This window comes from Bufo gargarizans, chromosome 1, assembly GCF_014858855.1.
Source record: "Bufo gargarizans isolate SCDJY-AF-19 chromosome 1, ASM1485885v1, whole genome shotgun sequence".
NCBI lineage: Eukaryota > Metazoa > Chordata > Amphibia > Anura > Bufonidae > Bufo > Bufo gargarizans.
In genome coordinates this window covers 585,168,600-585,456,957 of record NC_058080.1, presented here as the reverse complement: position 1 = coordinate 585,456,957, position 288,358 = coordinate 585,168,600, and the positions used below count along the sequence as shown (strand labels likewise).

At 42.8% G+C, this 288,358-nt stretch overlaps 2 protein-coding genes across 2 annotated transcripts; one reads left to right on the top strand and one right to left on the bottom strand.

Annotated features, from left to right (window-relative positions):
* The first annotated feature begins 33,441 nt into the window (after nt 1-33,441).
* TESC (tescalcin) lies at nt 33,442-104,642 on the top strand. The gene is made up of 8 exons (XM_044275816.1): nt 33,442-35,277; nt 77,324-77,393; nt 82,770-82,850; nt 91,332-91,471; nt 94,227-94,288; nt 94,367-94,474; nt 100,719-100,766; nt 103,744-104,642. Exons 1-8 carry the CDS (start codon nt 35,220-35,222, stop codon nt 103,819-103,821), a joined length of 645 nt encoding a protein of 214 aa, XP_044131751.1. The 5' UTR covers nt 33,442-35,219; the 3' UTR covers nt 103,822-104,642.
* A 21,221-nt stretch (nt 104,643-125,863) lies between these two features.
* Nucleotides 125,864-245,759, bottom strand: FBXW8 (F-box and WD repeat domain containing 8). Its single transcript, XM_044290739.1, has 11 exons — nt 245,177-245,759; nt 231,269-231,373; nt 216,351-216,515; nt 199,088-199,176; nt 174,132-174,289; nt 166,508-166,704; nt 154,967-155,176; nt 148,205-148,332; nt 130,169-130,342; nt 126,654-126,770; nt 125,864-126,466 (listed from the first exon to the last, which is right to left on the bottom strand). Exons 1-11 carry the CDS (start codon nt 245,486-245,488, stop codon nt 126,322-126,324), a joined length of 1,800 nt encoding a protein of 599 aa, XP_044146674.1. The 5' UTR covers nt 245,489-245,759; the 3' UTR covers nt 125,864-126,321.
* Between the last annotated feature and the right edge of the window lie 42,599 nt (nt 245,760-288,358).

Below are 288,358 nucleotides of genomic sequence, written 5' to 3'. Positions count from 1 at the left end.
TTTTGGTTTTTGAAGCCCTTCAGTCTCAGATGCCGTCTGATGGTTATGGGGCTGCAATCAGCACCAGTAATTTGGGTCGAGGATCGTCCAGTGTCTTGACGGACAGCCAATTGGATCCTCCGGCTCAGTGCTGATAATTTTTTTGGGTCTTCCCCTTGACTTTTTTTGTTCCATAACCCTCAGGATCATTTAAGAAATTCCAAATGACTGTTTTACTGAGTCCCACCTCAGCAGCGATGGCGCGCTGTGAGAGACCCTGCTTATGCAGTTCAACAACCCGACCACGTTCAAAAAGGGAGATTTTTTTTTGCCTTTGCCATCACAACGAACGTGTGACTACCTGACAGAAAATGACAATGAATCCACCTCTTTGCACAGATTTGGCCTTTTAAAGGCATGTGGTCCTAAAATTTGGATCAGCTGAAAAACAGCCTGTTTCAGTTTAATCGTTATTTTCAATTAATTGAATGCTCAAAAAATTTTTTGTCTCACGCTCATTTCTTCTTGTTGCAGCTCTACTTGGAACCTTGTTAAGAACCAACAATGTAAAATATGATTTTTTTGCCATTATTCAAGTGGTCTTAAACTTTTGATCGGGACTGTATGAATAGAGTGGCTCGACTCAAATGGGCAACATGGGCCTCCTTTCTAGTAATTGATGTGGGGCCCCAGCGGACAGACCGCCACCAATCAGACACATGTCTTGGGACAACCCCTTTAATAATAAATGTCCATAACCTGCACTGTCCTATTCATTCACACAAACCATGATTATAGTAAATGAAAGGGCTGTCTTCAGCAGCTTGTTGATTGTTTCCTGGTAGCTAACTAATAACTGAACACCAGAGATATGATGATGAAGGTATAAAAGGGGTTACATGTAACAAGCACATGGGCAATGGTCAGTGTTAACAATACAGATGTACATATTTCAGACAGAGCTCAGATAGTTATTTTTACCTGTTCCCGACCGCTTTATGAATACATGCGTCAGCTTTCGGGAACTTTATAGATGTTTTAACAGCAGGCAAACGGGGCTAATCTATGCAATTGACAATGCCTGGCCTTAGAGGTGGCATATTCCCAAGCAGCATGTGACCATGCCACGTGGAAAGTCATCACTATTGAGGCTTTGTTAGAAAGAGATTGTCATGTGCTATGATGTTTTTTTTCTTGTTGGGAAAAGGACTTAAAAAAGGCCAGGGAACAAAATATCACTAGAAAAAAGCAGTTTTTTATCATTTCCTGCTGGCCAACATGGGCTGTTTTTAATCCAAATAAATGCAGAGAAAAATGCAGCAGTTTTGGGGCATAACAACCAGAGGTGCACTGCCAATGAGGCCAGGTGAGGCGATTGCCTCAGGCAGCACCAGGTAGGGACAAGTAGGGGGCAGTAGAAAGGCCTTGGGCAATGAGTGCTTTCATTGTGGAAATGTTCATCTCTGCATATTCAACTGTATCGCTATAGTAACCAGTATGTTTTGTAGCACTATATGTAATGTTTTCAAGTATGCCTTTAACTGTAAGGGAAGGGGTTAGGTTGGGAATTTGGCATGAGGGTTGGGGGAAGGGGGCATCATTTCAGTGTTCGGCTCAGGCAGCAGAATGGCTTGATGCACCCGTGGGAACAACGTAGTGTGAGAAAGCATATATTCATTGTAAACATTGCCATAGAGTAAAAATACATTATGAATCCATCAGACTAACTCACTGACTGGAACTTATGGCTTCAGGTAACACAAGCTATTTCTGTTAAAACTATATATGGATTTTCCTAACAGTAAAATCAAGTACTGGAAATTGTGTTTCCACTTTAATATTTCCTGGAAAAAATACTTCATGAAAGGTAATGATGGTTTCTAAGATGAGTTTGTTGGAAATACATTTTTCAAGATTGTTTTAATTTTTTTAGATATCAGCAATCTGTTATAGCATGAAACACAACGAGTGGAGGGAACTCCGCCATTCTTTATCAGGCTTTGTGGGTGAGATGAAGTTAGAGCTTGAAGCCCATTGGGGACCGAGACTAATGTCGGTGATTGCAATCTGTACACAGCACTTCAGACTATGTTGGCACCTAGTAAAAATACAATTAACAGTATATGATAGTGGATCATTAGCACTTCCTTTGGTTGGCAGTAGAGACCCATGTTAATATATTACTTACCAGACTTGTATTCAGCCTGTACAGTACATGGAGGTGCCACAGTATCCAGAGGTAAAGGGCATCTATCAGCAGATTTGTATCTATGAACTGGTTGGCCTGTTACCAGGAGCGTACAAAGAAATCATGGGGCCCCATAGCAAAACTCAGAATTGGGCCCCCCCACTCCCCCACTTGCAATAAAAATGGAATTATTGCAGCTGATCCGTTGGGGTTTAATCTGATATTGATGAGAAAAAAAGGTTTGTGAAGTGTTTTTTGTCTTTTTTTTTTTACTTTTAATAAAATTGTATGTGTATTATCTTTGGTGCACCCCCCCCCCCAATACTTTAAAAAAAATTGTACCCCCTCACACTAGTATTGCCCTCATTGTACAACTTTCACAGTAGTTTTGTACAGATGTCTGCCCCCTCAAAGTAGTTATGCCCTCTCTGTGCCCCTTTCACAGTTGTAATGCCCTCTTTGTGCCCTCTTCATTGTAGTAATGCCCTCTGGATCTGTGCCCCCTCCATAGTAGAAATACCAATTGTGCCCCCTTCACATTAGTAATGCCCTTTGTTCCCCATCAATAGTAATAAAGTCCTCTATTACTATGGAGGGGGCACAAAGTCCTCTGTGCCCCCTCCATAGTAATAAAGTCCTCTGTGCCCCCTCCATAGTAATAAAACCCTATGTGCCCCCTTCTTAGTAATAAAATCCTATGTGCCCCCTCTATATTGAAAAAAAACAACAACAAAAAACACAGAAACTACTCACCTTGTCCCGCTCCTGAAGCTCACATACCTCTCTTCTCTGCAGGCACAGATCGCTCTGCAGCACTGTGTGGGCGGGGCTTATGCAGATTTCTGGTCTGCAGGCTCCACCCACACAGGCCGGCAGCGCGATCTGTGTCTGCAGGCTGAATGGTGGAGCAGGGAGAAGTCTTCCTGTTTCACCATTCTGGGCGCCGCTGGCCTGAAGGAGGGGAGGAGTGCTGGGAGCTCAGCGGTGAGGGACAGGACCGCAGCTCCCTGCGCTCCAGCAATGAGTGCTTCCATCTGTATTGATGGAAGCGATCATTGCTTTTGGCACCGCCCTGAGAGCCGGCACCCGGGGCGGACCGCCCCGCACGCCACCCCCCCCCCCCCTCTTTACACTGGCAGGGGGCTTCAGGAGGAGTACTCAGGAGGGCTGGCATTTATCTGTCCAGAATCTGAATGTGGCGTGTATTCAGGTCGGAAAGGGGGCGGGCCGCTATTGATGAGCCACTGCCTGTTACATGTGCACGTGGCAGCTGATGGCATTTGTGTTGGTCCCATATTGATATGTGCCCGCATTGCTGAGAAAAATTATGTTTTAATATTTGCAAATGAGCCTGAAGGAGCAACGTGGGCATTACCGTTACTCCTAGAGACTGTGCTCCCTCTGCCACTGCTGCCCCCTCTGCACTTTGACTGGGTCAGGTGTAATGATATGAGGACACATATGAACATGGGACCAACACAGATGCCTTCAGCTGCCAGGTGCACATGCAACTGATCAGTCAGTTTCATAGGTACAAATCTGCTGACAGATGCCCTTTAATGCCTAGTGTTATGCTTTGTATCTGATCCCAAGAGCTGTATATATAGGGGCGTAGCTATAGGGGGTGCAGAGGTAGCAGTCGCTACCGGGCCCAGGAGCCTGAGGGGGCCCAAAGACCCTTGTGCTGCATAAGAAGACACACAAAGCACTGAGGGAAGGGGGGCCCAAGCCTAACTCTTGCACCAGGGCCCATGAGCCTTTAGCTACGCCCCTGTGTATATAGGTGATGCAGCTTAGTTATTGTGCTCTACTCGGAAGGAGGAGGGCTTGTCCTTCCCCTCTGAGGGAGAGACTGAGAAGTCTGATTGCATCAGCCAGAGGGTCTGGCCTAAGCTGCCAAAGTGAGAGGAGCTTCATGGAATCCTCCATCCCTCTATGCTGAGGACAAGTGCCATACATCTATAGACTGTTTAGGATCAGGAGGTATGCTGTGTGTTAGCAAAGGTAATGCTCGTTTATGGGTGTGGGCTTTGCTGCTTATGGAGAGGGTATATTGATTTGGCACCCACCAAACTTATATAACGGACTTGCCACCTGCATCTGCATCCCTATTGTGGGAACTGCATTACTGCTTGTGAGAATTTTGCATGCCTGTTGTCAATCTGGAAAGTGTATATGAAGTGAGACTTAGGGACTACTACTACAATCATCGTTGTTGCCTACACACAGATGTTATGAAATACCTTAGAATTGTGCCTGATATATGGTTATACAGCATCACCCATTATCCACAGTAAAGAAACTGTTGTTTGCTATACCAAAACTCGGCCTGGTCTTTGCCTCCACCATCCGCCGGCCCAGGGGCAGATTGGGAACTAAAAGTGGCCCTGAAAAACCCCATAAAAGTGGCCCCATGTTGTAGGTGGGTCCAAATTGACAGAAGGCAAAGCAACATAAGGCTACTTTCACACTTGCACTAGGTTCGGATCCGTCTGGTATCTGCACAGACTGATCTGCACCTATACATGCAAACTATGGTATCTGTTCAGTGCATATCCGTCTGCATAACAGCTTTTTCAGATCTGAGTTTTCATGATCGTGAAAACTCAGATCTGACAGTATATTCTAGCACAGAGGCGTTCCCATGGTGATGGGGACGCTTCAAGTTAGAATATACTAAGAACTGTGTACATAACTGCCCCCTGCTGCCTGGCATCACCCGATCTCTTACAGGGGGCTGTGATCCGCACAATTAACCCCTCAGGTGACCCCCCTCCTTCCCCATTATTAAAAGCATTGGTGGCCTGTGCGCCCCCCCCCTCCCTCCCCAGTATTAAAAGCATTGGTGGCCAGTGCGGCCGCCCCTCCCTCCCTCCCCAGTATTAAAAGCATTGGTGGCCAATGCGGTCCTCCCCCCTCCCCAGTATTAAAAGCATTGGTGGCCAGTGCGGCCCCCCCTCCCTCCCTTCCCAGTATTAAAAGCATTGGTGGCAGTGGCCACAGGCTAACAACCCCCCTCCCCCCCATCACTGGTGGCAGCGGAGCGGCATTTCCGATCGGAGTCTCAGTTTAATCGCTAGGGCGCATCGCACAGACCTGTCACTTACCAGTAGGAGGCGCGCCGACCGGCCACAGACAGCGCAGGTAAGCATAAGCTAAGTAACCATGGCAGCCAGGACTGCAGTAGTGTCGTGTCTGCCATGGTAGCCGATCTGAGCCCCAGCGACTAAACTGGAACTCCGATCGGAAATGCCGCTCCGCTGCCACCAATGATGTGGGGAGGAGGGGAGTTGTTAGCCTGTGGCCATTGCCACCTATGCTTTTAATACTGGGGAGGGAGGGGGGGCCTCACTGGCTACCAACGCTTTTAATACTGGGGAGGGAGGGAGGGGGGACCGCACTGGCCACCAATGCTTTTAATACTGGGGAGGGAGGGAGGAAGGCCTGGCCACTGCTGCCTGGCAGCCCCCGATCAGGGGGCTGAGATCGCACAATTAACCCCTCAGGTGAGGTTCCTGAGGGGTTAATTGTGCGGATCACAGCCCCCTGTAAGAGATCGGGTGGTGCCAGGCAGCAGGGGGCAGTTATGTATACAGTTCTTAGTATATTCTAACTTGAAGCGTCCCTATCACTATGGGAACACCTCTGTGTTAGAATATACTGTCGGATCTGAGTTTTCACGATCTAACTCAAATCCGATGGTATATTCTAACATAGAGGCGTTCTCATGGTGATGGGGACGCTTCAAGTTAAAATATACCATTGGATTGGAGAAAACTCCGATCCGATGGTATATTAATAGGGACTCCTGACTTTACATTGAAAGTCAATGGGGGACGGATCCGTTTACAATTGCACCAATATTGTGTCAATGTAAACGGATCCGTCCCCATTGACTTACATTGTAAGTCAGGACGGATCCGTTCAGCTCCACACCGCCAGGCGGACACCAAAACGCTGCAAGCAGCGTTTTGGTGTCCGCCTCCAGAGCGGAATGGAGGCGGAACGGAGCCAAACTGATGCATTCTGAACGGATCCGCATCCATTCAGAATGCATTGGGGCTAAACTGATCCGTTTGGACCCTGAAACGCAAGTGTGAAAGTAGCCTAATTATGCAGGGCCAACATACAGTTGAAACCGGAAGTTTACATATACTATATAAAAAGACACATATGCATGTTTTTCTCAATATCTGACATGAAATAAGAATAAACCTTTCCTGTTTTTGGTCAATTAGGATTACCATAATTATTATTATTTGCCAGGATAATGAGAGAATGTTTTAAGGCATTTTTATTACTTTCTGCCAAGTCAAAAGTTTAAATACATTTCATTAATATTTAGTACCATTGCATTTTGGATATTCTTCCACAAGCTTCTCACAATAGTTGGTCGGAATTTGGGCCCATTCTTCCTGACAAAATTGGTGCAACTTAGACATGTTTGTTGGTCGCCTTGCTCGCCCCTGCCTTTTCAGCTTTGCCCATACATTTTCAATAGGATTGAGATCAGGGCTTTGTGATGGCCACTCCAAAACATTGACTTTGTTATCCTTAAAGGGAACCTGTCATGTGGATATTTGATTATAATCTAATTTTATATACAATCATTAACTACTAAAAAGTACCTTAGATGTATTCACTTACTGGTGTGACAGATGGTTACCTGATAATATACACACAAAGATGCCTCATGCTAATGAGCTGATTTGAGTCCAGCGTGATGTCATTGAGTCCAGTGTTTATTTAATTCAGAGATATAGCCACTCCCCTGCCCACCTGTTGCTGATTCATATGGAAACAAACTGTCAATCTGCAGTAGGTAGGCAGGAAGAGTCAGGAGCTCATGAATATTCAGGACTCATCATTATGAGCTGGAGCTTTTCAATACAAGATGTTGGCAGATTGACTGGGTCAATTAAAGAAAGTGACCCAGCATTTTGCTAAGAGAATCAGTCACTTATTTATGTTGCCCTTAGTTAGGACACCATAAAACTGGTGACAGGTTCCCTTTAAGCCACTTTGTAACCAGTTTGGCAGTATGCTTCGGGCCATTTGGAAGACCCATTTCTGCCCAAGCTTTAACTTCCTGGCTGATGTCTTGAGATGTTGCTTGAGTATTTTCACATAATCTTCTTTCCTCCATGATGTCATCTATTTTGTGAAGTGCACCAGTCCCTCCTGCAGCAAATCAACTGCACAACATGATGCTGCCGCCCCTGTGTTTCACAGTTGGGATGGTGTTCTTAGGCTTCCAAGCTTCTCCCTTTTTCCTCCAAACGTAACGATGGTCATTATGGCCAAAAAGTTCAATATTAGTTTCCTTAGACCACAGGACATGTCTCCAAAAATGTAGGTCTTTGTTCCTGTGTACATTTGCAAACATTAATCTGGCTTCTTTATGTTTCTTTTGGAGGCTTCTTCCTGGCAGAGTGGCCTTTCAGCCCATGTTGATACAGTATTTGTTTCACTGTGGATATTGACACAATCTTACCAGCTGCCGCTATCATCTTCACAAGGTCTTTTGCTTTTGTTCTTGGGTTGATATGCATGTCGAACCAAAGCATGTTCATCTCTGGGACACAGAACCCGTCTCCTTCCTGAGCAGTATAATGGCTGGACACTCCCATCTTGTTTGTTCTTGCGTATAATTGTTTGTACAGATGAACGAGGCACCTTCAGGTATCTTGAAATTGGTTGAGCCAGACTTGTGCAAGGCAAAAATTCTCTTCCGGATATCTTGGCTGCTTTCTTTAGACTTTCCCATGATGCTACACAAAGAAGCAGTGTGTTTCAGGTGTGCATTTAAATACATCCACAGGTGTGTCTCTAATTAACTCAGATGTTGCCAACAAACAGAAGTTTCCAAACACATGACATCATCATATGGGCAGTCTAGAATTGTTTAACCCCTTCACTACCGAGCCACTTTTCACCTTAAATCCCAGGCAGATTTTTGGCAAATATGAAATGTCACTTTATGTGGTAATAACTTTAAAACACTTTTACTTATCCAGGCTATTCTGAGATTGTTATCTCGTCACATATTGTACTTCATGACCGTGGTAAAACTGAGTAAAAAAATTTCATTTTTATTCATAAAGAAATAACAAATTTACCAAAAATGTGGAAAAATTAGCAAATTTCCAACTTTAAATTTCTCTACTTTTATAATAGATAGTAAGAACTCCAAATATATATATATATATATATATATATATATATATATATATATATATATATATATATATATATGTATATATATGTCTACTTCATGTTTGGATAATTTAGTGAATGTAATTTTATTTTTTGGGGACGTTAGAAGGCTTAGAAATTTAGAAGCAAATCTTGAAATTTTTCAGAAGATTTCCAAAACCCACTTTTTAAAGGACCATTTCAAGTCTAAAGTCACTTTGTGAGGCTTACATAATAGAAACCACCCAAAAATTAACCCATTTTAGAAAATACACCCCTCAAGGTATTCAGAACTGATTTTACAAACTTTGTTAACCCTTTAGGTGTTCCACAAGTCCCTGCCATGGGGTCCCCGTCACAGCAGCGCGGGGACCCCATGGACACCGGCACCGGTGAGGATACCGCACATGCCGCGGTCAACTTTGACCGAGTCCGTGCAAGGGTTAATGCCGGCGCATACAGCAGGGGTCTGGCTATCAGTGACAGCCAGACCCCTGCCTATGATCGGGTGGGCGCAGCTCCTGCATCCGCCCGATCGGCGCTGGTATCCTAAGGTATATTATCTTAGGGTATGTAAACTTTTGACATTGCAGAAAGTAATAAAAATGCCTTACAACATTCTCTCTAATTATTCTGGCATTTGGCAAATAATAATAATTATGGTAATCCTAATTGACCAAAAACAGGAAAGGTTTATTCTGATTTCATGTCAAATATTGAGAAAAACATGCATATGTGTCTTTTTATATAGTATATGTAAACTTCTGGTTTCAACTGTATATAGGCAGGGCCAGCAATAACATAGTGCAGAGCAATATACCGTCCCAGCTGAACCAAATACCACAGTGCAGCATAAAATACTGCCACCTGCGCCACAGTATTGAACTGTATCGCTGTCCTGAAGATGTCAATACAGTTGAATTCAGGAGAGCAGCTGCTGACCAGGTGCCTAGGAGATAATCAGATCATTATGTACCCGGCTGGTGGCTATGGGGAGGACTTGAGTGGCCCTCCTAGTATCACGACCGGCGTGCCGATCACATACGTGACGCAAAGTGAGGGAAAAGGGAAGGCCCTGTCCAAGGGAGAGGGAAAGGTGGTGACCCCTAACTCACCTTGAGGCTGGCACCTGACTGCCCTGACGTCCCTAGACGGGTTTCTCACCCGTACGCCGATCACGTGCCTAAAACCCTGGCTTTCCCTAAGATGAGCCCTAGGTAGTGAATAGGGAGGTGGGAACACTAGTCCGCACCACTAACACTAAAGGAAAACACCAAGGAGAGGACAGACAATACAGACAAAACATAATCCCAGGTGGGGAACAACAGTGGACAACAAAAGCCCAACAGGGATCCGGAGGGTAACGCTCTGGAACAACAACCAGGAATCACAGCTACACAGCTCCAGTGGGTCAGTATAGAAGTCCAGGCAGGAAGCTGTCACTAAGAAGCAGCATGATCTTTAGACATAGAGCGCGCAGCCACCTGCTGCGACTTCCTGACCCAGGGTATAACGGAGTCAGACGTGGCTCTTGACACCCTCGTGACAGTACCCCCCTTTCCACGAGGGGCCTCTGGACACTCAGGACCAGGTCTCTCAGGATGAGAGGCATGGAAAGCCCGAACTAACCTGTCGGCGTTTACCTCAGACGCTGGAATCCACATTCTTTCCTCGGGACCGTAACCCCTCCAATGCACCAGATATTGAAGAGAGCGGCGGACCTGACGAGAATCAACAATTTTGGATATTTGAAACTCCAGATTACCATCAACAATAACAGGAGGGGGTGGCAGCGGTGACGGTTCTAGAGGTGGAACATACTTTTTGAGTAACGACTTATGGAAGACGTTATGGATTTTAAAAGTCTGAGGTAGCTCCAGGCAAAAAGCCACGGGGTTAATAATGGCTACTATTTTGTAAGGACCAATGAACCTAGGACCCAGTTTCCAAGAGGGAACCTTTAACTTAATATTCCTAGTAGATAACCACACATAGTCATTCACTCCTAGGTCCGGACCTGGCGACCGTTTCTTATCAGCCATGCATTTATATTTACCTCCCATATTTCTCAAGTTAGCTTGCACCTTCTGCCATACAGATGAAAGAGATGACGAAAACCGCTCCTCTTTGGGAACCCCTGATGACCCCCCTTCTTTAAAAGTACAGAATTGGGGATGAAAACCATATGCACCGAGAAATGGTGACTTGCCAGTGGATTCCTGACGGCGTTTATTTATAGCAAACTCAGGTAACGGTAAATATGATGACCACGCCTCTTGGTTTTCAGACACAAAACACCTTAGGTATGTCTCAAGGTTTTGGTTGGTACGCTCAGTCTGTCCATTTGACTGAGGATGGAAAGCTGAGGGAAAAGGACAAGTGTACCCCCAAACGGGAACAAAAAGCTTTCCAAAACTTTGAAATAAACTGGGTTCCCCGATCCGAAACAACATCGGAAGGGACCCCGTGAAGCTTCACGATTTCACTGATGAATACCTGAGCAAGAGTCTTAGCATTAGGTAGTGCGGGTAACGCAATAAAGTGTACCATTTTGCTAAACCTGTCTACTACTACCAAGATAACTGTTTTACCCGCAGACAAAGGTAAGTCAGTGATGAAATCCATTGCTAGATGTGTCCATGGCCTATTGGGAATGACAAGTGGCAATAAAGACCCTGCTGGACGTGTATGAGAGACTTTCGCGCGTGCACAAGTAGAACAAGTAGACACAAAATCCATTACATCCTGACGCAACCTTGGTCACCAAAAACGACGAGACAAAAGCTCCAAGGTTGCTTTACTACCCGGGTGCCCAGCCTTGGTATTTTTTGCCCCAGGACGATAGGTGATGAAAAAGTTAAACCTGGTAAAAAATAGCGACCACCTAGCTTGTCTAGGGGTGAGACGCTTAGCTGATTCGAGGTACAGAAGGTTTTTGTGGTCCGTAATCACCGTGACAGGGTGGATTGCCCCCTCTAAGAAGTGACGCCATTCTTCAAACGCTAGTTTAATAGCTAATAGTTCCTTATTGCCAATATCATAGTTCTTCTCCGCTGCAGATAGTTTTTTTAGAAAAGAAAGCGCAAGGACACCATTTGTCAGGAGACGGACCCTGAGCCAGTACAGCCCCCACTCCCACCTCTGACGCATCTACTTCAACAATAAAAGGCTGGGAGACATCAGGTTGAATTAGTACAGGTGCCGAGGTAAACCTCTCTTTTAGAGAGGAAAATGCAATTTTAGCGGCGTCAGACCATTTAGAAAAATCAGTCCCCTTCCTAGTCATGTCAGTAAGGGGTTTAACAATCACAGAATAATTTTTAATGAACTTTCTATAGAAATTTGCAAAACCCAAGAACCGTTGCTGTGCTTTAAGGTTCTCAGGAAGATCCCAATCTAAAATTGCCTGGACCTTCCTAGATCCATACGGAAACCTGAAGCAGATAATAGATATCCCAGGAACTGTATTTCCTGAACGGCGAAGACACACTTTACAATTTTCCCATATAATTTATTCGTCCGTAGGACCTGCAGTACCTGTCGGACATGTACCTTCATATCAGACGAATAAATTAAGATATCATCTAGGTATATCACCACAAACCTGCCGATAAGATGACTAAAAATATCATTAACGAAATGTTGGAAGAGAGCAGGAGCATTGGTCAGACCGAAAGGCATGACTAGATTTTCATAATGCCCCTCAGGGGTGTTAAAAGCTGTCTTCCACTCATCCCCTTCCTTGATACGAATCAGATTGTAGGCCCCCCTAAGATCAAGTTTGGAGAACCACTTAGCACCCGCAATCTGATTAAACAGTTCAGGAATGAGAGGAAGAGGGTATGGGTCTCAGATGGTTATCCGGTTTAGTTCGCGGAAATCTAGGCAAGGACGCAGGCCCCCATCTTTCTTTTTAACAAAGAAAAACCCTGCAGCCACGGGTGAAGAAGAGGGTCTGATGTGTCCCTTAGCCAGACTCTCAGAGATATAATCTTTCATGGCTTGTCTCTCGGGACCCGAAAGATTATATAACCTGGTCTTGGGTAATTTTGCACCAGGAATCAGGTTAACCGGGCAATCATAAGGACGGTGAGGTGGTAACTTCTGACAACCCTTTTCAGAAAAAACGTCCTCAAAGTCCGAAACAAATGTAGGTAGAGTAGCTATGGAGGCGACTAAGCAATTGCTATTTAAGCAATTTTCTCTGCAATGCTCACTCCACTCCCATATCTCCCTGGCCTGCCAATCCACCACTGGATTGTGCGCTACCAACCAGGGAAGACCCAATACCACAGGAGAGGGAAGGCCCTCCAGAACATAACATGATAGACACTCGTTATGGTGGTCCCCTACCCGAAGGTGTAAGTTATGGACAATGTGAGTGAGGTTTCTCTGAGACAGAGGAGCAATAGCGAATATGGGAATAGGTCTCTGTAGCGTACAGAGAGACAAACCCATAGTGCGGGCAAAATGGGTATCTATCAAATTTACCCCTGCTCCACTGTCTAGAAAGAAAGAAATAGTCTCCGTCTTAACAATAACCGCTGGCAACACAAATTGAGATGTTCGTATGGAGGAAACGTATACCCCCCGGTTGACATCCTCCACACAGCCTGGGGTTAGTGGTTCCGACGGTCTTTTGTTTTTGAGAAAGGAAGGACAGACATTAATGAAATGACCCCTCCCCCCACAGAAAAAACAAACCCCACGCCTACGGCGAGCCTCAGGAGGACGTACCTGACGAGTAGTTCCTCCTAGCTGCATAGGCTCGTCTAAGTCCGTACAGACTAACTGCTGCTTGGGAGGGGTTACCAATGGCTCCGTATTTTTCAACCTGTCCTTAAGGCGTCTATCTATACGGATAGAAAGGGACATAACTGCATCAAGGGAAAAGGGGGTCTCATACAATGCAAGCGCATCCTTAACCCTTTCGGATTACCCAGAGCAGAACTGACTCCTGAGAGCCAGGTCGTTCCATTGGGTATCCGTAGCCCACCTACGGAAGTCAGAGCAATACTCCTCTACCGGCCGCTCTCCTTGTAGGAGTCTCCGTAATTTCGACTCAGCCAGGGCAACTCGGTCAGGGTCATCATATATGAGACCCAAGGCCCCAAAAAATTCATCCACTGACCGGAGAGCCTGGAAATCAGTGGGTAAGGAGAACGCCCAGGATTGCGGGTCCCCCTGAAGTAGGGAAGTAACAATCCCCACCCGCTGTTCTTCATTACCAGAGGAGTAAGGGCGCAGCTTCAAATATAACTTACAGGCCTCACGGAACGTCACAAATTTGTCCCTTCCCCCAGAAAATCTGTCAGGAAGAACAACCTTGGGTTCCGCAGCAACCTGGTTACCCATAGCAACCGCTGGGCTTGCAGTCTGCAGCAATTGCTGCTGGAGGACCGACTCCTTCAATCCTGCCACCTCCAAAGACAGGCCTTGAAGTTGCTTTGTCAAAGCAGCAATAGGATCCATACTGGATTCTAAATAGGTAGAAAAAAAAAATATATAAATATATGTACTTTTTCTTTCTACCTACACAAAATAAGGGCCAGATATAATATCACGACTGGCGTGCCGATCGCATACGTGACGCAAAGGGAGGGAAAAGGGAAGGCCCTGTCCAAGGGAGAGGGAAAGGTGGTGAACCCTAACTTACCTTGAGGCTGGCACCTGACTGCCCTGACGTCCCTAGACGGGTTTCTCACCTGTACGCCGATCACGTGCCTAAAACCCTGGCTTTCCCTAAGATGAGCCCTAGGTAGTGAATAGGGAGGTGGGAACACTAGTCCGCACCACTAACACTAAAGGAAAACACCAAGGAGAGGACAGACATTACAGACAAAACATAATCCCAGGTGGGGAACAACAGTGGACAACAAAAGCCCAACAGGGATCCGGAGGGTAACGCTCTGGAACAACAACCAGGAATCACAGCTACACAGCTCCAGTGGGTCAGTATAGAAGTCCAGGCTGGAAGCTCTCATTAAGAAGCAGCATGATCTTTAGACATAGAGCGCGCAGCCACCCGCTGCGACTTCCTGACCCCGGGTATAACGGAGTCAGACGTGGCTCTTGACACCCTCGTGACACCTAGCCATCGGCCCACCGGGAGGAAATTTCCCTGTAGGCTCTATGGCCAATCCGCCCCTGCGCCAGCCTCTGCTAAACATCCACCATCAAGGGCACCCCACCTTACACTATGCAGGAGCCCCCAAAGCGTGCAGGCAGGGAAGAAATGATTCACTGCACGGTCTCAAGGCATGCCAGAGGAAAGATTACCACTGTGAACTCGGAGTACAACTACCAGCATCATAGCAACTACCACTTCTCGCCTTCCCTCCAGGTCGCTGTGCATGCATTGGAAGGCGTAGAAGTTGTCATTGACATTTTGTAAGGTCAGGCCCCCAATATTGTATTGAATTATGTAGCGCCTCCACACATTGAATGATCACCACAGTATCAGAAAGCACAGATACAGGATAATACACTTTTGACGTGACATATGATAATTACATTTTATATTTTTTCCTTTAGAAATTTATTATTGTGGTTGATACTGACATCAGCAAGACAAAGCACCAGATTGCCAGACTGCAGCTACTGAGAGAGGTGATCTGTAAGTGAGACATGTCTGCTTGTAATGAAAAATAGGATAATTAATAAAAAAAAGCATGTGTAAGATGTTAGGATTAATGACTGCACCAACAAGGGGAGCAATAGGCCTGGTGACAGCATGCCGTGCCAGTCACCGTGATCCAGCAGGGCTGTCACAGGACCCAGGACAGATTACAAAGAATGAGTCTCTCCCTGTGACATTACAAATAGATATTCCAGAAGTTGATTGAACATGTCATCTCTACCATTGTGTTATCTCCAATATGAAGCCTCAGGCAATATCCTTTGTAGTTTTCTCACAGAGCATCCATATGCTGGAGGACCTGCAACAGTCTCATGCAGTGTGTCAGGCCACTTGGAAGTGTTGTATTCATATACATTTATTAAGTCCTGATGGTAGGATGTGATATGCTTAGCTCTGTTATGTCGTGTAATTGGTTGATGTCTATTGTGTACAGTGACACCAGAGAATATATCAGCTCTTAGGCCCCTTTCACACGGGCGAGTTTTCCGTGCGGGTGCAATGCGTGAGGTGAACGTTTTGCACCCGCACTGAATCCTGACCCATTCATTTCTATGGGGCTGTGCACATGAGCGGTGATTTTCACGCATCACTTGTGCGTTGAGTGAAAATCGTAGCATGCTCTATATTGTGCGATTTTCACGCGACTCAGGCCCCATAGAAGTGAATGGGGTGCGTGAAAATCGCATAGCATCCGCAAGCAAGTGCGGATGCGGTGCGATTTTCACACATGGTTGGTAGGTGACAGTCTATTCACTGTATTATTTTCCCTTATAACATGGTTATAAGGGAAAATAATAGCATTCTGAATACAGAATGCATAGTACAATAGTGCTGGAGGGGTTAAAAAAAAAATAAAAAAGTTAACTCACCTTCTCCTCTTAATCGCGTAGTTCCCAGTCTCTTTACTTCTTGAATAATGAGCTGTGGGCTAAAGGACCTGTGGTGACGTCAGATCACATGCTCCATCACCACAGTGATGGACTATGTGATTGGAGCATGTGATCTGACGTCACCACAGGTCATTTAGCCCACAGCTCATCATTCAAGAAGTAAAGAGACCGGGAACTACGAGATCAAGAGGAGAAGGTGAGTTAACTTTTTTTTTTTTTTTTTTACCCCTCCAGCACTATTATACTATGCATTCTGCATACAATCTTCAGAACATCAAGCCCAAGCCCGAACTTCTGTGAAGAAGTTCAGGTTTGGGTACCAAACATGCGCGATTTTTCTCACGCGAGGGCAAAACGCATTACAATGTTTTGCACTTGCGCAGAAAAATTGCACATTTTCCCGCAACGCACCCGTCTCTTATCCGGGCCAAAAATAAGACGCCCGTGTGAAAGAGGCCTTAGACTAATAGGTGCAGTATATGAGCACAGTTATTTGCACTAGTAATACACATACACATATGTCTTTCCTTACCTTTTCTCTTGGCTCACTGTATATCCCGAGATGTATGTCATGAAATAACCAGCTTTTTTTTTTCTTAAAAAAACCTCAAAACATAATTTTTTTATAAAGTGTCACAAGATGTCCATCCTAAATGTGTCTATATGTGTTCACCCAGTGGTTGTGTTGTGAATTGCAGTTTGTCAAGTGTTTTGCTAATATGGCATGATATAGAATTTGTTTTCATGACTCCCTTACCAAGTTTGCGCTAAGGTAAGGGTAGATGCATCTGTAAGTAGCAGAAAATACTTATATTCCATGTGAAACTATAACTCTGGAGTATCTTTTCCCTGTTATTCCTCCTAGAAATGTATTAAAAATGTGACAACTGAGTATTACCATTACCATGTCATAGGGATGTGTCTCAACACACTGACTTAACTTTGTCATCACTGATTGGACAGTATTAGGCTGAGTTCACACGGGCGTGACGGATTTGTTCAGGATGCGTCCCGGGTGTACTGAGGCAAACCCGCGCGAGTAGATACCCAATTGCAGTCAGTTTTGACTGCGATTGCGTTCCGTTGTTCAGTTTTTATCGCGCGGGTGCAATGCGTTTTGCACGCGCGTGATAAAAAACTGACTGTGGTACCCAGACCTGAACTTCTTCACTGAAGTTCAGGTTTGGGTTCGGTGTTGTGTAGATGTTATTATTTTCCCTTATAACATGGTTATAAGGAAAAATAATAGCATTCTTTAATACAGAATGCTTAGTAGAAGGTCAATTAAGGGTTGAAAAAGAAAAAAATATTAACTCACCTTCTCCTCTTGATCGCGTAGCTGTCGGTCTCTTCTTACTTCTTTAATCATGAGCTGCCGGCTAAAGGACCTGTGGTGATGTCAGATCACATGGTCCAATCACACGGTCCATCACCACGGTGATGGACCACGTGATTGGACCATGTGATGTGATGTCACCACTGGTCCTTTAGCTGGCAGCTCATGATTAAAGAAGTAAGAAGAGACCGGCAGCTACGCGATCAAGAGGAGAAGATGAGTTAATTATTTTTGTATTTTTCAACCCTCAATTGACCTTCTACTAAGCATTCTGAGCACCGGCTCATTTACTTCCTGAACTCCCATAGAGGTGAATAGAGAGGTGGCCACGCTTGTGCGATCAGCATTCCATTCACTTCAATTCTGAAAATAGCTGAGCTTGGTCACTCGGCTCTTTCGGAACTCCGACAGAAGTGAATGGAGTGGTGGCTGCGCATGTGCGGTGTGCTCTCCTTCACTTTGGAGGCCCAGTTCTAGAGTTAGGTGTGGGTCCCAGAGGTGGGACTTGCACCTCATCTGACACTGCTGACATATCCTAGTGATTTGCCACCAGTGTGTTAAATGGGCCAGGTATAGGTTTTTTGATGGACACAGTGATGCAAATCTACATAACGTCCCTAAGCTAACAGTTAACCATCCTAAAGCAGGAAAGAAATGATGCCGGTAATTCAGATAGGAAAAGCTATAACCTATTTTTCAATTGTCAGTAAATGATAAAAGACCTTTTATAAAATTGGAGAAAAACTAAGAAGAAACCTCAATGCTGGCAGCAATGACAGGACTACAGATGCCAAGCTACTCTGAGACAACACAATAGACTATACTAGAAATTCAAAGATTCTAGATAGAAATGCACAGAGCTCAGCTGTACCCAGGAACAAAGGAGCAGAAAAAACATTTAAAGCAAGGTTGACGAACAAAAATCTTCCCTAAATGAAAGGGGTTCTCTAGGAATAATTTAAACTTGCCGCCAGCAACCTGTCCTAGAATGTGAGCAGGGCTGGTTGCCTCCACTTGCAGAGCTGCCTAGGGTGGGCGAAGTGTCACGACCCTTGGTCATGGTCGTGACTCCTTGGGAGCCGCATGCAGTTACTCGCGGTTTTGGTGTTGTGTCAACCGCAGCTGGGGGCACTTAGTGGTTTGCCTCAGGTGCGGTTGCCGCGGATAACAGGCATGCGTGCGGTTGCCCTTGGCAACGTGTTTTATGTGCACTCCCTTTGTCTGTTTCCCTTGCTGTGTCTGTTGTCCCCTCCGGTGTGTTTGTCATTCCTCCCCCCACCTGGTGTATGTAGTTGTGGTGTGGGTTTTGTCTGAGAGGTCTGATTGTGGTGTGTGACGGCTCCGGAAGGGGCATGCTTACCCGGAGGGGTTAAGCGAAGGCAAGACCGTGGGTCTCCCAGCCCGGAGCCTCTTTCCATCTTGGCTGTGGCAGGTAAGAGTAGATAATATTGTTATTGTGCTTTGTGACTTACCTGCCGTACGGCTTCCCCCATAGCCTTGCATCCTGTCAGCTACTGGGCCTCTGGAGACGCCTGTCATCCGTGTCGTGGATGCACAGGCAATCTCTGCCCTGTCATCAGGCCTAGGGTGTAGCAGGGATAGCAGGGTCCTAGGTTGGTGAGTATGAGCCCCCTTACCTTATGAGGCGGCTCATGCGCTAGGAGTCCAGGGAGAGTGTTTAGGGTTACGTTAGGAGGTGACCTGCTCCCTGTTCCCTGCTATCTGGCGTTGCAGCATCAGCTTTTGCACGGTGGGGGGTTTTCCCCACTCTCCATCGTGACACGAAGGGACTACACTGCAATAGATAGTAATGATGTGATCCTGCCTATGATATGCCATCGTGGCTGAGCAGCCTGACAGAAACGCTCACTAATGTGTAGTATATGCAAGTTCCAGAGCATAGAGTATAGCGAGGCGCTATCCCCTCACCATCCTAGGCAACTCTGCAACCAATCCTGCTCTGATTCTAGGATAGGCTGCTCGCTGCTTTTTTTGATCATTCCTGGAGAACCCCCTTTAACAAGGCTGAACATGACTATCACCTGGCTCAGACTCAGATGCAAGACAGTTGTATGAACAGGCACACACGAGGCAGCAGGGAAATCCTCGTTGCTCTTAACACTGCAATACAAAGCAGTGCAGCTCCACCATCACTATATGAGGAAAAGCAGCAGCTGCAACACACAGGAAAATACATTTATGGAATGTTTTGAGGGCTGCGGTTTTTATTTTTCCAGAAAGAAATTAGAGCAGTCATCACATCATGTACATGATATATTTGACACTTAAATGCACACATGTATACGGTTTCCTCTAGATAGCTCCAATGAAGGTTTGTATTCCTCACTGTAACCCTTATAATATATACATTGTCAGAAAGACAGATTTGTATAACACTTGTGTGAACTGTGTTTAGAAATGTTGTCATAGACCATGCTATATGAGCCTGGCTTCCTTTACAGTACCCCAGCTGCTTCATCCCAATAGATGGTACCACAGTCTATCTACAAATAGAAGAATTCCACGGCACATCCAAAGCAGAACGTGTGTTTATTCACCAGAAAGGTCCTTTCAATGGGACCTTTCTCAACCAGTGTGTATATATATATATATATATATATATATATATATACATACACACAATGGTGTTTCAGACATACAGACGTGGACAAAATTGTTGGTACCCTTTGGTCAATGAAAGAAAAAGTCACAATGGTCACAGAAATAACTTTAATCTGACAAAAGTAATAATAAATTAAAATTCTATAAATGTTAACCAATGAAAGTCAGACATTGTTTTTCAACCATGCTTCAACAGAATTATGTAAAAAAATAAACTCATGAAACAGGCATGGACAAAAATGATGGTACCCCTAACTTAATATTTTGTTGCGCAACCTTTTGAGGCAATCACTGCAATCAAACGCTTCCTGTAACTGTCAATGAGACATCTGCACCTCTCAGCAGGTATTTTGGCCCACTCCTCATGAGCAAACTGCTCCAGTTGTGTCCGGTTTGAAGGGTGCCTTTTCCAGACTGCATGTTTCAGCTCCTTCCAAAGATGCTCAATAGGATTGAGGTCAGGGCTCATAGAAGGCCACTTTAGAATAGTCCAATTTTTTCCTCTTAGCCATTCTTGGGTGTTTTTAGCGGTGTGTTTTGGGTCATTGTCCTGTTGCAAGACCCATGACCTGCGACTGAGACCAAGCTTTCTGACACTGGCTAGTACATTTCTCTCTAGAATTCCTTGATAGTCTTGAGATTTCATTGTACCCTGCACAGATTCAAGACACCCTGTGCCAGACGCAGCAAAGCAGCCCCAGAACATAACAGAGCCTCCTCCATGTTTCACAGTAGGGACAGTGTTCTTTTCTTGATATGCTTCATTTTTTCGTCTGTGAACATACAGCTGATGTGCCTTGGCAAAAACTTCGATTTTTGTCTCATCTGTCCACAGGACATTCTCCCAGAAGCTTTGTGGCTTGTCAACATGTAGTTTGGCATATTCCAGTCTTGCTTTTTTATGATTCGTTTTCAACAATGGTGTCCTCCTTGGTCGTCTCCCATGTAGTCCACTTTGGCTCAAACAACGACGGATGGTGCGATCTGACACTGATGTTCCTTGAGCATGAAGTTCACCTTGAATCTCTTTAGAAGTCTTTCTAGGCTCTTTTGTTACCATTCGGATTATCCGTCTCTTAGATTTGTCATCAATTTTCCTCCTGCGGCCACGTCCAGGGAGGTTGGCTACAGTCCCATGGATCTTAAACTTATGAATAATATGTGCAACTGTACTCACAGGAACATCTAGTTGCTTGGAGATGGTCTTATAGCCTTTACCTTTAACATGCTTGTCTATAATTTTCTTTCTGATCTCTTGAGACAGCTCTTTCCTTTGCTTCCTCTGGTCCATGTCGAGTGTGGTACACACCATATCACCAAACAACACAGTGATTACCTGGAGCCATATATATAGGCCCAATGGCTGATTACAAGGTTGTAGACACCTGTGATGCTAATTAGTGGACACACCTTGAATTAACATGTCCCTTTGGTCACATTATGTTCTGTGTTTTCTAGGGGTACCATCATTTTTGTCCATGCCTGTTTCATGAGTTTATTTTTTTACATAATTCTGTTGAAGCATGGTTGAAAAACAATGTCTGACTTTCATTGGTTAACATTTATAGAATTTTAATTTATTATTACTTTTGTCAGATTAAAGTTATTTCTGTGACCATTGTGACTTTTTCTTTCATTGACCAAAGGGTACCAACAATTTTGTCCACGTCTGTATATATATATATATATATATATATATACACATACACACACACACCACTCATAACAATTAGGGGCCAATAAACAATGAATACACAAATCACATAAAATACATAATACAAGTGCAAAGAAAGAACCTAAAAATACCTATGAATGTCCCCACATGTACAAAAAAAATTGAATCCATAATCATCAAAAATGCAATTATAATATGTGAGGTACATGATTTATCCCAATTAATCATCCACTAAAAATTTAAAACAAATGTGAATAACCAGGTTAAAATAATCAATCCCCAGGTGCATGATTAAAAGCATATGTACAGTAATGGAAAGGAGGCAGGTACTATCCAGCGTGGACCATCCACATGTGCTTAGTGTCTTACAGAATCAAGAGCGCATGTCCAGGGACCAAGGGATGCCCAATCACGTGCACATAACCTCGCGCCTCCCACACAGTAAAAGCTGTGCCGTTCGTAACAGTAGTATCGACCAAGGAGTCATAGTGGCGAGCACGTGACACCTGGTCACATGATCGCTCCTACTTTCTCATACTGGAGCGCACTGTGGCACGCAAGCAGCTCCACAGCAACCACGATCATGTGATCGCAAGTCCCGAGTGCCGCTCATCTGCCAGAGCGCAGTCCCATGGGCAGTTATAAGTATATGGACAGAATAAATATAGTAGGATAAAAATTATGGACATTAGACCAATATATATGTGAGATATTATGGAGCAATACATGTCTCTCCAACAGAAAAGCAGTGAGACTATGGAACTCTCTGCCTGAGGAGGTGGTGATGGGGAGTACAATAAAGGAATTCAAGAGGGGCCTGGATGTATTTCTGGAGCGTAATAATATTACAGGCTATAGCTACTAGAGAGGGGTCGTTGATCCAGGGAGTTATCTGATTGCCTAAATAGAAGGAATTTTTTTCTCCTTAAAGGGAACCTGTCACCGGGATTTTGTGTACAGAGCTGAGGACATGGGTTGCTAGATGGCCGCTAGCACATCCACAATACCCAGTCCCCATAGCTCTGTGTGCTTTTATTGTGTAAAAAAACTGATTTGAAACTGATGCAAATTAACCTGAGATGAGTCCTGTCCCTGACTCCTCTCACATACAGGACTCATCTCAGGTTCATTTGCATATGTATCAAATCGGTTTTTTTTACACAATAAAAGCACAGAGAGCTATGGGGACTGGGTATTACGGATGTGCTAGCGGCCATCTAGCAAACCATGGCCTCAGCTCTATGCACAAAATCCCAGTGACAGGTTCCCTTTAAGTGGAGAAAATTGGTTCTACCTCACAGGGTTGTTTTTTTTTTTTGCCTTCCTCTGGATCAACTTGCAGGATAACAGGCCGAACTGAATGGACAAATATATTTTTTCGGCCTTATGTACTATGTTACCATGTTACTTGAGTTGAGGGTATGAAGTGTTAAAGATAACCTGTCATCAGGATCAACCCTATTAAAAAAAAAAAAAAAGCTTGAATGCACCGAGGGGGTGGGACCTAGCCCACTAGTGACCTCTGCTTTCCAGTGTTGGCCACGCCCCTCTGTCCACTGACACTCTCCTTCCTTCCTTTTTCCTCAAGAACACCACAACCAATTTTCACAAGACAGGTATCAATTTAATCAGCAGGATCAACCCTACTAGGCAGTATGCCAAGCACAGGTGCTCTTTAAAGGGAATGTGTCATCAGAAAATGACCTATCATGTTTTTATGTTAAACATTTTTGATGATTTTTTTTTAATTCTATATAAAAATTTAAATAAAGATTCTAAAATCATGCAGTTTTTACATGGGCCACTAGGCCTAAAATATGTTAAGACTTCCTTTTCTTTGAGAGTCGCCATCATGGACCATAGACACAATAGTCTGGAGGGGACCTATTGGTGTCTATGAGAGAGTATTCTAGGTATGCTCTGTGACCTATGCAGAGGTCAGGAGGGAGTAGATAAGCTGTGATATCACACATTCCCACCTGAAGACACATACTGCTCTACAAATCTAGGTATCTGAACTTGGGGTTACTCCCAGGATACAACTGAAGCATGATACAATCATTACAGGCTATAGGATTTATGTGTGTACCCAGGTATGACGTACATCTCTGGAATGCTTCTTAAGCTTTAATAGATATAACTCGATACACATCTCCCTCATAAACATTACTTGACCTGAACATGACCTGTACTATAGACAATGCTGCTGGTTAATGTATATTTACTTTAGTTTAAAGGGCTTTTCTGGGATATTTAAACATGGGAAAATTGTATAATATACAGAAAATGGCCTGCTCTGGTCTCCATCACTTTGGTCCCTGCTAGCCCTGCACTGATGATGTCAACCACCAGCGTTCATGTGGCCATGTGAACAATGAATGGTATGTGATCTCAGTAGGATCAATGGAGAACAGAGCAGCAAGACATTTAAAGGGGTTTTCTGAGATTCTGAGATTGATGGCCTATTCTCAGGATAGGTCATCAGTATCAGATCAGCGGGAGCCATGGGTGTTTTTTTTAATCTTATACCATTTCCTGATCAGTTGTTTGAAGTGGCCGCGGTGCTTTGGTGAATGCTGCAGCCGCTTCCTAGGCCAGTGATGTCACATTCATTGGTCACTTGGTCTAGGGGCGCAGCTCACTCCCATTGAAGTGAATGGGGCTGAGCTGCAATACCAAGCACAGCCACTATTCAATGCACGGTGCTTGGTAAGCTGCGAGGAGGCCGCAGTTGCAGCGGACTGGACCGCAGGGGCAGTATGTGAGTGCACGGTGGGCTGATGGGGGTAGTAGTCGCTCACGGTTTTGCAGCTCCCTGGGTCGGCATGCAGCGATGAGGAAGACAGCACTAAATCCTTCGGGGCACTCTCTGTTGCAGGGAACTTTAGGCGCCCTTGATGGTAATGGGTATGCTTAGGGTGCTTTGGTGGCTGGGCTTCTGTGTTCGTGACGCTAGCACCGTAAGGTGAAATTAGTAGATAGAGTAGAATGATGAGAGAGGCAGTACTTGAACCAAACAGGAACTTTACTTGTAAATTGTAGTCTTGCAATAACTGTCATCCGATAGCAGCACTTTGTCAAAAATACAGATGGTAAAGCTGTAAGGCTAGTTTCACACTAGCGGCAGGGACCTCCGGCAGGCGCATGTCGTAGTTTTATTCCGGCCGCCTCTCGGCATGGTTTGTCGTTCCGACCCCGGAACTCCGCCCCGCTCCCATGATAGTCAATGGGGCCGGAGCGGTAGTCCGTGGCCACACGTACACTGGAACAGCCTGCCGGAGGTCCCTACCGCTAGTGTGAAACTAGCCTGCATCCCAATAGCAGGCTCAGTGAGGAGGTGTATGTAGGTTCCAGCTTAACTGTATAGAAATGATGATCTTACTTGTACTTGGTTCCTGATCTTGCTCTGGTTACTCAGCCTTTCAATAATAGTTTGGATCCTCTGTAAGTTCTATTCTGCACTTAGCAATTCAGCAATAGTCAGTGATTCAGTAATTCAGAAACCCAAGGGTGGACTCCCTCATGGCAGGCAAACTCTCTGCTCCATTCTTTGAAAAGGTTGCACAACATACAGCAATTATGCTCTTAAACCCTGGAAGGGGTATTACAGTAAAGGATCAATAAGTCCTAGTCTTGGACTACTAAGGTTGAAGTAGCTTCCCTCCCTGGGCTAGGCCCAGGAGGACAGAGACAAGACTGTCTCCTCTCCTCCTAACCTCTCTAACTTCCTGTGTGTGACCTATATAAATGGTGTTAAAGAGACACCCAGAGGTGGATATTTGTAGTGCATTGAACCAGCCTGAAATGGGAACTGAACAGCATTGACAAAGGAAAATACAATAAATAGTGCAAAATGACATAGGATGGCACAAACAATTTTGGAGTGTTCCCATCCACCTGGAGTGGAACACTACACAGTGCTCACCGGAGTGCCACAGCCTCCTCAAACTGCTGGTTAGCAAGGGTCCTGGGTGTCGGACCAGCACTGATCACATACTAATGGCCTATCCTGAGGATAGATCAGCAATTTCAGAATCCAATTAAAGTGGCATTGGAGTGCTGTTACATTTAAAGGGTGAGTAATGTTTTTTTCTCTTTTTCACTCTTTTTCACATTCCTGCTCTATGGCAATTAAAAAATAATAATCTTCCAATGATTGGTAGCACCTGGACATATAACACATGAACACTGAGGCCAGTGATCGGCTGCAGTGGTCATGTGAATTATTTATGTGATGCCATCACTGCTGGACCAGCAGAGACCACTGAAGTGTTTTTTTTTTTTGTTTTGTTTTTTATCTTATACCATTTCCTGCTCTTTGACAAGTTTCTTAGAATCCCAGACAACCCCTTTAACTGTTGGAGACTACAAGTTAGAGTATGCCTAATGTTTGTCTGGAATTAAACACATTCCTCCCTGCTGGATGACCGATTATCATCACCTCTAGGGAAAGAACAGCATAGCGCACACTTCCTTACAGTAAGTTAGATAACATCTAGCTATCAGTCGTGGGCATGATTCCTCGTCCACCTCCTTCACAGCTGCAGACTGGCACCGTTTCATCTAAAGTGATACACTTTTTCCTCCTGGCACTGAAACTCCCAGCAGTGATGTAGATGTTGGCATAAAATATCAAACCCAGGCTAACCTTTTTGGTATGTACGCCAATACTGTTCACAGAGCAGTCCCATAAATAAGTGTACCATCAAATGACCATCATGACTCAGGAAGTGAGTGGACCCCTGGGCTCATTTCTACCTCCCTGAAACCTTTCCTGTTTTCATCTGGCAGCTCTAACCCTGGATTGCTAGGAGGCTGCCCCCAGAGATGGCTATAGATAAAGGGATTGTCGTCTGCAAGTGAAAAGTCTATTCATTGAAATGTATGTAAAATGATATAGAAACCTTAAAACATTTGCTCAGGAGAAGCGTCCCTCCTAAGGGTCTAATCACACACATGGGATTTGTTGCAGAAATCTCCCTTTAAGGCTACATGCACACGAACGTTTGTTTCCGTGTTTTTTTTTTGCGGATAGGATGCGGACCCATTCATTTCAATGGGTCTGCAAAAAATGCGGACAGCACATCGTGTTTGCAACTTTTGAACTGCAACTTTTAAAAAAAAACTTGTCGCATCTCTTCACTTTCCCTAAAAGGGGCGTGGCAAGGGCGCCCCAACAAATTTTCTTCATTTACTCCAGTGTCCTGGCGTAGATTTCTGCAGGAGGATTAGTGCGCCTTATCATAAATTAGGCGCATCCTCCGGCAGCGGAGGGGATATCTGAGCCAGTCTTGATAAATCTCCCCCTGTGTGTCTTCTCTCCACAGGTTAGCTAAAAGGGACTTTTTATAATTGATTGAGGCCCTAATTATGTCCCATTTGTATAAGTATCATCAGCTACTCTTCTTAAAGGAGCTGTCTCACTTCAGCACATGGCATTTATCATGTAGAGAAAGTTAATACAAGGCACTTACTAATGTACTGTAATTGTCCATGTTGCCTCCTTTCCTGGCTAGATTCATTTTTCAATCACATTATACACTGCTCGTTTCCAGGGATTGCAACCACCCCACAATCCAGCAATGGTGGTCGTGCTTATACACTATAGGAAAAAAGCACCGGCCTATCTGGTGGCCGGGACCACAGGTGTGCTCATAGTCTGGAACTTTTTTCTATAGTGTACAATTACGGCCACCACTAATGGATTTCAGGGTGGTCGTAACCATGGAAACAAGCCACGTATAATGTGATGGAAAAATTAATGTAGCCAGCAAAGGAAGCAATATGGGCAATCACAATTAGGGATGAGCAAATCAACTTCGGATGAAATATCCAAAGTCGATTTGCATAAAACTTGTTTGAGCGAGCTCTCCGTACAGTATTAGAATGTATTGGCTCCTAAGAGCCGAAGTTATTACTTCGCGAAGTCTCACGAGACTTCGGGTAATAACTTCAGAAATTGATTTCTACTGTTAAAAACCTTTTACGGAACTTGGGTTCGGTTCCAAGTGGTACCTTGGAACCGAACCCGAGTTCGGTAAAAGGTTTATAACAGTAGAAATTCATTTCTGAAGTTATTACCCGAAGTCTCGTGAGACTTCGTGAACTAATAACTTCGGCTCATAGTAGCCAATACATTCTAATACTGTACTGAGTGCTCGCTCCGTACAGTATTCAAACGAAGTTTTATGCGAATCGACTTCGGATATTTAATCCGAAGTCGATTTGCTCATCCCTAGTCACAATACAAGTGCCTTGTATTGACTTTGTCTACATGATAAATGCCATTTACTGAAGTGAGACAACCCCTTTAAGGATAGGTATGTGAAAGACCTTGTTTTTACAGTTGCCTGTCCTATATGTGTTATTTGGGGTATGCCTTCTGTAATGGAATTTAAATGTCCAGGAGGCAAATGTCAAATAGCAAGAAGCAGCTATTTGGATGGACCTTCCTAAAACAGGTGGTGAATACAGGTTCATGCTACTTATAAAACCAAGAATTCAGGGGCTGTGGTGTAGCTGGGGAGGCAGACTGTAAACATAGGGCCAGATTTATCATTACTCTTACATCTTACTCCACTTTTACATATGTCCAAAGTCACTTTTGGCTAAGTCAGATTTATTAATGGTCCTTTAATACTGTGATAAATGTGGTTTGACGATAGCAGTTCATCCTTCAGTAAGCAGCTTTACAAAAGTGGCACGTCTTTACGGAAAAGTCGCATGATCTATTAAAAAGTTGCATAAGAAAAACATAGTCCTCACTGGAGTGAAATTGCGCATTTTTTGTGCAATTTTTTGCGACTTTTTAAATTGTAGCAATAGTAAATCTGTCTAGAGATTCATTTACATAAGAAAACACGCCCACTTTCAGAAAACGAGCGAGCATAGCGCACTTTTTCACTCCATTATTTTATTATTTGAGCTAATGATAAATCTGGCCCTATATTTGTAATGCATGTCTCCAGTAGGTATCTGACTAATTGTTCTCTTCTGACTGGTTAATCCACAATTGTGCTCTCCCGCTAAGTTACACTAGTAGAGCTCATGCACACAAATGTATTTTCGTTCCGCATACAATCCGCATTTTGTGCGGGTCGGATGCAGACCCATTCACTTCAATGGGGCCTCAAAAGATGCATCCATATATCTGTTCCGTGGCACCTGCAAAAAAATAGAACATGTCCTATTCTTGTCCGTTTTACTGTTCTATAAAGGCTAGGACGTTCTATTACGCAAAATGGTGAACGTAAACAGCCGCTACCTGTGTTTTGCGGATCCGCAATTTGTGGACCACAGTGAAGGCTACGGTCGTGTCCATGAGCCCTAAATAAAGAGGCCTTTAGTCCTGAGGTCGGCCATGTGTGCTTCCTGGCCTCCATTAGCTGATGCTAGACTGAACCTGTAGACACTTGCTGTACGACCCAAACCTTTGACTTCGACATTATGTACAGGCCCGGAGAGCCCCTTTATCGTCCAAATAATTTTTTAATCATTTCAGTTCTAGGTTCAGATTTCAGAAATGACCAGTAGTTCATTAGGTCAATGAGTTGTTTATAACTGGGTAGTAAGGAAATGGAGCAAGAATATTAAAGGGAACCTGTCTCGTTGAAGATAGTGTTAGAGCGGCAGGCACCAGGGCGTGCTGAGCCGACTGGTATATAGGTTTATGGGAAAAGATTCTGTAACTTGTAATTTATACATTTAAATTCCTTGACATCCTGGGCTTTGAGGTCAAGGAGGCGGTCCTATCAGTGATTGACAGCTGTCTCTGTATACACAGTCATAGAGGGAAGGCTGTCAATCACTGATAGGACTGCCTCCTCCAAAGCCCAGAATGTGAAGGAATTAAAATGTATAAATTACAAGTTTTACTGAATCTTTTCCCATAAACCTATATATCAATCTGCTCAGCTCCTCCTGCTCTATAACCCACTGCCTGCAGCTCAGACACCGTGTACAACACCACAGGCCCTGATTTATCGTGTATTCACTTCGGAATTTTAGCTTTAAAAAGTCGCAAAATTGAGCTTTTGTGACTTTTTGGGCTCAATTTTGTGACTTTTTGCATTTTTACATCACTCACTCTAGTTTTGAAATATGGGTGAGAAAGTGGGTGTGGTTTGCTATGTTAATGTGTTTCACTCCAGACATTTTTAAACAGTTGCAAAAATAAAGTTTCAAGCTAACTCCAGTAGGAGGGAGGAGAAGGAAATTGGAGTGGCTTTTCTAGACAAAAGTGTTAGGCTACATTCACACGGCCAGAAAAAATTGAAGTCAAAGGGACTATTTGCATGGTTGTTTTTATAATGGCCAATGAATAGTTGCCATAAAAAAATAGGCATATTACTGTATGGGGGCAGTGTGGGGGACACTACTTTGTGGGGGCAGTGTGGTGGAAATTATTGTATGGGGGAAATTACTGTGTGGGGGACACTCCTGTGTGGGGAACACTACTGTGTGGGGGCAATGTGGGGAACACTACTGTGTGGGGATAGTGTGGGAGAAATTACTGTGTGGGGGAAACTACTGTGTGGGGGCAGTGTGGGAGGCAGTGCTGTGTGGGGGAAATTACTGTATGGGGTCAGTGTGGGGGAAATAATGTATGGGGGCAGTGTGGGGGAAATACTGTATGGGAGCAGGGTGGGGGAAATTACTGTGGGGGCAGTGTGGGGGAAATTACTGTGTGGGGGCAGTGTGGGGGAAACTACTGTGTGGGGAAGTGTGGGGGAAACTACTGTGTGGGGGAAATTACTGTGGGGCAGTGTGGGGGAAAATACTGCATGTGGGCAGTGTGCGGGGGGGGAATTACTGTGGGGGCAGTGTGGGGAAAACTACTGTATGGGGCAGTGTGGGGGAAATTACTGTGTGGGAGAAATTACTGTGTGGGAGAAATTACTGTGTGGGGGGCAGTGTCGGGAAAACTACTGTATGGGGAAGTGTTGGGGAAATTACTGTGTGGGGGAAATTACTGTGGGTGGCAGTGTGGGGGAAACTACTGTATAGGGGAAGTGTGGGGGAAATTACTGTGTGGGGTTATTGTGGGGGAAATTACTGGGGGGGATTACTGGGTGGGGTCAGTGTGGGGGAAATTACTGTGGGGGCAGTGTGGGGGGAACTACTGTGTGGGGGAAATTACTGTGGGGGGTAGTGTGGGGGAAATTACTGTATGGGAAAAATTACTGTGTGGGGGACACTACTGTGTGGGGGGCAGTGTGGGAGAAATTACTGTGTGGGGGCAGTGTGGGGGAAAATACTGTGTGGAGAAAATTACTGGGGGGCCAGTGGGGGGAAACTACTGTGTGGGGGGAACTACTGTGTGGGGGGCAGTGTGGTGGAAATTACTGTGGGGGAAATTACTGTATGGGGGAAATTACTGTGTGGGGGACATTACTGTGTGGGGGCAGTGTGGGGGACACTACTGTGTGGGGGGCAGTTTGGAAGAAATTACTGTGTGGGGGAAATTACTGTATGGGGGCAGTGTGGGGGAAATTACTGTATGGGGGCAGTGTGGGGGAAATTACTGTGGGGGCAGTGTGGGGGAAAATACTGTATGGGGGCAGTGTGGGGGAAAATACTGTGTGGAGAAAATTACTGGGGGGCCAGTGGGGGGGAACTACTGTGTGGGGGGAACTACTGTGTGGGGGCAGTGTGGTGGAAATTACTGTGGGGGAAATTACTGTATGGGGGAAATTACTGTGTGGGGGACATTACTGTGTGGGGGCAGTGTGGGGGACACTACTGTGTGGGGGGCAGTTTGGAAGAAATTACTGTGTGGGGGAAACTACTGTATGGGGGCAGTGTGGGGGAAATTACTGTATGGGGGCAGTGTGGGGGAAATTACTGTGGGGGCAGTGTGGGGGAAATTACTGTGGGGGTAAGTATGGGGGAAATTACTGTGGGGGGGTAACTACTGTGTGGGGACACTAGTGTGTGGGGGACACTACTGTGTGCGGGGCAGTGTGGGAGAAATTACTGTGGGGGGGGGAACTACTGTGTGGGGGCAGTGTGGGGGGCAGTGCTATGTGGGGGAAGTATGGGGGGCAGTGTGGGGGAAATACTGGATGGGGCAGGGTGGGGGAAATTACTGTATGGGGCAGTGTGGGGGGAACTACTGTATGGGGTAGTGTGGGGGAAACTACAGTACGGGGGAAGTGTGGGAGAAACTACTGTACGGGGAAGTGGGGGGGGGAAACTACTGTACGGGGGAAGTGTGGGGGAAACTATTGTACGGGGGCAGTGTGGGGGAAATTACTATATGGGGGGCGTTGTTATTGGGGAGGCACTGTAGGGGCAATCCTATTATTTCTGGGGACACTATACAGGGATTATTACCTGGAGCACAGTATAGGGGGTTATTATTACTGGGGGTACTCTAGGGGACAGTATAGCTGCTGTAGACACTATAGGGACATTTGGAGTAATTTATCAAACTGGGGTAAAGTAGAACTGGCTTAGTTGCCCATAGCAGCCAATCAGATTCCACCTTTCATATTTGACAGCTCTTTTGGAAATCCAGTTCTACTTTACACCAGTTTGATAAATGACCCCAATTATGTCTATTGGGGGTCACTATTTTTTCAGGAATATAGTACCTGGGGCATTGGGGGGCACAACGGGCACAGTATTGGGGTTAGCAGCAGGATGACACTGTGGGGACACCAGAATCATGACAGGAGATGTCCCTGGATGTAAGAGGTATGTGGTCAAGTATTGGTGGGGGGGAGGGGGCTGCATGAGAAAGGACCCGCCCCGGTGCCAAACAACCTAGGCATGCCACTGCTGATGCCTGGAGTTAAATGTAAAAATAAACAAATAAAATTAACAACTCCTTTAGGCTTATTGCAATTTTTGGCCGCAGCACGGCCACGGGGCGCACATGTTCCTGTGCAAGAGGCCCTAATCTCTGGTTCCTGCTATTCTCATCCTGCAATAAAATCCCTGGCCACTTCGAAGCAGTTTATTTTTTTTACACATTTAACCATGCTGTTGCCAGCTACATACAGTCATCTCTCCTTCTTTTCGTTACACCCTGCATTTCTCAGGACCCCCCAGATGCTGAAATTTGGTGGAGCAGGGGCATAAAAGAGGAGGGATTTATAGCATATATACAGCCCTGACATCAGCCCTTCTGTTTATAAGCACAGAACGTAATGTGTTTAGGGAAAGTCACATCTTTGGGGCATTTTGATGTGGACGATATCATTTTGTACAGAAATTTAGAGGATCATTTACGAACTGATATTCGCCAGTTTTCTGACTGCGACTTTTCCCTGCTCACACCAGGTCTAAAAGAGGTGGCGGGCCACCAGGTCTGTCTCATTTGTTATTTTCTACGCCTGTTTTAGAGGTAGAAAAGGTTCTAAATCTACGCCAAGGAAGCTGGTGTAGGTTTAGAACGGCGGTGGATGTGCTGAAGTTATGTAGAGACCAGCGCCACTACATAGCTTTGGCGGATCCAACGCCAGCTATAGGGGATATTAAGATTGGCGTCTGAAACGCTGATCTTAATAAATGACCCCCTTAGATGCCTACCCAGTCATTCTTATTTATGAGCATTGTTTATAAACATCTGTGCCACAAGATGACTTTCCATAGTGGATTGATACCGTTGTGTTTCTTAAAGGGATATATGCCCCCATAGAGACAACAGACATTTTACAGTGCATGCAGTTATCCCTAATGACAATAGTTTTCCTGACATGCATGGCCCCACAACCTAAAATACAGAATGATACTGACAGCTTGTTCAACCTGCTATAATCTCTACATTTACCCCATGATTAAAGGTCTGGTGATCCAGGAATTGCTGGCGTGTACATGCATGCTAGGCATTTGCATGACATCCCCTCCCTGAACCTTGACGTGTATTACAGCGTTCTCCAAGGGAGAATTTAGGCAGACAGGTGTCTGGAGAAGAAGAGAGAACACTGCAGGCACTGGGACCCAGGGGATGTGTTATCGGTCCGTTCTAATTAGTACAGCAAGCTTCCTGCACACAGAAACCTATAGAATAGCACAGGGAGGACTGCTCCGAGCTGCTGGGTGGTAGCACAAGGACTTCAGCTCTGAGGGACGAAGTAACACTTGAACTGCACCAGGGGTTCTGCTGTACTGGATATTGTGTCTGAGGAGCTGCACCAGGGTCTTCTGCTGTACTGGATATAGTACCTGAGGAGCTGCACCAGGGGCATCTGCTGTACTGGATATAGTACCTGAGGAGCTGCACCAGGGGCATCTGCTGTACTGGATATAGTACCTGAGGAGCTGCACCAGGGGCATCTGCTGTACTGGATATAGTACCTGAGGAGCTGCACCAGGGGATTCTGCTGTACTGGATATAGTACCTGAGGAGCTGCACCAGGGGCTTCTGCTCTACTGGATATAGTACCTGAGGAGCTGCACCAGGGGCATCTGCTCTCTTGGATATAGTACCTGAGGAGCTGCACCAGGGGCTTCTGCTCTGCTTGATATAATACCCGAAGAGCTGCACCAGGGGCATCTGCTCTGCTTGATATAATACCTGAGGAGCTGCACCAGGTGCTTCTGCTCTGCTTGATATAATACCCGAGGAGCTGCACCAGGGGCTTCTGCTCTGCTTGATATAATACCCGAAGAGCTGCACCAGGGGCATCTGCTCTGCTTGATATAATACCTGAGGAGCTGCACCAGGGCTTCTGCTCTGCTTGATATAATACCTGAGGAGCTGCACCAGGGGCTTCTGCTCTGCTTGATATAATACCTGAGGAGCTGCACCAGGGGCTTCTGCTCTGCTTGATATAATACCTGAGGAGCTGCACCAGGGGCTTCTGCTCTGCTTGATATAATACCTGAGGAGCTGCACCAGGGGCTTCTGCTCTGCTTGATATAAAACCTGAGGAGCTGCACAGGGGCTTCTGATGTACTGGATATAGTCCCTGAGGAGCTGCACTAGGGGCTTCTGCTCTCCTCTCCTGGATATAGTACCTTAGGACCTGCACCAGTGTTTTCTGCTCTACTGGATATATAGTACCTTAGGAGCTGCATCAGGGGCTTCTGCTCTCCTGGATATAGTACCTGAGAAGCTGGACCAGGTGCTTTTTATCTACTGGATATAGTTTAAGGGGGTTCCTATTGGGTATCATTGGTAACATAGATCTACCAGGGTCATGTTCTGCTAGATATTGTAGGACAGGAGCTTCACCAGGAGAATCTTCTCTGATGGATATTGTGGGGCAGGAACTATACCTGGAGCTTCTTCTCTGCTGGATATTCTAGGACAGGAACTTCACCTGGAGCATCTACTTTACTGGATATTGTAGAACAGAAACTGCACCTGGAGTATCACCTCTGATATCCTTGGACAAGTTTCAAATGGAGCATCTCCTCTGCTGGATACTGTAGGACAGTAGCTACACCTGGAGCATCTCCTCTATTGATAACCTAACAAAGAGGCTTCACCTGGAGCATCTCGGGGTCCCCAGCAGGGGCTTTTTTTTGCATTCCCTTTCTGTTGGATAGTAACTCGAAGGACTTCAGTTGGGTAATGGACTGAAGAAGACTAGGAGCCATGCTGAGATAATAGGACAGATACCTGTCCTGTTTGCCAGGAAGTTGAGAACCTTTACAGAACCACACCCCTGCACTCTTCATAGTAGTCTACCAGATTTTTTTTACAACTACTAGAAGATCTGTGCTCCTGCTTGGACCATACTATGGGGCTGTCACAGTCTAGATCTCTGGTGACTCGGGAGCTTATAGAGAAGACTGGCTGTAAGTAGCACCCATGATAACAGGCTGGCATGAGCCAGCACATACTTATCATCACACATAGTCATGCTCAGCTCTCCAGCACTGTCCTCAGCATTCTGTGTGAGCAGGATTCTCCTTTCTCACTGACTGCTGTAATGATCCATGTTATAATATTTAACTAAAATATAGAGTTTATTTTATTGTATAGTTGTCAAATATATCTCTCACAGAATGGCAGACATTTCACTCAGAATTGGACTAGACTGGAAGTTTTAGGTTATTTTTAAGAAAGTTTTTGGTTAGGTAACATTTCTCCTAAAAGGAAAATCCTTTACTATATCACTGGAGAAGTACAGAAAACTACAGGTTTAGGATACTTTCACACTAGCGTTTTTCTATTCCGGCATATAGTTCCGTCCTCTTGGCTCAATACCAGAAAAAAACTGATCCGTTTTATCCCCATGCATTCTGAATGGAGAGCAATACGTTTAGGATGCATCAGGATGTCTTCAGTTCAGTCTTTTTGACTGATCAGGACAAAGATAAAACTGCAGCATTTTATCTCCGGCCAAAAAAACGGAACACTTGCCTGAATACCGGATTCGGCATTTCTTTCCATAAGAATGTATTAGTGCCGGATCTGGCATTCCGAATGCTGGATCCGACCTTCCGGTCCACGCATGCGCAGACCGATAAAAAGGGGAAAAAAATAAATGCCGGATCTGTTTTTCCGGATGACACCGGAAAGACAGATTTGGAATTTCAAAGCATTTTTCTGGCTGGTCAGGTATTTTTAAGACTGATCAGTTCTTACAAATGCCATCAGTTGGCATACGTTTTGCCGGATCCGGCGATGTAACTGCTTGCTGGATCACTCTGCCGCAAGTGTGAAAGTAGCCTTAATGACTCCTTACAGTACAATGAGCAGTCAGGCACAACTCTGTACAGAATATGGAATCTGGATAATAATATAATAGTAATAATAGTTTGTGCAAAATTAAAAGTGAGGATGCCTTCACTTGGCAGATTTTGTTGCTGAAAATTTCTGCATCTGGATTTCTGCAAACATCATTCAGGTGAATGGAACTGATTTTTAGTTGCAGAAACTTTCTGCAACAAAATCTGCCTCATATGAAGGTGCCCTACAGGTACTGCCACACAGCGCAGTCGTGTGACGGTCGCAACGCAGCTGCGCTTTGGTGGAGCACCACACAGCTGTGAGGGCTTCAGTGGTCTATAACTAAACTAATGAAGACCGCATTGTTTAGTCGGTCTGAATTGTTAACGGCCAAGCCGCATCTTTGATACCACCTGGCCATTAACAATGCAGACCAACTAAACAGTGGGGCCCTCATTAGTTTGATTAAAGCCTGCTGTGGCCCATATGGATGCGAGGTTCTCGACTGCAGTGTGGTCGTACCCTGAGACATACATGGTGTTACCTAGTTTTCTGACCTTGAAGCTAAGCAATATTTAAGAAAAGTTGGCAATAAAATAAAATGTATAGTTAACGGGCAGTCGGCAAGTGAAAAGGTGAAAAGCCATACAGACCTCATATTTCTCAAGTATAAACATTTGCTCCAACTCATCTGGTCTATAGAATCCTATAATGGTATAGCAGTCTAAGTCTGCCCATACATGATGTGGGTTAGCAGCAGGTTCCACATGTGGATGACCACTATGGGTGTTGCCACACAGTCAGGTTTCCTCATGCAGTTTTGGAAGCCAAAACTAGGAGTGAATTTAAGAAAGAGGAGAAGTCTAATCTGTCCTTTTTATTCTTTCTCTCATTTTATGATCCACTCCTGATTTTGGCTTCCAAAACTGCAAGCAGAAACCTGACTGTGGGCCATACTGCCCCAGGTAATCCTACAGACAATAATTGTGTGTCAATAATTTAAAGAGTCACAATGGAGCAGATGGAGCTGGTGCAGGCAGAGGCGGATCACATTCACAGGCTGCTCTGAGGAATGCAGGATGACCAGTTTTTAACATTACGTAAATGTTTCCTTTTTCTCTCAAGACCCTCAGTGTCAGGGTGTGTACATCTAAAGAACAGTGCTGAGCATTGATGACCTTTCAGATGCAACTGACAAGTTAATTGACAGTAGAGGTGTACCTGGAAGCTCTTGGGCTCTGATGCCCAATCTGTATTAGGTCTCACACCTACCAGGTATCATTTATAATACCAATGACTTTCTACGTGGCCGATGGTCTTTGATACCGCTCAGGCACCAGAGTCCTGATGAAATGACTACCTTTGCACCAACCATAGCTACACCTGCAGTGTCCTGAAACACACTGCTTAATATTGTGATTGTGTTTCATGGAAATGTGCTTGTGCCTGAGTTCCCATAAAGTTGCATGGGGGGAGGGGGGAGGTTCTAACAAACCTCCCAGGGCTGACTCCGCCCGGCTCTCTGAGAAGAGAAGGAGGAGGAGAATTTGATGTCTGAGGAAAAAGCTGCACCTCAGCAGCCATTTTGGACAGTTGTCAAAACTCCAGAGTTAGTTCCATGTACCAGCCCATAGAAAGGAAAGATTACAGAAAATCCAGGCAGCCCAGAGAGCAAGTGAGAATATTGGCAAAGGAAGGTAATTTTTGTTTATCAGGCTCTAGTCTCCTTTGCACTTGGTGGAGAGATTCCAAGCTACCAGCTGCCCACCATAACCAGAGACAGAAAGGCCAATTGTATCTTCCTAGGGAAGATACAGACGTATATGACTATACAGTACAGCAGAGATAGTACATCCCTCCAGCCTGGAGAAATAAGGGAGTTATTGTTATAGAGAACTACCCCTTATGCAATTGGGAACTAACCTGGACCATTGTAGCTGCCTTGCTGTAAATGACTTTTGCGCACATTCATGACCTTTGGATCAACTTCAGTAAAGTACTGGGAATTTGTTAAGCGAACTGGTCTCCTTATTGTGCAAACTTATCACCTATTTGCACCCAAGGGTGCTGGTGTCACGAACACCAGGGACCCTGCCTCCCCTGCACCTTAAAAACCAATTCCACCAAGGGCACCTCAACCACCATCTGGCAGGAGTCCCTGGACAACAGAGTGTGCCACGAAGGAACTGGTGCTGTCCTTCCATTCACTGCACGCCGGCCCATGGAGCTCTGCTAACCGTGAGTAAAACTACTACTGCCCCCATCCGCCCACCATAACTCACACATATCGCCCCTGCGGCCAGGTCGCTGCACGCCTCTCACTGAATCCATCAGAGGGCCATTGTACACACTGACTGTCCTTCCTTACCACTCCAATTGTTTTAAGTTACAGAAGGCGAGTTGTCCTGCCTAATAATTAAGGGGGTCTCCGGGCCTGTGCCTAAATAGCCCCTTTCAGTTAACGTGTGGAGAGAAGACACTTTGAGAAGTACCTACCCTTCATTCTCTCCCCCATTTCCGTGTTTCTGGCTGGCTGGCTGGGGGCTCTTCCTCTGATATCATGACTGGATGTGGTCCTCATTTTACCTGTTCAGCTAAATCTACATTAAGCAGTTAAAGAGGAAGAAAGAGGAGCATATCTGGCTGCAATGTCAGAGGAAGAGCCCACAGCTGGTTTGGTGACCATGTGATCCTAATCCCAGATGGGATCGTGGAATCAGCAGAGTGACATAAGCGTAAGTACTGCTCAGAATGTCTTCTCTCTGCACGTTAGCTGACAGGGGCTTTTTAGCTAAAAAGACCCGGAGAACCCAGGGGCGTAGCTATAGGGGAAGCGGCTGCTTTGGGGCCTGAACTCAGAAAGGGCCCAACCAGGAGGAGGACTAAAAGATTTTATTGTCAGGCCCACTCAATAGTATTATACTATGCCATTATATACACTAACACTGTAGTAAATGGACGGAGCAGTTGCCTGGCCTGGTCTGAGAGGGCGATCTTGACTAGCTTCAGGAGTGAGGGTTGCACGGGAGGAGGAGGTTGTGAAGAAGTTGCTGGGGGGGGGGGGGCTCATTCAAGGGAAGAGACTTCGTCTTTTCAAGGCACAAAGGTTTGTGGCCCATAAGCTTCCAGGTGTGCACCACTGCACTAGAAAAGAGTAATTTATATCACTACTTATTGTGACAACTCAGGGGATATGAAAATATTTCAGATTGTCAGTTACACATATACAGTACAGACCAAAAGTTTGGACACACCTTCTCATTCAAAGAGTTTTCTTTATTTTCATGACTACGAAATTTGTAGATTCACACTGAAGGCATCAAAACTATGAATTAACACATGTGGAATTATATACATTACAAAAATATGTGTGAAACCACTGAAAATATGTAATATTCTAGGTTCTTCAAAGTAGCCACCTTTTGCTTTGATTTCTGCTTTGCACACTCTTGGCATTCTCTTGATGAGCTTCAAGAGGCAGTCACCTGACATGGTCTTCACTTCACAGGTGTGCCCTGTCAGGTTTAATAAGTGGGATTTCTTGCCTTATAAATGGGGTTGGGACCATCAGTTGCGTTGTGGAGAAGTCAGGTGGATACACAGCTGATAGTCCTACTGAATAGACTGTTAGAATTTGTATTATGGCAAGAAAAAGCAGCTAAGTAAAGAAAAACGAGTGGCCATCATTACTTCAAGAAATAAAGGTCAGTCAGTCCGAAAAATTGGGAAAACTTTGAAAGTGTCCCCAAGTGCAGTCACAAAAACCATCAAGCGCTACAAAGAAACTGGCTCACATGCGGACCGCCCCAGGAAAGGAAGACCAAGAGTCACCTCTGCTGCTGCGGAGAAGTTCATCCGAGTCACCAGCCTCAGACATCGCAGGTTAACAGCAGCTCAGATTAGAGACCAGGTCAATGCCACACAGAGTTCTAGCAGCAGACACATCTCTAGAACAACTGTTAAGAGGAGACTGTGTGAATCAGGCCTTCATGGTAGAATATCTGCTAGGAAACCACTGCTAAGGACAGGCAACAAGCAGAAGAGACTTGTTTGGGCTAAAGAACACAAGGAATGGACATTAGACCAGTGGAAATCTGTGCTTTGGTCTGATGAGTCCAAATATGAGATCTTTGGTTCCAACCACCGTGTCTTTGTGCGACGCAGAAAAGGTGAACGGATGGACTCTACATGCCTGGTTCCCACCGTGAAGCATGGAGGAGGAGGTGTGATGGTGTGGGGGTGCTTTGCTGGTGACACGGTTGGGGATTTATTCAAAATTGAAGGCATACTGAACCAGCATGGCTACCACAGCATCTTGCAGTGGCATGCTATTCCATCCGGTTTGCGTTTAGTTGGACCATCATTTATTTTTCAACAGGACAATGACCCCCAAACACACCTCCGGGCTGTGTAAGGGCTATTTGACCATGAAGGAGAGTGATGGGGTGCTGCGCCAGATGACCTGGCCTCCACAGTCACCGGACCTGAACCCAATCGAGATAGTTTGGGGTGAGCTGGAGCGCAGAGTGAAGGCAAAAGGGCCAACAAGTGCTAAGCATCTCTGGGAACTCCTTCAAGACTGTTGGAAGACCATTTCAGGTGACTACCTCTTGAAGCTCATCAAGAGAATGCCAAGAGTGTGCAAAGCAGTAATCAAAGCAAAAGGTGGCTACTTTGAAGAACCTAGAATATGACATATTTTCAGTTGTTTCACACTTTTTTTGTTATGTATATAATTTCACATGTGTTAATTCATAGTTTTGATGCCTTCAGTGTGAATCTACAATTTTCCTAGTCATGAAAATAAAGAAAACTCTTTGAATGAGAAGGTGTGTCCAAACTTTTGGTCTGTACTGTATGTATAATTGATATGTGAGTTAGAAAAAACTGCAGTTGATTGTGTTTCATTATCACTCTGTCTTCATGTTTATGACCAGCATTTTGCTTACATGACATGCAGAAGAGATAGGAGCTACAACCTCATTACCTTGTCACTTATTACTAAAGCAGAACATAGGGGAACTGTGTCACTTCCTTCATTTTACAATCAATACAAAAGCCTTGGCCAAAGCTATCATGTCCTTCCACTTTACAACTGAATGGACCTATGGTTTCCCCAGACACCAGTGTTCTTGAAATGTCCCAGACAAGCTGCTGACGTTTTTTTCAATTCTTGTTACATTTTTTATGTTTCCTTCCTACGAAGTCAGCCATTAACAGCTATTAGTCCTAGAAAGTCTACATTTGGGGAAAATCCTAGATTGATTGTGTGAAGCAAAAAGTTAAATGGCGCCCCCACCTTTTCAGACAGGAAACGAGAAGGTGCAGGGATGGCTACATCTACATTTTTTATGAATGATGTCAGAATCTCATTTTATAAGCTTGTATTTTCATTTAGAAACTTTTTAATTTAGACTGCACTCTCTGTAGGCAAAAAGACCAGAAGTGAATGAGAAATCATACTGAGCTATTACCAGTACATAAAGTTCTAGCTTGAATTTTTTTTAAATGTTACTTATGAATCATGTAATTATTAGGATATTACTAAGAGAAAATTCAGGTTTGATGGTTGGTAGGCACAATTTCCCACTCCCACTGGAGTCTAGGGAGCTGAGAGCTTGTTTTTTTCTGCTGAGACTCACTATTGATAGATACCTCTACCTTCACAAATACAGAACTGAGATACCATAGACAACATATAGACCCAGTAGGGAGAATCTTTACAAGGGAATTTCAGGGAAAGACTCAGAGGATTCCTGAGTTGTGAGGGTCCTAAAAGGTAACTGTGCAGTGAGCTTTCTTCCCAGAGGGGAGAAAACCTGTGTCAATTTTGTGAGTCTGTGTCTCATAAGCAGCACACATGCTAAACTCCCTGCAATGTTACCACCCTTTAAGACATAAATAACTCCTGAGCCCAAGATTTTTCAAACAGGTAGTGGCACAAGCCTATTTTAATTGTTACATATATACAATCCCCTATACATATTAGGGGAGACCAGGACAAATCACAGCACTTCAACCAGACTATGCTACTGGCTGGAACCATTGTCCCATTGCTGATGAGTAGAGCGGATGGGTAGCTAACTCCTCTCATCCTCACCATATACATATCCTAAGCCCCAACTCGGCAAATTAGCTTTCTAGAACTTTCCCCACTGGACTCACCTATTCTTCTCTGCACACATTCCTCACTCATACCTACACCCACAACCCTTCCTTGCAGCTCCATTTTTACTTCAGTCTCACCCCATCACATGCTCCACGCTACCCCTACTGCTTTTAATACCAACACTGCTACATTTGCGGTAATTAAACACATTCCTCACTGAGACCTTTCCCCACCATACTTACTTTTAGCTCCATTTTAACCTCTTAACCCCATCCAACTATATGGTCCAAGCTACCCCATCTAAAACCCACATAAATGCATCTAGGGGCGTGCCAACAGAACTGCATTTTGAAGAATCACAATGGCTCGCCTTATGGTTACCCATAACTCATCACTCTTTGGCACATATCTAATGTGGGACACACCATTTCAGAGTATTAGACCTCTTCTGAACAGATCTGGTATCTGATAAGCAATAAGTACAGATTGTTTATGGGGAAACTCCAGAACATCCAGCTGAATTAAACCTAAAGAGAGTCAGTTTACCAGTAAGGAAGTTGGATGAGATCTTAACTACAAACTCTTGTCTAGCCGTTAATTATCTTCATTTCTTTCCACGGCAAACTTTTAGTTTACAGTCTTTTCAACCTGCCAGTTTACTGACAACCAGAACATTAAAGGCCTGATAGACATGATACTATTGTCAGCCGAACTCGTCGCTTTCAGCTGGAGCAGCTGACAGTTTACCGTGTATAGGGCGCTGCTGACCATCCCTCAACAGTTGATGTCAGACAGTATGATTGCCTGACCCATTTTTTCCCCCAGGCAGGAGCATAGCTATAGGGAAAGCCCACCTAGGAGAGGATTAAGATTTTATTGTCAGGGCCTCCTCAACAGTATTATAATATGACATTATATACAGTGACACTGTAGGAAACGGACGAAGCGGCTGCTGGGCCTCGTCTCAGAGCATGATCTTGACTAGCCTTAGGAGTTGGGGTTGAACAGGAGTCAGAAGTTCCGAAGAAGTTGCTGCAGGAAGGGGCCCATTCACAAGTTTGTTGTGGGGCCCATTCATTTCTAGTTACGCCAGGCAATAACCTGCTGCCAGCTCTCTTCTCTCTCCCTTTTAAAAAAAAACACATATACACTCATTCATGTCTGTGTATGGGGGGAATCAGAGAGATTCCAGACAACATTTGGTTGACAGTTGTTGGATGTCTATGGGCACCTTAAAGGGGTAGTCCACTCCTTACAAGTGATGGCCTATAATATAAGTCATCATTATCTGATCAGTGGCAGGTCTGACCCCCCTCCATCCCATCCCCCAATCAGCTGCTCTGCAGTAACTCCAGCACCAGAACTACACGGCTCCGTCCACTGTGTAGTGAACACCACTGGTTACTGCAGTCTGGTCCCATTGAAGTGAATGGGAGCAGTACTGAAGTAACCAGTTCCATCCCGTGCACAAGGGTCAGAGCTTGTCTGGTGCTAGAGCTACTGCAGAAGAGCTGATCGGCAGGGGTCTGGCATGTCGGACTCCTGACAGAGTGATGGCTTTTTCTTTAAGGAGTGGACAACCCCTTTAAGATCCTCATATGAAAGTTGCAGCATGGGATTTGCTTGTTTATGTATGTTCTTTGTTATGTGTTATGTTTATTGTGTAGAAAAGCATCATCCTTATTTTTCTCTTTAAATCTAAGCTATGATAGCCTCATGGACAAGACACAGAGCAGCTATATTTAGTGGCTGTATTCTGTAAATGTCTGCATTTTGTTTGGTACCTGCTATAGACGGTTTGCCTCTAACAAGCAAATTCTATTTATAGTTTTTGTTTTGTTTTTCGCTAACAGAAAACATATTTTTCAAGCCTTCCAGTATCAGTTCTTCATATTTTTAGAAATGATCCAATGCTATCAAAAAGAAGCAGCAAGAATAACCGTGTGAAATTGGCGGAAAGCTTCCTTTATAGTTTTACACACAGGGTCAGAATAACAGGGGTTAAAATAAAGCCTCAAAATCTCATTGTGCAGATAAAAATATTATGGGGGTCATTTACTAACCGATATATGCCACTTATATCTGCCGCAGATTGCGGTGCAAAGGTTATTTGCGCCACAATCTGTGACTTTTCCCCATTCATGCCAGGTCTAAAAAAGAGGGGCGCAGCATGTGCGGGGAAGGGGGCGAGTCGACTGGCCTGCCTCATTTATCATTTTCTACACCCATTTTAGGCGTAGAAAATGGTCTAAATCTACGCCAGCAAGGAAAGTGGTGTACATTTTAACAGGAGGTTGCTACACCGAAGTTATGTAGAGGCCAGCGCCTCTACATAAATTCATCACATCCACTGCCAGCTAAAGGGGTATTAAGACCTGCTTCTAAAACGCCGGTCTTAATCAATGCAAGTCACTCACACAGAGCTGCCCTGGCTATGGATTACATTCATTTAAATGGCTGGTATATAATACTACATTTCCTTTGCAGCATGTAGGATTATCAGGGGTACTACAATTGCCTTTGTCATCGAAAGCAATAATGCCCAAAATAAGGCCTCCCTTACAGTGTCGCCGTTCTGTCAGCTGCATTGACATCTACATGTTAAAGGCAAGGTTTCCCCATAACCATTTTCCCATGACAGCGCCACCAAATCATGACCTTTTACTATAACACAGTCGGCACTCCGCTGTCTGTGGTGTCCAGGGTCGGCGTCCCATTTGCAAATATAGGAAGAAGAGGACCAGCACTCGCAGACTGAATGCAATTCTTATGTATTTATTGCCACACCAGAAGAATTGACGCGTTTCGACTCACACAAGTCACTGTTTGAAAAAGACTCAACTGCATTCAGTCTGCGAGTGCCGGTCCTCTTCACCAAAACACGACAGTCGGTGTACCCTTGCGCCAGGGCTCTTAGGCAGTGTGACACTGAAGGCACAACTAGTACGGGTGGTTAGCAGGGAGCAATCCAGTTACTGTCATATTTCTGGCCGTGCTCAGGAAATGAAAGTACAGCATGATGCCATACACTGTGACTACATGACCATACAGTGACTCACAGGTGACATAATCTTGGATTGTAGACATCTTCTTACCCTTGGTCCGGGGCCAAATTACATTTTGGAAAGCAGCATAAGTATTAAATAAATACAATCCTGGCTTGCAGGTCGCTTATTGTTGACGTCCAGGGCTGCGGTCACGGATGCTGCACTTGTCTTGCTGTGAAATCTAATCTAATTTCTGTAAGATTGATCATTCATAATGACTTGGATAACTTTCTCAGTTGTAAACCAGAACTTTTAGCATTTATGTACCACTCTTTATTACACTGATGAACTGTTCAACTGGTGTCGGTAACCATAGTGCCCCCGCAGTATCTTGTGGATCCATCTTCTTTAACGCGTTGCCTAAGAATACCTGAGAACATCGTAACTGACACAGCACAGGGTATAAGAAATCATGGCACTGCCGCATCCTTCCCGTTATAAGGATGGTAAGGGATTACAAAAACAAACCCTGTCCCTGAGATGTGTCTGGAATTGTGGCAAAGCAGCCGTAAAAGGCATCGGTCAGCAGATCTCCACCCATGAAACTGGCTGACCTGTTACATGTGCACCGCAGAAACAGCCATTTTTAGATTACAGCACCACTTGGAAGGAGGTAGGTGTAGATCCCAATGGAAAGCGTTAGATGAAATCTACAGTGACTTTCATTAAGCAGTGATATGTGACGTACGTTTATTAGTTCTTTGCAACTATTAGAGGGCGTCTGTCAGCAGATTTGTACCTATGAAACCGGCTGACCTGTTACATGTGCACTTGGCAGCTGATGGCATCTGTGTTGGTCCCATGTTCATATGTGTCCGCATTGCTGAGAAAAATGAAATTTTGATCTATGCAAATGAGCATCTAGGAGCAATGGGGGTGTTGCCGTTACACCTAGAGGCTCTGCTCTCTCTGCAACTTCCACACCTCCTGCAGTTTGTTTGACGGGGCCATGCAGTGTAAGGGTCATCACTCCTGGTCCTGCCAATCAAAGTGAGGAGGGCACGGCAGTTGCATAGAGAGCCGAGTCTCTGTGTGTAACGGTAACTCCCCCGTTGCTCCTAGATTTGCATATATTTAAAAAATCATTTTTCTCAGCAATGCAGGCACATATGAACATGGGACCAACACAGATCCCTTCAGCTGCCAAGTGCACATGCAAAATGTCAGCCGGGTACAAATCTGCTGACAGATACACTTTAAAGAAAGAAGCTAAGAAAGCAGCCATGTTTCTCTAAACTCATACAAGGACATTCGGCCCTTTTAGTCCTAAATTCTTCAGGAAATAGATCAGATGAAGAATAATAAAGGACAGCTCAGATCCTAGATAAAACTAGATGTTAATGTTAAATGGACATTATAAAACTTGTACTTCCACAGTCCGGGAGAAGTGCCGCTATTATCAGACCTTGTCTATTGTTCCCCTCTTCCTTAGGAACAACTTACTTCCTGTCATGACCGTTATCTTAAAGGGGAAGTATGATTAGGGAACTCTTCTACATGTTCAGTATTTCTACATGACTATTGTTGGTGTTTGTGCTCCTTCTCGCTAGTTATGGTGCAGTAACAGTGCCACTTTATAGAGAGACTATTAACAACTAGGAAAACAACATAAAGTTCTATAAACCTGGAACATTATAAACTTTCTCAGAGACATAGAAAATTACTTGTTTCAAAGCTGCATTGTCCAAACTGTAGGCAGCGGTGATAGTAATGTTCTACTACTGGGCTGTCTTTTTATTGTAGCAGAATCTAAAAAAACATCTATTGTTCAGTTAAAGATCTTGATTGTCTGATGACTACAGTAACCGGTGTCCAGTTATGTACCTATTGCATGGTAGCGCCCATCACCCCTGAAGATGCCAGGTGCTGGCCAAACATGTCGGGAGCAGTGTATCTAAGTTTGAACAGCAATCAATCACTGTTCACATGGTCAATACTCACATTCGTATCCTTAGACAGAGAGAGAGCGAGATACATATCATTGTGAATGTGCATGCCAGTAGTCAGCGAGCCGCGATCTCAGCCAAATCAGCTTGCCTGTGTATTAGTAGACACAGCAAGAGCTAGATACAGACAATTGTGAACGCGTAGATTATCAACTAGCAGGCTGAGACCTCAGGCAAATCAGCTACTCGTTTGTGTATTAGTAGTCACAGCGAAATGTACGCTAAAAGTCAGCGAACTGCGACCCAAGGCAAATCAGCTACCTGCAGATACAGTGAGAGGAGACACATGATAGTGTATTCTGATAGCCGGTGATCCACAACCTAGGCAAATCAGCTACTGGTATGTGTATCCGTAGGCACAGCGAGATCGAGACACATGCAGTTGTGAAAGCTCGCGCTAGTAGTCAGCGTGACCTCAAACTAGTTACTCAACTGGACCATAGTAAATGGAGTGATAGATAGTGATGAGCGGCATAGGCAATATTTGAATTTGTGAATTTTTGGCCGAATATTCGCCATAAATTTGAGAACTCGTGATCTCCAGTCATTATTTGATTGCGAAAATCGGCAATGTAATATATTTGTGATAAAAGTTTGTGATTAGAATAGTCGCAATCAACACTTAGTGGGTAGGCAACTTTCCTATTGGTTGCTAGGGATGTTGCTAAGTGCCTATATTCGCAATAAATTCACGATTAGAATATTTGCAATCAACACTAGTTATCGATTGTGTTTTTAAGGTCACTTTGGTTTTAAGGTACTTAATAAAAGTTTTCATCACGCTACGTAGATACAATAGTAGGATAAGTGAGAATTGGGGTAAATGTCAGTCATTTGGCCATTTGCAGCTATCTACCTATTTCACTATTCTTTGTGTAGGATATATACAACCAAAAACCATGTCAGAAACTAAGTGGAAAATAATAGCATACGCTATATGGACTAATGTATTGGGACACACCTCTTAATCATTGAATTCAAGTCCCTGAGGATCGCTTTAACTACTGCGCATGCTCTGGCGCAAAACCAGCGATGCCGTGCCAACAATGGGCATCGCAGTGCGCATGCTCCGGCCCGGCGAGGCAGTGCACAGTCGCAGGATCTCGGCCGGACCTTAGGATGACGCAAGGGAATAGGAGGGCAGGCTTATGCAGAGGCTGGGGCGAGGGAACAATGAAAAAAGGCAGAGCAGCCTGGGCACCTACACACTGAACGCCGCCCCTGGGCACCTACACACTGAACGCCGCCCCTGGGCACCTACACACTGAACGCCGCCCCTGGGCACCTACACACTGAACGCCGCCCCTGGGCACCTACACACTGAACGCCGCCCCTGGGCACTTACACACTGAATGCTGCCCCTGGGCACCAACACAGTGAATGCCGCCCCTGGGCACTTGCGAGTGCTCATTTGCATATCAATCAAAGTTCGTTTTTCCAGCTTCTGCAAGTCTAAAGCCAAAGACAAAGGTACCATAACATTCATGTATAGGTGTGCTATAGGGCAATGTAAGCACTGTATATGGCCATATGGAGGTGACAGACTCCCTTTAAGCCTCGGTTGGTCGACCTGTCAGTGAGGCTGGAAGCAGAGCCAGTCAGGTCAGTATCCAATCCCAAAGCTAGACAGGGGCTCTAGGTCTGCTACTCAGCCAATGGTGCATATATCATCCATTTACAACTCTGTGCTTTGTAGCTTAGCCCTAGACCTTCTTATTTACACTCTGTGTACTGACTATAGTTTATAAATTAACTTCTCATTTGGCTTCTTCTGATCCTACTGGTAATCTGAACATGGTCAGTCCCTGGATTAATCCTTTGTGTGCTGTTTGGGCTTTATCTGTCTCTCTTGGTTCTGACCCTATTTGTCTACCACTCTTTGCGCCCGTGTCATTTTGGGAGGTTTCTTTCTGGTGAAGTCGCAGCAGTTTTTTTGCTTCTTAACTTAACAACCATAGCCTGTGTCCCCAGCAGCCAAGTCCATACGGCCTTGCGACAGGCTGTGGTGAAAAATCTAGGGGTAGCCTTACCTTCCTACCACCTTGAGTGGTTAAGGAAGACTGGTGGCATTTCTGATTTTGCTAGTTGTGGTTCCATACGGTGACCATATAATTTTTTACAGTCTCATTGCCACATGTGTATAAATTCAAGCATCTAACTATGCAATCTGCTTTTACAAACATTTGTGAAATAGGTAGTTGTAAAGAGCTCACTGAATTTTAGCACAGTACTGTAGTAAGATGACACCATTGCAAAATGTAAGTTTGTGAAATTTTGATATTTCACCATTAATCGTAGGTGGAATTATTGAAATGTAGAAGCATTTAGGAACCACAGCAAGTCAGCCACAAAGTGGAGACCATGTTAGTGCATAGTGCATACCAGTCACCAATGCTCTTCTGACAGTAGATGCAGAGCTTCAAACCGTTTCTCTGGTATTAACAATTGCACAAAAACTGTGCACCAGGAGCTTCATGGCATAGGTTTCCGTGGTCGTTCAGGGGTTGATTTTCAGGGGTTGGCCTAGGCCTTTTAGTTCCAGTTAAGGGGAATCTTAATACTACAGCATACCAAGACATTTTGGACAATTGTATGCTTCCAACTTTGTGGGAACAGTTTGGGGAAGGCCCTTTTCTGTTCCAGCATGACTGTGCCTCAGTGCACAAAGCAAGGTCCATATAGGCATGGTTGGGTGAGTTTGGTGTGGAAGAACTTGAACGGCCTGCACAGAGCCCTGACCTCAACTCCATCGAACACCTTTGGGATGAATTAGAACAGATATTGTGAGACAGGGCCTCTCATCCAACATCAGTGTCTGACCTCACAAATGCTGGACAAAAATTCCCACAAACGCACTACAAAATCTTAAAGAAAGCCCTCCAAGAAGAATGGAAACTGTTTTAGCTGCAAAGGGGAGGGGAGGCACTCCATATTAATACCTATGGATTTAGAATACCATGTGATAAAAGCTCCTGTAAGTATAATATGTAGGTGTCCCAATATTTGTTCTATATAATGTATTTGGAACATACATATGAGCAAAAAAAAAATTTAATAAAGATTTTGCATCAATAGATTGACAATATGGCTATATGAAATATGATGAACTGTAAGGTTCCATTTTTAATATCTCCTTAAAGAGGTTGTCCAAAACTTTAGTATTGATGGCCTGTCTTGATAGCCATTAGTATTAAAGTCATGGAGAACCCCTTTAAATACTCAGTTGGTAGTGTCAAGTTCAGTGTTCACGTAACATTAAATCTTTGAGAAAATGCTTTGTCCTGTGAGACATGAGAAGGTCAAAAGTTAGGTCATTATTCTGGAAAGTGATTGTGGGAAAATTCTTTTTTCCCTGGAGATATCCATAAAAAGATTATAAAACGGCACAGACTTTGGAATGTATGAACTATGGATGAGTCTTTCCAAGGGTGCAAGCAAAATAAATACAGTATTAAAAAGTGATTGCAGAATGTCCTAAATATATTTGTAATGGAAATTTTTATTTAGTATAATCTACGGTTCAGTAGTGTGGTAGAAGAAGAAAGGTCCTCATTACATATTATACAAACTCCAATTCTTATATGAAAAATGACCTTATGATGTTAATGATTAATAAAGGTAAGTAAAGATAAATAAAATCATAGGATGTGTAGTTTCCATATTATATTCATTCTGACAATCAATATCTAAGTAAGATTAAACATGACTAAATAGTGTTCAGCGATGGGCAGCCATAGTTATTTAAAGATTGGGAGGGTTACATTAAAAGGAAAATGTTAAGGTTTACATATTTAACCAGAGCAGAATAGCTTGAGGATAGGCCATTAGTATTAAAATCTAAGAAAACCCTTTTAAAATGAAAGAAGTTCTTTAAATGGGTCTTCCAAGATTACTAAGGTTATATATGCTCATGAATTTGCTTAACTAGTGTTCACCTTCCCCATTCTTCAATTTGGCTCCCCTGACACCATGTAACTCCCCACCATGTAACTCAATGACTTTGGTTTGTTCCCATTCTGTATGTAGCACTTCCTGTTGTATCCAACCAAACCCATGATGCATTTCTCCTTTCTCTGCCACAGCACCGCCTCTAACAACACCCAGCTAGTTTATAGCTCCCCCCCCCAGCTAGTTACATACACTCTCCCCTATCACTGCCCCTAACAACACCCAGCTAGTTTATAGCTCCTCCCCCCCCAGCTAGTTACATAGACACTCCTATCACTGCCCCTAACAACACCCAGCTAGTTTATAGCTGCTCCCAACCAGCTAGTTACATAGACACTCCACTATCACTTAGCCCAACAACACCCAGATAGTTTATAGCTCCTCCCATCAGCTAGTTACATACACTCTCCTATCACTGCCCCTAACAACACTCAGCTAGTTCATAGCTCCTCCCACCAGCTAGTTACATAGGCATTCCACTATCACTACCCCGCCCATAGCATCACAGGAAGTAGGAAAGAGCTGCATGGACAAGGTCATGTGACCACAGCCCAGCATGGAAGATGGATCAATAAAGGTAAACTAAATACATTACAAAATGACAGCTACCTTCATAAATTATTATTTTAAAGGATGTTAATACAAGCCAGAAAACCCCTTTAATTATTTGGGAGACCGATCATAGGGGTGCTGTTACTAGGACACCCATGATCACCTATCCTTATCGAGGCAGGAGGAAATCTAAAACATTACCCAGCTAATGACTGTGTTATTAATGGGAAACCACAATGCTTCATCATATGGTGATCTGACATAGCTTCCTGTTATGAAGATGTGAGCAGAGCCGACAACGTATTTAATTTTTTACATTTATTTTACTTGCTTACAGTATATAGCGCTGACATATTCCACATCACGTGCTGTCCCCCCGTGGAGCTCACAATCTAATTTCCCGATCTGTATGTGGGAGGAATCCCACGCAAACCCGGGGAGAACATACAAACTCCATGCAGATGTTATCCTTGGTCAGACTTGAACCTGCAAGGTTCCAGTGCTAACCACTGAGCCACCGCACTCAGCAAATGTTTGAGTTAGGAGAGAATGTTTTGAATGCATTTTATTAACTATGAGAAATTTGTAAAATGTGTATTACTGTCAGCTCATGAAGGCTGTACGTAAAAGGCAAACGTGATCACTGTGGTGGAGGACTGGAATAAAAACTGAAGTAAACAGCTGTTAAATATTAATAAGGTTGTCCATGGCAGGTATCCTTAAGGGGGTTGTCCCACAAAGAATATTCTACAGTTTTAAAACCAGCACCTGGTTCTAAATACTTTTGAAATTGCATGTACTTAAAAATGCATTATAGCTACTGAGTTATTCAATGAAATCTATCTGTATAGCGCCATCTGCTGTTTGCTCTTTTTCTTATTTCTCTGTCCTGTTCACTGAGACGGAAGCACATGTTAAGTTCCATCCTTCTGCTGATACCCCCTGAGGTTTCTAGCCTTAAATAAATCTAGCAGAACAATTGGCGCAATGAATGGGGAGATCTCTGGAACCATGTGAGGTACAGGGCTGGTTCTAGCTGTGTTAGAGATTACCATTTACTAGATTACGTATCATTTTCATTTTTTACATTAATAATGGTATGACCCCTTTTATAATACACATGCTATTAGCCATACAGGATCTGTTGCTGACTGGATTTAATTAGCAGCTACAGCCATTTAATTAGAATGTGCCCATGATTAATGGGATGCATTGGTAACTCCTCCAAGATCCCAGATGCTTAGTTTCCAGTATTTCTAAAGGTGCTGCCACAAGTTCAGGTCTTTTTGATGCAATTTTGGAAGTCAAAATTAGGTGGATCAGAAAAAAAAAAAAAGTATTGGACACAAGCTACCTCTCCACTTATTTCAATCCATTCCTGGTTTTGGCTTAAAAAAACAACAAAACTTGAGTGGCAGTGCCCTAATTCACCTCTCCTGACATACCTATTTTAATAGCTCCATGCATTCCCCATATAACAAAAATTCGGGAGCATCTATTCTCATGTCTCTATGTTGTGCCATTCCTTTATTCTTTCTACTAGAAGTTATGTATGAATTGCTAGCAGTCTGCAGTAAGGGTACAGAGGGGGGCGGTAACCAGTTGCCAGTTGGGGAGGGGGTGTACCTGCACAGTGTGAAAATGGCAGCACTGATTGGATAGATTCAGGTGCATGTACACCCCCTCTGTACCCTTTCTGAAGGCTAATAGAAATTCATACATAACTTCTAGTAGAAAGAATAAAGGAATGGCACAACATAGAGACATGAGAATAGATGCTCCAGAATTGTTGTTATATGGGGAATGCATGGAGCTATTAAAACAGGCATGTCAGGAGCGGTGAAAGGTCCTCTTCAGGACTAACTCATTTTGTATCTCATTGGCTTTGCTTTGTGCATTAGACATGCATAGAAGTTGAGCACCTGGAGTTTGCTTGAATCCGTGTGTGCAAATCTTACAACTCTGCTCAGTTCAGGCCAGGTTATTTCAGACCCCACTAGTGCATGAACCTGCATTCACTGCCCCACATGCGTTTGCAAACCATATGATAAAAGTAGACAGATCAAACAGGAAATAATGAATGAGAACCTTGACGCTCATTTCCATTTTCTGATAGCTGAAGGCTGTCTGGACATGTTGGGAGTTGAATTTTTGAAACGGCTGGAGGGCCGCAGGTCGGACATCCCTGACCTAAAGGATCCTCTAATCTGACATTACTTTTTGTCTTCAATAAACTATCTGGGTTTAATGGGGTTTTCCGAGATTTTTTATACTGATGACCTACTGTATCCTCAGGATGGGTCATCAGTATCTGATCGGACCCCCTCCTCCGACCAGCTGTTTGTGAAAGCAGTGGCGCTCGTAGTAGCGCAGCAGCTTTCTCACAGCTTTCCCTAGGTCAGTGACGACGTGTCAACCTGTCACATGACCTAGGCACAGCAAATGGGGCTGAGTGTGATACCATATAAAGCCGCTATTCAATGTACGGCGCTGTGCTTGGTGAGCTGAGAGAAGGCCATGGAGCTCACAGGAACACTGGTGCCTTCTCAAACAGCTGATCTGCAGAAGTCCCGGATGTCTGACCCCCACCGATCATATACCAGAGGATAGGCCATCAGTTATAAAATCTCGGAAAATCCTTTAAACTTCTGTGTTTCTGTTGTTGGAGCCAAAAACATTTTATTTTTAGAGCAAATAAGATACAATGCGCTATCAGTGGATGACAGAAGATAAGAGATGCTGCGCAAGCTGTGACTTTATTGATATAGCGCATACTGTGCGACATGTCCTCCAAATAGACAGTATGTCCTGAGGTCTAATGACCAGCAGTGTAGTAGTTTGATCTCACCTGCTGAAAAGGACGCTTTGTTCTATAATGTAAATGCTATGTGCGACAGGTTACAATGAGTTTAGAGAATACACTGCATGTGTTACTGTTATTCCTAGTTACATATTTACCTGGTTGAACAAACAAATGTTCATCAAGTTCAACCGAGAAGAGACGAGAATGTGTAAAATGCCGGGGTAAGGGTATAATACTTATTCTTTTTATAGGTCAAATATAACATTATCGATGCCACTCAATGGTCATTCCAGTTCAGTCTTCTAATTGAGCTGTGCAATAATGGGAATAGTTGGTAGTTAATATGCTTTTAATGTATAAAACACATAATTAATCAGGCATAACTCTGAGGTTTCTGTTCGACAAGAACAAAATGATGTGGAGGTGATTAGGTTTAATGCCTGGTGGTAAATGGAGACAATGATGTACAGTGGGTGAGTGTACAGTATATGTGCAGTACACCAGAGCAGGGGGTATCTGCTAATGCTTTGTTATGTAAAGTAATTTTATGTAATGTATTGTACCCAGATTAGCCGTGTATGGATTGACAAGCAGAGTTAACAATCCTCGCTCAGCCCTTGTAGGAGGCTAGGGGTGGGCTGGCCCCACCCCTAACCTCAGGTCAGTCTAAACTGGAGTTCAAAGGGAGAGGAAGCTGTGAATTTTGCACCTTGTTCTTAGGCCCAAAAAGCTACAGAGAGTCACCAATCTCTGATTGATCTACAGAAGGAGAGAAGGTTTAGGAATCTGCATGGCTGAGCATTGGAGTCAGTAAGGTAACCTGCTACCTAAAGCTGTTAAGACTTTACTGCAGTGAGGGATACTGTTACGACGCCCTTCACACCTGTTCACGACCTGGCCATCTCTAAAACCCTGTATCCCTCAGAGGCCACCATTGTAAGAGTACAGTTGCCTGCCATAGATTCTGCAGGAAAAGAATTGAGACAGTTAGATGGAAGAGGGCCATAACTCTCATCCTTGCCTAAATCCATATGCCGTTATCTGAGTGGAATTGCACAGTGTACAGTTGGAACTGTGTTTTGCTATTGTTAGATGTACTACAACTCCTATTTTACACTTCAGCAAAGAGAAGACTATTTTGCTACATATGGCTTGGTTACTGAATCCTGCTCCCGACGCCAGCCATTTCACTGTACACATATTGCCTTGCACCCATACATTCACTTAACATCAGGAGCACCCCGACTACCATCAGACAGAAGCCCCAACATCAGGGTGCGCCCTAGGTGAACAATGGGTGTACCTTCCTTTCAATTTCAGGGCGCAATGATGTGAGTAAAGCCACTGTGATTGACTGTAACAGCCAGAGCCACTACCACTCCTATCCTCTGCTCCTCCTGGGCTTGCGGCATATAGATAACATTTTATGCTAGTTCCTTGGTATAGGACTGTACCATTAATTATATATATAATACATTTCCATCAGCTAAAAGGCATGCATTTTCTGTTGAAATACTTAATCAGAAGCACGTGGTATTGTATAATTATTTGCATTTACCATCAGCATCCCATTGTTATGTGGGAGTCCTCATAGCATGTGATCTATAGCAGCTCAGCTATTTAGAAAGCCATCATTGTATTTTTGGTAAATGGTGATAACTGTCATACTTCCGACTGCAAATGACTGTATATAAAGTATACTATACAAAGATAACAAAAACCCCACATAATAATACAATGCTGTAAACCATTGATCACCCACCTCCAGCACCCTAGCTGTTGTGAAAAAACAACTCCCAGCATACAAACTTACCAGGCTGTTCTTGGAACTATCATAGAAGTGAATGGAGCATGCTTGGAGTTGTAGTTCCACAACAGCCGGAGAGCTGGAGATTATCCGTGCTCTAAACTCTCAAAATTGTAGCATATCCTCTGTAATATTAGATAATCTGCGCCTAATTATGATGTAAATCCCACTGCCATAAAGGAGACAATACAATAAAAAATATATAAAAGCCCCTAAAATGAGTGTGCCTTAGGCTCTGTCTATGTGTCCTGCAACAATGGATCTAATGAAGGTCAATGGTGTCACAGTCAAAATCTAAAAAAAAAATGAACTCCATTGCCTTTAATGTAAGTCATTGTGCGGGACATGTTGGGAATGTTCTTAGTCTTGGCTGTGTTTTCCCTGCCAAATCAGAGCTCTAAAGTAGTCGCGTGACTGCACGTTGCAGACGAGTCACACATACGTTTTTGTTGTGCAACTTTTCTGCAACTTGCAGTCATGCAACACGTATCGCCATGTAGTCCCAGCCCTAAAGATGTGATGATAGCGGGAGATTCACTTGAAAAAAAGGCCTCAAATATTCAGTAATCACTTTCACTACGACAAAGGAGTCTGAACTAAAAATGTGCAATGTGATCCTCAGCAGTGTCGGACTGGGGTACCTAGGGCCCACCAGTAAACTTTATTTTGGGGGCCCATATTTTTTATATGAACATAGGCTGGTTGAGGTGCTGTACATTGAAATGTATGTAGTGCAGTAAGTCTACCGTGTTATGTGCCACTTGTGAACGGGGTGGGAGACTAGGGACCCACCTTATTCAGGGGCCCACCAGGGGACTCCCCTGTACCCCTTTGGGCCAGTCCGAGCCTGCTCCTCAGTATATGGAGCTCCAAACAAGCCGGGATGCCTCTGTGTCAGACCGATGAGGTAGGCACTGGACAGCCATCACAACGTCCATTTATGACTTCTGGGCAGGGGTGTTGCTAGGGTCTCAAAAGATCTGGGGCCCAAGCCCCAATGAATATGGCCCAGTTCTCTAAGGCTACTTTCACACCTGCACTCGGTGCGGATCCGTCTTGTATCTGCACAGACGGATCCGCACCGATAATGCAAACGCTTGTATCCGTTCAGAACGGACCAGTTTGCATTATTCCTTTAAAAAAAAGTCTAAGTCAAAAATCCGTCCTGACTTACATTGAAAGTCAATGGGGGACGGATCTGTTTTCAATTGCACCATATTGTGTCAGTAAAAAAAATGATCCATCCCCATTGACTTACATTGTAAGTCAGGATGGATCCGTTTGGCTCCGCATCGTAATGCGGACACCAAAACGCTGCAAGCCGTGTTTTGGTGTCCGCCTCAGAAGCGGAACGGAGACCAAACGCAGCCAAATTGATGCATTCTGAACGCATCCTTATCTATTCAGAATGCATTGGGGCCGAACTGATCCGTTTGGGGCCACTTGTGAGAACCCTGAAACAGATCTCGCAAGCGGACCCAGAAACGCCAGTGTGAAAGTAGCCTAAGTCACCCCCCCTCCCCTTCCCCCACACATTTTGCTATACAGCAGCACATACCTGTCTCCTGACAGGTGATGTCTTCTCCGATGTAGATCTTCTCTGTTATCATCTTCTCCATTTGGTCCGTACAACTTCTTTCCGCTGCGCCTCGTCTCTGCAGAGTGTTATACACAGACATCTTAGCTTCCTCACATTTCTATCATGATCCCGCAACCTGGAGTCCCCACAGTGTTATCCTGCTGCTCGCTGTGCCCCCCAATACCCCCAAATACTATCCTGAAGAAAAATTAGTGCCCCCATAGTAATAGTGCTCCTCAAAGTCCCACCAATAGTAATTCCCTTCTAGAATGCCCCTATTAGTAATACTGCCCCCTACAGTTCAACCAACAGCAATAACGCTCCCCAAGAGTGCCTCCATTAGTAGAAGAGCCCTTCAGTATTAATAATACCCTCACAGAGCCCCCAGTAGAAATAAGGCCCCTCTATTGTTTCCCCAGTGGTAATAAAGGTCTCTACAGACCCCTCAGTAGTAATAAGGCCCCCATAGTGCTCTTAGTAGAAATAAGGCAGATCTATATGTCCCTTTAATAGAGCCCAATAGTAAATAACATCACCTTCCATCTTCAACATTCAGTCCTGAGTAAATAATATCACCCCCCTCCCCAGCCGTCTCCAACATGCAATCCCATGTAAACATCACCCCCTCAACATTCAGTCCTATGTAAATAGCATCATTCCCCCCCACCAGTCACGTTAAACATACAGTCCCAGGTAAATAACATCGCTCCCTCCCACAGCCAACATCAACATACAGTCCCATGTAAATAACATCACTTTCTCCCCCAGCCCCTCTGACATACAGTCCCATGTAAATAACACCACTCCCTCCCACAGTCACCTCCAACATACAGTCCCATGTAAATAACATAATCCCCTCCCACAGCCGCCATCAACATACAGTCCCATGTAAATAACATCACTCCCTCCTCCACTCGCCTCCAACATACCGTCCCATGTAAGGACGGCAATATAGTTGTATCTAGCAGGCAGACAGGACATTCGGGGCCTGGGACAAAACATCAGGGGCCCAGACCCCGAATGTTTTAACCTAGCAATGCCCCTGCCTCTGAGTGCATACCCCCGTACCTCTTCATATGACTTCTGATTAGGATAGTGGTATACAGTATTGAGTAGCGTGTCTTCATGGTGTGATGTGTACCTGAACATTTTTGAACAGTTTGTGAATCAAATGTGATCATGAGTTAACGGAAGGTTACTTCAGGGAAGATGGCGCAATGTGTCACACATCTCAAAGGAGCATGGCAAAAAAAGAATCCTTTTTTGGCAACAGGGTAATTTCAAAGGGGTTTTGGCCACCACAGTTGCTAGATCTGTCACCACCAGACTTCTTCCTTTGGTGTAACATCGGACTGAAGTCCCTTGGGCCCACCATATTAAAAGATTCTTAGGGCCCACCCTCTGTGTATATAGGACCTTAAGGGCCTGTTATATTAAAGGTCCATTACTGTCAGAGCTTGGGCCCACCAGAGGTAAGGTATATCGGAACAATCCTGGAACTGTGGAAGATTTAAAGGAAAACATCCAATGTGAGATTGCTGCTATTCCCCCCATATGTTTGCCAATACTGTATGTCTTCACTTTCTGATCAGTGATCATCCAGCTGCTAGTGACCCCCACCAATCCTGAGTATTAAACTTTTTAGAGCTGTAGCCCCAATAAGTTTCACAGCAACACTGGGATTCTTGTACAGTCCAATGCATTCGAATGGAGCTGTTTTGCCATTCCCCTTTATTTTCGGGTCCAATTGCTCCCTGGGACCGCTACTTATCAGAATGTAAAGGCTCCACTTTCTGTAAGCCATGAAAGGCAGAATTTGTAATGGAATATTATTAGGCATCATCATATGATTGAAAAGTAGAATATAAGTACTAGAAAGTAATGTATGAGCCTAGGAACATAGATTGTGGTTAATTTGAGTAGACTTGTAGCCCCCGGGGATGAATGTCTTGACTTCTTGTTCTGTTGTTCTATGGTAACACATACCTGAGCTGTGTCCATCTTTATTCATGGGTTTTAATTTCACTGCTATCACCTTACAACCATCTACACATAGAAGATCATTTTCTGTATTGCTTCTTGGATATCCCTTCTCTTGGGTCTAAAGAATGAGGTTTCAAATTTCTACTACTAATGTCCTCTGGGACTAAATTACACCACTTTCACTACACCTACCTATTTTACTAAGACTTAGCTTTTATTTCATATTATTTAATAATTTTGGTGTAACTGACTAAGGCCTTTAAAGAAATCAATAAAACATACAGACGATATATCAGAGGTGTTTGGGAAACAGCCAGCCTAGAAACCTATATCCAACAGAAAATTGTATATAGAGGTATGAGAATTAACATAACTCCGAATTCTCATCAGGAGGACAGTGAATTCTTAAAAGGTTGGGAATTACTTCTCACAGACAACTCACTACGGATGCAAGCATACTTGCTTGATTACGAACAAAAGTCTTTGGCAAAAATTACGACGCAATTACAAAAAGAAACTCAGGAGATCCAAACGTTTAGAACTAAACCAGAATTTGTGGAGTACGAACAAAAGCTGCAAAGAAACGTAGAAAGCCTCCAGGGAGAAATAAAAGAACGTAAACATAGGAAGTATAATCGTGTCAAAAAAGACTTCGAGACTGGTAACATATATCCCAGGAAACAAGGGGGGCGATTTCCTATTAGACAAAAGGAAAATTGGAGAGAATACACAGATATATCTGAATCAGAAACCTCTGAGATAGAGAGTAATAATACTCAAACAACGGGGAGTACAAAACGAAAATCTAAAAATAAAGTACCCTATTCACAGAGGAAAAATTCCCAAAGGAACGTTGCTCCCAATAGTAATCCAAATCTAATTGGAAATCCAATATGGACAGCAAACCAAGATCAAGGGCAAAATTTGCAAGCGCAGTACTCACAATATCCACAATATCCACAATCATCCTCCTTACCTTTATTAACAAATGTTGCTCAACAACCACAAACTGCAACACAGGAGGGTTTTTTAGGGCTAGGAATGGGAGTGCAATTACGCGACAGAGTAAAATGGGGCTACAATCAAAAAATCTGATAATAGAAACATCACGGACAATAGAGGAGAGTATAGACCCAAGTGTAGCACTAAATGGAAGGGATGAGAGAGCAATGCAGATTATAAATAAAACGAAGATAAATCTAACAAATGAACATGTGAGTTTAATACAAAAAGGCCTCTCATTTACTCCAGCACCACATTTCAACTGTTTTCTGTGGGTGAAAGATATCAACCTATTCGCTAGGAAGCTAGCACTGCACAAGGAATTTAATTCCAGTGAGCAAGCGGTAATTAATGCACAAAACCGTGAGAGGGAAGCAGTTGAGACTCTTGAGGTGCTACAGAGAGAAGGAGAAGGGGAAATAGTAGCCCCTAGTCCACCATTTAGCACCCTAACTCCCAAGTCCAGATTTACCCCCCCGTTTGGTAAATATGCAAACATTCAAACGTTTGTAGATGTTGTTACTAGGGACCTGCAAAAAATCAGAGCCCCTAAGAGAAATAAGTACAGCAATCTAACCACAGAAGAGCAAATAGCTATGAAAGATTTAATGAATAATGACAACCTAGTCATAAAACCTTCGGACAAAGGAGGGAATATTGTCCTATTGGAAAGAAAAGATTATGAACAAATGATAATGGATCTCTTGAATGAAAATAACACCTATAGGGAGCTAAGAACAGACCCCACTGAAAAATTTGTATTGGAGTTAAAAAAACTTCTTCAAAATGCCAAAGATCGTAATCTAATTACTAAGGAGGAATATAAAGTTATGTTTAGACCACGACCGACAGTAGCAACCTTTTTATGCTATTCCGAAAGTCCATAAACAAAGGGAACCAATTCCAGGGAGACCTATCGTCTCTGGCAATCAAAGCCTGTGTGAAGGCATCAGCGAGTATGTGGAGCAGGTCATTTCTCCATTCGTTAGAACACTACCCTCGTACCTTAGAGATACTAAGGATACTGTCGTCAGGCTGCAGGAAATCCAGGTGAATTCACATACACTTATAGCAAGTCTTGATGTTGAGGCACTGTATACCAGCATTCAGCATCACCTTGGTATACAGGCAACACAACACTACTTGAATACAAAGGGAATACAATATTATGAGCACAATAGTTTTGTTATTTCACTATTAACATTTTTGTTAGAGCACAATTACTTTATGTTCAACGGGAAATATTATTTGCAGGTCACTGGCACCGCGATGGGCACGATTTGTGCACCAAGTTTTGCGAATTTATTTCTAGGGTGGTGGGAAGATCGCATAGTATTTAGGGACACTATGGAAAAATACACGCAACACATTTTATTTTGGGGTCGTTATATAGATGATATTTTGATTTTTTGGGATGACACAGAGGCACAATTCTATGATTTTGTTAGCCAACTGAATGATAATCAGATTGGTATGAAGTTTACAGCTGAAATACACGAAAGCACTCTGAATTTTCTGGATCTGAAAATTAACCTGCAGCCTGACGGCAGAATCCAAACCGAAATATATCGGAAAATAACATCGACAAATGGCCTACTACACTGGCAAAGTTTCCACCCTGACTCTCTAAAAAAAGGGATCCCGGTGGGACAATATCTTAGAGCCAGGCGGAATTGTTCCACCGAGGAAGCATTCCAAAAAGAATGTAGAAATTTATACTCACGATTTATTGAGAGGGGATACTCCAAAAAATGCCTGCATCGAGCCTATAATAAAGCTAGAACAACAGAAAGAGTAGACCTATTGACAAACAAAAAAACAAAAGAGGGAGAGAAGATTATACGGTGTATAGGTACGTATGATACAGAACATAGTGGTATACAAAAGATTCTGAAACGACATTGGCATATCTTGCAGGCCGACATAGACCTACAACAAGTAATACCAAAATATCCAGTGATAACATTTAGAAGAGGACAAAATCTAAAAGAAAAGCTAGTTCATAGTCACTACCAACCCCACCAAACACCTAAGAAAAGAACGTGGCTGTCTCACAATGGATCATACCCCTGTGGAGACTGTACTTTCTGTAGTCGGATGAAAATCACTAAAAACTTCACAAACCCGGTAGATGGAAAAAGCTATGAAGTCAGGGACTACATTAATTGTAAGACAAAGGGGGTTGTATATGTTATCAGCTGTGAATGCCCTAAATTATATGTCGGGAAGACAATTCAAGAGTTGAGAAGAAGAATATCAAAGCATCTGAGCAGTATCAACACCGGAGAGGACACTAGCCTGGCCAGACATATGAGAGAAAAGCACAGGGGCCACAACACCGATTTCAAATTTTGGGGACTGATGAGAGTGAAATCAGGACCACGGAAAGGAGATATAGACAAAAAACTCCAACAAGAAGAAACGAAATGGATATACTTACTAAACAGTCTAGCCCCAAAAGGGCTAAATGAAGGGTTCACGTACTCGTCCTTTCTGTAGGTTTTGAATACCCCCATCTAAGAGAAAAAATAAAATAAAATAAATCAAAAGAATTATCAACTGAAGTAGTATATGAGATAAAAAATATTTTAACCCAAATAGAGCAACCTCCCTGTGGAAAAAAAGAAAAAAATTAAAAAAGATAACAAAAAATAACAATTTAATTATGGAACCCTAATATGAGAAAATGGTCTAGATTTGGGAGCCTCATGGAAATTGAATATAGGAAATATACATTGGAAGGTATATAAATAAGAAGAATATCACAATAAGGGGATAAAAAGGAGAGAGAAAATATTGAAGGTGGAAAAATAACCAGTAAAATGAGACTAACTAAGTTGGAGATAGATGAAGAAAACCACAAAAGATACATAATGGGGTATAGTCAACATTTTATGTAGTCGGAGTATAGGGATGCTCCTAACAGGTAACTCATCAACTTAAAGATATGGGATTAAGGATGTGGAGCTATTAAATCTGTCTCCCCCTGCCCCCCCCCCCCCATTCCCCCTCCTCCCCTTGTCCCCATATCCCTGGATAGTATTCTATATTCTCCAAACTAGCCACTAATTCCCACTTCTTCCATCCTTCCCTTATAGGTAATCTCAATATATAGAATGATATTAGAAAGAATAGGAAATATGAGGCCATTGGGAAAGGTAGTGTGAATATATATTAGATAAATAGAGCAATATACGAATATCATAATGTGAGAGTGGCTATGAGTAGAGAGATAAACCCAAGATGGACAGAATACTAAGGGACGGGTATAAGGAAATACCTCCTGAAGGGAACCTCCAGGGAGAACAAGAATGGAAGTACCATCACAGCCGGAATAAAAGTCCGTGAACATGCGCATCAGTGACGCGTTGAGCTCAATGTATTGAGGAGGCTGATGACTAAGTCGGTGAGCATGCGCAATAGCTCAAAATCGGAGAGCAATTACATCAACTGGGCATGCGTGCTAGCACCTGATGACGAGGACCAATTGGAAGGAGGCAGTTGACGTGGGATGGGCGGAGCCATGACGTAAACGGACGCCTGCCAATGACGAGGACCAATTGAAGAGAAGTAGCCGAGGTCAAGGGGCGGTAGTTATGACGAAAGCAGGCCGAACCACAGCATACATCCAATCGGCACTTGACAAAAACCTTCCATCACGCCCCCTAGTGAGGCTCCCAATAATGACATCACAAACAAAGGTTTTATAAGCTGGTCGCAAGGAGGACACGCTTACACTCTGCCCTAACCCCTGAAGACGCCGTGAGTCGGCGAAACATGTCGGGGGGCAGCGTGAGGCTCTGAATTTTATGGCAGTTGTTCATTAGGCCATTACAGCAAAATAAAATGAATTGCACTCAACAAATATTAAATACAGGCAAGTGCACAGCCTGCTAGTGAATAGTGTATATTCAAACCCAGTCAGATGACGGTCCTGACAGGGTAACTCAAAGGAATATATAAATGGCCAGTGATCACTGAGATTTTTAACAAATTAGTCAGTTACACCAAAATTATTAAATAATATGAAATAAAAGCTAAGTCTTAGTAAAATAGGTAGGTGTAGTGAAAGTGGTGTAATTTAGTCCCAGAGGACATTAGTAGTAGAAAGTGTTGATTAACACACCACATCTCTGCTCTTAAAGGGGAAGTACGGATATTGCAGGTTTCAAATTTAACACAGAAAGTTTTATATTTCTTTTTTGCACTGTATCATATCAAGCATAATGCATTGTGTCACGTCTTATGCCAGATGTAACTAGGAGTTTAATTGGCTCTGCAGGATATCTATGTATGCTTGCTAGTCAGAGGAGATCAGAGGGGACCACCTATGTAAAACCAGTATGTGGACCCCTTGTTCTCCAACTACTATGTTGATAATAGGGGAGCAGATGTCTAGGAAACCCTCATTGGTGTGGAGAGTCTCTAGCAGTTATTTGCAGTATTAGAGTATTCTTGCTATGCTGTTAAGGCAGCAGTGGGCCCCTCTGCTTATGTACAGGTTGCACATAGTATGTCTGCCCCTGTATATCTAGTTTATCTCCACTAAAATTCAGTTTAGATGTACATGAAATGCTGAGTATCTTTGCAAATACGTTGCTTATTTTGGATTTAGCTACACCAGGTCTTTTCCGCTGAACATGTCCAACTTTTCAGATTCCTGATGTCCAGAATCTAGAAGACTCCATTGGTAATAATGGCCACCAGGTTCTGCCAAGGTGTCACTGAGTGGTAAATAGCAGTACATGCAGCATGTTTGTAGGCAAATATGAAGAATCTGTGATAGATCCTCCAACAGGGATGCAAACAGAACCTATTATTTATTCAGATGAGTTATGGAACATCAACGTCCTTGACAGAGCAATCTAACTCATTGACTTGTGCTTGATACATGTAATAATGGCCTACAAAGACTATAGTTAAATGACAGCATACTGAAAGTGAATCTCTGTGGGATTTTTTACCAAATTTCTGGCATGCCAGGTGGGCATGTCAGCAGTATGCTTTGGTGAAAGTCCATTTGCTAAGACCTCCAATAGCGTGCACGTAAATGTTAAAGTTCAAGTCCATCACCCGCCATCTATTGTACATTACTTCAAAGATCTGTAATAGCACTGGGCCACTTTGTTCTAGCAGTGTTCGGATTGTAAATGTCTGGTGTGTCTAAAAGTCAATAGTTTACGTAAAAGCAGAGGGTCACTTTAAAGACCATTGGTAATGCATTTTTGAGCTCAGACTTAAAATAGAAATGGCCTTGCAGTGCTTTGACCTTGTTGATATGTCTTGAGGGATTATCACATTTTAGCATCATTGCCTTGGGACTTAAAACCTTGTCATGCCGAGATGACTCCACGTGCCTGGGATCTTTCCATAATGTTGTGGCATTAATAGTTTTACTGTTACATCTTGTCAACCTGTGATTGGACAAGATGCAACCACCTGAGGCTGAAATCTATATTCAAGTAGTGAATGTATGGCTCAATTTAAAGGATTTCCGTGTGTTCTATGAGAATTGACTTGCTGGTAAATGGAGTAATTCCACTAATAACATCTTATGAAGGCGCCTAAAGGGAGCAGTATTGTTGGGAATGGTGGATGTGCAGATTTTCAGATGAATGCCTTTCAAATGAGCTCTTAACAAGCTCCGCCTCTAAAGCCACCAGATGTAAGGCAGCTATCCTATAAGTCAAACTTTGAATTAAAGGATAGCTGTCTTACATCTGGTGGCTTTAGAGGCAGAGCTTGCTAAGAGCTCATTTGCATTCCTTTCTATCCAGAATTCCAGAGGAGCATGCATGGCCTATAAGTCTCCTCACACCAACTCTCCCCAAATAGTACCCTCCAGATGAATGCCTTCTGAGGTTCTTTTAGGTCTCGCCCTATCTAAATTTCCCAGCGTGAAATGCAAATCTACAACCTTACACTATGATATGAGTGACTATTCATTGCTTCCAGGTTTTCTCACCAACCTGTGACTATGTGATAACCCATATCCGTTGTGTAAATCCTGGACTGATATTTTCCTAAAGCTATCGCGCTTGCACTCTTTATTCCGCATCATCTGCTCTTAACACGAGTCTTGCTGTGTTTTATAACTACAATGTTTTACATGCTGTGACCAACAAAAAATGGTGACCTCAGTATGCCGGCAGTATCTATTCACTTTTGTTCCTGCTTTTATTGAGATCTGTTGAATGAGTGGCTGACTACGGATGGAATATGAAATAGCAGAGTTTTCTACAGCATAAGTGACCTACATATCTTGAATGTTTCATGGTCACTGAAAAATCACCTATAAATATAAGTCCTTGAGGTTGTTCTCTACAGTCTGATTGTTATAAATTCTTTTATGTGTATAAATGTTTCTGGAAAAGCTGTGTGACAACTAGAGATGAGCGAATCGAAGGGGAATTCGATCCGAATTTCAGGAAAAATTTGATTCGCACCAAAGCTGAATTTCCTCACACTTCGTGGTAACAAATCTCATGATGTCACAGCCCTATAAATAGCCTCAGCCATCTTGGATTCAGCCTTTTTCCAGTGTACTTATGGCAGGGAGAGACGTCAGCAGGCGCTAGGGACAGTGGTAGAAAAGACTTTGCTGTATAGAAGTTCAGGGAAAGGAGAAGGAAGAATCATTCCACAGTATTGAAGCAGAACAGGGTTCATTAGGGGAGGTTACAGCCTGGGTAATAGGAACAATACTTTTACACCTTGCTGCACTGACTGTGCAATGAGCAGGACCGTGGTACAGTTACATGGATGCCAAATTATGCAGTGGGTCAGGATATGGGTTTAATAGTCTATAGTTTTGTGTGTGACGCCAATTGCAGCATGCCCAGGGTACTAACACAGGGCCCTTTAAGGATGTTGTAACTCACGTACCAGGATAGGAATGCCAGAGTGGTGTAATGTCTCTGTGTGGGTATAGTGTCAACGGTGTCTCCTACCTAGGTACGGCTGGACTCCTGGATCCTGGCTCACTTGCAATAAAATGAGTGTGGTGCTAGTAGGAGTAATAGAGGAATTTGCAGCAGTAATTGAGATCCAGACTTTGAGTAGAATTAAAACTTGTCTTTACTAGTTGAAGCTTTCATCCAAGTGAGATACAGCATTAGTATTTGGTCCCAGCAGGTATTGGCAATGTGTGGCAGGAAATTATCTTCTGCTCTATCATGTGCCTGGAGCTTTTGCAGGAAAAGGACGTCTGCTTAGTAGCTCTGTAATGTGGCAGGAATTTATCTTCTGCACTATCTATCCTCTGCTGTCTTGGGGACTGACTAGCTGAGGAGGAATTTGACTTCTCCTGGGGTCTCTGGACGGTACTCACAGTTATTGTCTCAGGGTATGCTTCTTCCTATAACTGGAGGTGGCTGCTTGCTTGCTTCCAGCTGAGGCTGCAAGGCTCAGGCTGGGGATGATAATCAATGGTCTCAGCCGAGACAAGATCCTGGCTTTGGATCCCTATATCTGGGAGCTCCTACATGCACACAGCCTTCCCCTAGCCGGGGTGGCTGGCACACTAACCTAACTTCCTTCCCTCCCCATGAGGCAGGACATGGGCCAGCCCACTTCTCTTCAAAGAGAGGGGGAGCTAAACTGGAATGAACTATTCCAGTTCAGAAACACTAAACTGGCTAAGTCATTGCTAAACACATTGCTGCCACCTGCTGGTGAACATAGAAATTACAGCAATATATATTTACAAGGCTTTACAATGCACATTTGTGACAATATGATGTGAAATTACACAAGATGACAAGGTAAATACACATAACAGGTTGTAGCAGGGTAAAAGAGTTTTGTAACACAACTCTCTATAGAACTCTCTACCTGAAGAGGTGGTGATAGCGAGTACAATAAAGGATTTCAAGAGGGGCCTGGATGTATTTCTGCAGCGTAATAATATTACAGGATACAGCTACTAGAGAGGGGTCGTTGATCCAGGGAGTTATTCTGATTGCCCGATTGGAGTCGGGAAGGAATTTTTTATTCCCCTAAAGTGGGGAAAATTGGCTTCTACCTCACAGTTTTTTGTTTTTTTTTGCCTTCCTCTGGATCAACTTGCAGGATAACAGGCCGAACTGGATGGACAAATGTCTTTTTTCGGCCTTATGTACTATGTTACTATGTAACTCTGGGGTGTTACAACTGCGGATCCAAATTGCCATTATACAGCTCTGTAATTCCAGCAAACCGTTTTTTGTTATTGGGGTGCAAGTGCTGTTAACAGGGTTTATTACAAGGAAATATTTCTATGTCTTATTTGCCCTTGTGCGGTTCAGTTACAGTCAGGTCCATAAATATTGGGACATCAACACAATTCTAACATTTTTGGCTCTATACACCACCACCACCACAATGGGTTTGAAATGAAACGAACAAGATGTGCTTTAACTGCAGACTGTCAGCTTAAATTTGAGGGTATTTACATCCAAATCAGGTCAACGGTGTAGTAATTGCAACAGTTTGCAAATGGGCCTCCCACTTGTTACGGGACCAAAAGTAATGGGACAGAATAATAATCATAACTCAAACTTTCACTTTTTAATACTTGGTTGCAAATCCTTTGCAGTCAATTACAGCCTGAAGTCTGGAACGCATAGACATCACCAGACGCTGGGTTTCATCCCTGGTGATGCTCTGCCAGGCCTCTACTGCAACTGTCTTCAGTTCCTGCTTGTTCTTGGGGCATTTTCCCTTCAGTTTTGTCTTCAGCAAGTGAAATGCATGCTCAGTCGGATTCAGGTCAGGTGATTGACTTGGCCATTGCATAACATTCCACTTCTTTCTCTTAAAAAACTATTTGGTTGCTTTTGCAGTATGCTTTGGGTCATTGTCCATCTGCACTGTGTACCGCTGTCCAATGAGTTCTGAAGCATTTGGCTGAATATGAGCAGATAATATTGCCCCAAGCACTTCAGAATTCATCCTGCTGCTTTTGTCAGCAGTCACATCATCAATAAATACAAGAGAACCAGTTCCATTGGCAGCCATTCATGCCCACGCCATGACACTACCACCACCATGCTTCACTGATGAGGTGGTATGCTTAGAATCATAAGCAGTTCCTTTCCTTCTCCATACTCTTCTCTTCCCATCAGGGGCGTAGCTAGAACTGACTGGGCCCCACAGCAAATTTTTGTACTGGGCCCCTCCCAAACTTAATGGATGCACTCATACACACACTCGCCACATACATGGACGCACTCACCACATACATGGACGCACTCATACACGCATTCACAACATACATGGACGCACTCACCACATACATGGACGCACTCATACACGCACTCACTACATACATGGACGCACTCATACACGCATTCACCACATACATGGATGCACTCATACATGTACTCACCATATACATGGACGCACTCATACAGGCACTCACCATATACATGGACGCACTCATACACGCACTCACTACATACATGGACGCACTCATGCACGCACTCACCACATAAATGGACGCACTCATACAGGAACTCACTACATACATGGACGCACGTATACAGGCACTCACCACATAAATGGACGCACTCATACAGGAACTCACTACATACATGGACGCACGTATACAGGCACTCACCACATACATGGAGGCACTCAAACACTCATCACATACATGGACGCTCTAATACAGGCACTCACTACATACATGGACGCACTCATACAGGCACTCACTACATACATGGACGCACTCATACAGGCACTCACCACATACATGGACAGACTCACATACGCACTCACCACATATATGGACATATATACTGTGTATATATATATATATATATATATATATATATCCAGAAAAAGGACGGCACTCCGGTCTTGTAAAAGTAGAAAAGTTCTTTATTCAACCATGCGGTGCAACGTTTCGGCTCCACTGAGCCTTTCTCAAGCAGTGTTACAAATCAAGTGATTGCAATTATATAAGTGAGTTAATTAAAATTCACATCATGTGATCACACCACACCCATAGGGGCGTGTTCAAAAAATACCATTGCATAGAACATGAGATGCACAGTGCAAGTGCAAAACTAGAGCAAATGTCATATATCTAGTGATAATACATCATGAAACTGTAATCAAGTACAAAATCAGACATTTGCGTATTAAAGTGAAAGAGGACAGACCCATCGATCGCACTCTTATACAAGTGCACAACCCGTGGGTATGTCCAGTGTACATGGAAACACACCGAGGGGGAGGAGCTGAGGGACGTGTTAAAGGACACCTGCAAACATTAAAGAATTCCTTCCAGGCGTACACTAGATTGTCTATACACATACACTTACATCGGAGCGGCATAGCATCAGACAGGAAGTAGTGATGACATCTACTACAGGACGCCGAGCGTCATCAGAAGCGGCCCACGTTCCTACGTCACCACAGCGCCACCGCAGTCAGTCTGGGCGTATTGCGGCGCATGCTCCGCAATACGCCCAGACTGACTGCGGTGGCGCTGTGGTGACGTAGGAACGTGGGCCGCTTCTGATGACGCTCGGCGTCCTGTAGTAGATGTCATCACTACTTCCTGTCTGATGCTATGCCGCTCCGATGTAAGTGTATGTGTATAGACAATCTAGTGTACGCCTGGAAGGAATTCTTTAATGTTTGCAGGTGTCCTTTAACACGTCCCTCAGCTCCTCCCCCTCGGTGTGTTTCCATGTACACTGGACATACCCACGGGTTGTGCACTTGTATAAGAGTGCGATCGATGGGTCTGTCCTCTTTCACTTTAATACGCAAATGTCTGATTTTGTACTTGATTACAGTTTCATGATGTATTATCACTAGATATATGACATTTGCTCTAGTTTTGCACTTGCACTGTGCATCTCATGTTCTATGCAATGGTATTTTTTGAACACGCCCCTATGGGTGTGGTGTGATCACATGATGTGAATTTTAATTAACTCACTTATATAATTGCAATCACTTGATTTGTAACACTGCTTGAGAAAGGCTCAGTGGAGCCGAAACGTTGCACCGCATGGTTGAATAAAGAACTTTTCTACTTTTACAAGACCGGAGTGCCGTCCTTTTTCTGGATATATTAACTTGGGGTAAGAAGTCTATTCCCTTGGAACGTGCACCCAATTTTCTCTACACAGGGTCAGTGCCGCCATTTTTCGTATCTATATATATATATATATATATATATATATATATATACACACACACACATTACATACACATGAACTTACAAGTAGTTATACACCTATTTCTACAGACAGACACTATTTCTACAGACAGACACTTACCTTTCCTGTAGACAGCTGATGTCTGGTCCTCACAGGCAGCCTGGAGAAGTAGGTGCCATCACCCCTCTGTGCCATCCAGTGACAGCAGTAGTAGGTTTTAGGCGGGACCAGTCTCCCTCCATAGTCCCACTCCCAGTCCCTCCTCCCCACAGCAGGACAGGTAACAACTACCCCCCCCCCCCCCGGCCCTGGCCCAGCCCCCTCCTCCGCCTGAGTCCGCCTCCTACTAACTAGAGGGACTGGGTGGGAGGACTCAGGAGGCGGACTCAGGCGGTGGAGGGGGCGGGGAAATTCATTCCTTTCCTGCACTGCGGTCTGCGGGCGGCGCTGGTGCCAGCCTGGCTCCGCCTCCGCTACGCCCCCTCCACAGCATCCACCGGCCTACCTCATGTTGGACCGCCCGCGCCCCGCCCACTACACTGGGCGGGCGGTCGGCCCTGGCTGCCTGTGAGTGCTGTAATGTATAAAAAAATAAATAAAAAAATGATGCGGTCCGGACGGGCGGGCCCCCAGTGGCGTAGGGCCCCATAGCCACTGCTATGGTTGCTATGGCGATCCCTACGCCACTGCTTCCCATCACTCTGGTACAAGTTGATCTTGGTCTCATCTGTCCATAGGATGTTGTTCCAGAACTGTGAAGGCTTTTTTAGATGTCGTTTGGCAAACTCTAATCTGGCCTTCCTGTTTTTTGAGGCTCACCAATGGTTTACATCTTGTGGTGAACCCTCTGTATTCACTCTGGTGAAGTCTTCTCTTGGTTGTTGACTTTGACAGACATACACCTACCTCCTGGAGAGTGTTCTTGATCTGGCCAACCAGGGAAATAATTCTTCGGTTTCCACCACAGTTGTTTTCCGTGGTCTTCCGGGTCTTTTGGTGTTGCTGAGCTCACTGCTGCGTTCCTTCTTTTTAAGAATGTTGCAAACAGTTGTTTTGGCCACGCCTAATGTTTTTGCTATCTCTCTGATGGGTTTGTTTTGTTTTTTCAGCCTAATGATGGCTTGCTTCACTGATGGTGACAGCTCTTTAGATCTTATATTGAGAGTTGACAGCAACAGATTCCAAATGCAAATAGCACACTTCAAATGAACTCTGGACCTTTTATCTGCTCATTGTAATTGGGATAATGAGGGAATAACACACATCTGGCCACGGAACAGAAGCCAATTGTCCCATTACTTTTGGTTCCTTTACAAGTAGGAGGCACATATGCAAACTGTTGTAATTCCTACACCGTTCATCTGATTTGGATGTAAATACCCTCATATTAAAGCTGACAGGCTGCAGTTACAGCACATCTTGTTCTTTTCATTTCAAATCCATTGTGGTGGTGTAAAGAGCCAGAAATGTTAGAATTGTGTCGTGTCCCAATATTTATGGATCTGACTGTATATGTTCTAAAGCATTTTTTGGCTTGTATTAGTGGGAAAAAATGGGGCTTATTTACCACTTTAGTGGTAAAGTGAGAAAATTACAGCCCTTTTTGGCGTTTATTAGTGACAAAAAATATATATTATTTGCCGTTCAGAGGTGCAGTTATATGTTCTAAAGCCCTTTTTGGGCGTGTATTAGTGGCAAAAAAAAAAATATTTGTCGTTGTGTGGTGAAGTGAGAAAATTACAGCCCTTTTTGGCGTTTATTAGTGGCAAAAAAATATACATTTGCCGTTCAGCAGTGCAGTTATGATGGATTACTGGCCAAATGCTGACCGAGTGAAGGCGGATGCTCCACAGAAAGGATCAGTTTTTGTTCTGACGGATCAGAGGAATGGCAAAATAATCAGTGACGTCAACACAAACTTACTGCTGACACCCTCTCCTCTCTGTCGGGGGGGGGGGGGGGGGGGCTCTACTTGTATAAGCGTTTAGTACAACAGGTTCTGTAGACATTTATGTGGAATCAGCTGACGACTGTGTAAAAGTCGTGCGCTTCTTGGCGCTAACATCGACCTGAGTTCACACTTGAGTTATTTGGTTAGTTTTGGCCCCGTGACTGCCCTAATAAGTGAAGTGTGCAGTGATTCTAAGAGCGACCCCTGTCATCTGCAGGTCATACGGACTCACAGAATTGTTTCAATACCACAGCAAACTCCCTATGCGTGTTACTGCAAGTGTTCTACACCACTATAAAGGGTCTCTGCAGCCAGGAAATAGCCGTTTTTTTTTAACGCAATTCGCCGCAAATAAGTCTGGATCAAACCACATTTTTTCTAAAAATACGGTAAACCGGACAAATTGAATTTTTTAGAAATTCGCTCATCTCTAGTGACAACCAACCAATATGACCAGCAGCTATTTCCTTTAAGGGGCTTGTATGAGATTAGACAAATATGGCTGCTTTCTTCTAGAAATGGTGCCACCCTTGTCCATGGGCTGTGTCCAGTATTGCACCATTTCTCCACCATTGTGGCCCCATTTCTAGAAGAAAGCAGCATATTTATCTAAACTCACAGAACCCCTTTAAAAGGGTTGTCCCATGAAAAACCAGCACTTGGATCTGAATACTTTTGTAATTGCATGTAATAAAAAAATTAGCATAGCCACTGAGTTATTCAATAAAATATATCTGTATAGCGCCATTTGCTGTTTTTTTTTTCTTATTATTTCTGTGTCCTACTCACTGAGAAGGCCGCACATGATCAGTTTTATCCTTCAACTGCCTCCTAAGCTGTGATAGGGAGAGAGCTGCAGAAGGAAAGACACTCCCCTTGAGGCTTCAGCTTGATATAAATCTAGCAGAGCAATGAATGGGGACATTTCTGGACCCATGTGAGGTACAGGGCTGATTCTAGCTTTGTTAGAAAGAGATTGTCATGTACTATATGATGTCTTTTTTTTTTTTACATATCTTCTTTTACAATAAAACTGCCTGGTTAATTAACCATACTGGGGCTATGTAGTATCCATCATAATAAGGCCTTATGCACACCACCGTTGTTCAGGTCCGCATCCGAGCCGCAGTTTTTTCAATAGGGCCGCAAAAGATGCGGACAGCACTCCGTGTGCTGTTTGCATCCTTTGCTCCGTTCCGTGGCCCCGCAAAAAAATGTAGTATGTCTTGATCTTATTTGTTTTGCGGACAAGAATAGGCATTTCTACAATGGGCCGCCTATTCCATTCCGCTAATTGCGGAAAGGCACACGGGCGGGTACCGTTTTTTGCGAAACCGCGGTTCGCGCACCGCAAAAAACAGACCAGTTGTGTGCATGAGGCCTTAGGATGATCTGGTCTGGGAAACCTGGTTATAACAGCTCGACTTTTATCTATAATGTGGCAGACCATTCAGCATATTACAGTGCTCCTGCCAAATCATTATCCCCTGGGAAAGCACTGTACCCTATTAAGCTGCCTTCCAGTGGGACCTGGGCCACAAGTTGAGCATCACTAAGCATTAAAGGGGTTATCACGCAAAAAGGATTTATCACCTATTCACATCATATGTGATAAATGTCCTTCAGTTTCATATAAGCAAATGGAGTAGTGGACCAACATGTGCACTACCGCTCCATTCAGAGAGGGGACCCTGAGATCTCAGGTTCGTTGGAGTCTCAGTGGTCGGACCTCCACCCCCCCCCCCCCCATCCCCCCAAGGATCCTACATTTATAATCTATCCTGGCGGTAGGTGATAAGTACATACATAAAATGCAACATGATAAAATGTAGAGTACACCATGCAGAGCAAACCTCAGTCAAGTTAAAGGGCATCTGTCAGCAGATTTGTACCTATGAAACCGGCTGATCTGTTACATGTGCACCTGGCAGCTGAAGGCATCTGTGTTGGTCCCATGTTCATATGTGCCCGCATTGCTGAGAAAAATTGTGTTTTAATATATGCAGTTGAGAGGGGGCATTGCTCTTACGCCTAGAGCCTTAGCTTTCTCTGCAACTGCTGCGTCCCAGGCACTTCAATGAACTTTATGAGAAGTCAGGGCCAGGCATGATAACGTTTACACTGCCTGGCAGGGTGCAGCAGTCACAGAGAGAGCAGAGCCTCTAGGTGTAACGGCAACGCCCCCGTTGCTCCTAGAGGCTCTTTTGCATATATTAAAAGCATCATTTTTCTCAGCAATGCGGGCACATATGAACATGGGACCAACACAGATGCCTTCAGCAGCCAAGCGCACATGTAACAGGTCAGCCAGTGTCATAGGGACAAATCTGCTGACAGATGCCCTTTAAGCATAAAAATGCAATATATAGGAGGGTAATAGAATGTAAAATAAGACCTTCCATTGTAGATAAAACTGAGGTACTGGGTAGTAAGAAGATCAAGACATCATGTATACATTAGCCTACTATAATAATTGATTTTAATGGGCACTATGTAATGCTTAAAGGGAACCTGTCACCGAGATTTTGTGTATAGAGCTGAGGACATGGGTTGCTAGATGGCCTCTAGCATATCCGCAATACCCAGTCCCCATAGCTCTGTGTGCTTTTATTGTGCAAAAAAAAACAATTTGATACATATGCAAATTAACCTGAGATGAGTCCTGTATGTGAGATGAGTCAGGGACAGGACTCATCGCAGGTTAATTTGCATATTTATCAAATCGTTTTTTTACACAATAAAAGCACACAGAGCTATGGGGACTGGATATTGCGGATGTGCTAGCGGCCATCTAGCAGCCCATGTCCTCAACTCTATACACAAAATCCCGGTGACAGGTTCCCTTTAAAGGGTTGACCAGGGTTTTTATATTGATGACCTATGGTCACACTTTGTGTTCAGCTTATTATTGATTTATTGATGTAAATAACTGCATATTTTAGTTGTATATACTGTAGATGAATTGATTTTTTTTTTTTTTTTTTTACATAATAGACAAAAAGCAAGGTTTCTAAATGGTTATATACTTGGTCTATTCTAGGGACCTCTTTTGGGCATTTGCCGAGAAATGTCTGGCAGTTGTATTAAATTCAGGCAGTTTGCCATCATTTTCATTACTGATGTAAATTCCCGCTGGATATCTCCTACAGCTGATACTGAAAGGGTAAAATTGTGACATACTGTACTGGTTCTGCCTATGCCAAGGATCCTCGTGACACAAGACTATCTAAAAGCCTGACTGACAGTGGTAAATGTAACCTTAAATCTTCTGCTTTTATCTTTTCAGTCTCAGCAGAACAAATTGAACATCTACACAAGCGCTTCATCTACCTAACGGGTGACAAACCGGTTCTCAGGTACGTTATCTCAAAAACTAAAGTAAAGTCGTCTGTACTGTACATTCTGTGCCTGAGAAATAATGTCATTGCAATTATAGAATTTCTGGTTTGCATCAACATCCTTTAAAATAATCATTTATGAAGGTAGGTGTAATTTTGTAATGGATTCCTTTTACTGTTATTGCTCCTATCTTCTGGGCTGTGGTCACATCACCATGTCCATGCCTCTCTGCCTTACATACAAACCAGAGTGATGTGCCTACATGGTAAAATTGGGTCAGTAGAATCCACCCCCACCCCCCGTGGGGAAGATGTATATGAGGTAAGCATCTACATGAGCATGTCTGTTAAAAGCCAAAGGAATCCCCAAAAAACGGACTATTTGCATGCCACACTCTATCCTGCTGAGTGCCCATCTATATTGGATCATGCAGAAGATAACTTACTATATTTTTGTATTTTGTACAGAACCATAATAGGATAGGGCCACTACAGACATGAGGCCTCTACTTACCCCTGTATACCTCCGTCAGAAATGAGAGGCATATGGAGGTACAATATAGGCCTCATGTAACCCGATGACGGCCCTATTGTGGTTCCATACAAAAAAGAGCAGTAGTACAAAAAATTATAATGAAAAAATACAAACATTTCTTAACACTTTATGTAGTCTTTTATGGAGCTTCAAGCTTCCTGGTGGGAGTGAATACGTTAATACATGCAGTGTGAAATCAGTATTAGCTTGATCTCAGAATACTCTGCTAATTAGTGCACCAAGGGAATAGGAACATGAATGAAATAATTAACAATCTAATGACGATCAGCTCAATCTTCCTTAATGAGATGTAATTTGTTAAAATTATGAGTGCTGGTAAAAGGCACAAGATAAAAAGCACGAATCTTGGTATATATGATGGTGCGTTCACGTCATGGTCAATCCCAAGAGAAGGCTGCAACATGGGAATACAACATCATACATTAGATAGGCACTAGATCTAAAATAATATTTATTTTCCAACGATGGCCATCTGGTTAGTAGCTGATGTTAAAATGTCGTAATGGCAAGCATAGACGAGTTTCCCAACTAGAAAGTGCTGAGCTAGCAATAATTACTCATAATCACTCCGTGTCTTCAGGCTGAAGGAAAGCCAGTGGCATACCTAGCATGAAGGTAGACCATGCAACTGCTATGGGACCCCAGGGCAGGGATGCCCAGTGCTGAACTTCTTCTATTCTCAAACTTTATTATTATTAAAAATGTAATCCAATTATTAAATTTTATTAAAAATTTTTTAATTTGTCTTACAATTCATTGAGGGGTTAGGGGGAGGGTTTTCGTATTTTGTCTGTGGGGGCCCAGGAGATCTGTGTATGTCCCTGAGAAAAGCATAAGACCCTTTCTGTCTTGTCTGTGTGTCCTGCAGGACAGATAATGATAAGAAGTTGATGCATGCTGAGGATATCTCAGCCACATTCACATATTCCCATTCATAACAGCACATGGAACAGGCACCTGGGATGGACAACAACCATAAAGGACAGTGGGGTGCTAGTCATAAACAACCTCATTTAATGACCATCCAGAAAGTGCTTCACAGGTGGACAAATCTAAGAGTAAGGGTCCATTCACACGTCCGTTTTGGTGTTCCGCATCCGTTCCGATTAAAAACGGAACGTTATGCGGATCCATTCATTTTCAATGGAATCAGCAAATAATCGGACAGCACTCATGGTGCTCTCCTATTCCGTGATTCCGTTCCGTGGGTTCCGTTATTCGGATCCTGGAAAAAAAATATACCCTGTCCTACTATTTGTCCGATTTTGCGTTCCGTCATCCCATTCTAGTCAATGGATCCGTCGAAAATCTGGAAGACATGCTAAAAGCATCCTCATGTCATCCAGATTTTCGGATCCGCAAAAAACAGGAACGTTTATCTGGAAAGGTAAAAATAGTGACGTGTGAATGGACCCTAATTGTGAGACATGCAAGGATATACATGTAGCTCCTTACTATTTGTATTGTCAGTAGCAGAACTGACTAAAACTCCCTTCTGTGGTTATAACACCTTATATCACTAAAATCACTGTGATGTCACAGCAGTTACTTGACGGTTAAGCACAGCTGTCACATTGTCCTCACTAAACCCCCTTGTGATGTCACAGCTGCTTGTCTGGCAAAACCACGTTTGAGATCTCACAGCACCTTACGTGATTGAAACCCACTAGTGATGTCACAGTAACTTGCCTAATTGAAATGCCCCTGTGATGTCACAATAGCTTGCCTTACAGAAAGACACTACTGACAGTAATTTGATCTACTGGACCATATAGTGTTTAACACTATTATTTTTTATTAGGGTACCAGTGGGCCCCTTATCTGTGCAGCTGCACAAACTGCCTATATAATATGTGCACCCCTAAAGGGGTTGCACATTACTTAAATACTAATACCTTTCATCAGGATGAATCACAATTATGTGATCAGTGGAGGTCCAACTCCTGGCAGCTGATCAGCTGTTTGAAGGGGTCATGGTGTTGGGGTAAGCGCTGCAGCCTCTTCATAGTATACAAAGCACAGCTCCATACATTGTATTGCGGCTGGGCTTAGTATTGAATCTCAGTCCCTTGCACTTAAACATCTTCAGGGAATTTTTTTTTAATGATTGTATTTTAATTATTTTGGACAAAAATCATGTTTTCATTAGGTCTTTATTAAAAATGTTCAGCTGTACAAATACAAGGGTTAAAAAATCAGTCTGCTTGCAGAGTATCACTTCTCGGTCCTCTCAGCTGAAGACTCATGTGAAGCCTAACCTTTCATCTCCTGACCTCATAAACACTTATTTAAGCCATATTCTTATGTTTGATAAGAGTTTAGCTATAATGAATGTTTATGAGGTCAGGAGATCAGAGAGAAGGCTTCATATGAGCCGATATCTGACAGAACTCGGGAGGGACAGTCTACAAATAGACTGATTAAAAAATCTGTTTATTTGCAGACTGTCCCTCCTGATGCCCTTGTATAAAAATATTTAATTAAAACCAATTGAAAAAAAAATATTTTTAGCAAAGTGTAAATTGCAGTCATGAAAAAATTGCCTAAAGGTGTCCATAGCTTTTAAATGGGGCTGGGCTGCTGAACAGCGATATAACAGATGAATCTGACGTCACAGGCCAATGAAGAGGCTGCAGCGCCTCCAGAAGCAGATTGGTAGGGGTGCTTGGAATCAAACCCCCACTGATCAGATATTAATTAATAGGTATCCAGGGGATAGGTAATCAATTTATAATCCCAGTGGCTGACGATGTGCTAATGTCAGCAGAATCTAACTCTGCTATTGTTATGTTTTTTTTATGCCCCCCATACTGCACAATTCTTACGTTTGTAATATGCAAATTAGCCTCTAGGAGCAGGGGGGGGGGCATTACTCCTGCTCCTAGAGGCTTCGGTCTCCCACCTCATTCCACGCAGGAGAAGACTAACGCTGGCCTGTCAATCCAGGACGGCAAGGCGTAGAATAAGGTGGGAGAACGAAGCCTCTAGGAGAAGGAGCAATGTCCCCCCCCTGCTCCTAGAGGCTCATTTGCATATCACTAAAAACAAATAACACATTTTTATGGCTCAGTTAATGTTTGTCTCCGTAATCAATGATCAGAGACACATACATTATGCGAGTAGAGTCAGGACTGAATTAATTGGTGCTGAAAAATATACCATATTTCTCGCCCTATAAGACACAGCTGTCCATAAGACACATCTAAGTTTTAGAGGAGGAAAATAAGAAAAAAATATATATTTTTCATCAGATCTCAAATAAGACCTTCAGTCAGACGCCAAGGTTGATTAGACCTCAGCTCACACCCCCAATCAGACCTCAGATCAGACCCCCAATGTTAGTCAGACCCCCAATCAGACCTCAGATCAGACCCCCAAGGTTAATTAAACCTTAGCTCAGACCTCCAATCAGACTTCAGATCAGACCCCCAATGTTAATCAGACCTCCAGATCAGACAAAAAAAATAAGTCAACTCACCTCTCCTGTTCCTGACGCCAATGCTGCTCCTGAGATCCAGCGCTCTTCCTGACGTTCTGTGCTGTGATCTGACGTCGCACAGCATGAGGTGACAATGCGCGTCTACGTCCTCATGCTGTGCACAGGTCACAGCCCAGTGTGCAGCACTGACAGACAAAGACCAGGGAGCGGTGAGTACTGGCAGCACACGGAGCGTTGTATTCACTTCTCTCTGATCCTGCTGTACTAATGAGCACTTCCATAATGGAAGAGCTCATTAGTATTCACCCTATCAGACACACTGACATTACCCCCCCCCCCACACACACACACACTTTTGGGGTAAAAAAGTGCGTCTTCTAGAGCGAAAAAACACAGTAGCTCTTCCTAACATTTTGTGTCTACAGCAAATATTCAAACTTAGGCCTCAGCACAGAACCGAAAAATACGGATACCGAGTGCCATCTGCATTTTTTCCAGACCCATTGACTTCAATAGATCCATTGAATGCATTTTGTGGAGCAGAATAAGAGATGCTCTGTAATTTATGGATTGGCCACATGGATCTGTAAAGCATATAGATGTGTGCATGGCCCTTGAAATGAATAGGTCGGTGTGCTACCCGCACAAAATGCACATAGCACACAGATGAAAAATCTATTTGTGTGCATGAGGCCTAACAGTAAGCCCTATTTATGCAAGAGGTTGCAAGCCATCAAAATATCTACACTGTATAGCATTTATAAAGGGGGTTGTGGGAACAGGAGGGTAGTGAGGGGAACATTTCCATCAGGGTAGGGCTCAGGGGGCAAAATGACTAGTCTCACAGTTTTAAAGTTTAAATATATATTGAATCCTATGGAGTAGATCCTGCTGAAGCTGTAACATTCAAATGGTTGAAATGTTCAGTAGGCCAAGGATATACAAGGTGACCACATTTTTTGAATGGTTGAGTGTTTCAAATTAGCCAATTCCTCCACTTTGCTCCATTATGATTTTAGTCAACCTTTTCTTTAAAGAAGGGCAAGACAATTTCAGCCAGTGGAGAGAGACAAGTAAACGAAAAAAAGAATATATATAAGAATATGGAGCCATCAATTGGTGGGGCAGCATTGTGGAGAAAGCAACTGTCAGTGTTATGGCCGTTTTACAGCTGCCATTATTCAATTTGTTTCCAGTAAGAAAATTTCATATCATAGAACATCAACAAAAAGCACGCAAGGATGTTCCCTCATGTTTCCCACATCTCCAGCACAAGCTTGTAGAGTACAGACCCCTGAACAATGTGTCAATATTAATAATCTCCCTAATATTCTTTTTATTATTATTTTTACATATATTATAAAATATACACTTTTTATATTCTTCCTTTTTTTTCTAGCAAAAGAGATTTGGAAAAGGTTTCAGACTTGGAGCAGAATCCTATAAGAGACAAAATAAAAAATGCTTTCTTTGACAAGAGGTAAGTTTTTAAGAGGTGTAAATATAAATTAGACCTCATGCTCACAACCAAATTTTCAAATCTGATCCGCATTTTTTACAATTACACATGGACTCATTCATTATTATGGGTACACATAAAATGCGAACAGCACAAGGATGTCACACTGCTTTTTCATTTTCATTTTTTAGTCCTTGCCTTCCAGGAGCCATAATTGTTTTCTTTTTCCATTCACATAGCCATAGGAGGGCTTGTTTTTTGCAGGGCAAGTTGTACTTTCTTGTGGCACAAGCACAATTTAATATTGCATACAGTGTAGTGGAAAGCTGGAAAAAATTCTAAATTGGGGTGGAATTGAAAACACCCATAAAACTATGGCAGAGTTGCCATATGCAAGACTTGATAGGAACTTTGTTATGGCAGGCCTTGAAGCCTTTAGAAAGCCAGAGGCTGCCATAACAACCAAACAGCTCCCGTGATCTTATCGCAGGAGAGCCGTTCAGCCAACGGGAGCACAACACTTCAAATGGAGGCACCCAGTCCTGCTCACATTTTAGGACAGGTTGCTGGCGGGCATTTTAAATCCAGAAAACCCCTGTAGAATACCAGCGCCGTACATGTACGGCACTGGAAAGTGGGTCAGAAATCCCAGCACCGTACATGTATGGCGCTCTGATCAGTTGCAGGGGTCCGGCAGTCACTGATAACCGGACCCCTGCTGTATGCGCCCCCTGGATCTCACAGGCAGGAAGCTGTAAGTGTATTACACTGTCTACTGTCTAAGGGTACTTTCACACTAGCGGCAAGGAACTCCGGCAGGCCATTCCAGCGGGTGAAAAGCTTGTCGGATCCATGCTGCCGCTAGTGAACGCGTGCTGCCGCCGGGACTCCAGACCGCCCCCATTATAGTCAATGGGGCCGGAGCGGTAGTTTGGAGGCACGCGTGCACTAGCGGCAGGACGGATCCAACAGGCTGTTCATCCGTCAGAACAGCCTGCCGGAGTTCCTTGTCGCTTGTGTGAAACTAGCCTTATACACTTACAGCCAATAAATTACAATACAAAAGTATTGTAATGCATTGTAAAGGGGATCAGAACACCAAAAGTTGAAGCCCCAGAGTGGGACAAAAAATAAAGTGAAAAAAGAAGTAGAAAAAAATTTAAAAAGCGCCCTTTTCTTAAAATAAAGTTAAAAACATTGCAAAAAAATTGGTAAAACAAGAAAAGTAGTTATATTAGATATCACCACGTCCGTATCGACCGGCTGAGGAGAACACCATAAAAAATAAAAACTGTGCTAAAAAAAAACATTTTTTGTCACCTTACATCAATAAAAGTGCAACACCAAGCGATCAAAAAGGCGTATGCCCCCCAAAATAGTACTAATCTGATTGTCACCTCATCCTGCAAAAAATGAGCCCCTACCTAAGACAATCACCCCAAAAATTTAAAAAAAAAATATTACTCAGACTATGGAAACAATAAAACATAATTTTTTTGGTTTCAAAAATGCTTTTATTGTGTTAAATGTAAAAAATAAAAATAAAAAAGTGTAATAGCAAGCGATCAAAAAGTCATATGTCATATGCACACCAAAATAGTGCCAATCAAACCGTCATCTCATCCCACAAAAATTATCCCCTACCTAAGACAATCTTTCCCAAAAAATAAAAAAACTATGGCTCTCAGACTATAGAGACCCTAAAACAGATTCTTTTTTTTCAAAAATGCTGTTATTGTGTAACTTAAAAAAAAAAAAAAAGTATACATATTAGGTATCGCTGCGTCTGTAAGAACCTTCTATATAAAAATATCACATGAACTAACCCCTTAGGTGAACAGCGTAAAAAAACAAACAAAAAAAACTAAAATAAAGTGCCAAAAAGTCACAAAAAGTGTAATACCAAGCGATCAAAATGTCATATGCACCCGAAAATAGTACCAATCAAACCATCATCTCATACTGAAAATAATGAGCCCCCACATAAGACAGTTGCCCAAAAAATAAAAAACTATGGCTTTCAGAATAAGGAGACACAAAAAAAAAGTTTTTTTCAAAAACGATTTATTATGTAAAACTGAAACAAACGACAAAAAAAGTAGTATATTTGGTAATTTCGCGTCCGTAACAACCTGCTCTATAAAAATACCACATGATCTAACCTGTCAGATGAACATTGTAAATAAAAAATAAAAACAGTGCCAAAACATATTTTTTTTTTGTTTTGTTACCTTGCCTCACAAAAAGTGCAATATAAATCAACCAGAAATCATATGTACCCTAAAATAGTATTTCACAGGGGGGTGATCAATGACAGGGGGTGATCAGGGAGTCTATATGGGGTCATCACCCCCCTGTCATTGATCACCCCCCTGTAAGGCTCCATTCAGACGTCCGTATGTGTTTTGTGGATCCGTGGATGCGGAAAAAAAAAAGGACACAGCGGATCCGCAAAACACATACGGACGTCTGAATGGAGCCTTACAGGGGGGTGATCAATGACAGGGTGGTGATCACCCCATATAGACTCCCTGATCACCCACCTGTCATTGATCACCCCCCTCTAAGGCTCCATTCAGACATTTTTTGGGCACAAGTTGTTTTTTTTGTTTTTTCTTACAAAGTCTCATATTCCACTAACTTGTGTCAAAAAATAAAATCTCACATGAAGAACTCACAATACCCCTCATGGAATCCAAATGCGTAAATTTTTTTAGACATTTATATTCCAGACTTCTTCTCACGCTTTAGGGCCCCTAAAATGCCAGGGCAGTATAAATACCCCACATATGACCCCATTTCGGAAAGAAGACACCCCAAGGTATTCCGTGAGGGGCATATTGAGTCCATGAAAGATTGAATTTTTTGTCCCAAGTTAGCGGAAAGAGAGACTTTGTGAGAAAAAAATAAATCAATTTCCGCTAACTTGTGCCAAAAAAAAAAAAAATTCTATGAACTCGCCAGGCCCCTCATTGAATACCTTGGGGTGTCTTCTTTCCACAATGGGGTCACATGTGGGGTATTTATACTGCCCTGGCATTTTAGGGGCCCTAAAGCGTGAGAAGAAGTCTGGGATCCAAATGTCTAAAAATGCCCTCCTAAAAGGAATTTGGGTCCCTTTGCGCATCTAGACTGCAAATAAGTGTCACACATGTGGTATCGCCGTACTCAGGAGAAGTTGGGGAATGTGTTTGGGGTGTCATTTTACATATACCCATGCTGGGTGAGATAAATATCTTGGTCAAATGCCAACTTTGTATAAAAAAATGGGAAAAGTTGTCTTTTGCCGAGATATTTCTCTCATCGAGCATGGGTATATGTAAAATGACACCCCAAAACACATTGCCCAACTTCTCCCGAGTACGGCGATACCACATGTGTGACACTTTTTTGCAGCCTAGGTGGGCAAAGGGGCCCACATTCCAAAGAGCATCTTTAGGATTTCTCAGGGCAGTTTTTTACACATTTTGATTTCAAACTACTTCTCACACAATAGGGCCCCTAAAATGCCAGGGCAGTATAACTACCCCACAAGTGACCCCATTTTGGAAAGAAGACACCCCAAGGTATTTCGTGATGGGCATAGTGAGTTCATGCAAGTTTTTGTTTTTTGTCACAAGTTAGTGGAATATGAGACTTTGTAAGGAAAAAAAATCATCATTTTCCGCTAACTTGTGAAAAAAAAAAAAAAAGTTCTATGAACTCACTATGCCCATCAGCGAATATCTTAGGGTGTCTACTTTCCTAAATGTGGTCATTTGTGGGGGTTTTCTACTGTCTGGGCATTGTAGAACCTCAGTTAACATGACAGGTGCTCAGAAAGTCAGAGCTGCTTCAAAAAGCGGAAATTCTCATTTTTGTACCATAGTTTGTAAACGCCATAACTTTTATCCAAACCATTAATTTTTTTACCCAAACTTTTTTTTTATCAAAGACATGTAGAACAATACATTTAGAGAAAAATGTATATATAGGTTTCGCTTTTTTAGAAAAATGTTACAACTGAAAGTGAAAAATGTAATTTTTTTTGCAAAAATTTCGTTACATTTCGATTAATAACAAAAAAAGTAAAAATGTCAGCAGCCATGAAATACCACCAAATGAAAGCTCTATTAGTGAGAAGAAAAGGAGGTAAAATTTATTTGGGTGGTAAGTTGCATGACCGAGCAATAAACGGTGAAAGTAGTGTAGTGCAGAATAGTAAAAAGTGGTCTGGTCATTAAGGGCGTTTAAGCTAAGAGGGCTGAGGTAATTTAAAAAGTGGGTTTTGGAAATTTTCTGAAAAATTTCAAGATTTGCTTTTAAACTTCTAAGCCTTCTAACATCCATATAAATCACTGAAGAAAATGCACCAAACAGATATACCACTGACTATACTAGCTGGTCATACAAGCAGATATTAAAAGCTGAGACTTTTGCCAATATATTCCTGTCAGGAAGATATCGGAGCCCACATGCACCACGTCACGGTCACTCAGCATGGCAAGGGGTCCTACCACTACTCTAACTATGGTGTGAACACGGTCTGAAGGTGATGAAATCCAGCTCACAGCCAAGCTTCTACACAACTGCATAGCAGGACAACTAATGCAATGTGAACAAAGCAAGGCTGTAAGCCACACCCATATCAGACCGTGTGATGGAGATTCCCAGGTGCAATTTTCTTTTTCTTTTTAAAGAATGTTCAATTGCCAGATGAAGGCACATTCAATACATATAAAACAAAATCACAGAAATTAAGTGGCCAACATGGGGGAACTGCCCAAGCCCCAAACACTGTAGCGTGTTTCTCATTGGGCGAGCAGTCCCACCGCATGTGAACCACCGAAATACCGTTGCAAGTATGGGGGAGCTGCTCAAACCCCAAACACTGTAGCGTGTTTCTCATTAGGGGAGCAGTCCCACCGCATGTGGACCGCAGCAAACGACCATCCCGAGCAAATAATGCATACAGAGGAGGATGCCAGCGCGGTCCACATGCACCACAAAAGCATCCTACACAAACCAGAGCATTGTGCGGATGAAAATACAATTATATAAATCACTGAAGAAAATGCACCAAACAGATATACCACTGACTATACTAGCTGGTCATACAAGCAGATATTAAAAGCTGAGACTTTTGCCAATATATTCCTCACCTTCAGACCGTGTTCACACCATAGTTAGAGTAGTGGTAGGACCCCTTGCCATGCTGAGTGACCGTGACGTGGTGCATGTGGGCTCTGATATCTTCCTGACAGGAATATATTGGCAAAAGTCTCAGCTTTTAATATCTGCTTGTATGACCAGCTAGTATAGTCAGTGGTATATCCGTTTGGTGCATTTTCTTCAGTGATTTATATAATTGTATTTTCATCCGCACAATGCTCTGGTTTGTGTAGGATGCTTTTGTGGTGCATGTGGACCGCGCTGGCGTCCTCCTCTGTATGCATTATTTGCTCGGGATGGTCGTTTGCTGCGGTCCACATGCGGTGGGACTGCTCCCCTAATGAGAAACACGCTACAGTGTTTGGGGTTTGAGCAGCTCCCCCATACTTGCCACGGTATTTTGGTGGTTCACATGCGGTGGGACTGCTCGCCCAATGAGAAACACGCTACAGTGTTTGGAGCTTGGGCAGTTCCCCCATGTTGGCCACTTCATTTCTGTGATTAAGCCTTCTAACATCCCCAAAAAATAAAATGGCATTCACAAAATGATCGAAACATAAAGTAAACATATGGGAAATGTAAAGTAATAACTATTATTTGAGTTATCGCTATCTGTTTTAAAAGTGGAGAAATTCAAATTTAGAAAGTTGCAAATTTTTTAATTTTTTGGGTGAATTTGGTATTTTTTCAAATAAAAATGAAAAATATTGACTGAAATTTACCACTATTATGAAGTACAATGTGGCACAAGAAAACTATTTCAGAATGGCTTGGATAAGTAAGTGTTCCAAAGTTATTACCACATAAAGTGACACATGTCAGATTTGCAAAAATCGGCCTGGGATTTAAGGTGAAAAGTGGCTCGGTAGTGAAGGGGTTAAAGTAATTACAATATATAAAAAAGGGATAAATATACCTTTGTTGATAATACTGGGGAGACTATTCTGTAGAGTTGTTAATTTGGCCAGAACAGTAGGTGTCAGGACTAAGGCCTAGCAAAAATTTACGATAGTGTTTAACTCTTGGACCTCCTTGGCTTGTTCTGGTCATTGGATAGGATCAAATATTTTTAATGTTTTTTCCTACTGAATGTGATTTCCTGATGGGAGACTTTGTAAGTGGCCAACTGCAACATTAGACACCCCAAGTATGGATGGAAAGGAGAAAGAAAGTAAGATAATGTGATGACCTTTGGGTGGTCTGAGATATTTGCACTCCAATTTCCAATTTTATAAGGATTGCAGTGAAAGAAAATAAACAAAATTGTGGTAAACATTCATGTTTTTGAAACACGTCTGGTACATACTGGTCCAAGTTAATGCACCCCAAGTGTGTCTTCCTTTTTGATTGATAAGAGGGATGAGAGGAGGCTGATGGCACTATGTGTTGTGCGGTAAGATAAGGAAGGCTTAGCAACTCAATTGATTCATGCTTGACGACTGCAGTACTGGAAATCAATGTCAACCAATTCAAATCCATTCTGCATGCACTGTCTGCATTGCCATAGGCTATAATCTCAGATTTTTTGGAAATGTACAGAAGTTTTAAAATACGAGAGGATGGATTTTATCATCTAACACAAAAGTTAACCCATGGTAGTATAGTCAGTATTCCTCAGCTGAGTACTTACCTTTAATATGCTGTTGATATACTGGTATTTCGTACTGTCTGGTGTGTTGGCATTGAGATTGATAGATGTAATTGTCTTGCTCATGTGCTTCATATATGTCAAAGATCATAATAATCTTAAATATAATTTACATAACCCAGTGATGTCATTCATGTCGCAGTACAATTAAATAGAACCAATTAGAGCCATTTCCATCAGATTCTGCTTCACTTAGAGATGATCCGTGGCTTTGACCCAAATTAATAATTAACCAGAGCTCCCATGTTGCAGTTTAGGTAGGACAGGCCTAGTTCCAGAGGCCACTGACTAATTGACAGCATGTTCCAAATGGATTTGCTTTCCTAATTAAACTGGATTCTGTCTCGTCATACTGTGCCCTATGTGTGGTACATTGCTGTGTGCTGTAAATAATGGGCATCCCTGCACCTTTTTCAATGCAGAGAATACATTGAAACAAATTCACTTTGTTTCAGTCCTCCATCTGTGGAATATGTAAGATACCAAAATGTCACCAAAAAATAAGTAAAAAAAAAGAAAAAAAAAATAACACCCACAAAATAAAGGTCAGTGTCCTTGTCGTGTGCCTAGTGCCAAAAAAGTATATATAAAATACTTTCTCTAATATAATCCATACAACGCAATAAAAGCCTACAGTGTAAGGTTAGTATTAGGCCCCTTTCACACGGGCGAGAATCCCGTGCGGGTGCAATGCGTGAGGTGAACGCATTGTACCCGCACTGAATCCGGACCCGTTCACTTCAATGGGGCTGTTGAGAAGAGCGGTGATTTTCACGCATCACTTGTGCTTTGCATGAAAATCGCAGCATGTTTTATATTCTGTGTTTTTCACGCAACGCAGGCCCCATAGAAATGAATGGGGATGCGGGAAAATCGCAAGCAAGTGCGGATGCGGTGCGATTTTCACGCATGTTTGCTAGGAGATGATGTAAGTAAATTGATAAAAGTCAATTTACTGTATTATTTTCCCTTATAACATGGTTATAAAGGAAAATAATAGCATTCTTAGTACAGAAATCTTCTACGTGGTGAGCGCGATTACGTCATCAGAGTTCCTGAAAGAAGCAAGAAGACGATGCCGGCTGGAACAACAGGGTGAGGTGAGTAAATATTTTTTTTTTTTAACCCCTCAATCCACATTTTAGTAAGCATTCTGTATTCAGAATGCTATTATTTTCCATTATAACCATGTTATAAGGGAAAATAATAAAATGAATAGAAGTGAAGAAGTCCCGATTCGGGTCTGGGTACCAATTTCAGTTTTTTCTCACGTGCGTGCAAAACGCATTGCACTTGCGTGGAAAAAACTAAACATCGGAATGCAATCTCAGTCAAAACTGACTGCAATTGCGTGCCTACTTGCACGGTTTTCAGGCAATGCACATACGACGCATCCGGAACGCCCGTGTGAAAGAGGCCTTAGTAACGATAATAGTCAGTTGGTAATTGTATGAGATGTGCTCTTCAGATTTCAAGGTCTGGGAGGGCTGAGACATTGGCAAATCTTCCTTTATGTGGTATTTCATAACTTTTTGATGCATACGTCACACATGAATTTGTTTTGCTAAAATGTATTTTCGGCATTGAAGAAGCTTCTCTGGTTTCTATATGTAAAGACTGAGTTTCCACCACATGTTTATGCTGGAGGACTGACCATAACGACTTAAGTCACGGGTTGTCCTATTGTTTTTGTTATTTTGCAGAAATCTACGGACAGGATCTTATGGGTATGAAAGCGAAATTAACTTTGAGCAATTTCTCATCATTATGTCCTACTTCCGCCCCATGGTTGGGCATATAGACGAGGAGAACATTAGTTTATGTCGTAAAGACAAGCTGAGATGTAAGTATCATTTTTACAGCTCCATGAAGGACACAGATAAACACGTTTGGAGGAGTAATACTATATGATGTATCACTTGTAAGCTTGTATTATTATCTTGTTACTGTTGTGTGTGACCTCTGTCTTGTACCATATTACACACTGCTATGGAAGATGATCTGAACTAGGAACTTCCATCACGGCTTTCATCAGCCATTCCAGAATTCTTGATAATACCATAGTCTACATCAATGATGGCTAACCTCTGGTACTCCAGCTGTGGTGAAACTACGACTCCCAGCATGCTACATTCATTTCTATAGAGTTCTGAGAACAGCCAAGCAAGTTCACATCTTGGGAGTCATAGTTTTACCACAGCTGGAGTGCTGGAGGTTAGCCATAAGAGGTCTACATCATTCTTCTTGCTGTTAAAATACCAGAACCCTGAAGGACCCCATTTATTCAATCCATTTAAAAACAGACCTGTCTTTGGAGGCCATGAAACTAGTGTGAACAAAGCTGGAAGGGAACCTATCAGCTTGTTCATGCTACCTGTAGCATGAACTCCCAACAGGCTCCCTTGTTAAAACAACCAGGTTTTACAGAAATGCTTCAGCATAAGATATGGTTTAAAAACAACTTTTAAAAGGTAGTGAGAGAAGTAAAAAGTCTCAAAATTTAGTACAAATAGGATGTGAATCAAAATATGCAACTTGCGGTAGAATTACTTGAGGAGCCTCATTTGTCACCCAGGACAGGGAGGGGAGTTAGACACAGGAGGCTGTCCTGAGGGGACAGAGACAGGAAAACAGCTAGCACCAGGCTTAGTAACCTTCAGGACTCCCACTGTTGTGAAACTACAACTCTTAGCAAACACACTTGCTTGGCTGTTCGCAGAACTGTTATAGAAGTGAATGGACCATGGTGGGAGTTGTAGTTTCACAACAGCTAGGGTGCCAGAGGTTGAAGACCCTTAAGCTAGCAGATGGAGAAAGGGAAAAGCAGAGATAGACATCTGAGTTCCTCATTGGACTGTTCTAGCTGTAGGTAGAAGTCACAGCACCCCCTTGAGGCCAGCTCTACCAGTGACTCCTGTGGAGGTCCCAGATGCCTTCTCTTTAATCTGGCCCCGATTCTATGGATAGGTGATCCATTTTGTTATGAGAAAACCCCTTTAAGAAGTTGGCAAATTGCCATCTTACATTTTCAACACAGGGAGGGATTAAAACCAGTTTATGTTCAATCTATCAATTTCAGGATATTTTAAAAGGAAACTAAATAAACTAAATGTGTGTGTACCTTCTACCTCACAGGGTATATATTTTTTTTGCCTTCCTCTGGATCAACTTGCAGGATGACAGGCCGAACTGGATGGACAGATGTCTTTTTTTGGCCTTATGTACTATGTTACTATGTTACCTGCTCAGCATGAATAAGGTTATAATTAGACCTGATGGAACAATACCTGGCAATCATGTGTCACGGCATCAGTTGCTGCAATAGAAGCCATATGTGACACAAGAGCATCAGGTTCAACCCGTTCTTTACTGCTGTGTTAAATGTATGGTAACTGGTTATTGAATCCAACATGATACTACTTGTATTTATTGAAAGGGGATGTAAGAGACTACATAAAAGGTCTGTTTTTTCCAGGTACAGTGTCACACTTGCCCATAGGTTATGTCTGGTACTGCAGCTCGTCAATCAAGTAAAATGGGCAAAAACACGTTTTTTCTAATCTTAAACAACCCTCTTATTTTCCTTCCTTCTTTAAATTAATAGTTTTTGTAGTGTTTTTTTTCTGCTCAATGATCCAGTGTTTCATATTTTCAGGTTCTGCAATTTCTAGACAGGTTTTTTTCAGATGCTGGACAAACAGGAGATCCTAAGTCATGTGTTCTTTTAGATATAAGGAATACTGCACCTTTTTAGAGGTTAATATATTCTAATAAAAACTACATTAAGGTTTTCCTTCCCACACAGTTTTGGTCCTGGCGAACGGTCCGTGGTACCCCGGCCTGGATTCCTGCTGACAGCAGGAGTGCACGGCATCATTGGTTGCTATGCCGCCGTGCGCTTCATGCCGCCGCTGCACTACAGTAATACACTCGTATACGTGTGCATTCGGCCTTAATCAGCCTTTTTGCTAGTATAATGGGGTAGATTTCTTAAAACTGATGTGAATGAAAATTGCCTTAGTTGCCCATAGCAACCAATCAGATTCCACCTTTCATTTTCTAAAGGAGCTTTAAAAAAAATGAAAGGTGGAATCGGGTTGGTTGCTATGGGCAACTAAGCCAGAAAAAAACACCAGGCAATGAGGAAAAAGACACCAGACCCAGAGCATGTTGCAATTTAAAAAAATAAACACATTTGACCCCCCACTAAAAAAAACACCACTAAAAAAAAACGTTAGTCCTACATTTAATATTTATTAAAACGGCAAAATGCCACAAAAACTACACCAAAATACCTACGTGTTCCATCAGCCTTAGGAATCACTTATGCAGTTTTTGGTGCTGGTTTTGATGCAATTTTCTGAGCCAAGGTCAAGAATGGATTGGTGAATGAATGGGGAATATAAAATGCTAATATACTGAACTTCCTCTTCCACATCTAACTTTGGCACTAAAACTGCATCAAAAATGATTAGGTTAGAAATGACTACAGTAGTCAATCACGTTACTGAATCTTGAACGTTTATTTTCAGTCTTCACATACTGTACTTACATCGACAGCTATAGTGAATTGTAAACTAGAGATTTGTGTCTTTCAGTTCTGTTCAACATGTATGATACCGACAATGACAGCAAGATCACCCTGGATGAATACAGAAATGTACGTATACAATCTTATAAAACACATACTTTTTGATTATGGCTCCAAGTTAAAAATGAACCTTTTTGTTGTGCGCAGGTGGTAGAAGAGCTACTATCGGGGAATCCGCACATTGAGAAAGAGACAGCAAGGTCTATTGCAGATGGAGCTATGATGGAAGCAGCCAGCATTTGTGTGGGGCAAATGGTAAGGCTATTAGACCTATCCACTTTACAATATACGTGGAAGATTTGTACCTGTTAGGCTACTTTCACACTAGCGTTTTGGCTTTCTGTTTCTGAGATTCAGGGCTCTCACAAGCGGTCCAAAACGGATCAGTTTTACCCTAATGCATTCTGAATGGAAAAGGATCTGCTCAGAATGCATCAGTTTTCCTCCGTTCAGTCTCCATTCCGCTCTGGAAGCGGACACCAGAACGTTGCTTGCAGCGTTGTCGGTTTAAGTCAATGTGATACCAAGCACAGCTGCTGTGAAATGGATGGAGCTGTACTTGGTGAGCAGAAAGAAGGCCGCAGCGTTAATGCCTGGCTATTTTTCTTTGTCAAGTTAAAAAGTCAAATTTTGACTCCTAGGGAGACACTTCCACAAGCTGACATTGTCAAGATGGTTCTCTTTCCTTGGGAGATACCTTTTTGCACAATCAACAAGAAATATAACATGAGCACTGAATAAATATATTCTCTTTATATATAGAACTTTGAGTAGCCTCCACAAAGTAAGGGTCTCAAACAGCGCTGGCTTTAGGTTGGTGCCCCCTTTCCTTATGGGCCACCATGTAGCGTCCAAATGATACCCTCATTAAAGGCTATGTACACATTCGGAGGCATCTTTTGTTTATGATGGCATTTTATTTATTTTTTGCTAAAAAATCATATTCTCAATGGACCTTATTAAAAACAGGGTTAACTGTTTTTGTAACTGTGTGATTGGTATTTTCACTTTCACTGGTCATCTAATAAACCTTATGTCTAAACTACTGAGAGGACATAAACACTTATTTAAGCCACACTCTTATGAGTAAGATAAGAACTGAGCTATAATAAGTGTTTAGTAAGAGATAAGGAGTCGGTCAGCTACCCAACTGGGAGAAAAGAGAGAAAATCCAGAGGCTGCTTCTAGAGCATCTCAGCTCTGTACAGAAAAAAGGACTCCATATTTTTAATAAAGACCAAAATGAGTACAATGCAATAATAAAAAAAATTGCCCCCAAAGGTGTACATAGCCTTTAAAGGGGTTGTTTTATCTGAAATAATAGGGTCTGTCAGATAGTTGCGGGTCCCACGGCTGGGACCTCCTCCTAAACAGAGCCCTGAAAGTGGTGCGCAGCCACCCTCCATTCATTTCTATGTGGCTGCTGAAAATAGCTGAGCACTGGCTCGGCTATTACCATCAGGCCCATAGAAAAGAATGGGAGTGGGGGGGGGGGGGGCAGTCATGTGCAGTGTGCTGCCATTCACTTATATGGGGAGAGCTCTTGGTGGTGGTCGGGCCGGAGTCCTCCAGCCACCACTTTGGCCCACTCCGTTTAAATATGGGTCCCTGCAGTGGGACCCGCACCTATCAGACAATGGGGGCATATCCTAGTGATATGCCCAATTGCCTCAGATAAGACAACCCCTTTAAGTGCCCAAATAACAATACCCAAGCAAACCAAACCAAAGTAGAGATGCATTCCCTATGGCTGCATTTCCATATGTTTGGGCATTGTTTGTGGGATGGAGGAAACAAACTCCAAGTGCCCAGGCCAGTGGCACACCAAACAGGTTACACACTCCTATGGTTAATTCTGGGCACTAATGGCACAAGTGTCAGGGATTCTTTACTCTAAACATGGCAGCCTGCACATTTGAAGTAATACACTTTCACATGTCAGCATCTTGGTTAGTATTTTGCATGGTGAATATTTGTAAGTCAAAGCCAGGAAAGACATGAATTACTACTTGAAAAAAAGATTTGCACCTCTTCTGTGTTTTGGACCCGCTGTTGGTTTTGGGTTACAAATGCTAACCAAACTCTGACCGTGACACTCTGCAGACCTGATGGTCAGGAATATATACATTAGATAAGTGAGGTCTAGCAAAAGAAAAATGCTATTTAGACACATTATGCTGTGAATCCTGGACAAATCTTCTGGCACTTGTGGTTAAAAACTCCAAATCTTTATTTCAAGCGCATGAAAACATTATCATCATGCAATACAAAAAAAAAACATTTAAAAAAAGCTACATGTTTCAGATGAAACACTTCATCCTTCCTCATGGCCATCTTGCCATGTAACCACAGGACAGCTAGCTCTGCATGGTTGCTGTTTTCACAAAATGGTAGGATATTTTTAATCAATAATTTTTTTCCATTTTTATTTCAGGCACATTGGGCCAATACTCATAATATATCGGTGTCCATGCTTTCTCACGGATTAGGGTTATCATTATTTTTGAGCGCACAAGCTGCCACACAACTGTTGTGTCGGTATTTAGTTAGTTTAGTCATTTCATTTTTCACAGCTCCTCTGAACAATACTATGGGCAACTAAAGCCAGTTTTCCTTTGACCCACTATTGGTAAATCTCCCCCATTGTGTGTTATTTGTTACATGTGATGCATCTTTAAAACCTAACACTGTGGTGTAGAAATGCTACGCCAGATCTTCTACTCCACCTACTACTGGTGTCACTTTGTGACTTTTTTTTTTGCTACTTTTTGAAAAGTTGCAGATAATAAATGTAGCTTAAAAGTTATTTACACTGAAACCATGCCCACTTTTGCAGTCCAAAATGGAAAGTGGAGCAGAGATCAGGTGTGACATCACTTGCGACATTTTGCTGAAAAAATGCTGGCGCAGCAAGTTTCATAAGTCTTCCATAGTCAACCTGGAAAGCGTATACAAAGTTTTACTATTTTAACATATGACCTACGTGGCTAAGGCTATTTTCACACTAGTGTTAGTGTTTTCCGGTATTGAGATTCGTCATAGGGTCTCAATACCAGAAAAAACACTTGCGTAACTGAACAGAACGGAATGCTCAGAAATGCTTTCCGTTCCGTTCTCATACCGGAGAGTAAACTGCAGCATGCTACGGTTTGCTTTCCACACTGAGATGCGGAGCAAGACGGATCTCACAATGCAAGGGGACGGATCCATTTTCTCTGACACAATACAAAAATCGGATCCGTCCACCATTGACTTTCAATGGACTTTGTGACGGATCCGTCTTTGCAATGTTACAGATAATACAAACAGATCCGTTCATAACGGATGCAGATGGTTGAAATTATCAGTAATGAAAGCGTTTTTGCTGAACCCTGCCAGATCCGGCAAAAACGCTAGTGTGAAAGTAGCCTAAAATTCTTCATCCCCATACAATACATTTCCAGTGGATATATATCGCTATCTGTGTGTGTGTCACAGGAACAGTCTGTAAAACGTGTTCATTGCCAAAGGGATTTTGAGGTTATTTTGAAAAGAAATAGATGTGCAGTTTCCATCATCTCCCACAGATCGCACCAGTCCTTCACACAAATTGGCAATGACAGTTATTGCCAATTATACGTTTGTATGGATGAGCAGATGGAGTCTACATCACCATGTATTTTCACAGAAGTCCTACTCTTTAACACCAATGATGCTGGATTTATTTAACACCCTGAACTTCAGAAGCAACCCCGTCGTACGGTTATTATGACCTAGTACAATACAGCACAAGTATAGAGTATATATAAAAATAAAATCATATGACTGAGACCTTTCTACATTCAGGAGACTGTCAATAGTTGCTGGCATGCGGTATCTCATACCGCTCTGCGGAAGAATAGAGTGCCACACAGAGTGCCTGCAGACACTTTGCCCAGTGCATGAGTGTCACATCAGCCATGGTCAGACAGATACTTCCCCTGTGGTGTCAGGTTGCAAGGTTTCTTTGTGTCCCATCTTTTTGTAATTTTAAAAATCTCTGACTCTTATAAAAAAATATTTCAACCACAATTTATGTACCCTATAAGGCCTCATTCAGAAGGGCTTCCCGGGTGCATTGCGGGAAAGCCGCGCGAGTGCGCACACAATTTCAGTTTTGACTGCGATTGTGTTGCGTTGTTCAGTTTTTATCGCGCTGGTGCAATGCGTTTTGCACGCGCGTGATAAAAAACTGAATGTGGTGACCAGGCCCGAACTTCTTCACTGAAGTTCAGATTTGGGTTAGGTGTTTTGTAGAGGTTATTATTTTTCCTTATAACATGATTATAATAGAAAACAATAGCATTCTTGATACAGAATGCTTAGTAAAATGTTGCTTGAGGGGTTAAAAAAAACAAAACTATTAACTCACCTCATCCACTTGATCGCGCAGCCGGCATCGTCTTCTTTCTTCTTCTTTCAGGACCTGCAAAAGGACCTTTGACATAATTGCGCTCACCACGTGGTGAGCGCGGGGACTTCAGCGCAGGTCCTTCTATCTTCATTCAGCAGGACCTGCACCGACGTCACCTCGCTCACCCGATTACGTCATCAAAGGTCCTTTTGCAGGTCCTCAAAGAAGAAGAAAGAAGTGGAAGAGGCGAGTTAATTGGTTTTATTTTTTAACCCCTCCAGCAACATTTTACTAAGCATTCTGTATTAAGAATGCTATTATTTTCCTTTATAACCATGTTTGCGGATGCAATGCGATTTTCACGCAGCCCCATTCATTTCTATGGGGCCTATGTTGCATGAAAAATTCAGAATATAGAGCATGCTGCGGTTTTCATGCAACGCACGAGTGATGTGTGAAAATCACTGCTCATTTGAACAGCCCCATTGAAGTGAATGGGTCCTGATTCAGTGCGGGTGCAATGCGTTTACCTCATGCATTGCACTCGCACGGAATTCTCGCCCGTGTGAAAGGGGCCTAAGTGTGCATAATGTATACATCTTTGAATCTTAGGCTACTTTCACACTAGCGTTCGGCTGTCCACTTGTGAGCTCCATTTGAAGGGGCTCACAAGCGGACCCGAACGCTTCCGTCCAGCCCTAATGCATTCTGAGTGGACGCGGATCCGCTCAGAATGCATCAGTCTGGCGGCGTTCAGCCTCCGCTCCGCTCAGCAGGCGGACACCTGAACGCTGCTTGCAGTGGGGACGGATCCGTTTGAAGATGACACACTATGGCTCAATCTTCAAACGGATCCGTCCCCCATTGACTTTCAATGTAAACGTCTGGACGGATCCGTTCAGGCTACTTTCACACTTAGAAAATGTTATACAATATAATGCAGACGGATCCGTTCTGAACGGAGCCACCGTCTGCATTATATGAGCGGATCCGTTCAGAACGGATCCGCTCTGAACGCTAGTGTGAAAGTAGCCTAAACCAGCTCTTATAAAATGAGGTCACTGTCTTGCAACCAAATCAATGTAAAGACTTTTCCTTAACCCCCTAATAACCAGGCCTGAATAGGCCTTAAAGGGGTTGTCTCACTTCAGCACATGGCATTTATTATGTAGAGAAAGTTAATACAAGGCACTTACTAATGTATTGCGATCGTCCATATTGCCTCCTTTGCTGGGTTGATTTATTTTTCCATCACATTACACACTGGCTGTACCCAGGGGCTACGACCACTCTGCAATCCTGCAGTGGTGGACGTGCTTGCACACTGTAGAAAAAGGCAAAGGCCTCATGCAGTGTATGATGCGATGGAAAAATGAAGGCAATATAGACAATCACAATGCATTAGTAATTTATATTTTTTGCTGCGAAAATATTTTAAAAAAAGGGATTCTTGGCATTGTTTTTTGTTTATTTTTTACACCGTTTGGGTTTTGAACTAAAATGTTTTTTCTTTTTACTTTTTACTATTGTGTGCACAATAAATGTAAATGTAATAGCAGGCTTACAGTGCAGGCAGCCTTGTGCTCCATCATAGGTCTTAGGTCCTCAGAACTGACTGCATTGATCCCCCAGCTGTGATCGGGTCACTGGGAAACCTGGTGACCGGATCACAGGGGGAGCACCTTTTGATCATGCTGCAGTATGGATCACGGCATAACCAAAGGGTTAACAAGCTGGATCACAGCTTGGTCCGACCCCAGCTGTTAAGCAGGTAGGTACACAGGCTGTTTGCTTGAGCACTCCGGCAGCTATTTAACCCTCCTCATCCGTCCCTTCTTGGCGCAGTCCACCTCAACCGACAACTGCCACTCATGGCTCTGCTCCATTCGGTAGCATCTAAATATAACAACTGTGGTAGAAACTGCATGTGATCGGGTCCTTCCAGCAGATGTGGATGGAAAGTCTACAGTAAGTGGAGGTAATCACGCCTGAGATAGTCATGTGTCTATCCTAAGAGACAAAGGAAATGATAAAAAGGCAGACGAGGACTAGCAGGAGTCTTTTTCTGGTGTCAGTCTTCTAGGTTTCTAGTTGTTTCACAATCTGTTTTGCTTTACCCTTTAACAGGAACCAGACCAGATATATGAAGGAATCACCTTTGAAGACTTTTTGAAGGTAACTTTCTCCTGATATTCAGTCATTCCTAGACGTATGCCACTGTTTGAAGCTCTTTAGCAATAACTGAAAGGAAAAAAGGATACAGAGAACTAAATGTTATTGTTGTGAGGCAGGGGCAGACGGTTTATAGACCCTACAGGGAATTTTCCCAGTAGAGCGATGCCCGGGAGCCACCCAAGCCCACGTCATGGCTGCCGGCCAGGTACATAACGATCTGATTCTCTCAGCCTTAATTAATGAAAGAAGCATCAGGTACTTACGCACATGGCTGGCGGCAGCAGGTCATCTCCTGAATTCAACTGTATTCCATCCTCAGGGCGGTGATACAGTTGAATACTGCAGCTGGGGCAGTTTTTTGTTATGTACTGTGGTATTAGGTTCTGCTGGGGCGACAGTATTTTGTGCTGCACTGTGGTATTTGGTTCTGCTGGGGCGGTATTTTATGCCGCACTGCAGTATTTGGTTCCTCTGGGGCGGTATATTGTGCTGCACTGCGGTATTTGGTTCTGCTGGGGCGGTATTTGTGGCTGCACTGTGGTATTTGGTTCTGCTGGGGCAGTATTTTATGCTGCACTGCGGTATTTGGTTCTGCTGGGGTGGTATTTCGTGCTGCACTGTGGTATTTGGTTCTGCTGGGGCGGTATTTTGTGCTGCACTGTGGTATTTGGTTCTGCTGGGGGGGGGGGTATTTTGTGCTGCACTACAGAATTGCTGGCTCTGCCTTCTGTCACTTTCGATCCTCTTGCGACATGGGGCACTTTTCGTTTTGTTTTTTTCCAAGCTCCCAGTTCAACCCTGCTGTCAGTACGTTGCTTACAAGGATTGAGCCTCTGAAAACCTGACATTTTGTGATTATTATATATCCTGACATCCTCCATACCCGTACAGCAGAAACCAGGAGTTTACATATGGCACCAGCAAAGAAGCTGAGCCAAAGCCCTAGCCATTGAGTGACTGATGTGTTGTAAGCAGATACCCACGATTGGTGTCCATGGTTGGAGACAATCCGGATTACAGACTGTTAATATCTCAGATGTCATGGTCAGTTGTGACCATGGTATCTGAGAGGTCATTTAGAGGAAGGGCGCAACCCCCCGCCCCTACAATAAGATCTGATTATATGTACAAAATAAAATTGTCCAGGACAACAAAATATACAGCAGACATAGGACATCGATAACATTAGGAATAGTGAGAAGACATGGAGTTCAGGGGAATACCCTAACACTGCATCTCCTGGGGAGCAATAACACGGTGAGCCTTGGAAGAGAACCCAAGGCGTCCTCAAGGGAAAGAACGTCTGGTGTTTAACAAGTAGTAACACAGAGAGCTCCTCCATCCTCCTAATATCATTCACTTTGTCAGCCTTGTGGGTCAAGGAAAGGGAGGAAGTCCTCAAAGGGCAGGAGTCCTTCATATCTTATGCGTATGATCAGGTGTGTACCCTACTTACCAGAAAAGTATAAAAGTGAACTGTATGTCCACACATTTAGAGGTCAAACATGGCAAATCTAACCACCCTTAGTGGAATCCGTATATCTGTTGATATCGCCCACTTTCTGTATGATAACCCCATCTGCTCAGAGGCAAACATTCTTGTATATTTAGTGCATTTCAAAGGAAATTATGGCCTGACTATATAGAACATCTTGTGTTATTGAAGGTTAAAAAGTCTCCATGGGACAAGTGTGAAGAAATGACAGGTGGTGGAATGTTATCGTAGATCTGTGATATTGCTATCAGGCTGTAGTGATCCCCGTCTATTCATGAACAGGGTGGGCATATGTATCAAGGGCTGGGCTCACAAGGCTGATAAGACACTACACCCTTCTAAAGGTAAATCAGGATGTTTTCACTAGAACAGATATATTCATATTAGTCAGGGTTCAGCACAAAGAGAGGAAAAATGTGAAACTTTAATTTCACAGTTACTAACAGTGATGGCCAGTTCGCATGGTTCGTCTGCGAACATATGCGGGCTGCCATCTTTTTTCACAAGTCCGGCGAGGCACAGGTAAGCCCTTACCTGTGCCTGTGCGCAAGCCGGTCTGATAAACAAGTGCGGTCAGCGGGAGCAGGCAGTTCCGAGAACAGCCACCGGGGGCCTTCATCGGACTGTTCTTGGAACTGCCTGCTCCCAGTGACCGCATTTGTTTTCAGAGCGGCTAGCGGCACAGGCACAGGTAAGGGCTCACCTGTGCCTCGCCGGACTTGTGAAAAAAGATGGCAGCCAGCATATGTTCACGGACGAACAATGCAAACTGGCCATCACTGGTTACTAATAGTTAAACATCAACACCGAAAATTGCTATGAAAAGTGCCCTTCTAGAGGCCAGACTTCTCTAAGAAGAGGGGTCCAGTAGATAAGGAGGTTACCACAATCTTAAAGGCAGCTACTTGCCTTCAATTATATCAGATATAAGGGAGTAAAGCAATGGATTTCATAAAGTAAATCACAATTATTGCCACATAAGTGGGAACTCTTTGGTAATCTTTTAGAACTAAGGAGCCTATACAGGGGTCTTCTACTGACTGCGTCCACCCCTGGGTCACACTGAGGACCCCTCTGCCTTAGACTAGGTGTGGTAAGTTGGGATCACCTGATGACATTTACATGGGGCAGTTATCCGGAATGAGCCCGATAACCGTATCAATCTCTGCCCATGTAAAAAGGTCGTCAAGTGTCCCTACAGTCTGTCACTGGCAGCACTGATTGGAAAATGTCAGACTGTGCAGGGACATGTCCCCAACTGTGGGAACACCCAGTTTTCAACTTATATATACATTTCTAGGAGGAATAATAGAGGAGAACACAACACGGAGTTCTAAGATAATATGCTCCAGAATTGTTATATTATGGGGATTACTAATATTAATTAAAACAAACATGTCTGGAGAGCCAACAGGTCGTCTTTAAATCCATCTGTGTTGCCTTTTATAGTCGGATTCATAGTTCTTTATATTTCTTTTCTAGATCTGGGAAGGAATTGATATTGAAACCAAAATGCTGGTCAGATTCCTGAACATGGACACTATACCTTCCTGCCATTGAATCATCTGGTGCTGGAGTGAAAATCATGATGTAAACTCTTCATTTAAAGAGGATATTGGGGTCTTTGATGTAAAATTCATAATTTATATAGTAACTTTATATTTAATGCTTTCGGTACTAGTTGTATTTTGTGCAAACCCTGTCCAGATGCTTATTAGGGCCTATGAACATCATAACGTGGGGCGTTCCCCCATCCATGCTCCCCTCTATAAGACTGCTCTGACTGACCAAGCGCATCCGTGTAACCAGATAGATGTAGTCTTTTCAGATACAGCTATAATTATGGATAGCCCTACACTGAAAAATCAGAACTTTTTTTTAAGGAAATTTTGCCAAACTAGATGTAGATTAGCCAGTTATTGACGTGAGGATTGGAACAGACGGAGTATTGGTTCTTTCTGGAACTGAGATGGCGTCCTTCTATGCAAGTCCATGAGGAATACTGTATGCCAGGCATTCACTGAAGCTATATTAGCTAATAGACTGCTGATAAGTAATAGTATGTAGCTTAGGTGAGAGTATGTCTAGATGGTTATATAATCCTGAATGTAAAGATGTATACAAAATCACAGGAGACAAAGAATTGTTCTAAAATCCCCAAATTTTCTTTATTTTCTAATACATTTCTTGCAATTAATCAAAACTGTCACTAATGTTTGTAGACTTAACCACAGAGGACCCACCACCAGTTACTGTACATTTATGTACTTGCATACTGTATGGCTATCATTGACTTCCATTGCAACTATGCATTTCAATATGATTAAAGGGACACGTCCATAAAAAATAAATAAGTAAAAGGATCACATATTAAAAACCTATATGTGAATGTTCTATGTAATTTGTGTTCTAAAGAAGGGGTGGATGATTTTCTGAATATAATTCTTATAGTCACCCCATAAGGAAGATTTATAAAGACTGGTGTTCCAATACGCCAGACCTGATCTTCCTGCTTTGGAGTAAAATGCGCCTAAGAGGCATCCTCTTAAGGGCTCATGCACACGACCGGCTGTGCCCGTGCTGTGGACCGCAAATTGTAATCCGCAATGCATGGGCACCGACCACGTGGACCCAGTCACAGGTCTGCGATCTGCATCAGACAGCCTGCATGCAGTACTTTTTTGCAGTGCGGAGGCACGGACAGAAAACCCACAGAAGTACACATTCATTTGCATGAGCCCTAATAAATTAGGTGCATCTCCACCCTGCCGTACTCTAGAAATTTAAGTCTAAGGCCTCTTTCACACGGGCGTCATGTTTTTTGCCAGGATAAGATGCGGGTGCGTTGCAGGAAAATGTGCGATTTTTCCGCGCAAGGGCAAACATTATAATGCGTTTTGCATGCGTGTGAGAAAAATCGGCATGTTTGGTACCCAAACCTGAACTTCTTCACAGAAGTTCAGGTTTGGGTTAGGTGTTCTGTAGATTATATTATTTTCCCTTATAACATGGTTATAAGGGAAAATAATAGCATTCTTAATACAGAATGCATAGTACAATAAGGCTGGAGGGGTTAAAAAAAATAATAATAATAATTTAACTCACCTTAATCCACTTGATCGCACAGCCCAGCTTCTCTTCTGTCTTCTTCTTTGCTGTGCACAGGAATAGGACCTTTGATGATGTCACTGTGCTCATCACATGGTCCAATCACATGGTTCATCACCATGGTGAGGGACCATGTGATTGGATTATGTGATGTGACGTCACCACAGGTCCTTAGCCGGCAGCTCAAAATTACAGAAGAAGACAGAGATCCGCAACTACACGACCAAGTGGACTCGGTGAGTTAATTTTATTTTTATTTTGTTTTAACCCCTCCATCACTATTTTACTTTGCATTCTGTATTCAGAATGCTATTATTTTCCCTTATAACCATGTTATAAGGGAAAATAATACAGATCTGTTCCCCAGCCCGATCGTCACCTAGCAACCATGCATCCATTTGCTTGCGGATGCTTGCGATTTTCACACGGCCCCATTCACTTCTATGGGGCCTGCGCTGCGTGAAAAACGCAGAATATAGAGCATGCTGCGATTTTCACGCAACGCACAAGTGATGCGTGAAAATCACAGCTCATGTGCACAGCCCCATAGAAATGAATGGGCCCGGATTCAATGCGGGTGCAATGCGTTCAACTCACGCATTGCACCCATGCGGAATACTCGCCCATGTGAAAGGGGCCTAAGCCAGACTTAAGCTATAAATTAAGCCAGCTTTTTTTTAAAGTTACGTTATTGTAAATCATGGCTGTGCTAAGCCCCAATCCTATCTTTTTGTGCTAAGCCCCAGTCCTATCTTTTTGAGGAATGGGCGGATCGCAGACCCATTAAAGTTAATGGGTCTGCGATCCGTGTGTTTGTGCATTGCGGCCCACAATTTGCGGGCTGCAGCATGGCCACGGGGCGCACACGTTCGTGTGCAGGAGGCCTTACTGAGAAAAATTATGTTTTTATATATGCACATGAGCCTGTTAGGGTACTTTCACACTAGCGTTGTTTGAATCCAGCGGGAAATCCAGTCGCCGGAACTGCCCGCCGGATCCTGAAAAACGTGTGAAAACAGATTACATTTGAATCCGGATCACAATGAAAAAATGCATTGAAAAAAAATAAGGATCCGCCATTTATGGACTTTAACTTTTTTTGCACATTTTTCGGGTTTAACATGCAAAAGCCGGTTTGACGGAACACACGGCACCGGATCCAGCATTAATGCAAGTCAATGGGAAAAATGCCGGCGTTCAGTCAAAATGTTCCGGATTTTTGGCTGGAGGTAAAAATACAACATGCTACAGTTTTCTGAAAAGCCTGATCAGTAAAAAAGACTGAACTGAAGACATCCTGATGCATCCGGAATGGATTGCTCTCTCAATTCAGAATGCATGGGGATAAAACTGATCAGTTCTTTTCCGGATTTGAGCCCCTAGGACGGAACTCAGCGCCGGAAAAGAAAAACGCTAGTGTGAAAGTACCCTTACATGTGCGCTTGGCAGTTGAAGGCATCTGTGTTAATCCCATGCCCATAGGTAGCCACATTGCAGAGAAAAAATAAGTTTTAATATATGCAAATGAGCCTCTAGGAGCAATGGGGCATTGCCGTTACACCTAGAGGCTCAGCTCTCTCTGCAACTGCAGCACCTTCTACACTTTAATTGACATGGCCAGGCGTTCTGATGTTTTCACTGCCTGGCCCTGTCAATTACAGTGCAGAGGGTGCGGCAGTTGCAGAGAGAGCAGAGCCTCTAGGTGTAACAGCAACGCCCCGTTGGCACTAGAGGCTCATTTGCATATATTAAAACTTATTTTTTTCTCTGCAATGTGGCTACGTATGGGCATGGGACCAACACAGATGCCTTCAGCTGCCAAGCGCTCATGTAACAGGTCCGCTAGTTTCATAGGTACTAATCTGCTGACCGAAGCCCTTTAACTTTTTCAGTCAGACCGTTGCTATGACCAGACTGAATCATTTAGAGCATCATAGATCACACTGATCAGTGCAGTGCTCCTCTGTGGGCATCTATATCTAGGTCTGTCAAGACAACAATAGACGTGTCATACTGTCATCCCAATTCTACACCTACTACTATAATGAGAATTATCCTTCAGATAACACCTTCTTCTCACAACAGCAGTAAACTGCCAATATCGAGCAGATGTGCTGTTTATGCTTTTTTACGTTTGTCAGTAAACTGACAATGGATTACCTATCTATTTAGGAGTTGTATCTCTCTGTGCTGACAGCTACAGGACAGTATTTTATATCTTATTTTCAATGGTATAGTACTGCCGAAATGAAAAAGAAAACAGCTAAATAGTCTAAACCAGATATTTTATTATGAATAATGTGGGAGATTTATCAAAACTGGTGAAAAGAAAAACTGGTGAAAAGAAAAACTGGCTTAGTTGCCCATAGCAACCAATCGGATTCATCCTTTCATTTTCCAAAAGAGCTCTGAAAAATGAAAGGTAGAATCTAATTGGTTGCTATGGGCAACTAAGTCAGTTTTGCTTTAGAACAGTTTTGATGAATCTCCCCCACTGAGTTTAACCCCTTAAGGACCTTCGCCGTACATGTACGGTAGGCTGATCGGGCGGGTGCAGGAGCCGCGCCCACCCGATCAGCGGTAGGGGTCCGGCAGTCACTGATAGCCAGACCCCTGCTGTATGTGCTGGCATCGGTGAAAACACTGAGCACATTAACCCTCGCACTGCCGCGGTCAGCGCTGACAGCGGCACGTGTGGGATCCTTCCGGGTGAGGGGGGGCCATCGTGTCCCCGTGCTGCTGTGACGGGGACCTGATGGCAGGGAAGGCAGCCCGATGCCTTCCTTAGGCATCCTGGCTGCCTTCCGTAACAGCCTGTGAGATCCAGCCCCCTGGATCTCACAGGCAGGAAGCTGTAAGTGTATTACAGTGTGTAATACTCTTACAGCCAATGCATTACAATACAGAAGTATTGTGATGCACTGTAAAGGGGATCAGACCCCCAAAGGTTGAAGTCCCAGAGTGGGAGAAAAAAAAAGTTAAGAAAATAATGTTTTACAAAAAAAAAGTTTCAAGTAAAAATAAAAAAAAAAAGCGTCCTTTCGCAAAATAAAGTAAATTATGTTTTTTAAAAATAGTCACCTTACATCACTAAAAGTGCTCAAAAAGGCGTTGCTGTATAAAAATCACATGAACTAACCCCTCAAGTGAACGCCGTAAAAAAAAAAAAAATGGTGTAAAAAAAGCTATTTTTTGTCACCTTACATCACAAAAAGTGTAATACCAAGCGATCAAAAAGTCATACGCACCCCTAAATTTTTACAATCAAGCCGACATCTCATCCTGCAAAAAATACTTAGGACAATCGCCCAAAAAATAAAAAAAAACTATGGCTCAGAATATGGAGACACTAAAACATGATTTTTTTTCTTTCAAAAATGCTGTTATTGTGTAAAACTTAAATAAAGAAAAAAGTATACATATTAGGTATTGCCACATCCGTAAGAACCTGCTGCATAAAAATATCACATGACCTAAACCCTCAGGTGAATAAAAATAAAAAGTGTCAATACCAAGCGATCAAAAAGTCACATGCACCCGAAAATAGTACCAATCAAACCGTCATCTCATGCCCCTACATAAGACAGTCGCCCAAAAAATAAATAAAAAAAACTATGGCTTTCAGAATATGGAGACACAAAAAAAATGTTTTTTTTCCAAAAATGTTTTATTATGTAAAACTGACAACAAAAAAGTAGTCATATTTGGTATTGTCGCGTCCGTAACAACCTGCTCTATAAAAATACCACATGATCTAACCTGTCAGATGAATGTTGTAAATAAAAAATAAAAACTGTGCCAAAACAGCTATCTTTTGTTACCTTGCCTCACAAAAAGTGCAATATAGAGCAACCAAAAATCATATGTATCCTAAAATAGTACCTACAAAACTGCCACTTATCCCGTAGTTTCAAAAATGGGGTCATTTTTCTGGAGTTTCTACTATAGGGGTGCATCAGGGGTCTTCAAATGTGACATGTCAACTTAAAATTATCCCAGTGAAATCTGCCCTCCAAAAACCATATGGCATTCCTTTCCTTCTACGCCCTGCCGTCTGCCCGTACAGCAGTTTACAACCATATATGGGGTGTTTCTGTAAACTACAGAATCAGGGCAATAAATATTGAGTTTTCTTTGGCTGTTAACCCTTGCTTTGTTACTGTAAATTTTTTTATTAAAATGGAAAATCTGCCAAAATATGTGCAATTCTGAAACGTCAGATTTGCAAAAAATGCCCTGGTCCTTAAAGGGGAAAAATGGCAAGGTCCTTAAGGGGTTAAAGCAAGTCCTGTATGAAGAGCAACAGACAATCATGGAGCCCTGAGTTATAGTTGCCTTTATATGATCTACAACCAAAGACACATTAAAGTTAGTACATACCATCGGCCATGGAAATCCTTTACTTCTATAATGTAGGCATTGCTGTGTATTAGACATTGTTAGTCTTAGTTATTACTACACCCTGTATCACCCTGTATCTGGTGATTATTAGTCCCATGAGAAAAGTTTTCTTTATTTGTTCATCACCTTTTACATTATTGATTTTCTGGGAGTGCTCTGAACTACTGGCAGGTAGAATGCATTCAGGCCCATTGATATAAAGAACAATGGGGCTGTCCAGGATTGGAAAAAGTGGATGTTTTCTTCTAGAAAAACCTCTCCATGGGGTGTGTATGGTTTTGCAGCATGTGAATAGGTTTGACAATGTTTTTGGAAGAAAGCAGCCAACTTAAAGGAATAATAAAACTATAAAATAATGGTAAAAGTAAACAGGAGATCTTCCCCACAGTCTGTCAGGAACATGCAGAAAGTTCTACAGTTCTGTAGAAATCCTGCAGAGGACATAGAGGTAATCTCCCTGCTGATCTGTTCCATTTTCTGTAAGGGCCCATTGAGGCAGTGTTTTTGTCTCTAGCTATTGACCCATCTCCCCTCTCCAACCTCCTTTCTCGCCAAAACTTTGGGTAAGTTTGCAGAAGCAGCAGGGATGACTGTAGTTGTGACGGTCAATGAAGGTGTACACAATAAAAGCAATAAACTACTGTAATTGGATAAAGCAGAATTATAAATGTGATTAATAAAATCTATTTTTAGAAAACCACAATTTCGTGTATTCTTTTTCTTATATAATAATATATATATTAAAAAGTTTTTATAGGGGTTGTCCAACGGTGCAAAGTTTTTTGGAAAGGGCTCTGAGTGGGTTACAAAAACAAAAGAATCAATATCTGATTGATGCCCCGGCACTCCTGTTTCGGTGCTTACTGGGTCCCGATTGGTCTCAAAACCTAGGAAATGCCTGGATATGCCTACTCAATCAATCTCTGGCCGCAGTGGTGACCTGGTGGACAGCCCTTTGTTGTCATGCACACAGAGAACTGAGTGAGTTGATCAAAGGACATCACATTTTATTATGGATGCTAATAAGGTCTAATATTCAAAAAGACCTAAGGGTGTTTTCAGATGGGCAATGTTTTTTTGCAGTCGCTGTTCGAATTAAGAACAGACTTAACCAGGACTGAACATGGACCCATTCAACTGAATGGGTACATTCATTACAGGAGTCTTCCACATGGATCATTGGTCTGTGTGGAGAAAATTGCAACTTGTTAGAACATATTGATTCAAATTATTAGGTCTGCAAGGAAAATGATGAAATATCTAGCCATGCACCACACATTTCATCCAGCCTGAGCCTCTGTGATAAATCTAGTGAATGTCTAGACAGCCTAAATTGATGCAGTGTACAGGATTAGCACCCCATAGGTGGAAATGTATTAAACTGAAATGTTAGAAAAGTTGTAAATGTTGCTGCACGTCCTGCTTTGTGACAAAATGTGTTACTTTTGCCGTTTAATCGGTGTGGTTATGCTAGGGGGGAAGCTGGTTTTAAAGGGGCGTTAAGCGTGAAGCTGGGTTTAAGGGGCACTAGCATTGCTCCTAGTGCTATACCAGTCCCTGGTGCTCCCAATAGCTAATTTACATAAATATAAAATAAATATATGTGAGCAACCATTAACTCTATACAGAAAATAAGTACACAATAAAGAACATAAATGCGGAACACAGAAAACCAGATCAAATGTCAGGAACAGGTCTACACTCACTTTTTTGGGGACACGTAACAACTGGGTTTCTGTAGCCCATTCATTACGTTAATTTTAATAATAGGGGTAACCTCATAAGGTATATACATCCCTTACAGATCAACATGATAAAAAACAAGGGTAGGGTAAAAATAGCAGGTCTTGAATATAACTAAAGAATGACTTTTAATAGGAATAATTCAAAATGAATGCCCCAAATATGGATCTGTAAGACTATTGTAAAGATCAACTTTATTTCCATTGGCGACAAATCAAAATTAAAATCTAATGTGTCGATGAGTCTGTGGGTATGCAAGGCAATAACAACCAAGGAAAACTTAAGAGTAATATAAGAGATGCCTATATAGTTACTACCCACATAAGACTGGAGTACTCAACTCATTAAATGTAGCATAGATACTAATAATACTTTCTCACATTTGACAGATTTTATCATTTATCATTCATGAAGTCAGGGTAAAGACAGTATTTGGTACTCTAAAGAGGAGATTTATCATCTCCGTAAATAAAATAAAAAAAATAAAAAACACTGCAACATAATTTTGCCGCAAGTTGCATTTCTATGCCACCCTCGCCACTTTCTCAAAAGGGGGCATGGTGTTGGCCCGACACATTTATCAGCATCTCGGAGTTGTTGTAGATTTCAGTTTAGGCACACGGGATGCCGGCAGGGCACAGGCTATCAAGACCAGAGCAGCACACGCTGATCTTGATAACTCTTTCCCAAAAGTGCTATTATGCTATGGGCAAGATTAGTTATGGGTGCATTGTGTATTGTACCAATCAGAAGTGTGCTGTGTAAGATGCCATAATGTCACTACACAGTCATTAGGAAAGCTTTCTCACGTCCGTGCTTATATCCGTGAAAAGGTGGTCAGTGATGCCTCAGTGAAGATGTCCGTGATGGATTCATGTTTCACGGTGCAGCTGAAAAATAATTTTCAAAGCATCTCATAATAATGATCCATGGATCAAACACGGATGGCATCCGTATTTTTCACTTACCCATAGACTATAACGAGTGTGGGGTTGGACACGGACAAAATATAGCATTGATCTGTGATAAAAACACAGACTGTGGTAAACAACTGATGTGTGAATAAACACATTAAAATGAATGGGTACATGTGCTGTCTGTGTAGACCATGTACAGCACACATGCATTTAACACTGACGAGGCTTAACTATCTCAGCGAGCTTCTCAGTAGTTTACTGCCTCATCCAATGACTGGAGCGGGACGGTATTAGCAAAGAAAGGTGAGGACATTGCTGGCTCTTGTTTTAAGTCTGGTGCTCTTTGTCTTATTGCTTAGAGTAATGAAGTGTCAGCATGGGTTCGGGCAGACTGATTTATTACTCAAGCATATGAGATCACTGCATAGGAACGGAGTGAGGGTAAAGGGTGTTTGAAGGAAGCCTAGGGAGGGTGGTTTCATTCTTGCAAATCTCAAGTAAGTAAATGTTTCTTAAATACTTTATCTCTGCAAGACAACCCCTGTCCATGTTCCCTATTAGGGAATAGAGAGGTCATGGGGAGGGGGGTTTCTAGGAGCCTGAATAGAGAACTGATAAGTAAGAGCAGCTCCCATTCTAGTGGAACTGGTCTGTCCACGCATTCCATGGTTGACTAGGCAGCTGACACATGATGTGAATAAATGCAGAAGTAGCTGTGATCAACATAAGTTACATAAACAGCCAAGCAGGCTTCCCTCAAGTAAGACTGAAAAGATTACTTAATTAAAAAAAATCCTTGATGCAAATTTTTTGCATCGGGGATTCGTTTTTGTCATGTGACCACGGAGAGTGAGTTAAGAGCTTGCTATTACTCACGCTCCATGGTCCTCCGCCAGCCCACACCGCGCTGCACTGGATCCTGACACATCGTCAGGACATAGTGCATGTAAGCGCGCGCTAGGACCTGACGCTCTGTAACGCCAGGACGACACTGAAGCGCGTGGAGAAGAAGAGGCTAAGGAGCTGAGCAGTGTTGTCGGCTCCCCTACAGGAAAGATAAGTATTTTATTTCACTGGCGCCAGGGACTTATAGCTAGGAGGGGGAAGACGGTGGCACTCGAAGAGCCTGATGGCACTGGGTGGGAGGGGGCAGATGATGGCCCTGGGGGCGGGGGCTGATGATGGCATTGGGGGGCTGATGAGTTTTTATAAAAAAAAGTTCTTTTAATTTTTTTTTTTCTTATTAGAGTACTCGATTATTCGTTGGATTATTTTGTAGAATACTTGACTACTAAAATAATCAATAGCTGCAGCCCTACCCTCAAGTATGTGTTTCTTGTGATGTGGCATTGGTGCAGATTGCTGCCACACCACTAACCTTCACGTGACTGTGCCCTATAGTAGTCTGACAATTGACAACTGCTACTCTAAGAACAGAAGAATACTTTGCCTGACACATTCTTTCCTTATTAAACTCTGTGGACATCAGCAATGTTGACATGATCAGTACCTGGAATGAAGCCAACCTGCAGAGGTCGACCAACAGTCTCACTGCCTTTTATAAGTGAACACTACAGATTGCAGTGAAATAAATGTAACTGCCATGATGTGTGCAGAATTTCTCCTTGGTTTTATCACATCCATGTTTAAAAGGTAAGCAAATGTGTTTACCTTCAAATCAAAATGCAATATAGGAAGTATCTAACAACCCTAATCAAGTGGTCCGGCACAGAATATTTGGATAGCTTCCTAACTTTGTGCAAACAGTCTGAATGTCATCCTTCCCTACGTGCCGATGCTTCTACTTGTCAGCACCTGACATATTTGTGGCATCTTATGCACATATGCCAAGAGCTTGGACAGAGAAGAAACCAGAATAGGACATGCTAATCGAGAAATATTTCACACGGCACAATATGAGCCTTGCAGCAAATCTTTCTACTCAATGATTCTGAAAAAATGTGATAATAATCAGGCTTGTAGCCAAACAACATGAACCACTGTTCTCCCCCAGTGGTGTACGGCTGGGTGCACACTGGACATCTGAAAGGAAAGGTCTCAAACTTTAACCTGTAAATAAAGGAGCAGTCACTTGTAAAACTACATTGCAACATACATTTCCATTCACATAGTGTAGCATAACCTACTCCTGGAACATGTGTAGCATTTTTCCATTGTGTTTAACAGGATGTGGCATTACATACACTCTTAAAAGGGTTTCTTAGAGACTGAGAACCCAGGGTAAGGCCTCCTGCACACGACCGTTGTGTGCATCCGTGGCCGTTGTGCCGTTTTCCGTTTTTTTTCACGGACCCATTGACTTTCAATGGGTCCGTGGAAAAATCGGAAAATGCACCGTTTGGCAGCCGCATCCGTGAGCCGTGTTTCCTGGCCGTGAAAAAAATATGACCTGTCCTATTTTTTTCACGGCCAACGGTTCACGGGCCCATTCAAGTCAATGGGTCCGTGAAAGAACACGGATGCACACAAGATTGGCATCCGTGTCCGTGATCCGTGGCCGTAGGTTAGTTTCATACAGACGGATCCGAAGATCCGTCTGCATAAAAGCTTTTTCAGAGCTGAGTTTTCACTTCGTGAAAACTCAGATCCGACAGTATATTCTAACACAGAAGCGTTCCCATGGTGATGGGACGCTTCTAGTTAGAATACACTACAAACTGTGTACAAGACTGCCCCCTGCTGCCTGGCAGCACCCGATCTCTTACAGGGGGATATGATAGTGCGGCACCTGAAGGGGTTAATTGTACTATCATATCCCCCTGTAAGAGATCAGGGCTGCCAGGCAGCAGGGGGCAGACCCCCCCCCCTCCCCAGTTTGAATATCATTGTGCGGCCCCCCCCCTCCCCTGTTGTTAACTCGTTGGTGGCCAGTGTGCGCACCCCCCTCCCTCCCTCCCTCTATTGTTTTAATACATTGGGGCCAGTGTGCGCGCGCCCCCAACCCCCTCCCTCCCTCCCTCTATTGTTTTAATACATTGGGGCCAGTGTGCGCACCCCCCAACCCCCCCCCCTCCCTCCCTCTATTGTAATAATAGCATTGGGGCCAGTGTGCGCACACCCCCCCCCCCCATCATCGGTGGCAGCGGAGTAGAAGATTTTCATACTTACCTGGCTGCTGGCTGCTGCGATGTCTGCGTCCGGCCGGGAGCTCCTCCTACTGGTAAGTGACAGCAATGCGCCGCACAGACCTGTCACTTACCAGTAGGAGGAGCTCCCGGCCGGACACAGAGATCGCAGCAGCCAGCAGCCAGGTAAGTATGAATCTTCTACTCCGCTGCCACCGATGATCGGGGGGGGGGGGGGGCACACTGGCCCCAATGCTATTATTACAATAGAGGGAGGGAGGGAGGGGGGGGGCGCGCACACTGGCCCCAATGCTATTATTACAATAGAGGGAGGGAGGGGGGGGGGTTGGGGGGGGCGCGCACACTGGCCCCAATGCTATTATTACAATAGAGGGAGGGAGGGGGGTGCGCACACTGGCCACCAACGAGTTAACAATAGGGGAGGGGGGGCCCACTGGCCACCAATGAGTTAAAAACAGGGGGGGGGGTCTGCCCCCTGCTGCCTGGCAGCACCTGCCAGGCAGCAGGGGACAGTCATGTACACAGTTTTTTTGTATATTCTAACCTGAAGCGTCTCCATCACCATGGGAACGCCTCTGTGTTAGAATATACTGTCGGAAATGAGTTTCACGATGTAGCTCATATCCGACAGTATATTCTAACATAGAGGCGTTCCCATGGTGATGGGGACGCTACAAGTTAAAATATACCATCGGATTGGAGAAAACTCCAATCCGATGGTATAACAGAACTCCAGACTTTACATTGAAAGTCAATGGGGACGGATCCGTTTGAAATGGCACCATATTGTGTCAACATCAAACGGATCCGTCCCCATTGACTTGCATTGTAATTCAGGACGGATCCGTTTGGCTCCGCACGGCCAGGCGGACACCAAAATGACTTTTTTTTCATGTCCGTGGATCCTCCAAAAATCAAGGAAGACCCACGGACGGAAAAACGGTCACGGATCACGGACCTACGGACCCCGTTTTTGCGGACCGTGTAAAAAAACGTTCGTGTGCAGGAGGCCTAAGGGGAGTGGACAGGGCACCAATGTTAAAAAACAAACAAAAAAAAACAAAGACTCTTCTGTGATGGGTGCTTCTTGTTCAGTGCCGAGCTCCCATCTCCGTTGCTCCAGTCCCCGCTAGACCTGGTCATGCACGCCATTACTGAAGGCCAGGTTCACGCAAGTATATATATCTGAGAAATAATATAGATGTACAGTGGATCTACCCAACTGGACAAAATTGGTCGAGATGCTTACTCTATGGCAAACCATCTGCCGACTAGGTAAATAAATAAGCACAAAAATTAATTTAGGAGGGCACTCAACTACGGTAGCTGTTGTTACATGGAAACATTAGGCTGATGTATATAGTAACATTCCATTTATTGAAACAGAAAATATATCATCACAATATAATTTTTTTTTATGCAAACATATAAAAGGTATATACGGTATGTAAAAAACCTTATACTTAATACACTAAAAATATAATGAATTCTGCAAATTAGAAATAGCAGTTATTAATTATATCCCAACACATATCATGGTTGTAGCAATAGAATTCATATAAATATCCACCTCATATAGAAATCATGATTGTAGCAATAACCGTCATATACAGGTGAAACTCGAAAAATTTGAATATCGTGCAAAGTTAATTTAGTTCAGTAATGCAACTTAAAAGGTGACACTAACATATGAGATAGACTCATTACATGCAGAGTGAGATATTTCAAGCCTTTATTTGTTATAATGTGGATGAATATGGCTTACAGCTTATGAAACCCCAAAGTCTCAATTTTGAGGTCCCCTTTGCTCAGGGGGTATAGATTGATTAGCTGACTAGAGTGTGACACTTTGAGCCTAGAATATTGAACCTTTTCACAAAATTATAATTTTAAGCTGTATTACCGTAATGCAATTCCTTTTAAGTTGCATTACTGAAATAAATTGATTTTTGTACAATATTCTATTTTTTTTAGTTTAACCTGTATATATATCTCCACCTCATATAAAAATTAATAAACCATGATTATCTCATTCATAATTATTATAATACACATTTCATGATTATCAATAGTGAATAAAAATGGTATTGGTGTATGATAATTAAAAACTATGAATGCATTACAAATTTATGAAATATGGATAATGGTTCTAAAAGGCTTATAACTCCATATATATCCTCAGAACTTTGTTTGCATCATGATTCATATACTTAAATACGCATTTGAACCTGTTAAAATAAAAAATCCCAATAAAGTAAAGGGCTCTCACATAACTATAACACCTATAAAAAGACACAATGTAGTGCTACCCCAATATAAAAATGTAAATTTTATTAGTTCAAGTACACAGACCTATATATAAAATAGTAAGACACAGTGGCGGTCAAGTACAGACAGATAAAAGACACACTGTCAGCATATGTACTGTATACTATAGACTACTGGGATAAAAGTAATAATAATAATAATATTAGCTATATCCCGGACCCAATATGTCTCATGTGACTAAATAAAGTGCATAGTGCAAAACATACTATTGCCAATGATACATAAGATCAAGAAAACATAGAGCAATAACAAGGTGATCAAAAATACCAGTAGTAAGTAACATAAAAATAGTACCGACCAGTGATCATAGACCCCGACGAGCGTTTTGCATCTCGCTTCTTCAGGGGGATAGTGTGCAAGTGAATATACCACATATTTATACCCTAGTCATCAGTGTAATCAAAATCAAGTGTTTCACTCCACGATGCATTCCACCGTTGACCGCACGCCGGATATCAGGCAATTCCTCATCACAGTGGTCACATGGGAGGAGGAACTACGCGTTCCACAGTGGAACGCAAGATGCCCATAAAGGCATCCAGTAGCGCTCCACCTTGGAACATACAGGAAATAGCTGAAGCCCATATATAACGGGGAACCATAAAAATACATATATCTGCACATATATATCATAATTTGAAGAAATTACATAGATAGTGATTCAATGAATGATAATAATAACAAATGTGTGATAGAATATAAATACACATGTGAACATGCCAAGTCCGGCGTGCGGTCCACGGTGGAACGCATCGTGGCGTTGCAATGTTTGTATGTATTCAGTCCTCTGGTTATATGTATCCAGCCCCCTATATGTTCAATATAGAAGATGGTTATGATGTGTTATTGACTCTGTATAATACAGTTTTACTACACTCAGGCTATGGGGGCCAAGGAAGGCATTACAAAGGTTGGCGGGGCCGGAAGTGACCTCAAGCGTTCCAGGGTGGAACACACATGGTTTCATACGTTCAGCCCATGCCTTTGACTTCCAACAGAGTGAAACACTTGATTTCGATTACACTGATGACTAGGGTATAAATATGTGGTATATTCACTTGCACACTATCCCCTGAGGAAGTGAGATGCAAAACGCGCATCGGGGTCTATGATCACTGGTCGGTACTATTTTTATGTTACTTACTACTGGTATTTTTGATCACCTTGTTATTGCTCTATGTTGTCCTGATCTTATGTATCATTGGCAATAGTATGTTTTGCACTATGCACTTTATTTAGTCACAAGAGACATATTGGGTCCAGGATATAGCTATTAGTATTACTTTTATCCCAGTAGTCTATAGTATACAGTACATATGCTGACAGTGTGTCTTTTATCTGTCTGTATTTGACCGCCAATGTGACTTACTATTTTATATATAGGTCTGTGTACTTGAACCAAATACAATTTACATTTTTATATTGGGGTAGCACTACATTGTGTCTTTTTATAGGTGTCACTGTTAAAATCAAAGTATCAATGGTCCTTCAAAAACATAATGATCTAATGTCCAGTTTTAAATAGTGTTGTAGGGATATTGTCCTTATATAAGTCGATTAGTAACGATCCTCCAAAAATACAATACAATTTAAGGCTACATGCACACGAACGTATTTTGTTCCTGCGTCCGTTACTTTTTTTGCGGATAGAATGCGGACCCATTCATTTCTATGGAGCTGTTAAAAAATGCGGATCATCAACCGTTTGTTTTCCGCATCCGTTGTCTGTGGTTCCATTCCGCAAAAAAACAAAAAAAACATGTCCTATTCTTGTCCATTAGGCATATACATTAGGCATATACAATGGATCCGCAAAAAAAAAAACGGATGCTATAAGGACATCATCCGTTAGGCTACATGCACACGACCGTATGTTTTGCGGTCCGCAAAAAAGACGGATGATGTCCGTATGTCATCCGTTTTTTTTTTGCGGATTCATTGTAATAATGCATATCCTTGTCTACAAAACGGACAAGAATAGGACATTCTCTATTTTTTTTGCGGGGTTACGGAACGGACATACGGATGCGGATAGCACACGGTGTGCTGTCAGCATTTTTTGCGGACCCATTGAAATTAATGGGTCTGCATCCTATCCACAAAAAAAACGGAATGGACATGGAACGTTTGTGTACTATGCTCGCCAGTCTACTGAAAGTGGGCGTGTTTCTTATGTAAATTAATCTCTAGACAGATTTACTATTGCGACTATTTAAAAAGTAAAAATTCACTCCAGTGAGGACCATGCTTATCTTATACGACTTTTTCGTAAAGACGTGCAACTTTAGTAAAGCTGCTTACTGAAGGATGAACTGCTACTGTCAAACCACATTTATCACAGTATTAAAGGACCATTAATAAATCTGACTTAGCCAAAAGTGACTTTGGACATATGTAAAAGTGGAGTAAGATGTAAGAGTAATGATAAATCTGGCCCTATGTTTATTTTATCATAAAAGGCCTTGTTGTATAAGAAAAAATGACGTCAGTGCAATGATTCTTGTGCGATAGCGGCGGCCTTGATTGCTATATCTGAATATCCTTATGGGGTCAGTTAGTAAGAATTCATTTAGTGTTCAATGTAACATAGTTACCACTTCTACATGTCTCAGGTACGGCCCGGCTGCACAATGTAGTTACAGTTGCTGAGCACTGTTGATTACTCTGCCTTGGCGTCCTACGTGTCGGAACAATGACCGGTGTTAGTTATTTCTCTTGCTTCAGGATTTGAATGGATACAAGTTCCCCGTCTCATAAGATATGATCATATGATAGCTCACTGTTAACCACTGATGAAGGAGTATGTAATTCCGAAACGCGTTTACTGAATTTCTATAACTTAACAGTGAACCTTTCAGCGGCATAGAATAAAGAAATCCATTTGGCGCCATCAGCACACCTAATATTGCCGATTGAGGAGGATAGATGAGACGGCGAACTTGTATCCATTCTAATCCTTCCTGGAGCAAGGGAGCTAACACCCGCTATTGTTCCGACACGTAGGACGCCGAGGCAGAGTAATCAACAGTGCTCAGCAACTGTAACTACATCGTGCAGCCGGGCCGTACCCGAGACATGTAGAAGTGGTAACTATGTTACACTGAACACTATATCTTACTAACTGACCCCATAAGGATATTCAGATATAGCAATAAAAGCCGCCGCTATCGCACAAGAAACATTGCACTGACGTCATTTTTTCTTATACAATGAAGCCTCTTATGATGAAATAAAGATAGTTTCTTAATTTATTTTGTAAGAATCAGTTTAAAATTGTATTTTTGGAGGATCGATTCTAATCGACTTATATAAGGACAATATCCCTACAACACTATTTAAAACTGGACATTAGATCATTATGTTTTTGAAGGACCATTGATATTTTGATTTTAACAGGTCCAAATGCGGATTTACGGATATGAATCATGATACAAACAAAGTTCTGAGGAAATATATGGAGTTATAGGCCTTTTATAACCATTATCCACATTTCATAAATTTGTAATGCATTCGATCAATCACAGTTTTTAGAAAAACAAAAAACTGAAGTGGTATACTGAATATACACAATCGAACCAAATAATGTGGGAATAGGCGCTAAAACAAAATAATAATAATTTTATTATATGTTCGGTTAAGGGGTGTCATCTATCAGTATAGCGGTCAGCAACTGACTAATACTACGTATGTGAAAAATGAAATGTCTCCAAACAGTGCAACCATCTGGAACACTACATCTGTCTCACAGACTAGACCCACCAACACATAAGGGGGCTCAATACTCCACAGGGTACAGGGTGTGTGACCCAGAGTGGAGACTACTATCCAGGGGATGTCTGGTGCCGGGAAAAACACCAAACAACACTCCTAACAGTGAGAGTCAGCGCGCAGACTCTCACTGAGCTAAGATAGTCACGGTGCAGGACTATGGCAGAGTATAAGCCGTCACTCCGAGGGTAGTATACGGAGCAAGGATTACCCTGACATATCCCTAATGGCAGCTCAGAGCTGCTACTACTTATTTTTCCCTTGGGGGGCAGCGTGAGGCATTAATTTTATTACAGTTATCACTGTGATCCTTGAATACAGAAAAGACAATAGACACAATGCCAAAACAATGTGGGCAAGCGCGCAGCCCAGCATGGCAATAGAGTGTCAAGTCTAAGTAGGAGGCTTAATAAGTCAGCTAAGGCTACTGACAGAAAGCCCTAAGAGACAAACAAGGCCAGTGAAACTGGGAATTTTAAAACACTAAATACGTGTCGGAGCACAATTAGAAAGTTTTATCTATGACTATTAAAAGTTAAGTCTTAGGAAATTGGTAGGTGTAGGGAAAAAAAAGGTGTTAATGAGTCCAAAAGGACATTAATAGTAGTTAGTTATAGCAAAGTTTCCAGACAACTTCAGTCTCTTTGTCAGGCATATTACACTGACGAGCAAAAGGGTAACAAAGTTTTCAACTTTTTACTTTCAGGCTCCATATCTCACCATCCAATACAGCTTCGAACGTGAGACTACCATCATTTTATAGACAATCATCTCGGCTATCTCATACATAAATTGGACTTGCAACTATTTAGCATATGATTAGTTATACAGATTCTTGTTGTGTAACTGCATTGTGACTGTTTTGCTCCTGGTGGTGGAACAATCTTTTTCTTCTTGTATACTGCATATTACAACCTGTTCTCACTGGAGTACTATGGGTATGAAAAGGACGACACCATGTTCTCTAGCAGTGACAATGACCCAAAGCATACGTCGAGATTGGCGAAGTAATGGTTCAATGACAATGAAGTAGAGGTGCTCGATTGGCCCCCCACATTCCCCAGACCTCAACCCTATTGAACACTTGTGGGCAAAGTTGAAGAAAAAGCTGGATTCGAACCCAAGTGAGTCGACCAGTATGCACCAACATTGGGAACGTGTAGAAGAGACCTATGAACAGATTTTGGTCGAGACATGCTTGAATCTGATTGAGAGCATGCCCAGAAGGATTCAGGCAGGGTTGAAAGCCAAAGATGCATTTATAAAATACTAACAAAATAATACAAATTGAAATGTAGAATTTTAGGTGCAAAACAGTAACAATGCAGCTACACGACAAGAATCTGTATAACTAATCATATGCTAAATAGTGGCAAGTCCAATTCATGTATGAGATAGCCAAGATGACCGTCTATAACATGATGGTAGTCTTGCGTTCGAAACTGTATTGGATGGTGAGATATGGAGCCTGAAAGTCAAAAGTTCAAAACATTGTTACCCTTTTGCTCGTCAGTGTAATATGCCTGATAAAGAGACTCGAGCTGTGTAACATCTATGTAACAAAGCTCCATTCAAGCAAATGTGTCTGTCATTTGTAATAATGGTAATACAGACCACAGAAATATGTCTGTAGCATGGATATAAACTATGCTTGTGTGAGGATGACCCTGAACCAATCATATAGAACAAAATCTCCATCTTTATCAATATCCACATTCAAGCTGCTTTAACAGTATGTGTTTACATGTGTTAATATTGACGTGGATGGTGATTACAATCAACAGAAGGTTCAAGTAACCACACTGCACCTCACAAGAATGCCTCAGTAGTGCAGCTCAGACCACTTTTAATGAGCTGGTTGTGCTTAGTTTTAGTTTTCTTCTGGAAGGCCTAAGAATACTGTATGTGCCATAGACAGTATGTACTACTCCACTCACTCTGCCCCTCGTCTTGCTCACAAACAGCCAATGGAAAAGACGCATTTAGATAGAAATAATGTGACTGCAACATCAGGCTACACACAGGATTTTGATATAGTCCGCAGTCATGGAGACACATATGTTTGCCTACAGGCTGCATACACAAATTAATAGGATATGAAGACTATTTGCACTGTTGCTTTTTTTTTCTTCTTCTTTAGGATTAAAAAAAATAAATTCATTTACCTCCGGAAACAGAAGCACTCTTGTCCATGGGCTGTCTGAGTCCTATTCACCTGAAAAAAAGCTAAAACAGTAACAACCCATGGATAAGAGTGGCATGGTTTCTGAAAAAAGGGAAACCCATCTTTTCTAGCCTCGGACAATGTCTTTAAAGATGTTGCTGAGTTTATCATGTCATAATGAGCTGTCTGTAGTCCTCATTCTAGTCTTTCGTCGCTCTGTGTGATTTACCCTACTTTTCTTAGTTGATTTCTGTGATTACAAACTATGTTTTAAAGGAGTTATCGGAGACTTAAAGATAGTCCATGAATATCAGATCGTGGGGGGGGGGGGGGGGGGTGGGCGGCGCTGAGTCTTGATACCCTGCCAATTAGCTGATTGAGGGCCATGTCCCATTCACCGTTTACCAGACACAGCCTCATACTTTTGGTAGTGACTGTACCTGGTGCTACAGATCAGTCCCACTAGGGCACTTTAGCTTCTTTAGGCTACATGCACACGAACGCTGTTTGTTTCCGTGTCCGTTCCGTTTTTTTTGCGGATAGGATGTGGACCCATTAATTTCAATGAGCCGCAAAAAATGCGGACAGCACACTATGTGCAGTCCGCATCAGTAAGTCCATTCCGTAGCACCGCCCCAAAAATAGAACATGTCCTATTCTTGTCTGTTGTAGGCATTGTTACAATGGATCCGCCCCAAAAAAAAAAACGGATGGCATACGGATGTCACCCGTTTTGTTTTTTGTGGATCCACAAATTGCGGACCACAAAACACATACGGTCGTGTGCATGTAGCCATAATCAGCTGATTGGTGGAGGTGCTGAGAATCAAATCCCCACAGATCTGATAGACCATCAGTTTTGTAGTCCCAGATAACCCATTTAACACAAGATAAAGACAAACATAAGGGATAATGTAAGTATAGATTTTAAATTTATAAAAAAAGACTCTTTTTACTATATACCGGACTATAAGACACACTTTTTTAAATTATTTTTTTAGCAGAAACAAAATCTTGCTAAAAAGTGCCCGTGTCTTACAGTCCGCAGTCAGGGTGCTCTAGCAGACCTCCATGTCTGCCAGATTTCCAGCTTTTCCTGTCAACCTGGAGCTCTTACATTCCCTCGCTGTATGAGCACCCACCGTTATGCTTCTTCGCATCAGTGTCAGCTGCGCAGCTTCCGAGTCCTGGAGCGAAGCATAAAGCAATCTCACAGCTCCGGCCGTCCTTCTCCGCAGTTCAGTACATCTCACCCAGGTCTGGTGAGATCCGCTACTAGGAAGGATGCAGGTCATTTGAAAAGCGGATGGCACGTGGGGACTGTCCATCTCCAACATAAGAATTTGTAAGGTGGGCTCGATGTGGAGGAGGCTTGGGTCATGTACAGAAAATATTTTTCTTTCTAATTTTTTGTTGCCTAAACCTGCGCAGCGGTAATATCCTTTTTGTTTATCTCCTGGTCTGCTGGCTGGTCACAGAACAGAAGGTCCATGCATAACCGTCTATAAACTACTAAGGCAACTCCAGAGCAAGCAGTAATGGGAGCAATAACCAGATTACTGTGGCAGCTAGGCGATCAGGAGAGAAAATAACAGAAGGTGAATTTTAGAATCAAGCCTCATTCACACGTCAATGTACCATATACGTGTACTGTACGTGTTCTTCACGGACAGGACACGTCCCCATTCATTTGAATGTGGGTATTCACACAACAGTTTTTTTTAACCATGGTCCATGTTTTTAGCATGGATGCATGCTGTATAATGGGCGTGATGGATCCGTGAACGCGGACAAAATAGTCTATGGGTCAGTAAACACCATGGATGCAACACGGATGCCATCCGTGTTTCACAAATCATTAGGGAGAGATGCTTTGAAAATTAGCTGTGCAGTGTCACGGATGACACACGGACAGCAAAAAACTGACACAGGGACCCAACATGGACATCTTCATGGAGGCATTACTGACCACCTTTTCACGGATTTAAGCATGGACACTGACGTGTGAATGAGGCTTTAGTCATTGTTTTTCAATCTAAAAAAAATAAAAATACTGAGACGATTTCTGTAGGATACATCAGTCTATTTTACAACATTTACATACATATGTCAGTTTACAAAATTTACACATACAAAGTCCATGATTAAAATAAAGACTGGTCAAGTGGCCATAGAAAACAATGCAGTATTCTCTATGACCAGGCCAAACCATGTACAGCGGTGGTAAAATTATGTGCACTCTGATACAGAATATTCAGCACTAAATATTCAACAGTATATAAACCTGAAGCTTATTTACATACATAAAACCAGGATTCTTCTGCATTTTCCTTAGATGGTTACTATACCCTTTATGCTTGTAAAATGAACCAAAATATACAATAAAATCGGACTAAATAAACCAGAAAAAAATAGCAAATTCTGCACAATAATGGTGTTGCAGAATCTCTCCAAGAGTCATTTGCAAAATTGCACCTGAGAAAGAAAATAACTGTTCATTTCGTTCTTTAGAAAGACGCTGGCTTCACACATTGTCATAGGGCACTGCCAGGCCAATGTTGTAATTGTATCCAGTCACTTCCCTATAAGATGAGCGACAAATGGGAAGGATGCTTTCCACAGATGTCTGATCCACTGAGAATTCATATACATTAATGGTGCCTCGATGTCTGCAATGAAAAAGAGAGAGTCATGCCAGTCCTATGGGTAGGGTGGGTTACCAAGTGTGCCATCTAGTGGCGAGTTCTGTTCTTACACATGTAACTTATTATACAATGCCATAAAGCAAAGTAAAACCCTGTCCTAAATAACTTTATTAAGTAAGTAAGAAGTCAATGGAGGGATTACACCCGCTACCTTCTGTGAGCAGTGAGGTCATCATCCATGATGCTGGCTCCACGTGGAGACTTCTCATCAGGAATGTTTGCAGTGATCAGACTCTGGGAGTTAAACCAAATGTAACGGACTGGGTGTCTGCAAATTAAAAAAATATAAAAAAAAAATCACCATTTAACAGGTTGGTTGACCAAAAATAATATTCTCATGCACAGAAATGTGTACTGGATCCTCACACGGTTACATTACATGCATGAAGTACAGGTAAACAGCACCATCTAGTGTTAAAAAATTAGAATGCAGCAGAAATATACATTAATGATTCTCAGAGAATATTAATTGAAAGACTGTCCCACATGAGCATTACCGTCGAATAAGAATATACAGGTTTTCCACCTATTTTCATAAATATATGATTAATGCATGCTAAGCCTCTTTGGCTGCTCTTCGTCCTAATTTAGGTGACAATTAGGTGCTTTCAGCTATATGCAAAGAGGCATTTCCCAAAAAAGAGAACCATCTCGCCAGCACTACCTACTGGAAGTGGCTCCTTGTGAGGAAAGATCTGACTTTCCCACAAGCCTTGGATGAGTCTTCATACAGGACTGATCTCTTTAAGGAAATGTAGTAGAATCCTACTCCATACTGATGAGGGGTAAGCACCCATGAAACAGCTGTGTACAGATGGATATCTGGCCTGGCTATATTCCCTTGTCAAATCCCAAGGCTTGTTGAAAAGACTGATCTAGTCTCAGAGAGCCACTTCCAATAGGTGGCGATGGCGAAATGGTTCTCTTTTTTGGGAGATTCCTGTTTGCATATTCGTTTTCCATGGAGCATTGCCACTACGGCCTCTTTCACACGGGCGTCGTGTGTGAGGGCCGGATATGAAGCTGGTGCGTCGCGGGAAAAATGTGTGATTTTTCAGCGCGAGTGCAAAGCGTTTTAATGCGTTTTGCACACGTGTGAGAAAAATCGGCATGTTTGGTACCCAGACCCGAACCCGGACTTCGTCACAGAAGTTCGGGTTTGGGTTAGGTGCTGATTAGATTTTATTATTTTCCCTTATAACAAGGTTATAAGGGAAAATAATAGCATTCTTAATTCAGAATGCTTAGTAAAATCGGGTTGAAGGGGTTAAAAATTTAAAAAAAATTATTTAACTCGCCTTAATCCACTTGTTCACGCAGCCCGGCTTCTCTTCTGTCTTCTTCTTTGAGGAAAAGGACCTGTGGTGACGTCACTGCGCTCATCACATGGTCCGTCACATGATCCATCACCATGTGGACCATGTGATGAGCGCAGTGACGTCACCAAAGGTCCTTTTCCTCCCAGGTCATCAAAGAAGAAGACAGAAGAGGAGCCGGGCTGCGCGAACAAGTGGACGAGGTGAGTTAAATTATTATTATTTTTTAACCCCTACATCCCTATTTTACTAAGCATTCTGTATTCAGAATGCTATTATTTTCCCTTATAACCATGTTATAAGGGGAAATAATATTTATTGGGTTCCCATCCCGATCGTCTCCCAGCAACCATGTGTGAAAATCGCACCGCATCCGCACTTGCTTGCGATTTTCATGCAGCCCCATTCACTTCTATGGGGCCTGCATTGCGTGAAAAACGCACAAAGAGGAGCATGCTGCGATTTTCACGCAATGCACAAGTGATGCGTGAAAATTACCGCTCATGTGCACAGCCCCATAAAAATGAATGGGTCTGGATTTAGTGTGGGTGCAATGCGTTCACCTAACGCATTGCACCCGCGCGGAAAACTCGCCTGTGTGAAAGAGGCCTAAGTCTTCATACCATGAAGTACTTCCAGTAAGTCTCCAAACAGGACTGGTCTCTTTAAGGAGAGTCAGCACCCTGCCTATGCTGCTTTCAGCTAAAAAGAGTGTGACCCAGACTTTTGTTGTACAGTAGTTCCTTAGCAAGTAGACTGTTATATGTGACTCAGCTATTCTGCTTGACTTGTACTGCACTGACAGCAGACAAAGAACGACTTGGTGACGACCAGGTTACAATATTTTTCCATTTACGTTCATGGCGCCAGAACCAGACTGGTTCACCAGGGAATCCTACAGTGGACTGAGGCCCTAACACAATAACGGTCTCCCACAATACAATGGGGTCCAGAAGAAAACAACTCCATTTGGAGGTGACTTTGGTGCTACTTACTTGCCTCTAGGGTCTATGTCTTATGGTTGGATTCATAAATAACCCTATTAATAAGAGTGAGGACAAACACAAGAGGTTGGGTAGTTTCCTTCTGGAGAGCCCAAAAAGCTTCAACCCATATCTGTACAGTGTCTGAGGATCAAAGCTTCAAGGGGTAGTCCAATCTGGCTGTAACAGGTCACCAATGCGGCCAGTGATTGGCTGAATAGGCAGTCCATACCATTGGCTGATGTGTCAAGCCTGGAAGTGGAGAGGTGCGGGGACGGAAGCAGTAGCCCAACAGCAATGGCGGGGTAGTAATGAAAGCTTGTTATTTTATCCCACTCTGATAATACCCTTTGAAGCAGTTATACAGTAGACCAGTGATGTCTTTTAGAGACCTAGTGCCCAAACTCCAACCCAAAACCCACTTATTTATCGCAAAGTGCCAACACGGCAAGTTAACCTGAATACTACAGTCCAATATAGTATATCTACCATGTACTTTATCATTTAGCTATAATACCTGACTACATTCAAACGCTGCCTGTGCTGTTCATAGTGCGCCCTGCGCTGGTGAATGGCAGGAAAAGTCTAAGGCATATTGGTACGCCTTACACTTTTTACAGGACGGGGGTGCCCCCAGAGAGGGCTTTGAGTGCCGCCTCTGGCACCCGTGCCATAGGTTCGCCACCACTGCTGTAGACTATGAATCTCTGCTTTGTCAACTAAAGGAAAATCTTTTTAATCCATACATAACTAGAATTATGGCCTGATTGATGGATGGAATAAGAGTAGCCAGACATTCTGTGCCCACAGACTTTCTTTTAACATTTTGCGCTTCAGGCATTACTTATGTCACTTGATCCTGCTGTTATTTTAGATGCAGGAGTAAAGTCTTCCATTCAGGGTCCTCTCTCCTTTGTCTCATTGCTCACATTCACTTTCCTTTAACTAGAAAGCCCTGGGGATGTATTGGCTCTATACAAATGAAAGGCGATTATATTATTACTGTAGAAGTGATTGCAGTATAGTATGGTGCTGCAGTCTAAAACAGGAAAGTTGTCTTCTTTAACTCTAAGCTCCAACCCGTCTGTCCGGAATTAGTTGGAAGTCTGAATACCGAAAACAGTAACCATGCTGAGCACAGTTTTTACGGCTATCAAGGTGGTGGGCTGTGCAAAATAAACTGCGGCTTCCACTTCGCTAGGAAGGTCAATTATTAATCTCCATAGTATCAGATACTAGAGGATGCAGGAGAAATAATTATTTCTGTATAATTACAGTGGAAGAAATCTGTAGAATCTATAGATGGAAAGTCTTTAGTCATAACCGATGTGGATACAGCATCGATAATACAACAAACAGGACAGTACCTTGCATGCATTTCCCATAGCTTCGTATCCATTCTTTGATCCCACGTGCAGGTTAAACCCTCCTCTCCTCCAGAAACCACCTTCCAGTCATCCATTTGCACTGCCGAGACTCCCAGTTGATGGGCATAGAAAGAACAGAGAGATTTGCTACAACGCAGGTCGTAAACACGTACCCTAAGTAAAGAAAATCATATATTCACATAGGTACTTACAGTAGATCCGTTACATTACTGCTGAAGTCTCAGTGAAGACAGGATTCATATGAAACAGCAAACATCTGGAAACATTGGCTCGCATTTACAAAGTGATTTTGTGTAAACTGTAAAACAGGCATGCTCAACCTGCGGCCCTCCAGCTTATTCAAAACTACAACTCCCTACAGCAGGGCATTGTGGGAGTTGTAGTTTTACAACAGCTGGAGAGCCGCGGGTTGAGCATGCCTGCTGTAAAACCTCATGCACACGACTGTAAGCCTTTTGCAGATATAGTACTATAGTATCCAAGACTATACCATGCTTTACTGTCTTCTACAATACACTGCCCAACAGAAAATCTCTCTCCGTTTCTTGTTCGTTTCTATTACTAGCTACAATTATTAGAAGTAGTCATGGTAAAAGCCGCTCTCCGGTATTCACAGAAACCTAGACCACGCTTCTAAACTCCATAAACATTACTGCTAACAAGATTAACTACCTTCGGAGAGTACCAGCACATAAAAGGCTCCATAGATCCATGAATACAGTAGCCGGTGATCCATATTCTGATAAAATGGACTATAAACATTAGAGAACACATGACTGCGTAATGGCATCCAATCATTCATGTAAATTTGGTAGGATACATAATTAGTTTAAAAAATTTGCAGCCATAACTTCACAATATGCCCAATCGAAGGAAACAGTCAGAGCGTGTGGCAGGGATTTTTTATAAAGGAGATTATATGAGATCATATGAGAAAACGTCCCTCAGGTGTGAGGCTCAAACATTTCCAAAATGAACGGCTTCCAGCATCCTTTTAGCTGATTAGCAAACGTCTTCCAGTAAACATAAAACTCACCCCTGGGTGCCATCTGAAATAGTTCACTGTGACGTCCTAGCTCTAGTACTTTACTGTCCATATTGTCTCACTAGACTCGTGTAACTGCTCCTCAGACTTAATACCCCTTGTTTGGCCGCGGAATACACGTGTGAAAGCCTTTGCTTGGCCTCGCCATAAAACTCCTCCGCCAACCTAATCTTTAATACATGAACAATCCAAAGGATATATCAATGTCCTGATGCACAGTAGCATATTACATTTTAGAAGATAAATACACACATCTCGTACAATATTGTACTACGTGGCAAGGCCTATGTGACCCTCAACAGTAGGAGCAAATGCAAAAGTCTGCATCCATCTTAAAAGTAAAATCGATAAAATTATTTGTTCTAGTATTCAATAGCAAAAAAATAAAAATTCTCAAACTATGCTGTTTGATTCCTGCTGCCTGTGGATATAAAGGGTCTCATAAGATCAAGTAGCACAAATAAAGACGTATAATGAGCAGGTAAAGTCATACAATCAATGTATGTATATCTATCTGACTGAATTAGGCTCAGTTCACATTGCTGTTGCTGTTCAATGGGAAGAATAACTGTTTTCTGTACTGTCCTATCCAGGAAATGGAAAGCTGAGGCACTGCCTACAAGTTGCTGTAATGTATTTCATCATACCATTTTATAATCCCGAGTACCAGCACAGTAGAGGGCTGTCAATAGGGCGATTCCTAAATTTTCACATAAAATAACTAAGATGCCCATGATATATACTTATAGTATATACACTGTTTTTGCTGTCATGGAAAGTTTTTAATGGACTCATATGGCCAGGAAAAGTGGGCCCCAGGACTGGCAATTATCCAAATAAAGGAAAATGTAGTTAGTATACATTCATGTGATGTACTTGATGAAGAACGTTAAAAAACAAAACAAAAACATTTTTTATTTATAAAACCTTCACTTAAAATCGAGGCAGTTGAACCCACAAACTGTGCCAAAACAGGCTTGAAGGGTGCAGAAGAAAATGAGGGGCATGTGTATAAATATAGCCCTCAACGCCGTCCACCACTGATAACGTGCGGACCACATGTACCCGATGCCCCTCATGGTCTTCTGCATCCCTCAACCATGTTTTGGCACAGTTTGTGGGTTAAACTCCCCAGATTTTAAGTGAAGATAATTTTTTCAATTGGTCTTTATTAAAAATGTTGAACCCCTGTCTCTTTGCAGCCTTGAGTTTCTCTATTAGCAGGCTCTGTTTCACCAGGCAGCTCAGCTGATGTGTTCCTTACTCTCTGACCTCCTAAACACTTATTATAGCTCAATTCTTACCTTACTAAGACGAATCAGGCTTAAATAAGTGTTTAGGACCTTTTAGCAATTTAGAGATGAGGCTTAATTGATGAACAGCACAAAGTGAAAGTACAATTCTCACAGACAGTTAACCATTTGTGATGGAACGCCTCAATATATTTAATAAAGACCAAATGAAAAAAAAAAATTTGTAGGCCAAAATGAGTAAAATGCAAAAAAAAAAACACCTGAAGGTTTACATAGCCTTTAAATAACCAGAAAATATGGCAAACAAAAAATTAATATACCGTATTATTTTAGGGAATATCTCATTTGAGATGCCAAAGGTTCAGCAGCTGATTTTGCCAGGGGAAAATTGGTCCTTCTATACAATTTCCTGCAGCAATCCACTGTCCATGTAATACGAGTAAGCCCTGGGCCACTAGAATGGGAGCTCTTTTTATAGAAGAGAGTCTCAAGCAAGAGGACAACTTTAACAGGGTATACAGATAGGGTTTGACCATATAGTAAAAATGTCATTTTAACTACTTGAAGGGAGCCTGTCACTTCAACAGGGGGCTATACTATGCAGCATTACACGAGTAGTACTACAGATAGGGATTTTTTATTTTCCTATAGTTCCCCTGCTTTGCCAGTGCACAGTGGGGATGGGGCCAGTATAAAAAATAAAAAGTAGTAGTAGTACTTATGTCCAGCTGACAGACTCCCTTTTTAAAAATTTTGGTAAAAAAAAACAACGGCTTTCAACTTTGTAAAACACACATTTATCAATGGATCTTGCTTTAAACAGGTACGGCAGAAGTTCGGTCGTTAAAAATAGCGTTCGCTTGTGAGCACCATAGCTGCCAGGTTTCTGCTGTTTTGAACAGTAGACACCTGGGACCAAAGTCTGCGATCGGCGACAATTCAGATCATAGACATTTAACAACTTAGATGCCATGGTCAACTGTGTCCATGGCATTTGACAGGGCTTTCAGGCCTGAATGGCTCCCCTGCACAGCGAATGAAGAAACTCATGCTACTTCAGGTGACAAATTTTTTTATTAATTGTATATAATCAAACTCCGTTCCCCATTCCAGTTAAAATTAGAAAAAGTAAAAAAAAAAAATTAAATTAACCATCATAAGTATCTACAAGTCCAAAAACGGCAAAACTATTATATATACTAAAATATAATTGTATTTATCCTGTACGGTGAACGACGTAACAAAAATAAAAAATCGACATGGTCGATTTGCCAATTTTTACCTCCCGAAACAAAATCGAATCATACACACTCAAAAATGGTATATACAGACGTGGACAAAATTGTTGGTACCCTTTGGTCAATGAAAGAAAAAGTCACAATGGTCACAGAAATAACTTTAATCTGACAAAAGTAATAATAAATTAAAATTCTATAAATGTTAACCAATGAAAGTCAGACATTGTTTTTCAACCATGCTTCAACAGAATTATGTAAAAAAATAAACTCATGAAACAGGCATGGACAAAAATGATGGTACCCCTAGAAAACACAGAACATAATGTGACCAAAGGGACATGTTAATTCAAGGTGTGTCCACTAATTAGCATCACAGGTGTCTACAACCTTGTAATCAGCCATTGGGCCTATATATATGGCTCCAGGTAATCACTGTGTTGTTTGGTGATATGGTGTGTACCACACTCGACATGGACCAGAGGAAGCAAAGGAAAGAGCTGTCTCAAGAGATCAGAAAGAAAATTATAGACAAGCATGTTAAAGGTAAAGGCTATAAGACCATCTCCAAGCAACTAGATGTTCCTGTGAGTACAGTTGCACATATTATTCATAAGTTTAAGATCCATGGGACTGTAGCCAACCTCCCTGGACGTGGCCGCAGGAGGAAAATTGATGACAAATCTAAGAGACGGATAATCCGAATGGTAACAAAAGAGCCTAGAAAGACTTCTAAAGAGATTCAAGGTGAACTTCATGCTCAAGGAACATCAGTGTCAGATCGCACCATCCGTCGTTGTTTGAGCCAAAGTGGACTACATGGGAGACGACCAAGGAGGACACCATTGTTGAAAACGAATCATAAAAAAGCAAGACTGGAATATGCCAAACTACATGTTGACAAGCCACAAAGCTTCTGGGAGAATGTCCTGTGGACAGATGAGACAAAAATCGAAGTTTTTGCCAAGGCACATCAGCTGTATGTTCACAGACGAAAAAATGAAGCATATCAAGAAAAGAACACTGTCCCTACTGTGAAACATGGAGGAGGCTCTGTTATGTTCTGGGGCTGCTTTGCTGCGTCTGGCACAGGGTGTCTTGAATCTGTGCAGGGTACAATGAAATCTCAAGACTATCAAGGAATTCTAGAGAGAAATGTACTAGCCAGTGTCAGAAAGCTTGGTCTCAGTCGCAGGTCATGGGTCTTGCAACAGGACAATGACCCAAAACACACCGCTAAAAACACCCAAGAATGGCTAAGAGGAAAAAATTGGACTATTCTAAAGTGGCCTTCTATGAGCCCTGACCTCAATCCTATTGAGCATCTTTGGAAGGAGCTGAAACATGCAGTCTGGAAAAGGCACCCTTCAAACCGGACACAACTGGAGCAGTTTGCTCATGAGGAGTGGGCCAAAATACCTGCTGAGAGGTGCAGATGTCTCATTGACAGTTACAGGAAGCGTTTGATTGCAGTGATTGCCTCAAAAGGTTGCGCAACAAAATATTAAGTTAGGGGTACCATCATTTTTGTCCATGCCTGTTTCATGAGTTTATTTTTTTACATAATTCTGTTGAAGCATGGTTGAAAAACAATGTCTGACTTTCATTGGTTAACATTTATAGAATTTTAATTTATTATTACTTTTGTCAGATTAAAGTTATTTCTGTGACCATTGTGACTTTTTCTTTCATTGACCAAAGGGTACCAACAATTTTGTCCACGTCTGTATATACACTCAAAAATGGTATCAATAAAAACTACAGACTGCCCTTCAAAAAATTACTTCCCCCCCCCCCCCACAGTTCTGTAGAAAAAAAAAAAAAAAAAAAAAAGTTATGGGGGTCATAACTTTTGACAAAAAGATTTTGTCAAAAGTTTAGTTTTTTTGTCTAGTAAAAGAAAAACTATATAAATCTGGTATCTCTGTAAACATACTGTCCCAGAGAATGAAAGTACCATGTCAGATTTACTGCAAAGCGAATGCCGTAATAACAAAACCCATAAAATTGTGGTGAAACTGTGTTTTCTTTCAAGTCCACCCCATTTGGATTTTTTTTCCTAGCTTCCCACTACAATGCATGCAACATTAAATGGTGCCATTAGAAAGTACAACTTATCCTGCAAAAAACAAACCCTCATACGGCTATTTAAACAGAAAAAAGTTATGGCTCTGGGAGGCAGGGAGTAATAAATGAAAATGCAAAAACGGAAAATCTCAGTAACACATAAAAAGTGTTTTTGTTATTGAAGAATCTGTGGCGCTTGCAGCATGCTCTGGGCATGGCATTTTCCCACAAGCTTCTCCATAGGACTTGAAAAACACCAGAAAAAAAAGACATTTTAAATGTTAAAGAAATGTTCAGGATTTATGAAAGAATGGTTTGCATTAAGGAGGCCTGAAGAGATATTTACTCTGAAGTTTTAAAATGGGCAGGATACATCAGGATCCTACAGCCCCAACTGAATTGAAAAGCTCAGTCAACCATGCTTTCACAACTGTATACAATCGGTTTCCGAAGGTTGTGCCAAGTATTAAAAATAGGAAATGCACACATTTAGCGGATGAAGGTTGTAGCCTGCGATCTTCAGAGTGCTCAGAGTATGACAGAGGTGTGACTGTATATTTGATAGTGAATGTGCATTAGTAAATTGCTATTGCAATTCTTAACCAAATTCAGCCACAATGAATTGCAACCTAGTGGGTTGATACCATTTAACAAATATCTGGTGTAGGTTCCATCCTCTGAAACCAATAGTGTCACCAAACATCCAGGAAAATCTAATGCTGTAAGTGCAGATCTTTGCAGGCTCTTCTATTCTTTTTTTTCCCCAGTGAGTCAAATCCACAAACTCCAGCATTTAAAGAAAACGTGTCATCAAATATTATCTATTGTTTAAATCACATTTTTATGTTTAACATATTTTTAAAGAGATTTTGATGTTATTTTTAATTTTCCATGTCAATCTATATTATAAAATTAATATTTAATATATTTAAAAAACAAACAAACATAAAATCCTGCAGTTTGCACACTGGCCACTAAGCCTAATAATAGGTGACACTTCTTGGTCTGTACAGATCACCTCACTTAACTGCAGTTATCTGCTTATCTGTCTAATCCTGCCTGTAATGATATCACCTCTGTGTATAGATAAGACAGGATCCACTATTCACAATAGGTGATTGTCAGAGCTTGCAGAAAGTAAAGCACTCCAGCACTAGATAATCTTGCATAGTCCGTCTTTATTAAACAGCCATAAATCAACAACGTGGATATCGCCTCCCCACACCTCCAAACTGGTTTACATGTTTCGAACCCTCTTGGTTCTTAATCATAACCTAAAGTGCACTTACCTCATGGGTCTCCTAAATACCTCCTCCCGTCCTGCCAGAACCAGCTGATAACAATCAATGGCTCAGGGGGGAGGGAAGAAGGCAGAAAGTTAACCCAGTGAGAGCGCTTCACCTCCACAGTGAATATAACTATTGATGATATACAAAATATTAAAATAGAACATATAGACATATTACATTGGACACATAAAACCCCCTGGATTCAAAGTGCAACATGCAGGGGTATGGGAATATAAAAAACATTACCGCACAAAAAACGCATAGTGTGTATGCAGCAGTCTTATGTCCCAAATATATTGTAAAATAACTAAAAAAGATCTAGGGAAAAGAGCATACTGTTGCACTCTATATTATCCCGATCGTCTAAATGGAGGACAAAAAACTCCCGATAGAATATGCTTGAAAAACCTCAGCAGCTATTATTAATAAAAATGCATTATTTCTTTTTTTTAATTCAAACCAGCAGGAAATCTAGTCTCTAACTTAAAAATCCAGTAGGCTTCACGGGTCAAAATTTATCTTTTTAAGTCTCCTCCCCTGACAGACAAAGTGACCTTTTCGAAAGCAAAAGTACGTAAGCTACTAACATTGCGATTATGTTTTGAAATAAAATGGTTAGCAGCTTTTGAGACTCCGGTGGCTAATGGATTCGTGATGTAGTTTAAGTGTTTCCGGAATCTCGCTTTTAAACTGCCTAATGGTGTTGCCAACGTATGTTAGATCACAGCTGGTACATAAAATAATATAAATGACGCCTGACGTATTACAATTGATATGGGTTTGGATTTAAGAATTGTCGGTATGGGAGGAATTGCAGAAACTGGTTGTTTGTGTCACAAAGCCACAAGTCTTACAGGGATGTCCCCCACATTTTGAAAACCCTTTAAACCTCAGCCAATTGTGCGGAGGTTTAACAGTAGCATTCATAAATAATGATGGTGACAACACGTTGGCTATAGTTTTCGATCTCCTTGGCACTATACGACAGCCCTCTTTTAATACATCATGTAAGGTTTTGTCATCGTACAATATTGGTAAACATTTTTTGACAGCCTGTTCTATTTCAGAAAATTGTTTACTTTATGTCAAAACCAGTGTGGGTTTGTTTTATATTGTAGTTGATAATATGTCTGCTATTCCCCTCCATATTTTTCTTATTTTTATTCTTATCAGCACTTTTTTGTACAGTATGGGAATGGGGCAATTTATTAAGTACACTTTCCCTACATTTGTTTTTAGCAATATCAAACCCCCTTCTGAGCATCCATTCCGGATAACCTATAGCTTTTAGACGTGACCAATACCCTGACAGTATCTCAAAAACACTTTGTCTGGGCTGCAGTTTCTTCTTGCCCTAATGAACTCACCTGTTGGTATGGCTTGTATTGTATATGGCGGATGATGGCTATTGGCCTTTAAAATAACATTACCCCGAAGTCTCTTTACGGTATGTTTCTGTGTCGACAACCCGTCCAGGTACCCCCACCAATCTGAGATCCAAGAAAAAAATACTTTCCGGATCCAAGTGGTGGGTAAAGCTGAGGCCATAGGGATTATTGGTGGTATAACCCACAAAATCTGGTATGGCAGACACATCGCCGCCACATACAATAAGCAGGTCATTGATGTATCTGCCATACCAGACCACAGCCTCTCTGAAGGGGTTGCCAACAGAGAAAACATACCGTTCTTCCCAATATGCCATAGTGAGATTTGCAACCGAGGGTGAGTACTTGGCACCCATAGAGACACCACTGATTTGTAAAAAAAAAAAAATTTGTCAAAAGGAAAAATAATTATGAGTCATGAAAAAAACAGAGACCTCCATAATATAGTCAATGAGCTCAGGAGTATGAACACTGTAACGATGCAAAATAGTAAAAAGATACTGGGCACTCTCTCTATATATATATGATCCTCACAGTTTATTGCAGATATGGCATATACAAACAATTCATAAAACAAGCATAAAACAAGCATCTTACTTAAAACAGTATAACATAAAATCCGGATATAGAACTAGACTCCTACAGGGACTGTAGTGAGTGTTATGGATATTGAAAGCCTCAGAATATTAGAGGTAAGAGTCCTTTAGGTAGATGTCCATCCAACCTTTGGTTGGAATATATTAAAACTAGCTTTTTGGAGTATAGAATCCCACAGTGAAAGTCTCCTCCAATCGGGAAAAATGTATAGAAACACAGCTGTTGAATACAGTGATTTATGTGCGGCGTCCAGCTTTACTCACTGTTAGGTAGCGATAATATGCTCTGCTGCTGTGCTGGTGCCGTACATATTTCAATTCGGATCTGTGTACTAATCGTCCCGTTCCCCTCTCTATTTCTTAGGCGCCGCTCCATAGATGTGAGCACCGGCGCTTGATGTATTTGCAGGTTCCCTCTTCCGTGCTGGACTCTATATTCAGGCGAGCGTCATACACTCCTATAGTGGTCCTGTTGGAATGCGCGTCGGGTCTCTGATTTATGGTGCAGAGACCCCCCCATGGATATCAATTCCATTTGCTGAAGGATCGCATGTACCCGAATTAACCTCGTTTAAATCAGAGACCCGACGCGTATTCCAACAGGACCACTATAGGAGTGTATGACGCTCGCCTGAATATAGAGTCCAGCGCGGAAGAGGGAACCTGCAAATACATCAAGCGTCGGCGCTCACATCTACGGAGCGGCGCCTAATATATAGAGAGGGGAACGGGACGATTACTGCACAGATCCGAATTGAAATATCTACGGCACCGGCACAGCAGCGGAGCATATTATCGCTACCTAACAGTTAGTAAAGCGGGACGCCGCACATAAATCACTATATTCAACAGCTGTGTTTCTATACATTTTTCCCGATTGGAGGAGACTTTCACTGTGGGATTCTATACTCCAAAAAGCTAGTTTTAATATATTCCAACCAAAGGTTGGATGGAAATCTACCTAAAGGACTCTTACCTCTAATATTCTGAGGCTTTCAATATCCATAACACTCACTACAGTCCCTGTAGGAGTCTAGTTCTATATCCGGATTTTATGTTATACTGTTTTAAGTAAGATGCTTGTTTTATGCTTGTTTTATGAATTGTTTGTATATGCCATATCTTCAATAAACTGTGAGGATCATATATAGAGAGAGAGAGTGCCCAGTATCTTTTTACTATTTTACATTTTACCAAAGGAAGGGTGATTCCTTTTTACTGTGAGCACCTCCTCCGTAGTTTGCGCCATTCCTGTGCGTCACTTCCTTTTGATTAAACTGTAACGATGCAGTTGATATTCCAGAGCCCATAATGCCACATGCTGAGGAATGGAAGGGTACAGCGATATTACACAAACAACCAGTTTCTGCAATTCCTCCCATACTGACAATTCTTAAATCCAAACCCATATCAATTGTAATACTTCAGGCGTCATTTATATTATTTTATGTACCAGTCGTGATCTAATATACGTTGGCAGCACTAGTAGGCAGTTTAAAACGAGATTCCGGGAACACTTAAACTACATTACGAATCCTTTAGCCACAGGAGTCTCAAATGCTGCTAACTATTTTATTTCAAAACATAATCGCAATGTTAGTAGCTTATGTAATTTTGCTTTCAAAAAGGTCACTTCTTCTGTCAGGGGAGGAGACCTAAAAAGAAAAATTTTGACCCATGAAGCTTACTGGATCTTTAAGTTAGAGACTAGATTTCCTGCTGGTTTGAATTTAAAAAAAGAAATAATGCATTTTTATTAATAATGGCCGCTAAGATTTTTCAAGCATATTCTATCGGGTGTTTTTTGTCCTCCATTTAGAAGATCGGGATAATATACAGGGCAACAGTATGCTCTTTTCACTAGATCTCTTTGTAAGTTATTTTACAATATATTTGGGAAATAAGACTGCTGCATACACACTATGCGGTTTTTGGGCGGTAATGTTTTTTATATTCCCATACCCCTGCATGTTGCACTTTGAATCCAGGGGGTTTTATGTGTCCAATGCAATATGTCTATATGTTCTATTTTAATATTTTGTATATCATCAGTAGTTATATTCACTGTGGAGGTGAAGCGCTCTCACTGGGTTAACTTTCCGCCTTCTTCCCTCCCCCCTGAGCCATTGATTGTTATCAGCTGGTTCTGGCAGGATGGGAGGAGGTATTTAGGAGACCCGTGAGGTAAGTGCACTTTAGGTTATGATTAAGAACCAAGAGGGTTCGAAACATGTAAACCAGTTCGGAGGTGTGGGGAGGCGATATCCACGTTGTTGATTTATGGCTGTTTAATAAAGACGGACTATGCAAGATTATCCAGTGCTGGAGTGCTTTACTTTCTGCATTAACTACGGGAGTCGACCTTGACTTACTTCGTGCGGAGTTCAACTGGGTGAGCTGGATTTATCTTTTCTATGGATTGTCAGAGCTTATATACTTTTTCCTTGTACAATGACCTCTGCACAGGGCAAAGAGCATGCCTAGAAAACTCTCCAATAGAAGTCACTGAGGTCCCCTCCTGTCCATTGTGTCTAGGGACCATGGGGCTGCCGTAAAGCTTTCTAAATGCTGTTAAGAACAGATCAGGCCGCTCCCATAATCATGTTCAGAAAATAAAAAAAATAAAAAAAGTCTGTAATCAGAAAATAAAAAATGATTAGAAAAAAGGATATGTGTTGCTTTTCTGTGACACATTTCCTTTAACCCCTTCCCGACCTTTGACATACTACTACATCATGGGAACCACTGCGTTCCTGCAATTTGACGTAATAGTACGTCATGGTGATCGCGCGGGCACCGGAGAGGTGCGCACATGATCACTGCAGGGGCCCAGCAGTCCGCGGTAGCCGGGCCCCTGCTGTATCCGCCGGCATCGCTGTAAAAGCCGATGCCGGCGGATTAACCCCGTCTATGCCGCGGTCCGCACTGACCGCGACATAGAAGGAGTTTGTGTCGGGTGAGTGATCGCATTGAGTCCCCGCGCTGCTGTGGCGGGGACCCGATGCGTCACAAGGCAGCCCAATGCCGTGCAGAGGCTGCCCAATGCCTTGCACGGCATCAGGAACTGCCTTCTACGGGTGCCGAGGAGATCCAGCCTCAGGCTGGGTCTCCTCGGCAACCTGTTAGTGTATGACTCAGTGTAATACACTAACAGGCAATGCATTACAATACAGATGTATTGTAATGCATCGCAGAGGGGATCAGACCCCCAAAAGTGAACATTAGAAATAAAGTAAAGAAAATAAAAAATTTAACAAAAGTGTTTTTAATAAAATTAATAAAGTAATAAAATTAAGAAAGTAAAAAAAGTTGAAAAAACGCCCCTTTCCCTTTATTTTATAATAAAAAACTGAAAGAAAAAAACCCACACATATTAGGTATCGCCGCGTCCGTAATGACCGGCTCTATAAATATATCACATGATCCACCCTGTCCAATAAACACCATAACAAATAAAAAAGGTGTAAAAAAAAAAAGCCATTTTTGTCACCTTACATCACACAAAGTGCAACACCAAGTGATCAAAAAGGCGTATGTCCCACAAAACGGTATCAATAAAACAGTCACTCCACCCCGCAAAAAATGAGCCCCTACCTAAGACAATCGCCCAAAAAATAAAAATAAATATAGCTCTCAGAACATGGAGACACTAAAACATTTTTTTTGTTTTATAACCGCTATAATTGTGCTAAAGTGAAATACATAAAAAATATATATACATATTAGATATCGCCACGTCCATAACAACCAGCTCTATAAAAATATCACATGACCTAACCCCTCAGATGAACACCGTAAAAAAAAAAAAAAAAACTGTGGAAAAAAAAGGCTATTTTTGTCAGACCGTCACCTCATGCCGCAAAAATTTAGACACTACCGAAGAGAATCGGTCAAAAAATAAAAAAGCTATGGCTCTCAGACTATGGATACAAAAATGCTATTATTGTGTAAAACTTAAATAAGAAAAAGTAGACATATTAGGTATTGCCACGTCCGTAACGATCTGTTCTATAAAAAAGTCACATGAGCTAATCCCTCAGGTAAACGCTGTAAAAAAATATATAAAAAATGAAACCAGCGCCAAAACATAAATTTTTTGGTTACCTTGCCTCACAAAAAACGTAATATAGAGCAATTAAAAATCATATGTACCACAAAATAGAAACAATAAAACTGGCACCTTATCCTGGAGTTTCCAAAATGTGGCGAGTTTCTACTGTAGGGGTCCATCAGGGGGGCTTAAAATGGGACTTGGCATCTAAAAACCAGTTCAGCTAAATCTGCCTTCCAAAAAGCATATAGCGTTCCTTTCCTACTGCACCCTGCCGTGCGCCCGTACAGCAGTTTACGATCACATGTCGGGTGTTTCTGTAAACCGCAGAATCAGGGTAATAAATATTGAGTTTTATTTGGCTGTTAACCCTTGCTTTGCTACTGGAAAAAAATGGATTAAAATGTAAAATCTTCCAAAAAGGTGAAATTCAGAAATTTCATCTCCATTTTCCCTTAATTCTTGTGGAACACCTAAAGGGTTAACAAAGTTTGTAAAATCAGTTCTGTATACCTTGAGGGGTGTAGTTTCTAAAATGGGGTAATTTGTGGGTGGTTTCTATTATGTAAGCCTCACAAAGTGACTTCAGACCTGAACTGGTCCTTAAAAAGTGGGTTTTGGAAGATTTGCTTCTAAACTTCTAAGCCTTCTAACGTTCCCAAAAAATAAAATGTCATTTTCAAAATGATCCAAAACATGAAGTAGACATATGGGGAATGTAAAGTAATTACTATTTTTGGAGGTATTACTATCTATTCTAAAAGTAGAGAAATAGAAATTTGGAAATTTGCTAATTTTTCAAAAATGTTGGTAAATTTTGTATTTTTTTATGAATAAAAATGATTTTTTTTAAACTAATTTTTACCACTGTCATGAAGTACAATATGTGACGAGAAAATATTCTCAGAATGGCCTGTATAAGTAAAAGCGTTTTAAAGTTATTACCACATAAAGTGACACATGTCAGATTTGCCAAAAATGGCCTGGGCAGGAAGGTGAAAACAGGCCCGGGGTTGAAGGGGTTAACATAGCAAAAGAATGTGTTGTTGCTTCACGTAATACATATATATATATATATATATATGTAACTACATTTAAGGAAAGCATGTTTTGTTATTGTAGGGACATAATTAACTTTGTCTTAACTTCTCCATGAAATATTGAAATATACAGTTCTGCATATGAGTGCTTATCAATCTGGTAAATCCATGCTTTTGGAAGAAAACACAGGCTGAAATGCTGAATAATTTATCAAGTATGTCACGATCCAGTGCACTGAAATAACAAGCTTTGGCTTACGTCCAGAGCTCAGTGGCATTTTTCCCCCTGTGGTCCTGAGGATTGGGGAAGGGTGCAGGTGCCTGGAAAGGGAAGGTGGGAAGTGTCTGCTTGAAAAGAAGAGACACAGCTTTTTCCAAATCCCTTTTTGAGAATAGGAAGAGCAGGTTGCCAAAAAAGTCATCTGGTAACGCGTTCTGCTGCTTCACTGCCCACGCAGTTTAGACTGGTTAAAAAAACCTTAAAATAGAAGCTGAAAATATCTCATGCTAGGTGACCTATTGTACAGTAATAGGCAACATTTTTAAAACTGGCAGTGTAAGTGTACATATTCCACATAATTTTATATGTTCCTTGAAGTGTCAATCCTGAGAGTTTCCATGAAAACAGGCCATACGTCAGTCTCCATACCTCCCATTCATTTCAATGGAGGTGGTGGTTTATATCCCCACTGATTGATTCACGATATGTCCTATAAAGACCCTTTACAATAACTACAGTTAGGTCCAGAAATATTTGGATAGTGACATAAGTTTTGCCATTTTAGCTGTTTACCAAAACATATTCAAGATACAGTTATATAATCAATATGGGATTAAAATGCAGACTCTCAGCTTTAATATGATTGTGTTTACATCCTAATTGAAGAAAGGGTTTAGGAATTACAGCTCATTAATATGTAGCTGCCCCTTTTTCAAGGGACCAAAAGGTAATTAGACAATTATATCAAAAGCTATTTAATGGGCTGCATGGGCTATTCCCTTGTTAATCTATCATCAATTAAGCAGGTAAAAGGTCTCGAGTTGTTTCCAGGTGTGGAATTTGCACTTGGAAGCTGTTGCTGTGAACCTTCAACATACGGTCAAAAGAGCTCTCAATGCAAGTGAAACAGACTATTAGGCTGAAAAAAAGAAGAGATCCATCAGAGAGATAGTGGAAATGTTATCCAAATCAACAGTTTAGTACATTCTGGTTAATCTGGAACTCAAAAAGGCCTGGACGTCCACGGAAGACAACAGTGGTGGATGATTGCATAATACTTTCCCTTCACAACATCCACCCAAGTGAAGAACACTCTCCAGAAAGTAGATGTATCAGTATCTAAGTCTACCATAAAGAGAATCATTCATGAGAGCAAAGGTACAAACCATTAATCAACCTTAAAAATAGAAAGGCCAGATTAGGCCGCTAAAAAACATCTAAAGAAACCAGCCCAGTTCTGGAACAGCATTTTTTGGACAGATGTAAATAAGATCAATCTGTACCAGAATGATCGGAATTAGAAAGCATGGAGAAGGCTTGGAACGTCTCATTGTCCAAAGCACACCACTTCCTCTGTAAAACATGGCAGAGGCACTGTGATGGCATGGACATGCATTGCTTCCCATGGCACTGGGTCACTAGTGTTTATTGATGATGTGACTGAAGACAGAAGCAGCCGGATGAATTATGAAGTGTACAGGGATATACTTTCTTCTCAGATTCAACCAAATGCAGCAAGGTTGATTGAACAGCGCTTCGCAGTACAGATGGACAATGACTCAAATTTTTGAGAATTTTTAAGGCAAGTCAACCCGATCGAGCATCCATTTCACTTGCTTAAGACAAAACTTAAGGCAGAAAAACTCACAAACAAGCAACAACCGAAGCATCACAAAGGAAGAAACCCAGCGTTTGGTGATGTTCATGGGTTCCAAACTTTAGGCAGTCATTGTCTGCAAAGGATTCTCTACAAAGTATTAAAAATGAACATTTTATTTATAGTAATGTTAATTTTTCCAATTACTTTTGAGCCCTGAGGATATTTCTGTTCAACCCCATGAATTAAACCTAAAGGTCTACACTTCAATTGCATCTTGAAATTGTTTCATTTTAAATCCAATGTGGGGGCATGCAGCCCAAATCATGAAGATTGTATCACTGTCCAAATATTTCTGGACCTAACTGTATAAACCTGACGCATAGCATCTATTAGTGATAACTTCCAAGGAGATGTACAAGTGTACATGTGTTTTTTTTCATACCAACTACTGTCCAAAATGGATCTTACGCATGTTCTATCCTGATTGCAGGTGTTTCTGTGGGGGAAATGGAATACAGCAAATAACTATTTTTATGGGGCTATCACTTAGAAAGATGCAACACATTGAGATGTGAAGGCATAATGTCCACCAGGGCTACTCGCATAAAGAACGTTAGCATGGTGCTGCAAGTATTGGTACTGCCTTCCACTGCACCTGCCAACTAATATGACATATAATACAACTACTTGTGTTCACTTCTATTGGTCTTCTGTTCTGTAGAAGGATCCTTGGACATTGCAAACGCAGGTTAGCACATATATGTGACACGTCTGATCAGCTTGTTATATTAAAAGGTTATTCTGTGCAATTTTGCAATAGAAGGGAGTGTGAGTAGTTGTATTATATTATGCATGAAAATAATTTTGCAGCTCTTTTCTGTTCTATGAGGCTATGTCAGACTGAAATGCCGAACAAAGGGGCTACAATTTGGCCAGAAGCGGATCGTATTGAAACATGTGCCTCTATCTATCCCTGAAAAAATAAACCCACATCATGTGCAATTATTTAATTGCTATACTCAATGTAGGTATTCGTGGTTGTGATCTGTTCTAAAGACAAACTAGACATCTGTATCAAAATCCTACAAGTGACTGCAGTTGGATCATTGCGCCTTCATTCTGAAAGAAAATGGCTAGGTGGTTTTATCTCACTTTTGACCTTGGAATTTAAGGGGTTATGGCTAGGATCAGAGATATTTCTGATCCCTGCATTCAATCATTGCTGATTGCATGGGCACAGCTTTTGTTCCTGCGCATAAGCAAATTTCACCAAGCCTTTAGGCAAGGCAATCCATGGCATAAATGTAAATCATGGAGAGCCAAGGGGTTAATTGGAAAACCCTTTACACTTAACAGGTTCACAAATGATTTTGATGTATGGATAGAGTTAATCTACCAACGTCAATAGTTTTATTGTCTAATGCTGCTCATTTTTTTGCTTTTACACCGAGGAATACTCTCTATGACTGCTTGTCAACATAGAAATGAGAACGATTACTGAAATGTACAAAGGGCTTGCACCAAGTTAAAAACATTTCCCTTAGGCCTCATGCACATGACTGTATGTATTTTGCGGTCTGCAAAAAAATAAGGATGACATCCGTGTGCATTCTGTATTTTGCGGAACGGAACAGCTGGCCCCTAATAGAACAGTACTATCCTTGTCCTATTTTTTGGCGGAATGGAAATATGGACATACGGAAACGGAATGCACACAGTAACTTCAGGTTTTTTTTTGCGGACCCAATGAAAAGAATGGTTCCGTACACGGTCCGCAAAAAAAAAAAACGGAACGGACACAGAATGTAAATACGTTCGTGTGCATGAGCCCTTATCCATATGATAGGGGATAAGCATCTGATCAGCAGGGCCCTAACCACTGGGACCCCAACTGATGATGAAAATGGGGGTTCTGTTTCTCCTGGATAAATAAAGTGGTGGTTGTGCACATGTCAGACTCCCACTGCTCAGATGCTTATGCCTATCATTTGGATAGGGGATACGTTTTATCTTAGGACAAATCCTTTAACTAAGGAACTGACATATGATTTGGAGGTAAGAAGTCCTGAAAATGTGAGATCTTGATGGAAGCAGCACAATAAAAAGCAAAAGTTTTCATTGTGGTCTAAGCAATAAACTTACAGTACAAGCGTTTTAAGTGGCACCTAAATGCACTCAAATACAGGGGTCTGGATAAGCCTCTAGTAATGTGGATATTGCCTGTAACGTACCTTCTGTCCCTGTTTCCAGTGACCAAAAGATGAGGAGGGCTGTCTTTCAGATTGATGCATGTGAAGTCTCCGGTAGAGTTACCCAAGGTTGTGAGGCACTGACCAGTCTGAAGGTTGTATACATGAATCTGTGGATATATTGAACCATGAATATAACAAGTACAGTTAAGTTACAAGATCAATTTGTTCTAGGATGACTATTAAGATGAAACTATTGGAATGTGAAATAAGAACTCATGTTTTTGTTCTGAAGCTCCAAAATGTCATCCCAAAATAATATAAACAGAAGAAAAGCATAAAACTAATACAGAGAAAGAAAGTCCTTACATATAAAATCAGGCCCAAAACTATGAAATTACTGTTAATGCTGAGCGCAGCAGATTCTTCGGGGTCCAAAGAGTGTACAGTATAGTAAAAGCAGCCCTCACCGAGTGTCCAAAGGAGTGGCTCATCCTGGCACCGGTAGAGGGCAGGACATGTTGTACTGTAGAGAGTTGCTACTAGACAGCCAATCACTGCATGTACTCCAAATGTTCTACTAATGAAATCTCCATGCTGATTGGCTGGATCATCCAGCCAATGGAATGTGCCACACATTGTCAGAATCTGTAAGGCTACTTTCACACTTGCGTTCGGAGCGGATCCGTCTGGTATCTGCACAGACGGATCCGCACCTATAATGCAAACGCTTAGATCCGTTCAGAACGGATCCGTTTACATTACCATGAACAAAAAAAAAAAAATTATATATATATTTTTTTTTTTGTTCATGATAGTGCAAACGGATCCGTTTTGACTTTACATTGAAAGTCAATGGGGGACGGATCCGTTTGAAAATTGAGCCATACTGTGTCAACTTCAAACGGATCCGTCCCTATTGACTTCCATTGTAAGTCTGGACGGATCCGTTTGCCTCCGCACGGCCAGGCGGACACCCGAACGCTGCAAGCAGCGTTCGGGTGTCCGCCTGCTGAGCGGAGGACAAACGGTGCCAAACTGATGCATTCTGAGCGGATCCGCATCCACTCAGAATGCATTAAGGCTGGACGGATCCGTTCGGGGCCGCTTGTGAGAGCCTTCAAACGGAACTCACAAGCGGAGCCCCGAACGCAAGTGTGAAAGTAGCCTAACATTGTATGTTGAATGTAGTTTCCAGTTACAACAGCCCAAGAAAGACCAATGTAGGTTGAAAATATTGTAAAATATAATATCTGATGAAAGATATAAAATCTGGTGCTTTCTAATATACGTAAAAAACAGCATAAACGACTATCCACCTGGCCATCATAAGAATATACCGTATGTTGTATGGATATGCTCACAGACTGCTACAGGCGCATACTCTACCCCTGCATGCTTCTGACTTTTTATAGAGGTTTCATATAGAATCTACGGTAAAAATTAAATAAAATAAAAAATGGCATACTCTGGATTCACCAGAGTGTATATAGCGCACCTACTGCCTGGCAGTACAGACCGGTATAAACTCTGTGTGGCACCATGTGCCGTTGCCTAATATGTAAGCACACCTTTACTTTCAAGCCTAGCATTGTAGATCTTAATACAGAGGCATTCTAGTTAACATTCATGAAAACATGGGTATTGAAATACAGGTTTATGCTATACATATTACACTTAGCAAAAAATGCTCATTATACATGAATAATAGATGTTGAAAATAAAAAGCAGCTTGCTGCAATCTGATGTCATTGTTGACAATGAGCCAGAGTGGCTTTGGGGCTACTTTGAAGCAGATATTAAATATTGGGCCTGCTAACAATCAGAGAACTGACTTTATTGTGCCATCCCAAAGGTGATACAGAGCGGGCAACAATAAATGTTCTAATCCACTGCACTTAGAGGGCTGCAATGTTCACAAGAATAGGTCTCGCGAGGGTGATAGCTGGTGATTTTACTGAAGCACCATAATGTCAGGATGCCTAATTACCTTCTTCAGGGTAACGTTATAAAAGGAAAAATAGCACGTCTTTGCTTACCTGTATAATAAATTGCCTATGCAATCAATACACAATCCTTTATGTGTTTTACCATAAGTGAATTTAAACAGTACGTTTTATCTTACCCACCTCCCAACATAAAGTTGTCAAATGCTTAAGTTCTCTTGCTCTCTAAATGCATTTAGATATTTTACCCATCATGTGAAACAAACCTAGCAATGTGTTCATGGTTGATTTACCAACTTGAACAGAGACATCTTTTTGTAACCATTTTTTATTGTTCAAGTGTATCTAAAACGGAAAATGTAGCAATTTTGCAAATAGTCTTAATTTTAATTTTATAGCTACTATGAAAGTCAATGTGTTTCCATGGTAACAGACTACAAACAAACCCTGTGTGGTCTGATCCTGAAGTCCATATCACCAGTCCCTCCTTTCTTAGGGTCCATTCACACGTCTGCATAATGGGTCCGCATCCGTTCTGCAATTTTGCGGAACGGGCGCGGACCCATTCATTTCAATGGGTCTGCAAAAGATGCAGACCGCGTGCTGTCCGCATCCGCACTTCCATTCCATGTCCCCGCAAAAAATAGAGCATGTCCTATTCTTGTCCGTAGCCATGGACAAGAATAGGCATTTTTATCATAGTGCCGGCCATGTGCGGTCCGCAAAATGCGGAACACACTTGGCCGGTGTCCGTGTCTTGCGGATCTGCAATTTGCGGACCGCAAAACAGTTGCAGACGTGTGAATGGACCCTAAATAAGACACATTTGCTAGGTTTGCAAGAAATAAGGGGCAGAAGGATGGTGATATGACTTAAGGATCAGACTACTGTACAGTTGTTTGTAGTCTGTCACCATGGAGACATATAGGTCTCCACTTAAGCTGTGTATGCAAAACAATAGGACATTTTAATGTGAGACTGTTTGCAAAGTTTAAAATATCACTATGAAGGTGGACATATTCTTTAACTGAACATCAGTGACCAGTATACAACCTGTAACAAGTTGAATATAGACGATAGTGTCTGGCAGTTACATGGACCAATTACTGAAGACTTTAAGAGGCACTTAGAAAATTTGATGGCTCACTTTGTCCTTTTAATGCCCTAGGAGTAAGAATCACCATAGACATCGATAGAAAACAAAACAATCCAAAAGTTCAAATATCAGTAGAAAACCTCTTGATGCAAAGACAAATGTTGGAATGTGTCCAGCTCGGGCTTATAAGAAGCTCTATTTAATAACACATAAATGAGGTCTGAATACATTTCTTTATTATGCCTCTCAATGCTTCCCTTTTTCCATTTAACCAAAGATATTCTGCAGTGTGGTCAATATCATAAAGCTAGGAGTGCTAATGAGTCTCGTCGTTGCCATCGGATGCGCATTACTCACAAATGACATGAAGCTAGTGAGCCTCAACATGACAGAGGTATGATCAAAGAGAAAAGATGTAAAATTATTCATTACTAATTATTTCAAACAATTTTATCCCAACTCAAGATGAGCGTGAATGTGGGAACGGTCCAATCACGAGGCTCCCGTCCACTTCAGTGTGCAGACAGTAATCATTCTAAGAGGAGCGACCTGATTGATTTGCAGGGTGATGTCAGCTGGGAGAGCCGTGCCAAGCACCAGTACCCTGCACCTAGCACGCCGCAGCCATCTGGATTACTTCATTTCTGTGGCTATGATTCGTTTACACAGTAATGATTATCTTAACCCATTCCGTGTTATTCATTACAGCAGCTATTCTAACAAAATACTCGTCTTGGCAACAGGTTTTATCTCTTCGCGTTGTAAAAAGAGAACAAAGCCTATACAAAAGAGCCGCTCATATATCATGGCATAAATGAAGCCATAGAGCTGCTTTATGTGCACCACAAATATAACCTTATATGATTCTGTCAGAAAGACGTTGGAGCAGCTCTGCAGAGCTTCTGTGTAACTACACATGCTGTGAAGGCGTCCTGCTAAGGGTGCACACAATGGTAAAGGGTAGGTAAAACACAAAATAAGGTTAATATAGAATAACAGTAGAAATTAGATAAGTGGAAGATGATGATCAAGGCTCAAGAATCAAGAAATATCAATAACCCTGGACATGTGCATGACACTACACTGGGGAAACTTGTAAAGGGAATCTGTGACCCCAATTTTGGACCATTACCTACAGTAATACATGAGTAGTACTGCAGATATGGAGTACAGATCACTATTTTTTATTTTCCTACTGCCAGTGCTCAGAGCTGGGCTGAAATACATTGTCAGGACTGCTGTGCATGCGCACAAGTCCTCTCAATTATGTTAGAACAGTACAGCAGTCCTGACTGTATTTCATCGGAGCTTTGAGCGCTGACAGTGGGGGGAGGGGTGCAACGGCGGCAGTAGGAAAATAAAAACTAGTGATCTGGACTCCTTATATGCAGTACTACTCATGTATTACTGCAGAAAATAGTCTAAAATTGGGGTGAGAGATCTCCTTTAACTTCCTAACAGTCACATTAAAATTGGAAAACCTCTCACAAAAAATGTAACTTTTTTATTGTAGATTTTTAATGTGTGTCTGCAGTAAATCCGGTTGGCGCACAACTCAGGGGAAACTATTGCATTTTTAACCCCTTAATGACATAATTAATTTTAACCTTAGGGACCAATAATATTTTCCCCCTTTGTGTCCCGGACATCTTTTTAATTTTTTCTTGTAAATTCTTTTTTTTATTTAGCGGGATTAGTTGCACGTTTTTTAGGAACCATTTTGGGGTATATATATAGTGTAGTAAATAACTTATTATTTTATTTTTAGGGGGAAAGAAAAAATTCAACTTTAACATTATTTTTTGGAATTTATTTACAGCATTCACTGTGTGGTAAAAATAACTTTATTATGAGGGTCACTAAAATGATAATGACACATTTCTATATATTTTTAACTAATTTTCCTTTCCTCTTGCAGCTGTCAACTCTGCAACTGACCCCCTCCTCAAGACTGAAAGGGGGGGGGGGGCTGCTTTAGCTGCTCATATCTCTGGTTTAGTAGCAGCTAGAGATATATTAGAAAGCTGACATTCCAAGCTTTCAAACAATACCAGAATGACAGCATTATCTTCAGTACATGGGAAGCTATCACTGTTAGAAATCGGGGTGCAGTGAATGCAACTGAAAGTAAAAGACAGGCTTTACCGCCATTATTCCCAGTTTGATTTCTAACAGTGATATTTTCTGCTTATCTTGGACTAATGCTGGAATGCAAGCTTTCAAACAATAACAGGCACATGCTCTAGCTGTTACCAATCAGGATATATCAGCTGCTAAAGCAGCCCCCCCTTCCACTTCTGCCCGAGCCCAGCTCCGGCAGCACAGTTAAGTACCTTTCTTACAGCCCGAGCTGAGCTGGGGCAGAACAGTTAGGTTGTTAAGCAAAGTCAAAGAACAGAGCAAAAATACACAATTATGAGGCATTCTGTGTATTACGAGTATAGCTGTAACATTGGGCAGCATATTAAGCTGAAAGGTCCACTATCCAATAAATACCAAGTAGACTGCCACTTGGTAAAACAAGGATGTATGGACTAGAAATGGGCTTTCAATATAGTGTTACTAAAAATACACAGAAATGTCTTAATATTTGTATGTTCTTAGATGCTTTGGCCTCATAACTTCGATGCTTGGCGTGGGTTTAATGCAGGGTCTGTACCTGGCTGTCAGAGACAGCTAGAGACCCTGTGTAGCTTTGCCTGTAACTATTGCTACCGTTAGGCCTGTTCTCCCTGCAACTTTGGGCTCCCATGGATCCTCCTATGGTTACAGTTAAAAAGGGCAAACTAAAACAGAAACAAATTAGAAAGTCTAAATGCCCCCATGGGTCTTTTATGCTGTCTCGTAGGTCATATTATGCGTAAAAAATGTATAAAAAAATAAGTAAAAAAAATAAAATTTAGTAAAATTGAGCCACTAAGGTCACATCACATACAAGACTATTAAAGGGGTTGTCCCAAGTTTTCAGGTTATCCCCTATCCACAGGATAGGAGATAACTAGCTGATCGCTGGGGGTCTGACTACTGGGATGCCCACCGATTACAAGAGAGCCCTGTTCCCCCATTCTGATGCAGTGGCAGGTCGTGCACGTGCACTGCCACACCATTCATTCTCTATGGGAGCCCCAGATATAGCCAAGTACTGCGCTCAGCCTTTCTGACATTACTCGATGCTCTGAAGCTACTGGCTGCATACAGTGTAGAGGCAATGTCTCAAGACATTTAATACAGTCATCTTTGAGTACTAGCCACTCTGTTAAAAAACATCTACCTCTGTGTCCCTGTGCAGTCACTAATTAGTCCTATACTGACTTGTATGTAAATGAGATGATGTGTGTCCCCTAGGCATCTATCTCTATACTCTGCAACCCTGCCTCATGACTGCCATCTCCAACCCAGCACATGCTTGTAGGACAGTGAGGCCACAGAGGACTGAAAGACTGGATTTGTGAGTCTGTGAAGGGTACTTCTATCAACATACAGATGAAGAATGTCATTTGTATGAAGGGGATAGTATAAAAGAACTTTGGATGTCAATCAAGTAATAGGAGGCGTGGTTTACTCATCAGCTCATGAATGCACTGGACTCTGCACAGTGGACTCTTCTCTCATCATTTTCATGTAGTCTGAGCACCATAGGGGGTTTCCTCACGACTAGGGATTGATGCTTCATTTTAATTGCATGTAACATTTTATTAGGGGTTGAAAAGTACTTGACAATCTAAGCAATTCAGTTTTCTTCAATTTACATGAACTTTTTACCTTATTGCCACTATGGGTGACCCAGCCATAACTTTTCACTCCAAATGCTGCCTGATGCGTTGAAACATCCAAGCAGGTAACAGGGTGACCATATGTAGAGTGCAGAACTTTCTCCGGAACATTTTGCTTTAGGAGGTAAACCATCTCCTCAGCAGCTGCAACAGTGACAGGAGATCCTTCAGAGTCATGAATCACATGGAGAAAATTTACCTACAAAAGAGAAAAAAAAACTATAAAACTACTGAAACAGTAGCTAATAACAGTAGAGATCGGACACGTTATATGTGGATTCCTTTGTAAAAACTGTAGCAAATCAACATCACAATAGGCATGCTGCAGCATTGAGAATCTGTAGCACGCTGTAAAAATCTGAGCTGAATTTTTCCACTAAGGCTACTTTCACACTAGCGTTGTTTAAATTCGGCGTTCAATTACGACACCGGAACTGCCCGCCGGATCGGGAAAAACGTGTGAAAACGGATTACATTTGAATCCTGATCAGGATTTTGATCACAATGAAAAAATGCATTGGAAAAAACGGATCCGTCATTTATGGACTTTAACTTTTTTTTTCACATTTTTCAGGTTTAACATGCAAAAGCCGGATCCGGTTTGACTGAACACACGGCGCCGGATGCGGCGTTAATGTAAGTCAATGGGAAAAAGGCCTGATCCGGCATTCAGTCAAAGTGTTCAGGATTTTTGGCCGGAGGTAAAAATACTGCATGCTACGGTTTTCTGAAAAGCCTGATCAGTCAAAAAGACTGAACTGAAGACATCCTGATGCATCCTGAACGGATCACTCTCCATTCAGAATGCATGGGGATAAAACTGATCAGTTCTTTTCCGGATTTTAGCCCCTAGGACGGAACTCAGCGCCGGAAAAGAAAAACGCTAGTGTGAAAGTACCCTAAGTGTAAATGGGATAAAAAACAAAACAAAAAACATACATTATTACTGCACATAAAAGTGTTGCAGATTTCTAGCAAATAATCTACAAAGACTAATTGACTCTGGGCAGTGTCAGTTTCGCCTGGAGTGTCCCTTTAAGAGTGTCTCACAGGGTTTGCTGCACTTAGTGGGCTTCTGAATAAGTGGAGTTTAAAGAACCGGAGTGCTGGTGCCGAGTGTGATTTTGTAGGAAATAGCTGCATATAGTTTATAGCAAAGGTCCTTGTGAGTTAAGTGCTTGCATTCTAGTGCTGACATTTAAACCCATTTTATTTCTCTGCTGTGTACCTGGTAAGGGGAGTGGTTTGTGCTCCCAGGTGCTACTAATTGCACCAGTGAACTCATCATCCTGCGCTCGCTCTACCTGGGCTTCCTGCACTTAGGCTACATGCACACAACAGTGAAAAAAAACGTCCGTTTGGCATCAGTTTTTCATGTCCATTAAAAACGGACATGAAAAATTGATGAATTTGATTGGCAGTTATTTCTAGACCCACACTTCTGAGAACACCCACAGGATGGTAGGCCCCTCAACTAAAATAATGTCCCCCGTAGTGTAGGAATTTTTTTTTTACTGTCCCCAGCTTTAATAATGCCCCCCATGTAGGCCCCCTGGTAAAATAATGTTCCCCATAGTGTATGATTTTTTTTCCCGCCCCCAGCTTTAATAATGCCCCCAATATAGTCCCCCATCTTAAATAATGTCCCCCATAGTGTAGGAATTCATTTTTTAATGTCCCCAGCTTTAATAATGCCTCCAATGTAGGGCCCCATCCTAAATAACTTCACCCATTGTTTAAATAATGCCCCCCCACAGTTTTTTTTGGGGTTGATTTTACACAAAAAAAAAACAAAACAAAAAAAAAACTCACCTTATCCACTTGCTCGCGCTGCAGCAGTCTCGCAGTCTCTTCTCTCTTCACTGAACGGGACCTGCCGAAGGTGCGCGATGATGTCACTGCGCGCTCCCACGTGGTTACGTCACCACGCATATCGCAGGTCCTGCTCAATGAAGAGAGAAGAGACTGCCACACCGTGAGCAAGTGGATGAGGCGAGTTTATTTTTTTGTACCCGGTTTTAATGGCCGTTAGACGGTTGCACTCCTGTCAATCGGCCGTTAAAAACTGTCCCATTGAGTTCAATGGGTCCGTCTGACCGTGAAAACTGCCAAAAATAGGACATGTCCTATTTTTGGACGGATGCTATTCACTGGCCGTTAATAGAATGGCCATGTGAATAGCTCCATAGACTCATTGGTGCTAAAAATGGCCGTGTGACGGCCGTTACTTAGCTGGCCGTCACACGGCCATTATTCACTGTCGTGTGCATAAGGCCTAAGAGGACTTTTGAATAAGGCTACTTTCACACTAGTGTTTTTTGTGGATCCGTCATGGATCTGCAAAAAATGCTTTCGTTACAATAATACAACCGCCTGCATCTGTCATGAACGGATCCGGTTGTATTATGTCTTATATAGCCATGACGGATCCGTCTTGAACACCATTGAAAGTCAATGGGGAACGGATCCGTTTTCTATGGACCTACATTGTGTGTCAGGACGGATCCGTCTTGCTCCGCACAACATCACTGCAAGCAGCGTTTTTCTGTCCACGATGGGGACGCAACCAAACGGAACGGAATGCGTTTTAGTGCATTCCGTTTCGTTCAGCTTTGTCCCCATTGACAATGAATAGGGACAAAACTGAAGCGTTTTCTTCCGCTATTGAGATCCTATGACGGATCCCAATAGCGGAATTGAAAGCGCTAATGTGAAAGTAGCCAAATTGGAGTTTAAAGAGCCGGAGTTTAAGACAAGGAGCAAGAAACTAAGGTTTGCTAGATTTTCCTTGTGTATTGTTGGCTTGATTCTAGCTAGTCCTCCAACTACAGCAGACAGGGTCTAAATCGTAACTCATATTAACTGTTTTCCTTCTTTACTGTTCATCCCCATCTAAACATGTGCTCCATGGACAATGCTACTAAGTGTGTGCCCTGTGCAATGTATGTGTGCCTTGAAGAGCCATTTGAGGGTGAATACAGTTGCACTAGATGCAATTACGTTGCATATTTGGAAGCCCAGATCTTGTATCTAAATAAGCAGCTTGAAATACTTAGGGGCATTGCAAACCTGGAGAGAGGCTTAGACCTCACTGTGCAGGCACTGACTGGGGTCAGTGAAATGGAGGTGGGAGGAGGAGGGCAAGATCAGGACTATCAGGTTAGCAGTTGGGTTAATGTAGGAAGAAGGGGTAGAGAGAAAAGTGCCTGGGAGGCTAGTCCTGAGCTGGAACGGCCTAGTAAATATGCCTGTTTGGCTGATATTAGTGATGAAAGCCCAGGGCCAGCAACACTGCAGCAGGGCGTTTCTTCTAGCAACCAGGAGGATGACCGCTGCAGGAAGGATGGGAAAAGGAGTGCAGCAAAGGTCAGACAGATGCTGGTGGTAGGGGACTCTATTATTAGGAGGACAGACAGGGTCATCTGTCGCCGAGACCGTAAATGCCGAACAGTGTGTTATCTTCTGAGTGCTTGGGTTTGGCATATTGCGGATCGGATTGACAGATTGCTGGGTGGGCCTGGGGAAGACCCAGCGGTCATGGTACACATTGGCACAAATGACAAAGTCAGGGGGAGATGGAAAGTCCTTAAAAATGATTTTAGGGAACTAGGAGAGAAGCTCAAGTCCAGGACCTCCAAGGTAGTGTTTTTAGAAATACTACCAGTGCCACGAGCGTCACCAGAGAGACAACGGGAGCTTAGGGAGTTAAATAAAAGGAAGAGTTTGTGTTCATGGAGAACTGGGCCGACTTCTCGGTCAGTTACAGGCTCTACAGTAGGGATGGGCTGCACCTTAATGGGGAGGGTGCAACTGCTCTGGGGAAAAAAAAATGGTTAGATGGCTGGAGGAGCTTTTAAACTAGGATCTGGGGGGAGGTTGGGGGGGTCATACTAATAAGGGGGTAGATAGTATAAATAGAGAGTGAGATATAGGAGGGGACACTGGAAATTTAGTGGAGGCTGGGGTTAGTGAGGAAAGTAGGGAAAAGACTGGGCAGAACTATACACCGATGAAAAATAGAACTACTGGTAACAAGAACCTGTTACATACAAACATCAACCAAGGTAACCCAAAAAACCCAGATATTCACTTTACAGGTAATAGTAATTTAAAATGTATTTTCACAAATACCAGAAGTCTAGCTAGGGGGAGGGGGTAGCTGGAGGCTATAGTGCTAGATTAACACATAGATGTAGTTGGTGTGGCTGAGACATTGTTAGACTCTTCACATGACTGGTCTGTAAATATTGAGTGTTTTACACTACTTAGGAAAGACAGGGTCAATAGAAAAGGCGGTGGCATGTTCCTGTATGTGAGGAATCAGCTGAAGACAAGTGTGAAAGAGGCAATTGTGGGTGTGGATGGTGAGGATGTATAAACCTTATGGGTGGAATTTCAAAGGGATATAAATCACTGAAAAAATAATACTTGGAGTAATCTATAGACCCCCGAACATCACAGAAGAGATAGAAGCTCCACTGTATAACCAAATAGAGCGGGCTGCACGGGCTGGTACAGTGGTCATAATGGGAGATTTTAACTTCCCAGACATTGACTGGGATCATGGTTCTGCCTCAACCACAAAGTGGAGAAGATTCCTCAACTTGCTGCAGGACCACTTTATGGACCAGTTTGTAGAAGCTCCCACTAGGGGCGATGCTCTGTTGGATCTGGTAATCTCTAATGATGCAGAGCTTGTTGGGAATGCTACTGTTCGAGAAACACGAGGCAATAGTGACCACAATATAATTATATTCCCCCTAAATTATAAGAAGCAAACTCTGTCAGGCAGAGCAAACACTGAAATTTAAAAATACTAATTTTCCTGGGTTGAGGGCAGAATTTCAGGGCATAGACTGGGAGCAGCTACTGTCACATAATACTGAGGATAAATGGGAGAGCTTTAAAGCCACATTGAGTAATTGCACCAAATTTTTATTCCTTTAGGTAAGAAGTATAAACGGCTAAAATTAAACCCTCCATGGCTTACAACTACTGTAAAAAGGGCAATAAAAGACCAAAAAAGGGCATTTAAAAAATACAAATCTGAGGGGTCAGCTGTAGCTTTTGAAGTTTACAAAGGGCTTAATAAAATCTGTTAAAAGGAGATAAAATTTGCAAAAATACAAAACGAACAGCATGTGGCAAAAGAGAGCAAAACAAATCCCAAAAATGATTTAAATATATAAATGCTAAACTAAGAAACCAAAGGTCTGAGCAGGTGGGTCCCTAAGTAATGGTAAAGGGGGATTAGACACTGAAGATAAGGAAAAGGCAGAGTTACTAAATGTTTTTTTTTTAGCTCTGTATATACAAAAGAAGAGAAAGGAGCTGATATCTGTGGTGCTGGGGTTGTTAGTACATCCAGTAATATACTCAATTGGCTAACTGTAGATATGGTCAAAGATAAGTTAAATAAGGTAAATGTGAACAACGCTTGGGTCCAGATGGATTACACCCAAGAGTTCTTAAAGAGCTCAGTTCAGTCATTGATGTGCCCCTGTTTAAAATCTTTAAAGATTCTCTAGGTACTGGTACAGTGCCAAGTGATTGGCGCAAAGCAAATCTGGTGCCCATATTTAAAAAAGGATCTAGGTCCTTCACAGGTAATTATAGACCAGTTAGTTTAACTTCTTTGCTGGGAAAAATGTTTGAAGGACTCTTAAAGGGAACCTGTCACCTGGATTTTGTGTATAGAGCTGAGGACATGGGTTGCTAGAGCGGTGTGCTTTTATTGTGTAAAAAAAAACGATTTGATACATATGCAAATTAACCTGAGATGAGTCAGAGCTTGAAAATATGACTCTTCTCTGGTCACACAACTAAGATATGACTCTTTTATGTTAAGTTAATTTGCATAAAAGACGGGAAGTACAAAAATGCATAATACTTATTTGTCTGCAAATGAAATTAAAAGTGTAATTTATATGTTTAGAGTAACGAAATGAACATTTAGAAACACTCAGTGAGGGTAGCATAGTAGAGGTGACAGGTTCCCTTTAAGGACTATATACAGGAGCATGTGACTGTAAATAATATTCTAAGTGATATCCAGCATGGGTTTACCAAGGACAGAAGTTGTCAGACTAACCTGATTTGTTTTTATGAGGAGGTAAGTAGTAACCTGGACAGAGGGGCGGCTGTGGATGTAGTGTTTCTGGATTTTGCAGAGGCTTTTGATACTGTCCCTCATAGACGTTTAATAGGTAAAGTAACGTCTATAAGCTTGGGAAGTATAGTTTGTAATTGGACTGAAAACTGGCTGAAGGACCGTGTCCAGAGAGTTATGGTCAATGATTCCTATTCAGAATGGTCGGGGGTTATAAGTGGCGTACCCCAAGGTTCAGTGCTGGGCCCTTTATTATTTTATTTATTTATTAACCCTGCCATTTTTCACCTTAAGGACAAGGCCATTTTTTGCAAATCTGACATGTGTCACTTTATGTGGTGAGATTTTTTAAAATGCTTTTACTTATCCAAGCCATTCAGAGATTGTTTTCTTGTCACATATTGTACTTCATGACCGTGGTAAATATTTCATTTTTATTTATAAAAAAAAATACCATATTTACAAAAAATTTGCAAAAATTAGCAATTTTCTAAATTTCAATTTCTCTGCTTTTAAAACAGATGATGATACATCCTCAAATAGTTATTACTTTACATTCCCCATATGCCTACTTCATGTTTGGATCATTTTGTAAATGAAATTTTCTTTTTTGGGGGGGCGTTAGAAGGCTTACAAGCAAATCTTGAAATTTTTAAGAAAATTTCCAAATCCCACTTTTTAAAGACCAGTTCAGGTCTGAAGTCACTTAGTGAGGCTTGCATAATAGAAACCACCCATAAATGGCCCCATTTTAGAAACTACACCCCTCAAGGTATTCAGAACTGATTTAACAAACTTTGTTAACCCTTTAGGTGTTTCACAAGAAATAAAGGAAAATGTAGCTAAAATTTCACTTTTTTTGCAGATTTTCCATTTTAATCAATTTTTTCCAGTAACAAAGTTTGGGTTAACAGCCAAACAAAACTCAATATTTATTACCCTGATTCTGTAGTTTATAGAAACACCCCATATGTGGTCGTAAACTGCTGTACGGGGGCACACGGCAGGGTGCAGAAGGAAAGGAAAGCCATGTGGTTTTTGGAAGGCAGATTTCACTGGGATAATTTTAAGTTGCCATGTCACATTTGAAGACCCCTGATGCACCCCTAGAGTAGAAACTCAAAAAAAATTACCCCGCTTTGGAAACTACGGGATAAGGTGGCAGTTTTGTTGGTACTATTTTAGGGTACATATGATTTTTGATTGCTCTATATTACACTTTTTGTGAGGCAAGGTAACAAAAATAGCTGTTTTGGCCCTGTTTTTTTATTTTTTATTTTCAATGTTCATCTGACAGGATATATCATGTGGTATTTTTATAGAGCAGGTTGTTACAGACGCGACAATACCAAATATTTTTGAAAAAAAAAAGACTTTTTAGTGTCTCCATATCCTGAAAGCCATAGTTTTTTAAACATTTTTTAGGTGACTGTCATGTAGGGGATCATTTTTTTCGGTACGAGATGACTGTTTGATTGGTGCATATGACTTTTTGATCGCTTAGCATTAAAAAAATTTAAGGTGTTCACCTGAGTGGTTAGGTCATGTGACTTTTATACAGCAGGTTCTTATGGATGCGGTGATACCTAATATGTATACTTTTTATTTATTTAAGTTTTACTCAGTAACAGCATTTTTTAAACAAAAAAGATAATGTTTTAGTGTCTCCATATTCTGAGAGCCATAGTTTTTTTTTTTTTATGCGATTGTCTCAGGTAGGGTCTAATTTTTTGCGGGATTAGAGGACGGTTTGATTAGTATGATTTTGGGGAACATATGACTTTTTGATTGCTTGGAATTACACTTTTTGTGATGTAAGGTGAAAAAAAAAGATTTTTGGGGCACGCTTTTTTTTTTTTTTTTACAGCGTTCACCTGTGTGACATTTTTATACATAATATGTGTGTTTTTCATTTATTTATTTAAAAAACTCTTTTATGGTGAGGGGGCTTTTTTTTTTTTTTTTTTACTTGAAAGTTTAATTTTTTTACTATAAAAAAAATAAAAACTTTGCACTTGTTTTATTTGTCCTACTGTGGGACTTCACCTTTTCAGGGTTTGATCCCTGTTTCAATTCAGTACAATACATTCTGTATTGTACTGAATTGAACTGTCAGTGTCTTACACAGTGAGACGCTGGCAGTTGTCTAGGAGACCCAGCCCTCCGGTTGGATCTCCTGGGCTTTCGTAGCTGGCAGGCCACTATGCCTGTGTAAGGTATCGGGGCTGCCATGGCAATCATCGGCCCCCTGTCAGCGCAGCGCAGGGGGGCGATGGAGTCTGAGGGAGCGCCCTCTCTCAGTTAACCCCGCACATGCCGTTAACCGCGGCATGTGAAAGGGTTAATACGCCGGCATCACCGCATACAGCGTTGCGGGCAGATGCAGCAGGGGCCCGACTATCAGTAACAGCCGTGCCCACGCTGCGGATCGGGCGAGTGCAGCTCTTGCACCCGCATGATCACATCACGTACATGCACGTGGGAATGCGGTAAGGCACCACATTCCCCCACGTACATGTTAATGCGGGAAAGGGGTTAATGATATCAAGGACAGGATTAATAGCACCATTTCTATTTTTGCAGATGACACCAAGCTATGTAGTACTGTACAGTCTATGGAAGATGTCCATAAACTACAAGCTGACTTGAATACTCTGAGTGATTGGGCATCAACTTGGCAAATTAGGTTCAATGTGGATAAATGTAAACTTATCCATCTTGGTAGTAATAATCTCTCTGTATCATATGTCCTAGGGCAGTGATAGGTAAACTGCGGCTCTCCAGCTGTTGCAGAACTACAACTCCCAGCATGCAAAGACTGCCTACAGCTTTCAGCCTACAGCAGGGCACAGTGGGAGTTGTAGTTTTGCAACAGCTGGAGAGCCGCAGTTTGCCCATCACTGTCCTAGGGGATATAACACTGGGAGAGTCACTTATAGAGAAGGATTTGGGTTTTCTTGTAGATCGTAGATTAAATTACAGCATACAATGTCAATCAGCTGCTTCTAAGGCCACCAGGATATTATCATGCATTGACTCGCGGGGCAGGGATGTAATATTACCACTTTACAAAGCATTGGTGCGGCCTCATCTGGAATATCCAGTTCAGTTCTGGGCACCAGTCCATAGAAAGGATGCTCTGCAGCTGGAAAAAGTACAGAGTAGAGAAACTAAACTGATAAGGGGCATGGATGGGCTAAGGTTTAAAAAAAGATTAAAATAATTGAATTTATTCTTGAGAAGAGACGCCTAAGGGGGGAAATGATTAACCTATAAAAATATATAAATGGGCCATACAAAAAATACGGATGAAAAACTGTTCCTTGTAAAATCCCCTCAAAAGACAAAGGGGCTGGAGAAGAAAAAGTTCAGTCTCCAGAAGCGTCAAAGCTTCTTTACTGTAAGAACTGTGAATCTGTGGAATTCCTCAGGACGTGGTCACAGCAGGAACAGTGGACAGTTTTATAAAGGATTTAGATGAATTCTTAAATGTAAACATTAATGCTTATGAAAATGTGTAGAAATCTTAGTTTAATTTCCTTCTGGGATTCACGTCCCCACCTATCCCTTGGTTGAACTTGACAATCGACTTATGTCTTTTTTCAACCGTATGAACTATGTGACTATTTAACACTTGTATATGTGAAGATGTGAGAAAATCAAATTAAATAATATGCCTTTTCTATACCTATTCTACTAGACACCATAAGTACCCCAAGAAGCAGCCTACAGTGACATATAGATATAAGCCACCTGACATGCTAATGTTTAGGATCTAGAGCTAGCGCTGGCGAGTGTGGAGCAGTCTGCCGTCTATGGGCAGTGTATAATGCCTGTTTCCTTGCACGCTTGGCCTCAGAGCATAGTATACTAGAGCTGCAGATTTTTCAGTACATTTTTTGCTGGTGCAGCAATTTCAGACACATTAGACATGAGACATACTAGTAGGCTGCTGCTTTCATATAGATGCAATATTCTTGTTAATTGAATCTATGTTCATCTGGCTGCAATACATCATTTCCATACAGCAGTGATATTTTAATTCAGAGCAGTGAATTTATCTTTATGGGGCCACAGTGCACACTATCTCTGTTGGCTTTTAACATGTTAGTCCTGCAATCCACAGTTTAACACACTTTAATACACTCCTCCTTATGGACACTAATAATTTACTGTCCAAATGTATCTAAGGGTAGGGGGTAAGTGGGAGAGCAACCTCCAGCATACTGTATGCTGAGAGGGGAGGAATTCATTACATTAAGGAAATTACTCAGGGACGGGTATGTTGTTATGTTTGATGAAACCAAAGTTTTGCATAGTATAGACAGGAGAAAAGGTTTACACTAGAGCCCCTCAGAAGTTACAAATGATCATCAGGTGAAGGGAAGTGTACCAGCTATGTAGGACCTCTGGGAAAATCATGGAGACGGTTAAACATGAGGGGACACTAGTAGATCTATATTACGTTCTGAGCTACGTAGAGCGTTATATGGGTTATCTGTTGATTACAGTAAAATGCTTTCTCTGGAATGCAGAGTATACTCCAAACTACCGGACACCTAGTAAGAAATACATGTATTTTGTACTTTAACTGGTTCCTGGAATATCATAATGTAGTCAGTGAGACCTGTGCTAATGTTACAACACTTTTATTAGTATTATTCTACTTTCACACTTGCGTTCAGAGCGGATCTGTCTGGTGCCTGCACAGACGGATCCGCTCATATAATGCAGACGATGGGATCCGTTCAGAACAGATCCGTCTACATTATAGTTTAGAAAAAATTCTAAGTGTGAAAAGTTGCTCAGACGGATCCGTCCAGACTTAACATTAAAAGTCAATGGGGGACGGATCCGTTTGAAAATTGAGCCATATTGTGTCAACTTTAAACGGATCCGTCCCCATTGACTTACATTGTAAGTCTGGATGGATCCGTTTGCCTCCACACGGCCAGGCGGACATCCAAACACTGCAAGCAGCGTTCGGGTGTCCGCCTGCTGAGCGGAGCGGAGGACAAACGGTGCCAGACCCGTCCACTCAGAATGCATTGGGGCCGTACGGATGCGTTCGGGCCGCTTGTGAGAGCCTTCAAACGGAACTCACAAGCGGAACCCCGATCGCAAGATTTCACCTTGCCATTATGGGGTATTGAGTACAGAATGAAGCCTTTCTGAAAGCATTGTAGGCCATCAATATTACAATTTTAAACAATCCCTTTAACTAACAGTTTCAGAATAAATACATTTTACGGTTATGTATATAACCTTACGTGAATTTTGATGAGATGGGATGGGATGTAGCTTTATCTATAAACCTGTTGCTTAGATTTACAATTTTTCTATAGCAAATAACCTGATCACTGCCAGTTTATTGTGAAAGACAAACACTTTTTAAATACAGGTTTACAAGAAAAAAAGTACCAGTTTCTGGGTCTGGAAATTACAGCTAGTTCTCCAGTAGCCTTTATCATCAGGACTCTCCACTCTAATTTGAAAACTAGAAGCCGTTGCTATAGCAGCTGTTTCTGGGCACAGAGCAAGCGCTTGGATCTTTTGGTTGTGCTGATAATGATGGATAGGTTCCCGTCCAACCAGGAGACTCCAAACATCAATGGTACCTAAACAAGAGAAACACAATCCTTGTCATTGCTCCAAAGATAAAGCACAATTCTTCTTTAGAAGACTATCTCTTACCATATTTCTCATGACTTATTCTACTCCTTTTATTAAATATGAAACGACCAGTGCCATTTTACATCTAACCGGCTAAGATTAGGACAATGCCATGTTGTATGTGAACAAACATAACCATCAATTCATATTACCAGGGAGTAAAATCCATTTATCAAACTGCAACGTACAGGAACACTTTATTCTACAGGTGGACCTGCTCATAAGAGCTTACAATCTAATAAGGGGAAACCTAAGAGACTAACAACAGAAGCTTTCTTCCTGTTATATCCCGTAGGTTATGAATGATTTACAGTTTACCAGGCTTAAAGAAGTGTCATGAAAAGGTGACATGACTATATATCACTGTCCACAAAATAATTCATTTGTTTAGAAAAGCCCTGTTTGAAATGTCCGGGGGATTTTTATTGCATGAACGAGAGTTGTGGGGGTTTGTCTCTTGGCCATTACAATGGCCTGGTTACTCTCCAAAGAACACCAAACAGACCTCTGTCTAAAGTGAACCTGCCCCCATCTACCATAGTGGGAGAGTTAGACAATGAGCTATTTAATACTGTGGGTCTCCCATCCCATTACCTATGGTACTGTTTAGTAATACACACGTGGACAAGATTGTTGGCACCCTGAAATAACGTGAAAATGACAAAATTAAAAAATAAATAAAAATGTGCTTAAAATCAGCAAATCAGAAAAAATCTGACATTGCTTTTTGAATTGTGGTTTAAAAGAATACTTTTGAAAAACAAACTAAAAACAACAACAGTAAAACTGATAAAAATAGATGGGGGCGACTTTCAGCACTCCCTGCCAATCAGCTGTTTAAAGGGACCCTGGCACTACTGTTACCATCCACCACTTTGTCCCAGTTAAGTGAATTAAACGGAGTTGCAAAAACCTATTTTTAGAGATAACACGATTCACCATTCACAATAAGTGATGTCACCCTGCACAGGCCACAGACTAGGTTTACAGCAGAACACTCTCCCATAGAAAACAATGAGGTCAGCTCCAGTCAATTTTGTCTATGGTCCATGTGGCTTCTGTAAAGACTCTCTCTAAACAGGAAGCCTTGACAAAAAGCTCAGTGGCCAGTGTGAAAACTGCACAATTTTACACAGTGACCCGAATTTTTATTTAAAAAATGTTAACATAAAACTTTAAAATGTCAACAATGGTCATCAGCATCATGGCTCCTATAACAAAAAGAAGCCATGATGCTAGTGTGAACAATGTTAAAAGGGGTATTAACCCTTTGCCAACTTGTGATGTAATAGTGGAGTAGGCTCCATAGCAACTGGGTGTTTCATACAGCAGGCTCCACGGATAATGTCCACGACCAGCGGAAATGCAGATCTCAGACATTTAACCTCTCAGATGCCGTGGTCAAACCTGACTATGGCATCTGAGAGCCTGTATTACCGGAAATGCGCGCTACCGGTAATGCTCCGGCTCCCCCGCGTGGCGATCGGAGGAGCTGGAGCTTATATGCAGCAGCCCCTGTCATATAGAATGACAGGAGGCTGCTGCATAGTGTTTCCTATGGAGTCCCTGTCTGTAGCAGGGCTCCATACCAAACTAGTACATTTCTCATGGACTCCAATGCTAATGCTTTGGAGTCTAAGAATAGCAATCTAATGATTGCTTGTTATAGATCCCTATGGGAACTATAAAAGAAAGTGTAAAAAATAAATAAAAAAACAACATTTTTAAAAATAAAACAATAAAAAAATTCAAATTACCCCACCCGTTCCCCAAACTGAGAATAAAAAAAAAAGGGAAAATTTAAAATATATATACACACATCATGGGTATCGTTGTGTGTAAAAATGCCTGTACTATCAAAATATAAAAGTATTTATCGCATACGGAAAAAGATAAAGCGAAACAAAGTGTCAAAATAGCAGATTTACCATTTTTTGTTGCTTCTCCTCCCACAAATTTATTTTATAAAAAGTGATCAGAAAGTCGTACACACCCCAGAATATTATCAATGAAAAGTACAGATTTAAAAATTTTTTCAGTATCAAAACGCAAGAAAAACTTTACGTATGTGTTATCGCCGGATTATTACTGACCTGGAGCATGGAGATCACAAGTCAGTTTTACCACAACGTAGAAAAAAAAAAAAAAAAAAAAACTGGCAAAATTGTGGGGTTTTTTTTTTCCCCCCAATTCCACCCCATTTGGAATTTTTGTTCCTATTTCCCACTACATCCTATTCAATTTTAAACGGTGGTGTTGGGAAGTATGACTTGTCCTCCAAAAAACAAGCCCTCATATGGCGATGTGAATGGAAAAATAAAAAAGTTATGGCTCTGGAAAGGCAGGGAGCACAAAACGCAAAGGAGAAAAACCTCCGGGGTAGAAAGGGTTAAAGTTAACCCCTGGATAACCTCTTTAACCATCTATCTGGCAATGGATTCTAACAGATCCCATTCAATTACATCATGTCTATCATGTTACAGGAAATAGTGGAGACTACACTCTTCTGACCCATAACTGAATTTCATTTCTTATATCTTTACAGAAAGGGCTTCTTTGAATGCATTACAGGAAGTACAATATAGGACTATAATGGAATTTTATTATGATGATGACCTGGCCTACTTACACATCCATTTGCAAATAGATATAAGCAATGTTAATCATATTAAACAAGTTTTAAAGGACATCAAAGACCGATATGACAAATGAACAAAGGATATAGATGATACATTGGCTTTTATTAAACCTCCAAAAGTACAAGAAATGGTGATGAAATAGAACATAAAACACAGCATTTAGCTGTTGGCCCGTATCAACCATATTTGCACAAATCAAACTCCATCAATTCTCCCCAACCAGAGGCAGGTTCCAAATCCTCTGCCGCCCCCTCCTCTCTGTCACTATTATAAGGCATACGAGGGTACATAAATCATCCTTTCTAGAACTGAACCTTTAAAATGTGGCAAATTACCGTAGAACTTAAAAAGCATCATAACTGTAAAAATCTCATTACGTGCCAACTTAATTAATGGAGAGGTTTAAATAGGATCTCGATCTTTTCTGAAACCAGTTAGACAATTATTTACCTTTTAAGCAATTAATGCAATTACAATTTTGTGAAGAAGTTATCCAGGAGCAGTTCTGCTGAAAGCGTCAAGTCTCCTTGGGGACACTTTAGACTTGGGGCTCATCTTTAGACGGAGGACTAATTGCATCTTTGGCTTTGTGCTCTCGATACGAGGCAGCTAATTGTTTAGGTAAATAGCAGATTAATTTAAATATGCATTGCTAATAATAAAAGCAAATGGCCTCCATTACGTTTGTCGCTCCCAGGCCGATTGCTATAAATCTTCCAACCAAGATCCATTAGGTTGGCGAGGGAGGCGTGGAGGGTCCGCATTACTTCACAGCAGTAGCACTTTCTAGACATCAAACAGCACTTTTTGAAAGCAAGCATAAATCAGCTTAAACTCATTAGGTACCATTTGCGCTGCTTACTGTTTCATTATTGCTCTCCTTAGGGAGAAGCGGCTGGCATCTCTACCCGATCCATAAAGATTTTTTATTTTTTTCTAACATTGAACTTTAAAAAGGGTGAGATATTGGTGATGGATAGTTATGAAGAATTTTTTTTTTTACAAACCAAAAATGTCTGGAGCAAAGTTCTTTATGTGCCCTACATGAGATATGACTGGTGCTAGCCTGACATGGTGAACGTCTCATGACATTTCACATTAATGCAATCTAAAACTATCTAAAGAGAACCTGTCATCAACTTTGTGCTGCCCATACTAACAGCAGCATAAAGAAGAGACAGGTGAGATGATTTCAGCAAACTGTCATTTAAAAGTTAAAGTAAGTGGTTGCCGAGAACCAACATCACAATCATTGCAGACTGGGCCTGGAAAAGAGTCCCGACCACCTGAGAAGAGTCCTGTTATCCATGATTTCCTGCCGACCTGCAGAGGACTGACAGACAGTCTTCTACCCAGTTTTCGCCCTTTCTCTCTAGGAGAGAACTGCCAATTATCAGCAGATGGGTGAGAGCAGGAGATTATGAATAACCAGGACTCTTCTCAGGAAGACTGGACTCTTTTCAAAGCCTGGGCTGCAATGATTATGATGCTGGTTCTCAGCAACCACTGAGCTGATGTGTGACACACCGCTAAAATCAGCATTTCTGTCACTATTTCATGCTGCCCTCAGTGAGGTCAGCATATAGTTGATGAGAGGTTCCCTTTAACGGAATGGTTTAAAGGGGTTGGGCCACTAATAACACTTATCCCCTATCCACAGTATAAGTGTTTGATCGTTGGGGTCCAACTGTTGGGACCATGGGTGGATTAGTCACAGACTCTACAGGGAAATTTCTCAGTGGGCCGATGCCCAGCAGGCCACTTAATCCATCCTCTTGGCCGTCAAGAAGGTAAATAAAAATCTGCTGCTCTCAGCATTCATTTATGTAGGAGCATCGGGCAGTTAGGCACCTGGCCTGCGGCCGCAGGTACCCTTCTGAATTTAATAATATTGCCTTCCTCAGGACGATGATACGGCTTCATACCGTAGGGCGGGCAGCAGTATATTGTGCTGCACTGTTGTATTTGGTTCTGCTGAGACAGTATTTTGTGCTCCACTGTGGTATTTGGTTCTGCTGGGGTGGTACTTTGTCCTGCACTACAGTACTGTGTTCCCCGCCTAATTCCGTTGTCCTGCCTTCTGTTAATTTGGGCCTGCCTACAACATGAGACCACTCTTTTTTTCCAGTGCCACTTTAAGTTTCCAGTCCGCCACCCCCAGCAATCACGAGAATGGAGGTCCGCAAATACCGGTGAACTACCTCCATGAGAATGGAGCAGTGGTGGATATGTGTGTGTCCTCCACTCCATTCACTTCTATGGAGTATGGAGAGCAATGTACTCAGCAATTCCATAGAAGAGGAGAGGAGTATGCACATGAACAACACTACTCCATTCTCTTGGGGCACTTGCAGACCCCCATTCTCTTGATCACTGGGGGTCCCAGTAGTCGGAGCCCCAGCGATCAAACACTTATAAGTGTTATTAGTTGAAAATCCTCTAACATTTACATAATTAATGGTGTCTGTACAGACTACAGTAAAGACATAAGAATCTGGTAAGGTCACAGCAACTCCTATTACTATTAGTCACATTATAGCAGTACTATGGATACTTTGCCATACAAATTAAACATTAAACCAAAAGAACAGAAGGCACCACTAACACTGGACTGCTTCACTCAAGAGCTGTCAGATACAGTGTTGGAAGCCTGTGGTGGTACTCTTGGTAACATAACGACGTACAGAGAAAACTTCTAAAAGGGGCCATGTCCCCCCTCATATCCAATCTGCGACACATGGAATGAGGTGTGATGTATGAAAGCTACAGGCTGCTTTAGTTCCCTCTGATGTGGCCAGCAGCCAAACAGAGCCAAGCCTGGCAGCAGATGGGGTCTTGGCATCACCCTACCAGTCCCTGCATTAGCAGCATCTGCTCATTACCTGGCACGACGGACGCTTGCATCAACCTCCCCCCTCCTGCTTCCTGCCCACCCTACGAGCCCCAATCAAAGCGGCTATGAACTACATTTGAATTATATTATTTGGGGTGAATGAAAGCATATTCCCCCAAAATGGAGAAACAATTCAACAAAAATGACTACAACACATGTCGGAGACCGTACAGTACTATACTGCAGATAGGCAAATCAGGAATAAAATAATGTCATTGCATTATATGCTTTTTATTGTTTCTATATTTTTTTTTCAATAGCAGACTTTTACAGTTTATAATTTATCCAGAACCAGCACAGAGGCAAATATATATTGGCTGCTATCTAGAATTGCAGAAAAGGTGTCTAGTACCATCAAAGTCTCTCCTGCAATCATAGCTAAAACTTAGTAATTACTAAAGTTCAAGGACTAAATATGTTCTATATATATATATTACAGTATTTATACATTGATTGGATTAAATATGACATTAAAGAGGCCCGAGTTGGAAATAATGACAGGGTTAAACTTTTGCCATTTATTAGAAGACAATGTTGGCTGCAGAAAATACCTGGCACAAGAGAGCTTCCAAGCTCTAAGCCTCAGAAGAATTGAAAACGAGTTTAATGGGTGCTGTGCTTGTGTGCTTTTCTAATGCACATGAAAAAATAGACATGGCAGCCAACACGACCACTCAGAGTAGAAAGAGAGTTCTTGTGTGCATAGCGCAAAGCAAGACACAGCTGTCTTATTGTCCTCTCTAAAAGACCTTCATCCTACTATAAAATTAACCTCTTAGTATTAAACAAATGATAAATTGATACTTGTAGCGGACGAGCAGAACATGAAAAAGGTTCCTGAAACAATTTTATTGACTAACATACTGCTATCTCTGCAGGTGCACAATAAGGGATACAGTGTAGATAACGGTCTATGATGTGCGCTATTATCCAGTTTTATATATGGTTACTTCTACGATCTTGCCATATACACAGTGGGGATCATTTATCATTTAAGGTTCTTTTTGTGTCTTGCTTTGCTTCGTCTACCTGCACAGGTAGGTTAGCGTTAGGTCCCGAGCTACTTGAGATACCTTGGCGCGGTGCTCGGGCTCAGATATGTAGGGCTTCATATAAGGATATATTAGCTAAATTCTCAATTTTAACACCAGTTTGAGAGTTTATTCAGACTTATTTGTTTCCACAGTAGTTCCTTGTGAATATGGACGTGTACTGACGATTGTTCAAAGCCTGTTGATTTTATACTTTTGTGAGTATAATTTAAAAAAAGTGTTATATTATGGAAAATTGCTGGGTCTTCACTATGTGCTGCAAACTCTAAAATCCACAGAAGGGTCGTTGTTGATCAAGACTACTCCTTAGTGGAACTCGGATGTTCGGCTGCACTGGAAGAGATTGCTGCATCTTCCCATACACACTCAATAACTAAAGCTGGTACCTGGCAGGGCAACCACCTGTTTTGATTGAACATTTATATTCCTGTCTAGCATAACCCGACACTTTTCCCCAGCTTGTTTATACTATGTCAGAAAATTATAAGTCACTAACATTTTATTTATTTTTTATTATTACCAGGAGTCCCGTGGACACATTTTCAACTTTTTTGGGGCTGTTTTTACATAGTTTTATATATACGTTACACTTTTGTCTGGACTAAATTGAACTTATTTAAGATGGAACATTAGACCCATCAAAACAGAGATGATTGTGTGCTGTCTTTACATATTTATGATAATTGGATATATTACATTGCTATGAAATTTGAAACTGGACCTGAAATCTCCTCTTAAAATCTGTTATGTCTCTACAATTCCAGAGCAAAGAGCTTAAAATGTGTTACCATTGTCATAGGCTGCCACAGCCAAAGACTTGCTTATTCGTACGAATGATACATGGTGGCTCAGTCTAGAATCATGAGCAGCATGGGAGGATTTAAGAAAAGATTCAGCAAGGCTTGAGGTTCTCGTATCCCACAGACGAACATCTCCAGAGGTGTATCTATAAAACAAAAGAAACTGACGTTAAATAAGTATCTACCTGGCAATGAAGAATGTATAAGAATATGAAAATATTCAGTTTACAATTTTTAAAATTTTGTACAAATATTTTATGGCAATGTTCTGCTTATACAGCTCCTGTGCAGACCTGTGTGTCTCCATGGTAGTTACAGGCCCTGTGTGCAGCAGTCTGATCCCGGACTCATAAGTTACACCACTCCCTCTAGCCTAGTTTCTTCTCTGATAACATTGCACAAACACATAGCCATACATTTCCCCTACGTTCAACTGTTACACTGTGGCCAGACTTCAACTAAAAGATAAACCTATAATGTACTCAACTGTTGTGGAATAGTCCCTTCATCAGCAGAATGATAAAATACAGAGCTTCAATGAATCTAAAATTTCGTTCCCAGGTCAGCTGGCTACAGGGAGTCTGCAGTCTATCAAAACACAGCAGAATACAGGCTGGAGTCTGTATGCGCGATTTTATCGGGCGTTTACATACGCGGCTCCGGAAACAAGCAAACACCCATTGTCACGCGTTCCCGGAAGTCTATGTGCGGGAACGCGCGACATTACGCCCCAAAAAAGCTCCTGTACTTCTTGGGGCGTAGGGCGTTTTACAGCGCGTTCGTACGCGCTATAAAACACTCAGGTGAGAACCATATCCATAGGGAATCATTGGTTCTTGCCTGTTGAGCGTTTTACAGCGCATAGGAACGCGCTGTAAAACGCTCAGGTGTGAACCCAGCCTATGGGAGTTCCAGAAATAGCCAAACCAGTGCTCAGCAATTTTCATCACCTCAGACCCGCACCCATCTCTAGAATGGGGCCTTCAAAGTGAAGAAAGCACTGTGCATTTGCAGCGTGCTTTCCAATCACTTGTATGGAAATTCATTAAAGAGACAAGCAAGCACACTTGGCTATTTCCGGACCTCTCATACAAGTGAATGGAGAGTGCACTGTGCAAGTGCGGCCACCTTTCCATTCACCTCTGTCGGTGTTCTGAAAATAACTGAGCCAGTGCTCAGCAATTTTCGCCACTGACACAGAAGTGAATGGAGGGTAGCCGAACTTGTGAAGTGTGCCCTCGTTGACTTTGCCCAGGTCTAGAGATATCTGGCATTGATGGCATATCCTAGCGATATGCCACCAATGTGCTAGATGGGTCAACCCCTTTAAAGGCAACCTGTAACTGGGATTTTGTGTATAGAGCTGAGGACATGGGTTGCTAGATGGCCGCTAGCACGTCCACAATACCCAGTCCCCATAGCTCTGTGTGCTATGCCCCTGACTCATCTCACATACAGGACTCATCTCAGGTTAATTTGCATATGTATCAAATCTTTTTTTTTTTTTTTACACAATAGAAACATAGAATGTGTCGGCAGATAACAACCATTTGGCCCCTCTAGTCTGCCCAATATACTGAATACTATGGATAGCCGCTGGCCCTATCTTATATGAAGGATGGCCTTATGCCTATCCCATGCATGCTTAAACTCCTTCACTGTATTTGCAGCTACCATTTCTGCAGGAAGGCTATTCCATGCATCCACTACTCTCTCAGTAAAGTAATACTTCCTGATATTACTTTTAAACCTTTGCCCCTCTACAGGGAGTGCAGAATTATTAGGCAAATGAGTATTTTGACCACATCATCCTCTTTATGCATGTTGTCTTACTCCAAGCTGTATAGGCTCGAAAGCCTACTACCAATTAAGCATATTAGGTGATGTGCATCTCTGTAATGAGAAGGGGTGTGGTCTAATGACATCAACACCCTATATCAGGTGTGCATAATTATTAGGCAACTTCCTTTCCTTTGGCAAAATGGGTCAAAAGAAGGACTTGACAGGCTCAGAAAAGTCAAAAATAGTGAGATATCTTGCAGAGGGATGCAGCACTCTTAAAATGGCAAAGCTTCTGAAGCGTGATCATCGAACAATCAAGCGTTTCATTCAAAATAGTCAACAGGGTCGCAAGAAGCGTGTGGAAAAACCAAGGCGCAAAATAACTGCCCATGAACTGAGAAAAGTCAAGCGTGCAGCTGCCAAGATGCAACTTGCCACCAGTTTGGCCATATTTCAGAGCTGCAACATCACTGGAGTGCCCAAAAGCACAAGGTGTGCAATACTCAGAGACATGGCCAAGGTAAGAAAGGCTGAAAGACGACCACCACTGAACAAGACACACAAGCTGAAACGTCAAGACTGGGCCAAGAAATATCTCAAGACTGATTTTTCTAAGGTTTTATGGACTGATGAAATGAGAGTGAGTCTTGATGGGCCAGTGGCTGGATTGGTAAAGGGCAGAGAGCTCCAGTCCGACTCAGACGCCAGCAAGGTGGAGGTGGAGTACTGGTTTGGGCTGGTATCATCAAAGATGAGCTTGTGGGGCCTTTTCGGGTTGAGGATGGAGTCAAGCTCAACTCCCAGTTTCTGGAAGACACCTTCTTCAAGCAGTGGTACAGGAAGAAGTCTGCATCCGTCAAGAAAAACATGATTTTCATGCAGGACAATGCTCCATCACACGCGTCCAAGTACTCCACAGCGTGGCTGGCAAGAAAGGGTATAAAAGAAGAAAATCTAATGACATGGCCTCCTTGTTCACCTGATCTGAACCCCATTGAGAACCTGTGGTCCATCATCAAATGTGAGATTTACAAGGAGGGAAAACAGTACACCTCTCTGAACAGTGTCTGGGAGGCTGTGGTTGCTGCTGCACGCAATGTTGATGGTGAACAGATCAAAACACTGACAGAATCCATAGACGGTAGGCTTTTGAGTGTCCTTGCAAAGAAAGGTGGCTATATTGGTCACTGATTTGTTTTTGTTTTGTTTTTGAATGTCAGAAATGTATATTTGTGAATGTTGAGATGTTATATTGGTTTCACTGGTAAAAATAAATAATTGAAATGGTTATATATTTGTTTTTTGTTAAGTTGCCTAATAATTATGCACAGTAATAGTCACCTGCACACACAGATATCCCCCTAAAATAGCTAAAACTAAAAACAAACTAAAAACTACTTCCAAAAATATTCAGCTTTGATATTAATGAGTTTTTTGGGTTCATTGAGAACATGGTTGTTGTTCAATAATAAAATTAATCCTCAAAAATACAACTTGCCTAATAATTCTGCACTCCCTGTAATTTAAAACTATGTCCTCTTGTAGCAGTTTTTCTTCTTTTAAATATTCTCTCCTCTTTTACCTTGTTGATTCCCTTTATGTATTTAAAAGTTTCTATCATATCCCCTCTGTCTCGTCTTTCTTCCAAGCTATACATGTTAAGGTCCTTTAATCTTTCCTGGTAAGTTTTATCCTGCAATCCATGTACCAGTTTAGCAGCTCTTCTCTGAACTCTCTCCAAAGTACCAATATCCTTCTGGAGATATGGTCTCCAGTACTGAGCACAATACTCCAAATGAGGTCTCACTAGTGCTCTGTAGAGCGGCATGAGCACCTCCCTCTTTCTACTGGTAATGCCTCTCCCTATACACCCAAGCATTCTGCTAGCATTTCCTGCTGCTCTATGACATTGTCTTCCTACCTTTAAGTCTTCTGAATTAATGATCCCTAAATCCCTTTCCTCAGATACTGAGGTTAGGACTGTATCACTGATTTTATATTCTGCTCTTGGGAATTTACGTCCCAGGTGCATTATCTTGCACTTATCAACATTAAATTTTAGTTGCCAGATTTTTTACCATTCCTCTAGTTTTCCCAAGTCCTTTTCCATTTGGTGTATCCCTCCAGGAACATCGACCCTGTTACAAATCTTTGTGTCATCAGCAAAAAGACACACCTTACCATTGAGGCCTTCTGCAATTTTGCTGATAAAGATATTAAACAATATGGGTCCCAGAACAGATCCCTGAGGTACCCCACTGGTAACAAGACCTTGGTCTGAATATACTTCATTGGCTACAACCCTCTGTTGCCTGTCCCTCAGCCACTGCCTAATCCATTCAACAATATGGGAGTCCAAGCCCAAAGACTGCACTTTATTGATAAGCCTTCTGTGTGGGACAGTATCAAAAGCCTTACTAAAGTCTAGATAAGCGATGTCTACTGCACCTCCTCCATCTATTATTTTAGTCACCCAATCAAAAAAATCTATAAGATTAGTTTGACATGATCTCCCTGAAGTAAACCCATGCTGTTTTTCATCTTTCAATCCATGGGATTTTAGATGTTCCACAATCCTCTCCTTAAGTATGGTTTCCATTAATTTCCCCACTATTGATGTCAGGCTTACTGGCCTATAGTTGCCCGATTCCTCCTCACTACCTTTCTTGTGAATGGGCACAACATTTGCCAATTTCCAATCTTCTGGGATGACTCCTATGGGGACTGGTATTGCGGATGTGCTAGCAGCCATCTAGCAACCCATGTCCTCAGCTCTATACACAAAATCCCAGTGACACATTCTCTTTAAGGCTAAAATTAGTTATGTCACCAAGAGGTTAAAATGCACTGAGTCACCTGAGTTGTGCACCAAATATATTTTATTTCAGGCATAAATTCAAAATCTGCAAGGAAAAAATAAAAATCAAACAAACATTTTATTATGGTATTTCTAATTGCAATGTGACTGTTAAACGATCAAAATGTGTTATCCAGGACTTAAAATGGATGACCTATCATCAAAATAGGTCATAAATAGATGGGGGGAGGTCTGACTCTGAGAAATTCCACTGATTAGCTGCTGGAAAGGGACGTGGTGCACTAGTCACATGCACTGGCCTTCTATAGCTCAGTCCAATTCAGGTGAATGGTATTGAGCTGCAATACCGAGAACAGAGGTTCCTTCAAACAGCTGACAGGTTGGGGTGCTAGGAGTCGGACCCCATCGATGAGATAGGGATGACCTGGGCACAGGGCTGTCTTTAATATTGATTGGACCCTGGGCAAAAATTTACTTGGGCCCACTGGATCCCGCCTTCCCACACCTTAGCAGGCAATCACACCCTCCACCACAACACACACACAAAAAATCCACACACCTGGTAGAGTACAGTGAATGACTGTAAATGCTTCCAGTTCTGAAGACTCCAGCGGCTCAGGATCAGTGCTCTGGGCAGCTGGGCTCAGGCTGGAAGGAGACCGGGGCTTGGCTCACCCTAGTGTTACAGGGCACCCAAGCACCCCACAGTATGCAGAATAGCACCCTATAGTGTACAGCAACCCACAGTATGCAGTATAGCACCCTATAGTATACAGCACCGCACAGTATGCAGTATAGCACCCCACAGTATATAGTAGAGCAGTATAGCAGCCCACAGTATACAGCACCCCACAGTATACAACACCTCGCAGTATACAGTAGAGCAGTATAGCACCTCACCATATACAGCACCTTCAACTATACACGATACAGCCCCCCACACTATACAGTACAGCAGTATAGCACCCCACAATATACAGCACCTACAGTATACAGCCCCCCACAGTATATAGTACAGCAGTATAGCACTCCACACTATATAGCACCCACAGTTTACAGGCCTCCACTATACAGTAGTTATACAGTATATTAGCATAACAGCCCCCCTTGTCACCTTTTTCTGATGTAATCTTTACACAAAAAAAGCTCCACAGTTAAGGCAAACTTCTACAGCAACACTCCTGGTAGAAAGGACCTTGATGACCTCATAGCCATGTGACCAGTAATATTGCTAGGTTACTGGTCACATGGTGATGATGTCATCTAAGGTCCTAGAGAATCACAGCTCTCACAGTACGCTGCCTGGAGTGCCGGCAGGCATGGCATGGAAACACCCCCTGTGTAGCTGACAGCCTGACACCCGGGGCAGTGGCTAGCAGGGCTCAAGAGGCAGCTGCCTTGGGCCCCCCAGGAGCAACTGGGCCCGGGGCAGCTGCCCCTTTTGCCCCTTGTTAAAGACGGCCCTGCCTGGGCAACCCCTATAAAGCCTTGAACACCTGAAGAATGAATGACATGTAATGAACTGTCAAAGACCAAACACAGGTAAAGGTCAACCAGAGTCACTGAACCCTGTCATCCCAGAAGATTATGATAGCCTTAGATAATGTTATTAACAACCATGAACAGAAGAGGCAAATGGCAGTTTTTGAAGCTCAGCCATAAGGTTTTAGGAGGACTAATGTAATAAGATATAAAAATAAAAACATTTTGAGAAAAAAGAGGTAAGAAATAGTATTTTCCTACAGCATGGCTGTAACGTTTTTAGGGAAAAAAATCTGAGACTTTGAACATGGAAACAAGGGTACCTGTCTTACAATGTGAGCAGGTGTATATTTCAGCCAAAGTGGGAAATCAATGAAAGTGCAAAGACTTAACTCGTGAACACCCATATGAAGTGCTACAGAAAACTGAAGACAAAGACATGGGGGTACAAAGGAATGGATGGTGGAGGAGAAGCAAACATGTTTTGCGGGGTTCAGACAGGGTTGTCCCTATGAGTGTAAAGTAATAATGACCCTACATTGTTACATTTCCTCATACAATAAAGGCACACTATCATCAACATTTTCTAAATCAGATATAGATAAACTGTATGTGAATATTCCACATATTTTTATTTTACAAGAAACGAATGGATGGGTTTTTGGATATCATCTTTTGAAGTCACTCCATGTTTTCTACTTCCTGTTATAGCTCTTTAACTTCCTCCTTTGTTTGTATTTGGCAAGGCAAACAGCTTCTTTTTTGCCGATTTACTGAGGTCAAACAATACAGCATAAATCAATACACTACTAATTACAATGCTCTTCTGTGGGGATCTTTATCTAGGCCTAGCAAGAGAACATATTGTAATCCAAAATTCTATACCTACTATTACTAATAAATGAGTTTCTTATCTATTTAGGAGTTTTAATCTCTCTGTGTTGTTACAAAAGGTCAGAATTTTGGATTAAATTTTCAGTGATATAGTACTGCCGAAATGGAACATAAAACAGCCAAAAGTAATTCAAAATAGTTTTCTATGAATACCAAGTATAAAAAATACCCGTTTCTGGGAAAAATTTCCCTATGAAGGATAGTTACTACATAATTTTAATCAATACATTCTGCTTAAAAATGACCAATATAATGGGATCATTCAGTGTTATATAGACATACACGGCATGAAGGCCAAGTTTATAGTGACTAAAGGGCACACCTGGTACAGACCTACCTACCACAATTCATTTTATGCTAACAAAACAATTACTTTAAAAAAAAATTGGAATTAAAGAGCCTAGTCTGAGATGTGACATGGCACGGTTGCTAATATTTTTTTTACATGCCTCATTAGGAGACAGTTGGGATGTGCTTTTGTACACATATAGCAGCTGAGTAGCTGTGTGACAGCTGAGGAGTATAGTAGCATAATCTGTCTAATGCATTTCCTGGAACCAGTAGGTCACACTGGCAATGTCCCCTTCATGTCCCATGCTTCCAAAGTGAGAAAAAGCTTGACCAACAAAGTATTGGTAAAGGGGAAAATTAGAAAAAAAAATATAAGTTTGCATTATATCTGCCATTTATTTGAGGAAAGACTGCAGTTGTGAGCTGGATTGTGAATGAAGTGGCATTGAAAAAGCAAAGAAGTGTCCAGAACAGGAAAAATGGAATGCCAACTTTTAAGCCAGCCTGGCTAACATACAGACAGATATCATCCAGTACAAAGAGGTCCAGCGGTGGGAGAAAAATAGCCGCAATCTCCCTCCAGGGCCCCAGATGTCTTCATCGAGGTCTCATGCCAACCACAATCAAATGATGGAGAAATGGTGCTGACAGGCCGGCTAATTGTCAGCCGTTGGGCACTCAATTTTGGCCTCCACATTTTAAGCCATTTTAGTTTTTACTGCTGACACCTTAAAGGTACCATAAATAATCATAGTTGTATTTTGTTTCCATTAAATACAACCAACAGGAACAGTTACATATACGTGTCCAGTACAAGACTTACATGTAAGCACACGGCTTATCCCTAAAGAATAGAATACAAGCAGAGACACGTAAAAACAATTGTGCCATAAGAGATCTAGACTTCACAAGTAATAAATCGCATGAACAGGTAAACTTTACGGTAGACCAGAATACAATTCAGTGCACCAAATTAGAACTGGCCTTGAAACATTTAGGAGCCAAATTTAAATACATATACCATTTTATAATGAAGAAGGCTTACTGTGTGGAGTACATCATATCTCTGTCATTCGCTCTCTTTCTGCTTACAGCTGATGAACTTTGAACTTTAAAGGGATTTTTATATTAAAAGGACTATGTTCAGGATAGACCATCAATATCAGATCGGCGGGGTGCGACACCTCATACCTCTGCCGATCAGCTGCTTAGGCTAATTTCACATGTCATCTCTAGTATGTCTGGTGAGCTAAATGTTGGCTGTCGGGGAAACAAAAAGCACTGCATGAAACTGTATTTGCCTGGCCGAAGGCTGGCATTTATGCCGGAAAACGTCCGGATCACTGCTAAAAAACCATTATAGTCAATGGGTATCCAGTGGTGCTGTAGAATCCGGCAATGCTGGATCCGGTGAACTCCGGCTGGCTGTTCTCTGCTGGAACAGCCTGCCGGATATTGTCACTGGAGATGTGAAAGTAGCCTAAACAAATAAAATCTGTTAGAAATCTCTCAAAAACTTTGGGTTTCAACAAATTCAATGAATTACATAAATTGTAGTACACTATTTTACAATTCAGAAGATGGAGAAGAAGGCATCTGTCACCAAACAGCGATACTTTTTTACCAGTTTTTTTTCCCCATTAAATATAAAACCCAACAGTGCAGTGTTTTTTGAAACAGGCTGTTGGCCACCACCAGATACCATCCGTTTACCCATAGCCATATACTGTATGTAAGGGTCTTCTCACACGTCCGTAGAATGGGTCCGCATCCGTTACGCAAATTGCAGAACGGGTGCGGACCCATTCATTCTCTATGGGGCCGGAAGAGATGCGGACAGCACACAGTGTGCTGTCCGCATCCGCATTTCCGGAGCGCGGACCCAATCTTCCAGTCCGCAGCTCCGGAAAAAAATAGAACATGTTCTATTCTTGTCCGCAATTGCGGACAATAATAGGCAGTTCTATGGGGGTGTCGGCCAAGTGTATTGCGGATCCGCAATACACTACGGACGTGTGAATGGACCTTTACTGTCACTTTGTGGTTAGTAATGTTGTCGTAGAATTAAAGAGCTTGAAAGGAGTTGTATACAGGGAGACCTCAGAGTGTCATAATACTTTTCAGGGCAAATGGAGCACTTTCAATTCGGACCAAATTTATTCAGACTGCATCGAATCTGACAGCCGATTCGACCAAATGAGACCCGATATGGGAAATGTACTCATGTAAATGGGAGTAGTGCTACAGTAAACTGCTCTGTCCACTACGCAATGGAAGTAGCCATGTAATTCCGATGCCAAAGCTACTCCCAAAGATATAATAGGCAAGGGTGCAGGGTATCAAATCCCCAACGATCTAATACTGATAACATCCTGAGGATAGGTCATCAATATCAAAATACTAGAAAATCCCTTTAATTACAATTTCTTTTTGCTTTAGTACACGAGCTGGTTTAATCAGCCCTAAATGTTTTTATTGGTTGAGCTACCAAAATAATTTTTGCTACTATTTTATGCGACATGTTGGCTTTTTATTATGTTTGTTAGATTTTTTTTGTGTTTTCGTTTTCTATGGGGAAAACTGCCAAAAGTCATGTTTTTCAAACTATAGCCCTTAAAGGGCTTCTGTCACCCCAGCCCCCTCCCCCCACCAGTAGTCATTTTTCATTTTTGGGCTAATTAAAATCCTTATAGTGCGATTATTCAATATATAGTGCTCTTACATTTTTCTGTGGTTTAGTTTCTTTAAAAATGGCACTTTTATAATATGTTAATTACCTGGCTACCAGCAAGTAGGGCGGTTGCTTGCTGGTAGCCGCCACATCCTCCTTTAAAAAAACACGCCCCCTCCTTCTGTTGATTGACAGGGCCAGCGCTGTGCTCCTAAGGCTGGCCCTGTCTGCGTTCCAAATCTCGCGCCTGCGCCATACCGGTCTTTAGTCGGCGCAGGCGCACTGAGAGGAGGACCTCGCTCGGCCGCTCCTTCCAGTGCGCCTGCGCCGTCTGAAGACCGCTTGGGGACGGATCCGTTTGAAGATGACACACTATGGCTCAATCTTCAAACGGATCCGTCCCCCATTGACTTTCAATGTAAAAGTCTGGACGGATCCGTTCAGGCTACTTTCACTACTTTCACTAGCAACACGCTAGTGTGAAAGTGGCCTAAGTCTAAGGCAAGCTTAAAGTGAATGTTCCCTCTGATTAAATCCAGATTAAATCTACAATTACATAAGTTGTAATGTCCAAAGAATCTCAAGCCACCGTCCAAAACACTGCGCAAATAGAGGTCTCTCTGGAACCCAGCAAATCACAATAAAGAAAAAAACTTGGGATAAATAGCTTTGACTTTTCCCCCATATAAACGTCAACCAAGTGACATAAGCATCAAGCTGAATACTTGTGCATTAATGTTTTTTATACAGTGATAACATTGTTATTGGCAGTCCATAGTAGAATCCACCACAAGTCTATGTGGAGACAATGCTGAAGAGGAACATGCACTGGTGGATGCCCAAACTTTTCAGGGCACCTTTTTTTTCTCATGCTACTGATACCATATTTTTTGCTATATAGAATTTGGTAATTGTACAATATTACTTATGTTTAACTGTCCTTGAGTTACTGCCTCTACGGATGTATGTCCAGACTTCTGCAGGTGAAATGTTCATGCAGCTCTGGGTTATAGTGCATGCTGAAACTCAGGATCAGTGTGTCTGCAAAGTTACATAACTTTTAGAGGGTATCAATCACTTTATAAAGCTTCTGACGTGTCCTAGAGACTTGTCAGATGTTTCAATTGGTGGGTTCCCGGCTTTGACACCTCTAGAATTTCTCTTTGCTACCAGTGGCATATGTTGGGTCCCTTCATTGAGCCATGTACGAACTGAAGTCTTTAATAAGTAACAAACTTACAGCCGTGTTAGGAAGTGGATGTGGATCCACTTTGTCATCTGAACAAATCAGACTTGGGGCTACTTCAAAGTAGCCCCTCTGGTCTTCACCCTTTAATCTTTTCACAGGGATCTGGACTCCACTGCTAGTATACTATCAGGCCACTACCTCTTGCAGTAGTATCTGTTCAAGTGACTGCTGATCCAGGACGATCAAGACACACCGGTGAGAAACACCAGGGGATCAGGCAAAACTACAGTCAGAGACAGATCTAGTTCAGAGCAGGCATGATTTCAGCAATCCAATAAAATCTGGTGGCCAGGAGCAGCTGGGACTCTGGAGTGGGTAAGCAAAGCGTCAGCCATGCCCACCAGAAGGAGTAGAGCAGCATTGGCCATGGTTACCGCCATACCAAGTCATATACAGCTAGGGGCTGTCACTGGGCCTGGGTCCCAAATAATAAAAACTTCTGACATGTTAGATGTTTTATGAAACTAGAGTTGTCTCACAATATATTTCTGAAAGTCTGGAAACCATGCATTTAAAATGTCCTTTCTTCTTAAAAATGTAAAACTTAGTTCAGGAAAAAATTGTCTTATTACACTAAGTTCACTATAGGTGAACTGGAGCCATGTTTACTGCATATAAAAGAGAATAAAGGTTAAGATATAGCCCGGTATTTCGACAGACACCGGCCCATACCAGGGAAAATCCCTCTGTAATAGACAATTCACTTTCATTGGTTTACTCGTCAATAGAATAAAGTAATTGTATGTATACATAATGAATAGCTGTTCAGATCCAGTGTATAAGACTGCAGAACACGCGTTGGGGTGGTGGACAGTGTGGTTCAGAGGCGATCTCATGGCTTGTGTTGGGTTAATTATGTAGAACAATCTGAGAGGGTCATTTTGGCACACTATGGACCATACATTATGATGCATTTATGATGGATTTTGTAGTGCAATTATGAATACAAATGCTTTAATACATCAATTAATGCATATCTCCTACTGTTGTAATTATTTATTACATGTTATTGGGGTGTATACTGGATTTGCCTGATCCTGTATTTCACACCGTCAAATATTAATTGGTTTTAATAAGCACTTATTGTGCTTTGCAATTAATAAAGATATTTAATATGTTTTATAAGATTGCTTTAAGTCCTGTATGATAGTGATATTTTCTGTCTGACAATCTCTTTCTAAAAAAAGCTAGAATCAGCCCTGTACCGAACATCGATCAAAACATCTCCACATTCATTGCTTCAATTGCTCTGCTACATTTATTTTAAGCTACCAGCTTAGAGGGGTGTGTTCTTTCTATTACAGCTATATCCCTGTAACTGTGACAGCTTCTAACAGAAAACATGGCTGGTGGCAGTTGAAGCATGGAACAGAGCATGGACATCCACCTCTGTGACATCCACCTCACTGAACATGGGCGTCCAAAGAATAATAATAATAAAATGTATTTCTATAGCTCCACCATATTCTGCAGCGCTTTACAAATTCATAGGGTTCATGTACAAAACAAATGTGAAAAATATGTGCAAAATATGCAACTGAAACACTAAGAGTTAGGGTCCTGCTCACAAGAGCTTACAATCTATGAGGAATTGGGGGAATAAGGTAGTGGATTGTGATAAGTAGGATTTGAGCCATTATTGAACAGACAGGAGTGGTGCCGGCCGATCTGTTTCGGGTTTGGGACTACTAGAGGATCGAGTTTAGGCCAGAGGAGTTGGTGGGGGGAGGTTTAGTCAGGGAATAGTCAGTTTAGGTAGCTTGATAGGCCTGCCTGAAAAGATGTGTTTTTAAGGCACGTTTGAAGGTGGAGAAGTTGTGGATTGACCTAGTTTTCCGGGGCAGAGTATTCCAGAGAGTGGGTGCAGCTCAAGAAAAGTCTTGAAGACGGGAGTGAGAGGTAAGAATTTTGGAGCATATTAATCTTAGGTTGCCAACAGTACGGAGAGCACGAGTCGGGTAGTAGATGGAGATTAGGAAGGAGATATATGGAGGGCCAGCACTGTGGAGAGCTTTGTGGGGGAGGATGAGAATTTTGAACTGTATTCTGTAGTGGATGGGCAACCAGTGAAGTGACTGGCACAGACTAGTGGCATCAGTGTAGCAGTTGGATGGATAGATGAGCCTGGCTGCAGCATTTAGAACAGACTGAAGGGGGGAGAGTTTGGTGAGAGGGAGACCGGTTAGTAATGCGTTGCAGTAGTCAAGACGATAATGAATTAAGGCAACAAGAGTTTTTGCCATTTCCATCGAAAGAAAAGGGTGGATTCTGGCGATATTCTTGAGGTGCAGACGACAAGATCGTGTAAGTGACTGAATATGGGGAACAAAGGAAAGAGCAGAGTCAAATGTGGCCCCAAGACAGCGGGCACAGGAGTTATGATGGTGTTGCAGACCGAAATTGAAATATCAAGTTTAGGTGGGTTAGTAGATGGGGGAAAGACAAGGAGTTCAGTTTTGGAGAGGTTCAGTTTTAGATACAGAGAGGACATGATATTAGAGACAGCTGCTAGACAATTGCTGGTGTTTTGGAGTAAAGCAGGGATGATGTCAGGGGATTAAGTGTATAGTTGGGTGTTTTCATCATAGAGGTGGTATCGAAAGCCAAATCTAATGATAGTCTGTCCGATCGGGGTTGTATAGAGGGAGAAGAGTAGAGGACCTAGTACTGAGCCCTGAGGAACGCCAATAATAAACAGAGTAAACAGTAGTTAGCGCTATACAAATAGATTTTATTGAATAACTCAGTGACTATACAACATTTTTAATTGCATGCAAGTAGAAAAGTATTCAGATCAAAGTGCTCCTTTGAAAAATCTAGAATACTTTTGTGGGCCAACCCCTTTAAAGAAAGAAGACTAAAGACTAAAGCATCCTGATTGAATACAAAGTCTCTGTTTTAGGTCTTTAACATTTGAAAGTCTTAACAACTGGAAAGTTTAGTCTTTAGCTTTTGTGGGAAAGATTTCACAGTTGCTGTTTCTGTTGAGGTTTCGGTCTGTGTTTTTTGCCAAAGGTATGAATTATGCAAACAAAAAAAACTAACTTGTCATTCTCTCCCTAATACCCAATGCTGGGACTCCCAGGATCAATAGAAGGGGACTCCAATGACCGTCAAGTACAGCACTCAACGTTTCCACTGGCACCACAGATACTGAAGGGAGTGGTAGGGCGCATACATGACCACTGCTTCATTCAAACACCTGCAGATAGAGGGCTCAAAACCCTCTTTGACCACTTAAAAGTGGCTTTTTAGTGTCTAGATATTAACCTCTTGCTGCAAATGGATGTAGCTGTACGTCCAGATTTCATGTAACTTGCTGCAATCAGACATACAGCTACGCCCGAACTGTTAACCGGGGCTGTGACACCATAAAGTGTCACAGCCTCAGAGTCTTCGTTCTTACTGAGAGCAGAGACGCAGGAGAAGTTGGCGATCGCTCCGATTGGTTAGTCTGTGCAGACTAACCAATCCCAGACTGTGGTAGTGTAACAACACCGGTCTCAGGCTCTGATCTCCACTCTGGAGATCAGGCATGGCCACCTTTGTGCACCTAGTGCCCCCTACTGCCCTCCATGTAGTCTGCCCACTGTGCGGCTGTGATGGCAGCGCCTCAGGAACGGAGCCGCTGCCATCAGCATCAAATGTTAGCTGTAACATACAGCCAACACTCTGCTGCAAAGACCAATATTGGTGCTGGCACTGATCTCAGGAACGTTACCCCTTAGTTGTTGCGGTCAGCAGCCACCCACAGCATCCATGGGATCAACAAAGAAAGGGGTCTCCCTCTCTCCCCCATTTGGCGGCAGCGCTGCGATGGCATTGGGCCGATGATTGCCATGGCAACCAAACTCCTTACAAAGGCATCCAGGCTTGCCATGTATCTAAGCCTGACAGACTCTGAGGGTCTGATCAGGCTTAGGCTCCATTCACACATCACATCGCCGGCACTAATAGAATATGCCTATTCTTGTCCGCAATTGCAGACAAGAACAGGACATGTTCTATTTTTTTCGGGAACGGAAATGCGGACCCGGAAGCCACCTATAATGAGTATATCTAGAAAATCAATCAACCCTGCAGAGCAATAATTTCATTTCTCAGAGAGAAAAAAAACGTAGACCGGAATAAAAACATTTCAGATATTAGAAATCGTTTAATATTATGACATGGCACACAAGCATGGTAAAAGGCATGGTGGCCCATAAATAAAGGATACAAATGATGCACTGTGACTGCTCTACCTTACAGGAGTTTGTGATATCTGTGCAATCTTTTTAGTAACCGCACAGTTAAAAGTAGCAGAAATTAAAAGTCAGCAAAATGCTCACTGTTCTGTCTAATAAGAAATAGTGAATTACGGTAGCGGATCCTTTACATTTTGACAACTGTTAAAGCCACTTACATGCAACAAGGAAGAACCAGGCCATGCAGAGCAGAACATTACAACCAACAGAGAAGAACCAAGCCATGTAGGCCAATTTTATTTGATTTACAAGCGCCTGAGGTAGCCATGTGCCAAGGTAACTTTTACATAGGGATATAAATTGTAAACCATGACCGACCGTCACCCTTTGTTGAGGTAACCGCCATCTCACATTACTAAACCCCCAAGACATCTAAAAGCTCCTTTGAAAGAGATAGCGGACAGCAAAGGGGTGGGGTGCGATGAGACAACTGGCTTCTGTAAAGATATCTTACCATCTCTCTGCTTATACTACGCTTCAGGGTGAAGTTGTCAGCATTCACTGAACACTTACTGTAACTGGACCCCATTCTTTGTTTAGTAATATGATCTTTTAATGGTGATGTCATGTCTTTGGATAAGAAAAGAAGACGACAAGCATATGGAAAGAGAGAAGCATTTAGTGCGGGAAACCTGCAGCAAAACAAATAAGTATTTGGATGGGACAGCACTGGTTGATTTTCTTAGCAGGTACCTTATGAGGCTGCATTTATGTTCTCATATACTACAAAGATATGGAAACAAAACTATTATATACCGTAATATTATACCCAAGAAATACAACTACAATATTTCAGCACCAAAAAAAAATGTATTATGTAACATAATATGTGTACAATCAATAAATAATACACTTTATTTACGTAATACATCAATGAGAACGCTCAGCTGTCAATTTATTCATACATTTCCAGGAGGACTAACAGAGAAACAGCACAAGAAAATGGCATCTAGCATTATTTCCAGTCAATATTATTTTACCATTTACTAAAAGAAGCATGTCAAGAGAATGGACAAGTTCTTTGGAGTACTTTATAGCAGTGTTTCCCAACCAGTGTGCCTCCAGCTGTTGCAAAACTACAACTCCCAGCATGCCCGGACAGCCTTTGGCTGTGCAGGCATGCTGGGAGTTGTAGTTTTGCAACACCTGGAGGCACACTGGTTGGGAAACACTGCTCTATAGAGACCTTTCCTTCAATGCTGGTCCCAAATTACAGATTTCATCAATGGGATCTCCTGAAATGTATCTATGGAATATTAAAAATGGTCAACAGTTAACCTCTTGCTGAGCTCTGCCAAACATGTACTGTGGAAAGTCGCCACTTTAACGATGACGCCTGCTCATGTGTGCAGAGGGCGCCATAGCAGCCGGGTTTCTGCGGTTTCAAACAGCAGACACCCGGGGCGGATGTATGCGATCAAATGTGACTATGGCATCTGAGCAGTGCAGACGTGCGGCTGAAATCCGGGAGCCTGTTACAGGCCAGTATTAGCTCGGATCCTCAAGAAGGCTCCGCTAGCTAATACTGGAATATAGATGTTATATAGTAAATATAGTAAATTGTGTTTTCTATGATGGCTATATAGCCATCACAGAACACAATGGGCAAGCTAATGGTTGCCAGTTATAGTCACCCAGGGTGACTTTAAAAAATACTTTGAAAACGTTTTTAAGAATAGATAAAAAAAAATATTAAAAGTTCAAATCACCCCCCTTTCTCCAAAATAAAAATACATAAACAATAAAAAAAAGCATCATTGGCATCGCTGTGTGCAAAAACGCCCATACTATTACAATATAACAATATTTATCTCATATGGCGAATGGCGTAACAAAAAAAAAAAATATCTAAATGGCCAATTCACAATTTTTTTGACACTTCGCCTCTAAAAAATTTAATAAAAAGTGATCAAAAAGTCATACAGTTCAAAATGGTATCACTGAAAAATACAGATCACCCCACAAAAAATTTAGCCCTCAAGCAGCTCTTTACACATAACTTCAAAAAAAAGTTATAGGGGTCAGAATTTTTTTTTTTCAAAAGTTTTTTTTTTTACCGTGTTAAAACACAAAAAAAATATACAAGACTTTGTAATGACGTACTGACCTGGAGAATTACGGTAACAGGTCAATTTTACTGCATACGGAACACCATAAAAAAATAAAAAATAAAAACATAAAACTGTGGCGGAATTGCGTTTGGAATTTTTTTTCCAGCTCCCCACTACATCATATGCAATATTAAATGCTGCCATTAGAAAGTACAACGTGTCCCACAAAAAAATAAGCCCTCATACATCTATGTAATAAAAAAAGTTATGGCTAGGGATGAGCAAATTGACTTCAGATGAAACATTCGAAGTCGATTCGCATTAAAACTTCGTTCTAATACTGTACAGAGCAGGAGCTCCATACAGTATTAGAATGTATTGGCTCCAATGAGCCGGTTATTGCTTTGCGAAGTCTCGCGAGACTTTGCGCAACAACTTTATAAATTAATTTCTACTGTAAAAAAATAAATAAACATTTCCCGAACTTGGGTTCGGTTCCAAGTGGTACTTTGGAACAAAAGCAGAGTTCGGGAAATGTTTTTTTACAATAGCAATTAATTTATGAAGTTATTGCGCAAAGTCTTGCGAGACTTCGCAAAGCAATGACCGGCTCATCGGAGCCAATACATTCTAATACTGTACGGAGCTTCTGCTCCATGCAGTATTAGAATAAAGTTTTATGCGAATCGACTTTGGATGTTTCATCCAAAGTCGATTCGCTCATCCCTAGTTATTGCACTGGGAAGGCGGGGAGTGAAAAATGCAAAAACTAAATCGCAAGGTCCTTTAAGTGTTAACAATCAGTCTGTTTAGAGGCTGCAGTTCCTGTTTTCTTTGAATCTATCAGCTGACAGCTCATGTGTATCTCTTATCTCTAAACTTTTGAACTGATAAATACTTATTTAATATTCTTAAGAAATGGATAAGAATATGGCTACACAAGCCGTCAGATGATGGGATTCAAAGAAAACACCTTGCAAACAGACTTATTTTTTAATTCTTGTATCTCAAAAACAGCTCTTATTAAAAATGTTCAGCCAACTGAAAAAAATAATTTTTAGCCCAAAATGAGTAAAATGCAATCATGAAAAAAATGTTCATAGCCTTTAATTTCACTGCTAAAGCAACCCTCCTGGCACCCTCTTACTAAGGTTCATTCCCATCATTGTGGCAGTGGTAGTCGCCTGAAAATCATCTTTTTCTCTATTAATTTCATAATCCTTGACTTATAACCATTAGGCCCTAGCTGTACCAGAAATCATCTCTCCATCATTTCTGATGAGTCTATGTTTATACACCACCGCCAATCTGAGGAGTCAGATCTGCAGTGAGGAGGAGACAGCCAATGATGAGACAGAAGGTGTGTCTCAGACTCCCTGTAGACAAACTCAGCCCTAATGGCGATAAGCAGATAAATGTCAAAATCTGAGGAAATAAGAGAGGTAATCGTTCCCTATATGTACTAACTTACAGAACGTTTTGGAGCTCCTGACTGTACATTTGCTTGAAATGGTACAGAAGTAGAATAGGCGTTTGGAGTCTGACTGGAGCAAGTAATAGAGAGACGTATATAGTCATATTCTATCATTTGTGACTACTGTTCAAAATCCAATTGTGTACAACACAAAATCTATTAAAAAAATGAAGTAATAACACAGCAAATGTGACACCTAGGGAGCAAAAAAAAAGTCATGTCCCAAAGTGAACTCTTACAAAAAGATATCATGTTCTCAGAATATAAGACAGAAAGCCCTGTGGCTTTAAGACGCTCCTGCGGGAAATGTAACTGTAGAAAGGCCAGTGTATACAACATTGATTGGGAGTGAGGTAACCGCAGCCAACTGTGTCTCAAATGAAAAGGGATTGGAGGTCTGACCCAGAAAACAAGCATCGTAACCGCCTGATGAAACTTTAATGATCAACACAAGATTCGCCTTCTCTTAGCAAAAAAATGTGCACAGCTGGATGAGATCAATAAGAAAAATCTGCATTTCTGAAGATTCTTAACCTCATTTCTAAGAAATGAGTAATATTGAACAGAAAATGAAAAAGTCTAGAATTTACGTTACAAGCAAAATACTAATTTTCTACTAATAATACACCTTGTTTCGTGGCTAAGAAAAAGAAGAAGTAGCCACTTCACAAACAATTTTACAAGTACAAGGCATTATCAAAAAGTCATTATTTGCTTCAGTGTTATACACGCAAACAAAAAGAGAACTTGGCAAACGTGGTGTACGGTTAGCGGTAACCCAACGGCAGATTACATAGCTGCAAAGATACTCAGGGTTCAAAATGTCTAGACCAAGGGTGCACAACCTGTGGCCTAGGGGCCACATGCAGCCCGTGGTGCCATTCTGTGCGGCTCCCAACCATCTGGTAAAATGACAAGTGTGTCTATGTCTTGTCTATGCAGCTTTTCTGGGGTGAAGTTTTCCACCTATCTTTCCTGCTCACTATCCGCTTCCCCACCTGGCAACCTGAGTTTGATAAAGGTCATGTTTGGACCGAAACGTCACACCGTATTGTTAAGTTGCCTATTCTAATTAAAGAACGACCTTTCTGCATTGAAATTGGAGTGCGATTGAGATATTTACTTAACTACCGTATTTTTCGCCCTATAAGACGCACCGGCCCATAAGACGCACCTAGGTTTTTGGGGAGGAAAATAAGAAAAAAAATATTTTGAACCAAAAGGTGTGCTTTTGGTGGTTTTTGAACTAATTGTGGTCTGTGGGTGACGCACTGTTATGGGGGAATCTGTGGATGACGCACTGTTATGGGGGAATCTGTGGGTGACGCACTGTTATGGGGGAATCTGTGGGTGACGCACTGTTATGGGGGATCTGTGGGTGACGCACTGTTATGGGGGATCTGTGGGTGACGCACTGTTATGGGGGATCTGTGGGTGACGCACTGTTATGGGGGATCTGTGGGTGACGCACTGTTATGGGGGATCTGTGGGTGACGCACTGTTATGGGGGATCTGTGGGTGACGCACTGTTATGGGGGATCTGTGGGTGACGCACTGTTATGGGGGATCTGTGGGTGACGCACTGTTATGGGGGATCTGTGGGTGACGCACTGTTATGGGGGATCTGTGGGTGACGCACTGTTATGGGGGATCTGTGGGTGACGCACTGTTATGGGGGATCTGTGGGTGACGCACTGTTATGGGGGATCTGTGGGTGACGCACTGTTATGGGGGATCTGTGGGTGACGCACTGTTATGGGGGATCTGTGGGTGACGCACTGTTATGGGGGATCTGTGAGTGACGCACTGTTATGGGGGATCTGTGGGTGACGCACTGTTATGGGGGATCTGTGGGTGACGCACTGTTATGGGGGATCTGTGGGTGACGCACTGTTATGGGGGATCTGTGGGCGACGCACTGTTATGGGGGATCTGTGGGCGACGCACTGTTATGGGGGATCTGTGGGCGACGCACTGTTATGGGGGATCTGTGGGCGACGCACTGTTATGGGGGATCTGTGGGCGACGCACTGTTATGGGGGATCTGTGGGCGACGCACTGTTATGGGGGATCTGTGGACGACGCACTGTTATGGGGGATCTGTGGGCGACGCACTGTTATGGGGGATCTGTGGGCGACGCACTGTTATGGGGGATCTGTGGGTGACGCACTGTTATGGGGGATCTGTGGGTGACACACTGTTATGGGGGATCTGTGAGTGACGCACTGTTATGGGGATCTGTGGATGACGCACTGTTATGGGGGATCTGTGGGTGACACTTATGGGGGATCCTCTCTGGATGGCACTGTTATGAGGATCTGTGTATGACAGTTATGTGGGGGGATCTGTGGATGACACATATATAGCATCTTATGCTATGTGTCATCCACAGATCCCCTCCATAAGTGTGGGGGTCGCATCTGCTTTTATAATGGGGGTGGGGGTCGCATCTGCTTTAATAATGACAGCGGGGCCCGTGCAGTGACTGTATTCTACTACACGGGCCCCGCTTATTGTATAATCATATCCCTAATAGTTAATCGTTGTATGCATGTAAAAGCATAATGAGCGTTAATGAGCGCTGTGTATTACTTACAATTAGAAGCGCTCGCCGTTCGGAGCAGAGAGGAGGGAGGAGGGAGGAGGGAGGCCGGGAGCTGGCAGTGTGAGTCATACGTCATGCGCCCACGCCGTCTGCTTCATTCATAAAGTGGGCGGCACAGGCGCGTGACGTATGACTCACGTTGCCAGCGCCCGTCCTCCCGGCCTGCCTCCTCTCTGCTCCGAACGGCGAGCGCTTCTAATTGTAATACACAGCGCTCATTATGCTTTTACATGCATACAACGATTAACTATTAGGGATATGATTATACAGTAAGCGGGGCCCATGTAGTAGAATACAGTCACTGCACGGGCCCCGCTGTCATTATAAATGCAGATGCCGCCCCCAGCCCCTCCTCCCTCACAGCTGATACACCCGCCGCACGGCATCGCGGCGGGTGTATCATTGAAAACTGGGCAAAATAAGCTACATTCGCCGTATAAGACGCAGTGCTATTTTCCCCCCACTTTTGGGGGGGGAGAAAGTGCGTCTTATACGGCGAAAAATACGGTATGTCTTGTCTATGCTCACATGTATTTTTCATGTATTCTCCATGAGAGTGCTGGAAATGTAACCAGACATTTATGGTATGTACTGTATGTTTAGTATGCTATAAATACAGTATTTAAATTAGTTTTATTTTCGGCCATTGGCATTGGTTCAGTCTGACACTGTGGCCACCGACCAGAAAAGACCCTTCTACCACATTATATGTGGTTCATTACAACAACAAAAAAAAAATCACCAAAATCGTCCATACTCTCTGAATTAATAAAGAAAGGATGGAATGGGAAAGACAAGGATAGAAGAGTGAGAGAAATAGGAACAAGAGAGGCAAGAATGGCCCGTTTCCGAAAAGCAAAAGAATCTACTGAAATCGACCAGTTTCATGGATTCAATCTATCAAAAATTAATCAAAAACATAGTTACTTAGGGAGTTGCTTGTCAGTCTTTCACTGATCATATTCCAAATTAATTGGGTCTTAAAGGGGTTGTCTAATAGTATATAGCCTAAAGCGGGTTAAAAATAAAAAAAGAAGCCATACTCACCAATCCGCCTCCCCTGCCATCCCAATGCTGCTCCGTTGCTCGCTGACGTCCTGGGTCCAGCTCAATACACCCGAAATGTTAGGACAGGCCAAATCAGATAATCATGGTGATAGACATTACTTGGTCTCCTGCTTGTCAAATCAGGGCCAGCAAGTAAAGAGCAGTGCTAACCAGAGCAGCATTGGAACAGCATTTATGGAGGATCGGTGAGGGTCAATATGGATAAATTTTTATTTTGAACCATGTGAAAGCCTTATAAAAAAGTAATATTGCTAAGAACCCCCTTTCAATTCAAACGAAGCGTGAACAAATTTCAAAAATATGAAATTCGCTCATCTCTAGTAGTGAGGGATACGTTTAGGGATACGGCCCCCTCCAGGGACAGATTCCTGGTGGGGTTGCCTCTATCGGGGCGGGTGCTCCGTATTTGATGGGCAGGGACTACTAGCCCACTTCCCGTACTTACGTAGGGTCATGTTTTGAGGGTAATTTCGTTTTTGTCCTGAAGAATACCTGCACACTCAAGGAGTTCCCACTCCACCATACAGTTGTTGTTATCAAGAAGGACAATGATCCAGTAGATACATGGCTTCTCCTATACGTCTGATTTGGTAAGAATGTTTCAATTTGCCATCTAGATGTTTGTATCTTTCTGGTATATTTATACAATTTTTCCTTATATATTTTTTTCTGATTATTTTGCTTTATTTTCTCACCTTTTTTTGAGCACATTTAACCATTATTTACCTTTACTTATTTTAGTTTAAGGGTAATAAAAGCTATGTTTCACTGTAATAATTCATCCAATTCTTCTTGTGATGTAAGAATTGTCTAACTAGCAAATTTCTAAATCACTTCATGTAAATAATCTGCCTGCATCAACCTGAAAAAAGCTGTAAAGTCATGGCCACTAGCGGTCTGACTGCTTGTTGTCAGGCAAGATCCGTCCCTGGTAAGAGAGACAGAAGACGGCTGAGAGGAAGTGGGGGGTGTCAGAGCTAGCTGAGATCCGGATAAAAGAACTGCTTCTACACTGCTTGTGAACATCTCTCGTGTGTCTGTAAGTGTGATCTCCCACTCCTTATCTGTTCTACGAGCTGAATAAAAACATAGTGTAAGGTAAGGGAAAGGATGTCACAGTACTGAAAGGTTCCACAGCAGGATTGACTCTATTCAAACCAGGCATAATGGCAGGTAGGGTTAACCCTGCTGATTAAAAACATACCCTTCTTAAGATGATCTGTAACGCAGTTATAGCGCAATTGGCGTTTTAGTTCATATGCAATTGATGGCTTAAGTGCACTGACGGGAGGCCCTAGCCACTTGGTGCACCTTAGCTCCTCCACTCTGCAATGCTGGACACTCTCAGATTTGTTTGCCTGACAGGGCTATGCATCAGCAGCATCATCTCACCTGGCCCTGTAATGACACTTCTGATGCCTGGCCCTGTCAATAAAGCAAAAGGGGAGCGTCCAATGCTGCAGAGTGCAGATGCTAAGGTGCATCCAGTGGCCCAGGTTTGCCCTAGGTCAGTGATGGTGAACCTTTGAGAGACCAAGTGCCTAAGCTGCAACCCAAAACCCACTTATTTATCGCAAAGTGCCAACACGTCAATTTAACCTGAACCCTACAGTCCAATCTAGTATATCTTCCATGTACTTTATCATTTAGCTATAATAGTCTGCCTACATTCAGTGCGCTGCCCGTGCCTCCATAGTGCTCCCTGCGCTGATGAATGGCAGGAGAAGTCTAATGCGTATTGGTACACCATTGACTTTTTCCAGGGTGCAGGTGCCCACAGAAAGTGCTCCGAGTGCCACCTCTGTCACCCGTGGCATAGGTTCGCCACCACTGCCCTAGGAGCACTTTAAACATAATTTGCATATGTATGACCACAAATCCCCATCAGGACGGTATGCTCTTTAAATTGCAGGGTTAGCCCCACAGGCAAAATACCTGGTTTGATAAACTTCAGGGCTCATGCACATGAAGTATTTTATTTCCGTGTGTGGTCGTTTTCTTTTGCGGATCGTATGCGGAATCATTCTTTTCAACGGGTCCACATAAAAAAAAAATACGGAAGTTACTCCATGTGCATTCTGTTTCCATTTGTCCGTTCCGCAAAAGAATAGAACATGTCCGCATTACGGACAAGGATAGGACTGTTCTATTAGTGGCCAGCTGTTCCGTTCCGCAAAATACGGAATGCACACGCACGTCATCCATATTTTTTGCGGACCGCAAAATACATACGGTCGTGTGCATGAGCCCTTAAGTAATGAATGCATTCTGTATAAGTTTACAAGGTGTTTCTTTTACTTCTTGATCTTACCCAGCGAGGACAACACCATCATAGGCATGGACATCGCAGAGCACCTTCCCAAGTTCATACTGCAGTTGGCTAACAGCTCCAGTTCGGTTCTGAAACAGAAAACCATGAACAAAGCTTTCATTTAGAGCATGTCTATATCATTTAACATTTCAAGAGAGCAAACATGAATGGAGAGATCCTTTGAAGGAGAACATTACAGCTTTTATGGGGTTCCCTGGACAGCACAAGGATTACACAGACAAGCAAGCTGAACTAGGAGCTTCAAGCAAGAACTAGACTCTAAAAAACCTGATATGTTATTTTGGATGACATGTCCTACTGAACATAGCGAGGGACTTGAGATCTGTTTGATGGCCAGAATACCATAGCATTCTGCGCATTTGCTTTGCTAATAACAAAAAAGGTTAAACATGAAAATCTCATCAGTCAATGAACAAAAAATGGAGACCATTTCATAAGAGATTATGACAGACCATATCTGCCTCAGATCCTGTAAAAACTGGAGCCATGATGCCAGTATGAACAGAGCCTAAGTATAGTTTAATTAGTCTGTCTGGAATTCTTAGGTCACGTTTGGGATTCTGTCAAGATTTAGGTGCAGATTCCACAGCTAAATCCCGACAGAATCCACCATATGACACAGGTATTTTATGCCCCATTCGCATGCAGCTGAAAAATAAACAACAAAAAAAGTGTGACATGACGAATGTGCTGCGGATTTTTAAATCGGCATGGCAAAGAAGTGGATTAGCCCCAATACATTACAATGGAACTAGGCCATATGTGGATTTGATGGGACATCCTTAACATCAATCAGATTCAAAAAAATCCACATCAGATTTGCCATCTCATTCCATAACAGTCATCTGATACTACACCAATCAAAGCCAAAAAAAGGGTCAGTATTTGCTCTCATTACATGTCCATGTCCACTAGGTACATGACTACCTTTCCTGTGGATAACTTAATATAAGCAGACAACCCCTTAAATTTATCAGGATATTTACTATAAGTCTACCTAATGTGTCTTGCTACTATTATGTTTGCTCATATATTATTTATATAAATATTATATATATACACACACATACATATACACACACACACACACACACACACACACACACGTATACATTGCCATTATACATTTTCTTCTTGTTTAATAAGCATTAAATAGAGCATTAAAAAGAAAAAGGCGTCACACTAATATCATTGTCCTGGTATCATCTTACTTAAGAACCAATATACAACACTTAAAGGGGCGTCTGTCACCTCCAAAATCAGTTTCAAAGTAAGCAAACCATCATTTAGGTTAGGTGCCCCCAAACATAACCATACCTTTCTTGTGAAAATCCATCCTCTAATCCCGCTAAATTCTTCTCCCTTTGGTGCACCACTGCTCCGCCAATAACACCGCCACCGCCCAGCAACTCCCCCTCTTGCCCGAGATTTCAGAGCCGATAGTGATGACACAGGGGGCGCCAGGTGCACCAAGCGGAGATGTTCAGCAAGAGGAACAAATTCATCTATTGCAATGGAGTGAAGGAGAGTAACAGTGCACTTACATAAGCATAATCTGGTGTAATCCCATAATATCCATTTGCTCTTAAATCCAACAAATTTACATATTGATTTAAAATGTCAGCTGAAATGGAAGTGCAAGTTGACAATGAATGAAACGGACAGATACATGGAATCATATCAGCTATTCGCAGATATTCAGTGTGTGCTGCCATTTCTTCAAATTACCAGATGCTTGAAATGCAACTATGAAACTGGTTAGCATAGCTGAAGCCGGCCATTAAATTGAAATAATTGATTTTTAAATTCAACTTTCCATAATCTCCTTAAAGCCCCGAAACAACTTGAGGCAGAATTCACACAATGTAAGCATACTTGCTGTCCAACCTGCTGTTAAAACATATGTGAACAAAACAGTAAGAAGGGATCTCGAGTTCTGATCTCCCACAAAATAATTACCAACATCAAAGCTGAATCAGACAGAAAAATATTCCTCACAGCGATCCTCCGAAAAGTGAGGAGGAAAAAAAAATGAAACCTTCATAAAATTTTAATGAAATATTAATAAAGTCGCTAATACATCACATGTCCCTAGGGAGTGGCTAGAAATTGGCAACACTTGATGTGGGATATGCTTAATGCTTCATTGGGAACAAAATCACATTATGCAGAACATGTGTTAGGTTCTGCCAATTTCAGTAGGTCCCTGCGGGTGGGAAATATGTTGGAGTAAGTGCGGTTGTTTGCTTTTTATAAAAGTTTCCACACAAAGTGCTCTGGACCGAGAGACAGCAAAGGATTGACTACTGCCAAACTTCTGTAGTCCTTGGACATGCCATCACATTATGATCGGTGGGAGGGCTCTATCTCACCAGAGCAGCCAATAGCAGACAGCGACAGAGACGAGCCCCCTTAAGGCTGGTCAACGTTGTGGCCTGCTATTGGCTGCTCCTCCCGTTGCCGGATGTTTTGATCCAAGAGATGGGGAGATGCAGCGCCGGCCGCGCAGGGATCTGGAGTAACGCGCGTGCTGGGGAGCAGTTAAGTATAATCCAAACAAGGGGCCCAGGCATTGGGGGGTGGATATTTCAGATATCGGATAACTCCTTTAACAGAAATCTATGACAGTTCAGGGCTGCTGTAGATTTCCGGATTCATTTGCTCCAGAAATCTGGTGTAAATGAAGATGAATTTGTCTCTGCTGTTGGCCACGCTCCTATTCTGCCCTTGCCACGACCCCTCTTGGAAAGTGGCGAGGGAGGCGTTAAAAGAGGCATTTGCGACTTTTAAAAAAAAAAGTTGCATTTAAAAAGTCACAAACACACAGCTTGCAAACCTCCCCCATTGTCTGGATGGGAGCATATCTGGGCAGCAGCACAGTGGCTCAGTGGTTAGCACTGTTGCCTTGCAGCGCTTGGGTCCTAGGTTCAAATCCGACTACAGACAACATCTGCATGGAGTTTGTATGTTCTGCCCGTGCTTGCGTGGGTTTCCTCCAGGTACTTCGGTTTCTTCCCACAGTCCAAAGACATACTGATAGGGAACTTCGATTGTGAGCCCCATTGGGCTGCAATAGGGTTGTCACAATACCAAAATTTGCATTCGATTTCGATAGCATTAAAAAGTATTGTGATACTCGATACCACGCATAAAAAAATAAAACACCAAAAAAGCTGCGTGCATTCCGCATTTTATAGAATGTCAGGCCCATAGAACAGTCCTATCCTATTCTTTGGGGGGACAAGGTGACAAAAAAAAAAAAAAAGGCAAAATCGCGCAGTTTCGCCACATAGGAGATGTTTTTAATAAATAGTTTGGACTTTTTCGGACGTGGCGATATATAATATGTTTATTTTTTTATTGTTTATAAATTACTTAATAACTAATTCCACTCTTTGGGGCTAGAACCTGGGATCTTTTAACCGCTTTAAGTCCGCCCATAGGATATAAACGTCCTATGGGTGGACCTCTATTTCTGAAAACACGTTTTAAAACGTCCTTTCAGAAATAGCAGCTGCACGCTAATCGTGCAGCTGCTGATCGGGTTGCCCGCTGTCAGTGACAGCAGGGCAACCCAGAGATAAGGCAGGGACAGTTCCCAGGTGTCCCTGCCTTCCGGATCGCTGCAGACACAGCGCTCACCGAGCGCTGTGTCTGCAGAGCAGGAAGCGCTGTGCGCTTCCTGTTCCGGCCCGGCGGTCATGTGACCGCCGGGACCGGAGCGTGCAGGAGCTGTGTGAGGTCTTACAGAGACCTCGATCAGCCCTGCTCTGAGGCTGTACAGAGCAGAATCACGCTGTACAGCCTCTCTGGGGGGTGCATTTCCACTGTAACTGGGGCTACTATGTCAGCCCCAGTTACAGGAGAAATCAACAGTGAAAAAAAAAAGAAAAAGTGAAGCAAATGTCCCCCAGAGGTCTTGTATGACCTTATGGGGGACGAAAAGTGTAAAAAAATAAAAAAATAAATAAAGGGTTGAAAAAAATAAAATAAAAAAAAAAGTTTCACATGTAAAAAAAAAAGGTCCCCAAGTAAGGAATAAAAAAAAAATATTAAAAATAGAAAAAATAAAATAAAATAGACATATTTGGTATTGCCACGTCCGTAAAAACCAGCTCTATAAAAATATCACATGAGCTAACCCCTCAGATGAACACCGTAAAAAAAAAAAAAAAAAACTGTGTCAAAACAAGCAATTTTTGTCACCTTGCATCACAAAAGGTGCAACACCAAGTGATCAAAAACGCGTATGTCCCACAAAATGGTACCAATAAAACCGTCACCTCATCCCGCAAAAAATGAGCCCCTACATAAGAAAATCTCTCAAAAAATAAAAAAACTATAGCTATCAGAACATGGACACATTAAAACATAATTTTTTTGTTTCAAAAATGCTATTATTGTGTAAAACTTTAATAAATGAAAAAAAGTATACATATTAGGTATCGCCACGTCCGTAACAATCTGCTCTATAAAAATGTCACTTGACTGAACCCCTCAGGTGAACGCTGTAAAAATAAATAAATAGAAACTGTGCTAAAACAACCAATTTTTTGGTCACCTTGCCCCATAAAGTGTTATAATGAATGATCAAAAAATCATATGTACCCAAAAATAGTACTAATAAAACTGGCACCTTATCCCCTAATTTCCAAAATGGGGTCACTTCTTGGGAGTTTCTACTGTAAGGGTGCATCAGGGGGCTTCAAATGGGACATGGCATCTAAAAACCATGTGGAGTTCCTTTTCTTCTGCGCCCTGCCGTGTGCTCATACAGCAGTTTACGACCACATGTGGGGTGTTTCTGTAAACCGCAGAATCTGGGTAATAAATATTGAGTTTTGTTTGGCTGTTAACCATCGATGTGTTAAAGAAAAAATTGGATTAAAATGGAAAATCTGCCCAAAAAGTGAAATTTAAAAATTTGATCTCCATTTTCCTTTAATTCTTGTGGAACGCATAAAGAGTTAACAAAGTTTGTAAAATCAGCTTTGAATAACTTGAGGGGTGTAGTTTCTACAATGGGGTCATTTATGGGGGTATCCACTATGTAGGCCCCACAAAGTGACTTCAGACCTGAACTGGTCCTTATAAAGTGGGTTTTGGCAATTTTCTTAAAAATTTGAAGAATTTCTTCTAAACTTCTAAGCCTTCTAACGTCCTAAAAAAATAAAATGACATTTCCAAAATGATGCCAACATAAAGTAGACATATGGGGAATGTTAAATAATAAATATTTTATGAGGTATCACTTTCTGTTTTAAAAGCAGAGAAATTGAAATTTAGAAAATTGTGAATTTTTCAAATTTTTGGGTAAATTTGGGATGTTTTCATAAATAAAGGTGAAATATTTTGACTCAAATTTATGACGATCATGAAGTACAATGTGTCACGAGAAAACAATCTCTGAATGACTTGGATAAATAAAGGCGTTCCAAAGTTATTACCACATGAAGTGAGATATGTCAGTTTTGCAAAATTAGGCCTGGTCAGGAAGGGGGCAAATGGCCCAGATGGGAAGTGGTTAATCCCTTGTCCTATTCAACCTAATAGAGCTCTATTAGGGTGAATAGGATCTTACACTGTCCCTGCTGCCCTGTGCTCAGAGCATACAGCTGCAGGGAACTTACAATGGCAGCCAGGGCTTCAGTAGCGTCCTGGCTGCCATGGTAACCAATCAGAGCCCTGCGATTTCACTGCTGGGGCTCCAATGGGAAGCTGCCACTGCCACCAATGAGGAGTAGGGGAGAGGGGACCATGTGGCCACTGTCAACAATGACTATAATACTGGGGGGGCCCACCAATCAAGAAAATTAACCTGTTAATACAAATGTAGGATGCGGGTGCCGTCGGTATCAAATACCCGACATCTATGACAAGGTGCTGCAATCCCTGTCAATTAACCCCTCAAGTGCAGCACCTGAGCAGTTAATTACTGTGGTTTGGCATATCGCAGCGCCTTTGCATAGAGGCCTGGTATGTGATACCTCCAGCACCTGCATCTTACATTTGTATTAACAGGTTAATATTTTCATTGGTGGAGCAGTGGCCACAGTCCCTCCCCTCCTCCTCCCCTCTCTTCTCATAGGGGGCAGTGGCAGCCGTGTCACAGTGGGGAGGGAGGGACTGCCTCCTTCTCCACTGTGCTGCTGAAGAGAACACGGCGCGCACTTGAGAGCAGCCCCTGCCATGTTCTCTAACTGACACTAGGCTGCGCAGTAGCGCAGCCTAGTATCGTAAAATAGTAAAACCTGGTATTGAATGGACCAGGGTCTAAAAGTATTGATTGGATATCGATAGTTCGATACCCAATGCAACAGTAGTCTGTAAAGCTACAAAAAACAAAACTAAAGATATCAAAGATAGTAGTGGCGTCCTTAGAAACTAGAAAGTAAATCAATTGCAGAAAAAAGGACCCTTAAAACATCAACTTTTTTTTAGATTATATTACAACTTATACCCAAAGATAAAAGTCACTACTATGGACCAAAAAAGCCCAACTAGTTTAGTAGAAATAGTATCCAAATAGTCTGATAATAAGATAAAAGGGACAGGAAATCAACAGGTTAATGGTCAGTGCAAATTGGAGAGGGTGGGATGTCCAAAGGGGAACACTTTCCCTATGGAGACCCTAGTAACACCTCAGCCCAGGGACGACCCCTGATGGTGGGGTCTCCCTGTCCTCGTACCTGTCCTACAAAACCCTGGAATGCCCTAGATGACTTAGATTATTTATAACATCACCTCAACGTGTTTCCCCCGGATGGGTTCCTCAGGGGGTCGGTACTAGTTGGAAATAGTCCCATCAAACAGAAGATACATTTGATACAGTTAGATAGACACAAAAATGAGTCAGACTAGGTAGAAATGAAAAAAGGGGCAAAATCTATTACACATCACATGTTCCTGATGGGCTTGAGGAAGAGGATACAACCTAAAAGCAAAACACATAGAGGCCCATAAGGAAAGAGCAAATAATCCAAAGATCACCAAAGCACAGTAGTAGGGGGTCTTACTCACATGTAAAGTGCCCAACAATCGCCAGACTGCCTCTTGTGGGGTGCTTGATGATGCAGAGAGGCAGGATGTTAGGATATATATATATATACACACACACACATACACATACACACACACACACACAGTACAGACCAAAAGTTTGGACACACCTTTTGCTTTGATTACTGCTTTGCACACTCTTGGCATTCTCTTGATGAGCTTCAAGAGGTAGTCACCTGAAATGGTTTTCACTTCACAGGTGTGCCCTGTCAGGTTTAATAAGTGGGATTTCTTGCCTTATAAATGGGGTTGGGAACATCAGTTGCCTTGTGGAGAAGTCAGGTGGATACACAGCTGATAGTCCTACTGAATAGACTGTTAGAATTTGAATTATGGCAAGAAAAAAGCAGCCATCATTACTTTAAGAAATGAAGGTCAGTCAGTCCGAAAAATTGGGAAAACTTTGAAAGTGTCCCCAAGTACAGTCACAAAAACCATCAAGCGCTACAAAGAAACTGGCCCACATGCGGACCGCCCCAGGAAAGGAAGACCAAGAGTCACCTCTGCTGCGGAGGATAAGTTCATCCAAGTCACCAGCCTCAGAAATCGCAGGTTAACAGCAGCTCAGATTAGAGACCAGGTTAATGCCACACAGTGTTCTAGCAGCAGACACATCTCTAGAAGAACTGTTAAGAGGAGACTGTGTGAATCAGGCCTTCATGGTAGAATATCTGCTAGGAAACCACTGCTAAGGACAGGCAACAAGCAGAAGAGACTTGTTTGGGCTAAAGAACACAAGGAATGGACATTAGACCATCTAAAATCTGTGCTTTGGTCTGATGAGTCCAAATTTGAGATCTTTGGTTCCAACCACTGTGTCTTTGTGCGACGCAGAAAAGGTGAACGGATGGACTCTACATGCCTGGTTCCCACCGTGAAGCATGGAGGAGGAGGTGTGATGGTGTGGGGGTGCTTTGCTGGTGACACTGTTGGGGATTTATTCAAAATTTAAGGCCTACTGAACCAGCATGGCTACCACAGCATCTTGCAGCGGCATGCTATTCCATCCGGTTTGCGTTTAGTTGGACCATCATTTATTTTTCAACAGGACAATGACCCCAAACACACCTCCAGGCTGTGTAAGGGCTATTTGACCATGAAGGAGAGTGATGGGGTGCTGCGCCAGATGACCTGGCCTCCACAGTCACCGGACCTGAACCCAATCGAGATGGTTTGGGGTGAGCTGGACCGCAGAGTGAAGGCAAAAGGGCCAACAAGTGCTAAGCATCTCTGGGAACTCCTTCAAGACTGTTGGAAGACCATTTCAGGTGACTACCTCTTGAAGCCAAGAGTGTGCAAAGCAGTAATCAAAGCAAAAGGTGGCTACTTTGAAGAACCTAGAATATGACATATTTTCAGTTGTTTCCCACTTTTTTGTTATGTATATAATTCCACATGCGTTAATTCATAGTTTTGATGCCTTCAGTGTAAATCTACAATTTTCATAGTCATGAAAATAAAGAAAACTCTTTAAATGAGAAGGCGTGTCCAAACTTTTGGTCTGTACTGTATATATACACATATATATGAAAAAATTAAAAGATTAACCTCTAATTACGCCCCCCCCCCCCTTTTTTTCTTTGGTGCCCTCCGCACCCCATAGAATGGACACTAGTGGTAATGAAAATTGTCCTAAATGTTGATAAGATAAAGACAATAAAAAATAGACTGGATGTAAATGATGATAAAAATATCACTTATTAACTATTTGAATGCTTCCCGCATTCATGACCAGTTCGGGCTGTCAATAATAGGAAGGAGAGGCATAACTGAAAACGGAAAAGCAAAGATTCTTTTAAAATACTGAGCATCGTGGGAGAGCCTTCAACACTAGATAAAGCAGTTGAGACCAAAGGGTGACTGGGATTTACATCTGTAAATCCACTCTGCCTCCTTTTGAAGAATTCTCCTGTACCAATCCCCCTTTCTAGGACAGGGAGGGACCAATTCCAAAACAGAGAACCTCAAAACTCGGGGGTCACCTGTATGATGTTCAATTACATGGTTGGCAATGGGCGCAATATTTTTCTTACGTATGTCATTGACACGTTCATATACCCTCCTTCTCAGCTCTCTATAAGTCTTGCTGATATAGTCCTTAGAGCAAAAGCACTGGCAGATGTAAACAACACCTTTGCTTTTGCAGTTAACAAAATCACGGATAGAAAAAAATGTTTAATTAGTTGCAGAGCAGGTAACCGTCTTGGATACGGAAATGAGATTACATGCCTTACATGTCTCGCACCTATACATGCCCAAGGGTCGACAGTCTAGCCATGTGCCAGGCCCAACCGGGGGCACATAATGGCTGTGTGCCAGGCGATCTCTAAGGCTCCCACCCTTAACAGTATGTGACACTGGGGTAAGGAGAGATGTTATGTGTCACATCAGGATCCATCAGTAGGATGGGCCAGTATTTGCCAAGGATTGCTTTGACCTCCACATTTGCCACATCAAAGGTGGAGATTAGATGGATAGGTGTCTGTTCTCCCTCACAGGGTCTCTTTGGGGTGAGTAAAACTTCCCATGCTGTGGCTAATTCGATTGTGCATTAGATTATGAGCATCCAATATTGACCGGCAGCCTTGTCCCTTGCGCACATGGATTTCTCCAGATTATCAGAATTTTTTTATATTATGTACTGGAGATGGTGTGATATTCAAAGGCTTCACAGTTTTATGTTAAGGAACATTTCTCTGAAATTGTTCTGCAAAAAACTGCTTCTAAAAATTGTGGAATGGTGAACCTGTGCCCATCTTTGCTTCTGAGAGACTCTGCCTCTCCAATGTGCTCGAATACCGTCACGTCACTTAGTAGCATATTGCTCCTCCAGCTGTTTTTTTTATTAGAACCACTTACTTTTCCATCCTTTTGTTGCCCCTGTCTCAACCTTTTATTTTTATTTTTTTGATATCTTGCTGCCATTAAGTTCCAAATGAGTTAATATTTTTTATGAAATGGTAAAATGACTCACGTTTAAACATCTGATATGTGTTCTAAGATCTATAGTGAATAAAATATGGGTCTATGAGATTTGCAAATCATTGCATTCTATTTTTCTTTACATTACACAGCGCTCTAATTTTTTTGAAACTTGGGTTGTACATTTCATGTGTTTACATTTAATTACGTATCAATTATCTAATGTAAAAAAAACTCATCTAAGTTGCTATCCTCATAGAAATCAACCTCTAAGCCACTAATCTATAGTGATCATCTAGAGCAAGCTTAAAGAAGTTCATTTCTCCAATCAAACCCCCAGATGCACAGTAAAATCTCTCCAAAAACAACAGTTTGAGAAGACCACCCTCCTAGTAGACCACTTGTCAGTGCAATTCTGAGTGGGCATAGTAAAGACATTGTCAACATAATTACTTAAATACTTTATGGTTGACTCCAGGAAGTTGCATCGTTTTAAACTCATACCAGAATCTTAAAAAGGTTATCTAGGATTTTTTTTTTTATTCTCCGTGCAAACCTGGCATCCATCGTGACTTGTGAAGAAATCCTACCTGCTCCCTGCCATACCATTTAGGCTCAGGGGGTTCTAAATGTCTTCACCAGACTTCCGGTCCATACCTGTAAACTTCTTGCATGGGCAGGGTCACTCACGCCATGTAGCCAATGACTTTTCTCCAGTGGCACATGACCCAGCAGTGATGTGCAACTTGAGGACATATCACAGTTGAGGCCAGTCATTGGCTGCAGTTGCGCATGTGATCACATCCAGGCAGTAGGTTTAAAGGCAGAGACCAGAACTCCTGTGAAGACAGCTCGGGCGCTACGGATGCCTAACAAAGCGACGGGGAGCAGGTAATCATAGATCTCTTCACAGGTTGGAGGAAAAGTAAAAAAAACTAAACAAAAAACAAAAACTATAGGAAACTACAATGCATTCAGAAAGTCTTTAGACACTTTCACTTTTTTCACATTTTGTTATGTTGCAGCCTTATGCTAAAATTTATTAAAAAAATTAAAAGGGTTCTGTCATCACATATGTCACTATAAAACCGCTTCAGCTTGACAGTTGAACATCATGGTCTTGGTCCCATCTATCTAGGTGTCAGCATTCTTGAGAAAATTGATATAAATATGCAAATGAGACCCTAGGAGCAACAAGGGTGGTGCAGTTACACCTTGTTGCTCCCAAAAGAATCCTCTCATTCCCCTTATGACGCTCCCCCACCACATAGAATGACAGGGTCAGGCAGCGAGGATGTACTCACGTCTGCCCCTGAAGTCTAACGGGAGCTCGTGTGCACATAGGGCGATGGAACCAAAACCATGATGCCCAACTGTCTCAGCACACGTCTCAGGTGAGACGGATTTGTTATGACGTATCTGATGACCTTTTTCCCCATCATCCTGCAATTAATACTCCAGAATTAAAGTAAAAGTAAAAATAGAATACTCAAAATATTTAATAATTTATTGAAATGGAAAAACTAAAATTCGACATTGACATAACTAATCAGACCCTTTACATAGTTGAAGCACCTTTGGCAATAATTAAGGCCTCCAGTCTTCTTGGTTATGATGCCACAAGGTTTGTACATCTGGATTTGCAGACTTTCTACCATTCTTCTCTGCAGACCCTCTCAAGCTCTGTCTGGCTGTCCAACAATGTTCCCCATCCAACCTTTCTCACGTCTCTCCAGATATGCTCGACTGGAGTCAAGCCAAGTCAGGTCTTCATTAAGAAGTAGTAGTTTGCACTATTTTCCTCAACCCTGATCTGTCTCCCTGTCCCAGCTGCTGAAAAATACCCCCACATCTTGATGCTGCCACCACCATACATCACTGCAGGTATAGTATTAGGCAGGTGATGAGCAGTGCCCGATTTCCTCCAGACATGACGCTTAGAATCGAGATCAAAAAGTTCAATTGTGTTTCATCAAACCAGGGAATCTTGTTTCTCACAGTCTGAGAGGCCAACAGATTCTTTTTTTTTTTGCAAAGTTTTAAGTGTCTTTTTTCTGAGAAGAGGCATATCTCTGGCCACACTTCCAGAAAGACCACATTGGTAGATTGCTGCAGTGATGGTTGACCCTCTGGAAGTTTCTCACAACTGCACACATGATCTTTGGAGTTCAGCTAGAGTGACCATCGGATTCTTGGACACCTCTCTTAGCAAGGCCCTCTTTCCTTGATTACTTAATTTGGTGAGGTGGCTAGCTCTAGGAAGAGGCCTGGTTGTTCCATACCTTTTCCATTAAAAAATTATGGAGGCAACTGTGTTCTTTGGAACTGTAACTGCAGCAGAAATGTTTTTGTACCCCTTCGCCAAATTTGTGCATCCCTGCAACCCTGTGTGGACTCTACAGAAGTTCTTTCCCCCCTCATGATTTGGTTTTTACTCTGATATGCATTGTCAGCTGTGAGACCTTATATAGACAGGGCTTTGTCATTCTAAAATTAATTTACTAATATACATGCTGCAGTGCCCATGTGGACTCCAATACATGGGCCGCACCACTCAGAGCCTTAGAGACCGTATCAATTCCCACCGCTCAAATATAATTAAAAAATACATGAAACATAGTGTCTCAAGAAACTTCGCACAAGTCCACTCTGGCAACGCATCTCTCCTGAGTTTGACCCCTATAGAATTGATCCCGAATTCCTTTCGACAACTATGTAAAAAAAGAAATGTACTGGATTTTCCGCTTCAACTCTCTCATCCCATCCTGCCTCAATGAATCCTTAGAACACAATAAATATGTCACCACCAGACATCTGAGAAGCTCTGACAGACGTTCTTCAGAACCTTCTCCTTGAGGTTCCTTTTGTTTTGCTTTTGTTTTCTCATCTCGTTAGCCTCTCTCAGCTGTCATGTAGTTGCACTGATTGCATCCCTTTAAATCCCTTCCCATACTGCATCACTTTGCGGTTTATACAACTTCCTGGAGTGTGTGCATGCTGGATGCTACTACTGAGTCTTCTACAGATAAGTTTTGTTCATTCATTTGTGTTTTCCTGTTTGCTGGATCCCAGGTGACCCTGACTCCCTACGTATCAAGTGTAGGGAGCCGGTGGTCATGTCCCCTCACTACTATAGGGTGTTCAGATGTTATACAGTCGAGGAACGAGGATATGCGATCATCTACCATTGAGATTTTTGCATAGGCTGAGCAGTTAGGGAGAGAGCCAGGTCTGTTGCAGGGCTCTCCCTTTGGTTCCTTAGTTTTGGATCCAGTCAGTCGGATCTTCATTTTGTGTCTTCTAGTTTTCTGTACACCTTCCGTGACAAAATACTAATGATCAACTACATTCTACTATTACTCCACAAGTTCCATTTTAGGCCTCATGCACACAACCGTTTTTTTTCACGGTCCGCAAAAACGGGGTCCGTGGGTCCGTGATCCGTGACCGTTTTTTCGTCCGTGGGTCTTCCTTGATTTTTGGAGGATCCACGGACATGAAAAAAAAGTCGTTTTGGTGTCCGCCTGGCCGTGCGGAGCCAAACGGATCCGTCCTGAATTACAATGCAAGTCAATGGGGACGGATCCGTTTGATGTTGACACAATATGGTGCCATTTCAAACGGATCCGTCCCCATTGACTTTCAATGTAAAGTCTGGAGTTCTTTTATACCATCGGATTGGAGTTTTCTCCAATCCGATGGTATATTTTAACTTGAAGCGTCCCCATCACCATGGGAACGCCTCTATGTTAGAATATACTGTCGGATATGAGCTACTTCGTGAACCTCAGATCCGACAGTATATTCTAACACAGAGGATTCATAGTTACCTGCTTGCTGCTGCGATGTCTGTGTCCGGCCAGGAGCTCCTCTTACTGGTAAGTGAAAGGTCTGTGCGGCGCATTGCTAAAGAACTGTCACTTACCAGTAGGAGGAGCTCCCGGCCGTTCACAGACATCGCAGCAGCAAGCAGGTAAGTATGAATCTTCTACTGTTGTACTATTGCTAAGTAACCATGGCAACCAGGGCTGCAGTAACTTCCTGGTTGCCATGGTTACCGATCGGAGCCCCAGCGATTAAACTGGGACTCCGATCGGAACTCCGCTGCCACCAATGATGGGGGGGAATGGGAGACCGCACACTGCCACCAATGTTACTGCTATAGAGGGAGGGGGGGGCGGGGGCGATGGTGGTTGGCACACTGTGCCACCAACGATTTAATACAATAGAGGGAGGGAGGGGGGCCGATGGTGGTTGGCACACTGTGCCACCAACGATTTAATACAATAGAGGGAGGGAGGGGGGGGGGCGATGGTGGGCGCACACTGTGCCACCAACGATTTATTACAATAGAGGGAGGGAGGGGGGGCGATGGTGGGCGCACACTGTGCCACCAACGATTTATTACAATAGAGGGAGGGAGGGGGGGGCGATGGTGGGCGCACACTGTGCCACCAACGATATTCAAACTGGGGAGGGGTTAATTGCACCTGAAGGGGTTAATTGTGCTATCATATCCCCCTGTAAGAGATCGGGTGCTGCCAGGCAGCAGGGGGCAGTCTTGTACAAAGTTTGCAGTGTATTCTAACTAGATGCGTCCCCATCACCATGGGAATGCTTCTGTGTTAGAATATACTGTCGGAAATGAGTTTTCACGAAGTGAAAACTTAGATCAGAAAAAGCTTTTATGCAGACGGATCTTCGGATCCGTCTGTATGAAAGCAACCTACGGCCACGGATCACGGACACGGATGCCAATCTTGTGTGAATCCGTGTTCTTTCACGGACCCATTGACTTGAATGGGTCCGTGAACCGTTGTCCGTCAAAAAAATAGGACAGGTCATATTTTTTGGACGGACAGGATACACGGATCACGGCCTCGGCTGCAAAACGGTGCATTTTCCGATTTTTCCACGGACCCATTGAAAGTCAATGGGTCCGCGAAAAAAAATGGAAAACGGCACAACGGCCACGGATGCACACAATGGTCGTGTGCATGAGGCCTTATGGATATGCCCCTACATTTTATCTCTATCCGATATTTACACCCTATACATTATATTACCCCCACCCCCACCATTCAAAAGACAATACAGCTTATTTTTATCCAAAAGACAGTATAGGGCCAATATTCCATCCTTTAGTCTCCCTCTCTCATTCAACCTCATTTTTATTCATCTACTTTTTTTATCTGTAGTATATACACACACAAACATATATATGTGTTCTTGACCAATAGATAAGTCATGTTAGGTCACGCCAGTATATGTCCTTCTATATCCCCTTATTGCCCTTTTTTCCCCATGAACAGAATCCCCGTCTCCACTTTCATTTCCACTGTATAGACCCATCTATTCAGACCAATGTCCACACATGTTGCGCTCCACATTGGAACGCAACAGCACTGTGTCTCCCATTAGCGCTCCACCTCGGGGCGGAGCGAGGATTCGTCCGCACTTTTGGGCTTCAGGCCGTGAACCGGAAGTTCGGGCGTGCATTCCACCTTGGAACGCATGCAGTAAGAACCGGAAGTCGTCCCGTGCCTTCCACTCTGGAACGCATGATGGACGATTACAGCCGAGGATGCGGCGCAGCTAGGAGAAATCTCTCTCAAAGGGCCCTAAATTCCAAAAGAGACCCTCTCACATGCTGCCACCCTATAGACAAAGCATTATTATTTAATCACTAGAAGCCACATAACTAGGTTGATTAGACCGGAAGTCAAGCCCCGCCCACTTCCGGTCCTCTCCAAATTTTGCCGCCATTCGATACCCAATTGGCTGATTACCACCCCTATATATGTATGCTACCTTGTACACTCGTGTATTTCATTTGCTCTTGAGAAAGGGGAGTATACACCCCAAAACGCGTTGAGCTATTAACCAATAAAGAACTCTCCACTTGGAACCCTGGTGTCATTCTTCTGTGACGTGGAGGTGAGTTCATACCACTATCAGGCGATCTCGAGGGGAGGGAAGGGTATAGGTGTCATATGCTTATCCTATACCGCCCTCCCTGGTGAAGTAAGTCCCCCATCTCCGCTATATATATATATATATATATATATATAAAAGCATTTATATATTACACTCTTCTCCAGTACTACAATTTCGTACTGTTATTATTGTTTTAATACCACTAATTCCAGATTTTAATACCCACAACCACAGACTTCTTTTTATAGGAAAATATGCATATATACATATTTCCGTGTTAATTTCTTTTAATTTTAATTTTTTTTTCTCTTTTTTCTTTTTTAGCATAAGATTTTGGTCATCCGACCACCCCCCTTGGCGCCCCAGTGCTAATCCCCCCTCCCCTACCACCAAGCTACTTAGGAGAATCCCTAGCACACACATTTTTCCTTTTTCCCGTTTACTAAAATGAATTTACGACAGGTGGACTTCAATCAAAGCGTAGAAATATCTCAATGAAGATGAAGAGGCCATAAGAGCTAAATTTCAAGTGTCATAACAAAGGGTCTAAATACTTATGTTCATGCAAAATTTTATTTGGGGTAATGGAATCCTGGTTGTTCCAAACTTATGAATTATGGAGGCCACAGTGCCCTTGGGAACACTCAGTGTGGCAGATTTTTTTTTCGTACCTTTCTCCAGATCTGTGTCTCCACACAATCATGTCTCTGATCTCTACAGGCAGTTCTTTCCTCATGGCTTGTTTTTTGTTCTGATATGCACTGCCAGCTATATAGACCGGGCTGTATTTTTTCAAATCATAACCTGTCAACTGAATTTACCACAGTCATGGTGCAGAAATATCTCAAAGATGATCAAGAGAAATGGGAGGCCCCAGAGCTAGTTATAGCAAAGAATCTGAATACTTATGTCCATGTGAAATTTTAGTTTTTGCTTTCTAACAAGTTTGCAAACATTTCTAAAATTCTGTTTTCACTTTCTAATTATGGGGTAATAAGTGTAAACTGATGGGGGAAGCTTGAATTGGTTTTATTTTAGCACAAGGCTGCAACATAACAAAATTGAAAAAAAATATAAAAGGGTCTGAAGACTTTCCACACTGTACATTCAACAGTAATCATATTACTTATATACATAGTGTTAAAGAATCTCTATGAAGTGAATGAAATGTACAAATTTGAGATACCAAAAAAGCATTTTAAGTACACAAAGCCATTATTTAATCCAGTGATGCCAGCAGGGTAAGCGGTTCAGCTCAGCAAGAGATTTGTTTAGAGCGTGTAATGTGGTTACAGATTTGTGCACACAGAGTGGGGCAAGGTACCTTCCAGTTTGTCCTCAGCATGCTCTCCCGAGTGCGTCTTTCTCTCAGAGCTTCCTTCCAAGACGAGCATGCTGTAACTTGTCTGTCAGTCAAGTACCCCTCCAGTTGGCACATACGGTACCACAACATCTCATCTTCAGCAAGAGCTCTCCAAGCCTTGCTCACCTAGAGAGAATCAAATGGATGAGTCAAGGAAAGAATACTTGGCTTATTTTTATCACATAGCAATGATGAATAAATGCAAGTTTTAGAACTGATCTTCTTCCAAAGCGTTTAGAGATTAAATGACTTAGTCTGGGGCGCACATCTACATTTCAAAGATGTCAGAGTCGGAGTCCAAACACTTTCGACTTACAATGCCTGTCTGCAGAAAGTCATGGTTACCCAAAAAAATAAAAAATATCTAGAAAAACCTAGAAGACTACATCCACATATTAAACAAGAACATCTTTTGCCTCTCTGTACTCTGTAGCCTTGTCACTATCTTTACTAACTAGATTGTAAGCTCTTGTGATGCACGGTCCTCACTCCTTTTGTTTTAACTGTTCATTAGTTTTTTACTGTGTAATGTCTTATTCTGCCTGTACAGAAGTCCCTCAGGTTACAATATTAATTGGTTCTGGGACGACCATTGTATGTTGAAAACCATTGTAACTTGAGTCCATAACTCTATGGAAAACTAATAATTGGTTCCAAAGCCCAAAAATATCCAAAATCTTAAGAAAAATAAACAGATAACTAAGACAGCTAAAGCTAGTCCTCACATAAAACAGACAGGAATAGATGCTGGAGGCTGTAGGTGACTTTCTGTGGTCAGGACAGGCGCTTCTTCAGGGTCTTGGATAGTACATACATGTACCAGAAGAATTAAATCCAAATCTAAAATAACCCAAATCTAAAATAATACTCAAATAAGCAGCTCATTGTGGCACAGACAGGTGGCATTACAGAACATGTAGTACCACAGACAAACTAAGGTGTTTTACCAGTGAAATTACAAGGTTGATTGGTTGGATCAGAGGCCTTTTATGTTGTCTAGTTTCCAGTGAACCAAACTTAGTCCATTATAGTGTACAATGATTATCCAAGTTCAGTTAAGATATGTCATTGTGTGTGGACGTCCATATGGCGTCCATTTGCATCACAAACTTGAATAAATGGGTCTAATACTGACCAGAATAGTGCATGTTTGAGTTGAACTACTGACGTCAATGGCTTTGTGTGCGGTTTGTTGCGCACACAAATATAAAATACACCAGTCTGAGTAAGGCCTAAGTAGTAAAGTAGGATTAGCTAGAAAAGGTAACTTTTGTAATCTACTCTAATTACATTTTATGCTTCCTATGACAGTGATGGCACCCCCTAGAGTTACTTGTCTGGCCAATTTCTGCATTCATACTATGTATCTCCTCTCCGTGGTCGAGCGTATCCTGTCAGGCCCTGCTTCCTTGTCACTGTTGCCGCACTGAGGAAAAAGGGGAGCAATGGACACCAGCATCGAGACGACAATGAAAGAGGAGGCCACAAGTGAACTGGAATCTGCAAGTTCCCTGCCTCCTCCTTCTGCAAGAGATATTGTGCAGGCCAATAGACAAAATGATAAAATATAGGGAACAGTCAAAACGCTTCCCATCTGTCATCCTGCAAGTTCTGACACAGCGGCAGGGAGCGAGCAGAATGAGAGCATCGACTGGCTCTCTTAGATGCCGCGTTCAGATGAGGAAGTGGTTTGTGAGCGGTAACATGACTAGGCACTTGTTCCCACTAGGGTTGTTGCGGGTATCGAAAAATCGATAACCAAATAGATACTTTTTTACAAGTATCGATTCGGTACTGTGATTTGCACTTTTTCGATACTGGGCTGCGCAGCCCATTATCTCCTATGACACAACATGGCGCTCCGCCAGAAAGACAGTGGAGAAGGCGGGAGGGAGAAGGCGAGAGGGAGAAGGAGGGAGGGATTCCCTCCCTCCTATGACGCTGCCGCCGCTGAGCCCAATGGAGTAAGCGGGCTCTGAAGATGCCTGCACCACTGCCACCAATGACTGTGCGTTTAATTAAAGGAGGAGGAGGGACGGGGGAGGTAATAAACTGCTGCGCCCCGCCGTCTGAGACGAGTGAGCGCTGAGCTCAGCGAACGGCACCAGCGGCAGCAGAGCAGCCTCCTCCTCCGTCCTGACTCCTAACTGAGTCACTCACGCTTGTCATGTGTACTCCTTTGAGTCCTCCCAGCGTCAGCCCGAGCCCCATAGTCAGTGAGACGGTGAGACTGAGCACTGAAAAGCAGCCAGCCCAGCATAGCAGGTACCTAGCCTAGCCCACAGCCAGACCCAGTGCAGGAGTGATGGTTAGCCTGCCTCAAAATAAAGGCAGGCAAAAAACATATCTATAAGAAAGACAGCCAGCAAGATTTGGGGTTAATGAGACTCATTAACCCCAATCTTGCCACTACCCATGTTTTAAACATGATGGAGGGTCACTTATTTTTAATGTCAGGCTGGGCACATGCTTTTGGGGTCTTTGGAATGGACCCCATGTGCCTCACATTAATAGTGACCCCCAAAGTACCATCTAACATAATAGGCAACATAGGGTTAATGTGAGTTGCAGAATACAGGTCATTATTAATATGAGGCACATAGATTGAATTCATAAGACTGTGCTGCCAAATAGCAAGTGACTGTTGTAGCTCATACATTAACCCCATGTTGACCATTATGCAAGAATATGGATATACTTGATGATAGGGTTATTTCGTTATTATGAGGCACATGGGGGGGTTTGTCACCAGAAACGGTTGGACCTGTGCAATTGTGCATCACAATCACAATTACCCTATGATGTAACGTGGCCCCAGCACCACAATGTATATCATGTAGCAGCTGACCTCACAGCCTCTTACAACCCCAATCTGTGTCGATTTTTGTGAAGCCCATTCCCCCTCCCCAACCACCACCACCCCACCTAGTGAATGAGGTGTGGTTTAAACGGGTTCTGCACTTTCATTTAACTGATGATCTATCCTCTGGATAGATCATCAGCTTCTGATCGGCGGGGGTCCGACACCCAGGAGAAGGCAGCGGCGCTCCAGCAGCGCCACGGCTTTATCACTGTTTACTGCCGGCCCAGTGACATCACAACTAGCGTGGGCGGAATGGAGCTTAGCCCCGCCCATGCTAGTTGATACTAGTCGTGAGGTGACGTCAGTGGGCCGGCGGTAAACAGTCAAACAGTGATAAGGCCGTGGCGCTGCTGGAGTGCCGCTGCCTTCTCAAACAGCTGATCGGTGGGTGTCCCGGGTGTCCGACCCCCACCAATCAGAAGCTGATGATCTAGCCAGGGGATAGTTAAATAAAAGTGCAGAATCCCTGTAAGCCATTGAAAAATATGCATAACTTTTTTTCACAACTAGAACCACACTGACCGACCTAAAATCACTATGAAGTTGAGAGACACTGAACAATGCACTGTAATCAAAAGGCTTTTTTGTGTTTTTATTTTATTTTCGCGTGGTATCGAATATCGCAATACTTTTTCATAGTATCGAAATCGAATCAAAATTTTGGTATCGCAACAACTCTAGTTCCCACCCACTCTATTCAGTTTGGACGGCACCACTGCAGGAGAACCTGCGGACTTAATATTAATCTTTATTTATATAGCGTCAACATATTCCGCATATACAATCAGTGGGTTCAAATACAGAGTCATAGATAACATAGCAACAAACATGTCAACAATTAAAACAGGAATGAGGGGCCTGCGCTCAAGAGCTTACAATCTTTGAGGAATACTTACAAAATAAGGTAAATTGTAAAGCAGAATAAATGGCCTCAGCAGTACCACGGGTCAATTTTAGTCTGAAATCCATTTGTGGGAGAATCCCTTTAACTCACTATGTGCACCCATCCTTAACCCCTTAGGGACACAGCCTTTTTACACCTTAGGACCAGGCCATTTTTTGAAAATCTGACCAGTGTCACTTTAAGTGATGATAACTTTAAAACGCTTTGACTTATCCAGGCCATTCTGAGATTGTTTTTTCGTCACATATTGTACTTCATGACACTGGTAAAATAAAGTTAAAAAAAATATTTTTTTTTGCATAAAAAAATGTCAAATTTACCAAAAATTGGGAAAAATTAGCAAATTTCAAAGTTTCAGTTTCTCTACTTCTGTAATACATAGTAATACCCTTAAAAATTGTGACGACTTTACATTCCCCATATGTCTACTTCATGTTTGAATTATTTTGGGAATGATATTTTATTTTTTGGGGATGTTACAAGGCTTAGAAGTTTAGAATCAAATCTTGAAATTTTTCAGAAATTTACAAAAACCCAATTTTTAGGGACCACTACAGCTCTGAAGTCACTTTGCGAGGCTTACATAATAGAAACCACCCAAAAATGACCCAATTCTATAAACTACACCCCTCAAGGTATTCAAAACTGATTTTACAAACTTTGTTAACCCTTTAGGTGTTGCACAAGAGTTATTGGCAAATGGGGATGAAATTTGAGAATTTCATTTTATTGCCTAATTTTCCATTTTAACCAATTTTTTCCACTAACAAAGCAAGGGTTAACAGCCAAACAAGACTGTATCTTTATTGCCCTGACTCTGCCGTTTACAGAAACACGCCATATGTGGCCGTAAACTACTGTACGGCCACACAGCGGGGCGTAGAGTGAAAGGTGCGCCGTTTGGTTTTTGAAAGGCAGGTTTTGCTGGACTGGTTTTTTGACACCATGTCCCATTTGAAGCCCCCTGATGCACCCCTAGAGTAGAAACTCCATAAAAGTGACCCCATCTAAGAAACTACACCCCTCAAGGTATTCAAAACTGATTTTACAAACTTTGTTAACCCTTTAGGTGTTGCACAAGAGTTATTGGCAAATGGGGATGAAATTTGAGAATTTCATTTTTTTGCCTAATTTTCCATTTTAACCCATTTTTTCCACTAACAAAGCAAGGGTTAACAGCCAAACAAGACTGTATCTTTATTGCCCTGACTCTGCCGTTTACAGAAACACGCCATATGTGGCCGTAAACTACTGTACGGCCACACAGCGGGGCGTAGAGTGAAAGGTGCGCCGTTTGGTTTTTGGAAGGCATGTTTTGCTGGACAGTTTTTTTGACACCATGTCCCATTTGAAGCCCCCTGATGCACCCCTAGAGTAGAAACTCCATAAAAGTGACCCCATCTAAGAAACTACACCCCTCAAGGTATACAAAACTGATTTTACAAACTTTGTTAACCCTTTAGGTGTTGCACAAGATTTAATGGAAAATAGAGATACAATTTCAAAATTTCACTTTTTTGGCAGATTTTCCATTTTAATATTTTTTTTCCAGTTACAAAGCAAGGGTTAACAGCCAAACAAAACTCGTTATTTATGGCCCTGATTCTGTAGTTTACAGAAACACCCCATATGTGGTCGTAAACTGCTGTACGGGCACATGGCAGGGCACAGAAGGAAAGGAATGCCATACGGTTTTTGGAAGGCAGATTTTGCTGGACTGGTTTTTTTGACACCATGTCCCATTTGAAGCCCCCTGATGCACCCCTAGAGTAGAAACTCCAAAAAAGTGACCCAATTTTAGAAACTACGGGATAGGGTGGCAGTTTTGTTGGTACAAGTTTAGGGTACATATGATTTTTGGTTGCTCTATATTACACTTTTTGTGCGGCAAGGTAACAAGAAAATGCTTTTTTGGCACCGTTTTTTTTGTTTGTTATTTACACCATTCATCTGACAGGTTAGATCATGACGTAATTTTAAAGAGCAGGTTGTCACGGACGCGGTGATACCCAATATGTATACAATTTTTATTATTTATGTACGTTTTACACAATAATTTAATTTTTAAAACAAAAAAAATGTTTTAGTGTCTCCATAGTCTAAGAGCCATAGTTTTTTAAATTTTTGGGCGATTATCTTAAGTAGGGTCTCATTTTTTGTGGGATGAGATGACGGTTTGATTGGCACTATTTTGGGGTGCACATGACTTTTTGATTGCTTGCTATTACACTTTTTGTGACGGAAGATGACAAAAAATGGCTTTTTTTACACCGTTTTTATTTTAATTTTTTTACGGTGGTCATCTGAGGGGTTAGTTCATGTGATATTTTTATAGAGCCGGTCAATATGGACGCGGCGATACCTAATATGTATACTTTTTTTTTATTTATGTAAGTTTTACACAATGATTTCATTTTTGAAACAAAAGAAATCATGTTTTAGTGTTTCCATAGTCTAAGAGCCATAACTTTTTCAGTTTTTGGGCGATTATCTTGGGTAGGGTATGATTTTTGCGGGATGAGATAACGGTTTGATTGTTACAATTTTGGCGTAGATGCGACTTTTTTGATCACTTTTATTACCTTTTTTGGGAAGTAAGGTGGGCAAAATTCCAATTTCATCATAGTTTTTAATTTTTTATTTTTATGGCGTTCACCGTTCGGGTAAAGTAACATGACCGTTTTATAGATCAGGTCGTTACGGACGCGGCGATACCAAACATGTGTAGGGAATTTTATTTTTTTCATTTTTAATCAGTGATAAATGTGTTTTTTGATTTTTACTTTATTTTTCACTTTTTTCACTTTTTTTTTGACCCAGACCCACTTGGTTCTTGAAGATCCAGTGGGTCTGATGTCTGCATAATACAGTACAGTATATATTGTACTGTACTGTATTTTACTTACACTTTGTCTGAACAGATCTATGCTTTCAGCACAGATCTGTTCAGCACCATGGACAGCAGGACGCCTGAGCAGGCGTCCTGTTGCCATGGGAACCTTCCCCGTCTGCTCAGTAGTGGCCAGAACTGCGCAGACGGGGAAGGGTAAGGACGGGACTTGGGGGGCTGCCTGGAAGCTCTCTCCCTCTCCATTCGGAGGGGCTGCAAAGGCACAGCAGCCCCCCGATCGGAGAGGGAGGGAGCTCCCTCTTACTGTTAACCTTTTCCATACAGCGGTCCGTACGGACCGCTGTATGGAAAGGGTTAAACGGCTGACATCGCATCACCGATGTCAGCCGTTTATACCAGGGTGCCAGCAATGTGCTGGCACCCTGGTATAACCCACTAGACGCCAACGATTACGCAATGGGAGGCGGGCGGGGGATCGCGATCCCGCCTGCCGCACCGCCCGCCCCCCGCACCGCCCGCACCGTGCTCGAATAACTCAGGGGTGCAGGGGGGAGGGATACATTTATATTTTACCAATGCAAAAGTTTCTGATCCCCGCGGATCAGAAACTGCAGAAATCGCAGCAAACCGCAGGTCTGAATTGACCTGCGGTTTGCCGCGATCGCCGACATGGGGGGGTCACGGGACCCCCCCGCGCATTTAGCCTAGGTGCCTGCTCAATGATTTGAGCAGGCACCGGGTTCCGATCACTGCCAGCCGCACGGCAGTGATCGAAAATGCACAGGGCGTACATGTACGCCCTGTGTCCTTAAGTACCAGGGCACAAGGGCGTACCTGTACGCCCTGTGTCCTTAAGGGGTTAAAGGAGTTTTCCGAGAGTTTTATACTGATGACCTATCTTACTTGATCAGTGGGGATCCAACACCCTGGACCCCCACCGATCAGCTGTTTGAGAAGGCACCAGAGGTTGCAATAACGCTGTGGCCTTCTCTCAGCTTACCAAGCACAGCACCATGCATTGTATAGTGGCAGTGCTTGGTATCACAGCTCAGAACCATTAACTTCAATGGGGCTTAGCTGGGCCTAAGCCAAGTGACAGATGAACATGACGTCACATGACCTAGGCAAAGCTGGAGAAGGATGTGGTGCTACTGTGAGCGCTGATGACTTCTCAAACAAGTGATCGGTGGGGGGTCCCGGATGTTGGACCCCCACTGATCAGAGACTGATGACCTATTTAGAGCATAGGTCATCAGTAGAAAAAAAATATATATATTTTTAAAGTGGATCTCTGGTCAACAGCTGGAAACTTGATTTCAGTTGGAAATTCATCATCCAATCCATTCATCTTGGACTGGACCCCTTCCTCTATATTGGAATAGTAAAAAAAAAATGAAAATGGGATGAAGAAGGGCTGACCTGGCGATGCATCACTTCTCGCAGACGAAAAGTGAAGCATGGATGATGTTCTGGACCAAGTGAATTAAAACTTATCTTGCTGTTTACATACTATGGATTTTCAATCAAAGGCGATAAAGTCCCAGAGGGAATGGTCATAGTAACCATTACACAATCTTTCCGAGAAGCTTGGGTAGAAGAGTTAACCAGCAAAACCCTGATGTATGTTGGTTATAACTTAATGCACAAGAATTGGCAGGGGGCGACCCTGTAAGGGCTATGCAGAGCCAGGCTCAGCTGTATGAAGTCTCTAATAAAACCCTCTTCAGCATTTTAGTTCATGGCACCACTGAGAATTCATGTGTCGAGAGTATAAAAAGCCACTGGCATCCTGTCAGATTTATCAGCTTCCTGAGACACTTGGAGGTTCACGTAAGGCTTCATTTGGAACAACAATGATTTCATCCCGCCCAAATCTCATAACCTGTAAATAAGCCTTTGTGGATTTTTAATATGAAAGATTTCTTCATAAAAGAAATATAAGCCAATCTAGATTAAAAAAGACACCAGGAGCATATTAATAGCAATATTGCTGAAGTTATGAACAATGTCTTCGTTCGTGAACGGCAGCAACTTTTTATGAGCTGCAAGTGGCCACATTCCTAATAAAATCTAGCCTGCAAACTGTGGTCAGCCCATTCTTATCAGCACGCTGGTCCCTGAAGCTCCCCGTCTTGTCTGCCTGCCAGCATCATTCCTCCCTCAAGCAGTTTCTCTTCTATATTCCTACAATTACTAAGAAGAAATAAAGGAGGGGAAATTAAAATGAGAGCGAATATGTTCTGCACAAACATGACACAAAAACAAATCTATTAAATAAGAATAACAGGCACGCCAGCACAAATAATATATGTTTATTTGAATTATATATTTTTTTCCATTAAAATAGTATTTTGGGGTGGGACTACTAAAATTTCAATAGCAAAGCCGCTGTCAGCTTTCAACCCCTTTTCGTTAGAAAATAAGGTGATCATAGGGTATGTGGGTGCCAGTGCTACCACAGGATAAGGCTGGGTTCACATATTGTTTTTGTCTTACAATTAACATATATGTTGGGGAAAAAGGATGCAAAAGCATAGTACACTACATTTTTCCATCCTGCAGAGTCCAGCGAAAAAAGTATATGTTAATTCATCCTTTCTTTTTTACAATAGGACCCTATGTTGACGGATGCCACAGCATTCATTTAACATATGTTTTTTGTATACAGTATGTTAAAGGCAAGACAAAAACATTATGTGAACCCAGCCTAACTGTTATATCAACAACAGATTGGTGGGGGTTCAACATCCAAGACCCCTGCCAATCAGCTGTTAGAGGAGCCCGTGGCTTCTTCCTAGGCCATGTGATTTCACCGCACATCGGTCACATGGCCTAGTTGCAGCACATCACCATTCAAGTCAATGGGGCTGAGCTGCAATACCAAGTACAGCGGCTAGACAATGTAGAGAGCTGTGCTTGGAAACATACTGGGAGCCAGCTGCACTCACCAGAACTATGGTTCCCTCAAACAGTTGATCGGCGTGGGTGCCAGGACTCGGATCTCTGCTGATGTGGACCTGAAGATAGATCATTATTATCAATTCCTGGATAACCCCTTTAAGTAATAGGGAAATCCTGAATTTGACCATCTTATACCAGAATTCCCTATGGGTTTGTTCAGATGCAGTTGTTGGCCTGATAGTTTTACAGGTGAAACACAATACAACAATGCTCTGCAAACACTGAATATATTAACTAATGCTAAGTTCATTATATTAATGAATATCAAAATCATTTGTGCCCATCTACCACGACAAGGTAACCTCTTTTAGATTGGACCTTACTCTTTAATGACTATTCTGCTTCTGCTACAGTATATAATGTACTCATTTAAAAAGCCTGTGGGAATGGCGATTAGGCGTACATGACAAAAATGGAAGCAGGCACACCTTCAAATGCATACTGCAAAAACACAAAGTCAGCACATACTGTTTGCAGGGCCAAGGCAACGTGCACCTGGGCATTTACTTAATTTTACAGGATGTCCTGACTAACTTTATGTTTTGGTTTTTACAAGTGAATCACATATATTTTACATACGGTATATGGTACTTCACCTGTAAAAACCACATGGCCAACCACCACATCGCAAAATCTTAGCAAATAGCAGTAAAACCATATGCACGTCTTAAGATTAAGGTTAAAAAAAAAAAAAAAAAAACTCTACTGCTAGATGGGAATAAACAAGGCTTGAAAAAGATTAAGTAATTTTATTTTATTTTTTTACAGACATAAGCACTTCAGTCCTTACAGTTGATCAAACTTGTGTTCAATGGCCCCGGGAGCAGGACGAACAATCTTTGACTATGGAGTGTTCCTTATTGAAAGGATCATTAGTGGAATGGCGGTTTTGACCATATACAGTTAAAGGGGTTGTCCGGGTTCAGAGCTGAATTTCTCTGTCCTGCTCCCTTAAGCACGTGCTCAGTTCCATCCTTCAACTGCCACTAGCTGCAGCAGAAAGGACACACCACAAAGTGTACGTCCCCAGAGCTTGAAATAAAATCTAGCAGAGTAACTGGAGCAATGAATGGGGAGATCTTGGATTCATGTGAGGTACAGGGCTGGTTCTAGCTTTTTTTTTTTTTTTTTTTTAGAGATTGTCATGTACAATATGATGTCTGATTTTCATTTTTTACATTAATCATGGGATAACCCCGTTAATAATGTACTAGAAAGGAAACCCTAAACACGCCCGCTTCTTTCCAGACAATGACAATGTGTCATTGGTCGGCGAAAGTGCCAAGTTTCTTCTGATGTACGGAATTATTTTGATTGAATTTGGACTACGTGTACGGCCAATGAGATGCCTCCTGACAATCAGTTTAATGAAAATATCTAGAAACAAAAGCTCAATGGTAAAATGGAGTGTCCCCTTCAAAATTGGCCCCAAAGTACCTCCATGTAGGGTAGGTGCCCTAAAACATAACTACACCCTTTTTTGGAAAATCCGGTCCTCTAATCCAGAAAAATGCTTCTTTGTATTTTTACACAAATAAAGGTTTTCAGTAATAATGCCCAGTGCCTCCCCTTGTTTGACTGACCGTCCCTGCAAATTTAGAGCCGGTAGAACACAGTGAAAGTCAGGTGCACTTAACAAAGAGGCTCCGCCCAGCGTGCACCGAAAACCTTATTGGCATAAAATAATGAGAAGCATTTTTCGGGCTTAGAGGAATGGATTTTCGCAAGAAAATGATGGCTATTCTTTGGGGCTCCCACCTTACATGGCAGTATGCTCACTTTCAAACTCAAGAGTTTCATATCTGTAATAAACTCGGCTGCCCTTCAGAAAAGTCAACCTGCTAAGAAGTTAAAGTTAATGCATCAGAAGAAAAACAATTATTCCAAACATTTGCAGTCATTATGTATAGACAGATGGCGGAGGAACATTGTCATTACATTACAGCAAATCAGGACGCTCCCATCTCAGTAGGTCTATTTTGCCTAGAGGAAACTGTCATACCTGTCTCTGCGTGTTAACCCTTAACATCTACACTAAAGCCGATGACTTCACACTGGTACACGCTAGACTGCCTTGCAAAAATGCTGCCACCGATAACCACCTGGGAGGAAGAGAAGAAAGGCATAGCAAATGGAAAAGGATGCAAGTTTGTTGGGCGTGAGGACTGAAGTGTGATTAAGCCTGAAAAGGATCCCTGCCATCTCTCTGCTTTACGGTTTTCCGAGAGAGAGAAATTTGGCGCGATAGCTAACTAAGCAGGCAGGTCCCCTCCAAGGCCACCAGTGCAGTTTAGGATGCCAATTCCTTAAAACTGGCCCGGTCTTATTGAGCTCCCAAGGCCCCTTCATCTCTTGTAGCAAAACACTCAAAAAGCAGCGGGGCATTCAGCTGAACAGAAGCGCGTTCGGCTTCTGATAAACCTAGGAAAAATAGACAAGCGCAGAGACGGCAGCAGTTTGTGTGCTGCTTTCTCGTGTTGCTACTTTATTATTTGTTGTATGAAAAGCAGCACGACGACGGTTCATTTGTCTGAAACAAGACTGGGAGACGGGGAATTGTATTACATCAACTAAATACCAAGCACTCGGCAAAAGGCACAGCTCGTCTGTTATCGGCTTACCTTGTCCTATAATATCACAATCGCCATGAACAATAACGAGCTGGCACAGCCTATCTGACATATACAGTGTAATATGAAGAGAATCTGGGGATTACCAGGTGAGGTCTACAGTGAGAAAGCAGAAGGCTGGTCTATGGTGGAGCTGAAAAGGTGGTCTGGACAAGGGGGTGGTCTTCTGGAGAGGTATATGCTTGTCTTGACACTTCTACATGTTATGTACTATGGGGGTAATTTACTATTCTGAAATACGCCTAAATTAGGCGTATTTCAGGCGCATGTAGCGGCACAACTAACCGTGGCGCCGCTGTCAGCGACTTCGCCACACTCACCTAAGGTCTAAGATTGTGGGCGTGGACGGGCTGGTAGGCCTGTCTCATTCACCATTTTCTACACCTGTTTTAGGCTCCATTCAGACGTCCGCACTTTGCTGTCCGCATCCGCATTTCCGGTCAGCGGCCCAGAACTTCCGGTCCGTACACGCAACACATTGTTACTGAAGCCAGTCACTGGCTGCAGCAGAGCATACGACCATGCCCGGGACCCGGAACATGCATAAAGTAACTTGAACATCTTTACAATCCTTCCAGTCTAGCGAGTTACTTGCAATTTATTCTTTTGCTACATGCTAAATTTCAGGAGGCAGCGCTTCAATGTGAAGTGCTCGCTGCATTAAGCTGCGTCACAGCCCCTCCGCTCTGAGGGACAGCTAGAGGATCCAATCAGGGGACCCCTACAGCTGTCATTCAGATCCGATGGGAGGGGCTGTGAAGAGAGCACTTTTCAGTGAAGCTCCACCCCCTGGACACTTAAGGAACAGAATCTGGCAGAATAAAACATCATATTCACAGTACTACTGATAATAAAAGCTCCGCAAAAGGTATGTTCATAATGTTCTCTCCCTCCTATACAAAGTGCAGTCAGATTTTTAGCATGGTCATAACAGATGACAGACTCCCTTTAAAGTGTATATTCAGTCTTGCTGATATTTGCTCCCCTTGGCAACAGACTACAAAATTTGTCTCAAAAGTTTGCTATGGTGACACAGAAGCAACTAAATAATTTTTTATATCCCTGAAGCAGCAGCACCACCACGAGGGAAATGAAACATTGCGTTAAAGATCCGTTCAGGGCATTCTAATGCATTCTGAATGGAAAAAGATCCGCTCAGAATGCATCAGTTTGCCTCCGTTCAGTCTCCATTCCGCTCTGGAGGCGGACACCAAAACTCTGCTTGCAGCGTTTTGGTGTCCGTCTGACGAAACTGAGCCAAACGGCTCCATCCTGACACACAATGTAAGTCAATGGGGACGGATCTGGCACAATAGAAAAAGGATCCATCTCCCACTGAATTTCAATGGAGTTCATGACGGATCCGACTTGGCTATGTTACAGATAATACAAATGGATCCATTCATGACGGATGCATGCGGTTGTATTATTGTAACTGATCCGTCTTTGCAGATCAATGATGGATCCGCCCAAAACGCGAGTATGAAAGTAGCCTTAAACGGATCAGTTTTGTCTCCATTCATTATCAATGGGGACAAAACTGATCAGTATGCATCAGCTCAGTTCAGATGCGTTTTAGGGCCGGACAAGAAACCACGTTTTTGTGTACAGTTTACAAAGCTGAACAAACCAGATCCAGCATGAAAATCAATGTAAGTCAATGGTGCCGGATCAGTTTTTTCGTTACAGAAAAAAAAATGTATCAGGCTCCCATTGACTTAGGCTACTTTCACACTAGCGGTTTTTGCGGATCTGTCATGGATCTGCAAAAATGCTTCCATTAAGATAATACAACCGCATGCATCCGTCATGAACGGATCCGGTTGTATTATGTCTTCTATAGCCATGAAAGTCAATGGGGGACGGATCCGTTTTCTATTGTGCCAGATTGTGTCAGAGAAAACAGAATCCGTCCCCATTGACTTACATTGTGTGCCAGGACGGATCCGTTTGGCTCCGCTTTGTCAGGCGGACAGCAAAATGCTGCAGGCAGCCTGACTGAACGGAGGCAAACTGATGCACTCTGAGCGGATCCTTTTCCATTCAGAATGCATTAGGGCAAAACTGATCCGTTTTGGACCGCTTGAGAGATCCCTGAACAGATCTCACAAACGGAAACCAAAACGCCAGTGTGAAAGTAGCCTTACAATGATTTTTATGCCCGATTAGGTTTGTTCAGTTTTGATTTAATGCAACCGGATCCAGCCGAAACGAAGCCATCAAGATGTATTAAATGGAACGGATCCTTTTAATTCAGGTTTTGAGATCCTCTGCCGGATCTAAAAAACACGCAGATGTGAAAGTAGCCTAATATTGGTTTGGTTGCTTTTTAAAGGGATTAGTCCCAATGACAACTTTCCTTTGTAAACCTTTGAGGTAAAGGTCTACATCTCTTGTCATTGCCCCCATGCTATTACCTGTCAGACCATTTTTAACTGAAAAGTGACATTACAAAAGGATATAGACAATTTTGCAAGACAAATACAACCACAAAACATGTACAAAAAGAGAACCTTGCTTGTAAACAACCGACTACTTGAAGCAGCTTCGCTGTCCTGTAACCCAGGATTCATCGCAGTCTACAGATCAAACACATACAAGACATACTCTACAAGTCAGCCATCCAACCAAAGAGAAACCTGGTCCATCCATATACTGTAACATACGTACCTGTGCACATCTGCCCAGCTCTTTCCTGTCCAAGTACTGAAAGATTTGTAGGGCAATTTCATATGGCAGCTGGATATCAAAGAACGGTATCTCATTTATTTCATTCTGGAAGAAAACAAAAAATCAATTAGGAAAGAAAATGATCGTTTTCACCTCCATAACCCCATGTGAAGGATTATATATATATATATATATATATATTACAGCACAGGCCTCAAAGCTCTTTACAAAACGGAGCCATGCCCCCCTGTTACTCCACGCTATGTCTAGCGAGGAGCAAAAAGTGTCTAAAATGCATAACACATGTGGCGCTAGACATGTACGCCAGTTCTTGGCGCTAACTGAACCAGAATGTGGGCGCGTTTAGCTTAGTAAGGATCCCCCAGTATGTTTTTCAACTGCTTATTAATAGCCATAGGGACTGCCATATCTGGACCTGGACAATCCTTTTACAAGGACATAAAATAAAAAAAATACTGTATAAAGTCTTAAACTGGTTGTTCACCCCATGGGGCCTTTTTTTTAGCAGACCCCCCAGCGTGGCCGGACTCGCTGTGGAAATCATACTTACCTGATCCACGCCACTGGGTTCCGGCTCCATTGTTCCGCTGTAGGTCTCTGGTCTCGTTGTGACTCGGGTCATGTGGGCACCGCACCCAATGCCTGGCTGCAGCTGTGATGCATCCCCCATGCGTCATATCACTGGGTCATGATATCATGGTTGACACTGGGTGACCGGTGATCTGCAGAGGAGAATAGGAGCTGGAATGCAACCGTGTGGATCAAGTATGATTCCCACCAGGGTCCAGCCACAAAGTGGGATCTGCAGAAAAGGTCCCCGGGGTAGACAACCCCTTTAAACTTTAATAAGGCAACAATCATTTCTCAGGGGGGGGAAAAAAAAACACAAAAACAAAAATAAAACGGAGCATCTGGGATAATAGCCGTCAGTCATTCTCATGCCATAGGGACGTTTAACCTTCGTTTCATCTGCTTCATTACCAATTGTGTCTTCACCTTTTTTGATCATACACCTGATGATATCCTCAGCTATTATCTCTGCAGTCTAGTATTCTGCAGAACTATAGGATTCATGGTAAAACAATGATCCTTTCAATAAAGATGTGTGGTCTATTAGATTGTTTAACTGTTTAGTTATAGATGTTTTCTATACGGCTGCATTTCCCATAAATTCACCCACCTCCTCAAACGTTCAGGTCTTCAACATGGGAGTGAGCAAGCAAGTCCATATAGTGCCGTTTCTGCCACTTCTATGGACATTAAAGAGTAACTTTTTTTCTCCAATTTTTTATATGTCATAAGGACATATCAGAAGTGTTGATCAGAGGGGATCTCAGCTCTGAGACCCCCACCGATCCCTAGAACAGGGGGGTCAAACACGCACAGCCGAGCACTCCTTCCCCCTCACTACTGAGCGAGAGACTGTGGACGAGCTCATAGACTTTCTATTAAAACTGTCTACAGTCTCGCACTCAGCAGCTTCGTTTGACTGAGCGTTTGTGAGTCTTCGTTCTAGCTCTCGGTGGGGGACTCAGAGCTGGGACCCCCGCCAATCAACACTTCTGTTATGTCCCTATGACATATAAAAAATTGAAGAAAATTGCACTGCAATGTGTGGTGACAGGAACGCCTGAATACAATAAATTGGTCGCAGACATTAGGTAGCTACCCAACAATTCCTGTCGATTCCACCATAGACATGCATGAAAGGCTTGGATGAGAGAGTACTCCCACTTTAGGCTACTTTCACACTAGCGTTCGTCGGTCCGCTCGTGAGCTCCGTTTGAAGGAGCTCACGAGCGGACCCGAATGCCTCCGTCCAGCCCTGATGCAGTGTGAATGGAGCGGATCCGCTCAGACTGCATCAGTCTGGCGGCGTTCAGCCTCTGCTCCGCTCGCCTCCGCACGGCCAGGCGTTCAGCTGTCCGCCTGGCCGTGCGGATCCGTTCAGACTTACAATGTAAGTCAATGGGAACGGATCCGCTTGAAGATGTCACCATATGGCTCAATCTTCAAGCGGATCCGTCCCCCATTGACTTTACATTGAAAGTCTGAACGGATCCGCTCAGACATCTTGCGCACTTAGAAAATTTTCTAAGTTATTAATGCAGACGGATCCGTACTGAACGGAGCCTCCGTCTGCATTAATATGATCGGATCCGTTCAGAACGGATCCGATCAAGCGCTAGTGTGAAAGTAGCCTAAATTGACTCTTTAAAGGGGTATTCCCATCTTAATGATCACTGTTAAATCCGTTAATGATTTAACAGTGATAATTTTTCTAAATATATTTAATTAACAAATTCCCACCCCTTAGAAGAAAATAAACATATACTTACCTGACTGTTGTCTTCCGTCTCCCCTGGTTACGGCCACCGCTCTTCTCAGGAATCGCGGTGGCCACGTGTGCGCAGACGACTTCTTCTCTTCTCCCAGCCGGCCGCGTGCTGTACTGAACGCGCACGCCGAGGCCGCGCATGCGCTATGGTGATTTCTTCCTGGCCAGTATAGTATACTTGCCAGGAAGAAGTCACCAGGGCGCATGCGCGGCCTCGGGGTGCACGCTCAGTACAGCGTGCGGCCGGGAGAAGACTTCAATCAAGATGGAGCCCGCCCCCTGCTGAGTGCCGAAACCAGGAAGTGGACAGCGCCCCGGGAGCAGATAAGTATGAAATTGAACGGCAATCAGTGACTGACAGCTATCTATGTATACACACTTACACAGAGAATGCTATCAATCACTGATAACACCTCCCCTGTGTATAGCTATCAGTGGCTGACAGCTATCTATGTATGCACACTTAGGGGCTGTTCACATGAGCGGTGATTTTGATGCATCACTTATGCGTTGCGTGAAAATCGCAGCATGCTCCTCTTTGTGCGTTGCAGTGCGATAATCCACGCAACGCAGGCCCCATAGAAGTGAATGGGGTTGCGTGAAAATCGCAAGCATCCGCAAGCAAGTGCGGATGCGGTGCGATTTTCACGCATGGGTTCTAGGTGACAGTCTATTCACTGTATTATTTTCCCTTATAACATGGTTATAAGGGAAAATAATAGCATTCTGACTACAGAATGCATAGTATAATAGTGCTGGAAGAGTTAAAAAAATAAAAAAGTTAACTCACCTTCTCCTCTTGTTCGCGTAGTTCCCGGTCTGTTCTTTGCTAGCTGTGGGCTTGGGCTAAAGGACCTGTGGTGATGTCAGATCACATGCTCCATCACCATGGTGATGGACCATGTGATTGGAGCATGTGATCTGACGTCACCACAGGTCATTTAGCCCACAGCTAAAGAACAGACCGGGAACTACGCGATCAAGAGGAGAAGGCGAGTTAACTTTTTTATTTTTTTAACCCTTCCAGCACTATTATACTATGCATTCTGTAGTCAGAATGCTATTTTTTTCCCTTATAACCATGTTATAAGGGAAAATAATACAATCTTCAGAACATCAATCCCAAGCGGTTTGGGTACCAAACATGCGCGATTTTTCTCACGCGAGTGCAAAACGCATTACAATGTTTTGCACTCGCGCGGAAAAATCGCGCATTTTCCCGCAACGCACCCGCCTTTTATCCGGGCAAAAAACATGACGCCCGTGTAAAAGAGGCCTTGGGCTCCTTTCACACAGGTGTCGCGGAAGATGTCCAGATGCGTCGAGGGTGCCTTGCGGGAAACCCGCTCGAGTGCACACGCAATTCCAGTAAGTTTCGTCTGCAATTGCGTTGTTCAGTTTTTTCTGCGCAAGTGCAAAGCGTTTTATTGCATTTTGCACGCGCATGATGAAAAACTGAATGTGGTACCCAGACTTCTTCACTGAAGTTCGGGTTTGGGTTTGGTGTTCTGTAGATTTTATTATTTTCCATTATAACATGGTTACAATGGAAAATAATAGCATTCTTTAATACAGAATGCTAAGTAAAATGACCTTTGAGGGTTAAAAAAGTTACTCACCTCATCCACTTGATCGCGCAGCCGATCGTCTTCTTTCTTCTTCTTGCAGGACCTGCAAAAGGACTTGCGCCGACATCATCACACTCACCACATGGTGAGCGCGATGACGTCAGCGCAGGTCCTTTTGCAGGTCCTGAAAGAAAATTAAAGAAGACGATAACGGCTGCACAATCAAGTGGATAAGGTGAGTAATTTTTTTAAATTATTTTTTAACCCTCAATGGTCATTTTACTTAGCATTCTGTATTAAAGAATGCTATTATTTTCCATTATAGCCATGTTATAATGAAAAATAATAAAGTAAATGGACTTTAATGGGGTCACGGGGCTCATCCCTATTTATTCACATCATCTTTATAGCAACCATCAATGAAAATCGCATTGCATCCGCAAGCAATTCACTTCTATGGGGCCTGCGTTGCGTGAAAAACGCAGAATATAGAACATGCTGTGATTTTCACGCAACGCACAAGTGATGTGTAAAAAACATTGCTCATGTACACAGCCCCATTGAAATGAATAGGTCAGAATTCAGTACGGGTGCAATGTGTTCACGTCACACATTGCACTCGCACGTAAAACTCGCCCGTGTGAAAGGGGCCTTAGGCCTCTTTCACACAAGCGTGACGGATTAGGTCCGGATGCGTTCAGTGAAACTCGCACCATTTTACAAGCAAGCTTAGTCAGTTTCGTCTGCGATTGCGTTCAGATTTTTCTGTGTGGGTGCAATGCGTTTTGATGCTTTTTCCACGAGCGTGACAAAAAACTGAAGGTTTACAAACAACATCTCTTAGCAACCATCAGTGAAATATGCATTGCATCCGCACTTGCTTCCGGATGCAATGTGTTTTTCACTGAAGCATTCACTACTATGGGGCCAGGGCTGTGTGAAAAACGCAGAATGTAGAACATGCTGAGTTTTTCACGCAATGCAGAACTGATGCGTGAAAAACAACGCTCATGTACACAGACCCGTTGAAATGAATGGGTCAGGATTCAGTGCGGGTGCTATGCGTTCACATCACGCATTGCACCCAAGTGGAAAACTCGCTTGTGTGAAAGGGGCCTTAGGCTAGATCTACACGACGACATTTGTCGCGCGACAAAAAGTCGCGCAACAGTTGTCGCGCAACATTTTGTTGCACCAATGTCGCGCGACAATTTTTATAATGGCAGTCTATGGTGTCGCACTGCAACATGCGACATGTTGCGACTGCGACGCGACAGTCGCAGAAAAATCCATCTTGAATGGATTTTCTGCGACTGTCGCGTCGCAGTCGCAGCATGTCGCATGTTGCAGTGCGACACCATAGACTGCCATTATAAAAATTGTCGCGCGACATTGGTGCAACAAAATGTTGCGCGACAAATGTCATCGTGTAGACCTAGCCTTACACAGAGAATGCTATAAATCACTGAAAACACCTCCCCCGTGTACAGGTATCAGTGACTGACAGCTATCTCTGTATACACACTTACACAGAGAATGCTATCAATCACTGATAACACCTCCCCTGTGTACATCTATCAGTGACTGACAGCTATCTCTGAATATACACTTACACAGAAAATACTATTAATCACTGATAACACCTCCCCAGTGTACAGGTATCAGTGACTGACAGCTATCTCTGTATACACACTTACACTGAGAATGAGATAAATCACTGATAACACCTCCTCCATGTACAACTATCAGTGACTGACCGCTGACAGCTATCTACGTATACAGACTTAGGCTGCTTTCACACTAGCGTTTTGGCTTTCCGTTTGTTATATTCACGTTATATATTCGCGTTATATTCACAGTCGAGCTGACCGGCGCATGCGCAGTTACAAAATTATGCCCGGCTGACTGCGGGAGCCTGAGACGGGATCGTGCTCACCGCGCAGGCGCCAGACTGGCACGATCCCAAGGAATGGTAAATATGTAAATCATAGTCAGGAGGGGACGGGTAAGAGGCAGGCATTGCTTGACTTGAAGCAAGGAGGCCGCTGCCCCCTTGACTTCAAGCTCACTGCAAACAGAGCGCTCAGGGAGATTAAAAAAAGCGTTTTTCACAAGTATGGATTGACGAATTTCTGGCTCACACACATGATCAATTACTGACTGGGGGCTGCTATAAGGTAATGCTGGCAGTTTTATATCACTTTTGGAGGTGACAGGTTCCCTTTAAAGTGATTGTCCCACAAAAAATATTCTACAGTTTTCAAACCAGCACCTGGATCTGAATACTTTAGTAAATGCCTGTAATGAAAAATTTTGCATAGCCACTGAGATATTCAATCTAATGTATCTGTATAGCGCCACCTGCTGTTTTTTTTTCTTATTTCTTTGTCATGCTCACTGAGCTCCAGCAGAAAGGACACTCCCCCTGAGCTGTCAGCTGGATATAAATCTAGCAGAGCAATGAATGTGGAGACCTCTGGATGTGAGGTACAGGGCTGGTTCTAGCTTTGTTAGAAAGAGTTTGTCATGTACTATACGATGCCCAATTTATTTATTTTTTACATTATTCATGGGATAACCCCTTTAAGATACAGTTAAAACCTCCTCAAAAACTACAATGGCGTAAAAAACCCGTACCTCTGCCACAACATATGAATAGACCCTAAAGATCCTTTTACACAGACTGAAGCTACAGTCAATTATCAGGAACAAGCCATTCATTCCCAATAATTTTTATCTTCAGAGGAGGTGAGGGCTGCATTTACATGCAGCAATCATCTCCTCTGTATGGAGACGAGTGATTGCTACTTTGCTCATCCCCATAGAGAATCATTATATCTAGGCAGCAGATCTCTGATGTTCTGCCGACCGAAAGACATGATCACCCCGATGATCGAGGGCGATTGTCGGCACCTTTACACAGGCTGCTTACTGGGAAATAGCATTTCAACAAACGCTCATCCCCGTCATTTTTAACAAAGTGACAAAGCAGCTTTATTGTACACCCCAAACCCAATATGCTGAAGACTATAATCTCTGGCCATAGGCGTTAACCCTGTAGCGAGAGCAACGTCTAAAAGTGTACACAAAGTGTTAATCGCATGTTCCAATTTCATTTACTGTTTCCTTTTCCTGGCAATAATCCACATGACTCAAACTTTAGAGATGGTTCCCAAACTCTGGCAATAGCATAAGCTGGCACAAGCTTCTGTCAGAGGGCTAGCTATGCCACCAATCTGGTATGGTGCCACCACGCACTACTCTGTTGTGCTTATGAGTAATATGTGGCTTGAAACAAAGGGACGACCAGCCCCAGGTCCTATATATTAGTATGAAATGAGGGATGGTTTGGCTGCGTTGCGTTCAGGTCCTGCCATTTAAGCACAGCAAGCGAGCTCTCTGTGCAGCCGAGTCGAAGCACAGACGTTTGTTATCCATTTAAGAAAGCAAATGGGAGCGGGCTCAAATTAACTGCTTAATTTATGTAATCAACGCCTGTTGACTTGGCGATTAGAAAGCTCCTCCACTGTTCGTTTCCGAGCCTGGCTAAATGACTCTTCTGCGCTGCCAGGCCAATTAAGAGCACACAGACAAACATTAAAATATTAATTTTAGATTCTAGTTAATGATGTGGCTCTTTGGAAAGTCACATTTGAGAATCTTTTGTCCGCTGAAACATGGAAGCCCGCGCATGGTCCTAGCCAATGTCATGATATTATTTCCTGACTTACAGCATTTCCAAATGGAGTCCTATTTACCATGATGGACTATAGATGTTCTGAAATCTTCTCTTTCTTCTACAGCCAAGTACCAAATGTGCACCCTAATAGGTGTAAACCTTGCCTCCAACGCATTTTGAAGCTGAAATTATATCGTTCAGCATCTGGTGGTGAAATTAGAGGACTGACAACCCCTTAAAGGGATTTTGTCACCAGGTTTTACCCTATTAGGCTAGCTGACATTAGTGATGTGCTAATGTCAGCTAAACCTAACTAGCCTAGTCCTACTTTTATCTTTGCCCCCGTTACGACAGAAATCTAACTTTTATAAAATGCCAATTAGCCTCTAGGATCGCGGGGGGTTGTTCCTGCTCCTAGAGGCTCCGTTCTCCCACCTTTTGTCGCCTCCCTCCAAGTCCTGATTGACAGGGCCAGGCAGCGCTCGCTTCTGTCTGCCAGCCCTGTGCTTTGGTGAAATCTCGCGACGAATACTGAACGGCGCGAGATTTCACCAAAGCACAGGACTTGGAGGGAGGCGACAAAAGGTGGGAGAACGGAGCCTCTAGGAGCAGGAACAACACCCCCCCGATCCTAGAGGCTAATTGGCATATTATAAAAGTTAGATTTCTGGCGTAACGGGGGCAAAGCTAAAAGTAGGAATAGGCTAGTTAGGTTTACCTGACATTAGGACATCGCTAATGTCAGCTAGCTTACTAGGGTTAAATCTGGTGACAGAATCCCTTTAACACTAGGAGACCATATGAGGAACAGCAACAATATGACCGTCACTCCAACTTCCGCAGTAGAAGTAACAATCTTAGGCTATGTTCACACTGACAATGTCAAAATCCCTTGTGGATTCCAAAGCAGAATCCCTCTTGTTTCTGCCATGGTTTTTCAATTTCAATGCGGCGGATCCACCGTCAGTTTTAGCCACATTCAATGGGGCCAGTCTGTGGGCACACTAGCACTGAGGTTTCCCATGGTGGAAACAGCACCAGGAATGGATATGCCCATTCTCAGCACACATAAATAATCCACGGCCACGTGAATAGCGGCACAGGCTCCAATTACAAAAATGTGAGGCGGATTCAACATGGGAGTTGCATTGGGGCTGAAAATCTGCGCTGTAAACAAAGCTATATAGCTAAAACCACATCAAAAATGGCATCTGAAAAAAACTGCAGATGGCTCTGCCATGGTTTTCGATGCAGCTGCGGTTTGTACAAGTGAAACACGTTTATTTTAGGTGCTACACCTACTAAAAAGAAAATGTGACCGCACTGAAAAATGATCGTGGCTTCAAAAGCCCCTCAGCTACACCTTGCGAAAGTACCCCTGGGCTACCTGCACACGTTACGGATTTGTAAGCAGAAAATCTGCATGAAGAAAACTAAAATCCTAACAATTTATCACAATTTTTAGGCATTTTTTGAGAGGTTTTTGGTGTGCATTTTGGAGAACATTTACTAATTTATACCACTTTCACAAATTTTGTTGCACACCATTCATGCAGTAAAATTTGCTACTTTTTCCCGCTCACATCACTTTTCCAAAGCGGAGGAGTGGCATGGGTGGGCTGACAGGCTTTGACACGCAATTTTTTTCAGTGGAAATTGACTTAAATCTACCTCAGCAAGAGGGTGGCGTAGAGTTAACTCTGTCGTACGAAGCGCCAAATTTATTTAGAAGCCTGCGCCTCTACATAACTTTGGTGCTTCCTCCGGCAGCACAGAGGGACTTAATCTCGGCGTGGGGTAAAAAAACAATCTTAATAAATGACCCCTTTTCTGATTATTTTAGCAGTCCCATTACCGTTTATGGAGAAAAATACTATTGGGATCATTTATCAAACTGGTGTAAAGTAGAACTGGTTTAGTTGCCCATAGCAACCAATCAGAATCCACCTTTCATTTTTGACAGCTTCTTTTGAAAAAATGAAAGGAGGAATCTGATTGGTTAATATGGGAAACTAAGGCTACTTTCACACTAGCGTTCGGCTGTCCGCTTGTGAGCTCCGTTTGAAGGGGCTCACAAGCGGACCCGAACGCATCCGTACTGCCCTAATGCATTCTGAGTGGACGCGGATCCGCTCAAAATGCATCAGTCTGGCGGCATTCAGCCACCGCTCCGCTCAGCAGGCGGTCACCTGAACGCTGCTTGCAGCGTTCGGGTGTCCGCCTGGCCGTGCAGAGGCAAGCGGATCCGTCCAGACTTACAATGTAAGTCAATGGGGACGGATCCGTTTGAAGATGACACACTATGGCTCAATCTTCAAGCGGATCCGTCCCCTATTGACTTTCAATGTAAAAGTCTGGACGGATCCGCTCAGGCTACTTTCACACTTAGACATTTTTTGACAATATAATGCAGACGGATCCGTTCTGAACGGAGCCACCGTCTGCATTATATGAGCGGATCCGTTCAGAACGGATCCGCTCTGAACGCTAGTGTGAAAGTAGCCTAAGCCAGTTCTACTCTACACCAGTTTGATGAATGACCCCCTTATATACAAGGTGCACAATTGCACAAACAATCAGTAAAAAACAATACACACAGTCTGTGGTTTACACAGACCCACTGAACAGAATGGGAGAATTCTGTCCGCAAGACGGACCAAAGTAGTCCATGTTGGCGGCATTTTCTTGTTAACCCGCCTGTTGAACCTGCATTGGAATAACATGCACCACGCAAAGCTGGAAGCGTACTATAGGGGAGTCAGGAAAGATCGTTGTAGGTTGTTTGCGGACATAAAATCTCCTAAACAAAGCAAATCCTAACAATAATGTATAAATATGTAAAAAAAACTGCATTGTTAAACATTCTGCAGGACGCATCTTGTAAGAACAGCGCGTGTTTGTGCACAAGTATCTCCACATTACTCAGAACGTCCATATCCTAAACATGAAAATGATGCTTGGTCCACTCTGATCTTGTCTGTGCGGGGGCTTTGCAGGTGCCGCAGGACAATTGTACCTACGTTTTGTAGGAACTTATTATCTTGGGCGCTATAGTGAAGACAGATATAAGACAGTACACACATATTTTGGCATCGCCATACCGAATTCATACATGCCAACAGTCCCAATTTTAGTGGGACAATCCTGTCAACCAGACAGTAATGGGTTGGGTTTTATGCAAATTTGCCAAAAAAGTGGGTATTTTAGGGACGTTCCCAGGGCAGAGCTCAAATGTTCCAATTTTGGAATTGGTTCCACATACAAATGTACCAGAAAAAGTGGATGAAGCTTGCACCAGTTGAACCTGCCATTATAGGGTGTGTCAAAACTCAATAAAGAAACCAGTGATTTTTTGTGGTTACGACTGTGCCGTCAAAAAACGTCCCCATGTAAATGCCCCCTTAGGGGGCATGCGTCGTGCGCCCATGTCACATCCAAGTATCACAGTGTGACAGGGCTGTCATAGGAACTTAAGGGGTTGCGGCACGACTCGCATGCCTTCTGCAACTGCAACACGCAATATATCTGTTACGGCCAAAATCACAGTACTGCAGATTCACGAACGGACCATGGGGGAGAGACTTACGGACAGGGAGCATTAGTAAAGCACCACCAGCCCCAATTTATACAATGAGAAACCCTTAGCTGCAAAAAGGGCACACAGACGTATATCTGCCCAGCGCAAGCCTGAAGGACGCAGTTTTGGCATCTGTCTAGAAAATGGGGGCCTATGTATACTCCCAATGTAAAGACACATCATGGACCTGAGGGTACAGCTACATGGCGGGTTTATGCCACGGTTGAAACAAGACTGCATTGTGGCTGAGTAACATGCAGCCATACGAGCCGCAGCAGGCTCAGATGAACTAATTGGGACTGCACTGTTAGGCCTCTTGCACACGGCTGTTGGTCGGCCGTTCCGTGCACTGGAGACCGCAATTTTCAGTCCCCAATGCACGGGAAACATCCGTGCGGATTCCACAGACGGATCCACACCCATTCAACATGTTCTATTTTTTTGTGGTGCAAAGGCACGGACAGAAGCCCCATGGAAGTACTCCATAGTGCTTCTGTGGGGTTTAGCACCTCGGTTCCGCACCGGACCCATTCAAGTGAATAGGTCTGCATCCATAATGCGGTACAAAAACGGCCAGGGCCTGTATATTGCGGACGTCCTGTTCACGGCCCGCAATACAGGCGTGGCCTGCACGCGTTCATATGCATAAGCCCTCAAGAACGGGTTGGCATTACCGTCAGGAATTCCTTTATAGGGTTCCGTTATAACGGAATATAAGGGGATTTTTGGACGGAAAGCAAAAGTCCTGTCGACAGGACTTTTTTTTTCCTGTCATGAATAACGGAAAAGAATATGAACCATTATTTGTGCCCATAGAAATATATTAGGACGGAGCCAAACGGAAAACCTCTTAAAGGGATTCTGTCACCTCCCCTAAGGCAAAAAACGATTTAAAAGCAGCCATGCAGCACAGCTTACCTGGATTAGGCTGTGCTGTTCTATCTTGAAATCCGTCCAGCAGTTACTTCAAAAAACGAGTTTGATCAATAAGGAAATGCGTCCTGAAGGTGCCCAGAGGGGCGTTTTTTTCTTCTGAGAGAGCCCAGTCCCGCCCCTCTTTCAGTGCCCAGCCCGCCTTCCTAGTACTTTCTAACCGCCGCCCCCAGCCTGCCACAGCCTCTCCTCCCTCTCCTCCCCCTCCCTCACGCCGAACGAAGTCTCGCACAGGCGCAGTAACCACTGAGGGCTGCGCCTGTGCGATCATCAGGAGACTGAGGGTGGCAGCTTCATCTTCGTCACTGGGCATGCGCCGAGCCCAGTGACGTCCGATGTTAGCTCTTTCCCTCAGTCAGTCTTGTAGGAAGCGCAGAGGATTGCCGATCGCTGCTGCACCCTGCGCTTTCTCCAGTCTGCCTGCCACAGTGAAGACGGCCAGCGATTTCTTTCCCCACCCTCCCTTCAGGAAAGAAATAAGTATTTGTTGGGGCGAATTAGGTATTATTATATTAAGTAAAGGCAGGCAGACTGGAGAAAGCGCAGGGTGCAGCAGCCGATCGGCAATCCTCTGCGCTTCCTACCAGGCTGACTGAGGGAAAGAGCTAACATCGGACGTCACTGGGCTCGGCGCATGCCCAGTGACGAAGATGAAGCTGCCGCCCTCAGTCTCCTGATGATCGCACAGGCGCAGCCCTCAGTGGTTACTGCGCCTGTGCGAGACTTCGTTCGGCGTGAGGGAGGGGGAGGAGAGGGAGGGGAGGCTGTGGCAGGCTGGGGGCGGCGGTTAGAAAGTACTAGGAAGGCGGGCTGGGCACTGAAAGAGGGGCGGGACTGGGCTCTCTCAGAAGAAAAAAACGCCCCTCTGGGCACCTTCAGGACGCATTTCCTTATTGATCAAACTCGTTTTTTGAAGTAACTGCTGGACGGATTTCAAGATAGAACAGCACAGCTTAATCCAGGTAAGCTGTGCTGCATGGCTGCTTTTAAATCGTTTTTTGCCTTAGGGGAGGTGACAGAATCCCTTTAAAGGGTTCTGTTTTGCATTTCGTCCTAAAGTTCCGCTATCTCTGTTATAACAGAACTCTACAACGGAATTCCTAACGGTAATGTGAACCCGCCCTTAGTCGGTCTTCGATATTAACAATGGCACGGCCATTAACAATGAAGACCGACTAAACAACGCAGTCCTAACTAGCTGATCTGAGCCCGTTGCGACTCGCATGGCTTCACAATACTTGGCCAACCTGCAACCGCGTCCTAACTGTGCCCTGCAGTTGGGCTCACACCAGTACTTCAGCTTGTTCTGCAGTTTCCATTATAGCAACAGAAGAACGAAACAATAAAGATGTCAAACGACAATCACAAAAGGCTCCTGACGGACTCCATTGATTTAATCAGTCTTATATTTCTGATGGAGTCTGCGATGGAGGCGCCCAATGAAGTCTCTGATACAGATGTAAACACAACCTAATATGAAGTACTATTAGAAACGACATAAGTTGACAACAAAATGGTGTTCCCACAGGACTGGCACAAACTATTTCAATTTGTGCTGAAATAGTCTAATGTATCAATGTCCCCACAGAACAATATGGGTAATATACAGTGCCCGCCTGTGCTACATGCCAGTAGACTCACACATGACAACCAGTGTACATGATAGATATGCTGACAACAGCCAATCAGCTTGCGTCTTTCATTTTCTAACCCACGGGGGTAAAATGACAACTGTAACGTGATTGGTTGCGCCGTGATGACGTCACCTCACTCTCACTGCACTGCTACTCACCAGGTCACTGATGAGCTGCTCCACCAGGGTGAGCGCCCCCTGAGGAGATCCCGGCCCCAGTGCTGACACGGCCGCCGGCCTCTCCTGCAGCAGGCTCTCCGCCAGCTCTAGGTACCGATTCTCCGCTCCATCCGTGTCCGGACGCGGCGACCCCGGGAGGCATCTCCAGGCCACGTCCTCCTCGCAGGGCAGCTCGGGCTCCGGGTTGGGGGCAGACCGTCGGCGCTTTTGTGGCACCGGAACGGAGATTCTTTCTCGGATCTCTGCCCTCCAGCGATCGCGGAAATCTTCCAGGGAGGTGCCCAGCGACATACTGACCGGCGGCCGGGACTCGTCACTTACCGCCCCGCTATAGTCATTATGGGGGACAGGAAAAGTTTTGTTGCTAGGGTAACCGCGAGCCCACAGAGAGAGCTGGTGTAATCTGTAGAGTCTTCCGCCCGGGAACTAGGACGCCAAATCTTGGTTCCTAGGCTGATTTTCACTTCTAGTTAGTGTATGGGGAAGAAAGCGCACAGCACTACCCACTGGCGCCGACATATAGCCCTTGTGGTCACTGCAGGGTTTGCTATTTAGCTGTAAACATTTTTGCCCCCTGTGGTCGGGGACCCTTTTGAGGTAGAACATGGGTGGGGGGATGTTTTCTTACTTTATTGCACAATAAAATAATTTTATTAAAAATAGAAAAAAAACAGTTGAGAGAGCCATAAATTTGATTTTTGCGTCAATATCTGTGTCAAGGTTTGGTTTGAATAGATATATATTTAATTTTTTAATTAAATAAAACTTACATTTTCCTTGTTGCGGGACACCCCATGTATATTTAAAGGGGTTATCCCATGATTAATGTAAAAAATTAAAATCAGACATCATATAGTACATGACAATCTAAAAAAAACTAACCACTGACACATAGATCTCAGTGCTAGAAAGTCAATGATTTTCTATGGTTAAAAAAAACCTCAGTAGTATTTTTGTAATATGTAACCACATATACAATGTAGTGGACTCGGCATTTATTAAGTCTCTATTTGAAAGTTGTTTCTGCCTGTTAGCGAACCCACGACCTTCTGCTCTGAAGGCAAAGGCTCTCAAACACTGAGCCATAGAGTTCAATACTGGTAAACTGAAGATTTTCTATGACTAAAAACATCAGTAGTATCCCATGTATTTAGATGTATAATGTAAGAGAATCTACAGATATATCTGTATATATACTAGGACATTGTATATTTTTTTTACCAATTGCAAAAAAGAATAAAAAATGTCCTGGTATAAATATAAATTTTGATTCGGTTTCGATACCATAAAAAAGTATTGAGATACTCAATATGCTTAGCGAAGCTGGCCCCCCTTCAATTGGCACAAACAAAAACTCCAGTGTGTTTCTTTAGTGCTACGTTTGTGCTGTTTTGTGCCGCAAAAATTAACATTTGTGCTGCTTTTATTTTAAAGATAATAGCAATTGTTTGTTTCAAGATGATGACCTCACCAGCCCCCCCGCAACAGCAAAAAGACATAAAACTTGCTGGATGGTTAGCGCTATGTTTATGCCGTTTTAAATCTCCATATTATCTCCTTTCATTGTCAAGTTGACTATTTATTAAAAGGTCACCCAGCCCCCCACCACAGCCAAAAGACACGAAACCGGGTTGGTTAGTGCAACGCTTGTGCTGGTTTGTGCCATTCAAGGCTCCATTCACACGTCCGCAGAATATGTCCGCATCCGTTCCGCAATTTTGCGGAACGGGTGCGGACCCATTTATTCTCGATGGGAACGGAATGGATGCGGACAGCACACAGTGTGCTGTCTGCATCCGCAATTGCGGAGCGCGTCCCCGATCTTCGGGTCCGCAGCACCGCAAAAGATAGAACATGTCCTATTCTTGTCCGCAGCTTGCCTCCTTTCATTTTTCAAAGGTCACCCAGCCCCCCACAATAGCCAAAAAACACGAAACCGGGCTGATTGGTTAGTGCTACGTTTGTGCTGGTTTGTGCTGTAAAAATTAACATGTGTGCTGCTTTTATTTGTAAGATAATAGCAATTGTGTTTTGTTAGTTTTTTGTTTTGTTTTTTAAAGATGATGACATCACCAGCCCCCCCGCAACAGCCAAAAGACACGAAACTGGGCTGGTTGGTTAGTGCTGCGTTTGTGCTGTAAAAATGATCATTTGTGCTGCTTAATTTTATGAACTCCATTAACAGGGCTGAAGCATCCTCACTTTACACAGGTAGTAAGACAAGATACTATGGACGGACATCACTTGAGGTAAGAATGATGATAGCTACAGCCCAAAAAATATACACTAACTATCAAGAAGTAGAAGAGTAAAATGTGTCTTTAACATTTTTTATTCTAAAAATCATTTTACAAACTAGATTATAAAGTTTTTATGAAAATCAATGACATGAAGAACAAATAAACCAAAACATAGAGATAGCATACTGACTATGTCGCCCAGAAGAAGGGACCCTGTGTGGCCCCGAAACATTGGCTGTTTGACGCATGTGACGATTGAATAAAAAGTGCTTTACTTCTTGCACATATCATCGAGTGCTGGTGACTTCTATTGTGGACTGTATCTGACACTGCGTCTTCCATGTTGTCACTAGTGATGTCCCGAACTATTCGCCAGTGAACATGGCTTGTTCGCCGCGGTGGGCGAACATATGCGATGTTCGGTCCGCCCCCTATACATCATCATTGAGCAAACTTTGACCCTGTACCTCACAGTCAGCAGACACATTCCAGCCAATCAGCAGCAGACCCTCCCTCCCAAACCCTCCCACCTCCTGGACAGCATCCATTTTAGATTCATTCAGACGATGCATTCTTAGTGAGAGGCGGTCCAGTGTAGCTGCTGCTGAACTAATAGGGAAAGCGTTAGCTAGGGCAGTGTTCTGTGTCCACAGACTCATCTGCTGTGAGGACAGCGTCCCGACAGCACCCCAAAAAGCCCTTTTTAGGGCTGGTACATCAGTCGGCTTTATTTTTATATATTGCAGTTGCCTGCCCGTGTGTTAGAGGCTGCAGGCTCACAGACAGTACTGTGTGCACACCATTCATACAGGGTGTCACAGACAATACCTTGCAGATAAAAAAAAATTTATTTATTATTTCTCTGTGATATAATCGCAGTTGCAAGCCAGTGAGTGTCTGGCCCACAGACTACTGTGACCACTGACTAGGCCACTACTCATACCGTTACAGGGTGTCACTCACAAATCACAATACCTTGCAGATAAAAAAAAAAGTCAATTCATTTTTTCTCTGTGATATAAACGCAGTTGCAAGCCAGTGAGTGACTGTCTGGCCCACAGACTATACTGTGTGCAAACCATTCATACAGGGTGTCACAGACAATACTTTGCAGATAAAAAAATTCAATTTATTATTTCTCTGTGATATAATCGCAGTTGCAAGCCAGTGGATGTCTGGCCCACAGACTGTACTGTGTCCACTGGCTAGGCCACCACTCCTACCGTTACAGGGTGTCACTCAGAATACCTTGCAGATAAAATTAAAAAAATATATTATTTCTCTGTGATATAATTGCAGTTGCAAGCCAGTGTGTGTCAGGCCCACACAGACTACTGTGCCCACTGGCTAGGCCACCACTCATACCGTTACAGGGTGTCACAATACCTTGCAGATAAAAAAAGTCAAATAATTTTTTTCTCTGTGATAAAATCGCAGTTGCAAGCCAGTGTGTGTTAGGCCCACACAGACTGTACTGCGCCCAGAAGCCAGGCCACCACTCAGACCGTTACAGGGTGTCACAATACCTTGCAGATAAAAAAAAAGTCAAATTATTATTTCACTGTGATATAATCGCAGTTGCAAGCCAGTGTGTGTCAGGCCCACTGCCCACCACTTATATAGGGTGGCACAGTACCTTGCACGCATAGTACCTACCACTTATCAAAAAAAATGACAGTCAGAGGGAGGCCACCCCGCAGGGGCCGTCGTGGTAATGGTGCTGCGATTTCCACTGGCCCTGGAATAATGCCCAGTGTTCAGAGGCCACGTACCCTGAACCCTAAAAATTCTGAGAACATAGTTGACTGGCTTACACAGGACACCCAATCTTCAACAGCTTCCGCTAGCTCAGCTTTGGTCACCTGCTCTCAAGTTACCGCCCGCCGCCACCACAGCCGCTTCACTTGATCCGTCAGAGGAGTTATTTACACATCAGTTGGATGAAATTAGTGATGCGCAACCATTATTGCCAGAGGATGTAGATAGCAGGGATATGTCTCAGTCAGGCAGGATTACACACATGACGTACAGTGTGATGATGTACCCGCTGCTGCTTCCTTTGCTGAGGTGTCAGATACAAGTGAAGCAGTTGATGATGACGATGTGTCCATGGATGCCACGTGGGTGCCTGCTCGAAGAGAAGAAGAAGAGGGGGAAAGTTCAGAAGAGGAGACAGAGAGAAGGAGGAGACGAGTTGGAAGCAGGGGGAGGTCGTCGCAAGGAGCTAGTGGCACAGTCAGACAGCATGTATCGGCACCCGGGGTCAGCCAGACAGCACGCCAATCAACGCATGCTGTTGCCACCACCAGAATGCCGTAATTGCAAAGCTCAGCAGTGTGGCATTTTTTGTGTGTGTCTGCCTCTGATAACAGCAATGCCATTTGCAACCTGTGCCAAAAGAAACGGAGTCATGGGAAGTCCAACACCCACCTCAGTACAACTGCTTTGCGAAGGCACATGATCTCACATCACAAACGCCAATGGGACCAACACATGAGTACAAGCAGCACACAAACTCAAAGCCACCATCCTCCTCCTGGTCCAGCATCTTCAGCCATGTCAACCACTGCTGTCCTCCTTGCCCCCTCTCAACCACCCGCCACTCCGCCTCTCACCTTCAGCAGTTCCATCTTATCTACCCACAGTCAGGTGTCTGTCAAGGAAATGTTTGAGCGTCAGAAGCCAATGTCACAGAGTCACCCCCTTGCCCGGCGTCTGACAGCTGGCTTGACGGAACTCTTAGCCCGACAGCTTTTACCATACCAGCTGGTGGAGTCTGAGGCCTTCAAAAAATGTGTCGCTATTGGGACACCACAGTGGAAGGTACCCGGACAATTTTTTTTTTTAAAAAGGCAATCCCAAACCTCTACTCAGTTATTGAACAGGAAGTCATGGCATCTCTGGCATACAGTGTTGGGGCAAGGGTCCATCTGACCACTGATACCTGGTCTACAAAGCACGGTCAGGGCAGGTATATCACGTACACTGCGCATTGGGTCAACCTGCTGACGGCTGCCAAGCATGGAATGCGTAGCTCTGCAGCGGAGTTGGTGACACTGCCACGACTTGCAGGCAGGCCTACTGCCACCTCCTCTACTCCATCCTCTTCGATAACCTCCTCGACTGAGTCCTCTTCTGCTGCGGCATCTGGCTGCACATCAACTGAATCCCCCCAGCTCCCCAGGGGCTATTCCACATCCGGGATACGACAGTGTCACGCTGTCTTGGGGTTGACTTGCCTGAAAGCAGAGAGCCACACCGGACCAGCACTCCTGAACGCACAGGTGGATCAGTGGCTGACCCCGCACCAACTGGAGATCGGCAAAGTGGTGTGTGACAATGGAAGCAATTTGTTGGCGGCATTGAATTTGGGCAAGTTGTCACATGTGCCGTGCATGGCACATGTGTTGAATCTCATCGTACAACGCTTTGTGTCTAAGTACCCAGGCTTACAGGACGTCCTCAAGCAGGCGAGGAAGGTGTGTGGCCATTTCAGGTGTTCCTACACGGCCATGGCGCACTTTTCAGACATTCAGCGCCGAAACAACATGCAAGTGAGGCGCTTGATTTGCGACAGCCCGACACGTTGAAATTCAACACTCCTAATGTTCGACCGCCTGCTCCAACAAGAAAAAGCCGTCAACGAGTATTTGTATGACCGGGGTGCTAGGACAGCCTCTGCGGAGCTGGGAATTTTTTTGCCACATTACTGGACGCTCATGCGCAATGCCTGTAGGCTCATGCGTCCTTTTGAGGAGGTGACAAACCTAGTCAGTCGTACCGAAGGCACCATCAGCGACCTCATCCCGTTTTCTTCCTGGAGCGTGCCCTGCGAAGAGTGCTGGATCAGGCTGTAGATGAGCGTGAAGAGGAAGAGTTGTGGTCACTATCAAAACCAGAAACAGCCTTGTCATCATCGCTTGCCGGACCTGCGGCAACGCTGCAAGAGGAGTATGAGGAAGAGGAGTCAGAGGAGTAATGTGGCTTTGAGGAGGACGAAGACCAACCACAGCAGGCATCCCAGGGTGCTCGTTGTTGTCACCTATCTGGGACCCGTGGTGTTGTACGTGGCTGGGGGGAAGAACAGACCGTCAATGACATCAGTGAGGACGAGGAACGGGAAATGAGTAGCTCGGCATCCAACCTTGTGCAAATGGGGTCTTTCATGCTGTCATGTATGTTGAGGGACCCTCGTATAAAAAGGATGAAGGAGAACAACCTATACTGGGTGGCCACGCTACTAGACCCCCGGTATAAGCAGAAAGTGGCGGAAATGTTACCAAATTACCGAAAGTCAGAAAGGATGCAGCAGTTCAAAACCAAACTAAAAAATATGCTTTACACAGCTTATAAGGGGGATGTCACAGCACAACGGGAATCTAACAGGGGAAGAGGTGAAAGTAATCCTCCTCCTACCACGACCACGGCGGCAAGGACAAGAAGCTTTACAGATGTGTTGTTGATGGAGGACATGCAGAGCTTTTTCAGTCCTACACATCTCCACAGCCCTTCGGGATCCAACCTTAGAGAACAACTCGACCGACAGGTAGCAGACTACCTCGCCTTAACTGCAGATATCGACACTCTGAGGAGCGATGAACCCCTTGAATACTGGGTGTGCAGGCTTGACCTGTGGCCTGTGCTATCCCAGTTTGCGATAGAACTTCTGGCCTGCCCCGCTTCAAGTGTCCTGTCAGAAAGGACCTTCAGTGCAGCAGGAGGCATTGTCACTGACAAAAGAAGTCGCCTCGGTCAGAAAAGTGTTGATTAACTCACCTTCATTAAGATGAATGAGGCATGGATCCCGAAGGGACTGACAGTGGGGGATACGTTTGACTAACAAAAGGCCTGATGACATGCCTTGGCCTCAAAATTGTCCCCACGCTGCTGTATTTAATGTCTGCATACCGGATTACTTTCGTGAATTCTCCGCCACCAACTAGGGTTCAAGCCGCAATGTTTTAGTCACCTTTCTGCCTGGAAAACATCAATTTTTCCGGCCGCTGCTACAGGCCTAATTTTTCTGGCCTCTGGTGCTGCACTGTGGCTGCAAAAAAAAAAAAAAAGGCAAAAAAAAGGCACATACATGTGTCAATTACCCTTCGTGATCGGTACCTTGTTGTGGTGAAGGGGCTTGCGTATCACAATGAAGCGATCATCACCTCTATGAGTGTGTTGGTAATGTTGCCACACCCCAGATGATAAGGCCGTTGCTTCATTATGATCAGACCAAAAGCGATCAGCTGGATAATTTTTCAGAGAAAAAACTTTTTTTTTGGTATGGGTTTTTAATACATAAAATTAAAAAAATCATAATAAAGTCTCTTAATAGTTTATTAGAAATAATGCAGACAATTTAAAAAATCATCATCATTTCCAATACAAAGCAAGTACAGAGCTCAGAACTAAATTATTTCAGGATGTCGTAATGATTCGTTAATTCGACAATGGTTAATCAATTCGACACACGTCCCCAGATAGGGGACGTAACAGGGATTAAACTGATAGGAATAGTACTAGTTAAGACACCACTCATATAGGGTGTCACAGCACATTGCTCCGTGCACGCGCAGTGCCCCAACTTGGGAGTAAGAGGACCGACCAAGCTGCTTTTTCCATCTGCCGGTTCCTAAAATCAATTCAGTTTGGTGTATCAGAGTTTGGTCTGTCACTGTGAAGGCAGTCGAAGGTACCCGGCCTAAATTCTTTTTTCACAAAAGGCAATCCCTGATATGGGACGTAACAGGGATTAAACTGATGAGAATAGTACTACAGAAAATACCACTCATATCGGGTGTGACAGTAAATTGCACGGCGCAGATGCAGTGACCGTGGATTCAAACAAAGGGGAGGGAGCCAGCGTTTTTTTAACCATCTCCCCGTTTGAAAAATCTATTCAATTCACCTTTCGGGGACCCTTGGTGTTGTACGTGGCTGGGTGGAGGAAGAAACCTTTAATGACATTAACGGGACATGGCTAGCTTGGTATCCAACCTTGTGCAAATGGGAAGTTTGCGGTTGGGCAAATGGGTTGTTTGCGGTGCATTAAAAGGGGAGTTTGGTCTGTCAATGTCTGTGAAGCGGGTGTAACCCTTACACTACCTGATCGATACAACATCATACCTGATCGTATACACACACTGGATGTTTTAAACCACGTTGTTCAAAAAAAATTAGGATTGTTAGGTGATTTATGCCCTTTATGGATTAAAATCCAACTCTGCGTCAACTATGTAATTTTCCATGGGAGATTTGCCATGGATCCCCCTCTGGCATGCCACAGTCCAGGTGTTAGTCCCCTTGAAACAACTTTTCCATCACTACTGTGGCTAGAAAGAATCCCTGTGGGTTTTAAAATTCGCCTGCCTATTGAAGTCAATGGCAGTTCGCCCGGTTTGTCCATTCGCGAACATTTGCAAAAATTCGCGTTCGCCGTCCGCGAACTGAAAATTTTATGTTCGCGACATCTCTAATTGTCACTTCCAGCACTAACCTCTTACTCAAGGTCTGCACGCTGTATGGAGTGCAGGTGATTTTGGATTATTAGCTGCTTGTCGTTCCCAATTACCATTTGGTAAGCATAGGTAGCAAAGGTTTTAGCTTGAGATAATCTACTTTTTTATGCACTTCCCATGGACACGTGCAGTTACCGTTTAATGAAGATTGTGAAAAAGTCAGAACTTAATATGGATATCTATGTTTTGGTTTATTTGTTCTTCATTTGTCATTGATTTTCATGAAAACTTTATGGTCTACAGTTTGTAAAATGATTTGTAGAATAAAAATGTTAAAGACACATTTTACTCTTCTACTTCTTGATAGTTAGTGTATATTTTTTTGCTATCATCATTCTTACCTCAAGTGATGTCCGTCCATAGTAACTTGTCTTTCTACCTGTGTAAAGTGAGGATGCTTCAGCCCTGTTAATGGAGTTCATAAAATGAAGCAGCACAAATGATCATTTTTACAGCACAAATGCAGCACTAACCAACCAGCCCGGTTTCGTGTCTTTTGGCTGTTGCGGGAGGGCTGGTGATGTCATCAACTTAAAAAAAAAATATATATTGCTGTTATCTTACAAATAAAAGCAGCACAAATGTTAATCTTTACAGCACAAGCATAGCACTAACCAACCAGCCAGGTTTCGTGTTTTTTTGCTGTGGTGGGGGGCTGGGTGACCATTGGTGATCTTTCAATAAATGGTTAATAACTCGAAAACGAAAGGAGGCAGTATGTAGATTTAAATGGCACAAGCGTAGCACTAACCAACCGGTTTCGTGTCTTTTGGCTGTGGTGGGGGGCTGGGTGACCTTTTAATAAATGGTTAATAACTTGACAATGAAAGGAGATAGAATGGAGATTTAAACGGCACAAACGTAGCACTAACCATCCAGCAAGTTTCATGTCTTTTTGCTGTTTCGGGGCGGCTGGTGATGTCATCATCTTGAAACAAACAATTGCTATTATCGTTAAAATAAAAGCAGCACAAATGTAAATTTTTGCGGCACAAAACAGCACAAACGTAGCACTAAAGAAGCACACTGGAGTTTTTGTTTGTGCCGATTGAAGGGGGGCCAGCTTCGCTCAGCTATACTGGATACCATTCGATACCACACGAAAAAAATAAACCACCAAAAACAGCCGCGTGCATTCCGCATTTTATGGAATGTCCGGCCCATAATAGAACAGTCCGATCCTATTTTTTGGGGGACAAGGTGACAAAAAAAAATTGCGAATCGCGCAGTTTTTTCTTTCTCTGTTACGATGCTCACCGCATAGGACATTTTAATTTTTTTTTTTTATAGTTTGGACTTTTCAGATGTGGCGATATGTAATATGTCTGTGAAGGTTCTCATTTATCCAGGTCATGGTATATCTGTAAAGAATAAATCAAGGCAACTGGACGTTCTGTAGATTTCTTGAAAACGTTTCACTTGTTCTTCCAATGAGCTTTCTCAATTCTGAGTGACTGTACAAGAATTCTCTGGGAATAAATATGTAACTGAATCAACATCTGGTAATTATACCCAGCATGGGGTCATTCTCCCTGGCTAAGAGTGGTGCGCTCTGATCGGATGATTTGGGTGGGGGAGAACTATCTCAGGATGCCGATGATTGTTATGGTTAACCGATGACAGGTTCCCTTTAAATCATTCCCACTATGCAGAACACCAGGCTGCTAAATTGAAAACTGTATCCTGAATGCATGGCAGAATTTCACTGTGTGCCAGCACCCTCAGGGGGGCTAATAGTTATTAAATAATATGTTAAAAAAACACCAAAATATTAAGTTGGTCACCCCCTTTCCCAATTTTATATATAAACAATAAAAAAATGAACATATTACATATCGCCGTGTCCGAAAAAGTCCAAACTATTAAAATATTAAAAAATATCTCCAATGCGGTGAACGCCATAACAGAAGAAAAATAAAAACCCTGCGAGTTGCCATTTTTTTGTCACCTTGTCCCTCTTAAAAATAGGATAGGACTGTTCTATTATAGGCCGGACGCGCCATAAAATGCAGAATGCACATGCCTGTTTTGGTGTTTTATTTTTTTTGCATTGTATCGAATGGTATTGAGTATCACAATACTTTTTTATGGTATTGAAATTTAATCAAAATTTTGGTATCGTGACAACCTTAGTGCTATCACATGGCAGAATTTTGTGAAATTAATCAATAAGCTTTAACCAGGGCAATTTCATAACATGAGCGAGGTTTCTCTTAGGCTGGGTTCACACCTGAGCGTTTTACAGCGCGTTCCTACGCGCTGTAAAACGCTCAACAAGGAGAAACCAATGATTCCCTATGGGAATGGTTCACACTTGGGCGTTTTACAGCGCGTACGATCGCGCTGTAAAACGCCCGACGCTCCAAAAAGTACATGAGCGACTTTTGGGGCGTTTGTGGCCATAGGACACTGTAGTGAATCACACAAACGCGCGTCAAACGCGCGTTTACTATTACAAAAACGCGCATAAAAATGCGCGTCAAAAACGCGCGTAAAACGCGCGTTTGCGCAAAGCTCAAGTGTGAACCCAGCCTTAGAGTACGACAACAGGTCTCGGTTGTGTCTTGATGCGGCTGTGCTGCAGTCCGGTACCGCGTGGCTGTATGGGCAGCAGCAGGCGCTAATTAAACTATTGAGACTGCATTGTTTAGTTGGTCTGTATTGTAAATGTGTGACACCTTCAGTACCATGCAGCCATTAACAATGCAGATTAGCTAAACAGTGCAATCTTCATTAGATTGATTTGAGCCCACTGTGGCTGTTACAGCTTTTATGGGCGAAAGCGCAGCAGTAAATGAGCACAATTTGACGATATACGTCAACTGGCACTCATTTTAAGAGGCTTTCACACAAAAATGAAACGGGGGATGAACAATTATTACAATTGTTCGTATTCCATTCACCTTCCTTATTATTGTCAGCACATCCCTGTTTACTCAGAGCAGTGTGCTGCCAACAAATAATGGTTTTGGCCAGCACCCAACAATCAAGCATTTTGCTCATTTACTGGGTGATTGGTGGTACTTTGGAGTGCCGCCACATGTCAAGGCTCTGCTGCACTTTGGGGGCGGCAAAAAAACACATAAGGTTTTTGCAACAACATACCGGCGTTTGTTATTCTGCAGGTCACTACGATTACGCTGAAAATGTATATAGTCTTTATTATGCTTTGCTACTTTAAAAAAAATAAAAGCTTTAAAAAAGTTTTCCTGCGCACACAGTGCAGAAAAAATATTTAAAAATGTTAATAGTTCGGACATTTTTGGACACTATGATACCTATTATACATTATATATATATATATATATATATATATACAGGTCATTCTCAAAAAATTAGCATATTGTGATAAAGTTCATTATTTTCTGTAATGTACTGATAAACATTAGAGTTTCATATATTTTAGATTCATTACACACCAACTGAAGTAGTTCAAGACTTTTATTGTTTTAATATTGATGATTTTGGCATACAGCTCATGAAAACCCCAAATTCCTATCTCTAAAAATTAGCATATCATGAAAAGGTTCTCTAAACCAGCTATTAACCTAATCATCTGAATCAGCTAATTAACTCTAAACACCTGCAAAAGATTCCTGAGGCTTTTAAAAACTCCCAGCCTGGTTCATTACTCAAAACCGCAATCATGGGTAAGACTGCCGCCCTGACTGCTGTCCAGAAGGCCATCATTGACACCCTCAAGCAAGAGGGTAAGACACAGAAAGAAATTTCTGAAGGAATAGGCTGTTCCCAGAGTGCTGTATCAAGGCACCTCAGTGGGAAGTCTGTGGGAAGGAAAAAGTGTGGCAGAAAACGCTGCACAACGAGAAGAGGTGACCGGACCCTGAGGAAGATTGTGGAGAAGGACCGATTCCAGACCTTGGGGGACCTGCGGAAGCAGTGGACTGAGTCTGGAGTAGAAACATCCAGAGCCACCGTGTACAGGCGTGTGCAGGAAATGGGCTACAGGTGCCGCATTCCCCAGGTCAAGCCACTTTTGAACCAGAAATAGCAGCAGAAGCGCCTGACCTGGGCTACAGAGAAGCAGCACTGGACTGTTGCATATCATTCGGAAATCAAGGTGCCAGAGTCTGGAGGAAGACTGGGGAGAGGGAAATGCCAAAATGCCTGAAGTCCAGTGTCAAGTACCCACAGTCAGTGATGGTCTGGGGTGCCATGTCAGCTGCTGGTGTTGGTCCACTGTGTTTTATCAAGGGCAGGGTCAATGCAGCTAGCTATCAGGAGATTTTGGAGCACTTCATGCTTCCATCTGCTGAAAAGCTTTATGGAGATGAAGATTTCATTTTTCAGCACGACCTGGCACCTGCTCACAGTGCCAAAACCACTGGTAAATGGTTTACTGACCATGGTATTACTGTGCTCAATTGGCCTGCCAACTCTCCTGACCTGAACCCCATAGAGAATCTGTGGGACATTGGGAAGAGAAGGTTGAGAGACGCAAGACCCAACACTCTGGATGAGCTTAAGGCCGCTATCGAAGCATCCTGGGCCTCCATAACACCTCAGCAGTGCCACAGGCTGATTGCCTCCATGCCACGCCGCATTGAAGCAGTCATTTCTGTAAAAGGATTCCCGACCAAGTATTGAGTGCATAACTGAACATAATTATTTGAAGGTTTACTTTTTTTGTATTAAAAACACTTTTCTTTTATTGGTCGGATGAAATATGCTAATTTTTTGAGATAGGAATTTTGGGTTTTCATGAGCTGTATGCCAAAATCATCAATATTAAAACAATAAAAGGCTTGAACTACTTCAGTTGGTGTGTAATGAATCTAAAATATATGAAAGTCTAATGTTTATCAGTACATTACAGAAAATAATGAACTTTATCACAATATGCTAATTTTTTGAGAAGGACCTGTATATATAAAAGGAAACGTATGGCAGCACCAATTCACACAATGTTGGGCGGGTGCTATGTCCAGGGAATTCACTGCTTACCCTTAGATACAGTCGGAAAAGGACAGCACATCCAGTAGTACGAAAAATATTTATTGGGCCACAGTGGCACAGTGAGGCGACGTTTCGGCTCAAAATCCAGAGCCTTTCTCAAGCATCGATGCTTGAGAAAGGCTCTGGATTTTGAGCCGAAACGTTTTTTAATTGTTTAATTTCATATTAAAAATTTGGAAAGGGGTGAGTTTTTATTATTTTTGTGTTTTTAGAATTTTTCAACTTTTTTTTTACTGTCATTTTGATTCACCTTAGGGGACTTGCGATTTTTTATCACTTGTACCATAGACTGCAATAGAATACTATTGAGGTGTATGGGATTTTAACATGCTGCCTGTGAAGCACTGCCAAGACACAGTTTTGCAGGCAGTTCAGTATGACAGGCCTGGGAACCTTCACAAGGCAACAGGCTGTCATGGCAACTGATCTGAGCCCTGTGATATTGCCCCTCCGCCTAACCCCACATATACCGCGATCGCTATTGACCGTGGCATCTCAGCGTTTGAGCCCACTCCAAACACTTTACACTGGAATCATGACGTACAGTTACATCGCGGTGCATGTAAGAAGTAAGGTACAGCTATACGGAGACATGTGTTGCAGAAAAGTTATGTGGCACAAAAATATGTATTGTCTGCAACTTGCTGTTGCGTGACCATTTTACTATAGAATTGTGTTTTGTTTGTGGAAACACAGACAAATCGCGTGTCGCACGTGTCAGAGGGGCACAGCCTGCTGGGGAACACTCAAGGCAGGCTTGGGGCCTTCACCAGGTCCCAGCCAGCCTATACACATATCGGCACCCTGCGATAGCATTTGCAGGGTGCCAATAGGAGACAGAGTGAATCAGCTCCATCTGTCACTGCTTACATGCGTTGGATGCATTTAAGGGGTTTTGCCACTTCAGCATATATGCAGAGAAAGTTTCCATGGTTAGGGCCACCCTGCAGTCCAGCAGCATGGCTGTGCTTGCACACTATAGAAAAAAGTACCAGCTTACATGAGCTCCTATGGTCCCGGCCACCAGAGAGACTGGCATTTTTTCTTATAATGTGCAAGCACGACCACCACTGCTGGATTGCAGAGTGGAGGTCACCATGGAAACGAACCGTGTATAATGTGACAGAAAAATGAACCAAGCCAGCAAAGGAAGCAATATGGATAATAATACATTTTTAAGTGCCTTGTATTAACTTTCTCAGCATGATAAATGCCACTTACTGAAGTGAGACATCCCCTTTAAGACCGCCCCAGTCAACTATCAGTGACTGAGAGCTATGTACTTATGTATACACACAAATGTATTTTCGGTTTGCACTTTTTACGGAGCAAATGCGGACCCATTTATTTCTATGGGGCTGCAAAAAAAAAAGTGGACAGCACATGAATGTTATATGTGTGCTGTCCGCATCCATTTATCATGTAGAGCAAGTTAGTAGAAGCCACTTACTGATGTATTATTATTACCCATATTGCCTCCTTTGCTGGCTTCATTTTTCCATCACATCATACACTGCTCATTTCCATGGTTATGTCCACTCTGCAATCCAGCAGTGGTGCTTGTGCTTGCACACTATAGGAAAAAGTGCTGACCTCTCTGGTGGTCGGAACCGTAGGAGCTCACGTAAGCTGGTGCTTTTTTCTATAGTGTGCATGCACGGCCATGCTGCTGGACTGCAGGGTGGTCGTAACCATGGAAACATTCTCTGCATAATAAATGCTATTTGCTGAAGTGGCAAAACCCCTTTAATCAGCCCGGATCCGCATTCCTGCATGTAAAAGCCGGGCCCTCGCTCTACACTTGCCACGAAAAGGCAGTGGCCCAGCCTTAGGCCCCTTAGTCACTGCCGTAAAAAGGTGTGTGGCAGGTCACTATGGGGTAACTCAGTTTTTTAATTAATATGCCATTCAGTTTTGCTGTGTGTAATTAGCTTTTTTGTTCCCTTTGCAGGAAGAAAATGCAGCACGAAAAGACAGAAATGTTTTTGTTTTTTCTGCTGCCCCCAGAACGCAGCACAGCCGCGACAAGTGGGAGTACCCTTACAATGGCCCATTAACAGAGATAAGTGTTGGTGGGAACGACTGTTTCTGAAAATTGGCCTGATCCTGTCAGTGTAAAAGAGCCCTAAAGATCTGTTCACACTGCCAGTGGAGGTTCTCTTATTCTATATTTATTATATGGTGCAGCATTATTTATGCCATCAAAACAATAGCCCCCTATTATAAGTCTATAGTTAAAGAGGACCTTTCATGGGTCCAAACATTCTAAAGTAAGTATCAGGATACGTACCACTTACTATTTTTTCTGGGCGCCGCTCCGTTCGCCCATTGTGGCCCCCGTTGTATTCTCCCGCCTGGTATGCTAATTTTAGCATCGGAGGAATGAGGAGGAGACTAAGTCTTTCTCCGTGGGCGTCTCCTTCTCCCTGGCTGTAGCGCTGTCGAATCGCAGCGGAGAGCGTCACACCCTGGGAGAAGGTGAGGTTTTTTTTTTGCCCTACGTATCCTGATACTTAGTTTATAATGTTTGGACCCATGAAAGGTCCTCTTTAACCTGAGCAAGATGTCGTATGATGTACACAGCATAGTCCTAAGGTGCACTGTCTGTAGGATTTAGAAATAGTTAAGAGCAGCAGTCCGTTATCTTTAGAAGTCCCACGGAGAATTAATTTAACAGCAGGCTTTATGCCTGGTCTGACGCTCCATCAGGATGGGCGAATGGGACCTCCGTTCTCGGGATCACTGGGGGTCCTAGCAGTCAGACACCAACAATCAGTCAGGCCGCTTTCCTATAGTGCTGTGAAGTATCACCTGTGGTTCTTCAGCATGTTCACAAAGATGTTTAACCATGTGCACCCATGCTCCTTCTCTCTTCCAGGCCTGTCCCAGCAGTGATGTCATCAGCCAGCGCTCTTCAGCAGCACGATGTACTGTCAGACAACGCACTGTGGTGTAGGAGGAAACGGGAATAAGCTTTGCGCTCATCCTCCTACACAGCAGCGCGATGTCTGGCAGTTTTCTGCTGCTGCTGTGGAGAGCTGGCATTGGAGGAACTAGGTAAGAATTTACAGTTTGTTTTTTTATATCCTCTGAAGGGGGTACATAATCTGGCATAACTACTGTGAGGGGGCACATAATCTGTCATAACCACTGTGAAAGGGGCACATAATCTGTCATAACTACTGTGAGGGGGCACATAATCTGTCATAACTACTGTGAAAGGGGCATTATGTTTTGGGTGGAGTTAGAGGTGTGGCCTAGTATGGAAAGAATTTAGCTGCAGAGGTTGACCCTCTTTATGTTTTTCCTCTTTATTGTTGTGGGTGACAGATCCCCACCTATCTGATTTTGATGACCTGTCCTGAGGATTGGTCATGAATATCTGCAGCCTGGAGCACCCTTTAACTGTATTATAACATACCAGCGTTATGCAGTGAACATTCTTTCATTCACCCAGGCAAGGAGTCCGTTCACTGCTGTAACTCTATGTCTAAATGATAGTGGGGGTGGGGGGGGGGGCTTTTTGGCACCCTCTCTGGCACTCAACACTTGTGGCATATGCCTTGCCAACTGCTCCCTACCCCCCAGCTATTCTTCTGCTATGGAATATCTGAAAATAGGAAAATTAGAAGAGGACAATGAGGCATGATGCTAATATGCTAATTATTTTCAATGAAGTGATATGGCAAATGGAGGTGTCTGGCAGCACCATAGAAAGTAAAAGAGAAACATTGAAGTAATTGGTAGATAAATAAGCCGTTAAAGGGGCTATCCCATATACGACATGACAACTTCTTTCTAAGAAAGCTAGAACCAGTCCTGTACCTCACATGGATCCAGAGGTCTCCACATTCATTGCTCTGCTAGATTTATATCCAGCTGACAGCTCAGGGGGAGTGTCTTTTCTGCTGGAGCTAAGGGTGTGTGTCTGTGCTCTACCTATCACAACTCAGCATGAAACTGAGCATGTGCGGCCTTCTCAGTGAGGCGGACAAAGAAATAAATAAATAAATAGGTGGTGCTATACCGATATATTTTAGTGAATAACTCAGTGTCTATACAAATTTTTTAATTACACTAATCAGGGGCGTAGTGTTGGGGGGGGGGGGGGGATGTTGCCCCAGGCGCAAAATTGCAGGGGGCGCCAGGCAGCAAACACTTCAATGAGGGTCATGGGAGCCTATGGCTCCCGTCCCCTCCGTTCTTCCTCATAGGCTTCAGGCTAGTGGCCTGAAGCCTATGAGGCAGTAGAGCAAGCATAGTGTCTAGAATGTAGTTGATCCTGGGAGGTATGATTTCAGGGGAAGAGGCGGAGTCTCATCATCCAGAGGGCAGTGCCTAAAGATGTCCGGGAGATTCTACAGAGCAGGAGCAGAGTCTGCAGGTAAGTATGTGGAGGAGAATAGTGACTGTTATTTTTACTTGGGGGGCTTTTTGCAGGGGCTGAAGGGAGTCATCTTTGTACTGGAGACTGTATGTTAGAGGGGTCTGAAGAGAGGGCAGTGGGGGTGATATTATTTTACATGGGACTGTATGCTGGAGAGGCTGAAGGCAGGGGGTGATATTATTTTACATGGGACTGTATGCTGGAGGGGCTAAGGTAGAGAAGTGATGTGTCTTACATGGCACTGTATGCTGGAGGGGCTGAAGGCAGGGGGGTTGTATCTTACATGGGACTGTATGCTGGAGGAGCTGAAGGCAGGGGAAGAAATGTATTTTACATTGGACTGTATGCTGGAGAGGCTGAAGGCAGGGCGAGTGATGCATTTTACATGGGACTGTGCAAGAAGGGCTGGAAGGCAGGGGTGTGATGTATTTTACATGAGACTGTATGCTGGAGGGGCTGAAGGCAGGAGAGTGATGTACCTTACATGGGACTGTATGCTGGAGGAGCTGAAGGCAGGGAAGTGATGTGTCTTACATGGGACTATATGCTGGAGGGGCTGAAGGCAGGGGGAAGGTTGTATCTTACATGGGACTGTATGCTGGAGGGGCTGAAGGGGTGGCATAATTATTACTATAATACTACGGAGGGGGCAAATATAATATTAATAATAATAATAATAATACAGAGGAGGAAATAATAATAATAATATAGAGGGGCATATTATAATTATACAGAGGGCATTATAGTTATGGGCACTATGGGGGAGGGGAGGTCTGTTATTCGAGGATGTTAGTAAAGTGAGTAAATTTCTGTGAAACTCTACAGAGACGAGACGCGGCTGAAAGAAGGTATCATGGCGGTCCTATCTCCGAATGAAGATGCTGAGGAAAGTCTACATCACAGGAGATGTCACTGGATGTAACAGGTATGGTGCTGTATTCTCCTGTATATTTCATAGCAATGTATGTTATGTCCATCCAAATATCTGTTTGGGAGGGGGGGGGGGGTGGATATAGAATTTGGCCCACCCTGCCGCATCCTGGCCCCAGACTTCAGGTCACACAGTGCGTGTTCTGAATTCTGGGGCCTCACACCGATCTACTACATTATCTGTACTCACATAGGACTGCAGATGACATCTACTACATTATTTGTAAAAAAAGGGGGTGGTTTGGGGGGGCAATATTTGGCTTGCCCCGGGTGCTGGCAACCCACACAATTATAAAAGTATTCAGATCCAGGTGCTGGTTTGAAAACTGTAGAATATTTTTCGTGGGACAACCCGTTTAATTCAGAACAAAACTAAAGATTGTATCTGTAAATGAAATATTTTTTTTACCAAAATGAAACCTATAGAATTGGATTCAGAATAAAGATGCATTACACAGAGTAAATAAAATATCTGGAATCTCTCCTAACGTATCTGCTTTTTATAGCCATAAATTATTTTTACAGTTAATCTAGAGAAGAAAATCTATAATGTATATTCTCGGATATGAGATCACATAATAAGCTGGCATTAAATACCCGAATGGAAGCCAGATACATCTGCTACAAAAAATGGTTTGCTTATGGTCTGCAGCGCTGATAGATGAGTTATAGGTATGTGCTGTAATATAATATTACTATTGATCAAAATTGACCCATATGACCCTACCCCAGGAGACACATACTGCTGACTGTGCAGTTATCAGTATTTCAATGTAAATCAAAATTCTGTAGATGGCAACTAATGCATATGTCACATAGGTGTTTTCTGAAACAGTTTTGTGTTATGAGAATAATACTTTAAAGGAGTTATGCAGGAATTAATATTGATGACCTGTCCTCAGCACCCGGGACTCCTGCTGTTAGAAGAGGCCGGGTGCTCTCTTGAGTATTTTGTTTTTAATTATAGGGATCCATTAACTTAGCGATCCGTTCAGTTTATTCGGGAGAAAAGGTAATTTTAATCCATACTCAAATGAGCAGTTTAACACACCAAGGGTGGGCCCAGGACTCTCTATGCACCCTTGCTTCTCCTACTTCCTCTGCCATGCTCTCTCCTTACTGATTAACAGGGTCAAGTGAAATGACAATGCGGGTCTTGGCCCTATCAATCACGAAGGAGTAGAAGAGGCTGGCAGAGGAAGTAGGAGAGGCAAGGGTGCACAGATTAGCTTTGGCCCATCCCCAGTGCACTTAACTGCTCATGATGCTTGGTTTAAGGGCCCTTGCACATGACGCATATGCCCCCCGAGACATGCGGGACATATGTCCCAGAGTGGCATTGATCGTGCGCACGGGAGCACACAGCATCATAGATTACAATGATGCTGTGCATGTCCGGCCGCCCGCGGGACTATTGTCCTGCACTCATAAGATCATATGAGTGCGGGAAAATAGTCCTGTGGGCAACCCGACGTGTACAGTATCACAGTAAGATATGATGCTGTGCGCTCCCCTGCACACCATCAACGCTGCTCCAGGACATATGGCCCGCTCACGGACCGTATGTCTCAGAGTACATACGGTTGTGTGCAAGGGCCCTAACACTGAAATTCCTGGAGACAGATTCAACTTCCAAACCATCTGTACACCTTTGAGGGCAATTTTTTTTAAGATTACATTTTACTCATTTTGGGATAAAAAATTATCTTTCAATTGGTCTTTATTAAAAATATTGAGCCATTCTGTCACAAAGGGTTAACTGTTTGTCTAGCTGTGTGAATGGTACTTTCACTTTGTGCCAGTCATCTAATAACCCTTATCTCTATATTACTAAAAGGCCATAAGCACTTATTTAAGCCACATTCTTACCAGTAAGATAAGAACTGAGCTATAATGTTTATAATGTCAGATATAATGACCCCGTCAGCTCCCTGCCTGAAGGAACAGAGTGAACATCAATTTCCTGCTACTAGAGAAACTCAAGGCTGTACCAAGTCAGTGGTTCAAAATGTTTAATAAAGACCAATTGGGAAAAAGATTTTTAGCTCAAAATGAGTACAATGCAATAATAATAAAAAATTAAAAAATACCCCCAAAGGTGTACATAGTCAATTGTGCAATGGACTAATACAAGCACATTAATTGTGAGAATTACAAATTTCCTGCTAACTTTATAAAAATGTTGTGGAGAAGTGCTCTGTTCTCTGTAAGGTAATATAAGATAATATATAGTGGATAATATAGGACGCTTAAAATGAAAACAAAACTTCTTTATTTATTCTCAACATGAAAAAAAAATGGGCTAAAACAAGGGAGCCCACTCCCACACACAATATAACTTCGGGGCGAATGTGAACCTCATCCACAGTGATATGCTCCGTGGCACCTCCACCAATATAAGATACCCTGGCAATCATTATGAGAGAATTACATTATTAGAAACCTCTGCGCAGGAATCATATATCTGGTGCTTTTGGTTCTCAGGCGCCACATTGAACCTCTCGTGCTTAATTTATTGAAAAAGTAATTTCCCTGTTTCCTAGTTTCTTTCTTATTAATAAACCATTGAGATGTGTGATACTAACTGGACTAAGCACTTTTGTAAAATGCGTGTTGCGATTAATATGGCAACCCCATTGACTGAATATGTACATTAATGAGGGATTGATGATAGTCCTGCTGGAAACTGTTGATCGCTTAATTAAAACTTGATCTCCATGACTCCAGCTACTCGAGTTTGTTGTCTTCACCAATTGTTAAGAAGTTTTGGGTAATGACTCCCTAAAGATATGTCTTTAGTAGTTCTTTATGCATTTAATTTTCCGTTTCTTTCTTTCTCTTCTTCCTGTCTCCCTTTTAGTGTGTCTTACCTTCTAGTCAACACAGACTTTATCTTTAACCCTTTCAGGGCCGGGCGATTTTCTTTTTTCTTTTTCTTTTTTATTCTCAGCCCTCCCAAAGCCATAACGTTTTTATTTTTCTGTTCACATAGCTGTATGATGTTATGGCACTATTTATGGTTGCATACAATGTGGTGGGAAGCAGGAAAAAAATATTAATGGGGTGAAATTGTGAAAAAAAAGCAATTCCACAACATATTATACTTTTTTATACTGAAAAAATAATAAAAGCCTTTAAAAAAAAAAAAATTTTCTTTTACTCTGACCCCTATAACTTTTTTGTATTTATTTGTGCGGAGCTGGGTGACGACTCCTTTTTTTGCAGGGCAATCTTTACTTTTCAGTGATACCATTTTGGGGTGTGTACGACTTTGTGATCACTTTAAAAAAAATAATAATTCTGGGAGGAGAAGCAACCGGCCATTTTGACTTTTTTTCAGTTTCGCCATTTTCCATAAAGGATTACATTTTTTATATTTTAATAGTACAGGCATTTTTGCACGTCCAGATACCTGTGATGTGTATTTTTTTTGTTTTTTTTTCATTTTCGGGAATTTTGGGAGGATTTATTTTTATTTAATTTATAAAAGCTTTTTTTTTACATTCTTTTATTGTAGTTCACATAGGAAATTATAAAAAAACATCATTGGATTGCTTTTCTCATAGATTCCAATGCATTAGCATTGGAGTCTATGAGGAGTTTACTGTATTTCTATGGAGCCCTGCTACAGACAAGGGCTCCATAGAAATTACTCAGCAGCAGCCTCTTGTCACACAGGAGTACAGGGGCTGCTGCTAACACACTCCCCCCCCCCCCCCCCCCCCAATCTCTGCTGAGGGGAGCCAGAGCACATCCAGAAGCGCACACTTCCGTATATTCATCATTTAGATTCCCGTAATAGGGATTGACCATGGCATCTTTAGTGTTAAATGTCTGCAATCGGCATTACCGCCGGTCACAGACATTATGAAACTACAGGCACACCGTGGCTATGGCACCCACTAGGCTAACGAGCTGGCGGGCATCTTTACTGTCCTGATGTAAATAGCCGTATGGCGGTCAGGAAGGGGTTAATTTTCTTCTTCTGTTAGGAATAGTTTCTTAACCCTTTACTTAATTTTAGTTAAAACAGAATATGTGACCATAAAGATATTTGTGGGTTTTTTGGTTGTTCAGAAATGTACTTTGAAGGTACAGCATCCCTTCTCAGAGCACTCTGCACCTCCGCCTTTCATCGCCTCTCCTCAGCTTTTCCAGCATGCGGAGTGCAGCCCCAGTATACTTTCTATTGATCCAGCATCCTCGAAAAGCTGAGCAGGGCCAATGAAACGGAGAGCTGAGAAGCACTTCATGATTTCAGCACAGTTTTAGATCCTGTTTAACAGGATATTTAGCACAGTTTTAAAATGTATACAGAGGTGAGTGAAGAGATGAGTGAATCACTCAAAATTCAATTTCAGGTTCAATTTGCCCAAATCAGTCAACTCTGAGTCCAAATCGATTCTACCTAAGTTGAAAGTGTTTCATTTGGCCTGAAAATTTGTATATGACACTCTTTCTCACGTTTTTAAATTTGTATGAAAGGGGGTGTCTGGGCTTGGCGCTGACAACCCCTATGCTACAGACCTGCACTCTTTAACATACAAAAGAATACTCTCCTGTCCACGGTCCCGCCATAGTTCAAGCCTCTGTTACTGCTGAGGCCTGTAATTCGCCACAGTCGTCAATGGGATCTAGCCGTTTCCTGGTCCGTGGGACCAAAAGCGACCAGGTACGTAGCAGCAGCAGGACCATGGAGAGGTGAGTCTTCTTTTTAATGTTCAGGGGCACAGGTCTGTAAAGGGTTTGTCCACTCCAAGGCTGGACAACCCCTTTATTATCTCTCTCTGTTTCTCTCTTACCCAAATCGAATCACTGAAAATTTGGCTTCGGAACCACCACAAATTTTCACAAAATTCTGTTCAAATCCGATTAATTTACAATCGATTTTCTCATGTCTAATACTGTATATTATTTTATTCTTTTTCATAAACTTCCATTGCACTTTACATACTGTAGCCCAGTGTTTCCCAACCAGTGTGCCTCCAGCTGTTGCAAAACTACTACTCCCAGCATGCCCGCACAGCCAAAGGCTGTTCGGGTATGCTGGGAATTGTAGTTTTGCAACAGCTGGAGGCACACTAGTTGGGAAACACTGCTGAAGCCTATTACTGAGGTAAAACATTGTAACAAATTCAAGAGAAACTGTGTAATAGACAAATGAAACAGTGTTTCAAGATACATTAGGTAGGACCCTTGTCCACAGACGCTGACAATCTATAAGGAACAAGGAGTCAGGGAAAGATGTATTTTTGTTAAAACTCGGTTCGCTTACAATAAACCAGCTGGAAGCAACAGTGAAATATAGGAAACTTGAAATTAACTTGTTTATAAGCAGTATTATACTTTAAAACGGTAGTCTAAAATCTCATTTACTGTGTTTCCCTTTAAATAACACAAATAGCAATGTGATTTGACCGAGAATGGCTAGAAAATGCAATATACTGCTAAATAAATGATAAACAAAATGTTATATTTTGCACTGCCCAGCTCACTAAGTCAATAAATCTCACAGTGGGGTGTTGGTGTAAAAGAGGAACATACACAGAAATTTTATTGCAGCGCATAAATAACAGATCACTGTCACATAAAATCAGCTGCTGAAGGAGCTCACCCTGTGTTTCAGATTAAATTCTCTGTGAATAGCAATTTATAAAAAGTGATATATAATAATATTTTAGCAATGGACGTTCAGCAGTTTAGCACCTTTGAAGATGTTATACATTTTGATACAGGACCAAACATGTTACATTTCATTGACTATAGTATACTAGCATGAATGGAATTTGGCAACATGATACACCACAGCTATGATAATTTACTATACGTTGTATTTTCATCCATTGCAGTTAGCCCCCTTTATATATATATATATATATATATATACACAGTACGGACCAAAAGTTTGGACACACCTTCTCATTCAAAGAGTTTTCTTTATTTTCATGACTATAAAATTGTAGATTCACACTGAAGGCATCAAAATTATGAATTAACACATGTGGAATTATATACATAACAAAAAAGTGTGAAACAACTGAAAATATGTCATATTCTAGGTTCTTCAAAGTAGCCACCTTTTGCTTTGATTACTGCTTTGCACACTCTTGGCATTCTCTTGATGAGCTTCAAGAGGTAGTCACCTGAAATGGTTTTCACTTCACAGGTGTGCCATGTCAGGTTTAATAAGTGGGATTTCGTGCCTTATAAATGGGGTTGGGACCATCAGTTGCATTGTGGAGAAGTCAGGTGGATACACAGCTGATAGTCCTACTGGATAGACTGTTAGAATTTGTATTATGGCAAGTGGGAAAACTTTGAAAGTGTCCCCAAGTGCAGTCACAAAAACCATCAAGTGCTACAAAGAAACTGGCTCACATGCGGACCGCCCCAGGAAAGGAAGACCAAGAGTCACCTCTGCTGCGGAGGATAAGTTCATCCGAGTCACCAGCCTCAGAAATCGCAGGTTAACAGCAGCTCAGATTAGAGATCAGGTCAATGCCACACAGAGTTCTAGCAGCAGACACATCTCTAGAACAACTGTTTGAATCAGGCCTTCATGGTAGAATATCTGCTAGGAAACCACTGCTAAGGACAGGCAACAAGCAGAAGAGACTTGTTTGGGCTAAAGAACACAAGGAATGGACATTAGACCAGTGGAAATCTGTGCTTTGGTCCAACCACTGTGTCTTTGTGCGACGCAGAAAAGGTGAACGGATGGACTCTACATACCTGGTTCCCATCGAGGGGGAGGTGTGATGGTGTGGGGGTGCTTTGCTGGTGACATTGTTGGGGATTTATTCGAAATTGAAGGCATACTGAACCAGCATGGCTACCACAGCATCTTGCAGCGGCATGCTATTCCATCTGGTTTGCAATGACCCCAAACACACCTCCAGGCTGTGTAAGGGCTATTTGACCATGAAGGAGAGTAATGGGGTGCTGCGCCAGATGACCCGGCCTCCACAGTCACCGGACCTGAACCTAATCGAGATGGTTTGGGGTGAGCTGGACCGCAGAGTTAAGGCAAAAGGGCCAAAAAGCGCTAAGCATCTCTGGGAACTCCTTCAAGACTGTTGGAAGACCATTTCAGGTGACTACCTCTTGAAGCTCATCAAGAGAATGCCAAGAGTGTGCAAAGCAGTAATCAAAGCAAAAGTTGGCTACTTTGAAGAACCTAGAATATGACATATTTTCAGTTGTTTCACACTTTTCTTTTTTGTTATGTATATAATTCCACGTGTTAATTCATAATTTTGACGCCTTCAGTGTGAATCTACAATTTTAATAGTCATGAAAATAAAGAAAACTCTTTGAATGAGAAGGTGTGTCCAAACTTTTGGTCTGTACTGTACATATATATATATATATATATATATATATATATATCAGACCCTATTTAAAGGGGTTATCCAAGTTTGGATGCCCGGCCCTGTGACCCTGACCATACTTACCTGGTCCCCAAAGCTTGCTTCACTGTCGTGGATGCATCCTTGCATCACACATATCACACATGACGCAAGGCGGCTGGTCACTGTCGCGGCCTGCTATTGGCTGCATTCCCACCTCCCCATCGATGGATGTAGATTTCTACTGGCAGGGGAGATGCAGCCGCGGCCATGGACCGATGCTGGAGGAAACCGGCGTAGGGGACTAGGTAAGTATGTGCAGGGTCACAGGGCTGGGCATCCAAACTTAGATAACCTTTTAATTAATACAACTATAATCAACCAAACAGAAACACTTAAGACTTCCTTCCAACACACATGAATTTTGCACTGATGTTCTTTTTAAGTAAGAAAAATGCCAGAACACACTAACATCTTTTCCTGCGGTTTTTGTAGCATTTCTCTCTAAATGGCTTTGTGAACTTTTTTTTCTGGCTACTGAAAGATGTAAATACGCCTGAACAAAATGCAGAGGCACAGCATGCTGCTTTTCTGAAAAGAAGGTAGAAAGACAATAACACCAACTAATGAACAAAAATGCCAGGAGCAATAAAACACTTGTGTTCTGCATGTCATATTTCCCAGAGACCTTCATCTAACATCTGTTAGCAGATTTTGTGCCAGCAAAAACCTATATGTGAAAGCACTTTTAAGTCTCACACGCACAACCGTGTCCGTATTGCAGTCCGCAAACTACAGGTCTGCAAAATATGGACACCTCATTTTTCTCACTCCCATTACTATAAATCACTATTCCCATCTGCAATACGAACAAGACTAGGACATGTTCAATCAATTTCGGAACAGAAACGCAGATGCGGACAGCACATGGATGATATCCGTGTGCTGTCTTTTTTTTTTTTTTTTTGTGGACCCAAATAAATGAATGGGTCCATGTGCAATCTGCAAAAAATATGAATTAGACACGGATACAAAATATGCAGTCCACAAAACACGGCGCAGTCGTGTGCATGAGCCCTAAGGGTCCCTACACACATAAATTTTGTCTGACATTTTATTACTGGTAAACAAAAAAAAAGCAAAAATAACCCCATGAAATATCTTTGCTAACAGTGTGTTTCAACACAAGCATTTTTTAATGGTGGTTTTCCCCTATAGAGATGTCAAAAAGCCTGGAAAAAAACGCAAAGCTACAGCATGCTGCATTTTTTTTCAAGATTCCAGAATAAATAAATAAAAAACACATCACCTGAATAACAAAAAAAGGCTGTCAGCTAACATCTAGAGCTGTCGGTTTTAAGGCAAAAAAAATGCACCAAAAACCAAAACTCTGGCAACTATAGGTGAAATTCGAAAAATTTGAATATCGTGCAAAGTTCATTTATTTCAGTAATGCAACTTGAAAGGTGAAACTAACATATGAGATAGAGTCATTACATGCAGAGTGAGATATTTCAAGCCTTTATTTGTTATCATTTGGATGATTATGGCTTATATCTTATGAAACCCCAAAGTCACAATTTTGAGGTACTCTTTGCTCAGGGGGTAGGGATTAATTAGCTGACTAGAGTGTGACACTTTGAGCCTAGAATATTGAACCTTTTCACAAAATTCAAATTTTAAGCTACATTAATGCAATTCCTTTAATTTGCATTACTGAAATAATGGACTTTTGCACGATATTCGAATTTTTCGAGTTTCACCTGTAGTGTCAGGAGCTCTAAGGCTGGGTTCACACGGGCGAGATTTCCACGCGGGTGCAATGCGTGAGGTGAATGCATTGCATCCGCACTGAATCCAGACCCATTCATTTCTATGGGGCTGTGCACATGAGAGATGATTTTCACGCATCACTTGTGCATTGCGTGAAAATTGCAGCATGCTCTATATTGTGCATTTTTCAAGCAGGCCCCATAGAAGTGAATGGGGCTGCATGAAAATCGCAAGCAAGAGCGGATGCAGTGCGATTTTCACGAATGGTTGCTAGGAGATGATCGGGATGGGGACCCAATCATATTTATTTTCCCTTATAACATGGTTATAAGGGAAAATAATAGCACACCACACCACAGGTCCTTTTCCTCCTGGACAGCAAAGAAGACAGAAGAGAAGCCGGGCTGCACGAACAAGTGGATGAGATGAGATAAATTATTATTTTTAACCCCTCCAGCGCTATTTTACTAAGCATTCTGTATTAAGAATGCTATTATTTTCCCTTATTACGATGTTATAAGGGAAAATAATAAGATCTACAGAACACCGATCCCCGAACATCTATGAAGAAATCTGGGTTCAGGTCTGGGTACCTGTGACGGACTGAACCGTCACTGGGGCTGCTGGAGAAGCCTGAGGGCCAGCCTCCTTCCTACAGACTATGGACCGAGAACTATGAAGACCCCCTAAGACCTTTTGGGGTTGCAAGGAACTATGAACCCTGATTTATGTGTGTAATTTATATGCCACATATTTCCTATTGCCCATTAAAAAGGCATGGTGTGGATTCAGCAACACAAAAAGAGTTAACTCTGCACTGAGACTCCCACTGATTGTGTTAGTGATGGGATTAAGATAGTTGATTATAATAGCAGCCGACTCCTATGATACACTCAGGAGATAATCCCATCACATGTGTCTCCTCTTCCATTCATTCATTATGGAGGGGGTGAAGATGTCTGTTTGCATGTTGTTCATTGTTGATTGCGTAAAAGACAATGCCAGTGTGTTTGTTAATTGCGTCACAGACAATGCCATTGTGTTTGTTGAATAGGGTTAGTTTTTGTGTTTAAACTGTACAGGATTGGCTGCTATGTCATGTCCTCAGTATGTCATGTGTATATAAGTCAATGCTTCGTGTTCAATAAAGAGTTCCTGTTTTACATTCAACATAGAGCTTCGTCTCATGTGTATGGGGGATTGCTATACGGTGTATACTCCCCTGGCTATAACTCCTAGCTCTTGTAAGAGCAGTTCCTGCTCTCTGGATTTAGGAGAGGTTCACCCACTGAAGCCTGGAGCCTTGTCATAGGTCCAGAGTGGGTAGGAGACGGTGAGACCTCAACCAAGCTTTGGCAGTTTGTGGGGTCTGCAGCGCTTATGGTGTCAAGTGAAGTATTTGGAGTCCTCGGGAAGCACTAGGAGCATCATTCGACGGAGGTATCCGGTCGGGGTGCCAGGAGATCCGTTACATTGGTGGCAAGCAGTGGGATGGCGTCCTAGTGTGAGAAGGAGCAGCTCGGAGACACCATTCGTGGAACATATTGTATCCGTACAGCGCCCTGGCTACAGCAGAATAGAAACAGCAGTGGAGTACGATGAGGGTGTCATGGATGACCGAGATACAGCCCGCAAAGGCATCTGGTACCAGGCACTGGGTATTGTGGAGTATCTGCGGGACGAGAGACTCCCCACGGAAGACCAGCGGTTTCAGAAGCGAGTAGCCCTGCGGATGCCCTTCCTGGTAGAGCAGCCCCAGGAGGAATGGGTAAAGGAATTGGAACACGTAGCATGGCAGGAGCTGTGGCTGGAAGATGCCTACCAGGCACTCTGGTGGTATGGGGCACAGTACCTACCCAGGACATCTGAGCATGACAAGCCAGAGGGAGAGGAGTTTAAATGTCCTGGCTTGTTATGGGAGACTTTTTCAGAGCTGGCGTTTGGGAGCCCTACACAAGCCCGGTTCAGGGACCGCTTTGAGTGGCGGGAGAGCAGGTATGACTGGGACGACACTCACAAAATTGAGCAAGACCTGGTCCACCTGGTGACCTGGGAGATGAAGCTGGAACAGGACTACCAGCAGCTGTTCCACTCCAGTGAGAGGGCTCAGCGAGAGAGCAGAGTGTCAGACCCAGGTCCAGAGCCCTTCAGCTGGGAGCATAGTGTGGAGGTTTACTGGGAAGACCCGACTGAAGTATCCCCTGCTTCAGTACCAGCTACAGAGGTAGGGGACCTCATAGACTGGTCCTGGGGGGAACCCCATACCGCAGGTGGAGATGGGACCGAGATCTCTCCACTGGCCCTACAGGGATGCTGGGCAGTCGGCCCAGATCCCCAACGGCAGCCGGAGTTTCAGGGAGTAGGGACAGTCGGTCCTGCTCCCCAGCGGCAGTATGTTTTGCAGGGAGAGGAGAGCATCGTCTCCATTCCCCAGTGGCAGTGTACCTTGAAGGGAGAAGAGACAATCGGTCTCTCTCCCCAACCACAGGGGGACAGCATCTCTAACTCTGATGGTGCAGATGGGACCGCAGTCTCTGCACCAGGCCTACCGGGATGCTGGACGTCCGGTACGGATCCCCCACCAACCCCGCAAGAATGCCAGGAGGAGGAGGTAAACGATCCCTCCTCTCCACAGCTGATCCGCAACAAGGTCCTGGGGGCAGGATTCCCTGACCCCATCCCAGCGGAAGAGCTAGCATCTGGGAAGAGAGCAGTTGGCCTCTGCCCTCCCCTATCCTCTTCTCCAGAGAATGACTCCTCACAGGCTACCCCAGCGGAAGAGCTGGCATCTGGGCACAGTACAGTTGGCCTCTGCCCTTCCCTATCCTCTTGTCCAGAGCCTGACTCCCCACTGGCTACCCCAGCAGAAGAGCTGGCATCTGGGCAGAGTGCAGTTGGCCTCTGCCCACCAAGTACCCACAGCTCCAAAAACAATGAAGCACGGAGTAACAGATGCCCACTCAACAGCTGGGGACATACAGGACAGAGCCAGGCCCCAGAGTTCAACAGGACCAGTGTTTGTTTATGGGTGGGCTACTCGACTAACTCAGGCACCGACCGACAGGAGGTCAGGTACCTGGTTAGTCTACTGTTGAGAGGGGAGAAATGTGACCGACTGAACCGTCACTGGGGCTGCTGGAGAAGCCTGAGGGCCAGCCTCCTTCCTACAGACTATGGACCGAGAACTATGGAGATCCCCTAAGACCTTTTGGGGTTACAAGGAACTATGAACCCTGATTTATGTGTGTAATTTATATGCCACATATTTCCTATTGCCCATTAAAAAGGCATGGTGTGGATTCAGCAACACAAAAAGGGTTAACTCTGCACTGAGACTCCCACTGATTGTGTTAGTGATGGGATTAAGATAGTTGATTATAAAAGCAGCCGACTCCTATGATACACTCAGGAAATAATCCCATCACATGTGTCTCCTCTTCCCATTCATTCATTATGGAGGGGGTGAAGATGTCTGTTTGCATGTTGTTCATTGTTGATTGCGTCAAAGACAATGCCAGTGTGTTTGTTAATTGCGTCACAGACAATGCCATTGTGTTTGTTGAATAGGGTTAGTTTTTGTGTTTAAACTGTACAGGATTGGCTGCTATGTCATGTCCTTAGTAGGTCATGTGTATATAAGTCAATGCTGTGTGTTCAATAAAGAGTTCCTGTTTTACAGTCAACATAGAGCTTCGTCTCATGTGTATGGGGATTGCTATACGCTGTATACTCCCCTGGCTATAACTCCTAGCTCTTGTAAGAGCTGTTCCTGCTCTCTGGATTTAGGAGAGGTTCACCCACTGGAGCCTTGTCGTAGGTCCAGGGTGGGTAGGAGACGGTGAGACCTCAACCAAGCTTCGGCGGTTCGTTGGGTCTGCAGTGCTTACGGTGTCAGGTGGATTATTTGGCGTCCTCGGGAAGCACTAGGAGCATCATTCGACTGAGGTACCCGGTCGGGGTGCCAGGAGATCCGTTACAGTACCAAACATGCAGATTTTTCTCAAGCGCTTGCAAAACGCATTAAAACGCTTGGCACTCGCGGGGAAACATTGCGCATGTTCCCGAAACTCACCCGCATCTTTTCCCGCAACGACCGCGTGAACCCAGCCTAAGGAAAATAAAAAAATTACATGCAGCAGATTAGTTGCAGAAATTTCTGCGACTGTTCCATTCATCTAAATGGATGATGTAGAAATCCACGTGCTTGTCAGCAAAACAACCACATTGTGATGAATGGATTTTTTTGTTGCAGATATTTCTGCAACAAATCTGCTACATTTTAATTCCCCGAAAAGGCTGGTGTCACACATAGATTTTTTGAGGGTCTTTAGGGGTTTTGCAGTTTTTGGGCAGTTGATTTTTTTTTTGGCTGATGTTTTTTTGCAGCCTTTGTTACTCAACAAATACCAGCTCCAAATGTTGCATGAAAGTGTCTCAGAAATATTAAACATAGGAGAAACAATCCTTTGTTTATATTGGCATTTTTACATCATTGAAGTGCATTTTTGGGGTTAATGTAGTTTTTTTGTATTTTTCCCCCATATATCTCCATAGGAGCTGTTTGTAGCTTAAAAAAAGCATATGCAATGTATTTTCCCCATACTGACATTACATAGAGGTATATATACGGTACTTTCCAGTAAAAAAATGCAAGGCATACAGTATGTAAACACACTGTTTGGGCAAAAATGCCAAGCAGATCAGGCTAGATGGCACAGCCATGTCCACCAATAGCACACATTGCAGTGGCATTGTGCAGCTATTGGCTGCTGCGGGTAGATCGTACCCGTAGGCTACTTGCACAAGGGGACGTTTTTTCCATGTGGTTCTTGTGTGGAAAAACCGCAGCATAAGGCCTCATGCACACGATCGTTGTGTGTTTTGCGGTCCTCAAATTGCTGATCTGCAAAACACAGATGGCGGACACGGCACGGACAGCCATTAATGTAACTGCCTATTGTCCGCAAAACAGACAAGAATAGGACAGGTTATATATTTTTTTGCGGACCACAGAACGGAGCTGTCCACATCTTTTGCAGCCCCATTGAAGTAAATGGGTCCGCATCCAAGCCGCAAAAACTGCAGCTCGGATGCGGACCAAAACAACCTTTGTGCGCATGAGGCCTAATACAGTATCAGCAAAGTGTATGAGATTACATTCCCTTTTTTCTTCCATGTGGAAATTGACCTGCCATGCAGATTTTGAAATCTACAGCATGTCAATTCTTTGTGTGGTTCTTTTTTTTGGATTTCACCCTTTTCAATGGAAGGGTTAGCCTTAGGGTGCCTTCACACACGGCAGATTTTGTTGCAGAAAATTTTCTGTGATTGAAAATCAGTTCCATTTATCTGACTGGGGTTTTCAGTAATCCATGTACTACCTGCCAAAACTACCTCATTCAGATAAATGGAACTGATTTTGTGCACCTTAACATTCACTGATTCCTTCAGTTCAAGAAAGGGTAATTTTTCACACCTGGTAAATGTTTAACTCGTTCCCTACCAGCTGCGTACATATACAGCACTGGCGTGAAATGCAAATATAGTGCACGTGCAGCGGGTGTCATGACCAGTGGGTCTCTGCTGTTTCAAACAATATTGCCGATCATGGTCATTAAAATCTTTAGATGCCGTGATCAAGTGAGATCATGGCATCTAAAGGTTGAAAAACATGGAAGCTCTCGCTTCTGGTCTTCTTACCGGAATCCCATGCGGCCAATGAGGATATTGGTAATATGTTTCAATACGCTGGGTCTCTCTGAAGAGACCCAGGGTATTAAAGCTGTAATTTTTATATTGGTCAGCAGGTGTCAGGCCAACATAATAAATGAGCAATTCTGTACAAATCATGGGTCTTAAAGACCCATGATGGTTCAGAATGAAACAAAAGGGTTTTGCAGGCTCAAATACGAGCTTCAAAATCATAAAAAAGTAAAAAAAACGTAATATATATTAAAAATTATAATATACATATATATATATACAGTACAGACCAAAAGTTTGGACACACCTTCTCATTCAAAGAGTTTTCTTTATTTTCATGACTATGAAAACTGTAGATTCACACTGAAGGTATCAAAACTATGAATTAACACATGTGGAATTATATACATAACAAAAAAGTGTGAAACAACTGAAAATATGTCATATTCTAGGTTCTTCAAAGTAGCCACCTTTTGCTTTGATTACTGCTTTGCACACTCTTGGCATTCTCTTGATGAGCTTCAAGAGGTAGTCACCTGAAATGGTCTTCCAACAGTCTTGAAGGAGTTTCCAGAGATGCTTAGCACTTGTTGGCCCTTTTGCCTTCACTCTGCGGTCCAGCTCACCCCAAACCATCTAGATTGGGTTCAGGTCCGGTGACCGTGGAGGCCAGGTTATCTGGAGCAGCATCCCATCACTCTCCATGGTCAAATAGCCCTTACACAGCCTGGAGGTGTGTTTGGGGTCATTGTCCTATTGAAAAATAAATGATGGTGCAACCGGATGGAATAGCATGCCGCTGCAAGATGCTGTGGTAGCCATGCTGGTTCAGTATGCCTTCAATTTTGAATAAATCCCCAACTGTGTCACCAGCAAAGCACCCCCACACCATCACACCTCCTCCTCCATGCTTCACGGTGGGAACCAGGCATGTAGAGTCCATCCGTTCACCTTTTCTGCGTCGCACAAAGACACGGTGGTTGGACCAAAGATCTCAGATTTGGACTCATCAGACCAAAGCACAGATTTCCACTGGTCTAATGTCCATTCCTTGTGTTCTTTAGCCCAAACAAGTCTCTTCTGCTTGTTGCCTGTCCTTAGCATTGGTTTCCTAGCAGATATTCTACCATGAAAGCCTGATTCACACAGTCTCCTCTTAACACTTGTTCTAGAGATGTGTCTGCTGCTAGAACTCTGTGTGGCATTGACCTGGTCTCTAATCTGAGCTGCTGTTAACCTGCAATTTCTGAGGCTGGTGACTCGGATGAACTTATCCTCCGCAGCAAAGGTGACTCTTGGTCTTCCTTTCCTGGGGCGGTCCGCATGTGAGCCAGTTTCTTTGTAGCGCTTGTGTCACTACCAGAGCTTTGAGACGTTCTCACAGCTCTGTGTCTCCACCCCTGTGATGATGTCACTTAGAGTTTGGAGGTGTTCTCACTGTTCTGTTTCTCCGCCCCTGTTGTGAGGTCTTTACTCCCAGCTGTCTCTCCTGATTTCCCTGCCTTTAAATCACCCCTCCTCCTATTGCAGGGCGTGGATTATATTTCTCTTTTCAGTTGTAGCTCTGCCTTGAGTATCTTCACTTCTTTAGCTACTAGTTCCCTGGACCTGTGTTCTGCTGCTGCAAGCACTCCGGATATTGCCAGCGGCCCTTGGATCCGTCTTCTCTGCGGTTGCAGCTTCATCAGCTAAGTGTGCAGACTTTGTTGTGTACCTGGTGATTTCCTGACTGGATCTGAGGTGGCCCCGGTTCCCTCCATATTCTGAGCAGGGCATCGGTGGCCGTGCCCCTTCCACTATTGTAGGGGTTACAGGGCTCATCAGTCTAAGGTACGCGGGCATGCCTCGTTCCACCATTTGGATCCGGGCATGTGCTTTAGCAGCATAGGGAGAGTGTTGAGGGTCTGACAGGGGTCATCCTTTCTCTTCCCTAGTTTGGGGTCCGGTCAGTAGCTCTTCTTACTGTGTATGCTCTGGTTACCCTTAAACAGCCGTGACATTATAATCCACCAAAACCGTCCTTGTTGACATGGATCCGCTTTCTGACCTGGTTGACCGCATGCAGGGTCTTTCTTTGGAAGTAGCGGATCTCCGTCAATCTCTGACTCAGCTACAAGCATTGGGCTCTGCTCCGGCTCATGGAGTCTGTTGCGAGCCAAAGGTCTCACTTCCGGAAACGTTCTCCGGGGGCAGTGAGAATTTTGTTCGCTTCAGAGAGGCATGTAAACTCCATTTTTGTTTGTGTCCCCACTCCTCTGGTAATGAGGAACAGAGGGTGAGGATTGTCATCTCCCTGCTCAGAGGTAATGCTCAGACTTGGGCTTTTTCGCTGCCATCAGGGGATCCTTCCCTTCGATCCGTGGAAAGGTTTTTTGTGGCCCTGGGGCAGATATATGATGACCCGGATCGTGTTGCTCTGGCAGAATCGAACTTACGTGTTCTATGCCAGAACAAACTGTCTGCGGAGCTTTATTGTTCTGAATTTCGGAGATGGGCAGCTGATTCAGGCTGGAATGATGCTGCACTCCGAAGTCAGTTCTGTCATGGTCTCTCAGAGGATTTGAAAGATGCCTTTGCTTTCCATGAGAGACCAACATCCTTAGAGTCTGCCATGTCATTAGCGGTACGCCTTGACAGGCGTCTAAGGGAAAGAAACAAGACCTCTCCGTCCAGCCATTGTCAGTCTAGGGGCAATGGTGCGGACTCATTCAGTATGCAGGGGTCTCATCCTGTCTCGCTCCCTTCTGAGGAGGAGCCCATGCAGCTAGGCCGACTTGCCCCTGATAAAAGAGGATTTAGTCCTCAGAATATGGTGTGTTTTTGTTGTGGGGGCATAGGTCATTTGGCAAATGTTTGTCCGTCTAGGAGATTCCTGACCTGTTCTAAGAGCGATAATAAGAGAAAAACCTCAAGAGGTAGATCATCAAGTTCTGCTTCATCTGCTACTTTGGGCAAAGTTGATGTGGGAATTGATGCTTTTCCTTTGACCTGCAGTTCCCGTTTTCTCCTGTCTGCCAGGGTGGCGCTAGAGAGCAAAGTCATTCCTTGTGAGATTTTTGTCGATAGTGGAGCGGCCGTCAATCTTATTGACACTCAATTTGTAGCCTTGCATGGTTTTCAGGTTTGTACATTAGAAAAGGATATACCTGTTTTTGCTATTGACTCTGCCCCACTCTCGCAGAGATCTCTGAAAGGCATTGTTCACAATATCCGGCTAGCTGTAGGTGACACTCATGTGGAGGAGATATCTTGTTTTGTCCTTAACGGATTGCCTTCTCCTCTAGTTTTGGGGCTACCCTGGCTCACTAGACATAACCCCACTATTGATTGGCAAGGAAGGCAAATAAATGAGTGGAGTGACTTTTGTAGAGAGAATTGTCTCACAGCCACTCTTGCAGAGGTGTCTACTAAAACTCTGCCATCATTTCTCTCTGATTTCTCGGATGTGTTTTCCAAGAGCGGTGTTCGGGAGCTACCTCCTCACCGGGAGTTTGACTGTCCCATTAACCTCATTCCCGGCGCCAAGCTGCCAAAGGCACGCCTCTACAATCTCTCACAACCGGAAAGACTCGCAATGCGAACCTATATCTCCGAGAGTCTCGAGAAGGGGCATATTCGTCCCTCAAAGTCGCCTGTTGCCGCGGGTTTTTTTTTTGTTAAAAAAAAAGATGGCTCTCTGAGACCTTGCTTAGATTTTAGGGAGCTGAACCGTATCACGATTCGCGATCCCTATCCCCTTCCTCTAATCCCGGACCTCTTCAACCAAATTGTTGGGGCCAAGGTGTTTTCCAAATTGGATCTGAGAGGCGCGTACAACCTGGTCAGGGTCAGAGAGGGGGATGAATGGAAAACGGCCTTTAATACCCCTAATGGGCATTTTGAGAATCTCGTTATGCCTTTCGGCCTGATGAATGCTCCGGCCGTCTTTCAGCATTTTGTTAATAGTATTTTCTATCATTTAATGGGGAAATTTGTATTGGTGTATCTTGATGATATTTTGATTTTTTTCCCCTGATGTTTAGACCCATCAGGATCATCTTTTTCAGGTCCTGCAGATACTGCGGGAAAATAAACTGTATGCCAAGCTGGAGAAATGTCTTTTTATGGTATCGGAGATTCAATTTCTGGGTTTTCTCCTCTCTGCTTCTGGTTTTCGCATGGATCCGGAGAAGGTCCGTGCTGTGCTGGAGTGGGAGCTTCCTGAAAATCAGAAGGCATTGATGCGCTTTCTGGGTTTTGCTAACTACTACAGAAAGTTCATTTTGAATTATTCCTCTATTGTCAAACCCCTTACTGACATGACAAAAAAGGGGACGGATTTTTCCTCTTGGTCGGAGGAGGCGCTTGCAGCCTTTTCTAAGATTAAAGAGAGTTTTGCGTCTGCTCCCATCTTGGTGCATCCCAATGTTTCCTTACCTTTTATTGTTGAGGTGGATGCTTCCGAGGTGGGTGTGGGTGCAGTTTTGTCCCAGGGCCCCTCTCCTGCCAAATGGCGACCTTGTGCCTTTTTCTCTAGAAAACTCTCCCCGGCAGAGAGAAACTATGATGTGGGAGATAGGGAGTTGTTGGCCATCAAGTTGGCTTTCGAGGAATGGCGCCATTGGTTGGAGGGGGCCAGGCACCCTATCACCGTTTTTACCGACCATAAGAATCTGGCGTACTTGGAGTCGGCCAGGCGTATGAATCCGAGACAGGCCAGATGGTCTCTGTTCTTCTCCAGATTCAATTTTGTTGTTACTTTCCGCCCTGGGATCAAGAATGTGAAGGCTGATGCTCTCTCTCGCTGTTTTCCGGGAGGAGGAAACTCCGAGGACCCGGGTCCCATTTTGGCGGAGGGGGTAGTTGTTTCTGCTCTATATTCCGATTTGGAGGCCGAGGTCCAGGCTGCCCAGTCTGAGGCACCTGCCCGTTGTCCCTCCGGGAAGTTGTTCGTGCCTCCTGAGCTACGTCACAAACTCTTTAAAGAACATCATGATACGGTTCTTGCTGGTCACCCCGGGAGTAGAGCCACGGTAGATCTCATTGCTCGGAGATTTTGGTGGCCGGCTCTTCGTAAGTCTGTGGAGGGTTTTGTGGCGGCTTGTGAGACGTGCGCTCGCGCTAAGGTCCCTCGTTCACGACCTTCAGGTTCCCTTCTCCCGTTACCCATACCTTCCCGTCCTTGGACACACCTGTCCATGTACTTTATCACGGATCTTCCTCGTTCCTCGGGGAAGTCGGTGATCCTGGTGGTCGTGGACCGTTTTAGCAAGATGGCTCATTTCGTTCCTTTCCCTGGTTTACCCAATGCTAAAACGTTGGCGCAAGCTTTTGTCGATCATATTGTTAAATTGCACGGCATTCCCTCTGAGATTGTTTCCGATAGAGGCACGCAGTTTGTGTCCAGGTTCTGGAAGGCTTTCTGTTCTCGCCTGGGGGTTCGGCTGTCCTTCTCTTCTGCTTTTCACCCGCAGTCGAATGGTCAGACTGAGCGCCTCAATCAGAATCTGGAGACATATTTGCGCTGTTTTGTGGCAGAGAACCAGGAGGATTGGTGTTCATTTCTCCCTCTTGCTGAGTTTGCTTTGAACAACCGTCGTCAGGAATCTTCTGATAAGTCACCATTTTTTGGTGCATATGGGTTCCATCCGCAGTTTGGGACATTCTCGGGAGGGGCTCTTTCTGGTTTACCTGAGGAGGAGAGATTTTCCTCGTCTTTGTCTACCATTTGGCAAAAGATTCAGAGTAATCTTGAAAGATGAGTGAGAAGTATAAGCGTGTGGCTGATAAGAGACGTGTGCCTGGTCCGGACCTGAATGTGGGTGATCTGGTGTGGTTGTCTACAAGAAATATTAAACTGAAGGTTCCCTCCTGGAAATTGGGTCCCAAGTTTATTGGGCCTTATAAAATTTTGTCACTCATCAATCCTGTTGCCTTCCGCCTTGATCTTCCACGGGTTTGGAAGATACATAATGTATTTCACAGATCTCTCTTAAAACCATATGTCCAGCCCACGGTACCCTCCTCTTTGCCTCCTCCTCCGATTTTGGTTGATGGCAATCTGGAGTTTGAGGTTTCCAGAATTGTGGACTCTCGCATTGTCCGCGGTTCTCTTCAGTACCTCGTTCATTGGAAGGGTTATGGTCCTGAGGAGAGGATGTGGGTTCCGATGTCGGACATTAAAGCCACTCGCCTTATCAGGGCATTTCATAGGGCTCATCCTGGGAAGGTGGGTCCTGGGTGTCCGGAGTCCACCCGTAGAGGGGGGGGGGGGGGTACTGTCACTACCAGAGCTTTGAGACGTTCTCACAGCTCTGTGTCTCCACCCCTGTGAGGATGTCACTTAGAGTTTGGAGGTGTTCTCACTGTTCTGTTTCTCCGCCCCTGTTGTGAGGTCTTTACTCCCAGCTGTCTCTCCTGATTTCCCTACCTTTAAATCACCCCTCCTCCTATTGCAGGGCGTGGATTATATTTCTCTTTTCAGTTGTAGCTCTGCCTTGAGTATCTTCACTTCTTTAGCTACTAGTTCCCTGGACCTGTGTTCTGCTGCTGCAAGCACTCCGGATATTGCCAGCGGCCCTTGGATCCGTCTTCTCTGCGGTTGCAGCTTCATCAGCTAAGTGTGCAGACTTTGTTGTGTACCTGGTGATTTCCTGACTGGATCTGAGGTGGCCCCGGTTCCCTCCATATTCTGAGCAGGGCATCGGTGGCCGTGCCCCTTCCACTATTGTAGGGGTTACAGGGCTCATCAGTCTAAGGTACACGGGCATGCCTCGTTCCACCATTTGGATCTGGGCATGTGCTTTAGCAGCATAGGGAGAGTGTTGAGGGTCTGACAGGGGTCACCCGTTCTCTTCCCTAGTTTGGGGTCCGGTCAGTAGCTCTTCTTACTGTGTATGCTCTGGTTACCCTTAAACAGCCGTGACAGCTTGATGGTTTTTGTGACTGCACTTGGGGATACTTTCAAAGTTTTCCCAATTTTTCGGACTGACTGACCTTCATTTCTTAAAGTAATGATGGCCACTCGTTTTTCTTTACTTAGCTGCTTTTTTCTTGCCATAATACAAATTCTAACAGTCTATTCAGTAGGACTATCAGCTGTGTATCCACCTGACTTCTCCACAATGCAACTGATGATCCCAACCCCAATTTATAAGGCAAGAAATCACACTTATTAAACCTGACAGGGCACACCTGTGAAGTGAAAACCATTTCAGGTGACTACCTCTTGAAGCTCATCAAGAGAATGCCAAGAGTGTGCAAAGCAGTAATCAAAGCAAAAGGTGGCTACTTTGAAGAACCTAGAATATGACATATTTTCAGTTGTTTCATACTTTTTTGATAAGTATATAATTCCACATGTGTTAATTGGTAGTTTTGATGCCTTCAGTGTCAATCTACAATTTTCATAGTCGTGAAAATAAAGAAAACTCTTTGAATGAGAAGGTGTGTCCAAACTTTTGGTCTGTACTGTACATAACAAAAAAGTGTGAAACAACTGAAAATATGTCATATTCTAGGTTCTTCAAAGTAGCCACCTTTTGCTTTGATTACTGCTTTGCACACTCTTGGCATTCTCTTGATGAGCTTCAAGAGGTAGTCACCTGAAATGGTCTTCTAACAGTCTTGAAGGAGTTCCCAGAGATGCTTAGCACTTGTTGGCCCTTTTGCCTTCACTCTGCGGTCCAGCTCACCCCAAACCATTTCGATTGGGTTCAGGTCCGGTGACTGTGGAGGCCAGGTCATCTGGCGCAGCACCCCATCAAACTCTTTCATGGTCAAATAGCCCTTACACAGCCTGGAGGTGTGTTTGGGGTCATTGTCCTGTTGAAAAATAAATGATGGTCCAACTAAACGCAAACAGGATGGAATAGCATGCCGCTGCAAGATGCTGTGGTAGCCATGCTGGTTCAGTATGCCTTCAATTTTGAATAAATCCCCAACAGTGTCACCAGCAAAGCACCCCCACACCATCACACCTCCTCCTCCATGCTTCACGATGGGAACCAGGCATGTAGAGTCCATCCGGTCACCTTTTCTGCGTCGCACAAAGACACGGTGGTTGGAACCAAAGATCTCAAATTTGGACTCGTGAGACCAAAGAACAGATTTCCACTGGTCTAATGTGCATTCCTTGTGTTCTTTAGCCCAAACAAGTCTCTTCTGCTTATTGCCTGTCCTTAGCAGTGGTTTCCTAGCAGATTGTGTCGCACAAAGACACGGTGGTTGGAACCAAAGATCCCAAATTTGGACTCATCAGACCAAAACACAGATTTCTACTGGTCTAATGTCCATTCCTTGTGTTCTTTAGCCCAAACAAGTCTTTTCTGCTTGTTGCCTGTCCTTAGCAGTGGTTTCCTAGCAGATATTCTACCATGAAGGCCTGATTCACACAGATTCCTCTTAACAGTTGTTCTAGAGATGTGTCTGCTGCTAGAACTCTGTGTGGCATTGACCTGGTCTCTAATCTGAGCTGCTGTTAACCTGCAATTTCTGAGGCTGGTGACTCGGATGAACTTATCCTCCGCAGCAAAGGTGACTCTTGGTCTTCCATTCCTGGGGCGCTCCGCATGTGAGCCAGTTTCTTTGTAGCGCTTGATAGTTTTTGTGACTACACTTGGGGACACTTTCAAAGTTTTCCCAATTGACTGACCTTCATTTCTTAAAGTAATGAGGGCCACTCGTTTTTCTTTACTTAGCTGCTTTTTTCTTGCCATAATACAAATTCTAACAGTCTATTCAGTAGGACTATCAACTGTGTATCCATCTGACTTCTCCACAAGGCAACTGATGGTCCCAACCCCATTTATAAGGCAAGAAATCCCACTTATTAAACCTGACAGGGCACACCTGTGAAGTGAAAACCATTTCAGGTGACTACCTCTTGAAGCTCATCAAGAGAATGGCTACTTTGAAGAACCTAGAATATGACATATTTTCAGTTGTTTCACTTTTTTGTTATGTATATAATTCCACATGTGTTAATTCATAGTTTTGATGCCTTCAGTGTGAATCTACAATTTTCATAGTCATGAAAATAAAGAAAACTCTTTGAATGAGAAGGTGTGTCCAAACTTTTGGTCTGTACTGTATATATATATATATATATATATATATATATATATTTATAAATTTTAATCACCCCCTTTCTGTAGAATAAAAAATAAATACATAAATAACAAAAAATATAAACATCATGGGTAGAGATGAGCAAATTTCAGGTTAAAAAATGTGTTCACGCTTCGTTTACTGGTAAAAGGTGGATTGGGTTATGGATTCCATAATTCTATGACTGAAAGCATAACCGA

Excerpts from the sequence above, each read along its gene's own strand:
- TESC (XM_044275816.1), top strand. The coding sequence starts at position 35,220 with ATGGGGCTGTCACAGTCTAGATCTCTGGTGACTCGGGAGCTTATAGAG. Across the intron at positions 91,472-94,226 it reads TCGTAAAGACAAGCTGAGAT|TTCTGTTCAACATGTATGAT; the intron begins GTAAGTATCATT and ends TGTGTCTTTCAG. Across the intron at positions 94,289-94,366 it reads CCCTGGATGAATACAGAAAT|GTGGTAGAAGAGCTACTATC; the intron begins GTACGTATACAA and ends TGTTGTGCGCAG.
- FBXW8 (XM_044290739.1), bottom strand. The coding sequence starts at position 245,488 with ATGTCGCTGGGCACCTCCCTGGAAGATTTCCGCGATCGCTGGAGGGCA. Across the intron at positions 231,374-245,176 it reads AGCAGCTCATCAGTGACCTG|AATGAAATAAATGAGATACC; the intron begins GTGAGTAGCAGT and ends GTTTTCTTCCAG. Across the intron at positions 126,467-126,653 it reads GACCTCACTGCTCACAGAAG|ACATCGAGGCACCATTAATG; the intron begins GTAGCGGGTGTA and ends TTTTCATTGCAG.